General features: G+C 41.1%; 1 protein-coding gene across 4 annotated transcripts; it reads left to right on the forward strand.

Moving 5' to 3' along the window:
* Positions 1–8,210: 8,210 nt before the first annotated feature.
* Positions 8,211–162,284, forward strand: SIPA1L2 (signal induced proliferation associated 1 like 2). 4 transcript variants are annotated; one of them, XM_075089487.1, is made up of 23 exons: positions 8,211–8,424; positions 45,132–45,199; positions 78,356–80,062; positions 85,524–85,657; positions 86,953–87,141; positions 92,859–93,033; positions 98,246–98,349; positions 104,828–104,985; positions 106,521–107,097; positions 112,537–112,811; positions 125,984–126,241; positions 129,847–129,930; positions 131,458–131,561; positions 131,964–132,067; positions 134,941–135,329; positions 137,776–138,000; positions 140,605–140,758; positions 143,599–143,818; positions 150,654–150,785; positions 157,375–157,428; positions 158,375–158,498; positions 160,125–160,206; positions 161,047–162,284. In XM_075089487.1, the coding sequence occupies exons 3-23, from the start codon at positions 78,598–78,600 to the stop codon at positions 161,191–161,193; spliced, it is 5,154 nt and encodes a 1,717-aa protein (XP_074945588.1). In that variant the 5' UTR covers positions 8,211–8,424; positions 45,132–45,199; positions 78,356–78,597; the 3' UTR covers positions 161,194–162,284. The 4 variants fall into 4 exon arrangements, with proteins under 4 accessions (XP_074945588.1, XP_074945589.1, XP_074945590.1 ...); XM_075089488.1 differs by having other exon boundaries at positions 129,850–129,930; XM_075089489.1 differs by lacking the exon at positions 157,375–157,428.
* The last annotated feature ends 91,874 nt before the right edge of the window (positions 162,285–254,158 follow it).

Genomic DNA, 254,158 nt, shown 5'->3' on the forward strand with positions numbered 1-254,158 from the left:
ATTACTCACCTTTGCTTCTCTCATGTGAGCCAGACTTACCAGTGAAATTCATTTAATGTGTACCTGATCCAAGCAAGGCTTCATCATCTACCACAAAACCCCAAAGATAAAGAGTTAAATACAGCTTTGGGCCATGAGTGAACCATCAAAATAAGTGAATTTGCATTTTGATTACACTAAATATAGCTTGGTGTACTAAAACGAATGACTTCTGTAAGGTTTGTGAATCCTCCTGTGAATTAAAATGTTCTGTATTTCGACTCCAAATGTTGGTCGGCAGAGCAATGCTATATAATAGGCCTACAGAATAAGCCATGATTGTTTCCTGTCATTCTGCTGTTTCAAACTGAATGCCTTAAAAACGAGAAGTGGGAGATGCGAGGTAGAATGGGAGCTTGGATTCTATTGGCACAATTTGAAAAGTAACTAAACAGTTCAGTAGCAACCTAACAAAGATCCATGCTTGAGGAGGACGTCTCCCCGGGGTTCTTGACAGTATGGCATCTACATTCTCCCGTAATTCAGGAAGGAATTTAGAATGAGCTCAGAGGGAAAACAATTCAGAGAAAAGCCAGGAGAGTTATTATGGGAAATGAGAAACGGATCATAGTGAAAAACTCTTGAACGTGCTACCTATTTCCTTTATAATCAGACTGACTGAGGAGTAACACAGCTACAGCCTGTACGTACCAGCGCTGAGCACACAGCGTGAATGAACTTTTCAGTGTAGTGGACAAAAGTATAACAAGATGCATTAACTGAAGGGCAGAGAGTTCCAACTAGGAATAAGGCACACACATTTTCAACAGCGAAAGTAATTGAAACAATTTACCAAGGACTTCAGTGCATTTTCCATCAATGAGAGTACATAGAGAATGACTGGAAATTTTTCTAGAAGACACCTAGTTGAAACAAAAATTAATTCATGGAAGTTTGCTGGCATGTCATATACAGGAGTTCAGCCATTTATCACAAATGAGCCTTTAGAGCTTTGAAGTGTAAGAATTTATGGGAGATTGAAAAGATATTAACAAATTTTCTTCCAGTAGAATGTCCTCAACAAAGATCAATCTCTCTATCTATTGATGGATTTTCCATACTTTCCATCACTGTCTTGAGTCTTTCCCAAATAAATTAGATTAGTGTAGTAAGATCAATAGTGATTTCATACTGTCTTCTCTTTTTCAGCCTGCCTTGGTTATTGAAAGAACTATCTAGTCTAAATATATGCAATTTTTATTCCATTTGAGAAACAACCCGTCCAATCATATCTCATTAAAGCATCTTGAAATGAAAGTCTTAATAAACATGGTAAAATTACCAATGAAGAAATGCCAAAACTTTAAAACTTCTTAAAAAAATAGCTCTGACCATTTTTCTACCAAGAGCTAAGTATTTTTACAAAATAACTATGTTTACAGTTTCTAGTTTCAATTTCTGAGTTAGTCAAGTGCAAAAGTTCTGGTTGGACCATGCGGAAAATAATCTTTACATGCTTTAATAGCTCCTCTGATTTTCTTTCATCTTTCAAAGACCCCAGGCTTGTCATGTGCTAAACCCAAGTCTGGAAAATGTCAGTCCCAGAAAACATGTTTGTCAAATTAATAGCAACCAAAAAAAAAAAAAAAGAAAAAAAAAAGAGAGAGGCGTGGTTATATTAAAAACTGAACTCAGTCATAATTATAATGGAATGTTGGTGCATATTATCAGTTGGGCTAACCTGAGATGTGGACATTAAGAGACCTGCCAGCAGAAGTTGCCCAGGAGATGGGCTGAAGCAGCCTGTCTCTTGATGCCTGGGCTGTCTCTTCTCCCTGGCTGACTTCATTCACATGCCTCATCATGCCAATTTACTCCAGCCCTTTTCCCTCCCTCCCTAGCAGAGTCGGATGTTGCAACCTATTTACAGTGAGGAGATTCCCTTGCTGGGTGAACTTTCTGTTACCTGGCAGGAGAAATTCCTCGGGAATGAACGCAGTCTCAGTATCTGTGAAACAGCTAAGGGATTAGGGATGTCTTTTCAAGTCACTGAAGGTTTCTGATAAAGACCACAGCAGCACTCCGCCAGAAGTGCGGGGGAGTTCTGAACCCATAAAAGACTATGGGAGATTTTTTTTGCAAGTAGAAACTGAACAACCATGTTAGATACTGGCTATTATTGCCCCAGACCCAGTAAAAAGTGAGGTATGTGATGGGTGCAAATTTCACAGGCTTCATGTGAGACAACCCACACTGCTGCAGGGTGGGTATGCGTTATCCAGCATAACAACACAAAGAGAATTCAGGCGGGGAAAATCCATGGTGCAGTTTGATCAGCACAGTGCAAGAGAAATTCACCTTTTTCCTGCTTCTGTCTGCCTCTCTCCTTTCACGGCTGTACTCTCAAGGCTTTGTGTCCATTGAAAGACCCTCAGGAGGAACCTGAGGTAGAAATGTATCAAGCCAGGCACACTCTTGTCTCACCACCACTAGAAGGAAGCCACTTGGTGGCTTTCCAAGAGCTCCTCAGCTGAGGAGTGGCTACAGCTGCCTTGCTTAACCATAATCTGACCCTTGGAGGTATGTCCCCTGCCAGGATGCCCAAGTTCTGCTTCCTGTTACATTCAGCTAGGGTGAACCTAGCTTCTTGCCTGAAGTGCATTTCAGTGAGAAAAAAAGAATGAAATAAAATGGCCTGTCACAAGTGAAAGAGCGGGGGAATTAGTGAAATAGCGTGGAATTAAAAGAATGGCTTCTTTCCACAGTGAATGGAAGCCAAAACGGCTGTGAATCTCATTTTGGCTTCTAGCAGAAAAACTGTCAGCCTGGTTATAGTAACGATGATAATATTATGTTGTTTAATCTTATCTGGATACGTCCCCTCCAGTGGTTTCCTGCTGGTAAACCACAGAGAAGAGAGGCAGTAGTAAGTAAACTAGAGGAAGTGAGATGAAATATAGTATGCTCCTTTGGTTAATAGGGGATTCATGTGAAGGATATTGCTAATTAAAACCAATAGTATTTTCCTCCATCTGGGCTTTCAAAACCAGTTTCAGAGGATACAGAGGCTGTTTTGTTTCACTGAATTGCTCATAGGTTAGGGAAGCCACTGGGATGAAATATTAGTATTGCGGTAAACTGTGCTTGTGCTTTAAGAGCAACACGTGAAACAGGCGCTTTACAGAGGGTGAATACATGGTTTCGCCCACATAATGTCCAAATCAAAGGGCAGCTTGGGGTTAGAAGAGCAAAATCCACCCTCAGCCTACTCTGAGGTACAAGAAACTGCCAAACAGTCGTGGTTACTGGAGTAAGAGCTCTTGTGTCCCCAGGGTATGCGTGTGTGGCTCCAGGGCTGCTGGATCTACAGAAGCATGAAGGCTGGGGATCCGCCTGCAGTGCTGACCTTCGCAGCAGCCCGCGCTCGGCACGGCACGGCACGGTGATTCACAGGGAGTGCGTGGAGCCAGCGGCTGCCTCCCTGCTGCTGCTCCCAGCTTTCCTCTGGTGTGACCAGAGGGAGTTGAGGTTGCTCCAAAGACCTAGCCAGAATTCCCTTATAGAGCACCTCACCTCATTAACTGCATCAGGAAATACCGAGCGATGTCAGCAAAAAGATTTGTGAGTGAGATGACGTCTTTATGCATTGGCGAGATCGTGTGCTCAGCGCTTACTTACTTCACTTGGATTCTAGGCTTGTGCCCAAGGCTGAGGAAACAAACCTAAACTTTCTTCAGCTTGCCTATTCATGAGTGCCTTGTGTCAGCAAAACGTGCCTCATCATGTGGCTACCGGATGTTTTCTCCACCTCCTGCACCACTTCCAAGGATCCCACTTTAACCCACTTCCCCGACAACGAATGGAAAAGGCCACTTTTGTTGTTAGAGTTGTCTTCACGTCACTGCAAACAAACAGTCTGTAGGAGATCTTGGAACAACTCCCCGTGTATTAATAGTGTCTGAAGGCTGGCTTCACATGTGGCTGAGCTGGGTACTTTGAAATTAAAGGGGAGAAGTGAAGAAACGCTACTGCAGGAAGAAGTAGGCACCCCTCTTCATCAGAGCAGTCCAAGCTGTGGCCTGTGGGATGTCTTCTGTCTGGCTTCTGCTCACATGTTACCTGGCCCACAGCTGAACTGGTGTAATGCCTTCTGGGCCCCTGTTGTCAAAGGCTGGACTGTCCTGCTGTAAGTGACTTATCCCCAATCTGCAGCAAGTGAGTGTCCTTCACTAGACAAATCAAGTAAAATACATCCATCCTGGAAGCTGAAGAAAAATCAGTTTCCTCCTTTCTCCCCACCCTTTTCAAATACATTTTTATGTTTATCAGTTTTTAGTTTGGGCAGGGATTCCTCTTACCCTTTTGTTCTTGTGCTCTTGAGGATTGAACAGCCCTTTATTACTGCAGGAAGCTCCCATTTACCTCTTTTCACCTGTGCTCTGGTTTCTGGCCCTCGTTCTTCTCTTGTTGACTCCCTGAGGGTACACAGATGGTAGCCTGGAAGCCAAAAGGAATGATACCAGAGGAGTGAGAGGGGAAAAAAAAAGTAAGAGAGGGGAAAAAAGTAAGAAAGAAAAAAAGCAGTGATTGCAGCAAGCCTCGAGACTCTCCTTACAGCAAAACCCTAATACATATCAGTGCGCTGGATCTTGTCAAGATGCAGGTAATGTATAATTTTGGGAACGCAACCTAAACAACATTTAGCTTGTTGGCTGTAAATGTTTAGACCTGTTAGGCAAGGCATCACCGTTCGTCATGAAGTGCATTCTGTCAGCTGAGAAGGATGTTTTTATTCACAGGCAGTGCTGTAGTTAGTCTGTTCTTTAATGGTGGCTGTCAGCCTCAGAGGCACCACACAGCAGAATGCCTAAGCATTTCTCACGTCCAAATGAAGCCCTCCACACAGGCTGTGGGCACAGGATGCAGAGGGGTGAATTCACCCTGTGTGCAGGAAGGAGTTCTTCTCACCACGGCAGGTTGATGGGGATTGACTAGTGTTTTTTTTCAGAGGATAAGGAAATGCCATGACTTTGGGATAGCTTCAGTCAGGTTTTTTTTAAGCATAGTGGTCTTTAGCGTAGTAGGTAAAACACAGAAATATTATTGGAGAAAAATGATTTGCATCCAAAATGAGCCTCTAAAAGAAAACCCAGTAAGTGAATGCAAATATTGTTCTCAGCATAGAAAATATCACAGCTCCGTTACCTACTGGTACAGTACGCCGCCAGCTTCCTGAGTTTGCCCATGAAATGTAGCCAAGCTTATAAAAGAACAACGTAGCTTCACTGACGATGCAGGCGGCAGAAAAGCGCCAGGAGCAGAGGCAGGCGTAGCCAAGCGGTGTGCGGGGCGCAGCCTCCGGGCAGGGCTCGGCACCGCAGCGGGCAGGGGCAGGGGCACCGCCATCGGGGCTGGCGGGGGCACCGGCACCGGGGCCGGGGGACACCTAGCGGCGGGCGGCGGCGGGAGCGCTTCTCGGGGGGCTCGCCCCGCCCCGCCGGCCGGCTCACGCCGCCGCCCGCCGTCCCTCCTCGGCCGCGGAGCTGAGCCCGGCCCCGCCGCGGGGCTCCCGCCGGAGCCGCCCCGCGCCGTGCCCTGGGGGGAGGGGGGGCCCGGCCGCGGGGTCTGGCAGGGCTTGCAGAAATCAGACAGCCGGTCAAGCCCTGCTCGGGAGCCCGGCCTCGAACGGGCGCTGCCCGGAACAGGGTTCGACCGAGAGCGGTTTTGCGCAGCTGGGTGGTAAGGCGCGCTGGTCAGGTGCGGGGTATTAACGACAGGGTGCAGAGAGGCGCTTTCAAGCCCGAGCATAAGGACAAGCAGCGTGATGTAGAGGGCGGGAGCGTTAGCCGAGAAGATCGAAAAAGAGAAGAGAAATCAGGAAGGACTGGGGAGGACTCTTGCTAAAGAAGATCCTGAAAGATCTGCAGGACAACTGTTCTCCAGTTTTCCCCCAGAGCAAGAGATGCGGCGTACAGCGCGATTGACAGCAAGGAGAGAAAATTCATCAATTGCTGCAAAAAGCCTGAACTCCAGAAGGGCAGCTGGTCCCTGGGGTGAAAGGGACCCATTGAGCTCAGCGGCCAGAGCGCTCCAGTCGTGAGAACTTGGCCGGCACAGAAATCAGGGGCAAGTACTGCCTACTGTACCCTGTGCACACTTACCCCTCTCCTGATTCCCTGCCTTTCCGTTGACATTTTCTGGGCTAGTTTTTAAAGGAATGAACCTTCCAGGAACGACACTGTCTATGACACGATTAAAGTGGAAAAATACACTGTTCCTTTCACTTGCAGTGGTTTTTCCTGAGGCTCCTTGTCAAGACAATAATAATAATATTATTCCTGTGGTCTCGCTTGAGTACAGAGGCAGGCTGCTGCCTAACCGGGCTAGTGATTTTGGGTGGAAATGATAACTGTTCCAAAATGTCATTTTAACCAAAATAATAACACTCAAGAAGGCACCCAAACACCAGCTACCGAATGTAGTGTTTGCCAGTGCTTGTAGAGGAAACGTTGACACCGTAGCGTTTCTTCCCATAAGCCTGCATGAACCTATGCTTAAGTTTATGGTTGTGGACTATATTTCTTGATTTAAACTTTATGTTAAAGGAGCGGTTGAGCTCAGCAACCTAAAATTTGGCCTGCCCCGGGTGTTTTGGATCTTTCGCATCCACGTGGCAGCTCCTTTCCACTAAAGGCTCTGTTTCCAGCCAAGGGTAGGCAGCGAGGGGAAGGTTTACAAGGCAGCGGAATACTTGCAGATGTCAACACGCAGCCTGCTCGCCTGAGCTGAGCGAACTGGTACAACCAGAAAGTTACATACCCACGAGAGGTGGGCGCGGGCGCAGGGGGAAGCAAGAGGGAGAGAGAGGACTGGAAAAAAGTAAAAGAATAATGGGTTGTTTCTGTGGGGTTCTGTAGGAGTAATTTATTGGAACTTTATTCCAATGGTGTTGCAGGCCTCGTAATTTGGGGTAGCAGATGGGAGCGGCCGCATCGGTGCTGATAAAGTCTTCTGTTTTGCAACCCTTGCGCAGAAGTGGGCCCTGCGATTGCAGCCGCGGCCCCTTGCAGAACTGGCCCGCAGAGTAGAAACAGGGAAATTCAAATTTCAAAACCAGCCTTTGGTTTGCTTACGAGGAGGAGGTGGAGGAAACGCGGATCCCTAGCCATGGCTTATTTGGCAGGCAAACTAACCGTGTTCAGGGCTGTGCGGCACCGAGGGAAAGCCCCACAGCTCCTGACCACCTACAGTTCCCGGGCAGAGCACACGGGGCGACTGCGGGGACTCGCTGCCACGTGCTCCCTCGCTATAGGTGTCTCCGGTTTGAAGCTATAGGTGCGAACGAGCGGCGCTGCGGGGTGGGGGCGCGCCCAGAGGGCCGCTCCCCGCGGCAAGGCCGGGGGGGTGTCGGGCGGCCCGTGGCCGAGGCAGCGCCGGGGCCCCGTCGGGGGGTGGCACAGGGGCCCCATCACCCCCGGAGGAAGGAGCCAGCGGGGCGCGGGAGCCCGGGGCCGGGCGGTGCGGGGCCGGTTCGCGGTAACGGCAGCGGGGCAGGGGCGGGCGGCCCGGCGGGTGCCGGGGCTGAGAGGCCGGGCCGGGCGTCGTTGTCCAGGGTCTTGAACGTGCGGGGTGGGCCGGGGGCCGTGCGGGGCAGGGGCCGTGCCGCCGCGCCGCACGGGCACCGCTCTGCCTCGGCGCTCCGCTGGGGTCTGGCCGGGCGCGGCAGCGGCGGGGGGGGGGGGGGCCGATCCGGCGGAGGGACCGAGGCGGCAGCCCGCGCTCACCGGCTCGGTGCCGGGTAAGGACCCTCTGCCCTCCCCTCCCGTCCCTCCGTCCCCCCGCCCCGCCTGTTGCTCGCTGGCGTCCGCAAACTCGCAGCCTGGCCCCAGGGCGCCCCGCAACGCCCAGGGAGATCCCCGCCCGCGGTCCCCGCTGCGGTGGGAGCAGGGACGGGTTGGGGGGAGAAAGAGGCGGTGGGCACGCCGTGGGGCGGGGCCTGGTGTTTTGGTTGCGCGACAGCGCGAGTGGCCAATGCGGAGTTCGCGTTCCCTCGGGGCCGAGCAGGCGGAGCCAATGGGAGGCGGAGCCGGCGGGAGAGGTGGGGCTTGCGGGTTGCGGGGGAAGGCGAGAGCGTGTGTGTGGGGGTGCCGCCCCGCCCTCCGCCTCGCCTCGCCCCGCCCCGCCCTCCGCTTCGCCCCGCCCCGCCCCGTCCGGCGGCCGAGGCGCACTCCGGACCCAGCGCCGGGCAGAGCGGGAGGGTGAGCGCGGGGTGCTGAGGGAACGGGAGAAGGCGCAGCCCGCGAGACTCCAGCGGACGCCCCCCGGTTCCGTTAACGGCTCCGGCGCCCCGCGAGCGGCGTGTCCTGTGTGCACGGGGAGGGGGGGGCGATGGGGGTCCGGCGGCGGGAGCAACCGGGGCGCGGGCAGCAGCGGCGGCAGCAGCAGGTAAGGAGCGGCGCCGGCCACCGCGTCCGTGCCCCGCGGCGGGGAGGGGGGTGCCCGGGGGAAAACGGGCGCACGGGTGCTTCCCCTCCCGGGAGGGGCTCGGGGACCGTTTGGGGAGGGACCCTTCTCCTCCCCCCTCCTCAGGTGCCGCTGGGGGGAGGCCGGTCTCCGCGGGGGGCCGGGGCGCTGCGGGTCCTCGCCAGCACCCCCTCCCCGGCCACGCCGGCCCCGCGTGTCTCGCTCCCGCACGTCGCCTTTATAAATAGCGTCGCGATCGGCTGCATAAGCACTGCCCGCCGTGGCCGCGGGGGCGGCGCGGGTGTACGCGGGGGTCGCCGGTCACCCGCGGGGCCGTTGCGCTGCCGGAGCCCCGCGCCCGGCGGCCTCTGGAGCCCGGCGGAGGAAGTTTGCCGCGGCCGGACGAGTGCGGGGCGCAGCTGGCTCCCGGTGCGGCGGGGACCGCCGGGCGCTTGGCGCGGCGCGGGGGAAGGTCCTTTAGCCCGGGCGGTTTCCTTAAGGGATTTTTTAAGGCTGCTTATCGAGTTGTCGCGGGCGAGAGGCAGCCTTTTGCCCTCTTCGTTACCTTGCGATGCTCCGTTCGGGGGTCCCTTCTGCCAACTCGGTGTTGGAGGCGTTAAATGCCGGTCGGCTGAGAGCGGCTGTGCGTGAGGCTTTCTCCCGCCGGCCCCCGCCGCGGCGGTGTGCCCCCGGCCGGGGCAGCGGGGAAGCGGCGTTGCCCGGTCTTGACAAAGGCGGCTCCGAAGTTGACCAGTTTCAGATGAGGACCACCGACGTTCACGAAGTGGGTCAGTACTTAGTGCTTGGTGCCGCGTTATTGTAACACCTTAGTAGTTCGGATATTTGCTTTCGGCCTGGCTTTTCTAGGGGAAATGAGTTTTATTTTTTTATGATGCAGAAGACAGGCGAAGTTGAAGAGAATTGCACATTAATTCCTCCCGAGCTCTTTTGTGCGCAATTTTCACTTCTACAAGTTAACGCTAGATGGCTTGCTTATATCAGGTATCCAGCAGAGAAGGCAGGCATCTAATCTGCCTCTGCAGCCTACCTACTACTTCTATATTTGTCTTTTTCTCTTGCGTGAATAGTAAACTACCTTCTTGAGCAGTTCTGCTCTGATTAGACCGGAGCAGAATTTGAAATTTGCTTACTTTCTGACATAATTAATTGTTTTTATCAGCTCATCTTGCTGCTTAGAGACATCATTTTCGATATGTGCTGCCAGTACCTAAAGGAAGTTTGTTTAGTGGAAGAGAGCTCTGCAAAATATTTAGGTTGCTTTAAAGGAAGGCAGCTGGATAAGGAGGGATGTTTGAAAAGGGGGCGGGGGGGAAGGCCCAATAATTCAGTCCCAGTTGTTACTTAGTTGGATGGACTTACTTTAAAAAGGACCGTAGTGCGTTAATATTGTTCGCTCAGCTATTTTTTTTTCCCAGATTCTGTACCTAACTAACTTAGACTGAGACATTTTGGAGTTGGATTCAGAAGCGTAGTGCATCGCAGCCTGCTGGCCGTAGGAATGCCTAGGCCTGATACCTTATTAATCCATTTCTTGTGTTTTTCCAAAACCGTGCCTGTTGCCAGTGGAATGCATTATTTGGCCTCCCCATTTGCTTCTTTGGTAGTCGCTCTGAAATACTTCAATCTTAAATTTGATCTTTGAAATATCTTTTATTATTAATGCAAACATGTTTAAATCATCAAGAGCTATAATGCATTATGGATATTTAAACATCACTTAGGCTCCACAACAGTTGATTTATAATTTATGTAGCGTTCATATTCAGAGACCTCTCTGAAATCTAGCTTTATGTATTGTCATGGTTCTGCATGCCCAGTGGGTTGGTTACCTTACCAGGTCACGCAGCGCGTAGATGTAACAAGAAAGCACACTTACTTGTCGGGATGCCAGACTGTTTCACCAATCGTATTGGATCCATTAAAGATCTTGTCATTCCTATGTGCCAAGGGTATAACTTGAAACCTACAACTAAACAAAACCTCAGTTCTTTGTAGCTGGTATTTGCTTACTGCGCAAATTGGAGTATTTTTAAAGGTTTCAGTTCTGTTTTCCTGAAAGAAAGATAATATGGTCTTTTTTTTTTTTTTTTAGACCTTCACTGACATACCATTACTCAAGCACATTGTGAAATACTCTTGCGAATAAAGAGAGTCAAATGAGGAACTAAGCAAAGCAGTGGTCAAACAGGCAAAACCACCCCTTTCTTTTGCTGTTTGACCTTTACAAGTGAACCGAGGCAGTTCTTTTTTCCACTTTCAGCTTCGTATTGGACGTCGTAGTTGGGCTTTGCACCTAAGCTTTTTGTGTGCAAGTCAGCACTTCAAACTGGAGGAGAAAGTAAATATTTTCTCTCTGCCATGGCTGGAATTATTACATTTAGATGGTTGGATGTTAAAATACTTCCAGTAGTTTTGCACCTTTTACCGATGAGTGATCTAGTTTGGTAATATTAAGTGAGAAATGCTATGTTATTACGAAAATACAAGATAAGTTACAGATTGTGGAAAGAGGGTGGGGTGCTGGGTTATCTAGTTTCTCATGTTAGTCATCCAAGATTACCAACAGTAGCTGTATTGACAGCTTGAAATGAATCATGGCTTGATGAATGAAGCTCTTTTCTCTTTCCATGCAATTTTTGCTTTGCAGTTTAAAATGCGTTGTTGTTTTAAAACATTTAGGCAAGCTGGGTTGTGAATCAGTGAAGCAAAGAGGAGATGGCTGTTTATTTTATGTATTGCAATATTGTCCTCATAGTAGAAATTTTTCATGTGTTAGCGTAATTTGTATCCGATTAGTTAAGACAAACTTCAGTTTATCTCTTTACTTAAAAGGGAATTTTAATCCTCTTATAAATCTGACCAGCTGAGGAACTTTAGGGTAGGGGTGTTCCTCACAGCCTCTTTCTACCCTGTTTTTTCTACCTGAATTATTTTGGGGACCTACTGTGAGGACTGTCTACCCAATCCAGGAATCCAATAAGAAGAAATCATCGGGACTGTTTTGATGTATAGCTCTGACTGTAGAATTTGTATTTAGTAAACTGAAAAGTATGTTTCACGTTTTCTTTTTTTTTTATTTTAAAACTCCTAATTTTTCACATAGATTGCAGTAAGAATAACATTAATTCCTCATGACATTCAGTGCTGATGCCATATGACTGGTTAGATTTTTAAGAATTGCTAGGACTTATGTGAATAGCTGTCTTATTTTTTTTTAGTCTATTGTGAAAAGTGAACTCAATGTTAAACATCTGATTTATCCTGACAGAAGTAAATGAGAGAGACCCTGCCTTCCTTTGTAGTAAAGCATTGACCCCAGATTTAAAGCCATTTTCAGGCATAATTGAATGAACTGAAGATTGAGGAGGATTATTACAATTGGTGATACTCGTCTCATTTTTAGCTAGAGACAGGACAGCAGTAGGCAGAAATGTCATTGTGATTATTTTGCATGATAGTTCTTACTAGTAGATATGGAGACTCTTGGATCATGAAAGTGTAATTACATCAGCAGTTAGCTGCTCATGGTTTCTAAGTGGATTCTTCTGGTTTTCTGGAATTTCTTAAATAATGATCGGTTCATGCATAATTAAAGGTTTTGTTTAAAAAAATGTCTTGAATCCTTATGGAGATAATCTTCTGAACACGTAATAAATGTAAGCAGCTGCTGTCCCATCTTTTTGAATCTGCAGGCGAACAGCTTTATTGGATCTGATGCTTCTGAAACATCTTAAGAATAGTAGATGTTTGAAATGAAGTAGGCATTTGTTTCAGTTGCTGTTAACTGGGGATGCTGCGTTCCTTGGGAAAATGGCTTTGATTGTTAGGGGCTTTTTTTGTGTGTTTGGAAAAGCTGAGAGATGTGATGTAGAAAGACACTATAGCTGTTTTGGAAGTACGGGAATCTAGAAGGAGGCTGCAGGAAAGGCAGTAAATTGTGCAGTAGTAGCTAGGAGGCTGGAAGGTGGCAGCAGCTGGAGTTGTCACAACTTCCCCTCCCCCTCAGCAGCTCAAATGAAATTCTGAGCACAGGACTTGGAGTTTTGCCATTGACTTTGAATCTTTTCTTATATAATGTCTTCATTTGTTGCCCTGGATCCTGCAAAGTGACATATCCAGCTCTGCAGATATTTGTATAATCCTCCTGTATTATTTGCCGTTCCTTCCTTCCTCCCCCTCTCCCTTCACCCCCCGAAATCTCACTGGCACAGTGGCTGTGGATTCTGATAGTGCCTGCCTGCTGCCTCGTCTTTGGGGTAGGCTTTTGTATCGTAGGTGTTTCACAGTGTGACTTTTCAGACTTAAGTTATATGAAGATGATTTAATGGGATTTGTGTTAGAAGACACATAAGAGAGATACAAAGCTCTTGTGCAAGTTGACAATTTGCCCTTCCATTTCCCCTTTGGTTCACCAACCTTTATTCTAAACCTGATACAATCTGTGATGAAATTATGAAACTATTTTACAGATTACATAAACAACAGATTACAGTGCTTAATAAAGTGTATTTATAGGGAAGGGTACTCTGAGAACACAAGAGGTTCTGTGGTGGCTTAATTCAAATGGAATAAAATGGTTTTTTAAAACCTAGTATACACTCCTGAACACCGTCGTAAAATTTTTCTGGTGCCTCTTTGTTGTTTTTTTTGGTTTCGTTTTTTGTTTGGAGTTTTTTTGTTTTGAACACCTGTTTGTTCCATGTATTTGTGAGAGGGAAAGGAGTTTCTAGGCCATCTTCTATTTCATGCTGGATTTCTACATTCACTTCAGTCAAATCAGATAAATTGTGAACTGATGTGAGAACAAAAAGGCAATTAAGGCGAGTAAGGACAGAATAAAGCTTTCTATAGGTGTTGTAAGTGCTCATGCTGTTAAAATGCTTTTGCTGTTTTTCTTTCCTTTCACGTAGGGGCTGAAAAAGGAATCCTGCAATTAATGCATAGTTAGCAAAACTGTCACCACAAAGCAGTTCTGTCTTCTATATTTTATGGAGAAGGGATTTGTGAAAGATATGAAACTTCTGTCTGTGGTTTTCAGGTTGTTTTTTTTTTCCATTTGTTCTTTTTTTCCACCTGAGAGTTGAAAGTTATTTAATCGCACTCTTCTTGGTTGTTTTCATTTGTGGCTTTCTGTTCAAAACTCATTATTTCCTACTTTTAGAAACCTAAAGTACATTCAAGGAAAAGAGCACTCCTAAGTATTTTTCTAGCCTCTCAGCACTGAAAACAAATACCTGACATGTTTTAGCATGAAATTTCACTGCAATATTTGTATGACACAAAATGGAAAAAGAGTGAAGGGGAAAAAAAAAGTGTGAATGTACATATGCATACATTCTCATGCATAATGCACGTATCATCTATAGTGTCCAGGCAAGCATATGTATTTTGCTGTGTGTGCTGGTTTTGGCTGAGAAGGGGTTAATTCTCCTCACTGTGGGGGTCAGCTACCTTTCCAGCTTCCCGCGCTCTGCCGCGTGGCGTGGCAGGGGGGGCTGGGAGGGGCAGGGCCATGGTGGGGGCGGCTGACCCCGACTGGCCAATGGCAGGTTCATTCCATACCATGTGACACCATGACCAGTATATTGAGGGGGGGCAGTGGCAGCGCGCAGGCGGCGCGGCGTCGGGTCGGCGGGCGGCGAGCGGCTGCGGCGCGTGCGGTTTGTTCCGGCGGTTCGTTCCCCCTCTCCCCTCCCTTCCCCCCTCCCCCGGGGCTTTGCGCCTCTCGTTGTTCTCCTTTACATTGCATTTCTACTGTTGTTTCTTTTAATTTTCATTATTAAACTGTTCTTATCCCAACCCACGAGCGTTACCCTTCTGATTCTCTCCCCCATCTACCGGTGGGGGAGTGAGCGAGCGACTGTGTGGGGCTGAGCTGCTGCTAAACCACGACAGTCTTTTTGGCTCCCAACGTGGGGCTCGAGGGTTGGAGATAACAACAGCTGCTGGTCCCAGCACCATGTTGTCCTTTTTGCAGTTGGTGTTAAAAATCGGTGTTGGTTGTTTGAGTCTGCTGTGTTCTGCTGTGATTAGTAATGTTTTGCCTACGAGATTTGTTATACAAACACTCGTTTTCAGCTTTATCTGGTATTTGGGGTTTTTGCTGAAACCGTTACTGTACTTCGGATACCACCTTGTTGAGGCAATTAGCAATTATACCTCCTCCTCTGAGAGATTTTACATGGAGGAAATACAGAATTGTACCTTTGCAACTTTGTTCTATGATGTCTGTGCCTTTGTTACAACAACCTTTATGTATCTTGAACATCCTTGGGTGGTTAAGGTGCAGTCATTGTTAGTTTTTGGGCATGTTGTTTTGGTTTTGACTAAGCAACTTAAGAATATCACCCAGAAATCTGCCCCGAGGCTTGATAGTTACGAGTGGCAGGGCATGTGGGATAGCATGGGCAAGTACCTAGGGCAGTGGGCACCCCCAGTGTTTTGGAGTTTCACCCCCGAGCAAGTGCAGAATCCTAAAAAACTAGTAGAATATTTGGAGAAAGTATGTTGTTACGCTGGGAACTCCAGAGAGACACAGATAACTGCAACGTGCTGGGGTCTGGCCCATGCATACCGAGCCCTGCTCAACAGTATTCAGTGCCCCCAGGGGGAAGAGAATGTCTCTGGATTGAAATGCAAAGTGACTGGCACTGTAGACAATCCAGCCCTGACAACAGGCACTGCAGCCACTCAAACCCCCACAACAAGTACCGGAGCTAGCTCAGAAAATAAACCCGTACCAGTATCAGTTGCCCCCATACATAAGACGAAATATTGGAAGCGGACATCAACTCGTTTAGAACGGGATGATGAAGAACCAGGGCCATCGCGGGGAGAGGAGGGAGAAGTAATAAATGAAATAGAGACCACCCGATCCCTGTCCTTAAGCGAGTTGCGAGATATGCGAAAAGATTATAGCCGTCGTTCAGGTGAGCACATTGCCACCTGGCTGCTCCGATGCTGGGATAATGGGGCCAGTAGCCTGGAACTAGAGGGAAAAGAAGCCAAACAATTGGGATCCCTTTCTGGGGAAGGGGGCGTTGACAAAGCAATTGGAAAAAAACCACAAGCCCTCAGCCTCTGGAGGCGACTCCTGTCTGGAGTGAAGGAAAGGTATCCCTTTAAAGAAGATGTTACATATCGCCCAGGAAAATGGACAACTATGGAGAAAGGCATCCAGTATCTCAGGGAATTAGCTGTGTTTGAGGTGATTTATGGTGACCTGGATGATCAACGGTCATCCAAAGATCCAGATGAAGCCGAGTGCACACGACCCATGTGGCGGAAGTTTGTACGGAGCGCACCATCTTCGCATGCAAACTCATTGGCAGTGATGTCCTGGAAAGATGACGAGACACCAACGGTGGCAGAGGTGATAGATAGACTCCGGGATTATGACACAAATATCTCTTCCTCGCTTGTCTCTGCTGTGGAGAAACTATCCCAAGAGGTCCAGCAACTCAAAGAAGATCTGTCCTACTCCCCACCTCGACAGAGCAGTGTCTCAGCTGTTAGGAATAAGCGTCCTTTGGCTCAAAGAAGGGGATACACACCACGGGCCACCCTATGGTTCTACCTGCGTGACCACGGAGAGGACATGATGAGGTGGGATGGCAAGCCTACTTCGACCCTACAGGCACGAGTACATGAACTGCAAGGAAGAACAGTCACTCAGGGAGGTTCTTCCAGGAAAGCTGCTGCTCCAGTTTCCAGCGAGCAAGTCCCCAGACAGAGGAGTAGAAGCGCAGATTTTATTTCTAAGTGTAATAGAGGGACTCCTGATTCACATTTACAGGAAGTGAGTTGTGACTGCCATGATCAGGACTAGAGGGGCCCTGCCTCCAGCCGGGTGGAGGAAAGGGATAACCGGGCTTACTGGACTGTGTGGATCCGATGGCCTGGCACGTCCGACCCACAGGAGTATAAAGCTTTAGTGGACACCGGCGCACAGTGCACCTTAATGCCATCAAACTATATAGGGGCAGAACCCATCAGCATTGCTGGAGTGACAGGGGGATCCCAAGAGCTAACTGTATTGGAGGCCGAAGTGAGCCTAACTGGCAATGAGTGGCAGAAGCACCCCATTGTGACTGGCCCAGAGGCTCCGTGCATCCTTGGTATAGACTACCTCAGGAGAGGGTATTTCAAGGACCCAAAAGGTTACAAGTGGGCTTTTGGTGTAGCTGCCTTGGAGACGGAGGAAACTGAACAGCTGTCTACCTTGCCCGGTCTCTCAAAGGACCCTTCTGTGGTGGGGTTGCTGAAGGTCAAAGAACAACAGGTGCCAATCGCCACCACAACAGTGCACCGGCGGCAATATCGCACCAACAGAGACTCTCTGATCCCCATCCATAAACTCATTCACCAACTGAGGAGCCAAGGAGTCATCAGTAAGACCCACTCACCCTTTAACAGTCCCATATGGCCAGTCCGGAAGTCTAATGGAGAGTGGAGACTAACAGTAGACTATCGTGGCCTGAATGAAGTCACTCCACCGTTGAGTGCTGCTGTGCCAGACATGCTAGAACTTCAATACGAACTGGAGTCAAAGGCGGCCAAGTGGTATGCCACAATTGATATTGCTAATGCATTCTTCTCAATCCCTCTGGCAGCAGAGTGCAGGCCACAGTTTGCTTTCACATGGAGGGGCGTCCAGTACACCTGGAATCGACTGCCCCAGGGGTGGAAACACAGTCCTACCATTTGCCATGGACTGATTCAGACTGTACTGGAACAGGGAGAAGCTCCAGAACACCTTCAATACATTGATGACATCATTGTGTGGGGCAGCACAGCAGAAGAAGTTTTTGAGAAAGGTGAGAAAATAGTCCAAATCCTTCTGAAAGCTGGTTTTGCCATAAAACAAAGTAAGGTGAAGGGACCTGCACGAGAAATCCAGTTCTTAGGAATTAAATGGCAAGACGGTCGTCGTCAGATTCCAATGGATGTGATCAACAAAATAGCAGCCATGTCTCCACCAACTAGCAAAAAGGAAACACAAGCTTTCTTGGGCGTTGTGGGTTTTTGGAGAATGCATATTCCAAATTACAGTCTGATCGTGAGCCCTCTCTATCAAGTGACCCGGAAAAAGAATGATTTCAAATGGGGCCCTGAGCAACGACAAGCCTTTGAACAGATTAAACGAGAAATAGTCCATGCAGTAGCTCTTGGGCCAGTCCGGGCAGGACAAGATGTAAAAAATGTGCTCTACACTGCAGCCGGGGAGAATGGCCCTACCTGGAGTCTCTGGCAGAAAGCACCTGGGGAGACCCGGGGTCGACCCCTAGGGTTTTGGAGTCGGGGATACAGAGGGTCTGAAGCCCGCTATACTCCAACTGAAAAAGAGATATTGGCAGCATATGAAGGGGTTCGAGCTGCTTCAGAAGTGGTTGGTACTGAAGCACAGTTGCTCCTGGCACCCCGACTGCCAGTGCTGGGCTGGATGTTCAAAGGAAACATCCCCTCTACACACCATGCAACTGATGCTACGTGGAGTAAATGGGTTGCACTGATCACCCAGCGGGCTCGAGTAGGAAACCCCAGTCGCCCAGGAATCTTGGAAGTGATTATGGACTGGCCAGAAGGCAAAGATTTTGGATTATCACCAGAGGAGGAGGTGACACGTGCTGAAGAAGCCCCACTGTATAACAAACTGCCAGAAGATGAGAAGCAATATGCCCTGTTCACTGATGGGTCCTGTCGCCTTGTGGGAAAGCACCGGAGATGGAAGGCTGCTGTATGGAGTCCTACACGACAAGTAGCAGAAACTGCTGAAGGAGAAGGTGAATCGAGCCAGTTTGCAGAGGTAAAGGCCATCCAGCTGGCCTTAGACATCGCTGAACGGGAAAAGTGGCCAGTGCTCTATCTCTATACTGACTCCTGGATGGTGGCAAATGCCTTGTGGGGCTGGCTGCAGCAATGGAAGCAAAGCAACTGGCAGCGCAGAGGCAAACCCATCTGGGCTGCCACATTGTGGCAAGATATTGCTGCCCGGGTAGAGAAACTGGTTGTAAAGGTACGGCATGTGGATGCTCACGTCCCCAAGAGTCGGGCCACTGAAGAACATCGAAACAACCAGCAGGTAGATCGGGCTGCCAAGATTGAAGTGGCTGAGGTGGATCTGGACTGGCAGCATAAGGGTGAACTATTTCTAGCTCGGTGGGCCCATGACACTTCAGGCCATCAAGGGAGAGATGCAACATACAGGTGGGCTCGTGATCGAGGGGTGGACTTGACCATGGATATTATTGCACAGGTTATCCACGAATGTGACACATGCGCTGCAATCAAGCAAGCGAAGCGGGTAAAGCCTCTGTGGTATGGGGGACGATGGCTGAAATATAAATATGGGGAGGCCTGGCAAATTGACTATATCACACTCCCACAGACCCGCCAAGGCAAGCGCCATGTGCTTACAATGGTAGAAACAACGACTGGCTGGCTGGAAACATATCCTGTCCCCCACGCCACTGCCCGGAACACTATCCTGGGTCTTGAGAAACAAGTCCTGTGGCGACATGGCACCCCAGAGAGAATTGAGTCAGACAATGGGACTCATTTCCGAAATAGCCTCATAGACACCTGGGCCAAAGAGCACGGCATTGAGTGGGTGTATCACATCCCCTATCACGCACCAGCCTCTGGGAAAATTGAAAGGTACAATGGACTGTTAAAAACCACACTGAGAGCAATGGGGGGTGGGACATTCAAGCACTGGGACACACATTTAGCAAAAGCCACGTGGTTAGTCAACACGAGGGGATCTGCCAACCGAGCTGGCCCTGCCCAGTCAGAAATCCTACATACTGTGGAAGGGGATAGAGTCCCTGTAGTGCACACAAAAAGTATGCTGGGCAAAACAGTCTGGGTTCTTCCTGCCTCTGGCAAAGGCAAACCCATTCGTGGGATTGTTTTTGCTCGAGGACCTGGGTGCACTTGGTGGGTGATGCGGGAGGATGGAGAAATCCGATGTGTGCCTCAAGGGGATTTGATTTTGGGTGAAAACAGTAATGAACTGAATGGCACAATGTGAACTGCTATATAATATTGTGTGTCACCTCTGTGTTGTATCAATGATATCAGAGTACGAGCCTCCCAACCCATGGAAGATCAACTATGAAACAAGCCGTGCAGCAGTGATGGAACGATGACTGACTCGGTATGCAGCAACCCAACGCCACACACCATCTCTCCCACCCGGAAAGACTGATACAACAGATGGAGCCCAGAGTCATGGACTGGGTGAACTCAATGGACATTTTAATGGACATTTTACAGGGAAGGTCCATGAACTAAGGGAATGATGTCTGTGTATTATGTTAAAGGATGGGAAGGGGAGGGGTGGTGGTTGGTACGGTTGTATTGCATCATATGGGACCTGGGCATGGTGTAAGTGGTATGGAATAAGGGGTGGAGAATGTGCTGGTTTTGGCTGAGAAGGGGTTAATTCTCCTCACTGTGGGGGTCAGCTACCTTTCCAGCTTCCCGCGCTCTGCCGCGTGGCGTGGCAGGGGGGGCTGGGAGGGGCAGGGCCATGGTGGGGGCGGCTGACCCCGACTGGCCAATGGCAGGTTCATTCCATACCATGTGACACCATGACCAGTATATTGAGGGGGGGCAGTGGCAGCGCGCAGGCGGCGCGGCGTCGGGTCGGCGGGCGGCGAGCGGCTGCGGCGCGTGCGGTTTGTTCCGGCGGTTCGTTCCCCCTCTCCCCTCCCTTCCCCCCTCCCCCGGGGCTTTGCGCCTCTCGTTGTTCTCCTTTACATTGCATTTCTACTGTTGTTTCTTTTAATTTTCATTATTAAACTGTTCTTATCCCAACCCACGAGCGTTACCCTTCTGATTCTCTCCCCCATCTACCGGTGGGGGAGTGAGCGAGCGACTGTGTGGGGCTGAGCTGCTGCTAAACCACGACACTGTGCTGGACTTGCTTATTCCAGCAGCCAGCTGCTCTTGAAGAATTAGGAGCAGTTTACGGTGATCAGGTTATCCTTGCTGTTCTGCTGTGGCAAAGTAAGCCTTGGTTTTGCTTTGTAAGGTTGTCAGGACGACAGCTTATTATTGTTCCTAGTGGTTTTTCTCTATAGCAATGGAGGGAGCCGTTTCAAAGAGAGTGGCTGCCTTGCCACATTGGCTGCAGGATTGCCAGCTGTGATTTGGGTTCAGCAGGATGCTCTGGGTTTGTCATGTAAAAATTCTAATTGATGATGAATGCAAACCCAGTGTGAGAATAATTTTGTTCATTGGACTAATGCAAAACAACCCATTGTATTTACAAACCCATGGCCTATTTTCTCAGCAGTATTGTCATTACTTCTCTGTTCTCTTCCGTCTGAGGCTCAAAGAAAAATGTTTTATGTTTGACAGTATGGAACGTATGATACGAGTTGAGACGAGGCAGGAATTAAATTAAGGAATTAGTTTGTTATGTCAGTGTGCTCCAGTCTGACACTGGAGCTAACAAGTAAAACCACTGGGGATTTCCATTAGGTTTGTCATGTCTTCGACAGAAACGTGTGAAGTTGGTGTTCAATGATAAGCTGTATAGTAATTGTTTTATCATTGTCATTTGGAAGAGCTACTAGTCTTGTTACATGGTAAATGAGAAGAACGCCTGCTATTGCATATAGCAAGCTAAATGACTAAAAAGGTGCTTCTCTGCGTGTGGTCATTATGTGCAAGAGGTACAATAATTTCAACTGGAATAACTTAGATTGTTGGCGGGTTCAGGGCTGAGAAACTTGTTGGGATGTTCAGCAGGGAGAATTATATGAAGAAAGCTTTCAAGTAACTGAGGAATTTTTTTAATTTCATGAAACACGCTATCAATGGGACCTGTTTTGGCACTTCCATAGCATCCTTTATATTGCTTATGTAAACATATCCCTTAGTTTGATCTTCGAATTCCTTGGTCTGGGTTGAGCTATAGTAGTCAGTTAAGTGGTGTCCAGATAGTTAAAATCCTTTATCAAAACAGTAACCTTCTATTTCAAATTCCCTTTCCAGACAACTGAAACAACAGTCCATTCGTAATTTGGCAGAGATACATAAGCATCTGCATTCAGCTGGGGAAGCTGGCTGACAGAATTAGAAGCTATTGGGATAAACCTGTCAATGCTCAAAACGTTTTCTTCTTTATCTGGTGCTCCAGAGGTGGTTGTCTTCCCCCTCTCAGGTTCTCTGCTACTTGCCGGCCCCTCCCCCAACAACTTTCTTAGCATATTTGTACACCTCTCTGAATCACACATCCTTGTTTGCATAGGAAACCATTTCAAATGATTATTTTTAAAGGTGGTGAGACAAGGTGGGGTAAACACAGTGATGGGTGTAACCCGTAACAATGTGAGAACAGGTTTGCTTATTTCCACTTCTCTTCAGTTGCAGAGTTTGGCCAGTTTGTTACAAGAAGGAAACAGGATAGGTGAGATTATCTGAGTTGGTCAAGAGCTGCATAGGTGGTTGCTCAGAGTGCTACACTGAAAAACCCCAGGCTATCAAATATAAATTGACTTCCAACAATGTTTTCTGTATGAGGTGAGGTTTCTACTGTCAGAGCAGAGGGGTTTTCTGGGATTCTGAGCTTTTGTTGGCCTCTAACTCTGGACCCCTGAATATCACTGTTTTTGGTGGAGGTTTCTGAGTAGAGGGCAAGCAGCACTTCATTCGTCTGTGGGGTTCACAGTGAGGACAGTCACCATTGGAATAATCTCCCCAGGGAAGGGGTTGACTCGGCCACGTTGGACACCTTCAGGAGTCATCTGGACAGGGCGCTGGGCCGTCTTGTTTAGGCTCTGCTCTTCCCAGAAAGGTTAGACTAGATGGTCCCTGAGGTCCCTTCCCACCTGGGATTCTGGGATTCGGTGTGATTCTGTGATTCGATAATTTTGCTAATGTCAGTGTTTCTTGCACACCTGGGATGCTTTGTTCTTTTTCTCTGTGGTTGTGTAACTTTTTAAATGCAGTTTCTGTGAGCATAATTAAAGCTTCTATGAGCATGATTACCCTTGAAACTTTCTTTTCTATCGAACTTTGCTGAGTCAAACAACAGGCCCAAAAAATTGTGAGGCGGAGGGAGGTGTTGCGCTGTGCGATTGCATAAGGCCTGTTTCCTTAGAAAATAACTCTTAAAAATAGCTGACCGTTCATTCCGTCATGGATACTGCATTTTGTAAAGTGTTTTGGTTTCACTTTGAATTTTACTGCTGCTACTAGCTTCTACTACTGAACTTTAAAAAGTCTTGTTAAATATAGATAGTATGAATTTTTATTTATCTATAATGTATAGAGTGTACCTTTGTGCCTGGTAATGTGCATACAAACAGTGTCTGTGTATTCACCAATAGTTAATTAATTGACTATCAGCCTTGCTTTGTACCTATGAAAATATTGTGGCCGAGTGTTAAAATAGAATATTTACATATATGCTTAGTAGTAATAATTTCTCCTGGGAAAATAAATGCTCAATGGTAATGTTTTTCTCTGTCTTATGTAGGCTGTATCCAACAGTGTCGATGTTCCTGCTCACTCATTTTACAGCATCCAGTATGCCTGTAGGTCAGAGGTCTTTAAATTTGCAAGTTAGAGGTTCTCATGAACCACTTTTCTGTACCAGCTGCCTCAGCCACGTCTCTCAGTACAATTGTATGAATTCTTTGTGGCAGTTGTAGGAACCACTGTGAGGAAAAGTAATAATAAGAGACATGTAAAATAGTCTCTTCTCTGTGACTTAACAGCAGGTTACAAGGTTGAAAAAAACCAGCTCCACCAGACAAACCATTCTTCATGGACTCTCAGCAAGTGCTGTCCAGATCTGGAGGCACCTATGGGTCACTGTGTGAAAATTTGCTAAACTAGAAATCCCCTAAGTAGAGGTCAACCTCTCTGTTGCAGCTGAATATGAAATACTGGTCAATTAAATTGATAAATAAGTTTACCTTTGATTTATGTAATTCTTTGTATTGCTTTGTTGTAGCATGAAGTCTTTCCCATTTCATCGTTCCCGAATAAGGGGGATAATGGCTTTGGGCTTCCCCAGCTGGGTGGTGAAATTAGGTTTTATTTTTGTGAACTATATTGACAGACTCTGAAACTTTCTGCTTTAGACATTAACATATTTTTCTTTAGGCTTATGTTTTCTTCTCCATTAGGAAGAAATCTCACGTGGATTGGTTCTGTTGTTTGTGGGGTTTTTTGTTTGTTTTGTCGGTTCTGGGGTTTCTTTTTGCATATTATTGCTTATGCAAATATGTCCTTATGTATTATGTCCTTGTGTGTAGTTCCTGAGTATCTTTTTTTATGCTTATCGATAGTTCTGCGACCTTTCTGTATACTGCTGAAATGCTAAATGCCATCAGATAAGGTTTAATATTGCTTATGGTAGTTTGCCCATCATCTACCTTGAGTTTATCCAGGCTTTTAGCATGGCTTTCACAGCATCTGATCAAGTTGCAATGTTATGGTTCGGATGGCAGGACTGGCTGGATTGTCAGGCTCAAAATGTAGCAGTTAATGGTTCGTATTCCACCTGGAGACCAGTTACAAGTGGAGCACTGTACTGGGACCTATCCTCTTTAGTACCTTGATCAATGACGTGGAGGAGAGGTAATGAGGTGTATCCTCATCAAATCTGCATGTGACATCACATTGGGAGGGTAGCCGACATGCTCGAGGCCAGTGCTCTGCGATGTAGAGAGGCTGGCGGAAGGGACCGTAATGAACCTCGTGACATTTCGCAAGGATAAATGCAGGCTCTTACCCTGTAGAGGGTGGGGATGACTGCCTGGGAGGCAGCTCTGCGGAAAGGGGCCCGCACGTTCTGGCAGGCGTGGGTCAGCGTGTCAGCCTTCACTCGGACAGGGGAAAATGCGCGCGGCATGCTAGGCGTTACGAACAGGAGCATAGCCAGCGGGCTGCCAGCATTCAGCATTCCACTGTGCTGGATATACCCCGTCTAGTTTTGGTTCCCTAAATACATGAGAAACATGGATTAAACCGAAGCTAGTTCAGTGGAGCGCCTGGAAAATGAGGGGCTTAGAGCACATAAGCAGAGGCTGAGAAAACTGTCTTTGCATAGCCTGGACAACAGAAAGCTCAGGGATGCTTAATAGCTGCCTCATAAGATGATACCTAAGAGATAGCTGTTAAGAAGACAGAACCAGGCCCTTTACAGAGGTACATGGCAGGAGGAAAAGAGACTGGGTGAGGTTCTCATGTGGCACTAGGAAACAAAAATCACCCTGAGGATGCTGAGGAATTGGGACAGGTAGCACAGGCAGGTTGTGAAATCTACATTGTTTCTGGTTTTTTAAGACCAGACTGGCCAAAGCCCTGCGTAAGTTGGTCTGAATTCAGTGCTTCAAGCAGGAGGTTGTGTTAGGTGATGTTCTGTGGTGCCTCCGTTTGAATTATTCTATGAAATATCACAACTTTTTCATGACAGTTGGTTGCATAATTGAGAATTTTAGGTGTTGTTCCAGTGTACTGTGTTTCTACATTATTATAGTACAGGATATTTGTACAGGATATTTCTCTGTTACGATGTTGGGAAGATTTTTTTTTTTACAAGACAGAGTATTACGGACTCATATATTCTTTGTTTAAACCAGTTGACAAGACTTCCCAAATAAATTATTGGCAGTTAAATATTTTATAACTACAGTACTTAACAAAAGAACAAGCACTGAAAGAAAATAGCATCCTTTCAGGTTTCGCGTCAGCTACACTTTGCTCACCTTGCCACTGAATTCTAAAACGTGAGTAGCAATACTGGAATTTGATGTGTGAACTTCTATTGAGTGATTCAGTTGGATCTCTTCCAAAAGATTGTTTTACTGTTAAAGAGCAGGACATGTGAGCTTTAATTGGCTCTCAGCCAGCCAACCCTACATTTGTATTTAGTTCTTTTGCTCTGACTACTAATTTTAGTACTGCAAAACTTTTGATAATCTATGCTAGAGTTATCCATGTGGCTGGAAAAAAAAACCTGTGATTTGTCAAATTATTTAAAAATCTAAATTTAAGTGATTCAGCTCTGAAAACAGCTGTTGTTTGCACCTTTTTATGTTCAGTCTTAACCTCTTAGCTTCATTAATTATAAACAAGAGCCAGCAGAACCTCAGAAGACTGAGATGATTCCTGTTCTTGCTGATCCAACTTCACAGTAATTATACTGTTAAGTATTTCTGTGTTTACCAAAGCATGAACCAGACCTTCAGATCCCTGTTTTGGTTTTTATAATCCTTTTTATTAAGTGTTTAAAAATTCAGGGGTTTGTATAACATTCCGCTTCAGTATGAAAGAGGTTGTAAATGCATGCCGAGTTAAGTATAACAAACAGGAAAGGGAATGGAAAGAATTTTCTTTAGGGTAAAATTCCTTAAAGTTGAAATAACCCTGATAGATAGCACTTGTCAGTTGGCAGAGAACTTCTGAAGACTTTTTGCTAAAGGTGAGAGGATGTGGGGAAGCTCAGTCTGACGTCCTTTTGAGTCATATTTTTAACAAAAGGAGTTACCACTTTGATTTTGTTAAACTGATGGATCTCCAAAATTGTTGAATTAAGGGTGACGATAGCTACAGCTTGAAACCTCCTTTGACCTGACCTGAACTCCTCATTTCCTTTCCAATCCAGTTGCTGTAGGAAGCAACTACATCACTGATCTCTTTCATGAATCAGTTGCACTCAGGTCTGGTTTACTGACTGGTTGCTGGTTTTCTTGTTTTCTCCCATCTCATACCTGTAGTGGGAGGCTGTTCCAGGGACTCACTTTTCTGAGGACTAGAATTTTCTGCTAACCTGTATGTGGAACCCATGCTGAAATTGCAGCCCATTTGTTCAATTTTACGAATATTCTTGTTTAACCTAAATACTTTCTTTCTTCCTGATACTTACAGACAACTTGGTCTGTCAGACCTCATTTTTCTGAGGGTAATCTACCCAACTTTTAGCCAGTCTTTAAACAAGACAAACACTTAGCTTCCTCTCATACAGTACAGTGACTGGGGAACAGAAGGCCCTTCTTTACACCTGTTTGTGTGGTTTTTATGGCTAATAAGAATTTAAGCAGCATTCTATGCAGTCTTGTCTGTGGCAAATTAAATGGCATTAAAGCTTTGTCTCTATTGGAAATGTTGTGCAATTGTGTCTTCACATTGAGTACAATGTCATGGTTATTTTTTCTGGTGTTTTCTGCTGATGAGCTACCAGACGTATCAAAATCTTATCCTGTAGTTCTTGAGGGAGTGATTCCAAACATACAAGTAGAATGAAACAGTTCCTCAAAACTTACTTGGGTTGTTTTTTTTTCTTGGTTATATTTTTACCTTCCTTTGCAGTGCCAGTGCTTCTCAACTTTGTGTTGTATTCAGATTTCATTAGTAACTTCCAATTTGTGTCAAGGTCATTGCTGAAAATATGAGGTAAGACTGATTCCAAGACTAATCTTAAGCTTCATCTAATAAACTGTCTTAGTTTGTTTTCAGAAGAGTCTGTTGTCTCTTTACTTTTTCTGCTCTCAATATGGTACTGTATCAGAAACTTTCTTAATTCCAAGTTGTCCCAACAGCAATTTTTTGGATAGCATTGAGGAGCTGATCTAGGGAATCTTTCTAATGTGTAGAGCTGCGGTTCCTGAGCCAGCCTCCTCTTGGTGCTTCTGGGGACCCAGCTGAAGCAGTAGTTCTTGCTGAATTCCTAAAGAGATGGAGTATGGCTTATGTACCAAACAGCGACAGTACAGTGATGTAAAACACAACGGTAGCAGTACAGAAGGCTGCCTCACCTCAGCAATAGTTGTAGAAAGTAATGCATGAAAAGCAGGCTTCCAAAATCAACATGGAATTGTTACGTCTTTGAAAAGATTTGATTTGACCAGTTATTGTTTATTTAAAACATTCCTCCAACATTGACACAAATATAGATGTGTTCCAAATTAATGCCCTGCTATTACGATTTTGATGTGGAATATACCTTAAGGGCAAAATGGTGTCCTAATGTGTGGCCTCGGATAGTGCAAGAATGATGTTTTCGCATACGGAGTAGCATCCAGTACTGCATAGGTCTCGGCGTATTTACATCATCTGACATTGAACCATCAGAAAATGGCAGTATTGAATCTTGATTTCTTATGATGTGTTTTGCAAACCAATAATTTTTCTTCATCTTTACTGAACCTAATCTGAGCTGCTGATATCAGAATCAGTAACTGTCTCCATCTGATGTGCACTCTCAAACCTTAACCTAAAAACTGGGGGAGGAGCTCTAGAAGGACTTGGTCACTTCGCAATGATCTGCTTTCCCACATGTGAATATACATTAGAATATGGAACACAGTAACTGGTACTTGGTAAAGTTCAGCTTATCTTAAGTAAATAAGTAAATCACAGATGCAAAGTGATGTTATCAAAGTAGAAAGCCAGGAGGGAAACTGTGGGTTTCCACTTAATCTGCTGAGTTTTTGAGGGTTGCTAGGTTTACTCCTGAAGTGTGCTTCACCTGAAAATTTAAACAGTCTGCTGAGAATTTTCATAGCTGTGAAATGTGAGCTTCCTTCCTCTGAACTGTGTTCTTTCATGCAGTCCAACTGATGTTTTGATTTTTATCAAGGCTGGCACAATTGCTAATGGAATATGTAGGACAAAGCAGACCTTCTTGGGACTTAATGTCAAACCGAGTTCTGCAGCCGGCCAGCTCACAAATGACAGAGTTGCTGCTTTTTGTAAGTACGCATGTCTTATAAAACTTTCAGAACTAAGTAATTCCGAACACGTCAATAAAGCTCTTTGGGCATCTGGAAAATAGTAAATTATGCTGAAAATTACATTACAGGGAGCAATGACGCTTATTTTTCTTAAGTCTTTTGACTCTGATTCTTAAGTCAGTTACTCATGATTTCCATTCATTAGTGCATTTAAAAAGTCTGCTCACTGGCATTTTATTTTCAGAGCAGGACTAAGCTTTTGAAATTAATCTCCCAATCTTCCCACTTAGCAATATTTGCATGATAGAGTAGTTTCAGAGAATGTCAATTATACTCCTTTGTAATGAAACTAACCTAAATAAAATGTTTACCTTAGCATATACTGCATTTCTAATTCTGAATGCTATGCAGTGTGGCTGAGTAACTGAGGAATGGAAGTTAGAACCCGCATGGCCAAAGGTGACACGCTTTTCAAAAATTTGATGAATATGTGAGAAGAAAGCAAATAGCAAAAGAAAACAAAGTTTATGGGGTAAACATTTATTTCTAAGTATTCAGGAAGTCAACTTTTTCTTGAACGTATTATGATTTGAACAGAAATATTAAAAGTATTGTCTTCATTTTGACCAGCTCACTAAAATTGAGGTGGGTAATCTGAGATATGGTTACTCAGTGGGAAGGGTACTTCATCAAAACAAACAAACCCTGTAAAAAAACCCCACACCACTAAGGAAATGTGATTGCGAACTGTTGTACTGGAGGTTTAAAAGCATTACGTCATCAGCACCTACTTTGCTCTTTAGTTTTTTGGGTCTTATTTTAAGGTTCAGCTTGAGGCGGAAAAAAATATGTATCCCTTGGGCTGCCTCTCCTCCCTTTTCTCCTCATGATGAAGGCAGTATGTCTGTCATTTAAATTCTTAATGGAAACACCACAGATCGCTATCTTGTAATGGTTACTTTTCCCAGTGTTCCATTTTTATAGCGTTTGCTTGCTGTAACAGTTTGATTCACAGATCTGGTCACATACCAGTGTTTCAGTTAGATACACCAAAATAAACACACATATTTGCTTTGTATTTTTCTCTTTACTGTTGGGATTTTTTTGTTCCTTTAAACTAGATTTCATGTTCAGGTCCACTGAAATTAACATATGAAATTGGCTTAAATTGTGTGGAGCAAAATTTTAATTAAATATTATTTACATATAAAATGAGGCCATGGTTTGAAATTGCAACAATAACTAAGTGTAGTTAGAAACATTAAAAGGCTCAAATAAGAATTTTATGTTTGGTGGCGGTTTTGTTCCTTTTTTTTTTTTTATAAATTGTATAGTTTTAAGCTGTTGCACTCTCAGCTAACACTGCTGTTACTGTGAGCATCTCTGTAAACCGATGTGAGGGATAGTGAAAGATGCCCTGTAACATGTCCGTAAACTGATAGTCTTGAGGTGTCAGTGTTTGCTACTATGGAAAAGAAGAGAGCCTTAAGGGAAAAAATTCAGTTAAGTATTTTAAGAATGCTTTTTGTAGGGGTTTCACCACTAGTATAAAGCCAAGCTGCCATAGAGGCTGTCAGGAGGTATAGTTTGGGGCTCTAGGGTTTCCCAGCTACTATACAGACTGCAATATGACAAAATGAGACAAAGATATTAATCCATTAATGTTTCCTGTTAACATCTGAATAGCTTTATAGTGACCAGCTATTCTGTTTGTTCTATTGGCCATCCTAGTCTTCACCTGTAACTTTTTTCTCCTCCCTATTTATGATTAAAAAACTCCTCTTGTCTGGTACAACTCTAACATTGTAACTTTCTTCACCCTACTTGAATAAAAGAGCACGAATGCCAGGGTGACTAAAGGGAAGGCTGTTCAGACAATTTCTTTTGGTATTTTAAAATTCACAGAGCAGAGGGGCGTAAGAACAGACGACTATCCTCACTAACTGCTGCTAATATTAATTGTTACGGTAAGAATAAAAAAAATTCTTCAAATAGAAGTGATTTATTTTTTCCTTAGCTCATAGGCTGCTGGAAGACAGTAGGCAAAGAATGAGGAAAGATGGAGAACACTTGCGTACAAGGTGTGAGGTTGAAGTGTGTCCTTCTGTTCAGCCACTGATGGCTTTTAAGGAAATAGCTCTCAGTCAGAGCTACGCTTTCCATTCATTCCCTAGGATGCTCTGTTCTTCACCTTTTCTTTGAAGTGGGAGTTCTGGTACCCATATGCTTTATCTTGCTTTCAAATTCTTTTATTTAACCACAATGCTCTGGCTTTTGATTTCCTTTTCCTCTCACCCCAAAAAACCCTGATAATTTAAAGTCAAGCCAAATCCTAATTGGGTTACACACTTGGGAATAAACTGATAGAAACTACTGTTCTGAGCCTTCTGGGGAGAGGGTCTTAGGGATTCACAGATACACTACAGCAAAATTGCAACTAGTTGCCAGTAGCCCAGCTGATTTATAGCAATAATATAAAAATTCTCATAGTGGAGCTGACCACAGTAAAACCTTGCAGTTATGAGATGTTATGAAACGTAAAACCTGAGCTTCTAATAAAACGTTTATGGCCTTCAACCTTTTTGGCAATAAATTAAAAAAACAGTCTGTTTAGAATGCATTTTTTTCTTAAACTGTAATAACATAATTTCTACTCTAATACTTTCCTCCTCCCACATACAGTCTTTCATTCTACAGTAAAACTTTTCATGCCCTTCACTCGTGCTCTATGCTGTCTCCCACACCCCTCTCCTGACTTGCCATTACCCACTTGTGGAACAAAAAAATCACTTCTCTTCTATGTTTAAAAAGCGTAGGCCTGTGGTACAACAGCATAACTGGCTTAAGCCCTGGGTGTTTTACTGCACCCAGAGGGGCACAGTGTGTTTGTCCCTCCGGAGGCTGGAGGCAGTGCGTACCTCCTGGTGAAATGAGCTGACTGTCAGCTTGCGTACCTTCTGGCTGGGGAGGGCGCACGCGATTTGCTTCCTGCCTGCAAGGTTTCGCGCTTACTGATGCCAAGAGGACCTGCCCTCAGCCCCTGAGTAGGCCAACAGCACAGGTTGCCCCTTGACTGCTGGCAAATCAGGGAATAGCTGGAAAAGGTTCCTGCTATGTGTTTTATGGGGCTTGCATGCTATGTAATGTGAGGGGTCTCAGAGCAAGGGCTTCTTGCTGGTTTGTTTTAAAATTCTTTTTCCTGTGATAGCATGTCCTTTCAATAAAGGAATAGATGGTAGTATGCTTTTTCTAAATTTACGGAGAACGTTCTGCCCTTTCAAGCTAGTTAGACTTCACATGATTTTCTGTCTCATCAGTTTTGAGGAAATAAAAACATTGCAAGAGGTTCCAAAGATCAGGAAGCCCATATACAGTTCACAAAGATGATGGGGTGTTACTGTTTATTCAGTGGATTTTAAATGCCTAAACACTTCCCAGTATACAAGTCTTGTGGGGTTTGGTGTTTGGTGTTTTTGTTGTTGTTGTTTGTTGTTGTTACCCAGGAGATTAGCACCCTTTATCACATGGACAAATATTTAAATAAATAAATCTGACATTCAGGTATGATGATGATGAAAGCCTCTTGAGCTCCGTGTGTCTTCCATATTTTGAATAACTTCACCAAAGGGTTTTGTCACCTGTAGAGTCAGGGTTTTTTCCCTTTTTTCTTTGTTTTTATATCTTGCCTGGTACATACAGTTAGTATGTAGACTCTGGAGGTTATTCATAAGTTTCATGATAGCCCTGGTATCCTTTACAGAGATTCCTTGTTCCTTCACTTTTCCTTTTTCTTCTCTCCTGTGTGGCAACCATAGCCACTGGTATGTTTTAATAATATTTTTATAATCGAAGATGGGCAATTTGTAAAGCTTACAAACTACTAGCACATGGAGAAGGTAAGTCAATAAAAATGCCATTATCTTACTAGAAGAGTTGATAATATTCGTGTTGAAGACATATCAAGCTGTAAGGTTATGTTTTCTTGGAAGTTAACACATAAACAGCAGGTTCTTTCCACAAACTGATGGGCTGTAGACGAGGTCCTCATTTGTTTAGCTCTCCATATTTATATAGATTGTATTAAAAAGTGGATATTTGATGCCTTTCAGATGCTCTTAAATGGATGCGCAGTGAGTGAGAAGACCAAGGGAATGGAAACATGTGGAATATGTGCGGAATATGTGGAATATGAAAATGTTTATTAAGAATAACCTCTGTATATACAAAATTATCTCAATTTTTGTTACATTCAAAGAATTGTTCATCTAAAAAAAATCATTTCACTTTTAGGTATTAAATGCTAAACCAGATGGATTTAGGTAGTGTTTTTTTCTTATATCAAAAGAACCCCCTTCAGCTCTTTCCTGGGTGTTCTTTGACTAGTACAGACAGGAGTGCAGATCTGTATGATGTGATCATTGATATTCTGAGTAGAATATTTGAGAATTTAGACTCTAAATTAAGCAACCCTCAAGCCTGCTTTGTATGTCTTTCCATAATTTTTTTTCAGGATCGTTTTACTTTTCTATTATTATACTGGGAGTAGTTTATGACAAAGTGATGACTTATTTGTATGGGAACTCACAAGTGAGTAACTAGTCTGAATGCCCTAACCTTAGGGCCTCAACAGAACAAAATAATGTGTTTGAAACTTAATGCTATCTTTTGTGACTGAGTGAAATATGAGAAAAATGAAAAACTTGCAAAGTGAGCCTCTTTGTACAGAACTGTCACCGCGCTGCTTAGCTGATACAGACTCTTTTCAGCTGTCACTTTCGGTACAAAAGAGACAAAGCCTGTGCTTGGACTTACTCCCACTATCATAGTCTGATTTTTATCCAAAGCCAAGTCTGATGGCTGCAAGATTATTGCCCAATTGTCCCATCAGATACCAAGGGCAAGAATCCTGACTTTTCTGTTTCCCAAGTTCATTGTCAGTTTTCAAAGTGTCTTTGTTTCAATAATCAACACTAGATACTATTTTTCTCCTGTTGAAATTATTGTTGTGATAAAAAAATCATCAGACACAAATATTCTGCTCTCTTCATACTCAAATATATTTGATGGTTTTTAAAAGTATAAGCTGTTTGAAAATCCTATAGCAGATAATCCTGACCCTTTGTGGGAAGGGGAAAGAAGGGCTGGTGATATTTAGGATTTTGGCTGCAAAGTGAGTATATTGCGATTGTACGGTTGTCTCAAGCATTTATTTTAGTACTGCTCAGTCTTAATGTGCTGTTCTCTTGTCAAGCCAGTCTCAGCATTCTAGCTAAGCAGTAGAAATTTCTTGAGTAGCACCTTCTACTAAAAAGAAGTAAAGCAACAGTAATGCTTTGGGGTAGGGGAGCAGGGAAACCTTTGCCAGACGGGAGAGGATGAGTGAATGGGGTGTGTATTTGTGCATACCTGTGCACACATCTGAAATGTAGAAAGAAAAATAAAACATAACTGTGAGTGACTGTTTCATTGTCTGTACTGCATGTGCAAGAGAAGCAAAATGCTTTCAGATCTGACACAGAGCACTGGTTCTGTTTTGTTCTTGTGGTAACCTTTTATAAGTCAGGAGAAAAAGGCAGTTTATCCTTAGTCTGTGATGTTTATGATTTAGATTTTTTTTTTGATTGCTAGATATTTATTCCTAGGGGAAATGTTATACTACGTGACTGCTGGTTTTCATTACTCTCTCATCCTATTGCAGTTTTGAGAATGGAATATACTATAGGTAGCATTCTTAGTGGGAATAAATTGTTATGCAAGTGCATTATTGAGATAAAACTGTATGGTGGCACACACAGTTTCAAAATGCCATGTAAATCAGTTAGTATTTTACTCCAGCCTTCTTCCTAGTAGCAACTGAAGCTTTATAATAGAAGGGTTTGCCATGGGTTAGTTGTGATTCAATGGCTGGGATAAAGGATGCGTTTCTAGAACTTTGGCAACCTTGAAAGTTTGTTTCAGGTCAGGTTAAATTCCTCTTAGTTACTGAATGTTTTTTAACAAGGCTAAAAGGCTGTGTTCACGACAGTGAAGATGAAGGCACTGAATGAGTGAGGGAGACATACTTTTAAGGCAGAAGGTGCGGCACGGTATGGTGCCAAAGCTATTGAGCTCTGCTCAACCTGTGCTAGCTAGCAGAACGCACGAAGATGCAGAGTCTTGCTGTCTCTTTCAAATAAGATTATCTGTAAAATATGTGGGTACAAAAGGTGGCAAGAAACTTGATGTACTTTTAAGTCCCAGTTAAGCTACACGGCACTCATTACGTTAATTTGCGTTCTCTCCTGTGCATGGACTCTCATGTGCTAGGAGCATGAACCTGAAATTAGAGGTGTTATAACGAGTGTTCGGGGAAAAGAAAGTACAACTAATGACTTAAAAAGCACGCATTGAGAGAATGAGTTGTCCTCTTTCTATAAATATAGTCATTTGCATTTTGTTTCACAGAAAAGTTGTTTGAATATGTTGAACTATATTATCCTAATGTAGCCTCCTAATGTTATATTTACATTTATTTTTATGCTCTTAAATAAATATGTCCAAAACTGCTTACTGTTGTTTTGTTGAGAAGTAGGTTAGGTCATATCTGAATTATGTTCAATCTGTTAAATCTTTACAATCTGAATTTAAAACTCCACCAGTTAATGCCTTTTTTAGCACTGTTTTCTGTGATGCGTGCTGATTTCTAAACTGTGTGCAAAAATATGGGGAGTGGATTTGTCTCTTGGCCAGCTTTTTTTCCCTATCTCCTAGGTGGCTGTTACTCCTGTTTCATAAATACTGAATAGCTGTAACTGCTCCACAGTTAAGGACATTTATTTAAGTTCAGCAGCAGATGGCCTCTTTAAATACACAAATCCAGGGAATATCTTACTGAAGATGGGAAGAAGATTACTGTGTATGGCACGTGGTGAAGAGAAACTGTTATCCTGCTGATTATTCAGTTATTTGGATGTGTTTTTTTTTTTCTTTTCCCCAGACAGTAATGTCTATGAAAGTCCATGACAAATACTGCTTTCACATATTTCTGGTACAGCAACCAAACCCTGTTCTTAGTAATGTTTTTTTTACAGGAGGCAGGCTATTGTCTGTGCCTTTCCTCATCTCCTTTCTTCTGCAGTAGTGTCTTTGGGATGCTTCTAGTTTGACTGTCAGGCTGGCATATTTAGGTGTGTCTGAAATACAGACTGTGATTTTTCATTCAGAACCACATGAACTATACCATGTTTGAAATAAGTTATTGAAGCATTGTCTGCAAGAATAATGGGTTTAAGAATTTTTAGACTGGAAATTCTGTACAATTAAAATTCTGGTATTTTTTTTTAATAGAAAAGTGTGTCTGTCAACACAAATGGAAAAGGAATCAAAATGAGGCAATCCTGACCAGAAACCAAGTTCTAGTTTTAAGTTTTTTCACTGAATATTCTTCTGTTTTGCTATTCAGTAAAGAACAAAGTGCTGGGAAACAGCAGTAGAGGTGGTAATTGTAACTGCCCATCTTAAAAATGCTTGTGAATGAGCTTTCCCTGTAGCTATACTGTGGAGATGGGAGGGTGGGGTGGAGAGGAACAAAATACAAGGGAAAAACCAACCAAACCCAACAACTTCTGATGCCACCAACAGGTAATATGAATTATTTATTTAGTAACAGTTCGCAGAAACCCTGGATGAGTGAAAGAGTGGTGAGCAAATTTCTTTTTTTTTTTTTTTTTTGTCAGGCAAATAGAATATACCCTAGACTGTAGTGTAAGTATATACATATCAGGGTCTAGTTGCAAGGGGAATCAAAATGTAGTAAAAATGTTTTTTAATCAAAGTCATTGAAGAAGAATTAGTTTATAATTTTGTAAAGTATGTGAAGATCTATTATCTCATTCCAATCTCCAAAAGATGTTTATTCAAATCAAAATTGTTATATACAACTTACACGGTCATGGGCTTCAAATTTTTTTAATATAAGACAGCTACCATATTGTAAAACATCCAGTGTCACAAGCTTCATAAAAGGTATTATTTCCCCCAGTTCACTTAATGGGTGAAATCACAGTGATTTTTGTCTATTAGAAACTTTCTTTGACTTCAGTGATACTAGAATCAACATGTACCCAAAATCTGTCACCAGCTCCTGTTGATCTCTGGATATGGATTAGTGGTATTTGGGAGGCTGACAGTTTTGGGGTGGTTCCAAGTTAGCCCCTCTGGATGTGAAAGAGGGGTAGTGTTCGTGTTACAGTGTACTTCTCAGCTCAGATGATAGTTCAGATCTCAGTACTCCTGAAAAGGATCACCATTAATTCTTTATTTTCTGTTGTGTATTTACCTCATATACTCCTCTTTCTTTTGCATTGCGTATGCGTTTAATCTGGTTTATTCCACGCCACTACCACACCGTGTATTTGAGTGTTGGCTATAAAAAGCAATGGTAGTAAATTATGAGGATCATATTCTTGGAATGAATTTGATGACCAATTATGCTATTTTTGTCTCTGATATTTGAAGGGAAATGGGCACCATCCAAATGTGATTCTAGGCATTGTCAGTCTTTTCAGTGTTGTATGGGAGTTAAGGTTGAAAGAGGGCTACACAGAATTTTGAATAGGATTTTCAATCAAACGCATAAGTTCAGCGTGTATGAAAAGCACACTGAGGTTATAATTGTGTTGAATGAAGAAATGATCAAATTAATTCCTAAATTCGGCAAACTGGTTTTTTCAAATGATTGGTTATTTCAGTAGCGAAGCTGGATGGTACGTTAAAGACCTTGATTTATGTTAAATACCCAGTTTTGCTCCCCACAGTTCAGGAGGGATGTTGAGGACCTGGGGAACACCAGTGAGATGGGTAGAGGACCTGCTGTTTAGAGCAAATGATCTGCTGGGAGAGGCTTGTTCACGCTGACAAAGAAGCTACTGTTGGGTGACCGGAGAGTGTTCCGTAGCTGCTGGAAAGGTAGTTAAAAACTCGGCTCTATCACGTTTGTATCAGTGGCACCAGATTGGCCACAGTGTGTGATATGGCACGTTCAGGTTAGACGTGAGGAAGAACACCACTGGGAGGCCAAGACGGCCCTGGAACAGGCTGCCGGGAGAAACTGCTGAATTTTCTATCTTTGGAGGTCCTGAAGGCTCAGCAGGACAAAGCCGTGCCTGGCCTTTTCTAGTGTTGACGACAGTCCTGCTCTGAGCAGGAGGTTGGACTGCGTGACTTCCAGAAGTCCCTCTCAGCCACTCCAAAACTTAAACTGATTAGGTTTTTTGTTCATCCTCTGTCCCCTTGCTTTTACTACCCCATTCTAAAGTGACTGTGGCCCATACATTTATTTGAAAAAGCAAACACTGTCAAAAGGTATATCCTACACACAGTAAGGCATTCACAAATTATATTCACAAAACACTACTCCTGTTTTGAGATAATAATAACAAAAATCCCCTCTGCTGATAGCATTTGAAAACCATCCTACTTCTCACTCTTGAAGAAAACAGACCTGACAGAGAAATGTTTTGGGTTTTTCCATAGTACTTTAAATATTGCTTTCCACTCAAAAAAAAAAACCAAAGTATTTTTTCAACCCAGACAACAGTTAATGACAAATAAAATACTAAGCAGACCTTTGGGAACAATATAAAAAAAGAATTAATCTTCTAATTTCTGTGAATAGTGTTCACAACACTGATTTAGTTAAGGTTTTCACACCTGTTTTTTGACCTGTGAATAATTTTTGTATCTTTGTTGCTTTTAAGAGTTGCCCTAAGTCAGTTGCTGCATTCCTTTTAGCTTTAGTTGGAAATTGTCAGGTACTACCTCATCCTCTAGCTGATTATTTTTTTAAAATCTGCTTTTCTGTGGATGCTAGCAATGGTTTCTGTCTGGTTTAGTAACTTCAGTTCCAGGCTGGTAACTCATCCTTATCCTTAATATTTTCAGTATTTACACTTTTGTGAAGTATCCTTTTTTATATTTAGGGGGTATCAAAAGCACAGCAAATGTCTTATTGCTGTACTCTGAAAATACAGGGAAGAGCCCCTCATCCTTCATTGTGGAGTGTGGTGCTCGCCTTTGCTGTGGTTATACCAAGCCACTTGCATTTAAGCTGTTTATCTCTTCATTTCTGTGATGAAGCCTGGCATAGTACAGAGTAAAAAAAATATGAATGTGAGGACTGCATGCTGAGCTATTCCTGGCAGAGGACAGAAAAGCAGCAAAGACAGAATAGATTTGAAAGTGGCTATACTATCTACTCTGTATTATTTGCTGTATTTTCTGTAATTTGTGGTCCAAGCATGATATTTTATAGTGCCAGAATTGATACTGTTTCATGTTCTCTTTGTGGTCTTGATTACTACATGCTTCTGCTGTGTGGTCAAATTGAAGTGTTGCAAAGGGAGAAAAAAGAAAAAAAATGCCTGGAGCTGAGCATTGTTTCATAGAAGAAAAATAAAAAAAGGTGGGAATGGAGCTGATGTTCATGTTATGTACATGAATGGCAGTCTGTGAAGTGGCATGTTGATAATATAAATGATACAGGTTTAGCTCTTTGTTTATTAAAAATGATGACATTCCATATTAATTGCCAATTTATTGTAGGTAAAAAGGCATCTAGTGAAACGATGGGCAACATGGGGTGTTCTGCTTATTTACACCCAAATGATTTTGTTGGAATGCACAAACCCTTTCCCAATTGAAAAGGAAGTTCAAAAGGTAGAGCTGTCTCTAGCTTTGGTTTCGTAATGAAGAATATTCTTTACCTGAGGTGATATTCAAAATGTGATAGACCTCTTCCAGGTCAGAGCAGGGCTAGTTGATTTTTTTTTTTTCATATTCAGGATAAAGGTATAGTTACATTCGAGTGTATATAAGAAAATTACGATGGCCTAAGGATAGACCTCTTTACACCGCTACTTATATTAGAGAGTGAATCAGTATTGTGTATTGCACTGTCCACTTATACGTTTCTTACCAAGTGCTCTTTTTTTTATCAGAGAAAGGATCATCCAAAGTTACAGGCTGCTCAGCAGGTTCCATAAACAGTTGTTCTCAACAGTCAGTCTGAGACTTAAGCAGACAAAAGCTGAATGGATATTGCTTTTCAAGTTAGTACTGCTATGTAATTAATTGCCCTTAATTAGCAAATCTTTCTTGAAGTATTCAGACTGCAGTGATATAATTTGTTTTCCCAGGTAGCTGATCACATAACGTGACAGTTCAGCTTGGTATGGAGAGCTGCTTTCAACAAACTCCAAGTAATTGCATGTTGCATTGAAAGTGTTTTGATTGAAACAGTGGTGATCTGTCTGACCATCAAATTGTCTTGGGCCCACCCAGGCCCTCCAGCTGGCTTGCTGTTGCTTCAAGATAGGAGACGGGTGCTTGGGCAGTGTGTCTCTGATAACTGAATGCTCTTCCCTGTGCTCCACTCAGCTGGATGCTCAGAGCTTGGAAGTGCATCTGCTGGGGCGGCATCCCTCCTTCGCTGCATGCACAGGGACTGGTGTGTAGGACTGGGAGCAAAGCTTACTGTGATGGTGAAATAGCTCCAAACTGACCTGTGGCTGGTGAGGCTAGGCCAGCCTGGATCAAATAAGGCATCCTTTCCGTAGAGAGGCAAATTTAACTTTGTGATAATCTTTTTATGTTTTATATAATTTTATATTGTGACAATACTTGTGATGGATGTGCTGTGATGGTATGCGATAGTGATAAAATTAGCAATTTCCTTTTAAACTGAGTGGTACGTGTAGGCTCCTACATGATTAGTGCCCTCATCTACTTGACTTCTCTTAGAATTTGAATTGTCCACACACTACTAGGCAACAGAGAATTACAGATCTTAGAGCGATAAATGTAATTCTTGCTATGATGGGTGTTGGTATGTTCGAAACTCTCAAACAAGCGTACAAACTCGGGTACCAGGCATCCTGGCCAGACATAAGTGGTCTTCATTGTGCTCATGGCTTTGGGACAGCAGTTCAGAATATGGAGTCCAAGAAAAATGGGGAATTCCAGTTTGGGTTTTAAATAGACATAATAAAAATGGTGGTTGCAATGTTATTTAAAAAAAGCTTGCCAAATAAGGGAGGATATATTTTTTGTAGTCAGAGGTGGCTGGAACGTTGATGTGCACACATCTATCTGGTCAGCATAAAATTAAGAATTTATGGGTATAGAAGGAAAGCCCAGTTCATAAGGCAATGTATGAAAGCCAGAGGTTTTACAAATTTTAAAGCAAAGATACTGCCTTGTACAGCTTACATTTAGGGCCTTGAAAAAAACACTTTGAGTGTGTTTAGTAGGAACAACAAAAAAAAAAAAAGGAAAAAAGGAAAGACAGAGGGTGGAGTTTGGGGAGAACTGGAATGTGACGCAAGCCAAGTGAATGCCTGATCAGGGATATCTGTTGTTTTCTTGAGTCCATGCTTTTATTACATTTCACTTTCTAAATCCTGGTGCCTTTTGTTTTTCTGTGTCTCATTATACAGAGCTAAGGGGGGAAAAAATACATTGTTGATCTGGTTCATGGCTTGTTTATTGTATATCTTTGTTTTGTTTCACAGTAAAGCATGTTGCTACTTCCTTAACCTTATTGTTTCCTATTTCTCAGTCTGTATTTCAAAAAGAAGCAGCATATTTTCTCTCTGAAGTAAAGAATTACAATAGATTTCATGTATGAAACACCTGCACAGTCGGAAGTGCAACAGAACTTTTTAGCTCTCACTGTTTTATGGCAAGATTTCTGTTGCCTTTCCTTCCTGTAAACAAAAGGAGTCACTTGGAGAGTGGGAAATAGGCTGTTTACAGGATATTTTCTGTATGAAAGGAAGGAAAAGTGCCTTTGCAGAGATCAGCCTATTGTGTTGGGTATATTGGAAGTTAGATGGAGTTATATTGAGTTTAGTGTTCGGAGGGGAAATAAACAGCAAAATACATGTAAGTGCTTAGTCTTGACCCCGAGAAGTGCTAGATGCCCCCATTGGCTGCCGAAATCAAAGCAGGAGTTAAGACATGGAGTGTTTTGGTTTGCTCCCAAATCCTATGTGTAACTTGTGATCAGTGTAGGAACTTGATCAGATACAGGCTATACTTCAAAATAAAAGCTAAGCGGTTATGGAATGCAGCTTTTATTTAAAAACAAGCACCTTTGATACTTTAGCTACTGGTTCAAGTTACCTTGGCACATCTGTCTTCCAGCTGGCTGTCTCTAAAATGCAGTTGTCTTTGCTAGACAAGTGTCATAACTGGATTTTCCTTGAAAGTAATGGTTTCATATGTACATGTAGAGTGTATATATTGTCAAAGTTCTGCTTCACCTGTGAAATATATTAACTATAATTCTGGTGTGAATCAGGATATCTTATTCTTGCCTGGGTTATAAAATTAATTTCTGCGAATAGCTATTTGATTTTCATTTATCTTCTGTAACACCAGCCAGAACCTTTACCAACAGTAAGAACTGTGGATTAGGTATTTAACTCTAAATTCTGCTTAAGCATTATAGAATAATCTGGATTTCTTTAAACCTCAGGCTTATATATAAACCGATAAGAGACGATAGCTTTGCCAATAAAACTGAGCAACCTAGGGGAAAATATGCATACAATGTTATTGTCATTAACGGTATCTATTTTATCTGCAGTTCTTTTACTGTAGTTACACTTGAAAATGGAAATTTATTATAGCAGGTTTTGTCATTTCTTTTGCTCCATATATTGTAAGTAGTTAATACTTGAATACCAAGAAAAGGCAATTGTAAGCATGGAAATGAAGAAAGTAAAACATCTTGCTCATTTAATAGATGACGAACCGCTTTTAGTTTCAAAAGGGGTACTTAAATACAAAAAGCCTGAACAGCAGTGTTCCCTGTCACAGAAATAATTTTTTTTTTCCTCTGCATGATGGATCCAGTTCCTCACACAGAAATCCTAATGTCTGCATATTTCAGTCAAATTTGGCAGAGACGACTGGAGTGTGTGCACGTGTGGGTGTAAATGGCAGCTGAGAGCGGTCTGTCTTCTGGCATGTCTTGGTGGACGGAGCGCGTGCCCTGTCTTTGTCCTTACAGAAGAAATAGAACCGCGGCTTTGCTGCATGTGTCTGTGTTTGCGCGCTTCTAGGCCAGAAGTGTCTGTCTGCCTGTTTGCTTTCCCTCTGTATTTTTTAATTCCTCCTTCATTCTAGGTAGCTTGTTACCAAAAGAGCTACTGCAGTCATGAGTGAGACTTTGTCTAGGGGTAGAGGAAAGCATGAGGTTTCTTCTTAAAAGTTTGCCGTCTTGAAGGAACAAATGCCAATAGTATCCTACGAGCTAGACCAAATGACTCCACAAGGCACTACTAGTCCTTGGTGCTACATGGAGTTTATTTTGCTGGACTATGTACAATTTTGAACATAATAATTTTTCAGAGTGATTGGGATCTCAGATGTAATAAGCATATTTCTCCTGATTTCTGATTAAGAATTCGTAACTTTATGTGAGTTTAAAGGAATGTGCATTGAGTTTTGAGTATTTTCTTCATTTGTAGACCCTCATGAATGTAGGGGCAAGATGTTATGAAGGAAACTCTTAGAATGATGGTGAAATCATGAGTTTTTTTTTAAACATATTAAATTATTTTTCTTTTCAGTTCTTAAATATTTGTTCCCTGATGCAGTGTTTCTGTATAAGAACTTTGTATTAAAAAAAAAATTATGTGGACAAACCCTAGTGTTTTCTCATTTGTGAGGCAGCGAAAAGAACTACATAACCCTCTAAATCCTACTTTACTCTGTGGGTCAATTGATTCCACTTTCTACTCCCATAAATAGACGATCTGGAAATTGTCTTTGAGACCGATATTTTGAAGCTTGCATTCCTAGTGATTTGCAATGTATGAAGATATCTGCCTTTTCTGTCAGAAAGACACTAATAATGATAATATTTTCAAAAATTTATTTATAGAAAATTGAAACCAGTTTCTTTTTGTAAATTGACCAGATTCCACAGCCATTCTAAAAAAAATTATTTTCCATTTTTGCAATTGTTTTCTTCCCATGTATTTACTTTTCTGGTTCTTCCTCTGTGTTGATTAATGTCTGATGTTTCCTCTTATCCAGATAATAGAATTTATGAGTCCAGAGGCTCCTATTGGAAAATAAGAATGGATTTTGATTATGCTTATCTGTCTGGAGAGGCTTTTTGACGATTTTGTGGTCTCTTTTACATATATATATTTATATACACACTTGATTCAATTTCAGTTTTACATCGGAACAACAGTCTGTCTCACAGTGATGCTATGAGATTACAGTATGAACTTGTATATAAAAAAACATATAAAGTATGGACTTGTATATAAAAGTACACGTATAATTTCTAAACTGTGATAATCCTTGTTTTAAATTGTTGTCTCCAGTTTGTCAGATTAGACTAAAAGACATGCCAGCCTAAAACTTGTACAAGGATATAGAGTTTTGCTCCCAGCAATAACCTGGGTGAGAAAACAAAATCTGTCCTGCTGGACTTCCTTGCATTTGTCACCATATGCAAGGATTTTTTACAATTTGGATACTCATTTCTTACAGGTTTTAGATGTTGTTACTGTGTTCTCAAGTTTGTTCTTCCAGGATTCATGAATAAAAAAGTTAAAATGTTTGTCGCTGGCTTTAGTTTCAGCTTTTACTTGAGTGAGGCTTATGTTTGAAATTAGTCTTCATCAGCTGTAATAAATTAGGAATGAGATTTTTTCTTTTTAATAACCTGTTTTTTTAATTTTGTCTTCCATGGCAAACAGGTTAGTTATCTAATGATGTTGGTCAACACTACTACTGGTATAGTTTAGTTTTGTTTTAGCTTTCTTATAAAAGCTGCACTGGCGAGAGTGTTTGCTAAGCTCTAGGTTATAACTACAGCAGGACATACTTGCTACCGTGAGCATACTGGTTAAAGTAGACTTAAGTGGCTGCCTGGTTTTGGCTAGGCCTAAAATAAGGATAGTAGTAAACTGTCCTGCATTCCATCTGTACAGGTCTCTTTGTTTATGTTACTGATGTCTGTAATACCTAGATTTGCAGCTGACTCAGGATTTTGAGGCTTTGTTCTTTTCCATTGTATGCACTATCCTGTAAAATACTTACTAGAATTATTTTTACCCCTATGGTGGTGATTTAGTACAGGAAATAACATCTTTTCCTGCTCTGTGTGTGTTCTTTCTCCTTTCTTTCAATATGAATGTAACATTGTCTAATTTCAACATAGATTTTACTACCTGAGGTTGTGCTAAAATGAACTCCCATTGAAACTGTGTTAGCACAGATATAATATAGAAAACCAAATCACCTCATTGGCACGTGATAGTTTTATGTTCTACATCTCCGTATGTTGATCAGACAGACATATCTAAAATATTTTTACTTTGCACTTACTTTTTTTTTTCTGTCTGTCAAATTGCAGCTTGCAGTGTTAGATACTTGATGGGCTGTAGGCCGTCCCGCAGATTCTCATAGAATGTTTCTAAACTTTTTAGATGAACTGACTACTATCTTCCCTCAAAACATTTTATGGAACTTCATGAGTTTTTCTCAGGCTCATAACTGAAAATATTAATACGCAAGTGGCTAAATATAATAAAGGTCTAGGAATAGTTGTGGACCCTTCATCGTGACCTTTGAAGAGTCATAATGAAACAGTCTGATGGTTCAGCAGCTACTGGTTCATGACCTCTTCCCCTAGCAAAGCTTTTTTTTGCAGTTTGCAGGAACTTAGACAGATAATGGCTTTAAATCCTCTGTTGCAACGCGTACGTGTGGTATGTGTTACACAAGGCTGAATTTTAAAGCCATCGAGTTGTTCTTGATATTGTATTTTCATGTATGAATTAGTAGATTCTCATTTTACACAAGTGTTCATTTAAGAGTATTGTTTTTACTTGTGCCTTTGTGTCATAAGGTGGACATGTTCACCTAAAAATAAAAAAACCCAAACCTTTCTCATTTGACTTGCAGGTGTCTCCCTTTTACTGATATCAGAAAAAAAAGTGACTTGCATCTTTTGGGAATCCCTCTAGCCAAAGGTAAGAATAATTCCTAACCAGTGACAAATGTATTGTTAGTATATGTAGTACTACCTTACCTTTTAAATAAAATGGCAATTGTGCTACTGTCTTTCTTGATGTTTGACATCTTGCATACTAGATTTCTTTGGGATATCTAAAGCATCTTAACAAACCCATAAGAGAATCATTTATATGGCTCAGCGTACAAGTGAAGTTCAGTCTTTTTTGAGGTCTGTAACTTGGCAGGTTGCCTGTCATTAATATTGAAGTGTATGATACAATCACTTTGAGTGACATTTATTACACAGCTGTTATTATACAGAAAGATGATGGCGTTCCTTAATGCATTGGGTAAGCCAAAAATAAAATAATAATTTTGGTGATGTGGAAATTCTTAGCTTGGTCTTCCTCTGGGAAAGAGCTAATATGACCAGAAATAGATACTAGCATAATATGCCAAAAGAGTATCCTTTGTAAGGGCTGGTTAGGCTGCTTGTAGAAAATCCTGAGCCTACAGTTGCCAAAAATCATGTTATCTTGATATTTTCTGAAACAACACGAGTTGAGGTGCAGTCATCCTCCTATAGTTCCTAATTCTGCAAACTCCTCGATCTAGTCCAGCTAGGTTGCTTTATAGTTCAAGTGTATGGCCCAGGTTTAGAAATACTTCACGTTGGCTGAACACAATCTGTCATCTAATGAAGACACGCTCCCTGCAGCACAGTGAAGAAATGAATAATTTACTGGGGGATAAACACCTTCCTGCCCACGTGTGCGTGCATGTTGACTTCTGAATAAAATCTGCTTTTGGGGTTTTATAGATAAATTGTTTACTTTCAACATCATGCAAACATTTGGGGAGTATTTCAATACAAACTTGAAAAACTTGATCAAATTCATTCATTCTACTTTCACTCCATGGGTTCACCAAGAATACTACAGTCTAGAGGGAAATCTGCCACATGAATAATTCTTCACTTAGTATATCTAGTAATCTGGTCACTGTCAGACACTGTAATCATGTACTGTAACTACTCTTGTTTGAAGAATGCAGTATCATATCGATAATGATAAGCAGTGGAAAATAAATTGTGTGTAATTGTGTGAGACTTGTAAGAATTTCAGAATTATGCTTAGTTGCTTGTGGTCCAGATGAAAAACTTTGTCTTTAACAAACTGTTAGAAAAAAGATAGATGGAAAGAAAAGCAATGATATATATGCAAAATTAGCATTATGGATTTGTCATATCACAAGGTGAGAGAGACAATAGCGAGAGGGAGAAATAGTTGTGGGAGGTTTCTTTTGTAGAGAAGAAATAGAATGGTACAGGGCACAATGTCTTGTGGCTCATTCAACGTTCCTGGGGCGGTCTAATGTCAAACACTTATCGGAGGTGTGTGTACCAAAAATTAAAGGTAAGAGGTAATAAATATTTGTAGATTTAAGGCTACACTTTAGTATAAGTTAGGATTTCACAATTTTACAGATGCTGTAGGAGAAAGTAGGAAAGTAAAATGCTGAAAACTTTTAAGAGAAGCTTTTAAAATTTTCCCACTTCTGTGTTAGCACTGAAGTTACCCTTCAGTGGGTGTCATAGGAAGAAGTGCTGTACTCGTGTTCCTTCTTTCCATGTAATGGGCACATTTGGTGGAGGGAAGAACCCTTCTACCTCCCTCCTTTCTAGATTAATAATATTATGAGGATATGATCAATGTGAAATCAAATCAGGTTAAAAGTGGACACAGAAGTTTTAGGTAGTCTTCTAAGCTAGGCTGCTAATTTTGTAGTAGTCACTCTTCTGGTTTCTGCACAAAGCACAAAAAAAGGAATGATATATATTTATACCTAGGAAAATAAGTACATGATCTGAGAAACTAGTCTAATTCAGCTTTATTCCTGATCATTTTTATAACTGAAATGTTTTGTAAAAGTAGAATAATTTATAGTTTGTTTATATAAAAATTTATATTATAAATATATGTTATGCTTCATATTCTTATTGTATTCATCCTAGTCTCTTAATTTCTGGTCCTTTCAAGCACTGTACTTCTGCAGTGCTCCACTAGTCGATGGTCTTTTACACAGGAAGGATGTAAAAGATCATTACTGAAGCTGGTTAGAAACTTCTGTTTTCTGACAAAATCTTATTTTGCATGATCTGTTTTTTTCTAAAATATTCCTATTTTGGGGCAGATAAATAAGATTAGAATCTTTTTTCAATGGAACTGTCCCTAAATCTCATATTGTTTGTAAGTTCAACGCTAAGCTGTGTTTGCCTAGGAGGCAAACTAAGCTGGTAAAAGCTGGTGCTCAAGCACCAAATGCCCGTGCATGGTGGCCAGCTTCTCTGACGAGGCGGCATCTGGTGTGAGGCAATAGTTTTCTTTCTGACTGAGGCAGGTGTAGTCATGTAGTTCCCATGACGGACATCTGCAGCGTAGAGGAGGTACCTGACTAGGGAGGCCAGCAGCCGAACGTGGGAGGCAGAGCAGAGAGGGCAGAATTTCTAACAGCTGCTTGTGAAGTACCTGTGCCTGTTGAAGATACAGGACAGGCTGTCCTTCCAGAATATTCCAGATGTTCCGAATGCGGGCTTGGAGATAGTTTGTGCTTTATACTTTATAACGCTCTACCTGCAACTGCAGTTTGTACGTTTCTTTCCGTTATAGCGGTTTTCTGTCTGTATCGTATGGATGATACCAGTAAAATTTTTAACTTTAATTTCCAGCTACATATTGTTTCCAGGAGAAAAAATAAATGCTGGAAGAACTGCTTTTTTCTTTAATTTTATTTTAAATTTATTATGCATTCAGAGATTTGTATGAAGTACAATACCAGATTTTTGGATTCTGTACAGGTTTGTCAATCTATTCAAAGAATCATAGATTAAGGAGAGTCTGAATAATGGACCTTCCTTGCCAGTGGTTTGGCATAGTTGGCTTATGCTTTGGTGCAAGAAACAAAATTGAACTTTCGGTCCAGCCACCTGAGCCCCCCTGCCCTTCGTGCGCTGCAGCAGCTAAATGCGGTGGATGCTCAATAGCTGCCTGTTATCGCTTATCAGGTTTTAAGTGGCTTCCTTTGCTCACATCAACTTAATAGATTCTTTCCCCTTCTTATCTAAGACTCCATTTTTCAATAAATGGTCTGTTCGGTAATATGAAAGATCACAAGACCGCAGTGTTACTGAACCTGATGAAGCTCTGCTATATTAATGGCAGTGTAGAATATACCTCTGCAAATCTTACCTACTACTTTTCATATAAACTGTGTTTTGCTCCAGAAACAGTCTGTCTGAGAGGACGATATTGTAACATATTTTGTATTATGTGTTGTCAAGAATATCTAGATTTAAATAGTGCTGATTATGTAGTAAACAAGAACTTAACGCTGGTAAAGGTAGTCTAGTATTGTGTGATAACCACTCATAGTATTTAATCTGCTTCATCTTTTGGCTGTATACTTAGCCAAGGCACAGTAGCTTTTTAAAAAAAATCCAGAAGAAGCTGAAAAATATAATTTGTAATTATCTTTTGCTCTCTTTCTATGGTTCAAAGTAATAGTAGTTGTGATATAATAATGCTGGGAAAAAAAAGAGAATTACAGATGTCTAATCTTGCATGTGCTGATACATTAATGAGGTGCTTTGCTTTAATCATTTGCAAGGTATGTAACACAAGGAATATTGGTGTTTTCAGCTGTGAGAACAAACTTCTGGTTTGCTCATCCATAAACACATGGATTTTTATTTTTTGCTTGTTTTTGTTCCATATGTGCTGCTAAAATGCTTATGTTGAAATAATTCTCTGGGTATAGCTTACAATTATGGCAGCACTGGTACTGACTAGCAGTCTTGGTAATCCTGATTTTGAAATATGTAAGCCCTGGAGTATTTTGCAGACCATAAGAACTCTTTTTCTGTCATAAGTACAGGCATAAGAAAGAAAAGAAATTATTTTCATTCTAGAAAATTGATAGTGGTTTTGTATCTGAATAAAGTTAAGTAGTTAACCATATATTAAAGAATGGTAGCACTGGAAAGTAAAAAAGGTTTGTTTAAGAGGTATTTTTAAAATGGTGACACCAAACTAAATGTTTGAAAAATGTTTACGATTTCAACTATTTAAAAAGGAATCTAAATTACTTAGATTGTTTAGCTCTTGCAACCACAGAGGCCTACGTTATGTCTGTAGACATACTGTTAAGGCAGAAGAACAATTAATAACATTAGAGGCTGTACAACCACACAGAATATATAAGTGTCAGCTTTAAGTGATAAACTTATCCATATTTGCCTAAGCCATTATCTGCTTCCTGGGTGGCCTTTTGATTGGGAGCATGTGTCCAAATAGATGACAAATACAGAAACAGTAAACCTAAACACAGCATTTGATCTTAGTTTTGCATCCAGTGGCGTATATCTTTGTAATAATAATAATAAAAATAAATAAATACAAAATAAGTCCACTCCTCACCTTTAGCTAGTGATAAACTGAACCACTAGCTACTGAACTGCTATTCTTTCCTACTTCTGATAGTTATTGTATAGAGACACACATACGTGGGACAACTTACCCGTTCTTGAAGTTTGGTATTGTGGTAGTATGTTTGTGGCCTGGGAAAGAATCTGCTTCTAAAGGCTTATGTATTCATTTGAATTAATTAAAACATAAATTACTGGCAGTTGTATAGGGTGTTGATTGTTATGATATCGAGGTAGATAGAACAATGTAGTTTGTGCATAAATATACCCTATTTTCAGAAACTAATGCAAAGAAAGAACGTATAGCAGTACATTTGATCCGATAATATATGTATAGTGTGATATAACTTGTTCATGGAAAACACAGCACGCATTTGGTGCATAGAAAATTGTTTTCAGAAGCTGGACTATATTAGACAAATCACAGAACTGCAAAGGTGGGTGGGCACCTATTGAGGCCATGTAGTTCAACCTCCTGCTTTAGGATGGTCAGCTAGAAGAGGTTGCTCAGGGCCAAGTCCAGTCATGTTTTAAATGTCTTCAAGGGTACAGGCTCCACAGCCTCTCTGGGCAACCTGTTCTGTTGTCTGACTCTCACAGTAAAAAAATTTCTTTGTTTTTATGAGCATGTTTTCTTATGTCGAGATGGAGTTTCATGTGTTTCAGTTTCTGCCTGTTGCCTCCTATCCTGTCAGTGAACACTAATGAGAAGTCTGGTTTCCTTTTCATCGCCCCCAACCAGGCACTGGTAAGATCCCCTGTGAGCCCTCTCTTCTCCAGGCCAAGTAGTCCCAGCTCTCTCAGCCTTTCCTTGTGTGAAAGATGCTCCAATCCCTTAATCATTTTAGTGGCCCTTTGCTGGATTTGCTCCAGTAATTCCTTGTCTGTCTTGTACTGGGAACTCAGAAGACAGTACTCCAGGTGTGATGAGGGGATGATGACATTATTTTAGCTCTAACCAGTAAGCGAAAAACAACTAGCTAGAAATGTAGATAGGTACATACCATTTTTGTCAATAGCAATGTAATATATTCAGTAATTCTATATGATGTCTGATATCCCAAATATCCCTTTTGAATCTCCAGATTGTTATCCTTTTTATCCTCTGTGAGAAGAATTAAAATATACTTAAGTATAAATAAAATATGAAGCTGCTTTATTTTTCAAGGCATAGCGTGCTATATGCTTCAGTTTTGGAGCAGTACATAGTCATAATAGTTCTTTCAGCTGTCACCTGGGTGGACAGGTCATGGGTGAGTGATCCAGTATTTTGTTAAGAAGTTATTAGATCAGATGCTACAAGTACTATTAATGCTACGGGTTGGTTGGTTGTTTTAGTAAAATCATATCGAACTGCAGAGTTGGTCTTGCCAGTCTGGTTCCCTTTTGAGTGTCGTAAAACTGCCAGGACTTACCAGTTCAGGCAGAGGGCTATTTTCGTTCCTAAAGACAGTGAGCCAAAAAAAAATATACCTGTGCAATGTTAGATTTCTCTGCACTGTGCTTCACAAAGTCTGTGGTTCTGGGAACCACATTCCATTTATTAGGTTGGCTGGATCTGTCCTTTCAGGTTACTGAACTTTCGAAGGTAGCAGGACTTCTTCAGCTATTCAAATGCTGTATCACTCTAAATAATAGAGGTCACAAGCAGTCAACTAGTGCTTCTTACTGTCAAGGCATGCATTATTAGTGAGGTTCACCAAAAATAGGATTCAAGGTGGATTAATGTGCAAGTTAATAAAACAGAAGAGCTTACTAACTTGTGGTTTGTGCCAGCTCTTTTGGAGAGGGCAGGGGGAAAAAAGGAGTGTTGGCAGGTTGGGTATAAGGGAAGGAGAGCTAGGACCAGGAGTTGGAAAGTGATGAGTCTTAGGGGGGAAAGAGATGGCTAATTTTAAAAAAAAAAAAAAAAAAAAAAAAAAAGGCAGAACATAGTGTAAAACCTTTTTTTTTCCTTAGCCATCAACCAATGCAGTATCTATTTTTGCTTTGAAGAAGAGACTGATGCACCACTGGTATATGCTTAAAAGATGTAAGGAGAAACAACAAATGCCCTAATAACCAGATAAAAAGAACTGAATGAAAGTTGTCAGGAGGGAGGGGGGAAAGGATGCACACAATCTTGGTCTCTTAATTCATATAATCTAATTTATTTCAGTAAAATGAATTGTGTATTGTTCTTTTATACAAAATGAAGGATTACAATAAATTATGGTAAATTAAGTCCTTTGTTTCTGGCTTATGCAGAAAAATATCTCTAATTAAATATTTGAAATAATTAAGAATTAATGCAAATACTTCTGAAGACAAACTGAATGATGAGCCAAAAACATATGCTATGAGCTTGGTTTTGGTTGGTACCAGAACTATGCAGGATGAGTGGGAAGGTTGTAAAAAAAGAGCTATACATTTGTGAAGGAGAGAATTCTCAGAAAAAAAAAAAATGGAGAAATACAACATGTAACAACAGAATGGGAGAGATGAGAAGTGAAACCAATACAAGAATTTGAAAATTATTCAGGGAGAGCCAAAGCCATTCTGGAACTAAAGCTGGTGAAATATGTGAAGGGCAACAAAAAACCTGCTACAAGTACATAAGCAGGAGAAGGAATGCTAGGGGAAAAGAGCCCACAGATGAATGGGGTAGGGGATCTGGTGACAAAGGACTCAAAAAATGCTGAAGTACTCAATACATTTTTCACCTTAGTCTTCACTGGTAAGACCAGCCAGCCTTCAGGAACCCCAGAAAGTGTGGAGCAAGGAATATTTACCTTCAACGGAGAAGGATTAAATTAAGGAATATTTAAACAAACTGAGCATAAAGAAGTCCATGGGAGTTGGTATGATGCACCCGTGAATGCTGAGGGAGCTGACTGATGTCCCTGTGAGGGTACTCTTGATTTTCTTCAGAAGGTCATGGCAATTTGCAGGTGTTCCTGGAGAGTGGAGAAAAACAAGTGTCCAGGAAGGATCCGGAGAAGTACAGGCAGATCAGCCTTGCCTATCCCTGTGAAGGTGACAGAGCCAGTAATCCTGGAAGGTATTTCCAGATACATGGTGGATAAGAATGTGACTGTATCGAGCATGGATTTAGAAAGGGAAAATCCTGCTTAATCCACCTGATAGCCTTTTGTGATGAGTTGGTGAGCTTGGTGGATGAGGGGAGATGGTCTTGATAAATGGACAGTGAGATAGACTGAAAACAGGCTGAACTGCCAGGCTCAGAGGGTTGTGATCAGCAGCACGGAGTCCAGCCAGAGGCCAGTTACTAGCGGTGTACCCTAGGGGCTGCTGCTGGGTTCAGAACTGTGTTAACGTCCTCATTAGTGATCCAGACGGTGGGACTGCGTGCACCCGCAGCAAGTTTGCTGATGATACAAAACCGGGAGGACTGTGTGGTATCCAGACGGTTGGGCTACCATCCAGAGGGACCCTGACAGGCTGGAAAAATGGGCAGAGGAGAAGCCTAGTTAAACAAAGGAGGGTGCCAAATTCTGCAGCTGGGGAGAAGTAACCCCATGAACCAGTACATACTTGGAGGTCAACCATCTGGAAAGCAGCGCTGCAGGAAAGGACCTGGAGATTTGGGTGGACAGCAAGTTGAACATGAGCCAGCAATACATCTTTGTGGCAAAGGTGGCTAACGGTGTTCTAGGCTGTATGAGGAAAAGTGTTGCCAGCAAGCTGAGGGATGCGGTCCTACCCCTCAGCGCTGGTGAGGCCACACTTGGAATGCTGTGTCCCGTTCTGGGTTTCCCAGTACAAGAGAGATATGGACATACTGGAGAGCATCCAGTGTGGGCCACAAAGAAGGTTAAGGGGCTGAAGCATCTCTCATATAGGGAAAGGCTGAGTGAGTTGGACTGTTTGGCCTAGAGGAGGCTCAGGGGGATGTCTTCAATGTATAACTACTTGAAGGGAGGGTGTAAAATGGATAGAACAGAGCTCTTTTCAGTGGTGTTCAGTGACAGGACAAGAGGCAAAGGGCATATATTGAAATATGTGAAATTTCGTCTGAACATAAGAAAAGACTTCTATTGCGAGAGTGGTCAGGCACTGGAACAGGTTTCCAGGAGAGGTTGTGGATTCTTCATCCCTCAAGATATTTAAAACCTGACCAGACGTGGCCTTGAGCAGCCAATCTATCTGACCCAGCTTGGGCAGAGCATTTGGGCTAGATAACCTCCAGTGGTCCTTTCCAACCTCAACTATTCAGTGATCCTATGTGATTCTGAAAAAAGCTTATAGGAGAAGGGGAGAAATTGATGTGTATTTTCCAAACAGAAAAAAGATAGAACATATTGATAAATTCCATGAATTAAAAAGATTAAATCAAGGTCACTTGCAGCTCATTCTTAATCAAGTTGTAGGGAAAATGCTCAGGTCATTTATTCCTTGGTTAGTGAGCTTAGGTAGCAGGGTAATAGACATCAGAATGTTTTTCAGGCTCAGTTCATTAGGGAGACAGATTTAATGATGTTTTGGAAGCATTTTTCAGGGTCAAAATGGATTGTCTAAAAACTAGCTGTGCTTTGAATTTTGTGAAACTGGCTAGGCTGTAATATTTTCACCCTGTCTGTGGAATGTCTAAGTTCTTGTTCTCAGTAAATTTTAGTCTTAAAATATTGATAATATGATACAGAAGACCTCTTGTTATATTTGGTCTTCTCTTGGGTAGCCTGTCACATCCACTGCTATCTGAAAAATGCAGACAGCATAAAATAACCTCTTGCAGGCTGACTTGGTCTGGTTATTAACCCAGCACACTCTGAGCCCTGCCTATTTGTAAAGATGGGGGGGGGGGGGGGGGGGGGGAGCAGGGAGCAGGAGGCGAGGAAGCATCTAGTTTCAAAAATAGAAATCTCAGAAGTATGTGGTTTATCTTTGTTAGTTCTCTAAAAAATTATTCATTTGCTCTGAACAATATTTCATGCTAGACTTTTTGCAGTTTTTACTTTGTCTGCCATCTCACTCTTGTCGTTTAGCCTAGTAACCTGATTGCTGCCTCGTCACATTTCCTCCTGATGAACGGAGCGTGCACTCTGTCATGCATGGCAGCCCGGGGGGAAAGAATACAACATTTTCCCAGATCCTCCACTTCATCTAGTGTCCGCTTGTATACAGTTTTTCTGTTTTGTCTTATTGCAAATGTGAGAAAATGATGTGGATGGAAAGGAGTCATACTATGTAAAAAAAAAAAAATACCCAGGAAGATCATCTTGTTGAGATTTCTCTGTCATCTTTAAGACCAGTGAAATTAACTGCTCTGGACAGCTTCAGGCAGGGCAGGGCTACATGCCAGCAAATGCTGAGGATCAAAGTCACTGCAACAATGAAGTTTGCTCAAAAATATAAACTGAATTTGTAAACATTTTTTGAAGTGGTTATTTCTAAAAGGGGCAGGAAAACATGCTTCCGTTTCATCTACTTTTCGTGAAGAATACATACTGACTCGTCCTTAGAAGAAAGGAGGAGTTGGGCCATTTCTGTATGTGACATCCTTCCTTTTGTCATCTGTCTCTTGGAGAGTACAGAAAAGTGATCTTCATTATTGTTAATGATGATAACAGCTAATTATGTTTGGGTGACTGACAGACTAGATAGACTGTCTATTTCTTCTTTGCCTTTCTGTATTTTTCAGTTGGCTCCAAAGCAACATTAACAGCCATTTACTTAATTTCTCTTACTTAGACATGAATGTTCCTCTCATGTTTAGAAGCTAGATACAAATAATGTAACTTTGATTTTTGACTCTGATTGTTTTCATCTTTCCCTAAAGTAGGATTTTTTTTTTTTTAAGAGGAGAATGTTTAGAAGTATCTTCCTGCTCATTTTAAAACTTAGAGTTCACCTGTACATAGATTTCTTTTTTTTTCCTGCTTTGTTCTCTTTGGCAAGCTCTTCTTAGGATTTTGAAGGTCAGAGTGGGCTGCAGGTTTAATTCAAAACTGTTTTCTAAGGAGCAGATAAACTGATGTCATACTCTAGCCGTTTTGCTTTACATATGCTAATTATTAGATTACATTTGGCAGTTGGTAGCTTTGAGGAGGAGCAAGAGTGTGGATTATGACAGCTGTATGCATTTCAGCTGACTTGGTCTCCAGGGCAGCCAGCATTTGTGGTACTTTTAGATTTAGCAAGGTAATTTTGGGTCTCTCTCTCTCACTTTGCATTTGATATCGTTTGACTTTGAAGCAGTGTTCTTAAACTACACAATTAGAAATAAGTGTTTGAAGTACTGTGTTATCTCAAACAGGTTAATGCATGCAACCATGATAGATTTTAAGTTACCAGTGTGGTGTTGCTGGATGAGATAGAAAGGAAACTTGTTCTGTCATGGGATGATTACCACTACAATGAGTTGTTGGGATTGACATTTTGGTATCAAGGTGATGAAGTGATGTGGCTAAAAAGTTAAAATGAAGGCTATTATGTTAAGTTAAACTTCATTTTTTCTTTTTTGGAGGTTGGCAGAGAGTCTTTTTGAAGAAGTAACCGTGAAAATATAAAAACTGACAGACTGCATACTGAAATTATGTTGTAGCTGACAAGTGTGTTTCATGAAATAAGATGTTTTTGTCTTGAAACTCCATGTTTGTATTCCCGTTGCCCTTGTACTTTTTTTGGTTGTTAAGCTCACAGAGGAAACTAAAAGAGAATTCTCCATTGTGTTAGGTGTGTGTGGCTTCTGGAACTCTATACTGAAGTAATTATTTCATTGTCGGAAGCTTCAGGTTTCCTGCTTTGACGAAAATGTATTAAAGTATAATTTGAAACCAGATAGATTCATGACAGAAGAACAATATAACAGTTGCCAGCAGAACAGCTGCAAGTCTGCAGAAAGTATAGGGCCTAGAGAAGTTATACCTGTGACTGCGTTTCTGAAGCAAAAATTGAAAACTTGGAGAGTATTTTGGTGCTGCTGGGATGTGGGGTATAATTAATAACTTTTTGCAGAGATGTAGTTTGTTAGTTTCTAAACTTTTAAAGTCATCATGCAGAAAACTTACTTTTTTTTTAGTTCAAGGAGATTTTAACTTAAAAGTTAGTTACCTTTATTCATTCTCATTAAAACTATTTTAGAAGGATCTTGTAGAAACATAAACAAGTATTCTGTATGGACATAAGGTGTCTTGTTCAGGGTCGCGTGAGGTGTAGACCTTTTCTGTAAAGCACTCTCAGGAATAATGGTACCTTGGAGTATTGGGATACAATGAGCATTCCATCCCAGTAAAACCTCCATAATATTTTATATCTCTTCTTTGTGAATATCCAGCTGAAGGGGATGATGTAGTAGTAATGCTTCACTCACCTGGTTGATTTAAAATTAGTTTGGTTTTTTATCTATTACTTTGGTACTGAGTGAAATATGAATAAATCTTAACTAAACTGAATTTCTTTTTATTTCTTTTGCCAGAAAAATCAATCCCTCATATTAACCATCCATGCCCTGCCACCCCCAGTATTGGCCATAGCATCAATAGATGGTTGATGTAGGGCTGGTTATAGAGTGCATTTAATTGGGAATATTATAACATACTGTGTGCCCCTCATTGGCAGCATCTTCTCTTTCCTGCAGCTTTCTCATACTCTTTCCTTCTCTTTGTTTCACTCACTAATGCAATACTCTCTCCTGTCTTTTATCCCTTCCCTAAAACAATAAAATAATTGTCCAACAGCTTGTTTTCCTTTTGCTTCTGTTAAGCCACAAGGTTATGTGCACACGACCCATGTAGTTGGTGAAGAGAAAGAGAACTGAGCTCAGTTGGCACATGCAAACCTCCTGGCCCTGCTGGTGCATACATTTATATCTGGTAGGTATTTTAGGCATATGTGTTCATATGTTTCCTAACCTGAGGGATCGAGCAATGCAATCCTGCTCAGGCCATGGGTAGAAGAAAGACAGCAAAACTGATTTGTTTTGGATGTTGTATAGACTTAGAGGTAGAGAGAAACAGTGGTAAGGAAATTGTAATTTTAGTTAGAATTCATTGGTAGTGCTTAAATTAATTGTCTAGTTCTATTAAAAACTATTTTCTCTAGCAGTTCTCTTTATATTCTTCCTCTTTTTTCCCCTCCTTCTCCCAGGTCCATGCCTGGACTGTTAGCATATAACTTAAGGGTTTTTTTTATTGCTCATACTGACCTCTAAGTGTCAGCTTTGACTAGAATATACTTACCATCTCCTTTCAACCCCTAATAACCATGCTGATCTGCATGCAGACAACAGCCCCCATTATCTTGATTCAGTTGTTACCACCTTGATGCTCTGTCCTTAAATACATTTGCCTTAAGCATTCAGCCTGGCAACTGCCCAGCTATGTTGGGCATACTGCTCAGTGAAGATTTGACCAAAACAGTTTTACTTGCTTTTTCTTCTCTGGTTATCAGAAGTAGAGCTAAGCACAGTGTAAACAGATGTTTCTCTATTTGTTTAAATTATAGAACGTTTCAAAGTGACCTTGTTTCATAGCATGGAAGGAGGCCTAACCGGTATCCCATACCTCCTATGAAGGCTGGCTGTATGATGGATTGGGGGTGGGTGGTTCTTTTTGTTTGAGCACTTTCAGTTCTTGTGCTCCGTTACAAAAAACACCCTTACAAAGGCAGGATGGAAGTGTCTGGATGTATTCTATGGACGAATTGCTGCAGCGTATCATTCACACTTAATATATTCCGTAACATACATGCTACCTTCTTTATTCAATTATTATGAAATCTACTTATTAATTGAATCAGAAGACATCTGGTTTTGATACTGATTCATGTTTAAAAAATTTTTCAGTTGACCATATGTGGTCTGTCAAGTAGTAGTCATTCCTTCTCTGGAAGCAAATGTTTCTGGAAAGTACTGCCTACATGTCCAGTGCCCAGACTCGGGATCTGCTCCTGTTGTCTTGTCTACAATTATTAGATGTTGATGATAGCTAGAGCTGGGAAGAATTTTTTTTTCCTGTTACACGAATATTTTGGTTTCTAAGTGTTTCTGTGTTTGGTGAGGATGAAGTGGAGATCTGTAAACTTTCCTCTAGATGCTTCGCCAGTTGCTCGGTAGTTTTGGTATTGCACTGGGGTGTTGATGGCTGAGGTTCTGTTTCGCAGACTTGTTGCAATAAGATGTAATTTACTTCCCTGTATTAAACAGAGAAGTGATAACTTATTTCTTACTGGAATCTGAATTACATTGCAACACAGCAGGAATACATGGTTATAAATGTTGCTTAGAAAACAAGCTGTATATTGGACACACTGTACTTGTTTTTAGAAAAAAAGTTATTTTAATAAAAACAAACACCCTGCCCTCCCCCCATACTCCCCCCCCCCCAAAAAAAAAAAAATTCCACAAAAAAACCCCAACCAAACAACACAAAAACCAACACAAATACCACCAACAAAGACCAAAGTCAAATTCGGTTCCTTCTCAAAGTATTTCAGGGTAGGAAGATATTTATTATATTGTACTGTGTAGCTGCTCTTGATAACTTTTTCTGTATTTGTACTTCAGTTCTACAGCTTTCCACAAAGCTGCTTTTCTCCAGTAGACTGAGAATTTTTATGTTAATGTGTACTCTTTCCCCAGTCACTTCAGACTGTCACTGGGGTTCTATAGAGTTCAATGGAAATAATGCCCGTCTTGTTTAGCTTAAGCACAATATGCTACTATAGTAGTTTTACCCAACTTTTTTTATGTGCAAAACAGTTTATGTGGTGTATTGAATTCAATTTCATTCTAATGTAGAGTCATTGTGTGCGTAGGAACAATTAATTGTATATCAATAAATTGCATTCAGTTTTTGAGTTTGTTTAATAACGTATGTTTTTCCGACTTAGTTACAAAAGTTGCTGCTGATGCCTGCTTTAAAATTTAGGTTTATTAAAGTTTGTTAGAAATCAAGTGATTAAAAAAATATTCATTCAAGTTATACCTTGTGTGAGCACCAAATATGAAAAGAATTGTTGAATTAAGACGGCCTGTTTATTTTTTTGCAGTTTTTAATTGCTTTTGTCTAACTAGAAAGTCAGTTCTAATAATGCCCTAAAGACAATATTAAACTACTGATGTATTTTTAAGGAGTTAACTAACTTATTCCAGACCTTTAGTTGGGAGTCAATTACATAGACTCACTGCTTTACCTACAGGTGAGTTGACAGGCATGTCTGCCAAGGTGCTTGGCCTTACGGCAGCCGTAACGTTAGCAGCTTGTACAGACTTGTGAGGAAATTAAGTTCCTGGAGAAAACACAGCAGTAAAGAACCGTTCCCTTCCAAAATTTCCCCTTGGTGGTTCCTGCATACAACAAGGTCACCTCTTCTGTGCAGAAGAGACTGAGTCTCTTCAAATAAGAGAGGCACTTTCATCTGAAATTGGGGGAGGGAGTCAAACCAGGCAAATGGGGAAAGGTCAGTGTTTTACCTGAGAAATGTGACTGTAGATTCGCTTTTCTTTACCTGCAAAGACTAACAAATTGGCCTGCTACCTCTTGCTATGACCAATTCTGTTAGTTCTATCTAACTGGCATTTGTTGGCACGGAATAATACTTGGCTTAGTTTCAAGTATTTTAGGGCTTCCACATTGATTATTAGAAAGGAAGAACTGAATGACTCATGAGTTAATAGGCCTTTATTTCTTTCATGAAGAGTTTTACTAGTAAGCATAGAGGAAGCCCCATTTTCATTTAAGCAATGGAAGAGTTGTTTTGATTGGAACACTAAGTCTAATCTTTATTATTAAAAGGTATTTTTGAAGTGCCTTAGCAAGAAAAAAATAATTCCAGTTAACACATTACTCCTTTTATGGAATGCAGGTTTCCAGAAAGATGTGGCAAAATGATACGGCATTCCCAGTTCATCTTCAAGATGAGTTCTTGCAAACATAAAGTACTTTGATCAAGAACAGTTATTGCAGTTGTTCTCTTGATACAGGTGTTACAATTTTTTCTTCATACATGTTCCATTTGTTCAAATTATTTTGGGGCTTCAATATGCATCTTTGAGGTTTTTACATGGTAATCTCAGTGTTTAAACACAAAGATTAATTGAACACTTTCAAGTAGCTTTAATCAGCCTCTGAAGTATTTGATTATTTTTTAAAAAGTGAAGGCTAAGTATTTCTGTCATATTTCCTTTAAAAATAATAGCTGAAAAGTGAAACAGATCTTTCAAAAAATAATTATAGTTCAAAAAGTTTTATGATATAGCACCACAGGGCTACTATACATTCTGTTTTCCACATTAAAGTCTCATTTTAGTTTATACTGAAAATTATAATTTGTGGTCTTTAAGATCTTATTTGTGTCTACTGATTTTTCTTGCTAGGCTTGTCAGTTTTTGTAATTGAAGGGTGGTTGCTGACAGAGTGTTCTCTGAGGGGCTTTGTTCCCTTGAATTTTCTCTAGGCTATTGTTTGAAGTAGATCATTTGCTGACTTTAAGGACATGATGAAGTACATATTTGTTTTGCCTTGGTTTTGACAAGAAATGGATGGATGGATTAGCAGTTGAGTGTAATGCATGGCATTAATTGCTGAGCATAGGTACAGATCCTTCTTGTTCAAAGGAAAAGAAAAAACATTTCAATAATCATACAGCATAGTAGACATTTTAGAAAGTCCCATAGCTTCCTTGATGTCCTGGAAAGAAGGATAAAGGAAAGTAAGGTAACTGATGCTAGTAATGTTGTACAGTGTCTCATCTGACTGACTGGAGTACCATGAAGATGTATCTTGGTAGAACAGAAAGGGCTGATGATACTTAAGGAACATATTAATGAGAAGGAAAAAATATTGAGATAAAGGAAGCGCCAGTAGAAGAACAGTAGTGACATCAAAGAGGACAAAGTATTCAGTGAGGAAATTAATAGTTAAACTGCAGAATGGAATAAACATTATGTGAATATTTCTAGATAAGAAGGCTAAAACAGTCATGCTTTTCAAGTCATCCAAACTTAAAAGCTATGTTGGAAAGCTGGACTTCTGTCAGGGTAGTAGACCTTGGAAAAGACATAGAAAAGGATATTTATAAAAGCAGAAGAAATGGGCTTGGGGGAAGACAATGATGTAGGGTGTTTCTTTTTGATTTCAGGATGTTATAGGAGGCTGAATTTGCCAGGACCAGATAGATCACTTCTTGATAACAGATGATATTAGACAAGGGGTTGGTTCATTCTGAGTTTTCCAGGGTGGCTTTAGGCATCAGTAAATAGAAACCAATTGATTTGGGTGAAAACCAGAAAGAATACAGTGGGGAAGTGTGGGAGGTTTTGGCTGGTGATTAGCAAAGCTGCTAGCTTTTGCCATCTCTGTAATTGCCTGAAAATTAGATAAATGGTTGATGACAACCGTTACCATCCAAACTTTGCCTGGCATCTTAATTTACCTTATTGGCCTGTATACATTTTGAATAGCTATGCCTCAAAAACTTATCTGTGAACATTGTCATTCCAAACCAAAGGGTGCCACGCTCCTAACACACGTAAACTATCTGGCCTGTGCTCCCTGAAAGGAGGATGATATAGATTGAGAAGAAAAATGTGGCATGAATGGTTTGGTGAATACATGGTTCCTAATATATGAAAATAGAGTAAAAAGAAAGTGAAGAAGCACACAGTATCCTCAATGTGCGAGATAAAAATGGGAACCTGAAAGACTCCTGCATTATAGAAGGAAAACACTGGAATAAATATGGATGGGAGCTACATTGTGAGAGGCAAAGAATTCCTGGTGTAAACAGCAATCATGGCATGCAGATGGACACCATCGCTTTTATGGAAAGTTAACAAACCCTTAGAATAGAAGGAAGACTGTATATATGCTATTTTGTAAATATAAATTTGCATAACAATCTTCCCTGTGAAATGTGGACAACGTAGTTAATGAGGTGATGAAAGGCTTCTATATGCTGAAACAGCAATTCATGAGACTTTGGCACTGTTGTTTTTCCCTCAAGACTTGGCATTTTGGAGAGAAAATATGAGCAGAATCCTGAATAATACTAATAACAAAAATAAGACTGAAACTGGGCAACCTTCTTTCTTTTAAGCAGTATGATATGCTTCCTTCAGTCGTAGTTTTAGCGTCCGTTCTCAGAGCAGCCTGCTACAACTTATTTAAATCTGTGTCACTGCCGATGCAGGCCTCATGTAATCAAACCTTCTGAAGTGCAAGTAGCCTTTTAGTTTTTGTAAATATGGCTTAAGGTGATTACTTAGCAAGTTTTCACCCCTCTGTTTTGACTTAGATTGCTGCCTAAGCTTTTTATTTTTAACATAGTTCTCTAGTTACGGGGTGGGGTGGGGGAAGCCTTGCTTCATGTAAAATCAAAACTGTTGACCAGAAATTTAGTCTGTGTCTTCAGAAAGCTATTTGTCCTCTCAAAAGAAGAGGTGTTTTTCCTCCTAGATACCATAGTCTTAAAAATATTCTAGAATCTATAAAATCTCTGCTTAGTTCAATTTAAGCCTATAAAACAGTGTTTAGAGTAGTTAAAGAACAAGACGAGAGGGAATTTGTGATTATATTTAACTTTACAGATGGTGCTAAAATTTACATATACTTTTTTTTTGCAAAATCATTCTTAACATGGACTTACAGACTAATGAGAATATGGATATATTTTTAGGAAAAAATATTTTTGCTTCCTTTATGGACACACTGTAGTGTCAGTGCATGTATTGAGGAATGCAGCCTTGCACATGCACAAAAACTTGCTTCTGTACAGTTTGGCTGAAAGAAATTAAAATGACTGAACTATACATTTGCATAGAAACACAAGTATTTATTAAAATGCTGGATATCACAGAATCACACAGAAACCCAGGATGTATTTGGGTTTGGGGTTGTTTTGTTGTTTTTTTTTTTAAAGTCATGTTGTGGTTTAACCCCAGGCAGCAGCTAAGCCCCACACAGCCAATTGCTCACTCCCCCGGTAGGATGGGAGAGAGAATCAGAAGGGTAAAAGTGAGAAAACTCATGGGCTGAGATAAAAATAATTTAGTAGGTAAAGCAAAGGCCATGTGCGCAAGCAAAGCAAACCAAGGAATTCATCCACGCCTTCCCATGGGCAGGCAGGTGCTCAGCCAGCTCAGCCCCAGGAGAGCAGGGCTCCATCACGGGTGACGGTTACTTGGGAAGACAAACGCCATCACTCCAAACGTCCTCCCTTTCCTTCTTCTTTCCCAGCTTTCCATGCTGAGTATGACACCGTATGGTGTGGGACATCCCTGGGGTCAGCAGGGGTCAGCTGTCCCAGCCGTGGGACAGCTGGTGGGGTGGGGGGAGAGGCAGGAAAGGCCTTGGCTCTGTGTAAGCCCTGCTCAGCAGTAACTAAAGCATCCCTGGGTTATCAACACTGTTTTCAGCACAAATCCAAAATGTGGCCCTGTACCAGCTACTATAAAAAAATTAACTCTATCCCAGCCAAAACCAGCACAAATGAAAAATAATTTAGCACAACTGATGGTTAGTAACTCCCTGACTATTTTGATATTATAGCCTTTTGCAGTACAAAAGACTACTGATCATGCTTTATTCAAGCTAGCAGAAATTCACATTAACTTATTGTATGGATATTTTAGTGCATCTTTGATTGCCTTGGTTGTTTGGGGTTTTTTATTCTCATGTACGTTTGTTTAAAAAAGCAGAAAAGCTGGCTGAGCAGATTCTGTCAAAAATCCTTTAAAACCACTCACATTAAGAATTGCCCTAAGTGAGGATACTTTTCTTAAAGGGTCATACATAATGTTGACGTGAATAGCTGAGACCTTTTGTAAGCAATTTGTAATTTGTTGGCAAATATGCAGGGCTCAGTTTAGGGGAAAACATTTTTCTATGTTATGAAGAAAATAGGGTTTATTTGATATTTTTCCCCAAAATTCAGGAAATTAATCTGGATTTACCTGATAAAGTAGGTGAGTATGCATTGGGAAGGAGAAGGAATGCCTTTTTCTTAGGTTATGTCAAATGACTAGTTGCTCCTGTAATCTAATGTGAGCTTTCTGAGAGTCCGAAACTTAGCAAATGCAATTCTTCCTTTCTAAATTCTAATTTTGAAATAAATCTATAGTTTCTATTATGTACATATAGAATCATAGAATCTTTTAGGTTGGAAATGACCTTCAAGTTCATCAAGTCCAACCGTTAACTTAACACTGCCAAGCCCACCACTAAACTGTGTCCCTAAGTGCCATGTCTTTTAAACACCCCCAGGGATGGTGGCTCCACCCCTTCCCTGGGCAGCCTGTGCCAATGCTTGGCAACCCTTTCACTGAAGACATTTTTCGCAATATCCAGTCTAAACCTCCCCTGATGCAGCTTGAAGCCATTTCTTCTCATTCTATTGCTAGTAACTTGGGAGAAGAGACCAACCCCCCCCTCACTACACCCTCCTTTCAGGCAGCTGCAGAGAGCAATAAGGTCTCCCCTCAGCCCCCTCTTCTCCAGGCTAAACCCCCCCAGCTCCCTCAGCCGCCCCCCAGCACACTTGTGCTCCAGACCCTGCCCCAGCCCCGCTGCCCTTCTCTGGACACGCTCCAGCCCCCCAAGGGCCTTCTTGGAGTGAGGGGCCCAAACCTGAACCCAGGATATGAGGTGCAGCCTGAGCAGGCTGCAAAAAAGAAGGTGATACGCAGTGACACTAAGTCAAAACATAGTTCCATATATGTGCACTCTGTGAATGATACAGTTTGTTGGCTGACCAGTAACTTTGTGCTAAAGCAAGGCCAATAATGAAATTCAGATTCAGATTTTTGACAATGCCTACACTGCATTACTATGCCTGTGTGTGAACACTTTCAATCGGTTAATTATACCATCCTACTTGAAAGTTTTCATTTACATAAGGAGCAGAACTTGATAAATCAAATATAAAATACAGTGTCTGAATTACTGGGTGAGGTGTTACGTAATCAGAATTTTAAAAGCAAAAGTTAAACCAAAATTGGTCCTATAAAAGCAAATCATTCCAGATAAATGTGAATTTATAATGAACACTCCCCATGCTTACCAATGATGGACCACAGCTATATTTGTTCATACTTCCGAACAGTGTTATTTCTTATTGGTGTGGTCAGAGAGCTATTTAAAGGTAAATTCCTGATTATTAAATTCCTGAGTATTTCAATAAGTAATCTTAAAGCAAGACTTATTTGTCCAAAATTTTGGCCTTTTGGCCCTTTATTGTAAAGCAGTAAATTTAGGAAGATGATAGCATGCTTGTGATAGCTCGCAGCTATGGTCTCGTGTGTCACCCTACATGAGCTTTTTGTCAGAATCCGAAGAAAGATAAGACTGAGAATAGCAAGGGGAGGGGGGCAAAGAAGTAAGATTCCTGAATTCCTGAAGGAATAGAACATTGAATCTGCATTGCTTAGTCCCAGTCAAGAAAATAGTTTTCCTGATCTGGCTCGGAATTTTTGAACGACGTGTTCAAATAATGTTGAAGACTGTTACTTTCTTCCTGTTTAAAATGAACATATATAGCATTTTTTTCACTGAAGGACAATTTCAGAAAGTTCTCTGACATGTCCGTTATCTTATCAAACTAAATGCAAAACTGTAGAGCAGCGATCAGCCTATCTCATTGGGTTTTTGTGTTTTTTTTATTGAGGGGGAGCAGAAGGAAGTGTTCTATAAAGTTTACATCAAGCTTTAACCAAAATTATTCCCTATTATGACCCTTTAAGTCTCATTGATAAAAGTTGTTTAGCTTGACAGCAATTTGATTCTAGATAAGATATCAAATGATCACTGAACAGATGGCAATGAGTTTTTATTGCCATCAAGTTGTGCTGAATTTGAGTGGACTGCTCAAAAATGAAGAACAATATTCTGCTAGCAACTCTCTCACTCAGCCTACTGTTCTTCTGTTTATATCTAGAATTATGTGAAAAGGTTTTATTCATCAAAAAAAGAACTGTGACTCTACAAAGCTCTAGAACAACCGGCCTGTCGGCTGCCTGTCTCAGAGAGGCACTTGTTTGCCCAAGCTGTATTGTCTGGTGCCAGGTGGTCCAGGCTCAGCTGCATGTGCTTGGAAATGTCGTGTGGACACAAGTTACCAAGTTATTTGGTAACTACGAAGATATTTATGGTATTTTGGTAATATTATGAAATCTGCTTTCCAAATTTACATTGTAGCATTAAAAAACCAAAATTGTTTTAATTCATACAGTCTTACTACACAAAGTGTATTATAGTGACCATAGACTTCAATGTATCTCCTTTCTATATGCAATTTCTGTTCTTTTAATTCAGAGGGAGAGCATGGAAAAAAGTGAAATCTCTGTTCTCAGAAAATAACTTACTTAAAAGATCTTGATATGCAGTGATGTGAAGTAATACTTGAGAGCTCTAAAGCAATGAAAAAGTCCGTGAGAAGTTACTTGCTGACATCTGCAGAACCCCGGTCAGTTTGAAGGATTCAGAGAACTGGCCAGGAGTATTTCGGTTTATGCTACCTCACAGTTAGTACCACTTAATAAAGAACCAAGGTCAAGCTAAAACAGTTTCCATAAAAAACAATGAAGTTAGTTTAATGTTTCCGTTTTCTTTAAAACTTATTTTACTTTAATCAACCACTTCCTTTGTTACTACTAAAAATAGTTCAGAACTATGACATCAGAGCCGTTCTACTGCCAAATGACATGGCATAAAACTTATTTTTCTGTTTTACTTTCCTGAAAACACAAGAAATAAAAGCAAACCTAGTATTTCTAGTTTTTCCGTACAATGTGCCTTTTTACATGTGGTCTGTACTGTCTTCTTAGTAAATATTTTAGACTTCTTCAACACCAGAATGTTTTGAGCTTTCAATATTGCATCTGTTGTCATAGGCAGTGTTCGGTGCTTCTTTCTTCATTAATGGGAGAGCAGATTCTTTTACGTTATTTTTTTTTCATTGCTGTGGACTTTTATGATGGGTGAGATTATCCTAATTCTCCTTTGCTTTAACAATGAAGTGGGCTTAAGCTCTTCCCACCCCCCCAAATCCACTAACTTGAGTTTTTAAAACTGCATTTGTCCACTTTGTGATTCCCTCTTTGCCCAGATGTTGCAAAGTGTTAGAAAAAGTGGTGTTAGGTGCAGCAGCTCAGCTTCTAAAGAGTGTGTAAGTGAATGTCTACAGTTGCATTTAGTAATTACAGACTATTTTCATCCATCATGGAGGAATGTGGCTGGTCAGGATGGCACAAAGAGAGGACTTTTAACAGGAGCCACACTGAAAATTTTTGAGAAACCCTGTGTTCATTATTGTAAATACTAACTTGTTAAGAACCAGGTAATTGCAGTTGGAAGCTGTAGGACAACTGGCCTGTAGGCTGGGTATCGCAGAGGTGCTTTCTCACCCAAGCTGTATCGTTCAACGCCAGATGGTCCAGGCTCAGCTGCGTGTGTTTGGAAATGTCAGGTGAGTGCAATAGGTGTAGCAGAAGAATAGAAGAGAATCAACACGTTGCTTTTGTGCATTTTATTTGGAAACTGTAGAACATTATAGGAAACACTGGAGGATGCTGCATATATATGCAGAGAGGCTGTATAGTGCATTTGCTATTTGCCTAGTCACGCGACAAGGTAGGAGCTGTAGGATGATCCTCTGCTGTCACACACCTAGAGTTGTAAGGCGTGTCTACAGGACTTCTCTAAAGCATTACCAAAATAGTGGGTTTCTAGAATAATATTTTTCCCCAAAAGAAGCGGGAATAATTAGCATCTATATTAGAATAAAAGAAGCTACGTCCAGCTCTGGGGTCCTCAGCACAGGAGGGACATGGACCTGTTGGAGCGGGTCCAGAGGTGGCCACAAAAATGATCCGAGGGCTGGAGCCCCTCTGCTGTGGGGACAGGCTGAGAGAGTTGGGGTTGTTCAGTCTGGAGAAGAGAAGGCTGCGGGGAGACCTTATTGTGGCCTTTCAGTACTTAAAGGGGGACTGTAGGAAGGGTGGGGGCAGCCTTTTTGGCAAGGCCTGCTGTGACAGGACAAGGATTAATGGTTTTAAAGTAAAGGAGGGTAGATTTAGACTGGATATAAGGAAAAGATTTTTTGCTATGTGGGTGGTGAAACACTGTCCCAGGTTGCCCAGAGAGGTGGTCGATGCCCCAGCCCTGGAAATGTTCAAGGCCAGGCTGGACGGGGCTCTGAGCAACCTGATCGAGTTGAAGATGTCCCTGCTCACTGCAGGGGGGTTGGACTAGATGGCCTCTAAAGGTCCCTTCCAAACCAAACCATTCTATACTTCTATGAATAACTTTGTGTGAGCCTTTCTAATAGAGAAACTGAAGTCCTGAGGTAGACCAACTTGAATATTATCAGATAGTTTTATTACTATCTGTAATGTAAGGAAAACTTACAAAGGACATGAACATATCTTTGATACTTCTTATATTGGGGCAAAATATGAGGTCAAATCTAAACAAATTCTATATTTAACAGGGTTTCTCAAATCTAGTTTTAATCACTGCAGTTTCCTCTCAATACCTACATAAAACAGGGAATAGGATAAAATAGTATTTGTAATAAAATAGCATAACTTTTTAGGCACAGAGCAGTAATATCATACACAGGTCTCTGTGCTATGCAAAGTTTTATACAGTTGATGGACCTTTTTATTTTATAGATAACCTTTCATTCTTGTACATATGCCATAAAAGCAAAAATCTGATAATTTTGAGACAGCGAGGTCTGTTGGAAGTAAGTATTTGGAAGCCTGTAGTATGCCATATCCATTTCTCATGAACGTAAACAGAAAGAGTTCAGCATTTTCTCGGTTATCACTTAGAGCCCTTACCATTTACACTATTGAAGCTACTCTGGAATGTGTGTTTCTTTCAGGCACTAACAGTCTTATTGATGGTAATTTGTCAAAACAGAAGATTTTTGGAATGGAACAGGGAGTTTATTTCTCAGGCTTAAGCTGTTGTGTCCCCATGATTAAAGTCCACACACCCTCTCTTGTTATCTCTTTCACTGATGGATGTACTGGGTGTGTCTCATCCCCATGTACCAGTACTTAAGGGGCAGTTACAAAGAAGATGGAGACTCCCTTTTTTCATGGAGTCCCATGGAGAGGACAAGGGGGAATGGACACAAGTTGCTCTTGGGGACATTCCGATTGGACATGAGAGGGACATTTTTCACAGTGAGGACGGTCACTGTTGGAGTGATCTCCCCAGGGAAGGGGTTGACTCGGCCACATTGGACACCTTCAAGAGTTGTCTGGACAGGGTGCTGGGCCATCTTGTCTAGACTGTGCTCTTCCTAGAAGGGTTGGACTAGATGATCCCTGAGGTCCCTTCCCACCTGGGATTCTGTGATTCTTTAAGTAGGCTCTTTCTACTTCAAAAAATTAGATGCCCTTAAAAGTTTTATGCCCTATGTCTTCAGAGAGTATTTCTGGTGGAAGCAGCATTAATATTGTTCTAGTGAGGAGCATTTTGCTGTTTGGAGGAATTTGGTGATCTCTGAAGATGAGGTCCCATTTGTGAGCTCATACCACGGAATCCAAGTACATGCTTAGGACAATGCAAATAGTCTGACCTCTCCAAAGTAAGCATGGCAGGCTTCATATCTGCCTCGGCCTGGAGCAGTATGAAATGCAGTTATAATAGAAACATGCAAAAGAACTTTCTTCTTCTGGCTAAAAATGGCTTTGTACATTTCAAAAGCTCTCTTTGAGGTCTGTGTCAGAATCTGAAACCTGCTTTGAGGAATAGGCAGCCTCAGCTGTTTAATAGATTTATTGTTTTATCTTTTTACAGAGTGGAAGAAAAAACTTTATTTTGGGCCTTACGGTAGTAGACCTATAAAAAGTAGAATTGTGAATTTTTGTGGCGTACTGACTCTGAAAAGTCAAAGCTTACAGTCATCTTCTCTCCTTACTGAATGGTTTATCCTCTTCCATTACTTGATTCCTTATTTAACTTCAGTGCAGCCTCTGAACCTGCTACCAAATTTCTACTTGTGAATGTGAAATAACAGTCAAAATGTTAGCACATCTCCCCTTTCTTATCAACGTTTCATTAAAAACCATTTCTTCAGATACCCCAGGAGGTTCCAACTCCAATATTCTTAACTTTTTTCAGAATAATCAAAAGCAATTTTATGCAGTATGTGACAACAGCCTTATACACATATCCCCAAAAAGGTTTGAGATATTTTCTCTGGAAAATACAGTGCTAACACAGTCAGAAATTTATCTAAATATTTTTTTTCTGGTAGAAATCACCTTTTGTTCCTGAAGTTTTACATTTCTGTAGGTTGACTTTGATATTCTATAGTTAACAATATTTAACTACTTCTAATTTTTCTATATCATTCCATCTGTAGCAATTTGTTATATCTTGTGAGGGCAAAAATTCTTACGCCATTACTTTTCACTTTTATGAAACCAGACAGGACATTTCTCAATATTATGTGGGGTTTGGTGTTTTTTTTTTTTCTGGTTTTCCCTATGCCTGCTGTTGGGCAGAGTGCTTTTCTGTTGGAATTTCAATAACCATTTTGTGCACTGAGCTAGAAATATAACAAAAAAGATAATTTCTGATGTGACAAGTTCTGGGAGAAAGGTAGAATATGTTCATTTCAATGTTTTAAAATAATGGAATATACTTCCATTATTTCTCTTAAATTGCTGAGTTGCTCTTTGTTCCTGCCAGTATTTTACAAGAACTACATTAAAAACTTCTCGCATTCTTAGTGTTTGTTAACGTGTTTTAACAACTTGAAGGTAAAAGGTTTTGAAATGAAACACGTGTAGCATGTTCCTTTGTCAATATGAATATCCTCCTTCCTGTATGATCTTCTGCTATTCAGTTCACAGATGCTGAATTTCTCTTTTGAGCGTTATCCCAATGCATACAATTGGCTGTCAAAAGCTCATTTTCATGTGACAGGTTATTCAGCAACTACTGACTTTGCTTTTGGACTATGCAAATGGTTGCTTAGAGTCAGTACACAGTAGTCCTTTTCCTTGGACCACACAAGTCCTGTCTTTATCTTTCTGGACTTTCCCTCTGAAAGTGACTTGGTACACTTGTTCACCTACTGGATTATCATAGTATTTAGCATCTGTACGTTGGGGTCGTCATACGAGGATCCTGTTGGGACAGGTCAAAGAAATAGCACCTGCCTTGGGGATTAATAAAATTTAAATCAGAATACATGCATTCAGGCAGGAAGTGGCAATTCAAGAATCAGGGGACGTACGAAGATTTCTGAGCCCGTAGACAGTACTGGTCTTACTGAGGATTCAGAGGTTGTCTGACTTGCATGGGAACACCACGGAAAATTAGTTTTTTGTTGTTTTTGAGCGGGACTTGCTTTAGTGCAATTTTTTCAGTGTTGTAATTGAAAGTTATTCTGGAAGAGGGAAGATGATTCATTCATGCTCTCTCTAATCTGAACTCACTTACTGAGTAGGTTCTACTAGCTGAGGAGAAGTACGTATCATGCAAACAGCTTTTTACTCCCTACTTTGTAAGCTTTTGAACTGCTCTGAATATGTAAAGCATTATATAAAATTTACTTGTGTTTATCTAATGAGTGGTATTTCTTTGTACAAATCTTGTATATGACATACCTATATCATTATGTGTTAAAGACTCTTCATTCTCAAAGATGAAACTGGAATGAAAATTCTGTTATTGGTATTTTAAGGATAAATATATTTAGAAGGAAATTGTAATTACTATGAAATGTTGAGGGCACAGATATAAGTACATCTAAATACTTTAAGGTAGGAAAGTATCTTAGTCATTCAATCTGCCGTGCTTCTTTCTGTCCTGAAGAGATAATGTGCACACACCTATATTATGTTCTGGATGTCATTTTAGTCTCCCTGTACAAACCAGATTGTTCAATGCTCAATAAGTAGGGTTCTCTCTGTTATCCTGCCCCTTGACACCTAGATTCATGAATGGAAAGAATTAAGGGAAACAAAGACACATTGGATTCTGTTTATTTAAAATTTTCACTGATACAAGACCTTGGCTGACATGTATAGAGCTTTTATTTGCAATTAGTGAAGAATCAGACTGCTAGAAATGGTAGTGATTAACAATAATCTGTGTGGAGTTTGGTGCTTTTTTGTTTTTAAATCCTCTCTCATGGAATAAGTGGTCAGTGCTTCCAAATTTTTTTAACCCTTCCCTTGAAAAATTCCTTGGTCTAAGAATGTCATGTTAAGATCTTTTTTTACCCCATTAATTGCATTCTGTTGTAGACTTTAATATATTTTTGTTAGTTTCCAGAATTTTAGTTTCATAACTCAACTGAAATGGAAGAGTGCAAATGAAACATCCTCATTGTGTGTCAGTGCTGGTTTTGCTAAGGATTTTAACATAATTGTAATTTCACTCTGCTACTTATCTTGTTCAGGTTGAACCATGTAATAACTTCAATTCCAGTTTTGTATTTAAACTCTGCATAGGCTGCATAATTGAACGGTTCATAATAGAGCTGTAAGAATAGGAGGATATCCAGTTCTTTCTGGAAATCGAATTAGCCTTAATGCATATCAGTGTCAAAGCTTTTGCTAATGGAACAATAGAATATTGGTATTAATATTCTAAGAAAATACAGTGCTAAAACAGTCACAAATTTATCTAAACGTATTTTTCAGTAACAGAAGGTGATTTCTAACAAAAATTTTAAAATCAGTGACAGTAATACTGTAGTCAGTAATAGCTTTATATGAAACACTGATATTCACTGAGAGATAACCTAGGTTGCTTGATGAAAAACTTGAACAGTGTTTTTTAATGAAACAGCATGAATTGAGATACCATGTGTCAGACCAAACATTCAGGGAAAGAAGTACAAGATATGCTAAAGAGATGCTGCTACAACTTTGCGATAGGTACTCTTTTCTATAATGAATTACACCAAAGAAAGTATGTATTTTGTAACTGCTTTTTTAATACTTTTTGATAAATGGCTGTAGTATATTTAAAAAAACCCAAACCGATGGTGGTGAGTTTAGTAGTTGGAACGTGTGCTTTATTAAATTATGTTCTCAGGAAAAGCCCAGGTGTCAGGTGGGGGATCCTGATCATAAGACAAACTCAAGCCTAACATTTTTGATGCGTCTGTGTTTTACTGTTAAATCTTATGATTATTCTTGTAGATGATGATGAGATTTTTCTCAACCTGTGACTGAAGGAGAGCAGTTATGATTGGAGGTCTCTTTCTTAAAAAGAAAAAAAAAACAAACCACAAAAACTTTCATTGAACACTACTGAACAGCTATGGAAATCAAAGTTCTGTTCTAAAGGTCCATTGCTCCAAAATTACATACTGCATCTCTGTTTCAGTATTTATGCATATCTGCCATTTTCTCTGTTGGAGCAAGGAACCGTATGTAAAGAACAAACAGAATATGACCTTTTTTTTACCCCAAATCTTGCACTAGCCCCAAACCAGTGCAATTCCACTGTTTTTGGTTAGAAATATGCTGATCTTACAGCAGCATTGAGTGTCATGTAGGCTGTTGTCACTCTTAGTTATAGCTCCTTCCCCCCAACCCCCAAATCAGCTAAGCTGATTGTTGGTGGATTATTCTGTAGATACATTTCTGTAGCTGTGTCATTCCAGCAAAGGGTTCTTTTCAGTTTCTACTCTCGCATTTCTCCCACAGGCAAAGACACTATAAATGTGAAGAAATAAAGCACAACTAAGGAAGTGTGCAACAAATATTCATTGCGCAGCAGCTCTTATGTATTTCCATTAGTCAAATGAGGGGCTTCCCATCCTTCTTCTGCGTCTTGTCTATGCATATTAATCACGGATCTGATAAATGCATAGGAGAAGTAACCATTTATACAGTAGTAGTTATAGCTTTAATTGTAAATTTGATGTATAATAATTTGAAGTTTTTTTTCATGAGCTGTGCTCATAATTTGTTCATTGTATTATTTCCAATCCATTTTCCACAGCTGCAATCTGAATAAGTGGCTCAATTATAGTTAGTGTTATCCTTTAATATTCACTGTGCCTCATGGAAAACTTTGAAAGAAATATTCTGTTTAAAGACAATTATGCTTAAATATCGTGGTTTTCTAAAGACATTTGCATGAAAACAAATGCATGAAGAACTCATTTGCCTCTTTGCCTCTTCCATACTCCTTTCTGTAATAATTCTCCTGTGTGACGACATAATCAACTGCCTTATGGTATGATATCACAGTCAGTGTGACCAGAATCTTCTGGCTTGGCCACGCAAATAAGTGGCATGGCTTGAGAACCAGGCATAGCCATCACTTTGCTTCTGAAAGTTGGATAGTTCTGATTTAGGAATCACTAAGAAATAAATGCTGTTAATAGATATACAGGAAATATACGAATCTAAAAACATTTGCTAATATATTCTGTTTTTAAAAATAAGCAAACTGAAACAAGTTTGAACTTGCATTACATTATTGCATACTTCTTTGCATGATTTTCTTCTTAGAAAATTACTTACATTTTATAGTGGCCACCGTAGTTTTAGGAAGTGATACCTCATAACAGATTTGTTAGTGGTTATCTGGACCAGAACTTGCGAAAATACAGACGGTTCATGAGCCATGTTAATTTTTCCTTTGCACTGTTCTTTTTCGTTGCACTTAAAAGTATGGGCCTGAGGGGCAGAATTTTCTTGCAGGCTTTGGATTCCCATAAAGTAGCCGTTGTGTAACTGCTACTCTGCTAAACTGGCAAAATACGTAAGACTTCTACCCTGCTCTGTGTTCCTTTGAAGAGTGGAAACCAACCAGGCTCTGAGCGCACAGAAAAATGCTGTGTAGAATCAATTGAATGCAAATTAAATGTCTGATCTTCAGCTTTTGGCATATTATTCCTGCCTACACTCCTATTTTGTCAAATTGCACTTCCCATTTTTTAAGACTAGTAGAGCTTGAGAGTCATGGTTCATAGAATTGTCATCTTGATAAATAGTAGAGATTAATGCTTTCATTCAAATTATGCATTCTTTTTAGGATGATAACATTACATAATAATAGGGGCAGATTTCCAAAGTCTTGATCAACAAAATGATCACAGAAAGACTTCTTAAATAATTCATTTCCATCTATCAAGGGTGACATGAGGCAACGTTACCAAACAGCTTCCTTTTGACAGGGTAGTCCAATAGTACAGCTCTTATTCATTGCTCTGCTGCTGGCACAGGAACATTTGTGGGCATGTATCCAGGTCCCCAGGAAGCTTGGAATCATTCCATGTTAAAGAACTGTAACTGTGGCTAACAAACCAGCTGCTGTATTGAGCTCAGAAGGAAGCCTTTGTAGCTGTGTGGAAGGAACTTCAGTTATTTGCATAACATCCAGCAGCCTTAGTGGGAAGGGTTGGCTCCAGCTTTTCTTTTCTGACCATATCTGTCAGCGATTCCATTCTTAAATGCTAGGGTGAGACGAAAGGGGAGAGAAGTAAAGAACTTGACCAAAAGGACTGCACAGGTCTGAAGAGAAGGGTGCTCGTGATCATATTGACAGTATTCTTTGTGGAAGTAATAGTTTATTAAATTTGGCAAACAAAATCAGTTTATAATAAATAGTATCAACGTCTGCGGGGAATGTTTGTGAGTTGCTAAATTGGTACTATGGAGAGAGAGAAAAACCTTCTAGAACAAGAAATAAAGGAGAATATAGTGCTATCCGTCAGCATAGGTCAGTTGTCAACCAAAACGTGCTCCTGTACTGAGTTACAGGAGTTACAGGAATTTACAGGAGTGGTCAGTACAAAACTGCACACAGGTTAAACAGGCAGATTTTGTCAATTAGGCCAACTTCAGATTTAAAAAAAAAAAAAAAGTATTTACTAGTATACCTTAAATACACTGCATCACATTTTCAAATATTATACTTCCAGTAAAATGTCAATCTGCATTCTAAAATAGGCATTTCTTTGGTCTTCTGTCACAACAGCTTTACACTATAGAGAAAAATAATTATCTCTTTAAATACTACCTTTTGCAATGTGCCTTTTTTAAAAAACATTTAGGCCTGTGTCCTCATTCAGGCTCTCTCCTGCCTTCCACAGGCACGGCTCGTTATGAGGCCGAATGGTAAATCACATTGGACGTTCGGACTGAAAATAGGTGGGGTGGTAGCGTGCATTTGTTTGTTCAAAAATCCTGCAAGCTACTTTTGAAATAGCTTTTCTGAGCATGTCGGTTGTTTAAACAATCTTTTGGACTCCTGTAAGGAACCAAAAACTTTAACTGACATCATTTGCCCCGAAACAGTTGTTCTGAGGGATTCCTACACAGTGACAGTAAGCTGCAATGTTATTGGTACTGTTACCCTTTCCAAGAAACAAGCCCAAAGAAGCCGTGTGGGTCATGCTGCTACTGTAACCCTACCTTGTGTTTAGGACTCTTCTACCAAAATGGGCTAATAAGATTTGCTGTATCAACCACAACTTCGTATTGATTTCTGACAAGCAGAAAAAATAATGTTGGGTTTTAACGTAGATTATTCCTTTGACCCCCTGCCTCACGCTTTTTCTTCCTTGTTTTTCTTTGGTGAATTTTTATAGCATTAAATGTAGAGGAAAAACTTATCTTCCGAGATCCTCTCACCACCTCGTATCTTCACTGAAATAAGGGGAGAATTCATATGCCAGGCTAATTTGACCTGACCTTTTTTCTTTTTAAACTCTGGCAAATGCATATTATGTTCATTTGCAGCATCTTAAAAGATCGTTATGTTGGTGGTTTTGTTCAAGGAACAAAAGCTGAAAAGGAAGTACATAACATGCTGTCTTGTCTCTTATTTTAGTCTAGTTTTATGCGGTGGGTTAAAGGATGGGCTCTGCCTGCAAATGAATCTTCACAGCATGAGTCATGGTCATTCTTTAGACCATTGAAGAATATTTTTATATCCTAACAATTCCAATTTTGTAAGCAAATTAACACTTATCAATAGGGCTACTATTTCTTCTTATTTGTGGAAGGTGGCAGACGTGTTTTTTAGCACAGTAACTGAGTTAACAGTCTAGGTTTCCAACCAGAGGAACATAATGTAACTATAACTGTTTTACACAGCTAAATAACAAGTTTGCACTCCATATAAAGGAATGTAAGTAAATCCCCTTTCGGGGGAGAGGGAAGTGAAATACACTTATTCACTGAATTAATCATAGTGGAGAGATTACTTACCTTTAAAATGTTCTTTTAAATGGGACAGAACACTTTCCTTTGTCTAAGGTCCAATCTGTTTCACATATTTTGCTTACATTTCCTGCCAATCTTGCCCCAGTAACTCTTGTGTGTATTAACCAGTTTCAAGCAAACCTGAAAAATCTATCTTAGAGATGGCTATGTTCTCTCATGTTTTGTAAAAACCCCTAGTGATTAGACAGGGAGTAGGCATCTAAGTTGCTGTCTGCATTGAAGGAAATGCAGAGAGAATTGTATGTGGCTGTTCTGCTTGGCCGGACCCGGTCTGCTTTTCACTGTGCATGTACTGGTTAGCCCACGAGAGAGATGCAGGTTCCAACTGTCTGCGTCCTGCGGCCATATGGGAAACTGGGATTATTGCATTTGTTGGGTTTTAAGGAGACAGAGGATAGAAAACCAGTCAAAGCAAGTCTCCTTAGTTCTGGTTTCATGGGCTGTTGTATATATACAAGCAACGTTGGAAGCTTACTGTTATTGACTATAAAGATTTTAACACACTTTCTCTTTTTTTTTTTTTATTAACAGATAAATGAAATTTGTCTGGATTAATACTGAACTGAATGTGTCTGAACTGAAGGAAATGTTTTAAGATTGCTCTCCTGACAGAAGTTGTACAAAAATGGTACATTGAGGTTTCTGCTTGCACTTCTGGGAAAACTGTAACTGTATTTTTTTATTGCAATTTATTGGCCCATAAAAGACAATGTAATAACAAAAGTAACAGTAAATTTATGCAATAGTAGCAGTTTACCTCCCACTGACTGGACATGAGTGATCAAAGGTCTTTGCAAGAAGATAAGCACAAAATTAGCAGAACTTCCTCAAAGTTCAGGGAGTCTTCAAGAAGCATGCAATCTGATGATTATTTTGCCAGAAAACTTAAAGCTTTGAATGGCAGTATGGGTCCTCCTGTTTCTTCAAATGCACCTAGCAAAACTGAAAATAATCAAACAAATGGTACACCAGCTGTGCCTAAAATGGGTGTTCGAGCAAGGGTATCCGAATGGCCTCCAAAAAAGGATTGCTCTAAAGAGCTGAGTAAAGCGGCTTGGGAAAACAGACCTCCAACCAGTTACGAAGGTGTTGGCTCAGTACTTCCAAATGGACAAAATGACCAAAGTGATGGACAGCAAGAAGAGCTAGAATTGGAATTTACAGAGGGAAAATATTCGATTGGAGATCTTTTTGTTCATTCCCCTCAAAGGGGCCTTCATCCCATAAGGCAAAGAAGCAACAGTGATGTGACAATAAGTGATATTGATGCTGAAGATGTGTTAGACCAGAATGCTGTCAACCCAAACACTGGAGCAGCTCTGCATAGAGAATATGGCAGTACCTCTTCAATTGACAGACAAGGCTTGTCTGGAGAAAATTTCTTTGCAATGCTAAGAGGATACAGAGTGGAAAATTTTGAACATAAAACCCTTGCTCCGTTTGGATTTTCTGAGTTTTTCCACTGTGATCCTACAGTTTCTCCAAGTCTACACGCCGCTGCGCAGATTTCCAGGGGAGAATTTGTCAGGATTTCTGGCTTGGATTATATGGATAGTGCCCTACTTATTGGTCGAGACAGGGAAAAATCTTTCAAGAGGAGACTAAAATCAGAAGCAGTAGAAACATCTTTATTTAGAAAATTGCGAACAGTTAAAAGTGAGCATGAAACTTTTAAGTTTTCGTCTGATCTGGATGATAGACTTGACAGAAACGTTCGTTCTTGGAACTGTCAGAAATGTTTTGCACATTATGATGTTCAGAGCGTTTTGTTTAACATAAATGAAGCGATGGCTACCAGAGTAAATGTAGGAAAAAGAAAAAATATAACCACTGGCGCTTCAGCTGCGTCACAAACTCAGATGCCAGCAGGCCAAACGGGAAACTGTGAATCTCCTTTGGGAAGCAAAGAGGACCTCAATTCAAAAGAGAATTTAGACGCTGATGAGGGTGATGGGAAAAGCAATGATTTAGTATTGAGCTGCCCTTACTTCAGGAACGAAACTGGTGGGGAAGGAGACAGGCGGATTGCACTTTCTAGGGCAAATTCAGCATCTTTTTCTTCAGGTGAAAGTTGTTCCTTTGAGTCCTCTCTGAGTTCCCATTGCACAAATGCTGGTGTTTCAGTACTGGAAGTACCAAGAGAAAACCAGTCCATTCACAGAGAGAAAGTGAAGCGTTACATCATAGAACACATTGATCTTGGAGCATATTATTACCGCAAGTTCTTCTATGGAAAAGGTAAATTTTTCTAACGGAATTCTTCTGAGATATTCATGCATTAGATTTAAGTTGCTTAGTAAAGATCCCCCCCCCCCCCCCCCCTTCTCTATAGAGAGACCCAAGTATTACAGGGGATCCTGGATCTCTTTACTAAAATTAAGCCTGTTATTCTTGCTCTCCTAGAGGGATATTCAACAACCAGTGGGTTATATATAAAGTTATGCAATACTTGTGTAAGTTCACTAAGTGTTGGGTCATTTAAATTAGCACATAAACTAACTTCTCTGAACCGAACTTTCTCGGTGGGCAGGAGAAAAAGAAGACATTTTTATCCAGTAAATGCATTGGAAATACTGATACCGGGAGTGGAAATCATTATTTCCTAAAAGGTGCCTCCAGAAGAGAAGGTTTTATTATTGAGGCTTCTGATTCCCTTCTTCTAGATTCTGCTGTCTTCAGGTGTCTCTTGGGGCCTTGCCTTACATACTGTATGCTTTTATACATGTACTCCTTAAACAGAGAGCTTCTGACAATATTTAGTTTTTCACCTTAAAGAAGGTTGTTTTATGCCTTTCTTCTAGCTTTTTGCCCTATTTTTTTAAGATATGTTCACAATGCAAAGTGCCAGAGTACTCTTCTCAGCAGAGATAATTACCTTGGCTTCAATAAATTCAGATGAACTGTTTTCATTTTGATCTGCTCTGGTTGTCTGTGTTCAGTACTGCATTGTGCAATACATTGTGTGTGAAATTTCTGCTGTTGTGCAGGGAACCTCAAAATACCTGTCTCTGTCCATTCTGTATTATGAATTACAGCTCAGTCTTTTTGCCATTATTAAAAGAAAACATCTGCTTCTGTCCTTAAAAGACCATTTGTTACTGCCTGAGTCTTCCTGAAATCATACTTTCTCTGCCTTTTAACGGCATTTGAACAGCAGGAAATAAGCACTGTACTGTGTCCTTCCTCCTGTGACCTTTTACAAGGGACTCAGAAGAGGATCCAGTACAGTGCTTGTTTTCACAATACAGTAGACACCTAGAACATATTGGCTGTAAAAACAGTCCTTAAAAGGAGAGGAAGAAAATAATCTGGATCCATCATGGAAAAGGAAGAAGATGACCCAGAGCTAAGCAAGGAATGGGCAGGAAATTTAGAGGTTCAAAATGGCTTTTAAGCTAGACAGGTTGTAAAGGATCAAAAGGTGTTGAGGGAGCCAGAGTGGAAGAAAATTAAGGAAACTTGTAAGAAAAGGGTGGCATATTTTTTGAGGGGCAGAGGAAAGAAATGGTTGGCATAGACAGAAATGAAAAGAAGCTTGTCGGTGGCAGAATGGGGAAAAAGACAAGGATTAGGTCAAATGAGAGGGGACTTGTTTGTGAAATCCTTTTATCATGGATGAGTTACAGGTTCTGAAGGGCTGAACCTTTTTTTTGTGAAGAAAACTCTTGTCAGAGATGGAAAAAAAAGAAAATACACGGCATACTCAAAAACACTTTAAATAACATATTATAAACCAACCTAATGACCTTTCTGGAAAGTTGATGCAAAAGTAATTAGTGTTAATTAACTTCTGTATTGTGTATATATGCTCTCTTGACTAAAAGTAAAGTGTGTTTATATTAATACAGTATTAAAAAGTTAAGAAATAGTATCTGAGAGTTTTATCCCACATAGTATAATACTTGGAAATGTAAATTGTTATTGTCCTTGCTGCTAATCGTTCTGTAGGTAGAGTTCTTCGAAAGTAAATACGATGCGATTCGTTTAATATCCAGTAATAAATTGTTACCTGCTCACCTTTGCAATGATTTATAAGCCATGCCCCATTCCACGTTATTGTTCTGTAGATCTGTAACAGAAGCTACAGGAGAGAAGCCTGTATTGGATGGCTCTTAAGAGGCAGACAGCAAGTCAAGGCAAATGTGTTCATGGAACTAATAATTTTCAATATCTAATATCTCAAGTGATCAAGTGCGTAAGGAATGTCCAGATTACTTCCAGCTGAACACAGTTCTTACCTAAGGAAAGCTTATTATGGATAGAGGAAATAAAACGGGCATTTTGCCTTGGGCACTAAAATGTCTTGCTGCTGTGCTGAGCTCTGTATAAGAAAAGGTGACATTTATATACATACTGAGTCTTACTTGATGCTCTTCCATGAGTGACTTCTCCTAGGCGATTGTTCATTGAATTGTAGATTTAATAGCACAGTTGAATTTAGCAAAACAGTTGTGCAATAATGAAATAAAAAATTAGCAAACAATAGCCACTTGCATATGGAGACATACGCAATGCCACCAAATTTTTGTGTTTAACAAGATATCTATGCAAAAGAAATAACTTTCTGAATATTTGATTTAGTTCACGGTTTTATAATTGGCACTTGTCAGCATACAAGTTTTATTTCTGTTTTAAGATGCATGGAAGAAAGACCCTGGCATGTGTAGCACTAATTATTCCATTCCCTTTCAAGAAATGTGAGATTTGGAATTCAGCGTCTTCTGAAATGAGCTGTAGTTTTATACTGCATATTTATAAGCTTTGTATCTATTGTTAAAATCGAATCCAACATGACTGATGTAAAATATGTTAATGTTTATGGAAAATATCTTCTCAGCTTTCAGTTAAGGTTTGTAAAAGCTAGAATTTATTTTATCTTATGGGTTTGTTTCATTAATGGTGTCCTTAGTGAACTTATATCTTTGTGGGATAAAAGGGGGTGAGAAGGGAAAAAAACCTATGTTGAGTTTTAAAAAGGATAATTGAAGTATGCTTTTTATTATCATTGATTTGTCCTTTTTACTTTGTGCAGTTATCCTCATAATACCTCGATTTGACTATTACTGCCATGCCTTTTCTTTGAGGGGTGCTTGCAACCATTTCTTAATACATTATTTTATCTGTTTGGTGATATGAAACTGAAAAAATGTCCTAGAAGAAATGTAGAGGCTTAGCAAGCTTTTGGTATTAACTCGGTTTTGTATCAGTAAGATTTTTGTATTGAAAGAAAAATTGACAATTATTCCTCAGAATGAAAAAGTGAAAAATGAGGAATATTTTACCATCTCTCCTAAATCAGCTAGAAAATAGCAGTTATTTCCTTCTCTCCAGTTAATACTTTTAAATCAACATAAATACATTGAAATGAACTTAATGAGTTCATACTTTGAGATTTTTAAAAAAAGTGCTTTGAATTAAAACTGTTTTCTCCAAATCCCAGAATATCAGTAGCCATGCTATTCTTTCATTTACTTCAGCTTCTTTAATTCCCATTCTTGAAACTGTTTTATCTGTTTTATTTCAATATACATAAATAACATGTTTGGTTTTGTCTTTCATATCGTACAAGAAATCAGCGGTTATCTGCCAAGCTTGCATTTTTCTGCTCAGTAATATTGCAGCCAAGAAATCTAGTAACTGCTTAATACCTGTTTCTAGATTTACATCAAAATGAAAGGCTATAGAAACACTGAGAAGTTTTACCTTTTGTCAAAGCCTGAATATGCAGCTCTAGGGAGTTTTTCTGTTGTTGAAAGTGTTTGGCCTCTGAATCTCTCTCTGTCGAATCTGTACAATCCTGTTCTATTTGATAAATTTGCCCGTTAAGGCTCAAAGTTTTAATTTAATACTGAGAAATCCATGAAGTATAATATATCCATGCAGGTAGAATGCTCATGCTGGGGAAGGAATGTCGTTGGTGAGCATGAGCAAATAATTTAATGTCTGTGTCCCTTTGGTCCCAGGTGTTCCTTCCAAAAAAAAGGATGCTAGTTGTAATGTGCTGCTACTGGTTTTCTCTCTGCTGGGAGATAGACTGTAATCACCAACATACCTTATAGGTAGATTTTTGAAAGGCTTAGTCTTATTTGCCAAAACAAGTTTGAATTATCACTTACATAGAGATAACTTTATCTTTTTGTATTCATTCTGAGAGTATGGATGACTTCACATTTTGTGAAAACATCCTTACACATTTCTATGAATACATTGTAAAAAAAAAAAAGTGTCAAACTAGCTCAGAAATGCTTGCAAAGTGTTTTTTTAATCCAGGCAATCTTAAAAGGAGAAACTGGTCAATTACTTCATTGCTCTTTAAAGTATGGAATTAAAGCATAAATTGGATTGGAAGACATTTCTGGCAGTCATCCAATCTAATTCTCTGTTTAAAGCTGACACTGAATGTAGATTCTGAACAGGTTGCTCTACCCAGCTACAGCTCTAACCTCCAATACATAACTGTTCTCCTTCAGCTTGGTCGTATACATGAACTTGTTGAGGATGCATTCCATTCCATCCGTTCGATGATTTGAAAAAAAAAAATTAAACAGGAACAGCTCTGCTATCAAATTTTGATAAACCTTTTAGTAACTGACCACTAACTGGAATTCATGTTACTTATCACAGTCCTTTGAGGCCAGCTCTTCAGCCAGTTTATGTCCACCTTCTAATGTGTATGTCCAAACCATGTCTTTTCGGTTTAGCTACACAGATACTGAGGGAGACTGTGTAGAAATCATTGCGAAAGTACAAGTATGTGACATTCGTTGCTCCTTCCTCATCCATAAAGCCAGTCATCTCATTGTAGAAAGCAACTGGGTTGGTCATGCGGGATTTGAATTTGGTAAATCCATGCAGGCTGTTTCCAAGCATCTTTTTGTCCTTCATGTGCCTGGAAATGTCTTTCATGAGAAGTTGTTTCTTAATCTCCCTAGGAACTAAGACTTATGGTGACTAGTCTATAGCTTCCCAGGCCTTCTTTCTTGCCCCTTTAAAAGGTGGGTGTAACCACTCACTGTGACTAAAAGGTGGTAAAGAATGGCCTTACAGCAACACTGGCTAATTCCCTCAATATGCATCCTGTTTGGTCGCATGGACTTGAGTGTGTCTAGTCAGCTTAAATGGTCTCTAACTTGATCTTCCTCTTCTGTCGGTAATGCTTTACCCTCCCAGACTGGCCAGTTGGCTCAAGCATGAGTTGAACTAGTCTTTAATGACTGAAGTGTTACTAGCCTCAGTTTCACTTGTTAAAACTGAGTTGCTGCTTTGAATGTAAAGCTTTAAAAAGAAAAAAATGAATGCAATGAAGGAAACACCATTGCACCTTATTTGAAGACTGTTAGTTTTGGTCGAAGACTATGTCGGTACGGTTTCTCCAAAGTAGTTTCTTACAGCATCAAACAAAATTATTAATTTCATACTAACAAAAAATGCAAAAAAATATTTCATCGTAGCAGCAGTTGCAGTAATTTGAGTTATGTGATATAAGTGACCATTCAGCTCATCAAAATTAGCATTTTGTGACTTATGTACTTATTGTGCGGTTCAGAAGATCCCAAGCCAGTGTATTTACAGATCTCGTAGCTCAATTAAAAATATTTTTTTTCTTGTGGCAGAAATTTTTAATGAGATTTGATGAACATTTTCTAGGAGGTTCATACTTCATTATTCTCTTCTCTCTTCATTCACTCTTGTGCAAAAGAGCATCAGAACTACTTTGGAATAGATGAAAATCTTGGACCTGTAGCAGTCAGCATCCGGAGGGAGAAGGTTGAAGATGCCAAGGAGAAAGAAGGATCTCAGTTCAACTATCGTATAGTTTTCAGGACAAGTGAGGTAATGTTCATTCAGTAATTCTGCAAAGGAATGGAAAGTTACTTTGAAAGTAAATGGGAAAGAGGTGTTTCTTGTACCGTTAGTAAACGTAGTTGCTCCTGGAACAAAGTGTTCCTCTTCTGTACTGCATAAAATTCTTCCCCTTTTGAGCGGGGACCTGAAAGGAGGTAAGCTGGCTGAAGGGAACTGCAAGGGGCAAGAAAGGGAGCAGATGATAAGAACAAAGCTGAAGATAAGTTTGGATCAAGCTGTTGGATGTTACGTTTCTAATGAAGAAATAAAAAAATCAAGAAATGTAGGTAAAAAGGGAAGGGACAAGTGTGAAAACTAGGCTATGACTGACTTGTATTTTTGTGTTTGTTTCTAAATGCTTTCTTAAAAGCTTTTTTCTGTGAGATGTTTATATACTTCTATACATGATTTGTGGAAGGAATATTAATACATTGATAAAAATTGTCTTTGGAAGAATAGCTCACTTGTGATGAGAAAAGACAGATCTCAGCTTCTATTTCAACTGAATTTGTCTCTCTTGCAAACTAATCTCTTCTTTATCACAGCAACTAGCTTTGATTTGTATGAAAATGCACAGAGTTGTTATTGTAGCAAGCAACTACAAATTTTCCTAATCCTTGGGAATATTGCTTCTTATCGTTATTAGGACAGAGAAGTGTTAGCCGCACCTCCTGATATCTTCTAGGCTCATGTGCTTTTACAAACAGATATATATAAGCTGTATTTTTTTATTCTAAGTTTTTCTTTTATTGCCAAAAATGGGATGTGTCTGTATGGATGTGTGGAGAGGTGATTCAGCTGACTCATGCCTAAGAAATTACTCTCTCTTTGACAAATCCAATGAAAATAAAGCAGCATGGTTTAAAAAATGGGTGGATGGGTTAAATGAAGGTGCCATTAGCTGTGGCTTACCTCACCTGCCCAACCTCACATTCAAGTACTGTGTCTGCTAGGGTAGTATGCCAATAAAATTAAGAATTTTTAGTTTTCCTGGTATTTTGATTTTTTTTTTCCAAAAATGTAATAGTCTTAGAAATTAGAATAAGTTAATAAAATAATCAGTGAATTTCTTTAAACAGAAATTATGTTTGTCACTGAGACAGTAAGAACCTCTCTTCTCTTTAAAAGATATTTAGTAATCTTTTTTTTCTGGTTAAAAGAATTAAAAATAGGGTCCTTTTTCTTCCCAGTCTTTTTTCCATGCTTTTGCTGAAGCGTGAAGTTTATATCTTTAAAAGTCATTGTAGTATTAGAACTAAAAATGTTTTGTGTGTTTACTGCAGCTTACTACACTTAGAGGAGCAATTTTAGAAGATGCTATACCATCTACTGCTCGGCATGGCACAGCAAGAGGTCTGCCTCTTAAAGAGGTACTAGAGTATGTAATACCAGAGCTGAGCATCCAGTGCCTGAGGCAGGCTTCCAACTCACCCAAAGTACCTGAACAGCTGCTTAAACTCGATGAACAAGGGGTATGTAACACATGACTTTTCTTTAAATGCTATTTATTTAAAAAAAAAAATCTTAAAGATTTTGTAGGCAATGTTGATAAACATGGATCTGTAATGCAAACCATTCACTTTCTTGGTTTTGGAGATCCTTAAGTATTTTCATTTACGAAATGAAGTTTGCTTTTCTAAACAAACTATTTTTAAAATACATTGCAGCTTAGGAAAAAAAGTATTGGTCTGTGGAGATTCTCTTTAGATGAGTGAGCGAGCGAAACACTATAGCTAAACTTTTAACATCGGTAAGAAGTGATTTTTACAATCTGTGTTTGCACTTTAATGTATACAAATGCTGGATGCAAATGAAAATACATCCAACATTTTATTAATATTGTGCTATAGGTAAGGAGGCAAAAGAATATAATGTATTAAGTCTACATTTAAAATTTTGGGTTGGTTTGCACAATAACATTTTCTGATTAACTTGCAGTAGTCTTACTAGAATAGAATGCTTCTGGGTTCTAAGGACTGAAATTGCAGTTGAGACTAATGAATTAACTGCATGGCAATGACATATTCATATGGCTTAAATTTGGAGAGAAAATGGTGAGGCTTATTGGGTTCAATAAAGTGAATCTGCTTCATTCAAGATCAGTGATTAAATTTATAGCTCCTCACTATTTTGTGAAGGACAGGCTTGTGATAGCTTCAAAATAATTTTTTAAAAACATCTTTAAAAAAATATTCATTTAAAGTGAAGATTGCACTTTCTATGCAGAAGTCAGTATCTGTCTGTTGAGGTTGAATCACCGGATGGATCCAGTTGATTATGATGGTGGTATAATTAATTTTTTTAATGCAAATTCAGTTTTCAATGTAGTGACTGCATCTAACATCGGTGGTGTCCACCAGAATTCTTCTGCCTTCTCTTTTGGCTGTAACAATTGTTCAAAACCGAGTAAATGTAGACAGAAGGGGATAATTGCTTTTTTGGATGGACTGTTGTTAAGTTAGTTTTGTATGTGTATTTTACTACTTTTGTTCACTGTAGTCATTGAGAAGGACCTTTAATTGAAAATTCATTTTGCCAAATATCCTTCATTTTTCCTGTCTTTGTCAGTTCTTCTGGTAAAACAATAAAGGGAAATCAGGAGCACTCAGTTCTGAATCTAAGAGTTCCTGGTGTTCTGCTGCTCTCTGTCTTTCCTATTTGAGCTCCAGAGTGAGTTTAGGTTAATCTAATAAATAATGTTCACTGCTCAGAGGGTCACTGTGTTCTAGGCAGTATAAAGTACTACTTTATTTGACCTGACCTGAATATTTCCCAAACTCACCGTAAGTATTTCCTAAATATTGGAAGTGGATGTTGTCTGTTGAACTGACCAAAGTAATTCTTTAATCCTCAATTCCTAATTTTGAGAAACAGCAATACTGAGCACTTCTTTTTATTTTGGGTGATCAATTCTGAAAATTCAATCCTGTAGTGAAACGGACTGTCACCAGGCAAAATGTAATATTAATGTGTCTTATGTGCTGCTTATTATGAGATAATTACTTGAACATAGACAGAAAGCTGTGCCTAGAACTGGCATGAGATCCATTTATGCTTTTAATCCTCTTAAGTACTTGATGTTTTCAGTTTATTAATCAAGCAAATATAAAAAGAGTTATGCTTGGCAACTGAAGGTGATGACTGGATGAAGTGTCATTAATTTAAAAATATGAATCATGATCTAGGGGATTGATACTGTCACCAGGATAATATTCATTTTGTGTAACAGTGTATTAAATGTTTGCATAGTTGCTCAGCAGACTGAAGACTGTTTTGGTGTTTTGATTTAATTTTCCACCTGTTTCATAGTTTTCAGTGAAATCTAGTCTGGATTATAGAGGAAATGTGTGGCTAAAACTTTGTCTCTAAAATGACAGTAGAAAATAGATGCAAATTGTATGGTTGACCTAATTTGAATGTATAAATAAAGGATTTGCATTTTCCCAGTTTATTCTGGCATGTGATGATCAGCATTAGATCTGGCTGTAAATTTACCAGAAAAGTCAACTATTCATCTATAACCTAGACAGTTTTGTTTTTTTTTTTATCTAATTCCACCCTAGCTCCCCCTCCCCATTTCTGCTAACGGTTGTTTATTGTATACTTGCTTTTTTGTTCCCTTTACATCCCTCTGGGAATGTCCACTTCTCTCTAGAGAAGAAGCCCAAAGAAATTAGGAGCGTTGATTGCAGTGATATTTAGTGGCTATTGAATGTCTAATCTCTTGAGGTTCCATGCCCGAAATACTCTAAAATCTTCACGATGAAAGTCAACAAGCTGTTGTTACATGATAAAGAATCTACACTGTACAAGAGGATAAGATGCCCAGATTCCATAGTGAGTGGTTCTGACTAGAACATATTAATTTTGAGTCGGGGGGACTGCTGCGCACCTTTAATACATATCATAAACCCAAGTAACTAAATGGGTTTAGAAATTATTTTCTGATGTCACATTATTGTCCTTAGTGTTACACTAAATGCAAAATTTCTAATTTAGAAATCACGAAATCAGAACCATGTCTGCAATTATTTACTTAAAACAACTTGAATAAGCATACTGTACCATGTCAAAACTGGCAAACTTTATCAGTTTTAAACATTCTGATAGTTTTTCATGCCAGTTAAATGCACCACAGAAGATGATCATACCAAAGCTCGTGTAGTTACTTCTTTCTTAGGCATTGATGTTCTAAAGGTACCTCGATTTCTGGTTCTGCACAGTCCCCATAATCTTGGCATGAGAGTTATTTTCCTTAAGTCTTCTAATTTCATAGTCAGAAGCGCACATGGGTAGGAAGTTCAGATTACTGCAAATGAGCTTGCAGCTGCTGCCTTGTTTAGAAATAGTGGTATTGGTAGAATCAAATTTGTACATAATTGCCTAGTGCTTACGGTGCTTATCCATGAAGTGAAAACCCAGGATCAATTCCTTCCTTGGACTGGGGAGTTTCAGATCCTCACCCACAGTGTCTCCTAGGACAATGTTTAAACCATGAGGTGGTAGGTTGTTTTCGAAGATAGACGCATACTTCGCTCCTGTTTGGAATTATACTGATATTCACAAACAAATTCAGGAGTGACTGGTGTCCTCAGAAAGACTGAAGGAGTGTGACTGCATTTTTCTAGACTGAATATTTTGCCCAGGTGCTTCTTTACTGTTAATTGTTGCCTCTCTTTTTGATGGCTTGGTTAGCATTTAACTTCTCCGCTCCTCAATTCTAGTGTGAAGTCAAGGAAATTAACTTAAATTCCCTGTGGTTTAAGTGAAACTATTTGACACGGAGCTGGGATAGAGGTGGCACTGTGCTCACAATCATTTTAAGTCTCTGCTGGGAAGTGTCAAGTAACAGCATTGCTTCCTCTATCTGATGTTTATATGACCGGTTCTCTTCCAGTTCCCCCCATGAAATGTTTATGCTAACTTTCCACTGAATAAAATAGTCACCAGTGTGCTATCTGGAATCTTGTTAAATACCTGACTCCCTCCAGGCGGTTCTTCAAAATGGGTGTCAAACAAGGAAGCGCTCTGGATGGGTAGCATCGAATGCCAGTCAAAAGGAAACGGGCAAGAGCAAGCTGGTATCTTAACCCTGCCCTGCTCCAGAGCTCAGTGGTCTGACTCAGGCAGCTCCTATAGTGCATCTGTAACCCTGAATCTCCTTTTATTTAAGATTATCACCCCTCCCATTCCACATGGAGCTGTGCCAAAGTTTGTAGTTCTTCTGGGTTCTGCGCTGCCCAGGTGAAACCTTACTGCAGCACCATTCCTCATTCCTCCCCTTACTAAGCTCGTTCTTTGTTCCTAACTGCTCCCTGGTCAATGGCCTCCTGCCAGAGTATGCTCCACAAGGGCTCACCCCTACATGAAGCAGTTATCAAAGGCAGAAGATGGACTGGGGCTCACCGAAGAAGCGGGAGGGCTGCCATCGCACATTACTCTCAATCCTGCTGTGCTGCAGGTTTTCTACACCAGTAGACCAAATTCTGTAGTGTGTGTTGCCTTGAATATAGATCTGCTAAAATCATGGAGTTAGACCTGTTAAAATGAGAAGAAATGTTCACTGATAGGCTTAACTTCATAGTAAGAAAAGAACTCCAGGCCCAATTGATGTTATGAAGTGTTTTGCTATTGACTTTAATAGCCTAGCATTTCCCTGTAACTTTATTTTAATACAATTACCTTTTGGGCATGAGATTCTTAGCGTCAATGACTCTGTCTGTGGCCTTCAAAAATCTTCATTAACTTGGACGTATTGGGGATTTCTTGTGCCTTGGTCGTGCATGAAGGTAAACAGTTAAACCAAGAATGCTGTCAAGTTAAATCTTGAATTTCATGATGCTACAGCTTTTTTAAGCTAGTATTCTTTGGCTCCCATGCAAACACAGAAGACTAGGTTAGTAAAAGCATGGTGAAAGCTTTTATTTCTCCAGGGGTGATGAGCATTTGGGTAGTGGCTTTCTTTCTTTTGGTTTGGGGTTTTTTGTTTTTCAGTTGACTCTTGGCAACTGCCTTATATAGAGCTCTCCACTTAAAATGGTGAAAAGAGGGAAGGTTAAGGATTCATTGAAGTTTGGAGTGATAATTTCTGACACTTTCTTCTTTCATTTATGTTTGTTTTCTCTGAGTCAGACTTTTAGTATCCTCATCTTGTAGTTTTTCCTCAAAATTTCCACGGTAAAACAACAGTGCAGTAGCATGTCTTTGGATTTAAGTTTTACAATAGACTTAACGTGGCAGACCACGTGTTACCTATGACTAAGGTGAAGCAGAGTGTTCTTGTTACCTTTGCTCTAATAAGAATATATACATTTAAACACTAATCCTTAAGTTTGGTTAAGACAAGTCTACAGCTGGAAAGCTGATTTGTGTCGTGAATATACGTAATTGTCTTAAGGGAATCTGGTGTGACTGATGGTCTCTTGTCAGTTTGTGAGGCTCTAAAAGTTGTCAGTAAGAATCATGGGACTAATGCGTCCACATGGAGGTGTCCTGTTTGTCATCTTAAGTGTGTGTAAAAGCTAAGAAAACAAGACAATACTCTGCTCAAGAAGGAAACATCTCTTATTTTACTTTACTTTTTACAATTTTATACTTATTGTTTATAGAAGAAATTTATCTCTTTTTAATGTTCTAGAATTGAGACTCTTGTTTACTAAAACTATTTAAATGCAATCTAGTTTCTAGCTTGAAGTATACTTTTGAAAATGGGGAATAACTTTTAACAATGGACGGTTTTATTGGGAGGGCAAAAGATTGCATATAACAAATTACTGTTCTGAGGGCCTGTTTTAACTGACCTTTAAAGGGTAGAAATAAGGCAAAATAAGCTCACCTTGCTTTGAATCTGAGAAACAAGAGTTATACAAAAATTACCAATTAAAGTTCTCATACTATAACATGCAGTAGACTGTGCTTTCATAGATAACTGAGTCAAAAGTCTTCATGCACTGCTTTTATCTGTGTTTGCGCAGTGACAATCCAGTTTTCTTTCAGGATAGTTGTTGGTTTTTTGGTGTATTTTCTTTCTGTGGTGACTTAATTTCCCAAATCAGAACACTTAATTCTTCGCTTCCAGATAACTTCTGCCAGGGGTTATAACAGTGGTAATGTTTTAGTTGTTAATATTTGTTCTAGTATTGACTTTCCTTTGCTTCTGTAATTTTTCCTTGTCTTTTTTTTTTTTCAGCTGAGTTTTCAACATAAGATTGGTATCCTTTACTGCAAAGCAGGCCAAAGCACAGAGGAAGAAATGTATAACAATGAGATGGCAGGACCAGCTTTTGAAGAGTTCCTTGATCTGCTGGGCCAGAGAGTACGGCTAAAAGGATTTAGTAAATACAGGGCTCAGCTAGATAATAAAAGTAAGTTATGCTTCTGACCTATGGTAGAAACTATAATTATCCAGTTGATCTGCAAATCCTGTTTCGTCTTTTCATGTTTTTGACTTTGGGTTTTGATTAGTAAGTAGATTATACGGTAAATGAGGAAGATGAAGTATATGGCAAGAGCATCTATCACCTTGTCTGAGAGGTTATTTACTTTTTATGTGGCATTAGTAGAACTGCAAATCAAAGCAACTTACTGCGTTTGTTCGCACTTAGTTAAAATAATACTATGTGAGTGATATTTTTTATTTATTTCAGAATTTCGCAGCTACACTTTAACAACATGTCCTTAAAAAGGCAAAAGATTGTAAGATAGTTAGCTTTGTTGTAACATGCTATTTTTGTAGATATAAAGACTAGATATAAGGAAGAAATTTTTTACTATGAGGGTGGCGAAACACTCAGAGTGGTGGTAGATGCCCCATCCCTGGAAACATTGAAGGCCAGGCTGGATGGGGCTCTGAGCAACCTGATCTAGTTGAAGATGTCCCTGGTCACTGCAGGGGGGTTGGACTAGATGGCCTCTAAAGGTCCCTTCCAACCCAAATCATTCTCTGATAGTATGATTTGATTTGTATCGTTATTTTTGCCATAGCTTGCATATTACATCCTGAAAATAGAATTTTTTTTAAAAAATAGTGTATATGGACCGTGTATAACAGAAAAGGAATATTTTTTGTTAGCGAAGTACATCTTTTTAAACTGTTAAATCCTGCTACTTCTGTGTGTATTCTACTTGCTTATCTAATCAAATGGGAAAGTTCCTTGAAGTGTCAGATAAGCTACCAAGAAGGAAGCTTAGAAAGATGTACTTGAAGGACATTAAGGGAAGGCCTTTTCTTGCAAGGGATATTTTGCCTTTCAGATACTCACAGGGATCTAGGAATCGATAAGTCCTCTTACCTGCTTCTCTGTTCCTCCTGCTACTTACCCACCTGATCTAGCCTTGTTCTTAGGAATCTCTTGTATGTTGTTGATACTTCAACATCAGTCTTCATTTAAGTGCGATACATCTGGATTTTTTTTTTTAATGGTACATTTGAACACTGATCAGTGTCATAGTCATAAAAGGGTTTATTGTGTGGTTGGACTCGATGATCTTAAGGGTCTTTTCCAACCTTAACGATTCTATGATTCCATTATCAAACTGGTAGTGGCTTGATGGGACTGTCACCTCCCGCACAGCATTAGGAAAGACACTTAATGATTTGTATTAGAAATTTTTTGAAATGTCTAGTGTGCGTACATTGGGGTTGGTACCTAGTGCAGATAAACTGTCCACAGGCCACCTTCAGCAGGAAATGAGGCATGTGAGTTGGTGATAAAACCTCCTGCTTTTTCAATGAAGGGAGACCAGCTTTCCAGCTCAAGAAATCTTTCACATTCTCCATCTCTAGTAGTGGTGGGAAATGGTGAAAAAAGTGAGCTGAATCCTATGTCAGATTTTAATTTATGGCTTACAAGGTGGCAGAGCTGCAATTCTGTAGCCCTGTCAATTTGTGTAAGCACCACATTTATTTTTATTAACATTTTTGCCTCTTTGCTTAAATCCATGCTTGCTTCACTTTAATAATTCAGGCTCAATAGAGAATAGTGCATCCTATTTCAGTACAGAATAATTACTCATTTTTCAAATTAATGTGTAGAAATATTTATTAACGTCCTGTGGATGTCAGACTTCTGGGATGAATTGATAAATAGGGATGAAAAATTCAAAGGACTAAGGGGTGTTTTGGTTTTGCTTTTTTTCCCTCCCTAATCAGAGCATGACCAAATATCACCTAGTGATTTTTACATATGAAAATACATGCTGGTCTGTCAAGCAGACTCAGTTTCTATATTTGCTGTGCTTCAGTGTGAATGTACATTGCTGATTGGCATTACGTATGTATCATTCAGTAATATAGTTTTAATCTTTTACTAAGACTGTGTGCCATTAACAACATTGGCCTGTCATAATACATTCTCATAGTCTGCAACAAACAGACTGGTATTAATAGAGTTAGCAAAGATAGTCTTCAGTTTTATATTAAAAGTAAAATACTGACTTAATTATAATCTTTTTTGCGTTATACTTGTTTTTTTTTATAAAATGGCACAAGTATTATTGCATGCCATATTTATAATTGGATAATACATTGATCTGACTGCCTGCAGCTTCAGAATAGTATAATAATTTCATCTCTAGTAGCTACATTTTTGGTAGGCATAATGTTTGAGTAATACTTCTTGCTCAGTTTTTGTAGGGTTCACATTTATTAAGTTTTTCTATTCTCAAATGTTTGAGTAGATGTGGGTTTTTGTCTTTAAAATGTTCATTTTAAAAAAATCTGTGTAATATTTTGCAAGTAATTGGTCCATTTTTTATGGAATACAGAGTGTAGAATGTTGTGGTGGGTTGACCTGTCTGACAGGTAAGGCCCCACCCACTTCCTTGCTCACTCACCCCCCCAACAGGATGGGGGAGAAAATCAGAAGGGCAAAAGCAAGAAAAACTTGAGAATAAGACAGTTCAGTAAATGAAGGAAAGGAAAAAAACACCACCCCCACCCCCAAAATACCCACCAAAAAGCCAACCTGACACCACAACAACCAACCGACAAAAAGCCCCCACAAAAACAAGTGATGCGAAGGCAATCACTTGCCACGTCCCATCAGTAGGCTGATGCTCAGCCAGTCTCTGAGCAACAGCTACTGTGGAAAAACTACCCCCGTGCCAGTTTTACTGCAGATGATGACATTATCTGGTATGGAATATGTCTTTGGTCAATTTGGTCGGCTGTCCTGGCTGTGGCCCGTCCCAAACTCTTGCCTGCCCCTAGCATGCCCCCTGGGGTGGGGTGGGGTGGGGGACTGCGTGAGGAACAGAGAAAGCCCTAACGCTGTGCAAGAGCTCCTCAGCAATCGCTAAAACATCTGTGTGTTATCAACACTGTTTTGATCACGTATAGAAAACACAGCACCATGTGGGCTGCTATGAAGAAAATTAACTCCATCCAAGCCAGAGCCAGTGCAAATGTGAAGAACGCGTGGAAAATACTAACTACAAACTCCTTTCTGCCCTCCTTCAGTGCATTTTTGATGACATGCAATTCTAAATCCCAAGATCAAGAAATAAGAAAATTGTAGGAAACTTTGCCAATTCAACACTATATAATTTGTTTAGTATATGTTTTAAAACTTATCAATCTACTAGAAATGAGGAATTAAAATATTATTAGTGGAACACTAATATTCTCATTTGTAATGTTCTGACTTTAATTATGGATTATACTATGGATAAATTGGTTTATGTTTGCATTTAGTTTCCTTATACCTGTAAAGAGAGAAATGATGATTAAAGAAATTGAGGAAACGTTGCAGTCTCATATCTACAGAGGGTTAGTGCTCTTTCACTTTCATTTGGTAAAAGGTGCTTTTCTGCAAAAAAGCAGAACCGTTTCATTACTGAAAAAGTTTGGCCAATTTTTCTCAAACTGTGTGAAATTAAACTAATTTTCAGAATAAGGTGCAAAAATGTCAGCCCAGATATAACTTTTTTTTTTTCACTGAAATTGTCAGCACAGTAATGTCTTAGTAGCAACGGTTATGTATATTTAATCACAGTGGGCCTTAGTTAGGTGTTCAGTAAAGCATCTGTTGGTTTAGAAGATTTCAGGGTAAGGGGCTAAATTTCAGAAGAAAAACTTGCTACCTCATTTCCAAAGTCAAGGTGCTAAATCAAAAGTATTCAGCTAAGTAGGATGTTACATTAGGAAAGCACTGATTGAAGGATCAGGAATCTGCCTTTCTGTAATAAGTATTTAAAGGGACTGTTTTGTGCAATATCTGTTCAAGATAATTTTACTTTATTTAATATCTAACTGCAAAAGGAGTTGGGGAGTAGGGTTGCTGAGATCAGCATAGTTTAGGCAGATACTTGTATTTCACTATAATTAATTTCTTCCTTCTCTCTTTCAAAATTCTCTTTCTACAATGCAATGGAAAGGTTATAATGGAATTAAATTTTCAACAAAGACTTTAAAATAGAGGACTGCAATGATGTTTACTTTTTTAGCAACATTTAAGTAAGAAACATTAGTGGAAATTATGCTCCCTATTTCTTATGTAAATTTAATTTATATTATATCAATGTTAATAAATGAAGCTAATTTTATTATTGTACAGACGTAACTGATAAGCCAGTACTATCAATGTGTTCAAAATTATACACATGCATAAATATTTTCAGATGTAGGGCTACAGATACAGTTACTGTTGAATTTTACGTGTAAGTGTATGTTTAGGTACTTCTAACCGGACAGCTAACATGGCCAATCAATTTCTTTTTGGAATACAGTTACTCTTTAAAACAAAACAAAACCCCAAACCTTAAACAGTATGTGGAAGAGAGTGCTGGAGAATGTTTATTGGTGTAGGTAATATATAAGTATATTAAAAAGTGAGTGAGCTTGGAAAAAGAGAACAAAAATTGATAGTTGTCTTCACTCAATGGGGTGTTCCCAACTGCCTGCTTTAAAGTTAATTGTAGTTACTTAAATAATCCAGACATATTAAAGGATTAAATTTTGACTACAGAGTCAAACTCATCTACCTTGTCATAAACATTCTGAAATGCTAGCTCTATTAATAAACTTCCTAAATAAAAGCAATAAAAATATTAAGTCATATCATATATGAAATTATTTTAATCATTTTAAGATCTGAAAAATCCCAATAAAATTATTTGACATTGTGTTACAATGTATTATGAACATATTTTATGCTTTATAAATGTTTGTTCTGCAGTATGTGCTTTAATGTCAGATTTGAAGTAGAATTATCAGTTTATTTTTGGTAAAGTACGGGATTAGTCAATTGTCCGTATAAACATTTTAGATAATGAAAATTTATATAAGACTATACACAAGTAGTTAAGGGTTTGTTCTTCTTTCATGAAATGCCAATATATTCAAAATTCAATCATTTAGGCCTCATAGACAGCAAACACTTTGGGCAACTTCTTGCGGGGCCCTTCTATGTGATGATAAGAAACTAATGCGTAGAGCTTTAGCTGATGCAAATTGGTTTTGTTCTACTTTTAATTGCATTAATAGATTTATATCATAGCATGCAAAGAGTGGTGTCCTATACGGTAGTATGAGCATTCTATTTTAATGACCTTCTTGCGATTTAAATTAATTTTCAGCTGATTCAACAGGAACTCATTCCCTCTATACTACCTATAAAGATTACGAGTTAATGTTTCATGTATCAACAATGCTTCCATACATGCCCAGTAACAGGCAACAGGTACGTTTTTTAGCTTTTCATTGTAATTTTACATTAAAAATGTTTGACATTGAGGGTTTTTTAAAGTAATACTAATTTAAAACTGAATTGTTTTATATGAAGTATGACTCAATTGTATTTTTTTCTTGAAATATTATAAGGCATTAGAAATCTCAGAGGATTTTTATACTATGTAATTCAGAAACTTATCCTATCTCCCCCATCTCATGATATTATTAAAAGGTAATGTTGCCTGTGGTGAAGGAGTTATTTTCAGTTTGGACTGGATTTACATCTTATGTATGTTTTAAACATTGAATGGAATGGAGCCTGAAAATAGTCTTATGGTTAAAATATGCGTGTAATGAGATTTTTAAAATTATTCCACTTAATACTTACATTACAGATCTTGGAATGTTTATTAATGTGTCAGCTTAGTAATAAATGCTTAACCGTATCGTTCAAGACGTCTGCTTGTGAAGACAGAAAACTGCAGAATACTCATTTTATTTCTGGAGAATTCCCTTTGCTTATGTAATAATTCAGAATATCTTTAAAGCATTAAGGATGGCTAAAAAAGAGCACAGCATCCAAAGTGTGCGGTGCACCAGTAAGGCTACTCTGTCTTGCCTGTCTCAGATATTTCTTGCAACTGATTTAAAAAGTACAAGCACATTTGGTATAATATATCAACATTAACCCATAACAAAAAAAAGGGCAATAGAATTGCTCATAGGTCAGACTGATGATAGTTTGTAGCTTCCTGCACTACTCTGCATTTTTCAAGGTCCGCAGAAATGTGTGTTGGATGTATTTAGGTAGTTTTAGAATACTCTCTCATTGCTATGCAAGAGATAAAGATTTCAGTCATTTTGGAGGGTTGTCATGAAGTCAAGATGCTATCTCACTTTCTTTCTGAACAGCGTACGAAAGATGGTTACTGATTGTTAATCCATATGTGAGTTGTATCTTTCATGTCTACCCTATCAATGGGTCTTGTGGGAAGAAAAGGAGATTTGTCAAGGCAGCAAGGAAAAGATAAAAGAATTAAAATTCTTGAGAAAAGCATAAATGAAAATCAAAATGGAAGAAAGGATATAATGTATTTATGTATTTTAAATAGTCAGTGCATAATGTTCTGAACTGTTTGAAGAAATATTTCAAGTGAAGGGTTAAGACGACTGCAAATTTTACTCCGTTCCACTTAGTTTAAAGAAAGTAAATTAGGAATCAAAAGACAAACTCTTCACCATATGAATAAAATGAATGTTTGATGACTCACATCTTAAAATGTGTGACTTTCAGAAGACAGAATGTTCAGTTATATCACATGCTCAGCTGTGCCAACAGCTAGTAATCAAGGTATCAGATCACCAGTCACTGATTTGAGATTGTTCGACTTCTTTAAACTTTCACTTACACTTACACCTTATTACAATACAGGATTAATTTAGTAAACACATTAGAGTTGTTCTGTCTGTAATCGGTCATAATAATCCTTGACTGGAAAGCATGTGTAAATAGGGAAAACTGTACACTATTAAGAAGATATAATACACTGAATGAGCTTGCCTTAAAAGGAAAAAATTAATGTTTTCATAGCTAATCGCAGGCACTGACAGTAAATATGGCCTTACTTGGAGTTTATTACTTTTGTTGTTGTCTTTCATGACTTTCCCTTGTTTGTGAGAACAGGATATCCTCTTGCCACGACCCACTAATTTTCATAATTGTTTGATATTTGTCAGCTTCACTGCTGTGCTGCTCAACCACCCCCTATTACTGTCCTTTCACTTCTTCCTGTGCCTTCCTTTCATTCTCATCATTTCCTTATATGTCTGTCTTTATAGTCAGGTGCCGATTCTTGTGTACAGCAAAACCTTCCAACTTTAACTCCACGGTTTTCCCCAGCAACAAACACTCCTTTCCACAGCGTTTTAGTAAGCTCTCATCATTGTCACTTTAACAGGTTGAATATTTAGTAGAAGCACCATGCTGTTATTCACGGCTTTCTTGGGACCACAATAATGTGGCAGTTTTCCAACTTCAAGTAGTATGCCTGTATCAAGACCCACCACATTATTTTTTTTAGGTGCTGGGATCTAGCAGTATTTGCACGGCATGGACACTGTCTTAATGAAACGTGACAAGCGCACCCAAATGACCAGAATTTAGCCAGCCTTAATGTGCAAAAGGGATCTATAACCATTGTTTAGTTTTCTATTAATGTTTAGTTCTAAAACACATACTGAAGTGTGAAATGTATCAAGAGTGTTATTTCTCACAAGCTCGGATAAAATTTGATTAGATCTTTCTCCTTGAGACAGTTTAGATGCTGAAGACCACAGATGCAGTTGCATCCATTGTACTCAAGTCAGAGATAGACTTCCAGGTGCTGTGGAGTATGAATGTTGTTTGTCTCTTCAGAGTTTGGCTCACTAACTCTACCTCCCCAAGTAAGGGAAGTTAGGGACCATAGTGATTTTCCTCTTAGGTTATGTTAGCAATGAAGACCCCCCATTCGACAGTTATTTTTTGGTAGCATATTATGTATGTACTGGCGATGAGGTTATTGCATCCTATCCCTATGTCCCTTGTTTGATAATGACTGGTGAATGTACTAGGTCACTCTTCATCAACTAGGACTACGACCTTCCATGAGCAGGCACTGGGCATTGCTTATATTCCAAATACCTGTGAGCCAAAACCAGGCCACACCAGAATTGTTTGTTGCTTCTTCCAGGACATAACTACGCCCTGCTTGGTCCCTGATCAGGACATCCCTCTAGTTTTAGAGCCAGCAGGAGAACCAAAGAGCAAGGTAATTTTCATTTTGGCTGCAACATAGGCTGGGAACTTTCAAGTCAGCTGCTCCTTCCCTAGGACAGAAAAGACTACCAGCCCTGGTGTGGCCAGTTCCTTTTCCTTTACTGGCCTTTTCTTCAAATCATAGTTCAAGGCTTTCCCCTTTAAACTTTACCTTTGTGATGTCCCTTTCCAAATCATTCCCTTGCAAGTTTCCCATTCACGCATTTGCAGTCTGCTTGTGTACACATGGTCAGACCTTATAAATCCAAATCAATTCAAATAATCAGTTTTCATCTGGTTTAATGAAAACCTAAAAATGAAACAGATATGCAATACTGAAATAAACTTGTTGAATTTAAGCTACTGTTAAAATGGTTGGGGTAACAAGCCATGTGGTTATACCAAACTCAGTTTAACCAGACCTGATGAAATATCTTTTGTCACTTGTTTCTGGTTTGGTACTGATGAAGAACACAAATTAAAAATAAAAATTTTGAAACCACTTATTTTAGAAATGTACTAAAATAAGTTTGAAGATTTTATTTGACTCTTAATATTTCATCATTTAATTGAATGAAGAATATATTTCACTGCTATTTCAACAAGAATGCCTTGTTTCACAATTTTAATTGCCTAGTCAAATTCCATAAAAGTGGATACATTTTTATGGCTGGGCGTAACCTGTAAATATGTGAAGTATTAAGACAGTACTTTTCTTCAGACATGCATATCTGAAAATTAAGAATTGAGTAGTTAATCTCAACATTAATATAGTAAATATTATTTGGTATAAACAATTTTAATCTAATGGATTCTGCTTTTCTAACATATTTTCCTTACTGGACTCCCCTTTGCATGTCTTGTATTCTTACATGAAACTTCACTGATTTCCTTTTGGCTGCCTGTCATGCTTGATGGGGCTCATTTTCAAATTCTACCATGCCAATTTAGACTGACACGAGAATGATGTCAAAGTGTGTTTGATGTCTCCTTACTGTCAGTAATCCTCTGTAACCTCTGCACCCTGTTGAGAGTTCCGACTGTGCTCTGCATTGGCATGAGACTCTTTAGAGTATGTTAGAAAGGCAGATTTAAAAAAAAAAATCAATAATACGACCCCCAAATGGAGCAGACCTCAAAATGGGAGAGGAAGGGGAAACTGAGAACCTGGGGGAAAAAAAAAAAAAACCTAGGAGGTAAAAGTTGGGAGGAAAATCTAGGTTCTAGAATGGAAACTAGAAAAGGGTTTCTTATAAGTCTTTTTGCTTAGGTCCGGTTTCCTTCAATTCCTTTTTCATTTTCAGTATGCTATCCTTATCTCATGTTTCCCAGGGAAGTATGTCTTCCCTCCTTCTCCATTCAATACTTTATTCTCTTCCCATTCCTTTATCTTATCCAAAGCACTTCTTTCCACCTTCCAGATCACCCCAGTTTACTCCTCTCCCCTTTCAAAGTTCCTTGCATTATAATACTCTGTGCACAGCCGCAGCTGTGCTTTGACTTTGCATTGTGTTGAAGTTCACCGACCACTTATGCATGACAGTTATTTATAACTGTGTTACACTGATTTTATTTTAAAACGTTGAAGAAGTCACTAAGATCTCTGCAAGCTTGGTAAGGTTCTTAAAAATGATGACCTATTTTTGTGCGTCTTAGAGGTTTAAGCTATAATTTTGAAAAGACTGTTTTTCCTGGTAAAATTTCAAACATTTCTAAAGCTTATCTTATAATAAGTGACTGCTATTCTTGCTTAAGCAACCTACGATGGCAAGCAGAACCTCCTAAAGAGGTCTACAAAAGCAGAAAATATTCCTGAAAACAGTGATTGTCTTGAAAAATAAATATAACTTTAAACAGGGTGTTGCTTTCTAATTTTTTGTAATTTTGCTCTGTGGAAATGTATAGGCATAGGCATCAACCACTAGAGCAAGCAAGAGTAATTGGGCAGTTAGTTATATAACAAAGGCAGAAATGAATCACCATGTACCTCATAATTGGAAGGTTTCTTTCAATTTAACTGCATTGTAAATTGTAACCTGGCATAATAATAACCTGTAAACATGAACTTGTGCTTCACTACTATGATCTAATTGTATGGTTCAGTAGGTCAGCAAATTAAAGTGTACCTGACACGCTTAGTTCTGTGATCAGTTCTACATAGTGTACTTCTACTGTAATTTGTACGCAACAGGATGTATATCTTAAATTGCTCAAATAGCCAGTTATTTTGATTTTTAGTCTTAAAGACCTGGAAATTTGACTGAGCCACATGACTTATACCAAATAAAATTTTCTGTTCCTACATCTGGTTTAAAGTTTAATCAGAAGTCTTATTTCTTTAATCTGCATTTGGGTTTTTGATTATATTTTAAATAATATAGATATACTGAGGGCTTTGTAATTGTGGCTTTGGCCCTTCTTACTACTGTTAGAATATCATCCTTGGTGTTATTTGAGGAGATACAATGAAACATACTTATGGGTCTTAGGCTTTAGCATGTACAACTTAGGGTTTTTTTTTTCTGTTGGTAGCTGAAATAATAACTTTTAACTGAGAAAATACAAGCAAATACTTTGTTATTAGAAAGATTGTTCTGTAAAATCACCTTGATAGAGAAATGTTTTCTTCTTCTGCCATAAAGTTTTAAAATAAATTTATCCTTGTATCCTCTTTAGTCACACGTGAGCTAAGGTAAAGCTTTAAGTGTCTGTATGCTATTAGTTGACAATGCAAGGTCTTTGGCAGACTTTAGGTGGATGTTTAAAATGTAGCACATGCTAGACTACTTTTTTCCATGTGGTAATATACGTGGATGTTGCACAACCAAAGGTATTTAAGAAAAAAGTGTAAAAAGATTGGAGAGATATAAGATACTTCCATGAGGAAAGTGAACATCATTTTACTGTGTTGTTTTATTGGGTTTGGGTTTTTTGGAGGGGGATGTGGGGCGGTCCCTTATTGCTGGACATGTTTTGTATTTTTTATTAAGTTTTAGCCTGTAACAATGAATTTAATACTTTAAATTATTCCTGAAATATATTTTGATGATAAAAGCTACCAGTTACAAGAATAAGTTTTTAATTAATGAGTTTCTAATAGTTGTTATTTCTCCATAAGTATTCTGTGTCTCAGCCCTGTTCCTCAAGTATGCAGTTGTTAAAGTTTGTGATGGGTATTTATGATAACCTATTTTTTAAAAAAATCATAATATTAAGGACAATGTTTAATGCAACATTGAAAAGTAAGGTTTACTGAGAAAAAAAACAATATTTTTCATATAGAAGCAAATCTTACACTGTAAAAAGGGAACTGATGTACAGTTCTCTGGATAGTGAGAAATGTCAAGTGATGTAACATTTTTTTATTACTAAAGTGATGCACTGAAGTAGAGAGAAATATATTTTTCTCATAGAATAAAAGAGAAATGAGCAAAAACTATGCAGAACTAGTGTGGGGTTGCAAGAGACCTCACTAGTATTTATGTGACCTTAGCCCAATTTCCTTTCCGTATCTTTTTGCAGTTCAGTCCGATATTCTTTATCTCTAGCTATCCAGGATATGATTAGTTAGAAGTTATTTCTGAAAAATTAAGCTTCATTTGTTTTGGCTTGGGGTGGGTTTTTTGCTAAAATGAAGAAATTGTGATTATTTTTTTTATAACTAATTTTTCAATGCATGTTTCTTGTCTAGCTGCTAAGAAAAAGGCATATAGGAAATGACATAGTTACCATTGTCTTCCAAGAGCCAGGAGCACTTCCTTTTACTCCAAAAAATATTCGTTCCCACTTTCAACATGTATTTGTCATAGTCAAAGTGCATAATCCTTGCACTGAAAATGTGTGCTATAGGTGAGTAGAGACTTATAACTATTTAAGTTTGTTATTAAGACTACAATGGAACTGCCTCTTCTAACAGTTTTGTACTTCCTAGAAATATTATGTATACGGTTTTAAAATTCCTGCTACATTTTCTCTGAGTTTGAAACCCCAGTGTCTCCCTTGCACACATCTAGAGTTACAGGGCACAGTTGGTAGACTTAAATGGGTTATATGCAGAACTCTGCTGATTTATGGGCACAAAATGGGGATATAACAAGTTAGTGAAAATAAGATTTGCAGACATAGCAATAGAAATTAATTTAGAATTTGTATTGCACATTTCCTTTTTCAAAGTGATTTAAAATAAAGTATTTTAGAAGGCTATTAACCTGTGTAAATCCCTGAGTGTGACAGTATGACACTGGGATGAGTCATGGCCTTAAAGCACATGAATGAGGGCTTCTGGGGAGTATAAAAACATCTCAACTTTCAAATGGCCTTAACTCTCACATTTAAGTTACTGTATCATGAATTCTAGCAGGGTAACCGGGGTGGAGGCATAGTTCTGAACTGATTGTGAATTGTGCAAACAATAAGGACTTGAAGCATAGTGGTGCAGGGTTAGCATGTATAAATATTCTTTATTCATTGTGTAGAACGAAATTTTAAAGTACATCAAGAGGTCAGGTGATATTGCTGTCTTTTAGCTTCTTTTAGAATTTAAGCTATCTTTTAGAAATTGATTTTTGTTTCAGTAGGTCTTTTGTGTTTAATAATACATGGCATTTCATCCGTTACATTTTTCTTACTACTAAATGATGTCTGTCTGTCATCCCAAATGTGACTGCATTTCAGTCAAACCAGCAGTAGTTCTATGTAGTCTGCACAGTATTTTGAACTCCGTTTTCAGTTGAAATACGTTATGTAGATATAGGTTGTAGGTATAATTGTTTCAATGAGAAAATATTTCTATTTCTTTCACATCTTGCTGTGAACGGTCCATATAAAGAATTGCAGGTATTTTGAAATTTTATGAATATAGAGTAAGCAACCTGAACAGGTGTAGAATGCTCCCACTATAGACACATTTGACACTGATTCTCTCTTCACACTTCATTATAACAAAATGTCTGAGGATTATAATAAATTCTGTTTCTCTTTATATATTTCTTAGTTTTGACATCATGCAACTGAGTGACAGCTGAAAACAAGTCAGATTTGCATTAAAAAATAATTTTTAAAAATACTTCTCTCATTTATGTCTCACAAAGCATTTCTTATTTATTCCATTAAAGAAAGGAGACAGTGACACTCTGAGAAGTTGTCCGTGATATTTTTTGTGTTAGTAAGATATATGCATAATGTCTTTTATATATTTAAAAGAAAAAAGCCATTTTAAAACAGACAGCCCAATCAGGTTTTTTAATGTCTAAAATGTCTGAAAACTGACATGTCAAAACTAAACCCAACTGTGTAAATGGACTGCACAGATCACAGTTCTGCTTATCATCTGATTATTTTTTTTTTAAGGAATTAACCATTGTGTTTTTTCTTTCCCTTTCCAGTGTTGGTGTTTCACGATCAAAAGATGTACCTCCATTCGGTCCACCCATTCCCAAAGGAGTAACTTTCCCCAAATCAGCAGTCTTTAGGGACTTCCTTTTAGCCAAAGTTATTAATGCTGAAAACGCGGCACATAAGTCAGAAAAATTTCGAGCCATGGCCACAAGGACACGTCAAGAATACTTGAAAGATCTGGCAGAAAATTTTGTTACCACAGCTACAGTGGATACTTCAGCAAAGTTTAGCTTTATTACTTTAGGGGCAAAAAAAAAAGAAAAAGTGAAACCAAGGAAAGATGCACATCTATTCAGTGTTGGAGCAATTATGTGGAATGTGATTGCACGAGATTTTGGCCAGTCTGCTGACATTGAATGTCTCCTTGGAATCTCCAATGAGTTTATCATGTTGATTGAGAAGGAATCAAAAAATGTTGTGTTTAACTGCTCCTGCAGAGATGTTATTGGATGGACGTCTGGATTAATGAGCATCAAAATATTTTATGAAAGAGGAGAATGTATTCTTCTGTCTGCAGCAGATAATTGTACTGAAGACATCAGAGAAATTGTTCAAAGACTTGAAGTAAGTACAGTTTCTAAACTGGAATTCCAAATTTTTTATAAGGAGTTACTTGTCTACATCTCCTGTGAAGTATAATTTAAAATGTCCTATGTTTAGACTTCAGGAGTTTCAGACCTCAGAGACCATTACAAACAATAATCCTCACAACAGCATATGAGATAAGGGTTATCAACCCATTTTCAGGGATGAGGTGTCTGATACCAATTATCTGATAGATTTGCCCAAGGCCGTGGATGGTTTCAGTGTTGAAATCAGGATTGAAAGGCTAAGCTTTTGTCTTCTCTTGCTGTAGCCTGTTCTCAAATCACACCTTTGTAGGCAGAAATATACCTTATTTTAAAAATATAGAAAATCTTTATGTGTAAAATATACTCACTTGGAATTTTTATAAAAACCCATGTGAATATTAGCAGAAAAATTTGTATAAGTGATTCTGCTGATTTGTTCGTCTCTACTGAGCAGCTGCAGGAAGTAAAGAAAACTAGACCAATTAGTGCCAGTTTTTACAACTGACTGGGTAAAGATTTTCAGACACTTGATGACCCTGGTAGCACAACTGTCCTGTAACTATTTCAGTCAGTACCAATGAACTGACAGGAACTCCAAGGTAAAAGTGCTGATGCATCTACTTCATGTGGTTACACTTCGCCCTTTGATCGTAGTTTAAGTGATCTAGATGGTCTGTTTTGTTTATATTGGAAAGCCCAGTATCGAAAAGAAATCATTATGCTTACCGTTTTCATGGTGGAACAGCTGGATCGCAGCTGATGTTTTAGGACCTCTGCAGTTCTGCAGTCACATTTAGCATTGCTCAATGTCATGCTCAAAATAATAACCTTTTCTTTCCAAAGTACAATTAATCTTTCAGTAGATGAATGTCTTTAAACTCTTCTTGCCACTGTTACATTATCCTTTTCACTGAGGTCTTCAGTTTCACTTTCCTTAGATACTTTCCTTCTGAAAAACAGCATACGTGTAGTTCACTCCTATTAAGTACTGCTAAATGACCAGTATAAGTTGCTTAACACAGACAGAAAACAAGATTCAAAAATCTAGTGAAAACTTCTGCTGTCATCAGTGATGGCAATTTCTTTTGCTGTTTTCACATCAGTTTTATAAAGCGTGGAAATATCCCAGTTGCTGAGGATAGATCTTTAAATTCAGTAACTAAAACCAGAAAATGAAATGGTTATCTGTATTTACTTGAATACTTCTTCCTTTTTTTTTTATGGTCAGATTTTGAGTGAAATAATTTTGAGTTGGCTTTAAGCCTCAAAAATGTTAACCTGAGTATCAGCTTCAAGTAGCTGTTCCAATGAACTCTGGCTGCCTTCTCGCTTTCACTGCCACCTATCCAACTTTCACATTGCTTAAAAGAATTAGCTGTTGTTACTTGTTTTAAAACTTTTTTCATTCTCATTTCTTACCTCATATTTTTCTCCTTTTCCCTGCTGCTTCCTCTCTTTTGAAAGCTGTATATTAAAGTTGTTCCCTAGTTGTTTTATGCTTTCTAAACGGTCCTTATATACATTTTGGTGTAGAAGCTCAGAGGTGGCTATTGCAACCACTAAAAAGTATTTAAAACTCTGATTCAACACTTCATGTGCATCTTTTAAAAACCTTTTAAGTGACTCAGAACACAGCTAAGGTCAACAGCCACATGTGCCAGCAGATGCTAAAGATGGAGGCTCAGTGACATAATATCAAACTTCAGAGACCAGATTAACCCTTTCCATTCACTACTAAAACCATTTCTTAAAACCAGTGAGTATAACGTGGCAGTTACTAAATTACATTGTTGAAGGAATAACTACATTTTATTGCCTGGGTTTAAATCACGCAGATGAACAGAAAATCTATCTGAATACCCAGATAAAGCAAAGATGTGAAAAGCTGAAACTGTGATTTTGTTTGAACCAAAAGAATCAGTTTAGGACTAAAAAAAGAGCTGGGATTTGCCAATCTAGAGTCAGGTCTGTATTTGTGGGGGAGAATATCTAGTGATATAAAGTAGAAAGAGCAGAAAAGGCAAACTATAGATTAACTTGGCGGACTGTGTTTGAAGGCAGAAAAAGCAGGGGTTCTGAGCTTTAGGAAAACAGAGAATGGCAGTGTGATACAAGATCAAATGAAACCCCTGATTGGATCTTAAGACAAGAATCTGAGTAGACAAAATTTCCTTAGAAGGCTCTATAGTAAAAATATTCCTCACCTTCTTCGGGGGACTTAGAGGATCTGTGTCTTTAAATTTCATCTGTATTAAGTGCATTCAGAGAAGCGGGCTCTTAGTTCATGCACAGCCTCATGTTCAGTGAAACAGCAACCAAGTAAGTGGAATGACCTGTTTTGAAGTGGAGCAGCACTATGTTTTATGTGACATTACCATGTAACATGCAGTGTCACCTTTTAGGGAGTATACTTGTGGAGGATTTGATCTCCTGGAATCCTTTCCATTGGGAATAGATGGATCTTTGTCAGGAATGTTTATCTTCTTTCTCTTTTGAATATTTAACTAACTTGGAGAGATTTTGAGTGCTCCGAGTTAAGCAAATCCATATATTTTGGCTGGTGCATTCACTCTGCAGTATTCTATAAATGTCACATAATGATAAAGAGGTGTCTGCCCCACCCCCAAACAATATTATGTAGTTTCATAAGGGTAAAATTCTATCCCTCAGCTGGGCTCCTGACTCTAATAACATGCTTTTCTTTTCACTGCATGACTAAATATTTTAGAAATTTGTGACAGAAGTGTAGGGAAACTAATGAAGAGATGAAAATTTCATTTACACTTATCTAGTTCATAAATTGTGAAAGTCGTCTTGAAAAATAGTTGTGACTGAAGATGAACCTCAGAGCAGGAAAAAAAAAAGAGCTTAAAGCTTAGTGCTTTCAGCATGCCGTATAGCTCTGATACCATATGCAGAGTTATAAACACAACAGAGAGTTTCATTTAAAATGGAAAGCTCCTAAAAGATACCAAAAACTCAGAGCTGAATAACGGCAAAGGAAATAGCTACTTCTTTTTTTTGGTAGGAAGACCCTGAACATGATATTTTAACAAAACCTCCAGAGTACGTTTTGAACATCTCAAGAATGACTTTCACATTTTAACTTTGAAGCCTACATCTTCAGAAATAACTGGAAGGTTTATGAAGTCAAACTGCTATAGCTGAAGCAGCCTAAATTTGCCAGGCAATGATTCTCAGAATATCAGATCGTTGCAAGATCTTTCTCCAATATTTCACAGCTCAGTGAAGATAAGCCCTTAATGAATGAGGGCTAACTGTATTTCATTACCTTGAGTTTATTGCCAGTTAAAAACATGAGCATGGACCAGCTTCCTCAGATCAGCAAACTTAACTCACGGTTTTGCGGCACTTTGTTCTCATGTGTGCAAGTTATAATTTTTTCTGCTGAGTGACAGATATTGATATAGAAATATTCTATAAAGGCATCAGCACTTCAAAACTTACTAGGGTACCAAAAACTGTCACTTTCAGTCACTGACCAAGTTGCAGGCATAAATTAAACAAATACTCCAAAGTTTTTCCAGTCAGCCATTGGATTGGGAAGGGAGTAGAAGTTAGGCCTCTCATCCCTGGCTCTAACAGACTTAGGCAAAAGGTTTGTCTAAACAGGAAGTGTAAAAAGGAAACTAAAAAGTAACTTAGAGCCTTATATTTGTTAGGTGTTAATATAAATGTGTGTTCCTTTGTTGATGCTGGAGACGTGCTTTCATGATAGTTGCCAGTGAAGGAGACGGCCCCATCCGTTCCCTGCCTGCCACCACTTTGGAACACTATTTTAAAAAGCACCCTGTTTTTCAGCTGTATCGTACCTCTGATCCGTCTGCACGGCTGCACAAGTGTTAGTGCGATACGAGGGACAGCGTAGTGGTAACAGGGTCTTAGATCAGTTTAAACCTCCTGTGAAACTGTAACTTGTCAACTGCGTCTGACTGAGGCAGTGAAGGGAGTGGGTTTGTGACAGCTTTACCCAGTCACAGTGCCAATATCTCACTGGCTGCACAGTCCCACTCCCTCAGCATGCTGCCCTGAACTAGGTTGGGTCGTTCTTCTGTGGGAAGCACACCATAAACTAGAGAGCGAGGCTGCCCAGATTCTGGCTCAAGTAGACGATGGAGGGTGAGAACGACTCTTCTGAAATAGCCTCCTGAATCATGCTATAAACTAATCTTGCAAAGATGTATACTACACAACTGACTCCACAGGACACTAGCCGCCTAACTTAAGCACCTTACATTAGATGCCTAAAGCTGAGTAATGTGTGTATCTTTGTCATATATGCTAAAAGCAACCATGAACAGTGTGAACACCTTTGTGGAACAAGGTGTGCTGTGGAAGTGCTCCTAATGCAGTGTGACCTTAGGAAGATCCCTTGATCTGTATCGTAGCATTTGCATCTTTACAGGGCAGATAATTGCCTTGCTGGAGTGTTACAAAGAACTGAGATCCTTGAATGATATGCATTATGAACAAAGATTTTTTGATAATATTGTTTTTCAGTGATTAAGTTTTTGTTCTAATTGTACTAATGGAGCTGAAATACATACTGGTTTTGTGACACTGACAGAAGGGGATGTGAGAGAAACTCACAAACTTGCCTTAAAATGTGGACTAGAATTTGGTGTTCTGAGTCTGTTGCAGTATCCCAGCATACACACTATAGTATGATTATTTTTTGCTGGGCAAAACTCTTGAGGACTTTTTATATAGAAATAAACCTGTTTAGCAAAGCCTGAATTTGAAAGATTTTTGCTACTACATATAATGACAGAATTACGTTTCATTGAATATGAAGAAGGTAATTTTTTTGTTTCTGAATTTCCCAGTGACGGGAAAACTGTTATCCCATTGTAGTGATGTCCACATCTGGAGGTAGTGGTCGTTAGGAATCTGACTACAAGGCAAAATAAATCAAAATTATATTCATTGCTATGTTCTTGAGGAAGAAAAGCTGCTAGAATTAAAGCATTTCACTCAATTTAGCTAATGTTGTATCTCAAGTGTATAACTGTCTAATACTGAAGAAAAAATGCCTGCACACCTGCAGTCAGCCAGCCAACAAGTAACTGACAGGACAGCATTTTGCTTGCTTTGGGTTTTGAAAATAAAGCAGCTGTTACGTTTTCAATATGATAGAAATGCTGTTGTGTTAATGTTGGGCAAGGGGGGAGGAACTTGACCTGGGTCAGCTGCTTGCTCTGGCGATGTAAGAATTCTAGCATTGTGAAATGTTTGTTCATTTTGTTTTATGCAGAAACCTTCACTCAACCACAAATGTTAAAATAATAGTTAGTATATTAAAGATATTTAATGTCAAGCCATACATGGCTTTATAATATCTGAAAACAGATCTGTTTGTGTGTCCAAAAGAGTGTCCTGATGATAGTGTAACAATCTGATACTTCTTTAGATAGTGACCAGAGGATGTGAAACCACGGAAATGACCCTTCGGAGGAATGGGTTGGGCCAACTTGGTTTCCACGTGAACTTTGAAGGGATAGTGGCAGATGTGGAGCCCTTTGGTTTTGCATGGAAGGCAGGCCTACGGCAAGGGAGCCGCCTGGTTGAGATCTGCAAAGTGGCTGTGGCAACTTTGACTCATGAACAAATGATTGACCTTTTACGTACATCAGTGACAGTAAAAGTGGTGATTATTCAACCACACGAGGATGGAGCACCTAGAAGGTAATAAGCAACCCTTCTCAATGTGACATTTGTATGTCTTTGGGGTTTTTCTCTCTGCTACTGCTTAAACAATGGCTCCAGAAATTGATATTGTCTCACATGTTTGGTGATAATATTATTGAGGCTCTTAAAACAATCTTTTCCCCAAAACCCCTATTGGCTTATAATAGAAGATGAAATGGGATCCTCTAGGAAATTTAATGGGAAATTTACTGTTATATGGCTTTGAAAGAGTAAGAAGTAAAATTTAGGGCATCATGACTGAGCTGTTATGAAAGTTGATATGACTTCTTTTCTTCCACAGGATGATTTTATATTTTAATACTAAATTTGAAAATTAGAGATCCTTCTCTGAACACTGTACCTTTGTCTGTCTTTGACATTTCTCTGACTCCTGACTATTGAAAAAGATTTGTTTTATTTTTTCTTATGTTGAAATTTTAACAGAAGTAGTGAAATATTGAGTTCTGGACATTTATGATACCAAGTCTGACGGTTCTCCTCACTTTCTACAGATATCTAATTTAGTCATATTAAATAGTGAATTACATCAATGAACTTATCAGTTAAAGCAAAGAAATCTTTCCACAACATGAAATAAATGCTCACACACTCAGGAAAAGACTGTAATAAAGATCATTATAGTAACTGTACCATTGTTTTCAAGGATGAAATGCAATTTTCTTTCATCAGTGTTCATTTGTTGGTGACAAAGATTTTTGTTCTTCTCTCCATTTTTAATATTACGAGGTAGAGAAGAAGTAGGGAAAAATAAAAACTTTATAACAATGTGACTATTTCTCACATACCTTGTCTGGGCACTGTTAATTTGGCTCATTCTAAATGAGAACTGAACCAGAGTAAATTGAATTACTTGTCTTCTTGTAGAAGGCCAACTTTAAATCTCTTGTTGATTTTTAATTTAACAGAAAAAAACATTAGATGTGTTGCTTTTGGCAAGACAACAAGCCATAAAATTTTACGTAGCGTTGCAGCACTATGAAGTTGGTGCCAACTGTACAGGAATCCTGTTTAATTGGTGGCAATTCTCCAAGTAGTTGTTGGCCTGATGAATGACACAGAAGTGCCCTCCCCTGCCTCAACCTGCATGTCGATGTGTTGGGTTTGTTTCTGAAGAAAATGCCTGCGAATGTAGAATACCATCGTTTTGCTTACTTGGATAGAATTTGCAATTAAGCCTCTCTCTGCTTAGCTTTGCTATTCTCACCATCTGCTTCTGGATATGAATTTTCACTGACTTGTTTGGTATACATTACCAAGCTGTTTACAGAATATGAGCCTAATGAGCTGATCCTATTATATGGAAGGTAAAAACGTGTATTTTATAGGCCCTGATGAAAAATACATACTGTATGAATCGCTTATTTCTTTGATATGTATTTAGAAAAAAAATGATAAAAATCCCAAATCAGTGTGATACATGGCACTCAATCTATGTGTAGGAGGAGTCTTAACTGAGTGCCACCAAACTGGGAAAAATCTGCAAAAGCTGTTCTTGTTTATATATTTTTTTGTATTTTTAAGACTGTGTGACTAATTACTAAGGAATTTTTTTAAACTGTTTCTATTCTAAAATATGAAAAACACCAAAGCATTTATGTTTAAGTTCTCTTCAGCCTCATCTCTAGTATAAAAAAGAAATCTTCATTAATGCCTCTTTCTTTCAAATATCAACTTCTCACTGAAACAGAAAGCTCCTAATTTTCCCCTTTATATCCCCAAAATATCATTAGCAATTTTGATTGTCCAACTTGAAAGGGATCCAATATCCAGAGAGTTTTGACCTTGCCTTTTCTCAGTGTTTATAATCTAAGCAGAGCGGACAGAAAGCAATATAGATATCGGGTGGCAAAGCAGAGAGTTTCAGGTGACAAACATGACCTATGACATTTTTTGTAAAATATATTAATGAACAGGGGAACAAGGAGAAGGCAGAAAGGCATAAATTACTAGAGGCTTGGAGAAGGAAGATAGTCTATCACAGCTACTTACTAGTTAAAACTAGCGCAAATCCGTCTCCCTGTCTCCTACTCCATTGCTTGTCTTAGCCATCTGCGGTGTCTTATCTTGCAGAATCATAGAAACAGAGAACAATTGAGGTCGGAAGGGACCTCTGAAGATTGTTCAGTCCAACACCTTTGCTCAAAGCAAGGTCAACCAGAGCAGATAGCTCAGGGACATGTTCACTGGGTTTTAAATATCTCCAAGGATGGAGACTCATCAACTTCTGTTCCAGTGTTCTATCATCCTTACAATAACAAACCTTTTTACTTACACTTAAATGGAATTTCCTGTATTTCAATTTGTGCACCTTGCCTCCTGTGCTTTCGCTGGATACAACTCTGAAGAGTCTTACTCTGTCATCCTCTTTCTTCCCATCACCCCATCAAGTATTTATACACCTTGATAAGATCCCTCCTGAGCCTCCTCTTTCCCAGGCTGAACAATCCCAGTGCTCTCAGCCTCTGCTTGTGTTTCAGATGCCCTGATCCTTTAATCATCATTGTGGCCCTTTGCTGGACTTGCTCAAGTATGTTCATGTGTCTCTTGTACTCTGGTATCAGGTTTACCCAGAAATTTACAGGCAGTAGTTTTGGATGTAAAACCAGGAGTATCTGGAGAACTAGAATCCATTTCACCTTCATTTGACAAGAAATGTCACTGGCTTTGGAAAATCTATGCATGGCTATGTAGGATAGGATCAGATCTCTAAGTGATTTCCAACATGTATCTGTGAGCAACAGTTCAGGCAGGTGTGCCAGCTCATCAGGAGAGAACTTCTTTACTGTCAAGTAACTCTAATAATTATCAAATAACACTCAAAACAGACATACAGATATTTCCTTCGAAGTTGGGGATCCATCAATCCTTGATCCACACATTGCACATGTAGAAGGATGGCTCAAAAACAGAAGAAAGCTTCACATGTATGCTCCAATAATTATTGCTGTCATTCACAGCTGGTTTTAGAGATTTTATTCTAAGAAATGATACTTCAGTTTATCTGACATATGTAGAACAGTAGATCTGGAGGCTGAAACAAGTACTTTGAAAGTTTGACTCATCCTACAGAGCATATGATCTTTTGGCAGTTGTTTTGTTTTCTTCTGTATTTCAGCCTTATTTCTCAGGACAGATACTGGTAGTTTATACAAAAGGTTTACTTGAAATACATAATCTGGGGTTTCAAGTTCAGCCACTAAGTTTTTGTCCACAGTGCATAGATATAAAAATACATTAATTTTTGTTTCTACAAGATTCAGTTGTATTAAAAACTGACATTTTCAAGAATATAAATATGATTTTAGCAAAAAAATTTCATAATTTCTTAAAAAACACCCATGTATCATTTTATTTATGTCTATCTTTCATTTACTGAGATACTCAGCTGATCTCCACTGCTTGAAAGAGTAGTTTTTGCTTAGATCTGTCGGCTGGGTTTTAGGAATACGAAGCAATGAGGATTTTCTCTTTATGTTCCTTATTAGCACTGGTTCCTTGCTGAGGTCAAATTCTGAACTGAGTTTACACAGACTGGACATGAGTGCCATGGAGTGTCTTGGGAATTATACCCTTCAAATGAAAATGAGTTTCAAGTGTGCAAGGGTGTTGCCAAAGCAGTCCAAGTCCCTTGGAAAAATACCAGCTTAAGTGGAGATCTTTAAACAAGTCCTTAACTTGATTTTTTTCCCCCTCTGTTAGCTTACCCACACATCATCCTCAGTCCATCAACCTTCTATATTAAAAAAAAAAAAGCCAACAAAGTGTAAGTGTGCATTCACTGAGAATATTAGCAATGAACTATTAACGGTGAATTTATTTTTTGCTGCAAACTGTCTTGTATTGATTTATTTGGAATGTTGAAGGTGCTTACGGAGGAATGTCACAGAGTGATTAGGAAATCAGAGGAAAATTCTGTTCAATAAATGTGTTCCATTACTTAATGTAGATCCTTCTACCTGTAGTCTTGATATCAGTATCTGCAAAAGCAATCATTGAATAAGGCCTTTCATTTACTATCCTGTAAAATTAATGAACTTGAGACAAAGCTCCTGCTGTTTTCAGTTTGCTCCAGCAATTAAATAATCATGCACAAATTGAGAAATCATAATTATTTGCATGGCACTAGGCTGATATTTAGATAGAAAGAAGAAATTGCTATTTAAAACATATATATTTTTTTTAAATTACAAAGCAGTATTAAAACAAACATGTCAGTATATTCAGATCTGAATAAGTATCCTTGTGTTGTATTTGTTTCTATGCTATGTCTTTCCCTTCAGAATTGTTGATTTGTTCTTCTCATGCTGTCAGTGTTACCTAGTACCGTGCTGCAGTGCTAGAATTATACACATTTTAATGGGAGAATAATGATGTTCATTCTGACTTGCTTTCACTGGTGGTGTCACAGTAGTGCTCAAGGACATTATATGCTTAATCAGTCAAATCCAGTCAAGGAATTCAAGTACTTTTAAATCCTTTTTAAACTTTAGGTCGACTAGAATCTTTCTTACTTCACGGAAACTTACGTGTCTGTCATAGTTCAGCTACCATTACATATAAAAAGAAACTGCTTTAACTGCTTAAGAAACAATTTCTAGAAAGTTTAGAAAGCAAAACTTTAAGCAAAATTTCCAGGGATGGGCAGGAAACAGAAGATCAAGTACAACCACCGTAAGAGACATAGCAGAGGTAGTTTCCACCTGTTGGTCTGAACAAGTAACAGACTCTGGTGTTGCAGGTAATTTTGAAAATGGAAATATTTTAGTAGCTATGACTGAAACTGCCTGTGGGCCGTTAAGTACTACTGCATTTCTTCTGAGGTGGTTTTATTCTTTTGAACTTTGCAAACTCTTTCTTACAAATGAAATCGGTATAATGACTTTCTGTATTTTCCAGTCCTCAGGCTTGTTCTTCAATGATTGTGATCTTATTAGACAACTGTGTTTCTAGGGCTTTTTTTTAACTAACAGATAACCAGCAGAGTATAGAGTGTTCGGAAAATATTTTTAGGAAGTAGAAGGGTTTACTGTGTGGAGGAGTTAAAATCTTTTTTCAAGGGTGTTTGCCATAAGCTGGTGGAGTGGTTCATAGGGCCTTCAGATTATTTAATTTTTTTTTTTTAAATTAAGCTTTCTGAGCTAGAAAGAAGTCAGGTCTAGAATTGCTGGCAGGATACTGCCAGACTAACAACACTTGAGGCAGGTTAAAGCAGAAAAACCTGAAACTGAACTTTTTGTTGTAAATGTAGAACTTGGATGCACCAAAGCTTTTAATTACTACCCCTGCTACTAACCTAAGAAGGCTGCAAATACTGTAAATTATCATGTTTTTAGAGGTAACTGAAAGAATTAGTACTAAGAAAATATAATTATATTAATTGGAAGTCATATGACTTGCAAAAGTTAATCTTCTGTATCCAACAAAAAATAAAGTGGTAGAAAATGCTTAATTTTCTTTCCTGTCAGAATTACTGTACTACTTATAACATTATTGGATTCAGGGAATGAGCCATATGCACTGTGACTTAGCCCGATGGAGACTCTTGGAAAAAACAAAATCTGTCAGAACTCTGATGAGCACCAGAGATTTTAGCCTCGGCTGTTGCATTTTAAGTGCAAGACCTAATAGAAGGTCAATGTCACAGTAAGACCTTCTGGCTTTTCCCCTCACTGTGAACTGTCTGCCACAACTCCTGCCTTTGGAAGGGTGGCAGCACCAGCAAACAGAGCTTAGGCATAAGGTGTGGGCTGCCCTCCTCCCTGACTTGAATATGTCATGCATCACACGCTTTGTCTCTTCTCTAAATAACCAAAGCATCATGGTTTCCTTCTGCCTAGAAGGAAAAGACTTTTTTATTGTTTAATAAAACAAAAAATTGTTTTCTGTCACTTTTTAAAATACTTTTGAGCTTTATTCTTCCCAATGTAGTTTTCAAAGAAAAGGATGTGTTAACTTGGCCTTTGCCAGTATATACAATTTGCATTTTAACATCTTTCCTTAAATTCATTGTACTTAAGAGAGTAAGGCTAAGTATGCAGCATTACTATAATCCTTGGGAAGCTGAAACTTTTTGTATGAGCATCTTCTTCTATTTCAATTTGCATCAAAATGAAGGAAAACCTAGACAATGTGTGTAACATATGGTCTTGACCCAGATATAGTCTAACAAAAGAACTATAAACTAAAAAGGTATAAAGTTGAAAACAATTCTCTGATGCTTATCGTATTTCTCATCCAAGTAAAAAGTCTTTGAGTTTCTCTTACATTTAGTTATGAATTAAGTCATAGCAGGAGTTAGTTATGATTGCAAAGTTTGTGTACAGTTGTTAGCCAAGCAGAAAAAAATCAAAAATGCCAGGCAAAGCTCTGATTTTCTCTAAGGACAGATGTAAACAGGAGTTCCAGACCCCTTTTTTTTATTTCTCTCTCCATTATTTCAACATGTTTGAAAAAACTCAAGAGAACCACGTGGCTTTTGGCAGTTCTGAAGCTTAATATACTGCCTGCTCAATTATGGGTCAGCAAAGAAGTTTTGCATGGTAAATAACTTGGGGTATATATACCTTTTATTATATAAAACATTTTTTAGCATCCATTTTCATTATGTCTGGGTTGGGTTGCGCAACCCTTTGCAGAAATTGCAAGTGATTAGATCTTTACCTTGTTGAAAACCTTTTGGGTTCGTGGACTCGTAGGATAATTCAGGTTAGAAAGGACTGCAGGGGATTATCTGGTTCAACCTCCTGCTCAAAATGGAGCTGGCTATGAGGTCAAGCCAGGTTATTCAGAGCTTTATTCAGTCAGGGATTCAAAAACTCCAGGGATGGAGACTGTATGACCTCTCACTGAGAAACATATTCTACTTGGTTTGCTTTGAGGATCATTTGTGTTTTCCTGTATGTCCTCATGTGTGGTCTTATTCCTAATCTTGTCTCTACAGTATCTTAAAGACTATTTCAAAACTAGGATTCATTGTGAACTCAGTCCTTTCAGAGCTCAAAGACTTAGATCTCCATTTGGTACTGTTCCCTCTACTTCCTTCCTTTCCTTCTGTTACTCGTGATTTCAGTTTCTTAAGTTGGAGCATATTATAACTTTTACATCCCAGCCATTAGTTTTCCAGCTCTTCTTCATCTTACAATGTTATGATGATCTTTGAAGGTTTTTCTCTTTAATGTCACAATCTTTCCTATTTATATATTTTTTTCTGGTGATTCTTCCTTCTTGCTAGTAGCTTCTCAAGCCTTTATTCCCCATAATTTTTGTCTTTTCATGAGCTGTTTTCCTATTCTCTGGGACTTGGAAATGTGTCTTGCTCTGCTTTTGTCCAAGTTTCCATCAGCAGAGACTGCAGGGGTTGTTACTGCCTTACTGATCATACAAGCAAGCCAAACACCTTGGTGATTTTTTTTTTCTCCTCTTTTATTTCCTCGCTATCTCCTTTCATCCAATATCCTTGTCTGTATTTCTCTTGTCTTTTTTCATACAACAATGCAGGCATAGAGGCTCTTAGGAGGCCTCTAAATTGTTTGTCAGCTCACCAACACAAAGATTCTGTTTAAAACTGAATAGTAACAAGGATCAGAAGGACAATGAATGTGTCTTCATAAAGGAGGGATTGTCAGCTTCAACTCTTTAGCTCTGTAAAGGGACTGCTGGAGAGTTATCACCTTAAAACAGGAATGTTAAGTGGGCATCAGCCTTATCTGAGCTTGCCATAAGCAATGACATGCATCTCTTGTGCTATGAAGTTATTTTAAAGTAAAACTGATTTACTATTTTTCAAGTGACGTCTTTTTGGATGCAGTGTGACTACTGTTAATAGGTTTCGGAGGTGTCAGAACTTGGAATTGTTGTCTTGACTCTTTGACCAAAGGTCTCGTAGACCATTTGAATCTTATCAAATGTCTTGGACTTGTGCTGTAGTTGATACAGGGAGTCAATGGAGTCGAGGGGTTACCTTCAGGAGGCACTTCAGCGGGTCAGAGAAGGGGAAATGCGCCTTGGTTAACTACACGGTATCTCTAAGCAAAACTAAGCTACTAAATTCTGCTCTTCAGTTAAGTCCCTACAATTATGTGAAATTAATCTATGTTTCATAATGTGGATTTAATAGATTGCACGATGGGTCCTCAGTCTCGCTGTGACACCTCGTGGGAACTGCTGTAGTGTAGGAACAAACATGCACAGTGATAGAATTGATCCCTTTCAATCGCAAAGTTTGAGTTAGAAGAATGCAATTACTTATTGTACTGCTAGATATAGATAAAGACTCCTTATTGAGCAAGATTAAATGTTTTTGAATTGAAATGGTGATAGTAAAGGATAATTCATCGCTGTAATACATCTGTGAACACCAATTATTTCTTCTCTATCCCTACATCACCCTTAGCGGTTCGAATCTATGGTACATTGAACTACAGTTAAAGTGTAACCAGTTATTCTAGCTTTGTTATTACCCTGACAAATCATTCATAATGCATGAAATCTGTAGATAGTTGGGGTCCAAGTACCAAAGTCATAGCAAGTAGTTGATAGTGATAGGATATAAGTGAAAAAAAGGCTATTGTGTTGTTATCAAGGTGGCAAACTGCTGATCATAGTATATGAAAGCTTCTAAGTTTTCTGTGGAGATTAGCATTTACCTTTAACTAGCATCCCTGTCGAATGTAAGCCCTGCACAGAGCCTTTTACAGAACCCTAACAGAGAATTTTAAATTAATATTGAAGGGTTTGGTTAACATTGAAAAATTTAATGGACTGCTTGATAATTGTTTCAGAACATAATGCTCCTTGCAGTCGCATTTGAATATTGCATATTTTTATGGTGGGCTCTTAAATTTTAATATGCAGTCGTGACCTGCTAGCTGCATCATAGACTCATGCTCTGTGTAATTGCAGAGTAGGTTTATTTAACCAAAATTTTTATAAGATAATATGGCTCTTGAACCAAAGATATTAGTAGGAGTCTGTGATTTGTGTTGAAGGATTGATTTAATGAATACCAAGCTATAGTGAGGGACAGGAAGTGCTGTCTTTTCTGATGTGTGGTTAAGACTTACTTGGTCACACTTGCTTGATAGTGTAAGCCTGTTCTTCAAGATGTCATATTGAATATGATTGGGAAAGATGTTTGATATCCTATACTTTCTTAACATACATTTAAATATCTTTTTAAGATAAAATATAGATTTGTCTTTACATAGTCTTTTAAGTCAATTTTAAAAAAATTAAAACATTAAAATTAAAAAGTGGATTAAAACCTATCTTGTGCCAATGTATATTCTTTATGCAGTGGAATAAGTAACTATATTATAGATAGAAGTTAGATAATGGTCCAGTTAAATATTTAATATGAAATTGCATTTAATTTGGGGTTTTTTTCCATTCAAGATAATTTGCAGTTTGATCCATGGTGGGGGGTGGGGACCCTTATTGGATTGCACATGATTAATTGACTGTCTTTGTTTCTGATATTGGAGGTAGCTACAGTTATGACACTACATATCTCAGGATTCTGCAGTATCTATCCTCTAGGCAGCGCTTGTGAAGCAATGAAACAGTTTTTCATGTAGATTTTGAACTGATTGGTTTGGCACTTCTAAGGTAAAATTAAAAAGTCTATGTGACAAAGGAAGCCATATAAAGGTGTCCCATTTTAACCATGGACATTTCTTGGGGGGCAGTTACAACAGTCATGTTGGGCCTCTGTTTTGAATTTAAAAGTAATGTTGTTAGATTTATATAGTGATTTGAAATAGGGTTGTTTTCTAAGCCTTTTTTTTTTTGCTGGAGCAATGCCCTGAATCATTTTTTCATCTATTAGATGAATACATTTTAGTGATGTAAAGCAACACAAAATTTTACAAAATTTTAGATTCTTATTCTTTGCAGGAAACTTTGTTGTTGGCTATTCTTATATCATGCCTTAGCTACTCAGTTAGCAAGCTGAGTCAAACTAAATAGTAGTAGCAACACCTTTTGCCTTCAAAACCCATGGCTATTATCACAGCACTTAAAGTACTTTATGGGGGGCTATCTAATAAGGGATACGGTGACAATTACATGCTATAACTTTCTCAATTACCAAGACAAACTGTGAAATCAATATCCTAATATTTAAAGTTGGGGAGGGGATGGTTTGCTTCTAACAGTTAAAGTCTATAGGAATGAAGAAGGGAATGGAACAAGACGTAAGAAATCAGCGGAAGGATGGTGGACATTGTAGCCTACGTAATTGTTTGACTTCCTAGTCAAATAATAACAAACTGCATGTATGGCCGCATGAAAAACTAGGCAGTGCACTAAACTAATTTTAACCTTGCAATGTCATCTGGCCTTTCTTTGTTCTGTTTATTTTGTATATAAAGCTTTATGAAAGTCTTTAATTGAATAATCTGTCTCAGGCTATTTTTTCCTTTAAGAACTTTCTATGTTCATATAACATGAACCTGCTTTGGAAATGAACCAAGGTTACGTTGCTAGATGCTATTGTCCCTTACACCTTGGTGTCATTCCTTGCAGGCAATGAATGAGGCAGGGAACTTCACAAAAAGAAGAATGGTCTTGGATATAAGCAATTGAATATTGCTCTGGAGAAATGTACTCTATGTATGCTTCTGCTGTAGAAATATTTGTGCAATTCTATGCAATTTGCTTAACTCGGCCTTTCCACAGTGTTTGTCATTCGAAGAGCCCAACACGTGTTTTGTGGTTTTCAAGAGAGTGGGACAATTTTAAAAAATAGATAAATGAACTGAAGTAGTTTGAAGTGGTGGTCTGAATAAATGTGGTATTTTTGAGGCAGGGGGAAAGCTATAGATCCATCAAATTGACCTTCTGAAATAAATTGATAATTTTATAACATTGGTTCCTCTGTAGTTCCATTCCTTGTCTGTGGGAGGAGATTCCTAGGGTGGTCTTACCTCCGTAGGGAAGCTACAACCAGAAGATCATTCATGTGAAATTCTCTGATGCTGTGAGATAAGAGGAGCTGGGAAGAAACTAGTTTTATACCCAGTGGAAGCATGCAGCCATCAAATAATTTCTTATCACAAATCAGTGCAGAAAAATGCAACTGAATATCTGACACACATTAAAACATAATGGTAGTTACATATTGAATAGTGTCTCTTCAATGAAAGCTCTCTTTTATATGCATGGAATGAGGTAAAGAGTTCTTTGCTAAAAGCCAAAGAGAAAGTATGTGATTTTACTCCACTGACAGAAAGAGGACAGGTTAAGGTTATGTGTGCAACAAAACTGATTTTGAAATTTCTTACCTTCTGAGTTCTTAAGCTTGCAACATTAGTCGTCTTTTGATGTGCAGTTTTAGCATGATCCTTTAGATTTAAAAAGCATAAATAAGTATAAGAAGTTCCAGCATGTCCAGCTGTGTGTTTTTGGCAGAGTTTACTCACGTCAAATATTACTTGAGAGCTTAATGGGTATTTCTGATCACAGAATAACCTCAAAAGAAGAATTCTGAGTTCTGTTTTGGAGTATTCTAGTGACCCCCCTTCAGCTCATCTTCATCACGATGTCTTCTGCCCTACCTTGGCTACTAATCTCCACTCTCAAAGCTTTATCTGTATTTTATAGTTCTTTATTTACCCTTTTCACAGGTTTGAGTGCCAGCAGGGTCTGAGATTTAATGCTACAGGATAAACAGTTTGCTTGTTTAGTACCACAAAATTCAGCAGCCTGGAATGTTTGGCTGGATCAGACCAGGCACATACAGAGTATCTGCTACGTAACTGCTACAGCTGTACACACATCTTCTCTTCCACAACATTGAATAACATAGTTAAAAATTTTATAATATCTCGTTTATATATAATCTTCATACCAGAACACTGACAATGAAAATGTTCTTTTGGTGTTTGGTTCAGTGATTTAATATATAAGAATATATACAATTCATGTGAACTACACATTTATGCTAAGTCATTTGTGCCAAAACTTTTTCTGGATTAAGACTGTAAACACTTTACATACACTCTTAAACTTTCTCTAGGTGATTTTAATTTAGTAGGAAATGGTGAATGTTGAGTTTTCACAAAAGCAAAGCTTGATCAAGACTCGGCTCAGAGGATAGAGCAGAATTGTAGGTGAGAGAGAGAAACAAATTTTCACTGTTTCCTCCTTAAAGTTTATTTGTTGCATTAGAATTATTTAGGGTATTTTCCTCATAGATGTTAATTTAGTACCCACTGCCTCTCAGACAAATAATGGAGGTGGTATGTCAGGATATAACATATCTGCAATGATAATCAGTGCTGAGTTAAAGTCAGTGTGAAGCTTCTATTAACAGATTTCTGAAACAGTGACCCTTAATTCAAGTCCAGCCTGAGCCTACAGCAAATATCCCACTGGCAGACTGATCTCTTGGGGAACACTGTCACTACTTTTACCTGATTTTACACTTTCTGGGAATGCTGCTAGTATTTAATCACAATGTAAGCTTAAGCAGAGGTTGTAAGCTGGACTGTTTCTGATTTGCCTCTTCCTTCCACCTCCCGTGTCTCACCCAGGCATAGAAATCTCCAGGAAAGGAGGCAGTAGAAAGTCCACTTTGAAAACAAATAGAAAAATATTTAGATGCCACTTAATCATTTGCATCTCAGTGTGTATGTTCTGTCATTCAGTGGTGACAAGGCAGGATTCTAAAGGAACGTTCTCAACACCACTAGAAACATTTAGTTTGTTGCAAAGCAGCAAACATGTTTTGTAATTTTGTGTATGTAAATTTTTACATTAAGAAATTATTTGTGGTTATGAAATTTAAAGAAACTAAAGCTGTTATAGAAGCACTTGATGTTTACTGACTTCTGAATGCTTTGCTTTTACTAGTGTTTAATGTCTAAAATTCAAGCTGCAGATTAATTTATAAAAGCTTAATATTTTCTCCTTTTTGAAGGGCAAGGAGAGAGTTCAAAAACCTTTGAGCACATGCGAGCAAACCCTTTGTTTTGAAATGTTTCCTACCTCGTTGGCATGATGGGTTTGAAGCATTCCAAGGGCTGTACAGTGGTATATGAGCAACTTTTAGGTATCTGGAAGAAAAATATGCATATACTTCTGCCTGTAGAATGGAAGATTTCTGTTCCCTCCAGTGAGACTGATCAGCATATTTATTTGTCCCACAGGGGTTGTTCAGAACTTTGTCGTATACCCATGGTGGAATACAAACTTGACAGCGAAGGCACCCCATGTGAGTATAAAACCCCTTTCAGAAGGAATACCACTTGGCATCGGGTGCCGACTCCCGCTGGGCAGCCTCTCTCTCGTGCCTCTCCAATCCTAGGAACATCTGACAGACTGCAGTGCCAGCAGCTTCTCCAGCAGGCTCAGACAGCCATTCCTCGCAGCACTTCCTTTGATAGAAAACTGCCGGATGGTGCAAGGTACGCTACTCTCCGTTTAATGCCGGTTGCTTTCCTAATGTGCCTTTCTTTAGATATCTCTGCTTTCTACAACTTTAGTATGCTTATTTTTTAAACCTTATTTTGTTGAGTTTTGACAGTAATTTTAATTCTGGGGTTGTATGGAAGAGCATTCACTGAGCCCAGTTCCCTCTACTTGAAACAAGTGACTCCTGTTATTTGTGGTGAAAGTGGACTGTACCGAGTATCCTATCGCTAACCTTTCCCTTTCAGCCCAAATCAATAAAGTGGGAAACTGCCTCGTCACTTTTTTGATCTAAACAATGTCCTGTCCCCCACCTTTTGAGATCCTATTTAAACAAATAATAAGCGTAAATAAAATCAATTCATCCCTTTAAAGATGAATTATTTAATCTCATTACCAAGCTATTGGCATAGTTTCAAAGGGTTCTGTAACTCATACCAGTCCTTATGCTTTGCTTGGCTTTTAATTAAACAAATCAGAGGCTTGTGATTTGAATATGTAACACCTCGTAAATGATGGGATGGTATCCTTAAATGTTAAATGTTCTAATTTAATCATAATTCTTCATAAGCTGAAAATTTATTCTTTAAAGTTAAAAATTTGTAAATACATTTGACCTGTGAATTATTTAGGAATTATTCAGGAGCAGAACTCTGTCCTTTACTGTTTGCAATTGTTTGTGCTTATGCCCTTTTTCCATGGGATGATGTAGTTCTAATTTCCAAGGAAAAAAATACTGCATGTTGAAAATATCTAATTGATATGAAAATCTACAATACTAGTCTTAAGTAGCTTTAAAAAATTCTGGATGAAATCATGAAATAGCACTATTGCTACACTGTCTACCTTACTAGAAAAGAATTAGTGACTTTTTACATTGTTTGAAATATATATAGGTTATAGTAGTACATATGTGAAATATGTCTATATCATGATCTGTGGAAGGCAGGCTCCCAGTTATGACCATCTGATCATTTGTATTCTTCCCCATGCCCTGCTCCTTGCTCCCTGAAAAAAGGAAAGGTCCGTTTCCATAAGCATGTATATACCATTATAGGACTTAAGCTTTTCCTAATGTCTTGTTACCAAAATTCTCGGTAACATCCAGCATAAGGAATCAATGATAGATGTCTAGAAGTACTTCACAATTTATGGAGCTTTATTAAGCATACTGTACGCCTATACAGAGAAAAAAAATGAAAGCTTTGACATACTACTCATTTCCAAACTTTACAAACATACATTGCACTTCTAACGCTCAGTGAAGCATGTAAAAAAATGCTAAGATAGAGGCTACCCCTTTCATGAAGAAATTCCTGTATCACTTAAGTGCAGTGCAGAAGCGCTATTCTGGGGACGACATGGTACAGAGTATAAATAATGAAAAGAGAGGAAAATGAACTGTGACATGTGGGTCTTGAAACATGAAAAGAAAGTTACCTAATTGGCAAGGTCTTTCCAGATGGGAAGAGGCATAGCTGATGGGTTGGCAGAAAGATGGCCTTAAAAGAGTTTGAAGTAAGGTTTATTAGTACTTATAAGTAGTCTTGCAAGGCTGAAAATGTATACTCTGGCTAGGAAAATGATAAAGATATTTTGGAGGGTCAGAGACCCAATATCAGTTTAGACAAATTGAAGAGTGCAGGCAGGGAGAAGCAGGTTGATAAAAAAAGGAAGTCATAGCAACTGATCTGAAAATGAGCTAACATTGAAGTCAGTGATAAAATAGTTCTTTTTAGAGAGAAAAAGAGGAAGAAGCAACAGAAACATGGGTTAGATATAGTAAAAGACGTAAGCAGCAACAGTTCAACTACTGTGACACGTAACAGATGCCTAGTCCCTGGTGTGAGATTAGAAGCTGGGAGCTGAACACCTACGCTCCTAGTACAGTTCCTGAGGAGCATTAAGTTCTTTGAGAAAGCAATCCAAATGTTTGTGTTGACCAAGGAGTTTTCTCTAATTAGTCACTAAGAAATACAAGGGTATCCGTGAGCTCTACTCCTGTTTCTACAAAATGCCTAATTCTGTGACAGCTGCTTATAGCCAGTGCCCAAGAGTGAAGCTTTAGTCAGGCTCAATCTTCAGTCTCTTAACACCAAGAAGTCTGTGTACTTGAGTCCTGAGTACACACTTGTAGGCGAGTGTGCCTGAACTTTCACCTGGAGTCTGGAACCCATTCCTGAGAGCAGGCAGCTGAAACTCTTCTGTGAAGGAACTGTACGAGGCGTTCACTGGCTGGATTTCTGTGGTTCTCCTTTTGTGGCCACCTTTTGTTTAGCAGGGCAATGGCTAGATACTTGTCCTGCAAATGGGAGGCTTGGGGTCTAGACATTCTTCAGCCTGGCATAGTACAAACCGGTGTCCTGGTTTTCAGGACAGTGTCCTAAACATCAGTCTGGAGGCTGGAACCGCAAGGGATCGTAACTTACCCATTCCTTAATGCTGGTGCCTTTAAGCTGTGCAAGAAATGCAAAGTTCTTGGTGGTAAGAAGCAAGAGCACGCAACTGAATTCAACAGTAGCCTATAGACTATTTCACTTGGTTGAGAGAGGCTCAGTCCTGCCAAGACTTACCAGAGACACGCATGATGAAAAATCAGGCACTGCACTATTTACTGATTGTATTTGTGTTTGGCTGTTAGATAAAACATAATAGTGAATGTCTTTATGGTTCAGCTTGAAAATTTTAAAGTTGCTTATTGAATGTCATGTCCTTGGGAAAGCGTTGTGCATAAATCCAGAACTACCTCTTTTCATCTCTTCCCTGTGGACATACATTCATTTCAACATATAGGCTTTTAAAAAAACCAAACCAAACAAAAACAACAACAAAAACCCACAAACAAAGAAAATCACACACACAAAAAAAACCCCAGAGAATTCAAGGTGGTGTCACTGAGGGAAATTGTATTTTGGATATGGACTAATATGCACAGAAATGAAGGATAATAGAGTGATCAAAACCAAATTTGAATATTGCATTTCAGCTGGCTGGAAATCCAAGAAGAGTCATTAGAGACATTAAGACATGAGGCTCAAAAGTTTAAATAATAAGTATAAAATAATACTCAGGAAATAATATTCAGGAAAATGTTTTCTTATTGCTTTTCTATGTCAAAGAATTAATGAAATTAAAAAAACTTATTAGTATTACCTCTACTAAATTACTATGTAGAAAATTGGAATACATGCAAAGTGACTAGCAATCATTTTTGATCCATTATAAGAGTTTCCCACATGTAAACTTAGAGACCTAGTCCAGCTGCTCTAACTCCTGAGTAATCCCACGTGTTCAGAAGTAAAAATAGATGTAAGGAAAATAGGATTTGGCACATAGTCTTTCTCTTTTTGTGTCTTTTTTTATATATTCAGTTGGAATTACTTTATTAGTGATGAAATAAATATTTTACTTTAAAAATGCTTGATTCAGTTCTATGAAACTAAGATAAAACCGTAAATTCCCAAAATGAATATAATTAAGTGTTCAAACTGCATCTGCTTGTAAAAATTGATGTGTGTTATAAAAGAAGCACAGCCCAGTTCAAATCTGAAACCCCACAAATACCTCAGTGCACTGTTAATGACTCTAGTCAACATTACAGAAGTTCTCCGAGCAACCAGTCCTCCTCCAGTGACCCAGGCCCCAGCGGGAGCAGCCAGTGGAGACAGCAAGTGGGATATGATGGGTATTGATGTTTTTCCTTTTTTCTTTTTTTTTTTTTTAAATCTTGCTGTAGCTCCCATACATCTTCTTTCTGAAGCAAAATTTATGTGGCTGTTCTATATCATAGATTTACTTGCAAAATCTGTTAGTATATTCTAAGATATACAGGTTTACTGATATAAGTTAACATGTATGCCAATACAGCTTTAAAGCTGTACTGCTTTAACTCTTTATGACCAAATTGCTATTTTACAATTCAGGTAAATAACAAACAGTTCCTAGGTTTGCTTTCCCAGAAACAGGCCAGAAAACAACTAGTAACTCAGAACTGGAATAAAATAATAATTTCTCCTCCTTTTGCTTCAGTGGAAGGGTATTTGATTTAAAAAATTACCATTATTGACTTCAAAGGTTTTTTTTCCTACTGCACTTGTTCCAGAGGCATCCATTCCCTAGCATCTCTCCTCAAAAAAGTAGCACTCTTTCAGAAGTCGCTTTTCCCTAAAAGGCTCTTTCGGTATACAGATGGCTCTTTCACATCCCTGTTAATCCCTTGGTGCTGAAGTTTCAGAAGTTAGCTGTCTGTGTATAAAAGACCACCCCAATATACTGTCCGTGTTATAAGAATACTATATGAGACATCTGTTCTAAATTACTTTATCACTTTGTGGTGTAAATACAGCTGCCAAAAGCACTCCTGTTGGAGAATGTTGAGCTATGGCAGTATCTACATAGCATAATATAAGAGCATTCCAGACTTGCCACTTGGCTTTCAGAAGCTACTTTTCAGAAAAAAAATGTGGATATTGTAAACATCAGCTCGACTCCTTGTCCCTAAGCTTAATATTGTTTTGGCATGACTGCAGATAAGATAGTCCATGTAGCAGATACATATTCAATATCTTGGAGAGTCCTCAAGAAATTTCAGAACACACACTGAAATCTCTGGCAGCTAAATAGATGCTAATAATTCAAACAAAACTATAGGTTGGGGTTTCTTTTTTGACAGTAAACACATGAAAATGCATCTTGTCATTTTTCCAGCGCAGTTATTTCTAACAACAGCCTTGCCTTTAGCGCGTTGCTTTGTGAAATAATTTAACTTTTGCAATACAATACAAAGCAATGGACCTGGTACTTGCTTACGCATTCTGAGTGTGAAAACCAGCAAACGAGAGAGTTGCTTTCTGTGAGGCTTAGTTCATAAAAAGATTAAGCATACATTACTGTAGTTCTCCATTGCAAAAACCTTTGTGTGTATATAGCCCCAAGAATGCATTTCTTAAATTTCAGTGTTGTCTCGGCCTGCTCACACTTAAGATATAACAGTGCACTGTTTGAAAAAATTCCATGTAAATATTTCCATGCAGAGTTTGGAAATCCTACTATGCTTGCTGGGGTGGGGAGGGGGGGGGGAAGTGGGATGATAATTGTTTAAACAGATTGCTTATAAAATATTTGCTTTGAAGAGCAAAAAGTTTTGTTGTTCATCATGTAACTAGTTTTCTAGGAAAAAAAGCCCAAACAGGTTTTCTGCTTACGTTGAAAGGTGCCAGTCCCCTCTGCTCCATGAACACCACCAAGGTTCTGGCTCACTGGAGTGTGAAGGAGGCAGAGAACGAGAGGAAACTTTGGAAGGAACTAGACATTCCGGTAATAAAAACCACTGTATCTTAAAAATAAATGTTCTTTGCAATGCAGTGCCTGTTGAAGTGCAGCCACCTTCTGATGCGGAGGTTGCACAAAGAGGGTGTAATATGGCTTTGAAAGCGCGGACTGTTTACAGACGGTCTAACAGAGTATGGTGTGCGTTATTTAGATAATACTTGGAACAAACTACTCCTGAACTTCAGAAAGCCTCATGAATGATGAAAAGCAGGTTGGACTTTAATTATCATTGAAAAACTAGATCTTAGGAAATTCTGCAGAGGCACACGTCTCTGATTCCAAAGAGTACAGGTTTGAAACCTGATGCGAAGCCATGTGCCTTTTTTCTTTGTACAGTATACTCATCTTTTTATCATTCAGAAATTAAAACACAATTATTTATGGCAGAAACCAAGTGGCATGCACCATCGACCAAAGTCCTGAGCTCCTACAAAGACCGGGCTTTACAGAAAGAAGGCAGTGGCAAGGAGTCGCCAAACAAACTGTCACATGTAAGTCTTTTACTTGGATGCCATTCACAAATCAAAAAAAAACCCAAAAACAAAACCAAACCCCCCACCCTGGACTTAAAGAAATACATCTTAAAAATACATTTTAATAATTTATGAAGACCACTGTGTGTTTTGGGAGGCAAATTGAATGCTCGCCTAGATGTGGGGTAAATTGAGTATGCTTAACCTGTGTTTATAAACTAAGAACTACAAATGGGGTTGGGTCTGGGGCACTGAGGAGATAAAACCAGTAAAGTCTACACTCAGCTGTGTATTTACAGCTTCATTTATGCTGGCTTGCTTAACCTGTGAAGTATTCATGTCCTTTAAAAAAAAACAAACAAAAACCCCAACACAACCTGTATTCACCATACCCCTTGTCGTGTTGTGTGAAGTACCCACATAGTATATTTATCAATAAGCACTATAAAAATGTAGTTTTGTATGTTGGGAATGCTGAACATTTCTAGTCTACCTAGTTTAGTGGCTTGTCTTCAGTAAAGGCAAAATCCTCAATGACTTAGTGATGGAAAGTACTTTAATGATATACACGGTCTTTTTGTGTGTGTTTGTTACATGGAAAAACCTGCTAAATGTAGTAGGAATCTGTACACTATTTGTAGACTTATATTGGTAAAATGTGAGGCCAGTTTCTCATCTTATGTACATTGATACGTTATGAGAATCCAGCTTGACACTTCTCAAAAAAAGTACTATCGTGAAGAGAATCACGCTGTAGAATGATGCACATGAAGACAAAAACGCTTGCTTTTACCTTAAGCTGAAATTGGCAGGAAGCTAGAATCAGTATATGTAACAATCAGTATCAAACAGAGCAACCATACCAAAGTGGAATGATGAGTGTCCTTAACTTCAGTCAGTGTTATGCTAATGGTAGCTCTGGTGCTTTGAGGATGGTGGGGATCTGAACAGAAGATTTCATAATGGGCTCATGCTTGTGTTTGCTTGCGTATGCATATGCGCAGCGCAGCTGCAAAAGAACTGTATTGTACCAAGTGAGAACCAGCTTTATTATAAAGATAATACTGATAAAATGAGGCTATTTTCTTAGATGGTGTAAAATGGGAAAAAAAAAAAAAAAGGCTCATCACCTTGTAAAGGACCTTTTAATGTTCTCCTGAGCATCCCCTTTTTGTCCAGCTCAATTTGCCACAGGAGACTCTGCCAGCCAGTGAAATTCTCACTGAGGGCTACAGCAAATGTACAAGAACTCTGTAAAATATTTAACCATTAGAAAAAAACATCTGTGCTGTCCTTTTAACAGTTTTTATCTTGGGGGAAGGAGGGTGGGGGGAATTTCACTGGCTTTCTTCAAGTTTTCTTTGTTCTCCTGGAATAATTATCATATCCTGCTGTTTCATCTTTTTTTGGGTGGTGGGTTTTTTTTGTTTTAGTTTGGATTGTTTTGGTTTTGGTTTGGGATTTTGTTTGGGTTTGGTTTTTGTTTTTTTCCTTTAAATCTTGCTCCATGTCACAATCTTTAACAACTTGTAACAATTAGGGCCGTGCTGAGCTTTCATACAATAATTTCTCTTGGTACAAGGAAATGCATAAAATGATCCTAAGCTGTGGCTGTAGGGAACTTTGAGGAGTTCAAGATGTCTTTATCAATAGCCGTTGTTCAGATTGTCTGCTGCTTGCAGGGTCAGGAAGGTGCCTAAGCATGTGTGTTCAGCAACGTGCAGGAAGGTTCACACGTGCAATACATCTTCGGAGGTTAACTTTATGACTTTGAGCCTCCCCCCTGCCTTGTTTCTTTTCCCTTTGGTTCCATTTTGCCTTTTCAGTAAGAAGTGACATGCCTGTTCTCCAGACACCTTTCTCCAAGTCCCCCTCCTTGGAGAAACTGCTCATTGTATTTTTATCAATTGTTCCATTGTTTTTAAGGTGACAGCCACCTTGTAAATGTTAGAATGAATGCAAATTTAACCCCTCCCTTTTTTTTCTAAAATAATTTTCTCAAATTTTGAGGCCCGTTAATTTCCATATGGGATAGAAGTATCCTTTTGGGCAAGGCTGCCTTGTCTAACTTCTTTAATGTGTGAGCAACAGCTATGTTTAGATGCATCTGCTAGGAGAGGGATCCTGTAAAAAAGTTAGTCACCCCTCCTGCTTACATTCTACCTAACCGAAGTCCATCTGCCCTTCTTCTGGCTACTCTGCCACACAGACAAGTTAATCCAACTCTCTTTAAAATCTCTTTATAAAACAAAACCAAACCAAACCAAACCCACAACAACAACCACCCCCCCCAACTTTATTGATACAAATGCCTGACAGAATTATTCCACTTCAATAGCCATGCTTAGCTTAGGGCCCTGTGACTAAAGTTACTTTCATCTGGTACACATACATGGCAATTGGCTTCAATTTAACTAGCCACACATCCAATTGGATTTGATCCAATAAGCTGCATATTTCACCCACACTAAGAAAAAACCAAGGGTAATTCAGTCTTCGGTGGTTTTCAGATTTGCAGTAGACCTTGTTTAATAATAACCAATGCTTCTAGCTTTAACAAATGCGTATTTTAACTGATCAGAAATGCAATTTTGTGGATGTTAAGCACTTCCTATAATCAGAAAATTCAATTATGATCTTAAGATTTGCCATAGAAGATGGAACTAGGACCTTTTTATGTGCAGTGATACCAACCTTTAATGTGTCTAGCCAGTTGTGCAATTCATTTCATAGAAACTGGTGGTACAATTAGCTCTTTTCATACTTTCCAGTTATATTATAGCATACTGTTAAAAAAAAATGGTCTTTGAATGGTACAAATTGAGAACGAAAATAAGTGTTTTTACCATTTGACTTGAGGGGTGTCTTTTTTGTTTTTTCTTGTTGTTAAGATTGGAGACAAAAGCTGTTCGAGCCACTCAAGCAGCAACACCCTCTCCAGTAACACATCCAGCAACAGTGATGAGAAACACTTTGGTTCTGGAGATTTGATGGATCCTGAGCTGCTTGGATTAACATATATAAAGGGAGCTTCTACTGACAGTGGGATTGATACAGCTCCCTGCATGCCGGCTCCTCTTCTGGCCCCTTTGCACCTCGCTGGCAGCAGGTCCGGAGTACATTGTCGTACTGAGCAGTGGACCGAGTCTTCTGAAACTCCTGGGCCAGATGATGATCCAGCTAAAATCTATGCTGTTCATAGCTATGCCTCTGCTATTTCTACCAGTCATACAGCTGAAGGCAGTATGGGAGACCTAAGCGAAATCTCTTCTCATTCCAGGTATGTGTTTCTTACAAATTAGGGATTATAGATTAATATACAGAGAACTCTTCTTCTCTGTTGTTAATCTGTTTACCTTTCTTTGAAAGTACATTTAACTGATTTGGGGGTTTTGTTGTATTTAAATGCCTACATGAGCAATTTTTCAGGTAATTTTTGCTGAGTCTGCCTAAAAAGCATAGCTAGCCCTGCTCCCGGATCTGATGGAGAATATATATGTGACCTTGTCTGGTGTATATTGCTTAGGTTTTTAAAGTTGGGAAACATCCCTGAGTAAAAGTGAAGTTTGCACCTAGAGCTTATTTCACATACTTTATTTTTAGTACAGTACAACAAATTACCTGGGAGTTAATGCTGAGGGAAATCGGAGAAATTGCAATGGAAAATTTTTACATATAGTAAAACTGCATTACATACCATCCCCCCAAATTTACATTACTGTGATGTATGCTTTAGTTTTGTTTGTTGAACTGAATTTCTGATTGATTTTCAGCTCTTCTTTTTGTTACCAATGGAATGTGTGCGTAGTACATCTGTTGTAAAGTGAACTTTGAAAGTACATTTTTACAGCTGGTTGCCTTTATTCCCCAATTTCCATTTTATGGTGACTTTGAAGTTGAAGCTTTGGTCTATGTGTTAAGGTTTTTACTCTGTAAAGGATGGGAGGAAATGGTTTGTTCTTCTTGCCCTCTGATTTTTTCTGTTTTCGATGTCAATCAGTGCAAGAAAATAACCAAATAATATCCTGTATCGTCATTTGTGTGTGAGTCACATAAGTGAATTAGTCTTGTATAATTTCTCTGACTTCTCGATTTTTTTCTTCCACAAGTCATAGAAGGTAGTGTACACTATTGTATAGACTATTGTGAAAACTAGGTAAATGCTTTCACATTAAGCTTTCATTACCCCGTGAAAATGTAGAAGCTCCAGATTTACTCTGCTTTGTGTGTGTTGAGATTTAATTTTATATATTGAGACTTCTAAAGTGATAGAAATAAGCTCTATGCTTCTAGGACTTCATCATTATGAGCTGAAATAGATTTCTAATAGCTAGAATACATACTTTCAGCACTTGTGTGGCAGCTGTCATATTTAAAGTGCCAGGCAGCCATTAAGTAATATGCTGCTCACTTCTATGGAATAAACATTTTATGGATTAATTAGAAAAAGAAAAGCATATAGATTTTAAGTGATTTACCCAGGCATTTCCAAAGTAGTAATTATTGTTGAGACGATGACTCACATTAGGATTGCCCAGTTCCACTTTGGCAATAGCATGTTTTCAAATGATCACCTTCTAATGTGTGTGCCAAATCATTTTGCTATAGAAAAATGCCAGACTCATGTTATGTGACCCAAGTGTTGGATTTAAATTTGCTTAAATGTCCTTCAAATGATGTTGGAGTGACAAATAATTTTGCAGTTGGGTTTAAAAGCTGGCATCATCTATACACCACCCACAGGCATACATTATTAAAAAATATCGCATTTTATAGCTGTGATGCTGCAACAGATCAAATAGGCTTAAGAAAGTTGAGTTAACGTATAAGCGTGTGATATCTACTGCTGAATTCTATATATATTTTCCAACTGGTCAGACACTGAGTTTGTATTCCTTCATAATCTGTAGCAATGACATTTTAAGACTATTGAGGTATTTGTTCACAATTATTTTATGAATGTTAAATAGTAAACGTGTCTGCGGTAGCTAAACAGTGTAAAGCTCTAAGAAACAAGCCCACAGACTGGTGGAAAGTCATTGATCTATAAATGCAACATTTCTTTATTAAAATCATATTCTTTTTACTGAATAGATGAAGTGCAATGCACCGGAAAGATGCTGATAGGTTGAAAGATACCAGCCTGATTCTCGTAACACCATCAGATGATTAACCCCCTGAAAAAACTGAATACTATAGTGTCCGAGTAAGATTTATGGAATTAAACCTGCTCTGTGAAACAGTATCTCAAACTGCAATATTGACTTGAGCCATGCACAATATTACGTCTCACAGCTCTTGTTGTTAAAGGTTTTACCTCTCCCGTTGTATAGAAATTATGCAGGTGAATTATCAAATAACTTCATGTTATGTCGCTGAAACAGCTTAGCTTCATTACCTTTAGTATTGCATTGCCTCTTACATAGACCATCTTCTGGATCCTAAAAATATACACTGCTTGTTCCACCCATTGCAATGAACTCATTATCTAAAACCAGGCTTCTATAGGTGTTTTATTTCTTTATTCAAAAAATATTATCTTATTTAAAACCTGCAGAATGAGGTTGGATGCCCAGTTTTTCTTAAATTGTTGAATATAGCTACCTTGGTTTTAACCTTGAGAAAAACTTAACGTTAAGAATTATAGCTGCACACCAGGCAAAGTGTTTCTGATCTGCTGTTGTATAGCAGATTTCATTTTTGCTTTTGTGTGTTTTCTTTTTCAGTGGATCACATCATTCAGGAAGCCCATCAACACATTGCTCTAAAAAGAGTGGCTCCCTAGATACCTCCAAAGTCTACATAGTGTCCCAGAATAGTGGTCAACAGATTTCTGGGTCAGTTTCAAAACCGTACCACAGACAAGGAGCAGTGAGTAAATATGTCATTGGATGGAAAAAATCAGAAGGAAGTCCTACACCGGAAGAATCTGAAGTTTCTGAATGCCATGAGTAAGAACTCTGTTTAACTTTCTTGGGGGAAGAAGAGTAATGAAAATAAATTTTAAAATGGGATAGAAAGGTGAAAACATAAAAATTGCATTTGCTTTTAAATATTTGGAGGTTTTTCTGTACCTTTATGTATCAGATGTACACCCAAAAAAAGAAGAAAAGACTAACTGCAGGAGACTTTTCTCCTCTGCTCTATCCAGCTGCATCTTTTCCCCACGTGTTAAAAAAAGCAAGCTGACAGAAATTTCTGAAAGCGTGTGTAGGCAAAAATGTATGGCTACTTCAGACATTCGGAATTTCCCTTTTGAATCTCTAGGAAACACTTGGGAAGGAATAATTATTAAGGTCTTAAAGACCTTTTCTAGAAATCTCCAGGAACTTTAGTTAGTTGGAAAAATCTTACTTCCTGACGTTTCTCTGTGAAACCTTCCTACCCTGTTGCCTGTTACATTGGCTGATACATTACCGGTGAGAGAGGTGACCATAAACTTATCAGTGATCTATGGTAGAGAAGTTAAACTAGTGCTGGTTGGGGGTATTTTAGGGGTTCTTTGGTATCTTTTTCTGACTTTGTTTTTAATGAACAGGTACAAGCTGGTGGTTAGGACCCCACAAGAAAAAGACTAAGTGTGGATATATCCGACCCTCTCTTCACGAGACTCTACAAAATGTGCAGGCTTCAATAAGACTACATGTTTTTCCAGCAAGTGGCACTTAGACAAAAATATTCAGAGCAGTTCTAACGAACAGCTCTATGTACAGCTTAACACAGGAATAGCTCATGAGAAATGTGTTTTCTTAGGTGGAAGAGAAAGGCTTGCACTCAAAGGAAAAGATGCAGTATCTCAAATATAGAGATGATACTTCCCTGGTGCTGCAAGCAGTAATAAGTAATGTTTGAATTTGCTGTTTAAAACTAACCTTTAAATTCCTGTTACCTTCAAAACTGTCTTCTCAGACAACCTCTTGCTTTCTTTTTGTGCATAAGCTATTCAGTTCTATCTCTCAATAAATCATAGTCAGCCCTATATATCTTGATCAATTGAGAAGGTGACATGCAGTACCAGATTTTTCAAATGTTTAATATGGGATTACTCTTTGTTTAATGGGAATGGGTTATTTGCAGCTAATATCTCATATTGCATATATGTGCATATTTAAGGCAAGATTCATATTTAAAAATATAAGCTAGAATATAAGTGCCGTGAAACCAAGCATAAAGTTCAGCTCTTAAATTCCTAATTTTCAAAACTAGATGATGTTACTACGTTCCTGTTCTGGTTAGTTGTGTTTCTTTTTGGTGTTGTACTGGTGATATCACTTTTTCCCCCTCAATGTTTTAGTTGCTTACATTGTTCAGTCATAGTAGTATTTGCATTTAAAAAGTGGTAACTTCACTGGTTCTCAGAAGTTTTTGCACTTTGAAGTTGATGAACTCCTGAAACACTTTCTCTTTATTTTAAATGGAACCCTTAAAACAAATTGCATGATGAATTATGGTATTTAGACTGAAACCACAGCAGTTTAGAAAAATATCTTCAAGAGCTAGTTCTATTTAAGAAATATTAATTGAATATGGCTGCATTTCATATATCAGAATTTTTTTTTCAGATTTTTCCATGGTGTGGAGCATTGCTTCACCTCTTTCTTTCTAGGCAAGCTTTCTATATATCGCAGAGAGGAAATATCTCTCTGAGGATAATTATATTGCAATAAAATAACATCTCTGATTAGCAATGATGATGAAAATCAGGTCAATTGCTGAATGTTGTGCCACTAAAGGATATACTTCGCTGAGAATAACACTTTACCGTAGCGAAGCTTGTTTCCTCTCTGCTGAAGATCAGTCACTGATTATGCTGCACTTGGTAGCAATGGCTTCAAATGCACGTTCTGTGTGACCTGGAATCTCTCGTTCCTCCAACTGCATTTCCAGAGCAAACCTGTTAAAATTCTCTCCTTTCTCACTGGAAGGAAGCTGAAAGATAATCATTCAGCTTGACAGTCTTTTGTTGACTGTAAATAATTTTTTATGTGCCAGTAATTAAGACAGTTGCTTTATTTATCTGAAGGTCTTTATTAAATTGCTGATAATAAAACACACTTGGCACGTGGGACAATTGATTACCGATACACTGAAAACATTGCCGTTGATGACCGTAGTAATTTTGCCAGATTGTGAAGCTGGATACAATATCACACTATAAAATATTGATTTTCTTATTTGCTGAGGAAGGAAAAGTTAAAATATTTTGGAATGAACTATAGGAAGGGTTGATATAAATACAGCTTTAACAATAGAGAAGTGTGGTGTGTAAAAGAGAAAGGCAAGCTAGGAGAAACAAGCATTATGCTTTTTAAAATCGTTCTTTAGTATTCCTAAAATGGATTTACTTTTTTCAGTGGTTTAAGAATTTCATTTTGGATGGACCCACAAACAGTTTAATAAATATAAAATGATTTTTAAAAATTTCTAAATAAGAGTATGCTATGTCATGAGATAATTCTAACAATTTTTACTTTGTGTAACAGAAAATGAACGCAGTCTTTCAAATCCAAGAGCACTATTGCTTCTCTTGCTAAAAACGCCAATTGTCTTAACAGAGTGTATGATGATATTGATGCTGTGTCTGCCTCGAGTCCGCTCCAAACTTCTGTGAGGAATGCCATTGTTGAAAGCCAGCAAGTCTTGTCCAAAGAAGATTTCCTGAAGTTGATGCTGCCAGACAGCCTCTCTATGGAGGAGGGGAGAAGAAAGGTTAGCTACTTTCTTCGGCTCTCTGTATCTCTCCCAGTTCCCTTAGAAATTAATTTCTGGTATTCCCAAAATTGCTATAGAGAAGGCAATATCATTTTGTACAAGTAAGTATATTCCATAAGGATGCTGTAAATTCTGACCTAAGACCCAAAATATCATTTCCCACAATACAAAAATGATATCTAGTTTGATTATGTATGAAACACAGTATTTAAGTGTGTCTTTGCTTAGCTTGAGCAGAAACAGATGCAGGTTGAACAACTGAATTATAATTTCAAAGATTAAAAGTAACATTTTCAAGGTTGGGTGGCTAAATTTATACACCTCATATGATACGAAGGCACATGAATAAAAGTAGCCCGCCTTCCCCTGCCCTGTGATACTCAGTACCAACAATTCTGTTTGAAACCTGAATCACAATTTCGTGTCGGTATCAGTGGCAACTGCTCAAAAGGCATAAATGTCAGTGCTAGTGCAGAGCGTACATCTGATCTTCGTAGTATGAAGACAACTAGTAATAGTTAAAATTTCCAAAAAGTGGATAGAGAACTTTGGGGAGTAGTAAATTTTATGATTCTGAATACTGTGCTTTATGTGGAATAAAGCACAAAGCAATTAAATTACTTGAGGTAATTCTCACACGTTGATATTAACTCTCTTAACCCACTGTGTTTATACAGTGTGCTAAATAGCGTAATCATCATGTCTGAACAACAGTAACACATGGGAATCCTTTTAAGTGCAGAGCTGAATTTAAAATTCAGATCATATATATTTTTTAACGTGCAGTACATTAAACGTGCATTGTATGTGTTTGAGTTCTCATGAATAATGTCCTAGAGGGTTTTATGATTTATGCTTGATGCAATAATTGGTTTTCTGTGATGATTTCAAGAGCTGCCAATGTTTTTGGCTACCTAAATAAGAAACAACAAGGAGTGAGGAGGTGTGGCCATCCTGAGATAAATTACTGCTGTCCCCTTCCCCTCCCAAGACACCCAAACAAAAGCTCACGAAGTGAGGGAGACCTCAGGCCCTCGCCCGCAGGGGATCCCCAGCCACAGGGATCAGCAGTATCCAGTCTTCGATTATGCCTTCATAGAAGGTATTAAACTTGGTATAGGCAAGTCAGTTGTCTTTGACAGTGAAGCCAGAAAGGAATATTATGAATATGTAAGGTTCTACAGACTCAAACCACATTTTTGGTTTGGGTTTACTTCCTTCATATATCAGAGAATAATGAGCCCTCTAGGTAATGTTTCCTTTTTGTCACACCCTGAAGGGAAAGTCCAGCAAGCTCCAACAATTAACACTCAACATGTTTGGATAGCTAGTGAACAGCCTTCACGGATATATTAAAAATATATATTTTTTTTATATATTTTATATATATATATATATAAAGTTGGGGAGACTTGAGTAAAGCCAAGAATTGCAGCAGGGCACTTGCTGGGAATCTTGAGCACAGGAAAGAAGGTTGGAGGCCCTTCGCTTCGGAGGATGAAGGCTTTTAACCCTTTGCCCCGTGTGGTCCCAAATTGGGCTCAGGGTCTTTTGATAGTCTTTAACCACTGCTTGTAGAAAGATACCATGTATCCATTCATTTAAAGATACTGTGTATGTCCTCTACCCATTCATTTAGGGATGCTTCTTACGTCTATTGTTGTGATCATTTTACATATGTGTTAAAGTTTTGCATTATGTTTATTCCCGTGGCCCGTATCTGTTTCACGCAAATCTCTAGAACCAGTGTAGTATTTTGATGCTTTCCTAGATTAGAATCTTAATATCTCCCTCAATTTTCTCTGGGACGCAGTTCAGCATCCTAACGAGGGAGCATGTTCTGTATTGTCATCAGCACAGGCGCTTTCCTGAACTAGCGCTATGAAGTGTATTAAGGTACTTTGTAAAGACTGTGCCTTGTGGCATGATTGAGTGTTTCTGTGTATTCAGCAGTGAGCAAGTTTTGTCAGAAATACAACAATGTAGATATCTTTAATTCTATGCTGTATTCACTGTTTTAAAAAGCTACTGCTCTTAAGTACACATTCTGCATAGGGAGTGTGCAACCCATAATTAATTACAAAGAAAACAGGCCAGGACATTAAATTGTTATATGCAGGACAAACCAGTTAAAATAATTAAAGGCAATGACTGACATTAAAAGCAAAGTGAAGAATAACTGGATTTGCAGTGCTGAAGAATGACTTAAGAAGCGGAATGACCCAGTTTTACAATACATTGACTTCTTGTTTTACTGTAGATATTTGGGTTGTGGTTTAAGTAACTTTTTGAAATGCATAAACAGTTTTCACTGAACTCTATTATTCTCTAAGCCTATTTCCTGATATCTGGAGAGGCGCAGTGTCTCAAGTCACTTTTATCATCCAATGAAATATATTGCTCCATAGATCAGTTCAGAATGTTTAACATTAAAGCATAGTCATTTCAAATTAAAATCAAACAGTTCTATGTATAGCCTTGAATAAATGTTGTCAGTGTTGGTAACCTTATATATATTTCTGGGAAACATTGCTATCACAAGGCTATGGAGGTTTCATTTAACAATTCAGAATTAATAGAACTCTGCAGTATCTGAAAAATTGATGGTGATACGTTCCAAAACATCAAGAGGAAGTACAAAAATCCAGTTCAGTAACTCTTTTGAGGCCCCAGTATATCCGATATGGTGGAACAAATCTCTGATCTCATGTATTAGCCCAAGAATTCCAGAGTGCCTGCCGAGAAAAATACTCCCAAGAACTGATGATGGGATATGATTGTGTGAGTTATTTTAACCAGTAATATGTGTTCTTATATCTTCCTATTTTGATGTTTAGTTTTCATTTTATGGAAACCTTTCTCCACGGAGGACACTTTACCGTACCCTATCTGATGAGAGTATATGTAGCAATCGAAGAGGATCTTCATATGCTAGCTCTCGAAGTTCAGTGCTAGACCAGGCCTTGCCAAATGATATCTTATTCAGCACTACTCCACCGTATCACAGCACACTGCCCCCCAGAATGAGCCTGACTCCTGGAATGGGAAATCTGAGAAGTAAGTCATTGTTGCTGTCATTGCTGAGTTTGGAATATTTGTAATAAACTCAAAAAAATCACCAAATATTAGGTTAGATTTTACTTTTAAGGTGAAATTATAAAATGTTAAATCAGTGTTCGAGATATCCTAGTAAAAGCGTATGCTTATGCTTGCCTCAGTGATCAGTTCAGGTTTATCATGTTTGGAGATAGCATTTCCTTTAGTTCCCAAAAAAATTTTTGAGACCAGTGATAAGCAATAAACATCTGCCTGAAGATATTTCTTGTTATCATTTATTTTCCAGGGGTGACCTGGAAAGTAGGCCAAGCTGGCCTGTTTTATTTTAATATTTTTATTTGTTTATTTTTTTGTATGCATTCAATTGCTGAAACATTCACAAATATGTTCAAAATAATAACTAAACAGGACAGCTTCTATTTAGATGAGCCTTTTGATAACATCTTAAAAGGAAACATGCAACAGTTGTTGTCATCATCTCCAATTTCAAAATCAAATTTGCTGATACTTTTTTTTCTAACATGTTAGTAAAACACTTCATTTTTAATGACAGAAAGAATAGTCTGGGGTGCTAAATTAAAACTATTTTATGAAGGTGTCTCTTTACTTGTGAGATATTAATAAGTAAGATCTTTATTATATGCTTATCTTGCAATAACTCCAATATGGAGTGATGAACTATAAAGTTGGTAGTAATTTTGTGGAAAAAATTGAATTAAAATTATGCAGATTACAAAAATCTACACAGCCAGATACATATATTTAGGCTGCATATCTATATTTATATATTTAATAAGAGTTAATTGGGTTTTTAAAAATGCCAAATCTCTTCACTTCTTAATTATTTTAGGCTGACCCATAGGAGACACCCAATCTAGGAAAAAAAAACCAAAACAAAGGCACTTTTAGCTAAGTACCATAATATTGTATTACAGCTGATGTCAATTTTAAAAAATAGTAGGGCCGTTGTGGACACTGAAGTGCACAGTTAGGAAGCTGTGGGTGGATTTCTTGCAAGCATTAAGGACTTCCATGGGCACACGTCCAGTGAGAATGCAGACAGGTGACTTGAAAGCAACAGTAATAAAAAGGGCTCTGTCATTCATCATGTCCTTGAGCAACTAGCAGTCACTTGCTGACTTTCAGAGAAGTAAGCCTTATATACAAAACACTTTTCTAATTATAGTAGTCTCAGCTATGAGAATGAGTTTTAGTCACTAGCCACTGGTTAATTTTAAACTGGTATCTCAAACAAGAGCTGAATTCCTGCTTCAGATGGGAATGCATGCTTGGTGGACCTTTGCCATTCCAAAAGTAGTATTCTTTTTACAATATATTTAAATTTAATACTAAAAGTTCCCTTGCTTTTACTGATAGTGAAGAGTAATTCAGTAGATTTTGTAGTCTATGAAGGAGCTATGCACATAATCAGGCATCCTGACTCTACCTTTATCTTCTATTATGTTAGGCCTGTGTTTTTAGAGCCATTTCTTGTAAAGGTAAACGTGCAACGGGATCAAACCTTCAGCGTGATTTTATTCTGGAGATTGACACAAGGCAATTAGTGGTGTACACTCAAGCTGTAAACTGCTCCTTCAGCAGTGAAATTTTAGTGTTTTGTGTATTAGTTCTGCTTAAACACCTTCTTTTCCATTCTTGCTGCTTCTCACATACAGAAAGTTATTTATACACATAGCTGGGAAAACACATGAAGCTAGTATCCTATCAGTCAAATTGAAACTGATTGTCGATATCCAAGGTAGTTCATGCTCTTTTCGTATACAACCTCTATTTCTGCTTCTGGTGCTGTATTATAAAAGTGCCTTTCAATGCCAGCAATATAGGATCTTTTATGATGACTGTTTCAAGGAAGATTTAACTGGTTCTTGGTTGTATTAACACCCTGAAAACAAACACACCATGACTTGCCCTGCTTCATTTTCAAAATAAGGTTAGTCAGTATCTCCATATAAGAAACTAACTTTGGCTCTTGTTAGGAAGGTTTTTGTACTTAGTGCGTAGCAGCTATTTACATTCTATAGCAGTGGTAATGTGAGAGGTTTCTTTCTCATTTATAATTTTAGCTTGACGTTGTAGTTTCAGATATCAGGATTCTTAGCTGTCACAATAATAGTCTTTTGTAAAATCCATATGTTTGTGATATTAAAACATTTTCATTTTACTGATATTTAATGTTTACAGAGATCAGTAGAAATAAGGTGGGTTTGGCTGGGTAACATGGGTTCTTGCCTGTTACCACCCAGCACATGGTACGTGAAATATTGTGGCGGCACCAAGTCTCATGAGATCCCTCTAGCAAGGAAGAGAGTGTGATTAATAGGTAAGCAAGGCAGCACCTAAACCAAGGCAAGAGGCAACCTGAAGGGTTTCAGTTTACTGAGAAGTTGGAATTATCACACAAACGACCATGCAGACACAGGAACAGAAACTTCCAACTGCGTGCGCTGCTGACTGTGGGAGGAGATGAGAAAATGAAGCTATTAGGATTCTTTTTTTATTATTTTGTCACTGGAGGAAGTGAAGTGAAAGAAGAGTTGCTCTCAGTAACGCCTGAAATGTAAGCTCTGACAGCCGAGTGCTGTTGATTGCACATAGTACACAAATGTAGAAAGATTTATTTCATTTTATCTTATTTTTAATTTAAACCAGAAAGCAGAATTCATGTAGCTGAGAACTCTGGAATTTTACAGTAGGGACATTAAAGATCCCCTAACTGAGACAGAGCTGTTCATGCTGAGTGGTTCTAGCATGCCACATGTGGTTGCAGGTACAACTCTATCCCCACCTTGCAAATTCATGGCAGCTGAACTGGCAGGGAAGGAATGGAAACAATGAGAACCGCTGATACAGAACTAGGGTACTAACACAAGCCAGAAACCCAGAAAGACTCGTGGAGGCAGCCTGAGTGGCATTGCAGGCACTGTGGTCCACTCCTAGTACGAAACACAGAAAGAAAGGGGAGAGAAAAATGCCTTAAGTGATACACTGGCGTGACGTTCCTGTGCCGGGAGGAAAGGAGCAAGGTGCAGGATTCTTGCAGTGAAGAGATCATACGAAGGGAATGTTTTGCAGCAATACACCAACAAATTCTTGAAAGTTCTCAAACTATACATGCCATAGGGAGAAGGCTGCCACAAGTGCAGCTGATATATCTGCAACAATGTTGTTAGATGAAAGTCTGTCTTAAAACTGGCTTACTACCGGTGTTAGCTTCAATCCAAAACTAACCTCGTTGATCAAAAGCAGTATTAAAATGGAAGAGCATCACTGTATTGGTGATGTACAATGGGAACAATTTGGAAATCAGTTTTTCAGTAAGCAAATAAAGGCTGTTGATTAAATAATTCACACAGCCAAAGGAGCATGTATGTTTTCTGTTACAGACTCTCACACAGTGAATAATCCGCCATACCACAATGTGAGATTACTTTTCCCTTCCCTTTTGTTACTGAAAATAGTTACTGGGAGCACATGTCCACTATTCGAACAGTAGTGTGAGCATATGTCCATGAGAAAGTCTAGTAGCAGGATGGCATCTTTGAAGGGAGACTTTGGGCAATTCTAGGTAATACTGAAGAAGGGAAGGATTTGCCAGGCAGAAGCTGTTGTTTAAGAGGACCATAGACATACAACTGGTAATTGCTGGGAAGAAAAGGAAGCAGACAGTGGGATTTATGACTTCATATGACTTGATATGTTCCTTCAGCTGCAGCGTCTTTTGAGATAATCTACTTGTTAAACGATGTCTAGTGTGAACACAGTAAGTGATGAGTACTTAGCAGATATTTTTTCATGATCTACAGTCTCTGTGCAAAAGTAGCAGTTCCAACTGAAGCAGGATACTTGTCTTGGAAGTAGAAAAGGTTAAGTCAGGTGAATCTTTCTTCTTTCTGTATAACTAGTTACTTTTTGAATACAGAGGTATGTGGGACTGATGACAATTTGAGGAGCTCTGCTGGAAACTGAACTGACAATATGATTTTGGTAAAAATAAGGACTTCAAAATGCTTTATACTTTCATGTATCAATAATAAAAAAAAAAAAAAATTCGTAAGTGTAGGGAAGAGAGTGACATAACTGAAAGGACCAGAAACCACAAGATCAGTGTTTTTGTGGCAAAAGCAGTAGGGCAAATAATATAATCTTTAAAACTGAAATATAACACTCAGATTGTTTCCTCAAAGGAAATAAGGGGCAAGTCTGTGTTGCTTCAAAACCAGTCTTGTGGGCAACAAAGATAGCAGCCTACGAGATTAGGCATATCCTCCCGGGCACGCAGAGGTGGGCATGCTCAAGTATAACTTGCCACCTTCGCATAAATCAAAAAGGGAGACAACAGGCAGCCTGCAGCTGCTAATGCAGCAGTCGTACAGAGAAAAAGCGGAGGTAACAGCGAGTTAAGAGGAGCAGGGAGGAAATGCAAATATAGGAGGCTAGAAATAATTCATTTCACCCAGAGCATTCCTGAAATACAAACAATATTCTCTGAAATTCAGAAGCGCAAAGAGGCCTATATTATTAGAGCTCCCTTTCCTTTTTCCTTTCCCCTCCTCCCACCCCCATTGCACAAGAACACATAATTTATATCTTGAAAATGAATTATTCTGTGGTGGCATACTCATGCCTGTTCAGTTATTCCACTTAAAATTTCAGCCATCAGCAGAGCTATCAATATTCAAATCTCTACTCTCGCAGGCTTTCCGCAGTTGAGTTGCTCTGTCAGGTCTTATGCGGGACCAAATAGGATCCAATCTAAGGTGAACTGAGGTTCTCGCAAGGACAACGCATAATGAAGGATGACTACCAGTGAATATATCACTCCTACACTTTAATTTGGAAAGCCAGCAGAATCGCACTGGGAACAGGCATCTTCCTGACAGGTTTCACAATGAGCCCCTCTAGGCTGATCGCACAAAAGCCAGGCCTGTCCCTTAGGACCTGCCTGCTGGTCTAGAACCAAAAGCTGGCTTGCCAGCCTTACAAATAAGGCATCCTATTTTCCACAACAGAGGTGTACATAGAACGTTTGTGCTTGCATAAATAAGGTTCTTATAATTCCCAGATCATACACAAAAGTTCAGAGACTACCTTGATGTTGAGCTCCCAATGTGTTTGCACCCCAAGGTAACCTTAGAGAAGATTTTTTATGTACGTTTATAAGGAACCGAAACTAAAATCTTAGCAGAGATGTATCGGTAGAATATATTTGTATATTACATTTTCCATTTCATATAACATCCACTTTTGCATACTAAAAGTGGGTAGCGAGAAATACATTTCTACAGAGTTTTGTCAAGTCACTTCCAATTGTAATATAACAATACTGTGTATCTTTCATGTAAGTTGTAGAACAAGGTAAATGCCACAATAAGCAGGATTTCTACCTCTTCTGCATTGTTTTTGTTTTGTGGGACTCCTAATTTATGACAGAGGATTGCAAACCTCCTTTACTTTACTGTTCCTGATCTTTTTTTTTTTTTAAACAAGCTTTCTGCAAAGCATATGACATGCTCTAATCAATGCTTCATGCAGTAGAATGCTCTGTAACGGGCTACTGCTTTTGGATTTTTAGGTCGGAAATCTTTCATTCAAATGGGCTTTGGTATTGTTTTTCATTAGTATCAGGACAATGACAACGTGCCGTTTTCTTAAACTATAATGTATCTTCCCCTTGTATGTGTGCGTTTTTTTCCTTCATTGTTTTTTGCGTTTGGTGTTTTCCTGGGAAAAATATTCCTCATAAAATAGTCTGAATCACTGGAATAACTAGATGGAAATTTCCTTCTGAAATATTTAAGGAAAAGCTACTATTTTGACCTTTTTATTTAATAGAAGTAGATACATCTGAAGCAAAGTTTCTCTTTTTTGCCTGACTGTACTATATAATAAAAGTACAATATTGTATTACTAGCTTTATGGTTAAGATGAATTCTGATTATAAAGAATGTATTTGGTTTATGTTCAGTTGTAAGAACCTCTCTGTGCCTGTTCAGCAATATTCATTTTAATGTGTTCACATTGATCAGAGGGCAGAATGCTATGGATAGGTAAGGAAAATGTAAAACTATTTAAGATAACTTTAAAAATTAGCATCTCCTCTACTAAGACGTATGTTTGTGGTACCTTTCTAAAAGACTGTGTAACTGAAAGCTGTGTTTGAGCTAACTTTAGAGTGTATACATTTTAATTAACACACAACCTATCTACAGTATGCAGTGTGTTACAGCTCACTCTGGAGCTTAGAGATTGGCGCACAAGTCTTAAGTCCTCAGATATACAGCTACAAATATTAAACTAAAGAGGTGGTGTTTTTAATGTGATAGTGAGTTTTGGATATAGGCTAGAATTTACAAATGCATTAAAAGAAAAGCAGGTGATACTTTTTAAATTGCTTCTGGAACTGAAATATTTAAGTTTCAGAATAAAACTGCATGCAAATATCTCATACATTGTTTCACAGCCATCTTAAAATTTTAAGTTTGTGTATCTAGCAACTTTTCTGCTCAGTGCTCAGGTTTAATATGATATGGTTTAAGAATGGATGCTGCCTACTCACACAGCATTCACGTGAAAATGCAAAGGATGCATCACGTGCAAAGTGACACAGAAACCCCTATGGAAACCCTTCCCATCTTATTCTGCTGAAGTTTCCAAATTGTTCCACCTATACTGAGTATTGAACACGAAAAGACAGAAACGAGAAATGAAGATAAGCACTCTTTGCTTATACATTTTTTTACAGTTCATTATATAGCTTCAAAATTAATTGTACATCATTGTTATAGGAAGACTAATTATTGTGTTTATTGTTTAGATGAATTCTGGTTCTCAGATGGGTCCTTATCTGATAAAGCCAAATTCAATGATCCTGGCCTGATGCCCCTGCCAGACACTGCCACAGGGCTAGACTGGTCCCACCTGGTAGATGCTGCACGAGCGTTTGAAGGTAACAGGAAAATTTGAATAAAGATCAATGTTCAGTACACAAACCTTTTTAAAAAATATATATTGTATAGCCACACTTTGAATTACAAAAATCCAGTGTTTGCCTCTGTAGCCCTTTAGTACTTTTGGCAGTATCACTTCTCAATGCAGAAGACTGTAACTGAAAATTTGGGGTATTCAAGATATATTCAGTATCTAAGATATAATTCATCCACTTAGGGGCCTACGTTTCTTCTGTAATCAACTGGAAGAATCAGGTGCTTTGAAGGAGAGATTCAAAGCATTTAAGTTAATGTTAAAAATGAAACTGGGAGTAACACTTTACTGACTTTATTGTTGTGTTTATAAACTTGTACATTTAGTCCAAATGATGTTGCAGTCCCTCTCAGTTTTCATAATAAACCCTTGAAAACAGCAAAAGCGTATGCTATATTTTCCAGGAGCAGAACTTGAGGTGCAGGATAGTGACTGGTTTTGCATTATTAAATTACAAGACCAGGTTAACTAAAAGAAAAACCTCATTCGCCTCTCTGAGAGCTCAACATACACATAATGTATGAACACGGATGTTGGTTTGAGTTTATATATGAATATATACAGTTGAATATTTGTGTTTTGTTGTTTCTGAGGAGTGTTTTTGTTAGGTCACTGTGCTGTCCTAAAATTTCCAACATTTCTTGACTGATCTTACTCTCATTAGTAAATGTATGGGAAGTCAGAGGTATCTGTGGGTAAGGGTGGCATTTCCATAATCATCATTGTATAAGATACAGGTCTTAACTTGATGAGGAAAACTGGTTGTGAAATTACTGATGAGATGATGTTCTGTGTTTTTTAACTAAAAACAACCATGGGAATCAGTTTTCCGGTACCTGATTCCTTCCCTAAGTATGAAGTGATTAAATTTCAATTTGACCAAAAGCTCTTCAGAACTACTTACTACACTAATTTAAATGGCATTGTTAAAAACCCAAACCAGCAGTGATGATTAGCAATCCAAAGTACTGTTTTGTTTCTTAACTTGATTAACTGTATGTGCGTTCATTACTATTCAGTACTACTCAAACACTCCGGTGGTAGCTGGCAGGGAGTACTGTGATGCTGAGAATCTGAAGACTGTCCCATACGTTTCTATGTCTGATTTCTCAGGGAATGTCCTGCCTTTTGTTATTGACATCTTAAACAACTGAAAATAGGTTTGGATCGGTAAACGACTCACCTTGTAACTTTGTGCTTGAAGAATATTTTTAAAGGCTATTAAAAATTTTGTGTTCAGCTGACTAAAAGGTCATTCTGTACCAGTTACGCTCCTGTATTTTTAGATTTCTTTGAAAACTTTAACAGATTTTCATTATTTTTACTACTTAATATTGTGATGAAAATAATTTCACTTTGGTAAGTGTTATGTGAGTGTAATTACCATTTGAATTTGGGAAAGAGAGGTAGGACAACATCCACAGTGCCCTATCCTAGGGAGGAGGAGTATTCACTTACTGGGTTTTAATTGCAAAAATCTTAGATATATCTGTAGATAATGCTGGAGAGCTGATGGTCTGAGTTGCAAGATAGAAACTTTTTATTGTTTGGGTTTTTGTTTGGCTTTTTTTTAAATTATTTTAAGAATATGAGTAGTAAATAATATAGTTTTGTGTGAAGGAATGTAATTCTTTTCTGTTTAGGACTCTGCAATGGAGACATCTGTGTATATATTAGATGACATAAAATGTTTTGACTAAATTCATAGTACTGCAATTTGAAATTTTTACAAGGAATGGAATTTTTAAGCCCTTGTTCAACTTCCTCTATCCTACATCTTGCAATTTGAAAGCCATTTAAAGAAGAATAACAGATAGGCATGTCATAAAAAAATCACTGGGGAATGTGTTGGATATGAATTAGCAGATGCAGTTTTCTTATGTGTATTAATGATGTTGACTTAGGAGTTGCTTCAACTTACTATTTAAAAATACCTTGGAGCTACTGTTCTGCATTCTATCAATGTGAAAAAGAGAGTGGATGCTTCTAAAGGTTGTCAATTTCTGAATATAAAATTGCTTTGATCTTTTTATTAAACTGGGTGGAACTGTGACCACATTTTATACAGGGCCATCTCAAATTAAAAAAATATTAAAAAATTTAAAAACCAAAGCAAACAACACCCCCCTACACCCCTAACCTTCACTGAAAAATATCACAAAATGGATAGGACTTGTTTAACGCCAATTTAAGAAATTAATGATAGAGTTTTTCTCTAGTTTGGCTTTGCCAGCCTCGTATTTCAAAGTTGTGTTCTGACCTAGAACCTAGATACAACACTTAATTTTATTTTTTCTTTGTACAAGGCCTTTTCTTAATATCGGTTTATCAAAATTACCAATCTGATTCCAAGAACAGTGTTTTTTCCCCCGTGATCTCTATAGATTGTATGTTGACAACTTAGATATTTTGATCAGTTCAACATCCATAATGTGGGCCTTGTAATCCTTCATCTGTCTTGTCTTAAAATGCAGTTGTATCTGGAGTAATGTTGAATATAGCCTTTTTAGGTGCTTATAATGTTGGCATTAATTGGATTAAGAATTAAATATAGTAGTAAGGTTTTTGATACCATCATCTGTACTTGGAGTTCACTCATGGGGTGTAGCAAGAACCAAGATCTCATTTTTAGCCTCCCCCCTCCAATGAACAGTTCAATAGGTGGTTTATTAAGTAGTATTAGCTTTTATCCAACTGCGGCCTTGGTTCTGTGTAGAACAGCCGTTGTCAAACTGTGGCCCACGAGGGTGGAGTAAGTCAGTACTTTCTTTAAATTGGAAGTATGATGATAATGCTTTTCGCTTTGCGAGGATTTCACTTTCACTGCTTTTGCTTGGCAAGAACTTTTGTGGGAAGCTGAATATTTACTTCAAACTTTTCCTGAAAATCCTCTGTTATTCCTAAGACAGGTCTTCACAGGGCAATGAAGAGCTGTGCAGGCGTTAACCCCACAGGCTCCAGAAGCTGCATCAGTAAGGGGTTTTGCTTGAGCTGTGTCTGTTGAGGGTCAATGTCCATAAGCTGGAGCACAATGCAACATTATTTCAAGTCTTTGCAATGCCTTCATTTGCAGGGCGTAGTTTTGACTCTGATATTTATCCAGAGATCCTCTTTAGCATGCAAGCAGTCAGTAGCAAGGAGTATCCTTCCATTTCTTTCATACATGGATAGGCTGCTTCCAGTTCCCTCCTCTTATTTTGGTGGGAGCTGCAAAGAGACAGTAACCGGGGAGCAGCTGACATGCTAGAAGTACACTGTTGTGGTATTTTTGTATCCATCCCTGAAGCAAATGATAAAAAATAGATAGAGCTGGATGTGACTGTACAGCAAAAGGGGTAGGGTTTTAAGGAGGGCAGTTGGGGTGGAAAAGGAGAAGTTAAAGAAGCAAGAAGAAAGACAGCATGTTGAACTGAGTAAAGATAAAGATATGGGGATTTATATAATAAACTGGAAAGCCAAATTAGAAAAAGGAGAGCAAAGAAATCTCAGAAAAGAGTAAGGGAAAAAGAGAGAATGTATTTTTTTAATTCTCTTTTTGTATTATCCTTCCAATAGATCTCCAAGTCAGGGAAGAAGGACTGGCTTTCACAGGCGTATTATGTTGCTGATGGCCAATTTTGAATCTTTTCGATGTTTTGGGGAACAAAAGGAGAAGTCTTTCTAGATGTCTGTGCTGTTACTGTCACTACAGAAGAGAATTGACACAAACATAAATATTGATGATTATTATTATTAATAGAACTTTGTACTATTTATGCTCTTCTAAACTAGGTTTTTTGTGCTTAAAAAAAGCTGTTTCGTGTTTGGTAAATTATATTGTGGGAATTAACAGCCTAAGAAAGTCCCTTTGATGCCTTTGATTTAGTTCATGAAAACAGGTAGTTTCAACTTCTGATTTTTTTTATTCCAGGTTATTTTTATGAACGTCTACTAGTGCCAATCAGAATGCAGTGTTTCTTAATGCCAATTTATCTTTGCAGAAACATCTGTGCTAGTATAATTAATATTATTTTAATACTTCCATTTAAAATCTTTATAGCTTAATGCAAGTAATGCTACACATAACATAATGAGAAAGAAGTGAAGCATTCAGCATGAAGGATAATTATTTTAACCAAATTAGTATGTTAAACTGCTAGAAAAAGAAAAAATGAAAATATTTTGTTAACATTTGGTCATTTCTAGTGCATGCATGTGTAAGTCTCTGCTTCACTGCATATGTCAGTGTATGCTTGTGGGTAGACTTTACTTCAATGGTGAGAGAGCAGCTTCATGCACTATACTCATTTCAGCCTTTTCTGCTCTCCAGTACATCAAAATTGTCTGGCGTTTTCTCTGGCCTCAGTTGTCTGGAACAATGAAAATCCAGGTGCAAATTCTTAGTGGTTACAACTGTACAATTCTATTACTTTAAAGTGAGACATAAATTGTGGCTCACCTTTGGTCTTGCTAAGTCAACTGTTGCTTAAAATTTAAAGACCAATATATTTTTGCAAATAGTTTTCTATGCATGGGTCCTGTGTGGGGTTTGGCAAAGACATCCCAGGTGAAAATAAGAGCTCTGAGATTTACATGTATTTTCTTCTGTTTACTATGCACATTTCACTTGAATTGGTGTCCCTGTAGTTTGGAGGAAGCAGAACTTGTGTCTACAGCATCGTAGTCAGAAATGCACTTGATTTTTTCTTTTGAAATTAACTGTTGGTGAAGGCAGCTTTGATTTCATTTTCATGAATATAGAGTCAAGCCAATTCTGTTAAGGACAAACAAAGCAAAAATCAGAAGGAAGATTTTACTCTCTGAAGCCCAAGTTCAGCCTTCACTACAATTCAGGTTTAAAAACAGTTCTAATTTAAATGGTAAATAGATGAAACTATTGCTAAGCATCAGTGAAATCTGATATAGTTACTGAAAACAAAAAAGTGTCTTTAAAAGTACTTGAAAGGTATTCAAAGGCAAAATATTTGCTAGTCCAGGATCTTGTTGATGTACTAGTTACTAAAGTGATTTATTGTCTTACTAGCTTGTTGAGAGAATGGTTTTGACACTAACTTGGCTTTTGGAAATTAAGGAACTGCTCCTCGAAGGGTAACACAGGAATTTCCATAGTATATTATGTGATCAGAGACTTCTGGTTATTAGTGGCCATGTAGTGGCTTAATTCCTCCCCTGATGAATGTGAGAATATGATTTCATATTTTATATATATGAATATTGGAAAAAATATATTTAAGTTACACTAGGAAAATAGAAAATATTTAACAATTATTTTCCTAGTATAAGTGTTAATATTTTTTTAAAATTATGTGGCATTGAAATTCATTAGGGATTGCACAAGGAGGAAAAAGTTAATCCACACATTATACTTCATTGCAAGCACCCATGTTTTTATATTTTTGTTGTGTGTTAAAATAATATGAAAATATCTTAAAATATTGTGTTTAAAAATAGTATCACGTGATTTCATTAGCAGCTGCATGTACCTGTTTTGGCACCTGCTTTTATCCATTAAGAAAAAGATGCTTTCAGACACTCCTGGGGGGGATCAAACTGACAAAACATTTTCTCAACTGACAAAATAAACCAGACAAGTGGCCATTCTCTTTAATTAAGCTTACCAGACAGAGGGAGGAGAATGGGGATTTTTTTATATTGCAGTAGAATTGCCTCCGAGACACAATGTCGCCTGCCACGTATTCTTGGCCATATCAAAAATAGCAACTGCACAACATCTGTTGCTGGCTTTGTTTTCATCTATCGACTGGTAATGAAAATGTGAGAGTATAAAGGTGAAATCAACAATTAGATATGTACTTCAAACCGATTGTACACACAGTCTTGTTTCTGGCCTACATCCCGCATTTGATCTGGGAAACTAGCTTTAGCTTATCTGTACTAATTAGATCTATTCAACTTAATATGTTTCAAATCTGTACATGATGTCATTGATTATGTGTTTAAAATTATATTCTTACCTTACTGTCAGCACATAATAACAAGGTCATGTTCATATTGGCTGAGATCCACCACTAGTCAGAAATAAGGATAAAAGCAGGGGAAATCAACTGTGGTCTTCAAAATTGGATTAAAAAAATGACGTGCAACTCCTCTTTATGATATTATAGAATGCATTGTCAATCTTTGCTATTCCTTAAAATCATTCATTTAAAAAATCCTTTTAAAGAGCTTTTTAGTGATTTCCTCTTTTTGTTTGGTAGAACTTTTAAGCCAAAACATCCTTCCTAGTTAAAATGATCTGGCCTGTATTCACTGTTTGGGTACCTAGAGTTTGGAGGGGTGTCTTTGTACGTATCATGCAAAGTTGTCATGCTGTGTCGCAGTACTGCTATTGCTATTAGAGACACGGGGCATGACGCCTCATGCTTTCCTGTAATGTCAGTGTTGGGTAAAAAAGGGCCTTGCAAGGCTGAGAAAGAGAGCCAGCATGAGTTGCACGGGGAGTATTCCACTGTGTGCGCTGTACGTGAGGGCCACAGCTGCTCCAGTGGAGATGGACTGTCTTGTTTATAGGAACATTCTAAATCTTATTCCAGGTTTTGACTCAGATGAAGAATTTGGGCCGTTCTGTCATCACACGCCGTTTCTAGGTGATGGTCTGGGATTGATGGCTTTTTGCCTTTTGTAAACTTTCTTTAATATTTCCTATGTTTGCACGTTTGCATGATAATGCAAGCTTCGGGCCTGCGGGGTGGCAGAGCAAGGGGAGAAAGGGCAAGGCAGGCATGTTGTCGCCAGAATTTCTACAAGCCTACAGACGTGGATGATGTTTGACAGAAATAAGTTAAATCGATCTCCACAGAATATGATTTTTTTTTTTTTTAAAGAAGACAAATTAAATCCTAATGAATGCATCATTTACTCCCGTCCTGTGCAATGATGATCTGCATGGCATACTTCTATTATGTGGTGACTGATGTATTTTGGCAACCACACTGTATATCCATAGGTAATTACATCTGTGCTTGTTAGATTCTGTTCTAGTGGAATCTGATGTAGATAATAGTGTGCCTAAGTAATATAAATTACAAAAACTCAATCGATAAAAATAGTGTGGATTTATTGTTTATCAAGTATGCAGATTACCATTAGGTTCTGCAAGTGCTTGAGACAGTAAAACAGTACAAAATGAACAGTGCAGATTTCTGAGGAATCTGATGGCTTTAAGTCCATGGAAAATGCAAACCTTTTCATTGAATTATTATTGTCATTGGTTGTGGCCCTGAATTCTTAAATGGTTTTCTGCAGATTTCGTCAAGACCGATTTACTGTTCATATCAGCATTAACTGGTCCAAACAAATCCGTCTTGCTCTGCTGATAGACACACAAAAATTGCTCTGGGTTTGCCTTTGGATGCAGATGTGGGAAAGCCAACTAGCTGGAATATACTTTACATCTGCTGATTATCTTCAAAGCTGTGATGTAGAAACCTACATCCGTTTCTCTAACTGAACCAGGATAATGGCTGTAATACAGCCTTTTGTTTTCTATGTATGTCCAGCTTTAAATGTGCCATTACATTACTTTTTTTACAGATCAGAGAGTAGCATCTTTTTGCACCTTGAATGATATGCAGCAAGCTCAGGGCTTGGAAGGACCACAGGAGTTACCTTTGGATGAGAGTCCCACAGATGGAAAAGATTTCCTTGAGGCTGCTGGGTATGTGAGAATTAAAGCCTATTTCTTAGAAAGTTATTTTAAGAAAATATTTTCTTTTAATGTTGCATGTCAGATCACCTGTATGCATGTTTCATTGCTCTTTTGATGGCAGGCCTGTTACCTCGGCTGATCCTGTCTTTCATTTTGAAAAATGTTGGTTCTTGGAATCAACCTCTGAGCAATTCTATCGAGACAACTTGTAGTACAGTCAGATAAAACTCTCTCACCAGAATAGGCCTCTACTGCAGAGGATGGTTAGATGCAGAGTTTCAGCTAATCAAAGTTTTCACTGTATTCCCCCTGCACAATAATAATTTGTTATGCTTATTTCTATTTTCAGTTGAATAGAACCGATGACAGGAGCTCAGCTCTGTAGTATGCAATAACTGTGTCTGCAGCAAATGTCTCAGACTTCGGAACAGGTGTTCCTACCTATCTTTTGCAAGCATTTGCTACTCACAAATCCATAATTTTTCATTTATACAGAAGTAAATTAATCAAGAGAACCTGTAACTGAGGACTGCAGGAAGCTTTTATGCCAAAATGCCCAATTCTTCAAATTCTTCCCAGTGCTCTGGAAGGGATTATTCTATTCCGCACCCATCTTCCCTGCTGTGAGGAGAATACTTGTTAAAAGCACAGATTCAGCAGTAAAATCTGTCCACTAGCTTGCTTTAAAAGAAAAACAGGTCTTTGATTAGTTTTGCTCTTCAGCTGCAGGACTGGAAGAACAGAAAATGGAGGGAAAAGTCTTCTTGCTTGTTAGACTGTCACATTTTAATTTGAACCAATTTTACACAATTTAACTTAGAGGTAAAGTGGATTTATTGTAACGTCTCCTGAGTCCACATCTTTCCCCAGCCTAGCGATCAGTAAGGACTGCAAAAGCCAGTTAGAGATGTTCATCTTTTAGCATCGGCAAGTCTGTCAGATCTGTGCACTTGCATGAAGCAGCTGATTCAGCTTTGTATATAAAGCTTCTGTCTTCAGCTTCTCTCTTCTAGACAAAATGATTCACATTATGGCTAATTTCATCTATAACGTATACGAAACTGTCTCCCACAGTGCCTTTTGTCATACAGGAAACAGAAGCTATTCGCAGTATTTTCCTTCGGCCATGCATTTGATTAACCTGTGGCAATATTTCATGTTCTGACCTTTAAACAAAATATTTGTCTCCATAAAGCCGTAGGTTTATCCTTTACTGGAAATGACACAACTGTAGACAATTAACTCTTAACAGCTCTTTTGGTTTACTCTAATTGCTGCTGCAGCTTGCTTCAGATTAGTACGGTCCTTATCAGAAAGCAGCTTGTTAACAAATGTGCTCCGCACACCATTTAGCAGCAAGTTTGAGTGCCCTGTGAGGGCACGTGCAAATAATTCCTAAAATCAATGGGATTTCTGCCTGGTTTGCAGGAGAGGCAGTGTCATACTTTAGGTATTGAAGCAATGGGTTTATGTTCCAGTAATAGTTGTTTTGCTGATGCTGGTTTTGTCTGTGTTTTCCTAATTAAACCTAAACGGTTTTGTTTCCTTTGCTGTCACTGAAGTGTTACCCTGCAAAAGCTGGGGGAGAAAATGTTTTTAACTAAACCAGAGTGAAAGTAGTGGTTTACTTTACAGGGAACATGCTCCGAGTACTCTGACTGGAAAAGTAAACCAGCTAGAAGTCATCCTCCGGCAACTACAAACCGACCTGAGAAAGGTAAGAGATTGTTAGCGATATTACTACTCTCCAGTTTTAATAGTTCAATTTTTCTGCAGAGCTCATCAAGGGCTTGAAAATAGTACATCAGTTAAACTGGATAGTGTAATTAATGAATGTTAGAGTCCAGTGGTTGGTCAGAACACTGAGGGAATGGTTATGTGAACAAGCAGCCCCAAGGCTAACTACCTTTACTCCAGAATAACTGTCCTACACGTAGTCATACCCCAGAAAGAATGAGGCACTTCATTTCCATTTATGGTACCTTGGATTTAACAAAGGTTAGGGATGTGGACACGGGCGCTATTGCTAAGTAGTTAACAGTCCAGATTTGTCATCCTTGTTGCCTTGTGGTATCTTGATCGTGTAACAATGACTTGCTTTGTGTCTCATTTGCTGTCTAATTTCTGAGCTGGAGACAATGCCAGGACTGGTAGAAATGAGACTGCTTTTCGTAAGGAAATAATCACATAAGGGAAAACTTTTAAATTAGATATTATCCTTCTTTAATGTGTCCTTGAAATCAGTTCCTGACGATGTGGGCTTTCACATATGATTCCTAATAGCTAAAAGTTTCTTCTCCTTTTAGCGCTTGAATTTTTTTGTCAAACGGAGTACACTCCTATAATTTTTGTGTAAAAGTAGCATCTAGTTTTCTTTTTAGCTTGCAAAATTTTCTCAGAAGGAACGAGGTAGTTGGAGCATATTTGGGGAATTAACTTACAGATTAGGGAGCTCAACAAAATATGTCTGTATGACTTGCACAGAAATATTAACGACAAAAATAAATGCTGGCATCACAACTACTCACTTTACTTAACTTGTATCTTTGTTAACCAGGAAAAACAGGACAAGGCAGTTCTCCAAGCAGAGGTGCAGCATCTGAGACAAGATAACATGAGGCTTCAGGAGGAGTCTCAAACAGCAGCTGCTCAACTGAGGAAATTTACAGAATGGTTTTTCAATACGATAGACAAAAAATCCTAATGACTGGGCCCCTGGAAAATACTTAATTGAACAGTGTAACAGCTGTATTTTTTGAATTAGCGGGCTAATAATTTCACTGTGTTCACAATCCATTTTAGGTGTTTCTGCTACTTCTCTATCCAGCTTCATTCATTTGAAAAGGAGAGGGGACTGTGGTAATCTGTCTTTAAATTCATATGAAGAGAGCAGAGAATAGCAGATATTTGTTTGTGTGCAGATGAATGTAAAAAATCCTTAGTGTCATTTTAGACATTTTTAGAAGATGCTCTGGCTGGGGCTTGCCTGAAGAGGAATAATTGGGGTTTTAGTTCCTGCGTTTCAGGTGCGCTGGTGAAGATGTTAAAGCAATTTACATTAGCTTGGGCTTCAGTATTGTAAGATACAAAGAATAACCAGACATATACTTTAATGTTTAAAAGGTGCTCTATTTTTTTGTATGTACAGTAGTTTTATTTCCACAGTCCACATTGTCATAGCAATAACAATGGAGGTATAGTGAATAGTCACAAAGCTGTGTTTATAAAATGTTAGCACTGATGTGTTTAACACTAGTTTGGATGCAGATACATTAGAGATTATTTATTTGCAGGAACAAATGGTGCCTGAATATAAACAGTGTTCTGATTTTCTAAAAATACACATGCCTTGTAAATGGCTCACTGGGGTTAGCCCACTCCCAACTTCAGTTACCTTTGTATAGTTGATGTTCAGCTAAACAGTTACACTGCTTAACTATCGAAATCATGTATGGTGTGAGCCAGCCAATCAATTGTACAATGCCAAATTTGTTTATCTTTGTACAGAAGCTTTGATCAAGTGTCTTGTATTTAACACCTTTATTTAAGCTTATTTAACCTAAATTGTTGTTTTTATAAAGTTTGTTTTATCTGCACTATGGTGAGGTCAGTTGGTTGCAAGTTGTAATATTTTTAGCTTGCCAAGACCGTACTGAGGAGTTCTAGAAAATTCTAACAATTGGATGCTGCTAGTACACAATTGATTTCTTTGTATGCTTTAACATTTTTAACTGTTTAATTTGAAATGAACATACATCCCGCTTTTTTAATAAATGTTAAAAATCTAAACCTAAATTATTTTATCTTGTATTATCTATAACCACTGTCACCATTAATAGCTCAGGGTTCTGTTCAGCCCACTCTAGGTTCTCAACCTGGAAGCACTCCAGCCTCCCAGAGCTCTCATGGTTTCTTGTTACCATCGAGGGACTGTCAACATTATCAATGTTGATCTCTTTGGTGTGTCCTATCCGGTAACTGAGGAGGTCAAGGAGCAAAAGCTGTTTGACTGTTCACAGGCATTGATTAGTGACTTGGGAGAAAAACTTTACCCAAAACTTTACCCAAAAATATGTCCTAAAGAAAGTTTTCAAAAGGGGTCTAGTTTTCTTATATTATTTCACATTAATAGTAGCAGCAAATATCTTGCCATCTTCTTGGGCCAGCACTCAAGGATTTGATTGTGCTGTTAGCATATGTGAGAGGTTTTGTGTATAGTACTGAGCCTAAAGTCTACTCCAAAAAAGTACAGTTTTGCAAAGTGAAATGAAGCTAGTGAGCACGTTTGATGTTACCCTCTGGAGAGAGGGAAAAAAAGTTCAAGGTCATGGTTGTATCGCAGTTCCCTTTCAGCAGCTCAGTGCATACAGGCAAGGCTACGAAAGATTGTTGAATAGTTAAAAAATATATTCGGCTGATGCAGGTAAAATTCTCTTTCCATTATGAGTGCGTATCAGCTAAGAAATGTGTTGTAAGTTTGCCATAATAGTTGTTCTGAATGACTGCTCTTAGGAAAAGGTGCACATGGGCAGAGACTCAAGGCTTTGGCAGCCTTGCATTCAAACGAAAAAGACCATTTTGTCTTTGTGTTTTTCATCAAACCTCTGGCTTCTACGGACCAAACAGTATCCATTCGACTGTATTAACATAGAGTAATTAAACATGGCAGTCATGTGTTACACTAGATTCTGATTGAAACACCTTACAGGAGTCATTAGCAGACCCATCTGGCTGGAGACCTTGCCAAATTAACGGTGCTGAACAACTTGGGCAATTTGTCTGTGAACATGTTTCTGTGAGGATTGGTTTGTCTGCTTTGAAAAGCCGTGTGAACGGAAATGAACTGGAGCATAAGCTTGTTCCGAAGCGTCGCTATTAGGTGTGTATGAGGGCTGATAGTCCAATATGCATTTTGGCTCTTTATCTCTGTCACTGCAAACAAATACCTACCTGCACAGAACTTTTCAGTAGTTATCATCTTCTCCCATCCAATTGAAAACGTTTCCAAAACTAACAGAAAACTTTGTCTGCAAATCTTTTATTCTCTTTGCTGACAAAAGCGGTTGTGTCAGAGGCACGTGGTGCTTCCTTAAGTAACTTTAGCCATGGGAAAAAGTTTCTAGTCTGGCTGTTATTATTTTAATGACATGTGAATACAATATTTATCAGAGACCATAATACAGTTTTGGCATAGGTAAAGGTCATGTAGTGGGACATTTTAATTAACTGGTTTTTAAAGAATAAGCCTCTCAGACACATTTTGCTGACAAAAATGCCAGTTTTAGACGTGTGGAGGCAAAGGCTAATAAGTCTGGGTAACAAACTTGCGTGGAGCACTAGGAAAATTTAGTGTTGCTAACCCAGGTTTTGGGAGGCGGAGGAGATTATTCAGGCTCTTTCTTGTCCAGTCCCATGGCTGGACATGTCTTAGTATCTGAAATCATATGTTAGGTGGGCTCTGGCTTAGCTTCCTCTGGAAGTTCTGTGCTTTAAAACCAATCCATATGAACCAAAGCAGAGTGAGTGGGGGTGACTGAGAAATTCACGTCAAAGATGTGGTTTTGATCTGAATTAAACCAGTAACATGGAAGTGTTTTAAATGTCAACAGAGTCTTCCCAGCACAGCAGCCATGCTGGGAAGTACTGAGATGCAGAAACCAAACATGTGAGCCAACGCAGGTGTTTACTTGTGTAAAAGGGACAAATCATGGCAAAACTACAAAATGCTCTGCTTCAGCCTTAAAAGCAGCACCCTGATTGTATGTAGATCTTTATTGAAGGGATCCTAAGACATTTCTCACAACGTGGACTGTATTTTATTATGTATAGTTTCTTTCTGAGACTGCTATTATGAACATAAGGGATAATTTTTGGTATTTTTCTTCTGTTCCTGAGAGCGCAGTCATACTGTGGTTTAGGCATGTGATAGCTTTATACAGAAGCTTTCTACATCCTCTGCATATTATTTAATATAAACTCTAAAATCAGTTCATTTTTTTTTGTGCTCAAAATCCAGTTATGTGGGGAAAAATATGTAAAAGATTTGTAATATAAACTACCTTATTGTAGGGCAGTTGCTTAGAAAACCAATTTTCGGTCTGGAAAAGAAGAGTTGCCATGTGCATTATGTTGTTCTTGCAACATTTCTTGGGCTTTCTGTGCTGATGGGTTCTAATATATAAGAAATTCAGTGAAACTTAGGAATGGGTCTTTTTGAATTGAAATCATTAGAACCATTAATTATTGTCAAAACAAGTTATTCTTCACCCCAGCTTCTCTCTTCCACAGCAAAGACCAGAAGAAAAAATGTCTTTCAGCGCAAAAGCAAACAAAATCTTGCTTCTGCATGTTTTGGAGCAGATTAAGCAAACTGAGAGGGAAAGGTCTACTTTAGCAATCCTCGAAGTAAATTTGCCAAGAATATAAATCTTAATCTCCCTTCTTTTCTCTGTGCACACAGGTTGTGTTTTTCATTCGATTCCTGGCACTTCCTTTATTTCATTCCCTCACCACGTTCCCTTGCCTTTCTCTCACGAAGAATCCAATGGCGCGTGAGCCAGAAGGAAAACTTCTGCAAGAGATCCCTGGTCTGGCCAGCCAGGGACAATTCCGTGGGGGTTTAGACAAAGCCATAGAGAGGCAAGGCCTAAACATCTTGCAGTCTTTGCTCCTACATTGTTCTCCGTGGTGGCTGCAGAACAGAAAGTGAGGCAGGTACAATTCCATCCAGCCTTGCAAATGTGAATCTTTGCTATTTTGCAGGCTCTGAAGTCACTCACTGTGTTACCGAAGCGCTAGCTTTCTGAATCAGTTTGAGTCATGTGTAAAACAACCAGGCAAGAACGTGTGTTTCTAAAATAACTGTATCTAGCAGATCTCCAAAACCTTCACCAGGGAAGCAGTTAAAAAGAAAAAGGTGGGTGTGGGGGGCGCAAGGGGATAGAGAGGGTATTTTCTTAGGTTTTATTTTGATTCCTGTTTCAGGCAGACAACCGCGTTGCTGGCTGTTTCACCAAGTCACGGGGACATAGCAGGACCGCAGAACGGAATGAATAGGCCAAATTGCGCATAGCCTTCCAGGTTAGAAATCACTGGAAGGCTTCAAACAGATCAGTGTTGGAATCCTATTTATTGTATTGACTTGTCTAGGGAAATAGTTTTATGTCCTTTATTCCATTTTTTTTTTTAACATATGAGCCTTTTTCCTCCACTAAACATGAATATTTAAAGGCTTCTTTGCTATGTAGCATCACAGAATTAATCTAGTAATAGTCATATTGACCTTGCCCTCATTGGAACAAGCTGGGGCTGGTATAATACAAGCGTGTTGGTTTTGCAGAAAGGCTATAATTTTTTTTTTAATATTCCTGCTATACAATAGCAAATCATTAAATCTCAAAAGCTGAAAAACAGCAGATGGGCGTTTTCTGACCAATATCATTTAAAAAAAAAAATTTCTTGAATATGCTGTTGATATCAGTTCAGGTGTCCTTGTGTCCAGACATCCGCTGGAGGTGTTTAAAATAGATCTGAGGAGAGATGATGGAGAGTAAGGAGAAAAAAAACATGCCGTGTCCGAAAGTGGGACATGCAAAGTACACCAGTAGTAATCATGGGCAATATATGAGTTGTGCTTTTACTGATGACAGGTGACTCTATGTCCAGACACTAGAACTTTACTAAAATAGGAAATTTTCTTGTAAGTTATTTATCTTTTGTAAATCCACTGTTTGGAACCCAGAAAGCAATTGTGACAATACCTTGGGGGGAAAAAACTTTCGTTATGAGTTAACCCTGACCAGAAATCTGGGAGAAGGTCTGCAGTGCTTGGAGTATCTAAGTGGTGGGGCTTAGTTATACTGAACCCAAATGTAAATTGCTAGAAGCTCACTCCTTTTCATCTTTGCTTCCTATTTTGAAACTGATGAAAATATGTGACTATTTGAGTGACCAGAGCTATTACTAATAGAATAAATAAGTGACCCTAAGTTTGTCCAGTAGTAAATACTAGTCTAGCCATCTGAGGTTCTCTTTACCAGCAGCGCTGTAGTCACGCTTTCAGCTCAGGCATAACTTTGACAGATAATATTTGCTGAAGAATTTTTTGTGGAAACCTGAAATAGCTGTATTCTCAGATCATTTTACTCAAGATGATGGATGTTCCTTTCACAAACCCAAGACAGTGTTTCTTTTCACAAGAAATGTGTCTTGTGTGTGTAAGAAGAGTGCTCCGGGAAGTGTATGCTAGCAGCAGTGCAAATTTAAGCTGTTTGTACTCAAGGGTGACTATGTTTTTCCACACAGCTCCCAGATTCTTGGTCTTCCCTTCCTTTGCAAAGAGCTGAGTTTCTCAGTAGGTATTTCAGTAAAAATATGCACAAAATAAACAGCTCCTTTAGGCTTGCAACATCTTGATTTTGTAGGAAATACAGTTTAAAGGTACAAATATCCTATCTTGTTCTTTTCTGCACCTTCTACTGTCAAGAAGCTTAAAAAGGGACTTCAGGGTGGCCCACTGCTTGAACAATTCAAAGCCTGTTTGCTGAAATGCTTGTGTATGAGTAGGGAATCTTAAACATAAGCACTAATTAGCACCAAAAATTTGTTCAACATGCTTTCAGTCTGCATAGAAATCGGAAACAACCTTGTTTCCAATGAGGGAAATGCCGTTCCATCAATTCCAGTCCACGTTGGCATGGGCAATGAGGAATGAGTAATCTGCCATTCAGGAGAGATGGCAAGCAATGGGTTCGTTCCTGTGTATTTTAGCGTCACATAGCCAACAGAAGCTGCATATCATTTAGCCAGAAAAGCTCCAAATGGCAACATTAAATTGGACTGTGCTTTGTGGGCTGGGTGGCTGATTTCTTTGAAAACATCAGCAAATGTATTGAATTCCTCTGGTGTAAATCAGGTTTAATATCATTGAAATTGAGTAAAACGGGGGAAAAGAATCAGTCTCTGTGTGTAGAATGGTGAATTACATCCAGACCATGTTTAAAAATGAGATGAAGTCATTAGGCCAAAAACAGGATATGAAAATAAAATTGAAGTCTGTCTTTATTAACCATGACCTCAGTAGTCCACAGTGTTTTGGCTCATTGATTTCTAATGTTAATGTGGTTTAAACCTCTTACTAAGCTCGGAAGAATGTTCTTTCAACAGAACCATATCTATTAAATGAGTCATTTGCTCTTTAAAACTAGATAGCTTCACAGCACAGCATGCAGTAAGCCTCCTAACGTCTCGCCAATTGTCCAGCAAGATTGTTGATATTTATACAGAGAAACTTTAAAGGGATGCTGACAGGAGAGTTTCATCATCTGTAAATAGCCTTATTAAGGTTCATGCATAAAATCCACTTGGAGTCTTGAAGCGTGAATTCTTGCTAAGACTGTGTGTAGACACCTTCCTGTCCAGTCTGTCCTAGTTTGTTATTGCAGAGCAACCCAGAGTTGTTCAGCTGCTGATTTTTTTTTCACGAACTAAAGAGACTCTGAAAAACACCTAAGGACAGAAAGTAAAATCAATCTTAAGACTAGCACAGATGAGCATCCTTTTTAAATGGTTTTACTACATCATAAAGATGCTTTAATAATCCTCTTAGAGAGAAAAGAGAGAAATAACTAGGATTGCATATTTAACAAGCCAGTGTGTATTTCCTGAATGCACCACAGATTCTCTGTCAAGCCATGCCGACAGCAAACCGCGCTGCAGTGAATGGCTAACAATATGGTAATAATGACTCGTCCACATGTTTTACAAGAAATATTACAAATTCCCTCTGTAAAAATCACTGGTTTTCATCTCTAGGAAAGTTCTCAGAAATTCCCAAGCTGCATTTTAAAGTGATGTGGAAGTGCTCGCTTATTAGTAATGGCATGAACCCCTTACTGTTGTGAACAAGAGTGAGATTGCTAAGCTGGAAACTGAGATGCTCAGAGGCACCTGAGGCACAGATACACCTGCACCTTTTCCTTGAAGGGACTATGCCTGAAATAGCAAAAGGGCTTCCAGTCTCTAATGCTTGATTTGATGAGAATACAGATGAGAGCAAGGTAACTGCTGACAGAGATACTCTGATCTTCTGATGGAGACAGACTTTTGCTGGTGTTCACAACCAAATCTTTGCCCCCTGCCCAGGAGGGCTGCTTTTTCCTCTTGCTCGTACTGTGGAGCAGCTTCCCGGATTACATGGCCCCATTTGACACCTGAGGAAAGTGTAATTTCCCTTGGCAGCCTGCAGGTTATTTGTGAGTCTTTTTGCTACAGGCACATCTGTTCCTTTTTGGAGTCTCCAGCCAGCCTCTAGGCTCCCATGCTCTCTATTTCCCCCCTTCCACAACAGTTGAAGTTGTACAGAGATGAGCTAGGGGCCCTTATTACTTATAAGAGCCAAGAGGGGAACACCAGTGAAACACCTCAAAGGAATTAAGGGGTGTTGTTCCAAGAAGGTGACACGGATGACAGCCCAGCTACACAGGTGCCCACACCATGGGCAATAAACAGGAGGAGCTGGAAGCCATTGTATAGCAGGAAGGCTATGATATAGTTGCCTCCACGGAAACATGGTGGGATGGCTCGTACAACTGGAGTGCTGTAATGGATGGCTGTAAACTCCTCAGAAGGGATGGGCAAGGCAGGAGAGGTGAATGGGGTAGCCCTGTATGTTAGCCAGTGTTTGGATTGCCTAGAGCTTAATAGTGAAGATGTCAGGGTTGACTGTTTATGGGTAAGAATCGGGGCGAAGGCAGATATCATGGTGGGAGTCTGTTACAGACCACCCAACCAGGATGAAGAGGCAGATGAATTATTCTATAAGCAGCTGGGAGAAGCCTCACAATCACTAGCCCTTGTTCTCATGGGGGACTTCAATCTACCACGTCTGCTGAAAAGCGGAGAGGAAACAGTCTAGGAGGTCCTGGCTAACTGGGGAGGTCCCAGTTGACTGGAGGCTGACAACTGTGATGCCCATCTGCAAGAAGGGCCAGAAGGAGGATCTTGGGAACTACAGGCCTGTCAGCCTGACCTTGGTGCCAGGGAAGGTTATGGAGCAGATCATCTAGAGTGCCATCACACGGCACGTACAGGATAACCAAGTGATCAGGCCCAGTCAGCATGAAAGGCAGGTCCTGCTTGACTAACCTGATCTCCTTCTATGACAAGGTGATGCGCCTCATGGATGAGGGAAAGGCTGTGGATGTTGTCTACCTGGACTTTAGTAAAGCCTTTGACACAGTTTCCCACAGCATCCTCCTGGAGAAACTGGCTGCTGATGGCTTGGACAGGTGTGCTCTTCTTTGGGTAAAAACCTGGCTGGACGGCCGAGTCCAGAGAGTTGTGGTGAACAGTTAAATCCAGTTGGTGGCTGGTCACGAGTGGGGTTCCCAGGGTTCAGTGTTGGAAGGCTCTGCAGAGGGCCCTGGACAGGCTGGATCGATGGGCCGAGGCCAATTGTATGAGGTTTAACAAGGCCAAGTGCCTGGTCCTGCCCTTGGGTCACACCAACCCCAGGCAACGCTCCAGGCCTGGGGCAGAGGGGCTGGGAAGTGCCCGGTGGAGAAGGCCCTGGGGGTGCTAGTACAGCCGGCTGGGCATGAGCCAGCAGTGCCCAGGTGGCCAAGGAGGCCACCAGCCCCCGGGCTTGTGTCAGCCCTGGTGTGGCCAGCAGGAGCCGGGCAGGGATGGGGCCCCTGTGCTTGGCACCGGTGAGGCCCCACCTCGAATGCCGGACTCAGGTTTGGGCCCCTCGGGACAAGGACCTTGAGGTGCTGGAGTGTGTCCAGAGACGGGCAGCGGGGCTGGGGCAGGGTCTGGAGCACAGGTGTGCTGGGGGGTGGCTGAGGGGGCTGGGGGGGTTTAGCCTGGGGAAGAGGAGGCTGAGGGGAGACCTTATCGCTCTCTGCAGCTGCCTGAAAGGGGCTGTAGTGAGGTGGGGGCTGGAGTCTTCTCCCTAGTAACAAGCGATAGGATGAGAGGGAATGGCCTCAAGTTGAACCAGAAGAGGTTTAGATTGGATATTAAGAAATATTACTTCACTGAAAGGGTTTTCAAGCATTGGAACAGGCTGCCCAGGGAAGTGGTTGAGTCACCATCCCTGGAGGTATTTAAAAGACATGTTGATGTAGTGCTTAGGGACATGGTTTAGTGGTGAACTGCAGTGTTAGGTTTGTGGTTTGACTCTATGATTTTAAAGGTCTTTTCTAACCTGTGTGATTCTGTATATTCTGTGTATTCCTCCAGTGGCTGTCACCCGCCCCATGTGCCACAGCAAGCTACTTGCTTGCATGCTGAATAAAGCAGCCTGCCTTTCTGCTGTCCTCCTGTAGCCTTTTAAACTGCCCGTAACACACCAAATGCAGGCAGTAAACAGTGAAAAAATAAATACAAGTGATACTATCTATCCTTCCCACTTACCTAATTATTTTTGAAACATTTCCTTGTGGTCATATAATGATAACTTTGGAAAATCTGAGCGCAAACTGTGGATTGCAGCTGGAAATGCAGGAAATAAAGTGGGTTTGAAAAAATGTAAACAGCTTAGTCTCATTAAAGCCATCTACAGGGAGAAGCAGCACAAGAAACTTGAGATATTTTGATGAAAAACTATATTCCTTGGCCAGCTGGTCTTCACTGGGTAAAAAGGATTTTTATTTCATTTATGTGGTTTTATTTTTTAACACACTATCGCAGAAGCCCTGACACAATTCAAAACTTGATTGTAGACTTTACCTAGGGGCAAACGAACAGGTTCAGGGTTCCTAGGATATTTTGGAAGTAACCATAGGAGTTCTATTAAATGTGCGTGAAGTATCTTTTGTGGTGGCCAAAGCAGTCGACTGTACAGCTGACGAGCTATCCCTTTGAAAGTACATATGAGGTGTTTGTATGTATGTATATGCATAAGGTAACGTATTGTCTAAAAAAGCCCTCCTCTATGAATCTTTTATGTCTGGAGCTTTATATTCCAGCTCTGAGCAGGAAATATCGAGAACTCTGATTTTTAGTGAGGCTGCTTTTTGTTCTCTTCAAATTATCTGATGACCTTAAACTTGCTAAGGCAACATTGCCAGAGAAGTAAACACTCTCTTTCATCTCTAAGTGCATTTTCTTCATGTGGCCTGTATGGATTTGCAGGGTCCAGAGTCCATTTTTCATACATGCATAGATGTTTTTCCAGCCACTGTGAGCAACCACATTTCCTTTTGAAGGTGTTTCAGTTACTGTCAATTAACAGGACTTGTAGTTTGTGACAGAAATGTTGGCTAGAGGGAATGTCTGGAGGTCATCCCGTCCAACCTCCTGAACTTGCACCACCACTATACTAGGTTAGGTCTGGCTTTGTCTAGCCAAGTCTTCTAAACCTCCAAGATTGGCGATTTCACAACCTCCCTGGGTACCCCATAGTATCCCCCAGTAAAAGGGTTTTTCTCCTAATGCCCACCCAAGCCACAAACTGTGGTTGTTGCCCCTTGTTATCATCTGGCAGTACCAAGATTGAGTTGGGTTGTGTGTGTAAATACCCTACAAACAGTTGTAGACTGATATTAAACAATCCCTTAGTCGCTTCTTTGTCAGATTAAACAAAATTAGACAAGCCAATTCTCTCAGCTGCCCCTTTTTGGCCAGATGTTTAAGGCGCCTGACCATCTTACCACCGCTTCGCTGCTCTCTTTCAGTTCATTACCACCCATCTCATATTGGGAGTCCAAAACTGAACACAGTATTCCAGCTGAAGCCTTACCACTACAGTTAATTACCCCATAGATCCAGGGGCATGCAGCATAACTGTAGTTTCTGCCACTTCCTTTTCCCACCAACCCCAGTGCTCTTTGGAGATGCAGCGATGTTTTTTTTCTTTGTGTTACATCTGGGATTTTGTCTGGCTATGGTTTGAGGACAGGAGATGCTTTGCTATTTATGTCATCCGTGGAGGTGGTGACAAGAGTAAAGACATCTGCAGATGCACACATGGTCCTGACAGACACAGTCAAAAGTGTTGGTGTTGGACAGAAACTGAAGTAAAAAGCACATACGTACACCTTCTGTGAGATCCACATTAGCTGAAGCTCCCCAGAGGAGTGTGGTTACCGAAAGGAAAATAACCTTATTTAGTTTAAGACTGTTTTCAAACATGCTGTTGCTATTTGCTGCAAATCCAAGAAGGAGGCTGTGTAGCAATCCCGTCACTTGTCTTTTTACTGCAGATTCCCAAGGAGGATCTGTCCGGATGAAGCCTCCTACATCTGAATCCATCATGTACATTTTCTTAATAGCTGAAGAAGGAAAGGAAGGGTTTGCAGAGGGTAGTTCAGCTGAACAATATCATGGAGCTTCTCTGAAGAGAGTCACCCGCAGACAGGCCCTCTTTATCTCTCTCTTCAACGTGTGAGGAGAACCAAAACAGGAGCTCAGGTGTAGAGTTCTGCAGCATAGTCTGGTTTCCAGAGTTTTCACTGTTCATTGCTTTTGTTGCCTTTAATGTTTAACTGAATGTTTATGAATGTCTTGAACAAAATTAGAACACCCTGATCTGCTTTAGCTAGCAAGCAAGGTCGGTGTTCAGATTATTTGAAGTCAGTCCTGGTTTGTGTTCTACACAAGGTGTTATCCCTCAAAGGTTATTTTTCATTTTGAATAAATGAGAACAGGTGATGTGGGATGTAATCGCCTAACTTATCTTGGCTGAGACAAGTTTGCAGGGTTGCTGGTTGCCTCAGGAAATGTTATATGATGATCTGGAAACAGATTTTTATAACCCAGAATTTCTATCCTTTTTGGACAGGTTATTATGAGGGGCAGAGTTCAGCTGGCTTTCAAGCTGGTGTTAAAGTAGAATCTAGTAGAGGCTCTAATAGAGTATCTAATAAACCATGGTACTCTGAGTGTGATCTACCAGTGTGTTACTCTACCTCTAGAGTTACTAATGCACTTAATGCTATTATACCTTATATTAGCTTCAAACTAGAGCTGCTCATTGTTGAATCAAGTCCTATATTTTGATCAAGATACAGAGAACTGTGTTTTTAAAAGTGCTGAAGTCTTTGTTTGTTTGTTTTGGAAGATGTTAAAACATGTTAAATAAAATTAGTTCTAGACTGAATATTTGTATGACAAGTTCTGCCTACAGCAAATCTCTATGACTGAGCTGCAGATCTCTAAAAATAAGATTTAAAATTGGAATGTTTATGCAAGTCTTAACACTTGTGGTACCAGTGCATGTTGCCATAATAATAAGTGGAATCACAGAGTGTTGTCACATTGCATTGAATTTCTGACCTCTGTTTCATCTTGTGAGACAAATTGATCCTGGAACACTAAGGCTATAAAGGATTATCTGAATAGAAATGTTTTCTGGGTACTTGTAATGAAACTCAATATGCTACGTGATTCAAGTAACCAATAAATGAATTCATTATTATTATCAGTTTGTAACTGACATTAGCAGGAAAGCAGAAGCATCGCCAAATAAAAAAGTAGGCAATAACAGGGCTTTTTTCCCTACGCCTTTGTCTTACACTCCACAGGTTAAAGTTTCTAAAAAGCAAAAATAGACCAAACCCAATAACTGTGTGTGGAAATTAACTCCTGCAGTTCTAGAGGATGTTATTTCTAATGCATAGCAATGTGAAACAGCAAAATGTTTCTGGGTTTGCTCTCTCCAAAGAGGAAGGGCCAAATAAAGCACTTGTAGAAAATATGTTAAGGGGAGTTGTGCTTTCTCTATTACTGCAAGGGGACCTGGTGCTCAGAGCCCCTCCAGCAGCACCGCTGGCTGTGTGGGAGGCAGGGGAGAACCAGGACGACTGAGATACATCAGTACATTCATGCCTCTGTGGCACCAACATAATGAGTCACCTCTGGATCTTTTTCATATTCTTTTGATCATGCTACTGGAGTTGTTTGGATTGTTCTTCAAGGTAATGGAAATTACGCTGGGGAACAGGGCCAGGATCTCAAGAGACAGAGTAGCTGAAAGAGCAACACCTCTGCTTGCCTCTTCCTCTTCATGCTCTGGCCTCTCTTGCTGCAGCCTGGGTTATGTGCCATAGATTTGAATCCCAGGAGGCTGGAGTGCCCCAGCCACTGATCGGTAGAGAGGTTGAAGGCTCCTCCCCCTCACCTGTTTATACCTATGGAAGAGCTTTGCTTGGGGCAGGTCACACTGCTGCACTGGCTGAGTTTAGTCTCCTTTCTTCAGAGCCTGGAGACAACTACGTGCCTTTATTCCGTAAACAGAAACACTGCCTTCAATCTGGCAAGAGAGATCATCATGCCTTTAATGTAAACTGGTGCTGTAGCAGGAAAACTAGCCCAGCTCTGTGGAGCCTGGAGTTCGGTCACTCCCTCCAGAAACCAGAGGGCAGGGTACTGCCCTCTGGGGTGAAAGTACTGGTGCCAGGCACTGGCTTCAGGGGTACAAATGATCCATAATCCAACCATGATTTTGGGAACAGTGTGTGTCATGTTCCCTATGAAAAGACCATATTTTTTTCTGCAAAATGAGTTGCTTTTTGCGAGACTTCCCTTAGCCTATAAGTATTCCTTCTTTTATGTGTATTTCTCCAGTAGCTTACCCAGGGCCGGGTTTAGGAACAGTGATGTTATGAGACAGTGCAAGAGTTTATATGTCTAACCTTGCAGGAGAATGTCCTTTTGGGGCTATCCTGTATTTCAGATCATTCAGCCTTCCTTCCACGTGCTCCCCAGACTCAGACATGGAGGCCCTTTTGCACTTAAAGGTTTCAATACCTAGATCTGATAACCAATGTAGAGAAGGTAATATTGTATTAGGTGAATGTCTTAGGAAAATCTTACATGATTTTAAGCAACCACAACTCAACGAGCTTCTAAAAGAACTGAGGTTTCTCTTCCTCTCTGTTTTGTTCAGTAAAGTCCAAGGCAGAGTTTGGAGTTTCAAAACTAGAGGAGTCTTTCTTTGCTTGTTCTGCTCATTGCTCCACAGAAAAAGCCTTCACCTTTTGTCCTTACCCTTCAAATGAAATCCCAGCGCTCTCGGTCAGGTGATCTACTTTGATTTGCTTGCAAAGTGAAATCAATAATCTCATTTAAAAAACTTGCTGAAGGCGGGGAATCTCCCTCATATTGGACATGCTATCGGAGAATAATCTGCCATTCTGGGTGCAACCTGACCTCCAGCCTGCAAGGATAAGTAGCCTGAGAAAGCATGAGTGGAGAAATTGTGATAAGAACTATGTAAGGTTACCAAGAGGTTATTAGGATTATACCACGTTTCAGTTTTTCGGTCACACACTTTTTCCACAGATTTTCTGAATAATTGTGTTTGAGCCAATACATACAGGATGATGTAAGATGTATAGGTGAATACATTGACACCCTGAAGGCATAAGTGGCAGAAGACATGCTGTTTCTATCGCTTGCCTCATAAACAGATGACAGTCAAAGTCACAGTGTCTCTGTGAAATCATGAGTTTGTTTGATTATCACTGAGAGAACATTCATTTCTCTTTTTCAGAAGGCCGTTTCAGGCACTGCTGTGGAAGAAAACCAAACCAGCTTAAGCCTGAATGCTATATTTTGGGTTCCCAACACAGAAAAAAACCCAGATTTTCTTGTTAGGTATGAATACACGCTGCTAGCCTCATGACAGAGGAGACTTGTTTTCAGAATGTGAAACAATGCTGTCCCTGACGTCTGGTCTATATCTGGTTCTTATCTTTTAGGGAAGGAATACAAGAGTTTTCCAAGACCAGGTTTGGAACCAGACATGTACGTTCTGTAATGATCCCTAACCATCTATTAAATGCCCTTTTAGATTTAAAGAGTACAGGATTTCAAAGGGTGACTTCATCTCCTGAGGCCTTAAAAAATGCTCATCGATAGTCTTGGAGTAAGTGGCCCCACTGCTGAGGGAAAAGGGACACTCAAAGATAAAGAGTGCGAATCGGGCAAACCCCTGCTCTGTGAATCTGTAAAAGATCAGACAGATTTACTGGGAGCAACCTCCACCTCTCCCATTAATATCTTGTGGGAGGGTGCAGGGTCCTGTGCACTTCCCATGCTGCATTTGCAGCCACGCAACCTGAGTGGCCCCAGGTGAGTAACTTCACCACGTCAGCTACCAGATCTGAGGAGCCCTGTGCTGATCCTGAGGAGTCCTATGAAGCCACGTAGCGCATCTTAGAGCAGGAGCATTTGGAGTCTGTGGTCCTCCTTGCCTAACACCCAATGAGTATAGTGGAGTTGGGTACCTCTCTGCTTACTGAGACTTTGAGGTCCTTCATACACCACATCTGTGCTTGAGATATGGGCTCAAGCTGGCAACTGATGTAAGCCAGTACAGCCAGTGATGGGCAATGATAGCAGATTCCTCAGCACAGACTCATGGTTACAAGTCCTTTGGATGTTCTGCGGCGCAAACACTGTCTCCGCTTTGTCTGTCTGTGGGGTGCTCATCTGGTTTTTTTGCTGAGCTGATGATGTGCTTGCTAATTACTTGAATGAACTCTGTTCTTAGGTCAGGGATTGAAGACACTAATGGGCATGTTGTGAAGATCACAGTGGTTGGAAGGCAATGTGGGTTACCCCACCGATGGCTGCAAACAACACGAGAACCTCTAATGTTGCCGTCATCCCGTCCAGGAGAAGTTAGAAACTTACAGTCCAGAGCAAATAGGGAGGACAAAGCATCATATTCATTACCCTGAGCGTGCTTTTGCTAAACGTTGTTAATGGATAAGCAAAGTTTGGATATCTGGGACATAAGGAGAAGGGAGGAAAAATATGAAGAATCCCTAGAAACATGGTGAGACTGTGATCTCCCCATGGAGAATGAGGAAGAATATATTCCTGGCAGGAATGGCATTTTCCTACCACTTAAGTAGAACTGCTGCAGTGACACAACTCATTAATGTCAGATATCTGACTTGTTTCCAGAGGTATACCTCTTTCCTGAGCAGCTGATTTCTGCTGCTTCAAGCTGCAGGCAGCTGGGGTAACGATGGTCTTAAAATGAGCGTTGTCTTAGTGTTTTCTCTGCCAGACAGACCTGGGAGAGGGAATTGGGTTAAATTGAGCAGAAGATGGGGAGACTGTCCTGGAAGCCAGAGTCACTGCCAACTGCACCATATATTCTGCTGACAGCCTGCCCCGAGCCCGATCTTTTCGGCTCTCTCTTGACCCTGGAGGAGCCTTGAGTCATATTTGGGTGGTTCCATTGGTCTAAGTATGTCATTAAGTCTCAATCTGTTAGCAGGTTTAATGGCACTTTGATATGAACTGGAGCCAGGGAAATGTTAAATTGAAATCTGTTTATTTCTCTTCCGCACTGATAAAAGATGCACAATGCATGAAGCTTTGGTCCCTTTCTAGTGCAGGAAGTGAACAACAAACTCAGTTTCACCCGAGAGCAGCCAAGGAAAGGAGTTTAATTTGTCTTTGAAGATTAAGCATTGATCATAAAATATATGATACTATTACAGTGCACGCTTCCTCCAGGTGCATAGAGGGAGCCTCTGTAGCCACAATGTAAGGGACATCCTATTGTTTCTTGGTTATTTCATGTTGTACAAGGCAACTATTCCTATTTATAACGCGTGAAATGTTCACCTACTGGAGTTTTCTGCCTGGCTGATTCTGCCTTAATTTACAATGAACATTAGTCTTGTGATTTACAGTCTGTCAGATTCCCTGAGTAGGATAACTCTCTTGAAGAAAGTTTCTCACCCACAGAATGGCTCAGATGGAGTTTCGCTTGCCTCTGCCAGCTCCAGCCTGGGATCTTGCAAGAAGGAAAGGGCAGGCCAGCAGGATGTGGCAGGTGATGCAGCAGACTTAGCGCAGCAGACTTAGCGCAGCAGAGGGCCTTTGCTTTGGGTGAAAGGTCTGACACAGGTTCACTCCTCCTCTCTCCTGTTATTTACTTCCAGGTGCCTCTCCCTTGAACACGTGGGTACTGGCCAGCCCCAAAATGAAATTGCAGGTCTGTATTTATGTCTTCTAAAACTTTTGTATGGAAGAATTCATCAAATGGTTTGCACTTTTATTCCTCAAGGGCTTGTGCCTGCTCCTCTTGGGAGCCGAGGTGGAATGTCTCATTTGGGAGCCTGGATCTAAGGTCACTCGCAGTCAGGCATTACTGTTGATTTACGCAGGGGTATAAAAGCACAGTCAGGTGCCAAATCCCACAGCCTGCAAATCCTTGGGAACTAGTTCTCCTGTTTGGTCAGGTGTTCACTGGTGCGGTGTTGGCATTGTGCTTTGTGGAGGCAATGGCTCCAGAGGAGCACCACTCAAAGGAGCTCCATCTTCAGTGAGCAATTTGGCAGGCACAACACCTTTGATGACTTAACATTGCGCTCAGAAAAAAAAGTAACTACTTCTGGCTTAAGAAGAAAGAAAAGGACAGGGAAAGAGGAGGATTCAGGGGTTTGGTTGTACCTTACGTGCTTACAGCAGCTGTCCTCCTTCCTCCTCCCTGCCCCACTCCCTGCACTCCTCCCTGAGCTGCAGGGAGCAAAGAAAGCAACAGGTTTTTGGGTAGCCTAGGTATGGTGAGGCAGTACGTTGTCATGCTCCAATTAGGTACATAGAAATGTCTCTAAAAGGTATTAATATCACAACTGATGCTAGCGGGCACTTTCGTTTTCAGTCTTGAAAGAGAGGTATAAGGCTGCGTTACAGACAGGAAATTCAACCCAAATGTGCTTCATCCAGCGTGACGTGAAATGTGATCGTTGCACCGAGTGAGGGAACTCATACTCTGGTTGCTCAAGCTCCACGTGTCCTGTGTGACTGTGCACAGCACTGCTGTGTCAGGGCTGGCGGTGGGGATGATTTTACAAGCTCAAAATCCATGTCAGTAAAACAAAACAAAAGTGAAGGCTGCTGGTGTGTTTACCAGACTAAAATCCCATAGCGCTGGGAACCAGTGGCTCTGATCAGATGTTTATGATTGTTCATTGTAAGTGCATGTAAAGTGGTGAACATCACATGTGTCAGGAGAGATTATCTGGGGTAGCTTCTCTTACTAATCCAGCTGGATGCAATTAGCCCATGAGAATTTCTTCCAAAGCAAATTGCCAGGGCTATGGCAGATGCCCAGGGTTCACAGGACTACTTTGTGGATGAAAAGGCATTGCCCTTTGAACACTTGAGGAAACTATTTCAATTCCTCCTGGAAATCTTCAAAGACTGAAGGGCACTTTTATTATTTTGGCCACTTTATGTATCCTCCATTTCCATGTCTTAGAGCATCTCACGAGACTCAGCTGTTCAGTCTTCAAAGTATCCTGTTGCGAAAAAATTGTTCATGATGGTCTTTTGCCAGATTTCTAAGAGCTTGGGCTCCAAGAAAACACGATTATAGTCCTGGATGCTCATCAGGTGAGGGGCTAAAATGCAAGGACACCAAAATGGGAGGCAGAAAAAATGAGAATATTCTCACTGCTGTGTTATTCAAATCAGGCCAAAAATGCTGTGACTCGTGAAGGAAAACTATTTACAGCAGTTTTCCTAAACCAACGTGGTGTGCACACCTTGAACGGAATTAGTGACCCACATTTAGATATTTCACCCATCTCTTTAGCTTGTGCTTTAACTCTGTTTTCATTGTCTGGGCAAGTTTTCACATCACAGAAGCTAGAATTGTTAGAGTAACCAGCTCACCCATGTGATCCTGTAGCTTTACTGAATCATCTCTTGTCGCTGGATTAGGCTTTGATAAACATAACAAATACACTAGTTTACAGGAGCCCAAAGACACCGCTCACATTGCCTATAGCTAGGAGACTTTTCCTCCAAGTGTCAATTATGAAATTATGTTCGTTAGTGTAAGAGTGTCTTGATAAAAAAACCAGTTTTCCAACAGGGCTCTTGTCCTGGCTGAGGTAGCATCAAATGAGCACATCTGTGCTGAGCACCCTCGTTCGAGCCTGTATGTATAAAGTATCCAGAGGTTTGAAACAAAACAATCAGCTGCACACACAAGCCCGGTTTGGTGAGCTTCAGCCAGGCCCTTTACATAACAAAGAAAATATGTGCATAGTCAGATTCTATTCATGATCCATATTTCGTAACTTCTAAAGAAGGAATTGCTTGAATAATGGCAGTAATAATACTTAGTAAAGTTACTTGCTGTAATCTTCAATGCGATCTGACAACTACAGAAAAACACAGCATGCTGTTGAGTATCTTAAAGTATGTGCTGGGGGGTGGATATGCAGAAAGGTGTATCTGCCACAACCGCCATAGGAATCCTTGCTAAAAATGCTGTTAAGTGCTTAGTGATGTACAGTTCACAAGAATATGTTTCTTTTTTATTTTTTCTTCTTCTTCTTTTTTCTTTTTTTTGGTCTTCTTCACTGTTGGCCTGAAGAGCACCTCTCCAGTTTTCTAGGTCGGTACTCTAGACTCTGTCCTCAGCCATTTCTGCAACAATGAAATCCCTGCAGACCGCAGGAGGGTTTTGCCACCACTCACGTGGAAGTACTGCCTATTCGGGGCTTGCACGACATAGCTGCCCGGCACTTAGTGCATAGCTATGGTGGTAACTCAGAAGGCGGCTATTGAAAAGAGCCGGTGGGCTGCAATTGAAAGATTCAAATGACAATGCCCTGCAATTATGTCTGTATTCCAGCGAAGACAACACATTCACTAGGTTGACTTGGATTTCTTTAAAAATATATATACAAGTAACTTTTCACTGACAAGTTTTCATATCATTCTTCTGCCCAGTACTGGAAACACAGAAACTCAAATAAAGCAAGAGCTTTGTAAGGTGCTTTCCCCTTCAGTTTCCTAATCTTTGTTTTAAATAGTACAGCCTGGGGGTTCCTGATATCTACCTGTACAATTGGGCTGCTGCATGCTTTCCTGTACAAGAGATTTTTTTTTAAGGATTTTTTTTCTCATTGCCAATAGCAGATGGTTAGGAGTTGGCAACTGGAGAGACGTTGATCTACAGATATACCTTGTCTTCACCCACAGAAATCTGTTTTAGAATTAGCTCACTTATAAACTGCTACAGATGTTATTTTACTTCATTAACTTTCTCCAAAGTTGGCAGCATCCCCAAATAATAAGCAAACGTGGCCATTGCGAAGTGCAGGTTTCAGCACCTGCAGGTACAAGGGGTAGCGAAGGATAGGGAGAGAGCTAAGCCTGCCCACACCTCTCAAACCTTCCAGGCAGCTGGGTTGTGGATTGAGCATCTGCATTGCCTTTCAGAGGTAGCAGCCTTTGCTGTGGTGGGACATTGCTGCCAGTGTGCTGGTCCGGAGAGCACCACTCTGCCTCCCAACACAGGAGCCCAGCCCCACTGAGGCAGAGGAGGGGCGTGGGAGGGGAGGCTCTTCTGTCTGACTTCCCAAAAATGTAGAAGACTGCATGTTCAACCTAATGGGACTCCCAGAAGAAAGGACCGCTCAGTTTTGGTGACTTCTGCCCTGTTGGAGAGGTGGGTGCATCATGGCCTCGTCACACACCATTTTGTCCCAGGACCTTTGCCTCCCACAGTGCAGTGGCTGGCCAGGTAGAAGTGCGGAAATAGCATAGCTAAGAACAGGCTCCCTTTTTTTTTAACTTTTAATGACTTTGTGGTACAATGCTAACCATTGTTTTCAACATGGCTTAACAGTATACGGTACGGTAAAGTGGATGAAACAAACAGAACAACCTCAAAAAGAATCATCTCGCTTCCCGACCAAGTAGCTTCCTACACAAGACCTGAAGAGATACCAGTGAGATAATAGGTATAATCATAGTGAATCCCTTACAGGTACAATTTAACATTCACCTTAATAAATTTAAAGGCCTTTTTTTTGTTCTTTCATTGATTCAGAACATTGTTTTCTTCATTTACGAGGCGTAATTCACCCTTGTCCGCTGTGCTGCTTCTCAGGCTGGCCAGGTCCCAGGGACTAGGTTTCTCGCCATGCCAGGAGAGCTCCCCCAAGAAACTTAATCTGTTTTAGCTTGTACAGGATCTTCTTGATTGTCCCTTTGTGAGAGAGGGAAGGGGAGAGAGCAGAATTTGGGATGATGTTTGAAACAGGGGTCAGGGTGGGGTTCGTAGGTATGCAGACTTAGAGGACTTAAAACCACCAGCTTAGAACCTGAAACACCCCAAAACAAAAAGCCAGAGACTGTTTGCAGGGCACTGCTGGCCATGCTCCTTTGGCACCTGGTGTAACGGACACACAAAAAAGGGCATGTAGGGAAAAGTATGCCTGGCTAAAGGATCCTGGTTTTATTTTCAGAATGGAAGTGGTGAACCCAACGTAAACTTCTGAGGTCGGCAGTCAACAGGGTGGGATCAGGTCTTTCTGGTGGTATCTTTCTAGTGGTGTTGGGCAAATATGGCTCTGTATGATGACTAGTGACCAACAAACAATAACCAAGTGTATATTTTTATTGACTAATAAATTAATTACATGCCTCTCTCAGAAGAGCTCTCAGGCTGAGCATGTGAGCAGGCTGATGTGTGCATTTGAGCTGGCTGAGGTTTGAACTGTGGCAGCTGCAGCAGCGTGCAGATACCTGCATTACTTTCCTCATATCCTCTTGTGTATCTTCTCCTGATACTTGGACATTTGGGTGTGCTGCCCCAAAGCCAACCAAAGCTGACACAGCTGAGGAGATGATTGTATTTAATGTCACTGGTTGCAGAGCACACACCAGCCCAGGCGTGGGGAGGCTTTCATCCCTGTACTCCTGCATTCCTCCTTGCTTGCCCAGGGTGAGAGCCTGGGATAAGAAGCCTTTGCACATTCAAAACTGATTCAGAGCACAGTGTGGACTGAAAATTAGTTCTTCCAAGTCTCTGAATTCAGTCTGGTATAAAACAGGTGTATATTTGCTCAGAAGACTGTGGAAATAACAAAATGCTTGTTCTTAATACCTGTATGCTTTGCATTTCATAAGTGCAGGCATGGTAACAGTATATGGTAAAGAGCTGCCATCCACAAATATACCAGACCACAGTGGTGGTTTTTCTTTCTGTTAACCCTCTGGATTTACCATGATGCTGTCCTTGTCACTTTTTGCTGACAGAAGGGGTCAGAGGTACCGTATCAGAGCCATCAGCTCAGACTGCAGCTGTACACCTGACAGCAGGCAGCTCGGGTCGCCATCGGCTCCATCAGTGTGCCTGCAAGACACGTGTTGTATGAATGGATAGCATTAGTCAACGTTTTAAACAGACAAGCAGGAATGAAGCCCCAGTCCTGTAACAGTGGGCAGGAACTTGTATCCCACCTAGCACTAATTGGCACCTTTGCTCTTGCTCTTTCTCTCCTCGGCTCTACCCATCACCGTGATAGCAAAGCACTGATTTATAACCCCAGTGGAAGCGTAGGACCCTGCATGGCATGGGGCTGAATGGTTTAGGCAGTCTCTGGGTGTCAGAGCTGAGGCATGCTGGAGGGGGTTTTCTGCTCCTCTTGGGCCATTGATAAACAACAATGTCGTTCTTTGAGTCTCTGTGTGTTTTTATGCAAATAAGTTGGTAAGAACTAATAATCAGCCCCTTTTTGGCTTTAGCAATAGAGGAAAGTATGTGCGTTGCATGTAAGGCTGGTACCTGCTGAAACAACTGTCCTTTTGTTGTATTTCTTAGGAATTTTTGATGCCTCTTGCCAATGGTATTAATAAACCAGAAGGGAATTGCACAGGCAGCGCTGCCAGATATACAAATGGAGATGTCACTTTAAAGGAAAAAACGCATGATGTTGGGATACATTTGCACATTCTGTCAGTCATTTTCCCCACCTTCACATGCAGTACTAACCAGGTAAAAGACTACACGTGGAGGAAAATAGAAACTGGGAGGAGAGGAGTGCAGCAAGGCAGTTTCTTCTGGTTGGACCATCAGGGTAAAAGGGTAGTGGTCAACAGTTCAAAGTCTAGCTGGCAACTTGTTATGAGCAGTTGTCTTCAAGGGTTGATACTGGGGCTGATACTGTTTAGCATCATCATCAACAGCCAGGAGGATGGGATGGAGTGCACCCTCAACAAATCTGGGATGACACTAGATTGTGGTGGTGTGGAGTGGTCACCATATCGGACATTAGGGCTGCCATTCAGTGGGACTTCAACAGTCTGAGAAAATGGACTGACAAAAACCTTATGAAGACCAATACAGAGCTGTATCTGGAGCAGAGCAAGCTCATAGAACAGCAAAGGCTGGGAACCAACTGCCTCAGGAGCCGCTCTATAGAGAAGTACAGGGGAGCCTGGTGAACAACAGGCTGCACAGTGGCCAGCAGAACCCCCTGGCAAAGGTGAAGGCTAACCACATTCTGGACTGCACTAGCAGGAGCATACCAGCAGGTCGGGAGAAGATATTATGCCTCTCTGTTTGGCACTTTTGAGGCCACATAAGGAGTAGTGTCCAGTTTTGGATAGAGTGGGACAAGGCCAGCAGGCAACTACCAAGACGATTAGGGGGCTGGGGCCTAAAACAGATGAGGAGATGCTGAAGGAGGTGGGCTTGTGCAGCCTGGAGAAGAGGAGGTTAAGGGGGGAAATAATTGCAGGATCCCACTAGCTGATGGGGGTTGTAAAGAAGGGAAAGCCAAACTCTTCTCCAAGGTTAAGAAAGGACAAGATGTAACCATCACAAGATGCAAGAAGGGACATTTGGTTTAGGTATCAGGAGAAAAAAAAATGCTGTGAGAATGGGTCATCACTGGGACATGTTGCTCCTGGAGGTGGCTGCACACCCACCTCTGGAGGAGTTGTTCAGAGATCAGCTTGTCAAGGCCCTAAGCAACCTGCTCTCACTTTGAAGTTGGGCCTGCTTTGAGAGGTGGGTTGGACTAGGTGAACTCCAGAGGCTCCTTCCAGATGAAATTACTCCATGGCTGTGTTTTTTGGACTGTCATTTGCCATTCCACTTGCAGCCTGCATATCTCAGTCTTTTCTCCTTCCTCTAGCTCACCTTTCATGTGTCAGGAGTACCTTGGCTTGTATGCCTTGGCCTTGAGATGAAAAGATTCAGTTTGGTCGTCAGTCAGGTCTGCCTCTTCACACTGCTCCACATCAGGTCAGATATTTGTGTGGAGGGGTCGTATGGTTTTGTTCATTTGCCACCATTACTGCAAGGATAACTTGAGCTGAGGAGCTGCTTCTGACAGCTGGATGGCAGTCATTGAGGGAAAACTGGTAGCAGTGGGGCAGCTGGGTCTTCAAGTTGCTTACAGAAACTGCTGTGAGTTATAAAATGTGATTGATTTCAATCACTCTGTCCCTCAGAAAGCATCAACTGCTTCTCTCAAAGCCCAGATTCTCATTTCAGGTAGATTAATACGCTTTTCTGTCATCTTCAAGATAACATCAATAAACCAGGACCTGGCCATTCTGGCAGAAAAGATAACAAATGTTCCTGCTGTCTTTCCAAACAGGATGTCAGCTACTGTTAAAATTGCTATTGTTTTTCTTCAAAATTGCCATTGCCTGTCCTTCTTCAGTCTAATTGTGCTTCCTCCTCTCTCAGCACCTGTACAGACCATCACCCTCTTTCAGTTGCCAAAGGCACCTCAATGTGACCCACTATGGGACGAAGATGCATATAAATATACACATAAAAGCATGCACACAGAGGAATATCACCAGCCAGCCCTCCGTAGCTGGCTATCCCAGGTGCTGTGGAGCTCGGAGCCTCAGCAGAGTTGCAAAACCACTGGGCTGTGGGGAAGAAAATGGTGGCACTTATGGCAGTGTTAAGTTTATCCCAGGCGTCTCCTGAGCGAGCCTCAAGTCTCTTCCAAAAAGGAGAGGTACCGACGTTGTGGGGCCAGGGGATGCAGGCCTGAAATCTGCCACACTGCTCCAGCACAGTGTTACCACACAGGCACTGTCATCTCCTTGGGCTCAGCCCACCCCAGGAAGCCAACATGGCTTTGCTCACCACCTTCCTCAGGAGCTGCATGCAGCCCACTTACAATGGTGTTTGTTCAGCTGGAGACAGAGGCTGCAATAATGAATAGTGTGATGCTCATTAACAGCTTGCAGAGAGCTGAACATTTCAAATGTGGTGCTACAGAGGCACCAAGTACCATGTAACACAGTGTGAAAAACTTTCTGCTCTTCCCAAGCCATCCTCCACCTCCTTCCTACTGACATTGCCTCTGCAGAGGTGCTGGACACCTTCGAGGTCACTGCTGCTGCTCTCCTCTGGTGTTTTCTGAGCTACTTTTTTGAAGCGAGGCCCAGAGGGACCTCTCCTTCTTGGGTCTGATGGCTGGGCTGTCACTCATACCTTTGCTTTCTTGCCTGCCTCTCCCCTGTGAAATGACTCTTGTCCCCCAAGAGCTGCCAGGCATGGCTTCTGTCTCTCTCCTGGAAAGCACAGCAGTCGTTTGTGCTCATAAGGAAACGACACTTCTAATGGCAGCAAAGAAAGTCCTTAGGAAATGGAAAATAGAAAGCACTAATTCAGCAGGGTTCAGGGACATGGGCAGGCTCTCTGCATTTAATCGCTGCACCAGTGCTGAGGAGCAGGTGAGCATCGGTGGGGGCTCTGCAGGGGATCCCTTCATCATTTGAAGGAGCTGTCATTATCCGGAGCAGGAGGTACAGGCCAGCTCCTGGGGCAGAGTTAACACCATCATGGCAAGTCAGGCTCCACCTCTGCAATCCTTGATATCCTGGGAACAGCAGAAAAAAAAAAGTAAAGCTTTCCCCAGTTACTTTCTTTGAAATCACCAGTAACTGACTGCTCCACCCAAGAAGCTTTTTGTGCAGTTTGCCCCGGGACAGGCGAGGCCCGCTGGGAGTCAGAGACTGCTCACAGCTGCATCCCGCCTGCATCTGCCTGCTGTGGGGCTAGTGGGGAAACACTGCACCTGTCCGTCCAAATGCTGCCTTTGCCCCACTGTCCTCCCCTCTGGGGACATTCCCACAGCCAGCACTTACCCTGTGCTCTGTTGTGGTGAGCTCGCCTTTCATTTATAGTGTTAAAAGCTTTCTAAATCTGTCTTTTTTTTCTTCCCCTAGCAGTTTCCCCTAAGGTAAACACCTCAATTTCATTGTGAGTCATATCTCCTTACGCCACTTGTGCTGACATGCTGGGGTAAGTGGTGTGAAGTACCTGTGCCTGGCTAGATGCTGCAGCGCAGCATCCCACAAGCATGAGAACCCTCAAAGTGATATAACAGCCCAGGAGCTGAAGCTATCCAGTATTTTTAAGTCTGAGATGCAGACAGCAGTTCATCATTAGCACTGCAGTCATGGTGAAATGCCCATAATGCCACAGAGCAGGCACTGGTCTCCCACCCTACTCTTTCTGCCTGACAGTGGACGTCACTCACATGGTTTCCTTTTCTTTTGCAGTAGTAGCTGCTGTAGCTGCCTCACGAGTCTATTGGCAGCCCACAATAAATTATAGCAGCCTTCATGTAGCTGTGACTTGTGCCAGGGGACGGTCTTTGTCTGGGCAGCATGGGATCAAGGGTGCACAAGTCAGGTGGCCTCTGACTGCAGCGTGAACTTTTCCTGCTCTTCTCTACTTTGCTGTTTTTTTCCACCCATCAGCTCTTCCTTCCTTGGTTTTCCTTGTTCAACTTGCCTTTCTTAGTCAAAAACTTATGTGTTCCCTGCAAAGTCACCCTATAACTGTTGCACTTGGGCCCCTTATGGAGGGGTTTGAAGGAGAAGTGTCCAGGACACAGGAGGCACCCTAAGTGCGGCCCCATGGAGGGTGGTGAGATGCAGCACCTGCTGCTCCTCCCATTGGAGTGAAAGCCCAAGTATTCTGCACCACCGACCCTTAGGAGATTGCAGAAGAGGGAAGCTCCCAGTGAAAGAAGCATAGGGAAGACCATGTCACCACCAAGAAAGGCAGGTGGCCTGTTCTGCTTAGGTGTCTACACTCAGCAGCAGCCCAGTGAGAGCAAAACTTGCTGTAGCTGAACTGCGCTATAAAGTGAGCATTAGGAGGCCGAAGTCAGGGAGGAACATTAAGGAGCAGCTTTTGCTCTCTTGCCACCTTCCAGGTAAAAAGAAATTACTCCATCTGTGTACTCAAAGCCTTACTTTTCTCATCTCCAGTTCCTGGGCCAACTCTTCCCAGGAGCACCTCAGGGGTGTGCAGACCAGGAGCTGGTTCATGCTCTACCTTGTGACAGCTGTGGACTCACGGCAGCTCTTTTCCAGTCCCATGCACAGCCAGTCATCTCTGGCTATAGCTCAGAAGTAGCAGAATTATTACATTAGACCAATATTATACAGATTAACTCTGTTCCCAAGGTCTTATTTAGAGAAGGATTGAGAAGATTTTCATACTGGCTTGTGTTTCTCGCAGCTGATCCTCACAGTCTGGTGTTTCTCTTGATTTCTTCACTTTCCTTGTGCAGCTGCCAGGTTTTCTGAGCTACCTCAGAAGCTAATTGGTCTGGATTTTGCCTTTCTCCCCTTAAGTAGACTTACTGATGACTTTCTTCTCCTGTGCATGCCAGTGTGACTGCAGTGGCAATGCTAAGCCCACACATGTTGCTCTCTTAAGTTTGTCTGTTGTGTGATGCCATTTTCCCAAGGCAAATAGAAAGCATTTTGGACTGTCACACCCAGCAGGTGTCCTGAGGGTTTCTAGCAAGCAGAACAAATGGAAACCTCTTCTCTTTTCTTGCTATTTATTTGATTTTGCAGTCATTTAACTGCTCTTCCTTGTTTTAGAGGAGGTAAAGAAGACAGCCCAAAATACAGAGTTTATTTTCTCACTGTATACACATTCCCATGACCCTGCTGGTGGTCAGCGAAAAACTGAGTGGCAATCTCAGAGGCACAGCTCATGTTTGATCTTCTTTTACCTCCAGAGTTCCTCTTAGCTTCTTGGACTTATTTTCTGAAGCTTGTTCTCTCACCAGCCCACCCAGGGCCATCTGCATAAGATAGGTTGTCAAAATGCGTGGTATATATTGACTTTGAGAAATCAATGTTTATCATTCTTCGATGACTGTTCAGTGTACCGGTGCAGAACTAAGACTAAACCTTAAACCCCTAAAAGGAGAGAGGTGAATTCCAGCCTCGAGTGCTCAAACCTGAGTGTTAGTCCTGGTCCAGGGAGAGGTGGCTGTGCTGCATCCAAGGCACAGGGGGAAATACAGAAACAGGCAAAGCTGGGTGGGGACTGGTGCTTTCCCCATCTCACATCCTTTTGTCTCCATTTGGTGACCCTACTACTCCCCCCTTAGCTGTACTACTGAATAGGTAGCCTCAGGGGAGCTGTAGTGTAGCCTAGAAGCCTGATGCTTGGAAACCTTTCCGCCCAAGGGGCCTGCTTTCCTGGCAGGAGTCACGTGGCAGAAATCCTTGCTAAACACTTATACCTCTAAGTTCGAGGAGTTATGGGCTGCAGTACCGTTCCCTTCCAGCCTTCAGCAATCTCGGATCTTTTTGTAGCTGTGCGCTGGGAAAGCTGGACAGTAATTTGATTCTGTGAGGTTTCAGTGGTGTTTTGATGAGACCACAAGGAGAAGCCGTCATTATCCGAACAGCAGATCTACCTCCCATTTATTGAGTTATGCACATCAGATACTTGCTGAGCCACTCTCCTGCCTGTTAGACACTTGGTCCTGGGCTTGTCCTGGGTCCTACTTGACTCAGTTCTGATGACCCCAGTGGGGGACTTGGTGGCCCCATGGGGTGCCCAGTGGCTAGCAGTACTTCCCAGGAGCCCTGTGCATGCATGGGGCCACAGAGGTGGGTAGCTCCCAGAGAGGGCAACGCTCTAGGTCTGTGGGTGCTGAAAGCTAGATCCCTGCAGCAGGAAGGGCAATGGGACTGCTGGGGCCAAATAAAATATAAATGAAATCTGAATAGTGAAAAATAAATAAGTAAAAATTGCAATTGAAAGCTTGTCCTAAGGAGGTCCCATGACACACTATGGCTTTTATTCACACTTCTTTCTCTTACACCCTTCTAAGAATTAAATTCCTTTGTCCTTATCCTGCCAGGACTGAAAGAGGTGCATTTTCCATGCAGCAGCTCCCACGAGGTTTGGAAACATACCCCATTTCCCTGCTCCCTCCCTGCCTCTCAGCACATGCCATGAGCCTGATCCTGTGCCACGCTGTGCATCTGGGTGCTCTGGGGCAAAAGACAGGGTCCTCGCCTGAGTAGCAGCAAGACAATGCAGGAACATTGATGTGTAGCTTTAACAGACAGTGAGACAGAAGTAGCATTTGCTAGGAATAGCCTTGTGACGCAGATTTCTAGTGTATATTTGGTTCATATCTGCTACAATAGTTTAACGGATATTTGCCCTGAATACACTTCTGTTAAAAAGAAGAAAAAAAAAAAGAATAAAAGGAGATTATTCTTGGAAGCAAATCTTACAGTTTTCTACACTTCTCCGCCAGCCGCTTTATTTTGGTCCCACTGAGGCAGTGATCTCACTGAAGGCATGGTGTTGGCCAAGGGCCAGCTTGTGAGGCCAGCTACAGCTGCAGCCTCCTAGAAATGAACACCTTAAGGGAGGTGGGGGGGATGAGCCTGCCCACCCCTCCATGCTGCTATCAGGCTGTGGGTGGGGTAAGAGCCAGGCAACGCAGCGCCACCGAGCCCATCGCACAGGGCAACGGTGGGACCCGGGGGCAGAGGGGCTGCAGCAGGACTCTCAAGGACACTGTGGCCTGGCTATTTTTTCCAGCAAAACCACTGTCTTTATCAGCACTCCCACAATGCGCTGAGCCAATAGCTCCATCCAAGAAGCAGAGATGTGGTGATGCAGTGAACTCACAGCATAGTCTGGCTCCTTGCAATGGCCTGGCCATCTGTGAAATCTTGGTGGCAGTGTGTAGGCATCAGCCTCACACAGGACAACTGTTGGATCAGTAGTTTCATTGGACACTCTGGTTGCACAAGGGGCTATGTAATGGATATTCCTGTAAACATAGTGTGGTCTGTAACCTGCCATTGCCCTAGCAAAACTGTAAAGAAAAAGAAGAGAGGTGCAAAACCTCCTTGCATTGCATTGTGCAAGGCCAGCCTTTCTGCAAAGAAAGAGAAAAGCAAAACTCCCTCTTCTCCCTTCGCTCTGGTGTTAAAGGATCCTGCTCCCCCTGCCTGACTTCCATTACTGCATGTCTCTCCATTGGCTTAAAACTATAGGGTTTTCCTGGTTAGAAGTACTGCTGTAATAGTACCTCTGGGAAGAATGGTAAGCACAGCTGGATCCTGCCAGTGTTTTATGCACAAGCATGCATACACATGCACACATGGATTTGCCTGGCTGTGTTTGGGGACATGGTGTCCTGTTGGAGACTCTTTTTGCCTTGTTACTCTTCTCCTCCCCACCCTCTTACATGAAATGTGTGACACATGGCCGGACTGCCACTTCATTACATGATGATAACCCCTTCACATCAGCTCCCCTTCTCCCATTTCAGTTGAAAGGCTCTTAAAATACTTAGCTGTGGAAAAAAAAAACCCGCTCCTTTTTGCATGAGATGATACACAAATTTCAGCCTGTAACTAAAAGAGTAATTGCACATGTGCCATTTGCACATGACCTAACCCCCTCTCTGTGTTGCCAAAACAGTCTTTGCTGTGACTGATGTTCTCAGCTGCTGTTTTGGTTCCTTAAAAAATCTGAGCTCGGGCAATACATTTCAGTCCATTTGGGAGCTGCCAAGGGTCACTTTGAGAAACGCCTGGAAGCTAGTTGTGGGGGGGGGGCTGTTTGCTGCTGTTGTTCAAACATCTCTGGGCCAAGCTTTTCAAATTCATTTAGAAACCTAAGGGTTTAGAGCAGGTGCCTAGGAGACTTTAAAGAGAATCTGCGCTTCTTATCTGTAAATCGCAACATTTAAGTATTTCTGAAAATCTGACCCTAGTTGTGGGCTGAATGAAAGCACAGCTGTCATGACAGGCATCGGCAGAGCTCTCCGTGATGCCTGGGTGTAGCACCATGAAGCATGCCAGCAAAATTTTTCCCCTGTGGAGTAGCACAGCTGACTTTGCTTTGGCTTGCCAGGACAAAGCACCACACCAAGGCAGAGAGAGAGCAAGGAACAGCAAGGGGAGGGGTTTTTGTTGATAATCTGGAAGGGGGAAACTGTTTTGAGTCAGATCAGAGCTGTTGCATTCCTTGACATAAGGCTGGACAGGAAGGGCAACTGCATATTTTTAAAGGTAAACAACCAGTTCACCAATCAAGCTGGTGCCTTAGCAGAGCAAGCACAGCTGTCTGTAGGTGGTTTCTTGAGAGCACCATTGAGATCCCTGCAAGGGGAGGGGAGACCCTTCCTCCCGCTGCTGTTTTCCTGGTCCTGCCACGGAGGGAAGGCAGCTCTCCCTGCCTGGCACTCTCACCCCTCCCAAATCCTGTACGCCACCCAAAAAATAGGGGAGCCTCTTGGGTTGCTGGATCCATGCATTGCTAGTGAAGCTGTGATGCTTGGCAGTCTCTCTCCCCTCCTGCTTAGTACCTGTGCCCATACTGCAATAGTCCCAAATCCCATCTCTCCTGCTCTGTCCCATTGAGGTGTAGCTCCAGGTGATGTCTTCCCTTCCTTTCTTTCTTTTTGGGAAAGGCCAGCAGCCTCTTGTGTGCCTCAGCTTATTCTCCTCTTTAGTGCAAACGCTCTCACGCCCTGACCCCCTGGGAACTGCAGATGAAGTGTAGTTTCCACTTCAGAGCACGCACAGGCTCTTGAAAAGCCTCCCTGGCTGTTTGTCTGGGGTTTTGTTCGGAGGGGGCTCTTGGGATGTCGGGGGGCATGGGAGGAAATAATGGCCCCAGGTGTTATTTGAGGAGCCCCGAGCCAGGCTGTGCACTCAGGAGGCACTCCACAAAATGGAAAATAATTTGGAAATTAGTATCATTCCCAGTGGCCGAAATCCTGGACTCGGCACTGGTGAGCAGCCACCAAGCTGTGCACTGAGGGGAAGGAGTCTTGCTACTGAGGGGAAGAGAAATTGCTTCACCACCATTAGGTCAGCCTGGGACAAGGGAGAAAAACAGGTGCCCTATTTAAGCACTGCCAGCAAGATTTTTACATCCTGGAAGGGGAAGCACTGATTCAGATCAGAACACTGTTATCCGAGCCTGGGCCTCTGAGACCACGTCCAGGACAGCAGGTCTCCAGCCACTTTCTGCAAAGGGATGAGTTGCCTCTGACACCCCTCAGCCATGGGCTTTTCCCTGGTTTGAAGCACAAAGCTGCTGTGAGAGACATCCGGCTCTTATTGCTAAGAAAACGCAAAGTTTCCCTGTGGGCTACTTGAGAATCTGTGATTCTGTGAGAGCAGAGAGGTTTATTCTGAACATACTGCCCCGTGCTGGGTGTGTGGGCAGGGGAAGACATGGCTCTTCCCCCCCATAAACTGTTCAGTGCAAAGCGAACAGAGTGTGACACCCCACTCTGCTCGAGCAAGCATCCTGGGGAGCCTGTGTCAGGGGATGACTCTGATACACGACATCTTTTTCAGCAAAGAAAAATAATCCTTGTGCCACCTGCAGCTCTCCCAGAAGAGTGCTGGTGAAAGGCAGACTGGGGGAGCACTGGCTGGCATTCAGCAGGAGTGGGCAGGAGGGCACCCTGCCTGCGGGGGGACGGGAAGCCCTGAAGCCTGGGAAGGGAAATGAGCTTGTAGAAACACACTCACACAGGTGGCAGGGAGATACAGTGGGGAAAAAAAGGTTGATGAAAGAGGCAGGAGTCAACTCAGCAAACGGTAGGCAACATAGGACGGAAAAAATACAAAGCCTCTCCTCCCCTCTCCTCCCCTCTCCTCCCCTCTCCTCCCCTCTCCTCCCCTCTCCTCCCCTCTCCTCCCCTCTCCTCTCCTCTCCTCTCCTCTCCTCTCCTCTCCTCTCCTCTCCTCTCCTCTCCTCTCCTCTCCTCTCCTCTCCTCTCCTCTCCTCTCCTCTCCTCTCCTCTCCTCTCCTCTCCTCTCCTCTCCTCTCCTCTCCTCTCCTCTCCTCCCCTCCCCTCTCCTCTCCTCTCCTCTCCTCTCCTCTCCCCTCCCTCTCCGTTGTTGCCCTGGCTTGGATATTTCTGCCATTAACCATTGCCAGTGCCCTGTTAGCTGACGGAGGGGAGGGAGGTGGGAACACAGCCCCCATGGACAGCACAGGCCCTTTCGTGTACCTCGCTGCTGCACATGACTCCCCATTTTGTGCATGAAAGCAGACAGGCTGCAGGAAACTGGGAGAAACAATGAGGTTCTGCTTCGCTGGTGCAACAGCTTGTCGAGTGTTGGAGAGGAAACTCTTCGACGACAAGGGCAGGGTGAGCCAGAGGCCAGAGGGCACATTTTTCATGCTGCGAGGGCTTTTTGGTGTCAGCACTGCACTTGCACAATAAAGCTCAGCTCAGGGCAGTGCTTGGCTGGTGGGGTCAGCGCCTCTCGGCGGGGGGGGGGAAGGGAGTTCCCAGTTTGAGAACTGGGGAAGCTAGAGGAAAAAAGCCTTAGGAGTTGTCCCGGAGAAGGGACAAACAGCCTGTGAGAGGTGGCAATGCTGCCTCCTTGTGCAAGTCTGAGCTGGAGACAGCAGAGCCCTAGAAGTCCTCTTCCAGCAGAGGAAAGGAGGGACTGCGGAAGCCCCATTGCAGGTCTGGAGCTGCATTCTGTGCCCATCTGAAAATCTGACTCATGCTGATGCATTTTAGGGGGAACTGAGCACTTTAGAAACTAGCCTGAATTACAAGTGCCCGTCTCCTTCAGCTCTGACCCTTTAACTTGCCCACCAAGCTCAGGGTGGTAGTATGAGGGTGAAATCGTTGACATTTGTGAATTGCTTTGAAGATAAAAAGAGATGTTAAGTTTTACTGGGCCAAGATCTGAAGCCCACATTTAATCTTCCTCCAGCTGTCAGACACAAATCTCACACCAGGAGTTTACTGCATGCTGCCTGTGAGCAGCGCAAGGAGCTGCCCCCCGTTCCCATGCCCACCCCACTGCTGCAGCCCCGTGCCCTGTCGGCTCTCCCATCACAACTCTTTCCCAGGCTGGCTGTAAGCCAGAGCGCTGAGATGATCCGAGTTACAGCATTGCAGAACTGCAGCCTCATTAAAACAAAGAGGGAAAACAGGAGGCGAAGAGGAAGCAGGGGAAGCTACACAAGAGAGGGGAAGGACTGGCGCAAGGTTTGTGTGCGTGTTTGTATTATCCCAGTCATTTAGGGTCCACGTTGAAGTAGCCTCTGAAACTTGTTTTTGGCTGGGGCTCCTGTTGTGCTCAGAGCTGAATCAACACAAGGCATCCCCTGCCCTGCCCCTGCCCCAAAGCTGCAGAGGAGGCAAATGATGGATCCGAATACACAAGGGAGCAGAGGAAAAAAGCACCCGTCAACAAGGCAAGCCAGGAACCTAGAGCACCAGACACCTTATCACTGTTAAATTTCCTACAGGCATTGCAAGGAAGAGGAGTTTTAAATTGCTTTTACCCACTCCTGCCTGCTTGAGTGCACAGAAAAGACAGAAGTGGCTTTAGAAGCAGCTGGCTGGTATTTTGTTCGCTATGTGGCCCCATGACTTATTTGCAGTTTGCCATGTAAGCGCTGTTGTCAAGTGGGAGCTATTCATCTCCTCCAGGCTTTTCTATGGGACTCATCACTATGACATAGGAGGATTTCAGATATCAATTAAATTCTTTCCAGAACAACCCCGTGAGATTGAGGAAGGGGAAACAAGAGGAAAAGCTTTGTGGCGCTGAGGGCTCATCTCTGCTGCAAACCAAGCCCGAATTTCACATTAGGTACATAGAATGTAAACTGTCATGACCTTCGGGTTAAGTGACTCACCCAGCTTTGTGCAGCAATCTTGTGGCAAAGGCTAGACTAAAGTCTAGTACTCCTGGACAGTATTCAAATCAGTTAACCCCCATGAAATTGCTCCTTCTCTTTCTGAAGTCCCTTCCCTCACTTATTCACTACACAGCTCCTTCCTCAAAAGACACTCCCTCTCTACCCAGCCATATACCGTGTGCTACAGGGACTAAATAAATGGCTCTAAAGACTGTATGCAGTTAATACACGAAGGAAAAGGAAAGACTGGGTTCACACAGGCATCTCCTAGACTTTGAGTACCTGGAATTTATGCTCCGAATCCCTTTTTCTGCAGAGGGATGTATGTGGGGAATGTGTGTGGCAGAGCGTGCAATATTTTTAGCTTTCGTGCCTGCCCTGCTCCTTCTCCCAGGCATCTCTTCTTCCCATTTTGCTTGGAGTTATGCAGCGCCCTTCCAGCCTCGCATTGCCTGCACCCAGCAGCGACACCCCACCAACATTTTAGCTATGCAGCCCAGGGATGCCTCCCGGCTCCTGAAGCTAAGTGATACAGCACAGCTTGCGTTGCTCACCAAGGCTTTCTCCTGCCCCTGGGCAGGTTTGCCTGTGGGGGGCCATCCCTGGCAAGTGCCACTGAACCCTGCCCAGGCACTGTTGGCCACGGACCAACATCACGCCAAGGAGCGCCCAAATTATTTGTGTGCAGATGATCAAAGGCTGCTGTTTGAGCCCACAGCCTGGCCTGGTTTCATACACTAGCATAAAGGTACCTGGAGAGGCACGGAGAGGCAAGCTTCTCAGTTCTAGTGACCATGACCCAAAGAAGGGTGCTACTGGAGAGGTAAGCAGGGGAATTGGGCTTCTGGAGGGTGAGGGTCATCTGCCACAGCTCAGCACCCTGTTTCCCCCCGCAGCACCGAGGACGTGTTGCTGTCTGTGAGGCACCACAGGGTCTCACAAGCTCTTCCAGAGCTTCAGGGGTGCAGAGGCTTCACACCAAAACCTGCCGTGCAGGATCTGTGCCCCATCTGCCCTGCTGCGGCCACATGGAGCTGGTGTGAGGCAGCCAGATGTTGTGGGGGAGGACAGAGCTTGCCATTGCCTGCCAAAGCTGCTGGGAGAGCAGACCCACCACCGTGGGAGCGTCATGCTCTCCCTGGGCCGGACTCTGCCCACAGCTAGGCAAGCAGCTAGCAGTCTTTAATGAGCTTCATCAAGCTGACATTATGGTTAAATTGAGGCAGCTTTTTATGGGGATGATAACATGAAAATTGTCCCTGACAAAAGGCAACTCCTGCTGTAGGTTTCAGGCTCTGACTTTGAACTATGCTGCTGTGGGTTCTTTAAACCAAACCACAAATAGGTAATTTTTAGCAGACAATTTCTGCTTGGCTATGCCCTTTTGGGTTTTGAATTTCTTTTCCAAAAAGAGATAAGATTTTTTGGCTGAAGCTCTCCCTCACTATGGGGAGGACACAGGGGCATGGAAAATTTCAGGACCTAAAGTCTTAAAGCATTTGTCAAAATTATAATCAGCAGACAAAATGGGCTTATTCCAGGAAGCACGAGGCAGTCTCAACAATAAATGACACTACTAGTTCAGCTTAAAATACATCTAAAATATATTTTATAAGGCCTCATATACTCTGTTAGATTGTGTTTCTACAGTACTAATGTACTTCACCCCTAAAAGAAGTGTGTGGGCTTCTGGCAGGAGGGGAAGGAAGAGCTAGGAGGAAAGGATGTGAAAGAGCTAGATGACTTCTTGCTTTTCAGTCAGCCAGCTACCCCTGGTCCCTGCAGCTGCCAAGAACTTTTGTATGAAAATAGAAATAACACAAAAACCTGTTAAATATATATTCAACTGAATTTAAATTAAGGAGAAGCATCTATAGTAATCAAGGTTTGGTAGATGTGTCTTGAATATGGCATTGTTCTTAATTATTGAGCTCTGCAAACCTGCAGGAAATATATTAAAAGAAAGAAGTTTTCCAGCACACTGCTGCATGCTAAGTGAAGCAAAAGCATGACACCTCTGGGCTTGCCTTTACAAACTCAAGACAGTGAAACTTTACCAGTTCTGTCTCCAGCTTTTTACTTCCCAAGATCCCAGTTATGGCATAGGTCTCCAGCACATTCCAGATGCTTTTGTACTCTATCTTTAAAAAAACCTTTATGAGAAGGGGCACAACCGCTTATCAAGATGCTCATGAGCTGTGACCATATAGGCTGAAAACTAGAGCTGAATAGATCTGAGAAGAGCCAGGCTCTGTGTGATTTGGCAAATAGCAGCCACAGACAATACTCAAGGCTGAGCTGGTGGTGTATCTGAAACCCTTTCCTGGGCTTCACAAAGACCACCACGATGTACTGAGGAGCTCTGGCAGCACTGTTGGGTCTCACGGATGTGCTGGAGGACAGAGGGATGGAAATCCTCCTCAAGATGGTGTCCTCTTCCACTCGCCTGAAAGTCACAGCATGAACTCTTTCCTCCCCCCAGGGATGGGGGGAAGGTGACTGTTTTTCCCTTGCTGCGATGGCCACATGTCCTGGAATAGCCCTGCTCTCACCTTTGATCTCAGAGTTTCGGATATCTGGGGTGGGGGTGTTCCCCATGCCACCAAGCTGTGCAATCCTGCAATACCCAGCTGAGGCAGGCAGCACCTTTGGCTGTATCTACACTGACATGGCCACAGTTTAGTGTGCACATTACTGGGCCAGGACTAATTTAACTGGCTTTAGCAGTGGCAATAGTGTAGCTGCAGCAGCACAGAGCTTGTTCCTGGCCAAACCAGCCCATAGGGAAGTCTGCTGCATGACAGCAATGCAGACACATTCTTACTTTTGGAGTAACCCATAAACACTTTTGTAGGAAAAAAACTCCAGAAGTACAGTATGCTAAAAAGCAAAGACTTGCAGTAAGATGTTCTCTCCAGGAGGCCCCTGTAACAGCTCAAGATAGCATGGCAGGCACACAAACTCATCACTTCTTCCATTGCCAGGGTTACTGTGCAGAAAATACATGGAGTAAAGTTGGCAAAGAAATGCTCTAAGTAAAAAAAATGATATGAGAATACCCAGGCCTGAAACCATATTTGAAAGCGTAGCTTGCTTCACTGGATGGTGCTGGGCATGGAAAGGCTTGGCTTTGTTTCCTCCCTGTTTTTTTTAGTCTTTGTGGCTGACAGTAACAGCATTGCCTTCATAGAAGCATACACATACCTCAGGACACAGACACTTCCCTTAGAAAAAAAGAGTTCCCTCACCCTAGTCTGTGACGGGGGTGGGTCTGGGCTTGGGCACCGTGCATTCGGCCAGGCCCCACGGTTACTTTTGCAGCTCTCTCATGCAGTGGGACTCGGGCATAAGCCTTTACTCTGCTGCGTGGGAGGAGAAAGCAAGCCCTGGAGGGTGACTTTGCTGGATGTGCCTGCCTTTCTGATTCCTGCCTCCTGAGCCTACCACATGGGTGGCGTGGGGAGAGGGTGGGGAAGTCCTGACTGATGTGTTGGCACTGCCCACAGCAGTCGGCAATGCCGAGATTGGTAGCAGGGATCAGCAGAGGAAAGCCTGTGCCATCTGGCCAAGGACAGCTGCAGAGTGGGTCCTCCAGGGATCAGAGGCAACTAGGGAGCAGATGAGCCCTGAGCCACTTTCTCATGCTGAATAGCACCTTATTTGCCCCACAGTCTGGGGGGAATCAGGAGCATTGCTCATGCCTTGTGACAGGAAGGCAGAATGAACAAGAGCAATGCCTTCAGTGACTGCTTTCAGCCCTATTTCTATTATATCCCTACAGCAGCCTTTTCACCTGTGATTGCCTCTTTTACTTCCATCTGTATGGCAGATCATCTTTTATTTTATATCCATATGGTGCTAACCATGTGGGATTCATGAAGAGAGCTGATGAGCAATGCAGAGATAACTGCATTCCAGTATATCATAGTGGCAGCGTGAGGAACTGCAGAGGTCTCTGCGCTGCCAAGTGGGGACCAGTACAGCAGGACAATTTGCTATTTCCAGGTTATTTACAGGTGGTTCTGAAAAGCTTGTGCTGGGCCGTGTTGTTAATCTGTTTGGATGCACTTATGGAGCAGAAATATGAAGTCAGAGGCTGGCACAACTGTCATTTGCCTGATTTCTGTGTGCAGTTCCTGAAAACAGGGGAACTGAAATTTGTGTTCGCAAGTACCCGGTTTATGGTACCTATGCACCTCCAGTTCTGCAAAGCTTCACATATCTGCTTCGATCATGGGCACTGAAGGGCAATGAAGTGTGCGATGTATATACTTTTCCACCAGCTAAAAAGAAAGGTGGTGATCCCACTGCTCTTCTTTATGATGATCCTGCTCCCTGAGCCCCTTAGGAAAGAACTAGAAGGAACAACAGTCACCGATGACAAAATGCCATTGCAGCCATCAGTGGTGGAGCTGAACTCAGCTTTTGTTTCTTGTCCTGAAGTCAGGAATAAAACCATCTGAAGGAGGCTCCCAGGGTGGCTTCTCAACAGAGAGATCCCCTGAAGAGCGAAGTGATGAATGACAATATCAGACTTGCCCATGGTCTACTTAGAAGGAGGCTAAATGCTGAAAAAGGGGTGGCATGTTCAGATCCTTTCCGAACACTGATCCCTCGATGCCTTCCTTGTCCTCCTCCCTTTCATTCTCTCCTCTCTGTCCACCCACATTTCCTGCAGGGCAACACGAGGGGTGCAGAGCTGTGTCACTCCTCTTGAAACCTGGCTACCAAAGGCCATGATTAACCCACAGCCCTGTCCTAGTGGAGCATTTGACCTTATGTTGCTTGTGTTATGCAAGGGATAAAATCCTGCCTCCCAGGACCAAGATCCTGTGCCTATAAAAAAGCACAGCCAGTGAGGGTGTCTCCCTCCATATGAGCATGACTTGGCTGACCTATGGATATTTCTGATGTGCAGCTGGATGTTGAGCCAGCCAAACAGCAAGAGTCACCTTCCTTTTGTTTTGCTTCATTTCAGAAAAGAAAGAATTGCAAAGGTATACAAAGAGCTTGGCGCTGTTGTTGCACTGACATTTTATTTCATGAAACGACACAAAATGAAGGGCTCCTCCCTAGTGTCAGGCCTTTAAAAGCCTTGGGACTGGAAATTTATGTGGCCTTTAACCCCTCATGTTGTTACAGACTGTGACCCCAGATAGTTCAATAAGGCAGCTCCCCTCTCCGCACCATCAGAAGGCTGCTCAGGGGAGATAAGGAGGCAGGATTCAGTCCCAAAACTCACGTGTGCTGTCAACGGCAGTGGCAGGCAGCTGGGTCACTGCCCTTGGAGCTGCCTGGCTGCTGGGGAGGTAGTACTTGGCTCTGCCAGGGCAGTGCTTGCCTCGCTCCCAGCTCAGCTCCAACCAGTACAACCACCAGCACCCTCAAAACTCTGCTTGGCAGTGGCTGAGTCTCTGAGGCACTCATTTCCACCCTCCCCACAGCTCCAAAACCAGTGGGAGCTCCCTGCTCCCAGCTTGAGGGATGCAGTCGGACTGTGTCAGACATTCACAAGGGCTGCATCCAATGCAGGATCCCACCAGCAGCCCTGGCAAGCAGGGGAGGCAGCACTGTCCTGCTCAGCACGCAGGAATCAGAGGCCTTGCTCCCACTGAGGAGGGGCAGCTCCCTCCTGCTCAGGCCGTACCCCAGCTGCCAGGTATCTGCTGCCCGGGAAGTCTCCCTCTATCTGCCTTGGGAATAGGTGTGCCAGAGCGACCAGACCAGCCAAGTCTCCTTCCCCCTTTCCGCTGCATTTTGTTCTGCCTTGGTTTGGCAGCTGCCTTCTCCCCTTGAGAGCTCTGAAGGATCCCCCACCCCACCTACCTCAGACACTGCATTGGAGCCTCTAATTCAGCCATGCTGAGGCTGCTGGTTGTAGAAAATTTCCTTACCATACTCAGCAGGGATGATGACCGAAGCACTGCTGGTGTGCTGTGAAGGAGGGAGGGGAGGAAAGGGGGCAATTCCCTTAATTTTTCTCCTTCTAGCAGCTTTCTTCTAGACTTCATCAAAGCAGCAGCCACTAGGTATCAGCAGATTTGCCTGTGGTCAGAGGCAGCCACCAGGTCTGGGGAACAGATCTGCACGATTGCCTTGGTGGTCCCTTGCTAAGCAGCACCAACCAATCCCATATGCCAGGGCCACTTGTGCCACCATGAACTGCTGCATCATCAACTGTCCCATGCTGCAAGGTGGCACAAGATGGCACACATCAGGCTTGGCAGCACAAACATGGTGTGAGTTTGTGTGCTTCCCAGCATGCATAGGCAGGTTATTGAAGCCCAGTTCTTGTTGCGCAACTGGTGATGGTTGTGCCTTTGTGTTAAATAAATCTGGTGCCTGGTTTGAGTTTTGAGGTCACAGGAAATTGCAGAGCCCTGGGAAGAAAAATGTTGGTTCAGCTCAGGAGCAGTAAATGGCTGACTTGGCTGGTCGAGGTCGACCAGACCCCAGAGCCCCAGCCCCAGGCACTGAGCTCAGCCATGGTCTGTGGGGCTCTGCATTTCATGGCCAAGCCCCAGACCCACACTGCAGGGGACCTGGTATGGTGGGGTAAATTTGGAGCTATTGCCTTGGGAAACCTCAGGCTTGCAGGGAGCCACTAGGTGAGCTGTCAGTCCAGAGCTAACCCAGCTCTTCCACAGGTTACATGGGTTTGGCATCCTCTGGCAAACCTTGTTTTACAAGACAATCTTGGGCCAAGTCTAGTTTAACACCTTTTTTGCGGTGCTAAATACTGGTTTGAGTCTACCAAGCTTTTCAAAGTTATCTTTGCAGGGAAGAGGACTAGAATTGTACTGTTATTTGTCTCATGTATTCTTTTCAGTGGAAGTCAGATGCTTTTTTCCTGAAATTTGATACTAAACACATTTAACAAGGTATTCCCTTTCTCCGTCCTACACAGTACTCTCTGCAGCACAGCCCCTTCACCTTCCTGCCAGCTCACAGCCTGACAGCAGTGAAGACAGCATCACACAAATGGCACAGGAGGAGAAACTGGGCTGTTATTAACCATGCTTGTGTTTGTCACTTTAAAGCCTGGGGCTTTGGTGTTACTGTTCCTTTCCTCCACTCCCAGTTTGAACATTTTCCTCCCTCTCCAGCTTCAGCAGAAACCAGCACTGCTTCCCATGGAGCAAACCAGCCTTACTTAAATCACAGTCACAAAGAGCTGTGCTCAACAATCCCAAGGCACAATGCTCAATTGTGGGGAGTCTGGGCTGAGCTTTGCAGGCAGTAAAGGTCTGAGTGTGTTGCTGTGGCAGAAGAATACCAAATGCAATGATTTAAGGAGAAAAGATAGGTTCTGACAGGTGATCTGAGCTCAGGCAGTGAGTCAGACTCCCCTCTCACTGGGGAGACAGAGCACCATATGACCAAAATCGATGTTCTGGATTTTGTGATGTAGGTATTGGGATTATTAAGATGACTGGATTTGCCCATTGGAGTGTACAGGACGAAACATATGGTACTAAACAAGCCAGCAAAGCAGTCAAGGGGCTGCTACGTGAAGGGATTTGTATGTTAACATAGTGGGGCAAGGCAAAAGCCACGCTCCTGTAAGTTAATTTAGCTGTGTTTGTTGTAATGACAATGTAATTATAGGAGTGCAATTCAGTAGATTTATCTTTTTAATTAGTACACTCCTGTGTCCTTCAAAAATCTCCTTTCACAGCTATGGAGCCACCTGCGTCAAAGTGCAGCGGGGAGCCCTCGCTTACTCACAGCTCCTGTGCTCTGACTCGCCCCATGCTGCAGAACTGCCACAGCTTGGAGCAGATGGTCCCACATCAAACAATTCCTTCCCGTGTCACTTGCTATTAATTAATTGGAACATTGTTAGCGTGCATCATAATTTCCTTGGACATTTTCCTCATGTCATTATATTTCGTTTCAGTGGTACCTTAAATACATATACATATAAACCTATATTGCCTGGTAGCAGAAGTTTCTGAATGGTAATTTCAGCTGAAAATATTTTTTTTCCTGAGAAAACTCTGTGTTAGCAGTGCTCCCTGAGCTTGCTATGCAGGAGCAAGCCAAACTCTCAGAGCTCTGCCAAAAGCCAGAGCCCACCCCTATAAAAGAAGGGTTGTGCCCAAGCCGTACATGCGCCCTCTCACAGGGAAGCAGACGCTGTCAGAGGGGCACCATCACTCACATATGTGGGAAGCCGAGCGACACACGGTCTATCTGAACCTTATCCTGGCCATTTTTTGTCACCATGTACATGCTTCCTCGCCTCACTGCAGTTTAACTATATTGTGAGGGACCTGCTGGAAGAAAAGCCTGATGAAATGCTCAGAAGTAGCATAATGTTATCATTGCATTTTCAAAGAGCAGCTATAAACTTTTCTTATCCCAGAGTTATGAGAGAGTAAAGAGTTGTGATGCTATCCTTGCTGTGTTTCTGGTAGGTCCCATACCCAGGGCACAGAGGGGCCCTGGTGAAGCCAGCAGGGACTCTGTGTGTGTGTGGTGAAGGATCCAGCTTGGTGCCTCTATCATAAGAAGCTAAAACCAGGGATGACAATAAAACTTGTCACTGATGCAGAATTGCCTTGATTAAAAACATGATACAATTATTCTCCTTCTTTTTAAGTGCCAGGAGGGGAGCTCTACCATGCACAAAGGTCCAACGAGACCCTGCAAAGGGTCTGTGCTGGGACAAAGCAGCGCTTGCCTGCCCTCAGGGATCAGGGGCCCTGACACCTCGCATAAGGCACGTTATCCCTATGCCTCAGCCCCCGCAGGAGACCTGGGGGCTGAGCAGATGCATGGGTTCGGGTTCAGCGCATCCCTGTTGGCAGCTGCAGGGTGGCTGGGAAGGTGGCAGCCACTGACACCCCGCAGCTCCCTGCATGGCAGCTCAAGCCCCATTTCCCAAATTGCCAGGAAAAACACCTAGACTGGAAGTAAGGGAAAAGTGCACGATCTGGAGCGACTGAAGTGGGTGCTTTACCAGTTGCCAGTGTGCCTGTGCCCTTACCACCAACTGCAGCCAAAAAAGAAACATTTGCAAATGCTTCCTGACATTAACACTTCCTCCGGGGCATTGCTGGAGGTGTCCTACTGGTGCCAACCGGCTGACGGTACCGGGGTCTCCGGAGGCTGTCAGAGTGACAGCACCGCTTAGGTGTTGCTGGCTCTCAGGCAGTCCCTGGACTGGCAGTGGGAGAGCACAACAAGCTGTAAAGATGAAGACATAGCAGAAAAAAATACTCCCCAGAGCAAATCAGCTTTCAGGGAAATCCTCTAAACCTCGACACACACAGACTGCAACACCAAAAATGCAAATGACGATCAGTCCAGCAAGGTCTTGTTTTCCTTCTTGCAATGTTTTTACTTACAGCTGAGATCTCAAGGCAAGCAGAACTAACAACATGACCGCTTATGAGGAATGAACACGTCAGAGTATGTTGAAAGAGAAATATTATTTTTTAGGTGATGCAAGATTTTTCATTCCTGTTAAGTTTAGCACTGTTTTGAGCACAAGATTTCCTCTAAAAGGTGACCATACAGAGCTGCATCATAACAAAGGGTGGGTGAGCTAATTTGACCTTACGCACACCCACTAATTTCCTCCCCTTCAGAAATCTCAAAGCCATTTACAAGAGGAGTGAGCAGATGAACGGATGAATTAAATCTTGTATAACCTTTGGGAGGTGGAGACAGGCAACACTGTTTTCCCATTTTGAAGGTGGCAATTAAAGCAGTAGCCTGTCACCAGTGGTTTGTTTCACAGTGTCAATGAGCAGGAGTGGGGGAAACCTAGCTAACCTAACATGGCTCTTTCTCTCCACAGGGCATAAAGCGAGCCAAGGGCAACTAGCTCAAATAAATCCAACTCCAGCAATTTTTGGCTGCTTTTGGATCATGGCCCAAAACAGCAGCAAGATGAGAAAAAGCTGTGCTCATAAATGTCCCTTTCGGCTTTGATTAGAAAAGATGCTCTTTCAGGCCTGGCTGGGAAATGAAAGATATGTATGAAGTGACCAAGGCTGCTTGGTGTCTGTCGTTAAATAGATTTGCTCCTTGGGTGAAACCAGCTTACCAGCCAGGTGGGAGCTGCTGGCCCGGATGTGTCTGTGGTCCATCCACCCCCATTACGTGTAGCTCTCCCGGCTGTGTGTTGTACCGCTCACTCATGTATCGTCAACCCCAGCACAAGATCGCTTCCTGAATCACACAGGAGCACAAGGTAAAAGTAGAAGTAGAGGAGCCACCCAGTACCTTCATCAGCTTTTGAGATGTGATATCAAAGGAGCTGGTATCACAGGTTTCCTCCTGGTCTGAAGTCCACAGATTTATGTTGGAGGAGGTAAACAGGGAGGGAAAGCAGAGGCAGAGCCAAGGGCTGCACTTCTTACCTGACAACATTTTTGGTTTGCTTGTGCTATAAGAGTTGGGGTTTTGTTCCTCACTGTCCTGATTTCAGCTGGGATAGAGTTAATTTTATTCCTAGTAGCTGGTATAGTGCTGTGTTGTGGATTTAGTAGGAGAATAATCTTGATAACACACTGACGTTTTAGTGGTTGTAAGTAGTGTTTACACTAAGTCAAGGACTTTTCAGCTTCCCATGCTCTGCCAGGTGCACAAGAAGCTGGGAGGGAGCATAGTCAAACTGGCCAAAAGGGATATTCCATCCCATATGATGTCATGCTCAGTGTATGAGCTGGGGGGAGTTGGCTGGTGGTCAGTGACCACTGCTTGGGAACCAGCTGGGCATTGGTCAGCAGGTGGTGAGCAATTGCATAGTGCATCACTTGCTTTGTACAGTATTATTACTTTATTATTATTATTACTACTACTACGACTATTACTCCTACTACTACTACTGTTTTATCTTATGTCAATTATTAAACTGTTCTTAACTCAACCCACAAGGTTTCTTACTTTTACTCTTCTAGTTCTCCCCCCAACCCACCGGGGGGCAGTGAGCAAGTGGCTGTGTGGTGCTTAGTTGCTATCTGGGGTCAAACCATGACAGTCCTTTTTGGCACCTGATGTGGGGCACACAGGATTTGAGATAACGACAGATTAATCAGAGAGTATTAAGGAATTTGTATCTGTTAATGGTTGCTGGTCACAATTTTGATTACCTGTTCTCAATATTAGTTTGTGTGCTCTGCACCGTGCTTTTTTTAATATATTTTTTGCTGTACATGTTAAAGATTGGTGCTGGTATTTGCAGTTTGCTCTGCTCTACAGGCATTAGAGTGATTACAGTGGCCTTGAGCCTAATCTGGTATTTGGGTTTTGTACTGAAGCTGTTACTGTACTTCAGGTACCACTTCATGGAGACAATTAGCAATTATACTTCTTCATCTGAGAGGTTTTTTTATGGAGGAAATAGAGAATGGCACCTTGGCTACCTTCTTCTATGATGTTTCTTCCTTCATTACAATAACTTTTCAGTATCTTGAACATCCTTCGGCAGTTAAGATATTTCTGTTAGTATTGCTTGGGAATTTCATTTCAGTTTTGTCTAAAGGTAATAAGCAATTTAAAAATACCACCCAGAGTTCTGCCCCAAGGCTGGGTGGTTATGAGCAGCAGGGTATGTGGGATAGTATGGGCAAGTACCTAGGACATTATTTTGGAACTTCACCTCTGAACAAGTGCAGAATCCTGAAAAAGTAGTAAAGTATTTGGAAAAAGTATGTTGTCACCCTGGAAACTCCAGAGAGGCACAAATCACTGCAACATGCTGGGGCCTGGCCCATGCCTACCAAGCCCTATTCAACATTATTCAGAACCCTCAGGGGGAAGAGAAGGTCTCTGGATCTGACAACACAATGACAGGCACAGTGGCTACTCCAAACCCCACAAAGGCACTGCAGCTGCACCAGAGAACCAAACCATGCCAGTATCAGTAGCCCCTATACACGAGAAAAAATACACAGGAAAATCAGCTCATTTAGTAGCGGATGAAGATGAATCAGGGCAAGTCACAGAAACTGCTGAAGGAGGTGGTGAATTGAGTCAGTTGCAGAGGTGAAAGCCAGCCAGCTGGCTTTAGATATTGCTGAACAAGGAAAATGGCCAGTGCTCTATCTCTATATTGACTCATGGATGGTGGCAAATGCCCTGCGGGGGTGGTTGCAGCAATGAAAGCAGAACAACTGGTAGCGCAGAGGCAAACCCGTCTGGGCTGCCTCATTGTGGCAAGATATTGCTGCATGGGTGGAGAACCTGGCTGTAAAAATGTGTCACATAGGTGCTCGCGTACCCAAGGGTACTGAAGAACTGAAGTTCACTGAAGAACATCGAAACAACCAGCAGGTGGATCAGGCTGCTAAGACTGAAGTGGCTCAAGTGGATCTGGACTGGCAGCATAAGGGCGAATTATTTCTAGCTTGGTGGGCCCATGACACCTCAGGCCATCAAGGGAGAGATACAACATACAGGTGAGCTTGTGATCGAGGGGTGGACTTCACCATGGACGTTATTGCACAGGTTATCCATGAATGTGAAACATGCGCTGCAATCAAGCAAGCCAAGTGGGGAAAGCCTGTGTGGTATGGGGGACGATGGCTGAAATATATGTATAAATATGGGGAGGCCTGGAAAATTGACTATATCACACTCCCACGGACCCGCCAAGGCAAGCACCATGTGCTTACAATGGTGGAAGCAACCACTGGCTGGCTGGAAACATCTCCTGTCCCCCACGCCACTGCCCGGAACACTCTCCTGGGTCTCGAAAAACAAGTCCTGTGGCAACGTGGCACCCCAGAGAGAACTGAGTGAGACAACAGGAGTAATTTCTGAAACCTCCTAGACAGCTGGGCCAAAATACACAGCACTGAGTGGGTGTATCACATCCCCTGTCGCGCACCAGCCTCTGGGAAAATCAAATGACACAATGGACTGCTAAAGACTACACTGAGGGCAATGCGGGGCAGGACAGTCAAACACTGGGATACATATTTAGCAAAGGCCACCTGGTTAGTCAACACTAGGGCATCTGCCAATCGAGCTGGCCCCGCCCAGCCCAAACTTGTATGTACTGTAGAGGGGGATAAAGTCCCTGTAGTGCATGTAAAAAATATGCTGGGGAAGACAGCCTGGGTTACTCTCACCTCAGGCAAAGGAAAACCCATTTGTGGGATTGCGTTTGCTCAAGGACCAGGGTGCAAAAGGATGGGGAAGCCCAATGTGTACCTCAAGGGGATTCGATTTTGGGTGAAAATAGCCAATGAACTGAACTGTATTATGTTAATTGCTATATAATATTGTATGTCATCACTTCTATGGTTGCTATGTGCCATCCTGAGAGTACTACAGTAAGAATGTCCCAGATTAATGAAGAAGGAACATTGATGAAACCGAGCAAAGTGTGGTGGTGATGGAACCAGAACTGGTTTCAGCGTGCAACAGTCCAACACCACACACCATCTTTCCTGCCCTGAAAGACTGTTATGACAGATGAAGCCCAAAGTCATGGACAAAATCAACTCAAAGGCTGTTTGAGGGGGATGGCCCACAGATTAAGGGAATAATCTCTGTGTGTATATATCAAAAGACAGGAAAAGTGGTGGTGATTAATGGGAATGTACTGGAAAATGTAGGACCTGGGCATGACACAGATGGTGTAGAATAAGGGGTGGATACCCTAGCCAGCAACTAAGCACCACACAGCTGCTTGCTCGCTCTTCCCCTGGTGGGAAGGGGGAGAGAACTGGAAGAGTAAAAGTGAGAGAACTTGTGGGTTGAGTTAAGAACAGTTTAATAATTGACATAAGATAAAGTAAAATAGTAATAATAGTAATAATACTATACAAAGCAAGTGATGCACGATGCAATTGCTCACCACCTGCTGACCAATGCCCAGCTGGTTCCCAAGCAGTGGTCACTGACCACCAGCCAACTCCCCCCAGCTCATACACTGAGCATGACATCATATGGGATGGAATATCCCTTTTGGCCAGTTTGACTATGCTCCCTCCCAGCTTCTTGTGCACCTGGCAGAGCATGGGAAGCTGAAAAGTCCTTGACTTAGTGTAAACACTACTTACAACCACTAAAACATCAGTGTGTTATCAAGATTATTCTCCTACTAAATCCACAACACAGCACTATACCAGCTACTAGGAATAAAATTAACTCTATCCCAGCCAAAATCACGACACTCACCCCCCAAATTCTTACTAGGAGATGTATATATCTTTCATCAGAAACATGGCCAAACTCAAGGTTATGCCTGAGTTAGACATAAACATCGCCTGTCTGACTGCTAGGTATTTTAAATTATATTTGAGCTATAGCCTATGACTACCATGTGTTTTTGAAATGGCCTTCAAAGGAATGCTGTTTAAATTCGGTATGCTTTTGATTTGGATGGGAATCCAAACTTTGCCTTTTTGGGTTTTTTTAATCTATTCAAATGGGACTTGCATTATCAAAGTGCTGTTTTGGGGCAGTACCCTGCCTTATGGTTAACTCTAATCAAGCCTCAGTGAGCAAATATTTATTTTAAATGTGAAATTCCTGAGGTCTGTGCACCTCTGGTAGCTAGAAGGATCCTGGATCCTTCTGGAGCCAGAAGTATACTGGATCACTGCATGGCACTGCAAAAGGCATTGTTCATTGCTTCCAAAAAGGCTATTAAAAATATCCCATAAGAAGATAAGTTGCTTCGAAAGTGTCTGTGTAGCAGAAGATTAAACATACCTCATCCAGACAATGTTTCATGGTTAGACCAGCCAGGCACTGCCTCTTCTCTTCATAAACCCCAATCCACTATATCATTTCTTCTGTAATGTGCTCTACCTGGCTTCCTGCTGAGGATGATCTATGTGCTCTGTGGAAGCAGAAACTAATATTATTCTGGGGAAGGGAAGAGGAAATAGAACTTAAGCTGATTGTTTAATTTTTATCCAGAAAATTTTGAAGACTGAGCAGCTTTTTTGCAGAAGATATTGTGGCTTGTCCTCTTTACTTTTACTGAGAATGTGATAAATATACCTTTTCTAAGCTATATTTTGCATAAGAGGGTATATCAAAGGATAAAAGTAAATGGACCAAATTTGCTTCTGGGAAGGTCACATGTAACTCCAGGAGAGTATGTGGGGATAAAGCACACCTGTGGTTAAATTATCTAGGGAGAGGATTGAAGTGCTTACTGAAATCAATGAAGCAGCCTTTTGCAGCAGGAGAGGCTGTGGTCTGCAGGCTGCTAAGTGAATCATACAGCTATGTGAGTGGTGAGGAGTTCCACTGCCAGGGTATTGTGGTTGCTCTTACCTTGGCACTGTACTAGGTGGGAAGCAGAGAAACATGGCAGTCGGTCTGTGATCAGATAGGGTTCAACAAAACAGCAGTAAGGAGAGGCCCTGGGGGAGTTCTAGTGACTTGGCCAAGGTGACACAGGGGAGCAGTGGCAGAGCTCAGGTTGCCCAACACCAACATCTGCCCCTTAGCCACAAACCCAGCCACCATTGCCAGTACTCTGCACCTCATGGCAGGCAGATTATAGAACTGAGGTTCAAGCCTGCAGGCCTCCAGGAGTTAAAAGTGGCTCTAATGGCATGAAGTCAATAGTGCCAAACTCTTCCCTCAGTCTGTTTTATCCATGTTATTTAAAATGATCAGATAAACCCATTTGTCTGAAAAAGAAATTCAGGCCTGTGGAAGAGAAGGAAAAGAGAGCAACAGTAAATACTCACAGTACTTTAATTTCTGAGCCAAGGCTAGAGACTTGTTATTAGGCTCTGTCTGCAGTGAATGGCAAGAGGATTGAGATTCAAAGACCTCCCACTAGTTGCCTGCAGCTAGAAGGTGTGACCTGCTGCAGGTCAGCTCCCAGCACCATGCCATGTCCATGGGCCACATTCATGGTATGTCCTGCACCTTCCTGAAAAGATTTCCCTTCCCTCCCCTCCCTTCCCCTCTCCCTGCTCGCAGAGTGGTCTTTGGGAGTTTAGCAATCTGGATTTAAGTAGGACACATCAGATCTCTCTGGTCTATTAATCATTGTTATTCCTGTGTTTCCTATCACCAAAGCAAAGAGTCTTCCCAGGCCACCTGCATCTTTATCAGGCTGCAAAGAAAACCATTATTGTTTTGGCCACTGTGACTAAAGCACCTACGTGAGCAAAGGCACACGCTTTCACCAGCCTTGCCAGTCCTGCACAGGGTAGTCCTGGTGTGCATCTTTTGGACTTCTGTGAACTCTCCATCTTAGGTGCTGTCTGTAACTTACCTCTCCCTTCATTGACATGGGGCAAGCAGGTCCCTTTTGTAACAAGTACTTCCACCCACGGTCAGAAGTTTATCATACTAAGATTATTTTTCAACTGAAAGTTGATTTCTTCTTTTTGGGGAGAAAGGGGGTGAGGAGTGAGGAAAAAGAGAAGATGCCAAAGAGGCAGAGAATGATGGGCAGCTGGTAGATAAGGGAAGCAGTGAAGTGGAAATGAAAGCTTCCATATCATTGCAAATAGATAAATTCATGCACTGCACTAGGATGTCACAGGCTGTAATCATAAAAAGAATCAAAGATACATAATAGCACCATTACTGGAAAATACGAGAAAGGCTTGAAAGATAAGGTATCATCAAAACTCTCTTACACTGAATATTTTGCCTGTTTTGTGCAAAAATAGGCAAGGAAATTGTTCTTTCTGCCCCCTATTATAGGAAAGTTATTGCCCTTTCTCCACATATCCTCTGGTTTAAAGCACAAATAAAGACAGTACATAAGATAAAACTATATGACAAATGAAGTCATAAAACACCATACCTAAAGCCCACTATTAGAAGACCATTTAGGTTTTCAAGGCTGCTAAGCCAGCTGCAGGGAAATGACTGTGATAAAGTTGCCCTTGGAGTTTTCACACCAGCAACCCCGCATGTGTATGTGAGTACCCATTACAATACAGACTTTCACTGCTCCCTCTCATAATTATTTTGCCAGGACCTTTACCTCTTCCTTTGGAAGGCCGGACACTGTGCAGCTGTGCAGTGAACAGTGTACCTGTTCTGGTTTTCTTTCTAGCCTTATCGGAAAACACATAGCCTTGTGGCTCCCACAGAGCCTGATGAAACGTCCATAACAGTCATTGGGAACTTCCTATGCAACCTTGAACAAGCCCCAAGTTGCGTCCTCTATTTTTATCTTGGGGGTTTCCGTCCTCCTCCCAGGACCTGAGGAACCTTGAAAAGCTGCATATGTGGGTCTGTTTTCCCCATTTTCCAGCCTCAGAACGCTAGCAGAGAGATGACGCAACTTGCTCAGATCTGCCACAATTCAGCCAGAAAGTTTAATGACTGAGAAAGTGTTCAGCAATTAATATGAATTTTTTTTCAAATGGAAATGTCTGGGCAACACTTTTGGCAATGTAGAAAACTGTACATGTAGGTACGTATATGTGTGTAGTTCTGCGTGTATAGGTGTCTCTGTAATTATACATACACTACAAATTCCAACACAAAGCTGACAAGTGGCAAGAGATGAACTTTTGGAATAGAGGATAGTTAATAAACAATATAACCCAGCAGCAAAAGTAAGAGATTATCTGTGTCCATAATCCTCCCATATTTAGAAAAATATGTGCTTGCACTGACTGCATCTACTTTTCCACAGCAATAAAGCTTTTCTGTATTGACAGATTAGTGAAATAAGCTTTAGCTGGGAATTATTAAAACATCTCTGACAGATTTACTAAGTCCTGGGCTTCTTGTGGACAGACATAAATGCTGAACAGAAATCTGCATTTTGAATCTTTTGCTTTTGCTTCATGCCTTTCCAAAATCCAGATCTTGAAAGTAACCTAGGTCTCTGGATAAGAGTCATCTCTTCAACGGACTGATTTTTAACCCTCAGCGAAGATTTGCCATTTCTTGGGGTCACAAGAAATGCTTGTCCAGTAGATCCTTCCTTTCCACACCAGTGATCCTGGGACATTTATTGACTTTAAAGACTCCTCTGTGAAACAGCACTAGCAACCTGATGGAGAAGCCAGATGGCTGAGTAGGTCCTTCCAGCACTTCCCAGTTAAGGTAAGGACAAACCTTGTCCTTGAATCTTCTTGCGGCTTGAGGTCTGCCATTCCTCCCTGAAGGGATGGAAGAGGGGAAAGAGGCAGGACGGCTCCCAAGGACCATCTGCAGTCCAGTCCTCAGGGCATCAGCTCCAGCAGAGCTGCCTGCCCATCCTCCCCCAGCGCCGGAGGTGCGTGGCGTGGAGTTGGAGGTCAACAGCTTACGCAGCAGACAAGGCAGGGCACTTCCATTCGGGCTTTCACTACTTCATGGCTTTCCAGAGATATGAAACCAACTGACACTGCAGACATTGCCTTTGTCCCAGACATACCCCCAAGGCTCCGCTTTGGTTTCTGTGAAACGCTAGTGCAAAAGATGAAAGTTTCCCCACAGGAAAAAGATATAATGGATAAACAGGAAAGAGTTAACAGTGAAGAAAACAAAAGCTAGTGTTTTTGAAACTGGAGGCTAAATGGCAGGTAAGGAGGATATTTAATTTCTACTTTCTAGATTACAAACAGCCGACTAAGAGGCCCACAGCCTACATCATGAAAAATAGTGTGGATTTGGCAGTGGATAGTTATAATTAAAGGAAGCTCAACTCTCTATTCAGACCCACAGATTTCCTACAAGAATAAGGCCTGGAACGATGCCTCTGACTGATGTATGGCAAGTCATTAAGAGGAAAGTCCCTTGTGTGGCATTGAAGGGAATATATTTAATACCATGTGCCACACACTGGGTGTATCTTCTTCATTATGCTTTTCATGAGGGTGCTTCACAAACAAGTAGGTACCGGTGGAAAATGATCATGATGATTCATGCCAAAGTACTAAACCACTAAGTCCGGTGGGCAATAGCGATCCCTCTGTGGCTGGTGTTGCTCTTTGTCAGCGGAACTACAGAGCAGTGGTGTGGGAACAGTCATGGGTGATACTCTGCCACACATTACAGGAGCGTAATCCTTTGCCATGGAGACCTAATTGGACTCTCCAAAGATCTCACTTCAAAATATGTAAGATTGCTTGTGTCCCTGTCACCCATCTCACTTTCCTTTCCCTCTTCATGCCTTGAGGGCTGTAGAAAGGATGTTAGCCAAATGCAGCTTGGAGGACTGCTGTGGGTTATTAGTGAGGTGACAATAAACCCCTTAGAGTGCCCCCAATAAAAGAGCCTGAGTTGTGCCAACTGTTGCCATTTCAGTGTCTTTGAAGGCACCAAAAGGTTCCTTGTTTGTGCTAACCAGAACCGCCCTGCCCTAATACTGAGGCCGCAGTATGAAACTCTGTAAATCCATGCCCTCATTCACTCTTCTGTTTCTCCCTGGGTTTGACCTTTGGGATTAAATACTTAGCATTAATTTTTCCAATGACCAAAGAAAAAGTAGCCAGGACTTCCTCCAGCATCTGCTATAACAACCTGTCATACAACACGGTGCATAGGACTGTACAGCCCAAACGAACAAGAGACCAGCTGGCTGCATTACCGTAGTGCACTGAGTCTTCTGTAGTGATGTAGCGTATAGGAAAATCTATACCGTGCTGGAAACAGTGGAGCTGCTTCATCTATCCCTCCTCTTTCCTCCTCGATGCAGGAATCTGCAGCTTTTATGGCCTCCCCCATTATATTCAGTAATTTGGACTTTGCTGTATAACCATATATAACTATACCCTGTTCAGAGCTTTTCGGAGCTTCTCACTTCAGAAGAAATTTTCCTCAGAAAAAAAGAGCTAAAGAGGGCTTGGTCAGAGAGATCATGGATTACAAATACACACACTCCTAACCGCAACCTGCCCGTGATAAAATGGAAAGTGATGCCTTTGAAAACACACTGCCTTCAATTTTTTTTTAGCACTTCTCAGACTAAAGGACTTGCACACGTTGTAAGAACTGCCAGCATCACTGCACCGAAGGTTGTGTCAGCAGCACTTGCCTTATAAAGCCTCCTTTTCCCCAGGAGCCTACAGCTCAGCTGTGAAATTTCCTCCAGGCTCAAGCTTCCTTTCAAAGTGCTAGCTAGGAAGTTATTTTATTTTCATTAGTTTTGACTATTTTTACAATATAAACAGGAAGGTGAGTATATGTAAATTATACCGGAAGGCAAAAAAGAACAGCACAGGTTTTTATTTTAATCCACCTTTTTTTCTCACTGTCTCACACTTAGAAAGACATTTAAAATAGTATGCCACAGCAGCTGATCACATGTAATGAGGTCTTGCCTTTAATCACTGGCTGAAAAAAAGATAAAAATCTGAAAGGCTAGGCCCAATTCTGATCTCATGGATCTGGCTTCAACTATTTGACTTAGTGGGGGCTGCCTTGGTAAATGAAATCAGAACCAGACCTATTATCTTGTAGAAAACAGTGGCTGTCCTTCATGTAGCGTATTTAACCTGCAGCCCCTAATTGGTGTGATGATTAAGTAGCACATTATGTTTCAGACACCCAAGCTCTTACAGATAAATCTCAAAGAGACATTATTTGATTTAAAATCAGTATTAGTGATTTGATGCCTAATGACTTGCTATTAAGTTCCACTGGCACGGAGACAATACAACCTACCCTGGTAACAAAGCATTGTATATGAGTGTCTCATAGATTTTAATTATGATTATCAATCTTCTTTTCTGTCTCATTCTCTCTCTCTCGGGTCCATGTGTTAACCTGTATGTTGCTCTCTAAATAATTGGGCTAAGTCAGGTCCTGTCCTGAGGAGGTTGCTGCTGTGATTTTCCATGAGGCTACGGATCCGTAGGGCCCAGCTCACTTTTGAACAGGGGATGGGTGCTCCTTTGAATGTTTTGCCTAGGCTGCACAGCATCTCGGCCATGCCATAGGAAGCAGGGCATAAAGATGGAAGTGAAGGCAGGCCCCATTTCCCTCTAACCCTTCATTGCTGCGCTCCGACTCTGAGTCCCTGCAGCTGGTGTCCGTCTGTGTGAGCAGACAGCCCTGCAGCCCCGCGCCGTGTCCTGTGGGGGTGTGTGGCTGTGTCACAACTCCAGCTGACGAACAAGCCTTGCAAATGCCCCCATCCTTTGCAGATATTGCCCTGCACCACCCCACTGAACCCCACGAGGGATCTTCACTCAGTGATACTCTGTTTTACTAGTACAGTGTTGATGAAGCTTAGTCAGTCTTTCGGGTGCTCCTGAAGTATATCAGCAATCCTGCAGAGCAAAATATCTTCTGGTGAGTCCTGGTGGTTAGAAGACAAGACAGGTGAAGCAGGACTTTTCCTGTGTGGTTTGTGGGGTTCTTTTGTGTCTCTCTATCTTTCATTCTTTTCTGCTGGCTGATCACTTTCTGTCCCAGTTGCACTAACAGGTACCTTTTGCAGAGAGAGAAGAAGAACAGATGTTTAAAGATTCATTTGTAAAATATATGTGCATTAGAATAGCATTAATTTGCAGTGAATCACTAGATGCTGCAAATTAGGAAGTGACTAAATGCAATATAAGAGCAAGAATCATGCATTATAAAACATACTCTTCATTTATTTGGATAGTTGTAGTTCAGTTTTTAATTATTGATGGTAATACTCCTTAATGTGCTAGTAAATGTGCTGTTTTATATTTAGTAAAAAATGAAGTCTTAGTAAAACATGAAGTCATTACAGCACTCAGCTGTTAATTATTGCTTAGAGATAGAGGGAAGACTACAAATTTTGTGCAGGTTAATGAAGCATGAATCAGCTGGCTCCTACTGCAAAGAACAGCTGAATATCTTATGTGTCACTGCAGATACACAGATTCCGCAGTCTTTGTTTTTGCACTGGCTTGGACATCAACACCCAAAAACAGGCCTGAAGAGATGTGTTTCAGAAGTGTGAAAGGCTGCCAAAAACAGGATAAAATCTGATTTGATCCAGCTCCCACTGAATTTGATGGGACTTTGATGGAGAGTTTGTGATGTCTGTGTCAGGACACTAAAAGAGTCAGTAATATTTCACGGGTGCTGTTTAGAGAAGTGTGGATCATCCACGCTGAATTCAGTTTTGCCAGGTGGACTAATGATGCAGTAAGCAACTGCCTCCTCCACATTTGTGTGCGTGCATGGGGGGGTGTGTGCCAATCAAGAGCACTAGAAAGTGAAGTGACAAAGTTTGGGTCCCCTCTGCTTACCTGTTAATTAGAACCACAGAATCATAGAATGTCCTGAGCTGGAAGGGACCCACAAGGATCATCAAGTCCAACTCCTGTCCCCGCACAGGACAACCCCAAATTCACACCATGTCTCTGAGGATCTTGTCCAAGTGCTTCTTGAATAGCGTCAGGCTTGGTGCCGTGATGCCTCCCTGGGGAGCCTGTTCCAGGGCTCCACCACGTTCTGGGGAAAGAACCTTTTCCTAATATCCAACCTAACCCTCCCCTGGCACATCTTCCTGCCGTTCCCTCGGATCCTGTCATCAGTGACCAGAGAGAAGAGATCAGGGCCTGCCCTTCCTCCTCCCCTTGTCAGGAAGCTGCAGACCACAATGAGGTCTGCCCTCAGTCTCCTCTTCTCTAGGCTGAACAAACCAAGTGACTTTAGCTGCTCCTCATACAGTTTCTCCTCTAATTCCTCAGGTAGTGGACAGAAAGGCTGGAGGGACACTCATTCTGCCATCCTATGTAAAGCTACCACATAATTTTGAGTAGGCTGCTAACTTGGCCATCTGCTTGGACAAGCTTTTCATACAGCCTCTGTGATAGCATTTCCCCTACCTTACAACTTGCCACCTTTATTTAGTTGGCAAGAGACACCCTTTGGTTAATACAACAAATATTAATATTCACGAATACCTGTAAAAATAAAAGCTGCTGACTCACACTGCTGGTGCCTCTGGTTTCTTTTATTGCCTTTTACAGGCATGAATGGTTTCTGACTGGCAGAATTACTTGTAGAAACCAAAGCATCATAAATCCAGCAGTCAAAAAATCTATGCCCACGTAGCACTCCTCTGTCTACTTTTTAAAAAGTTCCAAAAATCTTGTTATTCTTACTCAGCATTTGCAAGTGGGAGAGAATGCAAGTCCTGATCGCAACTCTTTGATTGTCCCAAATAAAGAAGAAATTGGATGGCAGCTTTGGTCACAGGTTGTATAGTAAGTGACTGCTGATGCGTAGCGCTATTAGCTCTAAAACAAGCCACGAACTAATGCAAACTCTTGTAAAGAAAGAGCATGCTTGTAAAAGGCATTTCCTCTTGCAAAAGCTTCATGAATGGGAACAAAAAGTTGCATTCATTATATAAATTAGTAACAGTAAATAATTCAAGGCGCTCTAGTCCTGAGCGTTCATGTTAGAGGGAGTGAATTCTGACCCTGCAGGAAGCTACTGAGGGACCTTAACCCACAGCCCAGGGTCTGGAGGCAGGCAGGCGGTGTGCTCTCTCTCCTCCTGCTGGCACAAAGAGATAAGTATGGGCTAGGGTGGGTAGAAGGACCATGCATCTGAAGGTTTTGTGGGAATGGCTGTCTGCTTATGTACAATAGGATTCTCTGCTATTAACAGGTGCCTTTCAGCACTTTCTTACCATATCAAACCAGGCATTTCACTGGAGGTAAAAGCTTTCTTTGTGTATTTACCTAGCAGGCACACAAGTTACCTGCCACAGGAAGGTTCTGCCACAGGAGGGTTTGCCCCTCATTGGGTGTCTGCCATGAAAGGAGCTGGTCCCTTCAGCCAGGCTGCTGGTAGTGAGGTTTATGCAGAAACACAAACTGCTTTTCATTATTGGCAATGTTAGCTGATAATATCACCATGTAGTCCCTGGTCTGAATAGAAACCAAATAATATTTTTTTTGCAAATTTTCTGCAGTTTTGTTTTTCCATGTAGATTTTAAGCAATTTAGGAGGGGCAGTACCTCCGAAGAGAGGGTGTCATGTGTGAAATCAAGCAGCAATTGTTAAATATGTTAATTATTCATATCAGCTGGTGTTTTCCTAATATTTTCCAGAGCAGTGAATGTGTTGTGAATGACATTTTGTATACACAGAGAAATGCTATGAAGAAACCTGAACTGAGACAGCTGAAGCCCCTCAGACCAGCCTGAATACGTAGCTAGGTGATGCCCCTCTCGCATGGTGGGACCCCCATGAGCTAGCAGTGCCCTTGCCACACCATCTGAACATCACTTGACCTCCAAAGAGTGTTTCAGCCCCTGAGGGCTGTGTCTACCCCAGCAACAGTTCTCACTGTGATTCCTGTAAAGGGTTTTGTCAGCATTTGTGCACTGCAAAGGCTCAGCTCCCATCAAGATGGGAAGAGCCAAGCTTCTCTCTTCTCCCTCTTTTCTGCTTTTGGGTATGCAGACAACCAGCCCTCATGATCCTGGGAGACAGCTTAGAAAGTGCCAATGGTGCAAGTCAAAATGAGATGTTTCTGAGGTTCCGTATTTAATCTGGCATCTCCAGGGACACTGCCTCACACATACCATGTGTCTACCTTCTCCTGAGGATCAAGGGACATTAGACAAAACATGTTAAAATGGTACCTGTTTCTGCCCTCCCCAGAGCCACCATCTGGCAGCCATTAGTCATGGAGATGTGACACATTTGGGACACGCTCTTGAGTAATCATTTGGGGTCATATTGCTAAGCTTTCCTCAGGTTTGACAAAATCTGTCACCAGATAAAAGTCTGGCATTTCTTTCCAAGTGCAAGGCAAAGTAAAACCTGAGTAAGAGCACCCATGTTGGACATGACCATGACTATTAACCAAACTACAACTTTTTGAATTGTTTGTGCTACACTAAAGAGGTGCTTAACTCATAAGCAAGACAGACTATGAGAAAAAAGACATGACTCTGGTCTTATGCTATTTATGTACACAAAGAAAGACACTTTAGCAGAGCCCAGTTAGGCCTTGTAGGATCCTAAAGGCACGATTCATAGAAAAAGCACTGCACGGAAGCTGGCACCGCTAGTGGTCAATCTGCTGTGGGAGTCGTCGCAGGGGCTGCCTTCACAAATGAGAAGAGGTAGGGAAACATTTGGTTGGAATGTGTTCAGGAAGAGACACAATGACAATACAAGGTTTCTTCCCCCATCATTACCTCTGCATCAGCCGAGTAGACAGGGTGCTGTCTGTGCCGCCTGCTGTTGGCGTGCAGAATCTAATTCATCAGCCTCACTGCAGATGGTGTCATCCCCCGGGACCTCAGTGGGCTCGTGATCGGTGCCAGCATCCTCATGGGGAGAGGAGAGGGGAGCAGGGAGGCTGGGGGAAAGCATGCAAATGCTTCTGACTTGGGATGCCACATCCTGCTGCCATCCCTCTTTGCCTCTTCTCCACACAGCTGAAAAGTGCAAAGCCAATGTTGCCATTCCCAAAGACTGTGGGGCAGCTGGACTTTAAAATTAAAGTGAACTTTTAGACAGCTGCTGCTGTGCCTTCGTCAGAGCAAGGAGGTGCTCTGGGGACTGAGCACTGAGCCTGGGTGTTGCATCAGCTTCTTGTTTTCTAAGGCCTCTGTACTCTCTGGCAGCCCAGGCCGTGGCTGTAGTGGTGTCTGGCTATAGGAGAGCAAAGAGCCCTGCGCCAGCGAGCACTGGGCTGGAGGACCTGGGGCAGTGGTGGCGGTGCTGCCTGCTGATGGTCTGGGCACTGCCTGGGGAGGCAGAGTTTCCTCTTCACACTCACTCTGTATGGGGGAAAGGCTTGTCTTTTATGTGCCCTTACAAGCAGGACTGGGAGTCAATGGGCGTATTATAAATACAGAAACGAACAGCAAAAGCAGAGAGTGGAGACTGTCAGGCAGATTTCCACGGGTCTAATGTAAGCAGCAGATTTCTGGGTGTTGCAGAAAGCTGGGGACGCTGCAGGGGATCAGTTCCTAACAGGGCTCTGCCGCCCCATCAAGGGATCGTTCTTCCTCAGATACTCACCATGCATACTGTTTGTAATATTGTTATATGCACAAGCAAAGAAGTAGACCCAAGGTTGCCTTCCTTATAAGCTCCCATGGGGAAAAAGCACTGAGAAAGAAATGGAAGAAAGTTTCAACTAAGTTATTATATTTATGAAAAAAAAGGCGCCTCATGCTCATAAAGAAATATTTCCTCCGCCTCTTCCTTGCCTTCAAAAGGAATTAAATAGCTATTAAAAAGTACCTTCTTTTTAAAAAGGACAATGAACGTTTTGATTAAAAGGAGCTTTTAAGTATTTATATGATTACCTCTTTTGTCCCCCTGGCAGCATCTGTCTTGTTGACTGCTCAGCATCTGGCGTGTGCTGCCTCATGTCAAGAAGGCCCTGATTTCTCATTCATACAGGGGGTGGGTGGGGGAACAGACGTATGTATACATGGAGAGGCTTTTGCCAGAAGAATAAGGCCATTTCCCTGGCTGCCACTGCTGCTGCTTGTTTGGCCACAGTACTGCGGGAAAACAACACCCCTTTCTTCCCACTGCAGTATGCTGCGTGTACCAGATGTCTGGCTCGCTGGGGTCAGCTCTCCATCAGCATGCTTCTGTGTGCAACACGGCCAGGCGGGGCATCTTAGGTCAGTATTCCTGAAACTTCCTCTGCTTGGGGATGAGATGCCTTTTTCCTCTTACTTCCAGGCTTTTTTGGTTTTCCATGGATTACAAGGAGACATGGTGGGACATTGAAAGCACTCGGCCTTGGCCTGGCACTCAGATTTTTCCCTCCCAGGGCAGCAGAAGCAGGCTGAAGCAGACTGTTGCAGGGCTCTTGGGAAAATCCCAGCACACCATTTGGTGTGCTCACATTCACGGCACACTCAGCAGGAGATCTTTGGGTTTTGCAGGATCAGCCTTATTTTGTTCATATTCGTTTCTCTAAAACTGTCTTTGGTAACACAGTCGATGACTCACAAAAACATTACTCATAGTTTGCGCTGTGTATGACTCCTTGCCTTGCAGAATTTCAGAGTGTTTCAAAGGTGATTTGAAATAACCACTATCCATGAAAAACAAAGTGGAATAGGTCCATTTCAAGTGTAGTTACCTATTGAAGGCTGAGAGAGCAGTGACTTGCCCAAGAAAGACAGAAGTCAACTTATTAAGGCATGAGTTCTGAATCTCCAACTGCTGGGCGATACACACGCTCCTTCTGCATCAAGTCTCTTCCTAATTTCATTTTAAGATATATTATGTACCAGCAACCTTACTTAGAAGGCAGAAAAGTAGTAAAAGAAACCCTTTTGACTCCTGCTCCATCTTCCCCATGCTTATTAAGTTTTGCTACCAAACTGAGAATTGCACATCTACATGCTTTCCCTCTGCCAAGTCCCTGAGCAGAGAAAGCTGCTTGTTGTGGGGATGGTTGTGCCATCTTGAATCACCCTTAAATATCTCAATTCTCATTATTAAAGCCTTACTTCTGCTGGCTTCCTCAAGATTTGGACAGAACCCTAAGTCACATGCTGAAATACAATAGAAGATTTTCTTGTTTTGGGGGGGGGGAAGTCTTTGACCTGCCGTTGATTATAGGAGGCTTATGGCCTGAAGGAATGGATAACTAATGAGGGAACAGGTCAAAGTAGGATTATTTTGCCTGGCACACTGCTGTGTGACTCTTCCATGTGACTGGGGACCCATGTAACCTCGGTTCCATCTGCTGCAGCGCTGGGAAACACAACAGGCTAAGGAACCTTTTTGAACTCTCTTCTATTTTCACACAACAGCCCAATTAATAAGCAACAGCCAGAAATGGTCTCTGAGGTTTGCACACAGTCCCTGTGTGTGAAAGAAAATAGAAGGAAAATCCTGGAGAGTCTGGCTCACGAAGGAACAGGTGGCAAAGCTAATGTTTTCGGTGTCATTCGTTGACCATGCTGTAATGGACGCTACAGCTCGAGACCACTTTTTTTAACTATAAGTTTGAAAGAAATCTTACGGTTCCTTCTGCTTCTTATGGAGTAAAACTACTGAAAGCAAAAGGAAGAAAATCTTGGGTCAGACTTGAAAACCAGGTTAAAACGAAGAAAGGTTGTTCTTTTTTTAGTATATCCTGTGTAATTTTTATTTGTGTTTGACTTTTTTTTTCTTGTATAGCACACTCAAATCATGCTTTTTCATGCTTGTTTTCCAGATGACTGGAAGCATAAACTTCTGGTTTATATTAAAAAAGGAAGGTGGTATTCTCATTTGTTTTCAATGCCCAAGGCTTCAAGAAACAGAACATATTATGAGAGACCAGCAATAAGATACAAACAATTGGCAATACTGCACCAGTCATTTAGATGTCTCCTCTCATTTTACCTGCTGTATTAGAGAGCAGTGATCCACCCATCAGAACAAATAGCACAGCTGGAAAACTAATAACAGAGTGATTTTATTTTACTGAGGTGAGGAACAGTCTCTCTCTTCAAATAATATGTAATCATTAGCCTTGCCCATTACGATGCAACACAGGGAGGGATTAATTTAACCTAATTTTACTCACTTAGAAATGAAGCATCTGACCTACGCTTGTTGCCTAATTCTTTCTGCAGTCGATGGAGGCAGTGCCAGACAGTGATTCATCCCACCTACCCGTATACCTGACTTAAAAGGGGATGAATCAGGCAGAGCTGCCTCCCTCCATTGCCGCTGGCTACAGGGGCAGTGCAGGCACTAGTTCGGATGAAAGCCCTTACTTCTGGCCAGGTACACTTGGGCAAAGTGAAGCCCTTTGAGTGCTGGCTGAGGGGCCAGACTCTCCCTAGCTCACGGGAATCTCCCTGGGGTCATTGAGCCTGGGTGTCTCCTCTGACTAAAGAAGTAGTAGAGGGAGCTGAGCCAGCCCACTTGGCCACCTAATGCACGGGCTGACGCGTCTCCCTGTGACATATTGGGCCAGTTCCCTACATATCTGGAAGCAGAGGTGGATCCTGAAATGAAAAGCAAAATAGGTTTAAGAGTGTTTCCCAGAGGAAGCATAAGCTACACGGGAGCAGACGCCACATCAGGCTGTGGGCAGCATTGCTGGTTAGTACAGGCAAGCAGTCCTTAAAATGCCAAAGCCTGGAGGTTCTTGATGGTGAAGGATACCATCATACTTACCCTCTTGGTTTCAAGCACAATGGGGTCAGTGATTGTGCTTGTGATTGAACTGTAGCTGCTCATAATAGGATTGTTTCAACCTACCTCTGCTGATCATTGCTTTACCCACAGATGTGTACCCCTGCTTAAAAATATCCAAACTTGTCTAGTGTAACTGTGAGTGGATTTGTTGTCTATATACACATCTAGACTCTTTCTCTTTACTCTAAAAATCAAGGTCTCAGTGGTATCATTTGACTGGATCTCTATCAGCATATTATGCATACTGCAAAAGTAATGCTTAGTTCAGCAGCTTCAGATATCTTATTCATCCTGTATCCTGGAAAGCTGAAAGAAACACCCAGTTTGCCTTCTGGTTATCCTTAATTATTACCTAGATTGTATTTCTACCAAATCTGTACCCTGAGGATGAGATTTACCACAGTTTACCCCCATTTTACCACTCTTCGAGAAACTGCAATGGGATATTTATGAAAACAGGTACTCTTCCGGAGCAAAGATGTGTAACAGAATTGGTACCAAACTCTCTATGCTCCTCTGTGTAGGAATCTGTACCCCAGTTGTACATTCTGGCTATTGATGAACCTCATTGTGTTCTCTGTTCCTGTTAAAGTAGGGTAACAGAAGATTACAGAGCAGTTCAAGTCAACAGTAGTTTTCTCCATTTTACTAATGCAGATGCTAAATGCACCTCTGGAGACTTCTTAGATGAATACAAGGTAGACTTTTTTTCCATCTCCATAATTCTTTGGTTTGGAAGCAAATTACTGAGGGAAGAGACAGCAGCAGGTAAGAAACAGAAAATAAAACAGAACTTCAAAAGACGTAGAGGAAATAATGGAGAAGTGAGACAAGGTGGTTGCAGAGGTCAAGAGATGTGAATCCAAGGACTGGAAGGGAGACACTGCAGAAGACACAAATGAGTGGATGCGTGAAAACCCAGCAAACTAAGGAACGTCCAGGGAAAAGCTGAATTGACATATGGACTTTATATGCAGATATATAAGAAGCCAAGTTTATGAAGAAAAAAGGTGTAAGAAGATATGGAGGGTAATGCCGCCATGCTCCCTGGTCTGTGAGAATGCTCTAGGATGAGGAAAACAGGAGGAACCTCCTCTGCTGGTGTCAAACCTCACCCTAGGCAGTGCTATTTGTAATTAGGTCTTAGAAGGTAATTTATTACCAGCAATTAATAAGAAACGTAAAGATATCCAGAGCAGGCCAAACCAAAGTGTGTTTTGGAAGGGGGTTATTAGTTTACAACGAAACAGTTATGGTGCCTTCCCAGTTTGAACCTTGCACAGCTAAGTAACTGGTTTGCTTTTGGGACAGCATCTCCTCCAGAAAGGCATTAGCTAACTGGATCCTTCGGGGCGTAGCATCGGATTCCCTGTGGTGACCGTTACCCTGTTGCTGACATTTGGCTAATGAAGAACTTTTTATTATGTTTTCGTGAGCTATTTTAATTCATGCTCATAATAATTTCCAGTGTGATTCATGTACTGGCGCAGGCAGCTGGAATCCCAGAGCAGCAAGTTTTGCCTGGCTCGAGTCAGGGATGACCCTAGTGAAGAAACCGGAGCCCGGACAGCGGGGAACAGGGGGCCTTTCACTCACGTAAGGCCAGCACGGGGATGGGGCAGAGGAGTGGGTGACTATTTGGAATTAATTTCTATTTAAAAGGATAAATAGGCAGTATGGAAGATGACTTTTTGAAGACTAATAGACATAAAGCGTAGTTCGGCTCAGAGGTTTTCCATGCACCAAAGGGAAAAGAGCAAAGCTCCCCTCCCAGGCACCCACCCACAGCTGCTGGCTGTAACCCTGCTGTAGTGACCACATCCTTGGAACGAGCACAAGATGGTTTAAGTGATAATAAAGGGAAACATAAGCAGCACTCTCTAACAAGGTAATTCACTTTGTGGCTTGATTATCCACAAATACAAGTGCAACTTAGAAATTGTGAATTGAATATAGTCCCATTTCAAGATGATCTGAGCGGTATGAGTAGTGTATGTTCCCTTTAGGAACTTGCCAAAATTTTAACTTAACCTGTAACAATTTCAAACCTTCTAAAATGAGGTTTTTTCCTTTTTTTTTTTTAAATTTTGTTTTGCTGTAATCTTCTGGGCTCTAATCCTGTGATAATTGAAATGTAAATACTTGCAAAGGCTACAGGTTTCAAAGCTCCTAATTCTGCTCTCACTAGAGGCTGGTACACATGACAACAGTTTTGCCAACTCATTAGCTCCATCAGCCAGGGGTGTTACTCTCCCATCTCTCCTGACTATCCTGCCAAAGGCTAATGCAGACACAACTCCTCCTGCAAAAACATTTTTGACAACATGTTAAGATTAAATTCTGGGAACTATTTAAGCTCTACCTGAAAAGGACTGTTTGTACCTCTGTGTGTGTATGTCCGTGTGTGTACATGCGGGGGGGGGGGCCTGAGTTAGGTTTTCTGCTGACTTTGTCAGTTCATCAAGATGTGCTGTTCCATAACAGATAGGCCTGTGCCCAGATGCTCTTCATCTTCGTGGAGTTTAGAGACTAAATACCAACCTATCTTTTGGGACCGTCTGTAATACGTATTCGCACCTGCTGTTGCTATTCCTCCGTGGGAAGCAGAACTGTGTCCGAGGAGGCAAGTGGAGCTAGCACGGATATTTTATGGCAGCGTGAGTAAACGGGGCAGAAATTGCTTGCAATGACAGCTCAGCCACCTGCCTCCTTTATCCATTAAAATATAACATTGAACACTGATGTCCTAATGTTGAGTCTGGAGTAAAAATTATGGTTATGCACAGGCACACAGTTATGAGCTATAGACTAAGAATAATATCTTCCACACTTTTTAAATCATGGTTTTTCTCTTCAGGAAACACTGAATATGGCAGTGGGAAAGTGGCATTAAAAAAGTAAAATGGGAAACATTCTGTATTGTCCTATTAACCACACAAGCTTTGAAAAAAGCATCATGAGAATAAGTGACATTCTGTCACTCCTTAGCCAGAGTTAAATTTGGAAAATAACAGGGCAACCCACAAGGACGGGGTACAAGGCAGAGAAGGCTTTCTGCATTCTGCCCTGCTTTTGTCGTTTCTTCACCCTTTGTCCTTTGTGTTTACGTGAAGAGGATATTGATTCCAGAAGTGACAAGGACAAGATGAGTCAAAGCTCCTCTTTGTTTTTCTGTAAGAAGGAGGCTAGCCTTGTTTCAAATCTAATGCTCCTGGTGCGCTCTCCTCCTCGAGCTCCCTGGGAAGTCACAGAGTTAGCTGCGGGTTGCATTTACACTAATGACTGTTTTTCTGCCCTGCCCCCCACTCCAAGCTTACTAAGCTTTTTCTTTCAGCATGACCAATAAAGCATGAATGCAAATAGACCTGAAGTTTTTTTCCACTTCCATTTTTATTTTGTCACTTTTTGAAGTCACTGAAGAAAACAGTGTCATTCTGTTCCAGAAAAGCTTTTATACCAAGCCGACACTGTACATTTAAATATGTATTGCTTCCTCTATCATTTGCATTTTAATGTTCCAAACCAATAATCACGAAGCCTTGTGTGAAAATGTAAAATAATAAGGATGGGGAGAAACTTGGATTTGATTCTAAACCTCAATGAATTACACCTAGACATGGCAACTCAGTGAGAGACCCCTCTCAGAAATTTATTTAGATAAATGTAGATCTTCCGAGAGAGGCTGTGCTGAATCGCCCTGGGTGTTCATACTCTTCCCTTTAGACACTGAGTCGGCACAGCCTAGCAGGCTTTTTCTCATGCAGCTGGTGCCCTGGCAATGTGTCTTAACTCTGCCTGGGAAGAGTCGCCCTCCAGGTGTGCTGAGAGTACAGACTCTGCAATCATTCACTATTTGGCCACTTGGTACCAATAGGATTAGTCTGGTGGCATTTCATATGTATGTAGCCACCTACCCAAAGTTGGTCTGAAAACAGCGCATGTGGCTAACATTGCAAAAACAAGTGCTGTCCAAAGTTATAATATTCTAATGTTCTGCTCCATTATTGTTATCATTTAGCTCCACGCTGCAGAAAAAAAGGAGCAGAATATCCAAATCAGAATTTACGCTGTGAACTTAAGCATTTTGTCTAGTGTGCAAAAACTTGCAAGAAATTAGTCTATTGGAGGTATTACGCAATGTAAGAAAAGGTTCTTTCTGTTTTTCCATTGAATAGTCTCTGTAGATGGAGGCTTAGCTTGGAAGAAATAACTACTGCTCGTCCAGTTCTAGCAAAACATTTTTGTCTACATTTTATTCTACTTTTTTTTTTTTTTTTTCTTCAGGAGAAAGAGGAATCCAGCCATAAAAGTAAATACATTTCTTTTATCACAGCTCTAATGAATTTAAATTCCCTCTTGGATCCTTACCATATAGTGTACCTTCACTGTAACTTTTTGCTCCTTTTATAAGTATTAAGTGCTGAAGAACAAGACATTGAATATTTGAGGTGTAAATCTGATAGGAGAGTTTTGTTCTCAGTCTTAGGATAGAACCAGAAACAAACACAGAAGCGTGACCCCTCAGATAGCATGACATCCGATATGGATGTTTAGAGCTGGAATGAAGCTCAAGATATTTCTGAGCTTAGAAAATGGCCACATATATACATGGGTCTTTACATATAACTGCTTGCTTGTGGCTCCAGGTATGAAAATGATCTGGAAATACTCTAAGAAGATGAAAGTAAGAAGAGAGCAAGTAAAGGGAAGCACAGAGTTAGAATAAGAAAAGAGTGGATACCTGAAATTTCCCCTGCTTTATACCTACAGAATTACTTTTCCTATCCTTCGTATTGTATTTAATTACCAGTAAGGTTTCTCAGACATTTTGAAAAGCTGCAATATTATAATTAATTAAATTAAGTCTCTGTATTTGCTGCTAACAAGATGTTATCTTCATCATTCTTGGAAGGTTGTCTTTGGATGTGGGTTGATGTGGCTTTGCCACCGGCACAGAAACATTTCCTGCATGAACACAAATTGCTAAATCTCTCCGTTTCCTGGCTCAGTGTGACAGACTGCTCAGCTCCTTTCGTTTAGGTAATAGGATTAAATGCACGACTCCATCAGATGGGCTGAGTGTTGGCTGATAGTGATCTCAGCAGAAAGGAAGGTTTAGCTTGAGCGGGCGGTTGGTGCTGTAACCTCAGATGCCTTGCTGGAATTCACCCCGGGATGCACAGACCTGGCAAGGGTTGGGCGCCGAGCATGAGCCCCACGCAGCAGCCTCCCGCCTCATCCGCCCTCGCAGCTCCGTCCGGGGTTACATCTCGCCCCATCTGCAGCGCAGTGCTGTGGCCTGTCTCCTGCCCTGTGCCCACGGCACAGCCTCTCGCACTGGAAAAGCAGCTCAGTGAGAGGCCTGAGCTCGTGGAGCAAAGGGGGCACTTGCAAATGGGATTTGTAAAAACTGGCACCCCGATCAGGCACTGCCTAAAATAGATGGTAGGAAATGAGGAAAGGAGGTGGATCTGGCATGAAACTTATTCGTGAGCTCATCCCTTGAGCTGGATCAGCCCTTCCTTGCAGAAAGCAGCGGTGTTTGTCTCCCTGTGAAATACTCTCTCCAGGAACAAATATGCGCTTCCAAACCTTCCAGCACTGTGGGCCTCACTTTTCCCAGATAATCCTCACCTGGCCTCACTGCTCAGAAGGGTGGGATTTTTTCAGGATCTCCTCTTGAAGCTGTACTAGTCTGCACTGGGTTTCATACATCCATGGGACCTGGCACTGACCCTCACACGTCACTGATGGATCCCCTCATCAGGTGCCTAGGGGGAAAAGTGGCAGTGCTACCATGGGGACTTCAGTGCCATGTAACCTGGGGAGCCGTTCAGAGCTGTGGCCAGGCACTGCTCTGGAAGTGAGGATGCACTTGTCCAAAGCCCTGATCCCATGTGAGCAAAGAGGGTGACCATGTAAAAGGAAATTCTCATCTCTCAGTGAGGGCTTTGGCCTCCCAAGGGTGTGTTTATTAGCCTTGTCTGTGCTGAAACAACTGGGAGAGGATATTAGCTTGCAAAACTGGGCCAGGACTGAGACATTGGCCAGGTTTTGAGACTCTGGCTTTGGGATGCAGGTGCTGGAAACATCAGTGAGACACCTGAGTCCCACCTGGGAGCCTAGACTCAAACGTTGCAAGAGAACACCTGAATGTTGCACTGTCACATAATCCTTTTGATGGAGACAGAGAGTCCGTGCCTTGCTTTCTGCTTCCTTTCATGGGCTGGAAGGAGATTCCCTGGCTTTCCACAGTTTCTGTGAAATGCTTTGAGATGCTTGGTACTTATGGAGTCTTTCTGTCCCACATGCTGATCTACAATTGACTTAAAACTCTCCATAGAAAATGGAAACTACAGCATATTCTTAAGCTGAAAAGCTAAGTGCTTCTGAAAGGCTTATTAAAAGAGCTTTTTCAGTTCTGTGCCTGACTCAAAGCTATCAACAATCAGTGGAGAGTTTGTGGCTGCTCTTCCTGGGTTTTCGATCTGGCCTTTCAAGAGAGCTGGTAGGAAATTGCACACCTAGAGATGTGCCTGCAGGAGCAAACCCAGCAGTTAGACACACACATGCACGCATCGTTATCTGTCATGAGCAGGCAGTTATTCTGTGTCCCCAGGAATAGGAACTCCTTTATTCACATGCTGGTGAATGCTTCTCTCTGCATGGTATTAGACCATAGTCAGTGTAAGACTGAAACGATCCAATGTGTTTGGGGAATAAAAGGATCTGCTAAAAGGAGGGCCTAGGACAAGCCACAGATGTCTGGGGCTCAGCTGTGAACCAAGAACTGTCTGAGCAGTCACAGAAATAGGAAGTCTTGCCCCATTTGCAATATAGACAAGAGGAAAGGAGATGAACAAAAAGGGTAGTGAATAAGGGAAGTATTTTTAGGCTTTAAGGATGTTGCCTTACTGCAGAGGGTCAAAGTATACGGACATTGCCTCTGCACAGGGCAGAAGTCTTCTTTGCAGTTTCTAACTGCCTGTGCTGTTAGCTGCTATAAGAAAAATGTGCAATACTATTCTGCACGCTCCTTATGACTGATGCGCTTGTTCCTGGTTTTCTTGTATAGGCAAGGGACAGGAAACAAAAAAACCCCGGTGCTATTTGTATGCTCCTCATGCTGTTGGCTATAAACTAGTTTGGTTGTTTCCTTCCATGCCATTTCCACTGAATCTGAAGATGGTTTGAGCAGCATTACTCTGTTTTGCCACTGTGGCTGCTCCCAAGCAGGACCCCTGGGATGGTTTCTGGTCCCCCAGGTCACGGTCATCACACTGACTGTCTTGGAGAGGGAGAAAATACGTGAACAAATGTATTGCATGCTGTTGCTGTCTGAAGGATAGAGTTTCAGGGATAAAATATGAGGGAATTACTAAGTTAGTAAGTTATGAATTTGATTCTGACACCCTTCCCTGCATAAAGCAGCACAAGAAGTCTCAGGGAGGATTTCTGTGCAATAAGGTACTTCTCAGTATAAGACAAGACTGCAAACCTTCCTATGCAAATTACATTTACCTTCTTTGAGGGCACACCTACAGGATCAAAATCTGGTCCTCGGGGAAATCTATCTGGTAACAGAACACATGTCACTCTGTAGTAAAGCAATTGTAAAGTTATAATGGAGGCCTAAACAGTCCCAAATAGAGTAATTTATAAAACTTCTATTTCAATTTTAGCCATTTTTTCTTCAGCTTTCCTTTAAATTCTGTTTACATTTTTGCCAGGTAGGAGTCAGTTTGCATTGGAAACAAAGCAGAATCTTTTATTTAAAAATTAAACAGTGCCATATCTCATATTCTAGTATTTTGATGTCTCCCCACCCCCCAATTATTTAATCATCTGTCAGTAGATATAGCATAACAGACCCCCAGTAACAAGTTGGGGATTCAACGAATCAGCCTTTTCAGTGAATAGTGTTTCATGCTTAACTAAATTTATTTTAAACCATTATTAAAAAATACAGTGATTAATAAGCCAGAAGATTTCAAGCAGGTACTTTTCCATTGCAATTCCTATGTGCTGTGTCTAAACATTTATAGGATACAGGATTTGGGTAATCTCTTTCTGTGGTTAATGCAGAAGTCTAGCTATTCTGTAATTATTATAATATACAATAATGAAACAATAATTTCATTCCTGCTACGTAATGCACTCTACCAGCTTTAATTAAACCTAACAACCTCATTAGTGAATATCATTATATTGGCTTTAGGGAGGCAATACTATCTAGTGAATAAAGGATTATTACATGACTTTGGAGATCTGGCGTACCAGATGTGCCACTGAGCGGCTGTTTGACCTTGGGCGATCCATTTAAAGTCTCTGGGCCTCTTTTTGCCCACTGGCCAAGTGAGAACGATGGTGTTTAGTGTTCTTTGTAAAATGTTCCGCATTACATGGGTTACAAATGTCCTGTATGAACCCCGTGTGTTTTCAAATGAACTAATAGAGACACTGAGAAATGCTGCCTGAAATTGCAAAATAAGACATTGTCAGTTCCTGGAACCGGGGTCCCCAGGTGCTCAGGGACTGCAATAAAAATTATTTTTCCATAGATTAAACCAACATTTATCCTGCACTATCATTCTTACTTTGTGCGGGTTGGGAGCAGGCTGCACACCCTGCGCAGGCACGCAGAGCACTCCTGGTGCTTGGGTGCCCATGTGGAGGCATGGCCTGGGTTCACATGCCTGCTCACCAGCAGAAGAGAGTGCCTCTGCCCCACTGCTTCATGTGTGTTTGTAAAAGGGATTAGGTTGAGCTTTGTCTCCTCTTGCAATTTAATTGACTCTGTGAGCCTTGCCGGGACTGCAGCAGAGGGCTCTGCCTGGGTGGCTGGATGCTTGTCAGGCAACAAAGAGAGACCCTGAAAACCAGAGAGGTTCGACCTAAAGGTGTTGGCAGGACTTCAGAGCTGCAATTGGAGCTGCCTGCCTGACGTGAGCAGCTCCTAAGTTGTTGCTTCCCGACAGAAAAGGGGGATGTTTTTTAAAAAGAAAGGTGAACAGGGCAGTAGAGGGTCACAGTCTGTCTGCAGGTGCTGGGGACTGCACGGGAAAGCATCAAGCCACCAGCAGGTGAAAAGGCCTGAAGGAGAGCAGCAGCAGGTGGGTACAACAGCAGGGGTTGATAACGCTCAAATTACTGGAACTCACTTTTCTCTCAAATGTCACATATTTGGTATTGTTACCAGCAACAGGGAGCCTGTTTTAACAGAACAGATTTTTCTAGTTGCCTTGTTATTTCACCTTCCTTCCTGCTGACTGCAGAGGTTATAGCTGGAAAGCCCCAGTTTTGATGCACTCTTTCTGACATGGAAGATGCTTCAAATCCAAGTTCATGGAGCAGAAAATATTTAGCTCCTCTGGGCATGACTCCTGGCAAAGCAGGCTGTGGAGGCAGGCAGGACAACGCTTGTGCAGTTCAGCCCACTGACTGGGGTATGTTCAAAGACACGTACACATACTGCCACTTCTGGCAGCTTTAAAGTGAGAAGGAGAACCAGGTGAGGTATAAGGATCATTGACATCCTTGGTGCATGCAAGGAGGAAGCTACCTGGTTAGTGGTTGCAGCAAATTTGTCACTCATTGCTACTAACTGGTTCCAATGGCAGGAGAACAACGTGGTAATGTAGATTGGCCAGAAATGCACAGCCATAGACTTCATGTTATGAAAAAATGCCTGTCACATGAAATGGTTCATGGAAAAATTAACATAAAGTATTTGTGCGTTAGTATGTTTAAGAAGATGTGTGTCTGACTTCCTCCTCTTATTTACAGTAGCTTAGATCTCAAATATCCATTAAGGTTAAACTCATACCACCAGTGTGAACTTGCAGTGAATTTAAGGTTTGTGCCTCCAGTCTCAGGGGGGTTAGCATTGGAGAAGTGTGGATGATTGCAAGTTGCAACATGAAGTTGCAGCCTTTTCAGATTTACCCTCTAGTGATTTGAAGTGATTCATTCATCATGTTGGCTCAGTCCCTGGTTTCTTCTGAAGGAAGAACATGCCAAAAGAGAGGGTCATGTGAACATTTGTCTAATTTCAAACACTGACTACCATGTTTTTCCAGTAAGTTGAAACCCAAGCAAGCTTTATTCAGTTCTGACTTTGATACCTGAACTGCCTATCCATGCCTCCAACTGAACCTATGAAATGCAGCTAGTAGCGTCATAGTTGTTATTATTAAATGTTATTAATATTTATATTTTGCATAAAGTAACTGTAATCAGTCAGAGCTCCCCAAACATACTGAGCTGAGACAAATTTTCACTAGGGAATCCCAGTCTCTATCCCTCCAGTTTTTCCCCTTGCTGGACTTCATAAAAATATCACAGGGTGTACAACCAGCAGACGAAATGGCAGGATACACTTTCCATGGAGCAACAAGCCTAAGCCTCAGCCTTGCTTTTGGGGGTTGATTTCCATGACTGATGGTGTAGCTCTTGCTTTGGTGTCCATGTAAGTCTGTGCCCTCACGTGGGCCACGGGCCTGCTTCCAGACGTGTACCTCGTGTGGTACTGGCTGCAGGTGCTCCCAGTGCAGGAAGCAGCATTTCCACACTGTAGACCAATGGGAGAATTATCTAAGCCTCCTTCTGCCCCCTTTACATCCACAGGCTGAGCTGGCAATGCAGGCACATATCTGTGACAATTATCTGTAGCAACTGCTGATATGCTAATGGGGAATCTGAGGGAGCTAACTCAGGGCAAACCGCAAGAATTCGTGGCTCACCTAATATGCCCCTGCCTCTGCCGTGCAGATACGGCAGCATATCTCCATACAACACTGCCCTCTGCCTCCTGTGACAAGTCACGAGTTCATTGCCCCCACATCCATCACAGGTCTCTGCCAGCCTGTGCAGAGTTCAGCTTCACAGTGAAGGTTTTTGAAGCTCCCACTCAGAAGTATTCATTTGCTGACATGTGCATATTTGAGTAGTGTTTATGAATGGATTTGTCTCAACATTAGCTTGGTTTCCTAAGAAAACAGATAAATGAGTTTGCAGCATTCATCCACCTATCCGTGTCACCACCTGCCTGTCCATCTGTACAACTGCATATTATTTACCATCCCCAAAAAATTTTAATCCCGTTAGATTTTTTTTGGCTACTTTTGATGAAGCATTAAAGATAGCTCTGAGACATTAAATTCCCCACTGTATAGTGCAAATCAGAGGGACAGTGCCAAAGCAAGGCGAGTAAAGGCCCACCAGCATCACACAGCTGCAGCTGGGGCTCCCGTCCCTCCAGAGGAGCAGCCATCACAGCACCATTGCCATCACTGTGTGCTGGCCTTCACCCAGCCAAGAGCCCTAGCTGGGAGGAAGGGAACACTGGGAAAAGTGGAGGAACTGGGGAATATAGGAAAGGTGTCGGATTTAAGGAAAAGTAGGACAAAAGTCTCTAGGAACTAGGGAAAAACCTTCTCTTGTTCCTCCGTACAGAAAGCTATCTGACAGTTGCTAATTTTACCACATATTTCACTTCAAAGTAATAGAATGAATTGAATTAGTCCATTAAATAGCGAGCTGTGTTTGTCTAATGGTTTTTATATAGCACTGAAATCCAGATGGCTTTTCCTTGCAATGCTTCCATTGCCAGTACAAAGATTGCAGTTGCATGTGTATGTACAAGATGCCCAGGTACATTATATACAATTAAGCGTGAACTCAACTATTTATCTTCCTAAAATGTAAGCCTTGCTTCTCCCTGAGATATGTGGTTGATCCACAGATGCCTGTTATATCCGTACGGTTCCAGCAAATGCAAATACATTCACAGACAGTCCAGTCTGGGAAATGTCATGCGCAGGTCATCAGCAAATTATGCAACAGGCATTTTCATTTAATGGATCCTGGTTGTGGAGACAGTGTCTAGGTGCTGAGAGAGCCCTCCAGTCTCTGGCATGTCCCAAAACATTGGAAACATTAATGAAATCATGCTCACAGCACTTCTGCATTATTCTCTTTTTTTTTTTCAGGAAAAAACTGAGGCACAAGGGAAAGGATTCATAAGCAAAACAACACTGAGCAAAATTGGGCATCAAAATTCACTTGTGAAGATTCTACTGTTTACCTTTAACTCTGAGATCATCCTTCCATGGTTCAGGAATGGTTTCATCACAGATATGCAGGGAGTGAGAGAGAAACAGCCCAATTCTACGATTTCAGCTGTGACTGTAGCCTGAATTGGCCACAGTTTCTCCTGCTAGAGGTCAGGAGTTTGACAGGTTCCCGCTGTACAAATCCCACAGCAGTACAGAAGCAAAACCCAGATGATTTCCATCAACTTCTTATAATTGTAAACAAAAGACAATGAGAAACATCAGGGAGTCACATTTCACTGGAGCATAGAGACAGTGGGGGGCATAATTAGCATTGGAATCACATCTGCATCAAATTGAAAATTAGTAAAAATAAAGAAAACTTCACTTTGCCACTTCTCCGATGAAAAGCAGCAATTCTTCTATGCATAGCATTTTTTATTAAAATTGCTTTCTTACTACTTGCAAGATTTAAAGAAAAGATCCATAAAAATAGACAATCCATTTTTCCAGCCATCTGAGGGTATGTTCTCCACATGTGCTATTCATGCTTTTAACAAAGAAGGGTGGGTAGATACCTAATTGTTTCTGGATTATCATCTTTCAGCAGCAGACAGATCAGCTTTTTTTCTCCTTCCTATTACATTATGATCCCTTTAAGAAAGCTGACACAGGCATAAGTCACACCTCAGAGAGACATGATGGAAAGCAGGAATTTGCAGATCCTTTGTTTGTTTTCTGCCCTTTGCAATCCAGACAGATTGAGCAGGGCTTGGATGTCTGCACCAAACTGGTTTTGGGGGGAGATGTGTTCTCCTGCCCAGAGCACTGCCCTGGGATTTGGGTGGCCAGGAGCTCTTCTGCTTCTGCCACTGGCTCATGGGTGACCTTGGGGAAAAACTCACTTCAATTCTCAAACCTTGGTTACTCTCAAGTGGAAAATGAGGCCAATGATGCCAAATTCCCATATGAGAATTACGGATGAAAGGGTGTCATAAGAGCTACCTATTCATTACGGTGCCCTGGGATGATGGGTGACAGGAGGGAGTGAAGCCCATATGGATGCTCCAGCCTCCTTCATCAAAGGTGTCTTGAGACCTGGGTGAGGAGCAGAGTGCCTGCTTAGGAGCATCTATCTTAGACACGGGGATACCTAAAATGTAAACCCCTCTCCCTGTCAGGGGGTCCCAGGGCAGGTGGCTGGGAGAATGAGCTGTCCCAGTAGGACAACACAAAAGCTCTATGCCCTGGCAGGGCTCTGCCTAGAGCCACCCAGCAGGGACACAAGGCTCAGGGACATCCCTGGGCACCTCTGCCATATCCACCCTGGACACCTGACTCAGGTCAGTGTGTTTGTGTCCTCAATCCATTGATGATGGGGAGCAGAAAGCACTTCTCTAAGCCCAGGGACTGAGCTAAGTGGGACTCAGATGTGAATTGTAATTTAAAGCTTTTACCTAAGCACTCTTTGCTAGCATAGATCAAACAGTGGAAGCTGAACTGACAGGTTAATCCCATTGTCAGGAGATTTCAGTACTCTCAAAGCAGGTTTTGTCTGGATTTGGTGTGAAAGCCTCATGGGCTGCAGTTCATCCTGAGAGGGAGCAGAGTCCCATGGGCAGAGGAGCCGGTAGAAAATGGGGCAGGTTTCAGCCAGGCCTGAGCTCTGCCATAGCTGTTTCTAAAAGCAGCCGTTTATGGAGCATTTTGACCTTGTCAGCTGGCATTTCCAGCAATAAAAATGCTTACTCAATTTTTTTTCTCTTTCCTGAGCAGCTCTATTCTGACAATATGCAGTGTGCATTTGTCCAAAAAGATATCTACAAACCACTAAGCTTGCAAGTTTGCCTCTAAAGACTCAAAAGCTTCATGACCTCTTTGACTATATGGACCCTTTTATTCTGCTGCTCTTCTCACAACGTAGAGAAAGGTCCAGGTGGGAATAGCTGTTCTAAAAGAGTTCTCCACACAGATGAGATGATCTTAATGCTGCAATTGAGCACCTGTCCTGCATACCTCCCTCTGATTCCAGGTCTGATCTGTACCCACACAAGCATGAGGCCAACCTCTGGCTAAGGTTTGAATGTCACTGAAAACCCACAAGAAATAATTGTTCTTCCTGAAAACAACTCGTCCCAACAAGTGGAAATCATTTCATAATAGCTCATAAGATTATAATTCTTCACTGTCTGAGCCCCGGTGATACACTAAGATAATAAATATCACTGAAGAGTTATGTGTGTTGTAATTGATGGGAATATGTAGACAGAGAGCGTAAATCTCAAGGTGCACCTGGAGCCTCTGAATAGGTGATATGTGCACAGCGAAGATGACAGAACTGGGCATATTGCACTTGGCATCATTAATATTTGTTTGTCAAACTTAATTATAAACACAAACTCCAATCTCAGTTTTCCATCCTTCATTTGAATGTAGTCTGATAATTTCAGCAATTTGAATGTAGTCTGATAATTTCAGCAGAGCTGATGACGATTTATGTGGCTGAAAAATAACATGAGGTCACAATCCTGCTTTCTCACTTTGGTGCAGACATGAACAGCCTATCTAGATCATCACTGTATCACTCCAGAAATCACTGTATATGTGACACAGCAGAAAGTCTCTGTTGTCTCCCTGCCAGATATACAGGCATGCTCTGACTTGCAGATCATTGCACCAATTTCCACATGGTCAGCTGAAAAAAGATTGCAGATAGGGGTTTTTTTAGAAAAGGTTTTAAAGTAGGTTGAACAAAGTAACAAAACTCTGCTTATAATCAATGGTGAATAGTTGTTAACAAATGCAGAAGCCCTTGAAGGGTTTAGCAGTCAAATAATACATTAAAAAAAATAGTTAGGCTCTCTACTGAAAAAAAATGTTCTGAATCTCCTGCATATTGAAAAATAATGTGCATTTTAACAGATTTTCTTGTTTCACAGCATATTATTAATTATTTCTTACCAAAATATTATGTAAAAAAACCATAATTTGTATCTGTAAATGAATGGCAGATCACAACTTAAATGAGACGGAAAAACAATCTGCTGTCTTTGTGGGACTTTCTCTAAATACTACTTTTTAATTTTATAAGAGGAAATTTTTTGCATCCAATAGAAGCATGGTTTGCATCTATTTAGATTCATTTGCATATTTTAGCATGACAGAAAGGAAGCAATCTCATTTCCCTTGGTGGAAGGAACAACTGGAGGTTGAATTCCTTAGCAATGCCAATCCATCCCTGCTTTTGCCTTCTGTCTTCAGGTCCTTTCTCCTTTTTTTCAATGTTTTCCACCCAGCCAGGCAAAAACTGTCTCTTGTGTTACTTAGAATCTTCTGCTTGTCCTTCAGTCTCATCCTCCCCTGAGCTGAAGGTTGAATTTAATACAGATGGAAAGAAGGACTGTGATTTGCGATAATGTCTAAGAGACTGAGGCGCATGAGCCCACAGAAATGTCACTGATTTGTGCTTTTTTCCTTCCCTAGGCAATTCAGAAAACTCTTAATCAGTCATGCGTAGTCCTACCAGCACTGGACAACTCATGTGGTAGAGCTTTAAAACACTGTACTTTGCCTCTCTGTCTTCTTAGTAGGAAGAGTTGAAAATGTATCCACTGAGGTCTCATGATTTAAAAAACTAAGCATTAAGATCTCTGAGTCTTTGGCTTAATTCTCTCCTGTGTGGTCACTTCTATGGCAGATTCTGGGGGAATTCATGATTTTTCTTACTGCTTTTCCTTACTTGAAGCTGTGTACTAGACAAGCACGTCGTCAGCCACAGTGTTGACAGCTCCAGGCTTTAACAGCCAGGCCTGAAAATAACAAATCGTGTTAAGATAAAATAATTACTTAATTTATTTAAAATTTTTTTAAAAAAAGGTTTACATACAACATGCTGTGTTTGCAAGAGGAAAAGCCTTAAAATCAATCAATCACTAGAATATAAACTGTTTTAGAGACACTGTTTAGGTGCTCTTTGAAGGTGAACATGTTATTATGCTTTCAAGACCCTAAAAGAGTATATAGTCTATCACAAATGTGCAAATCAGGTCTCTATGCATGTATCCTTAGGTTTCACAGTTCACTTTTCTTCACTTTAAACATATCCACATTCAAAGAGTCCATATTGCGACATCAAGCTGTGGGAAATGAGTTGACCAATTGAGGTTGGTTTTTAAGGAGTGCTTGCATGATTAGTGTTGATCTTTTTCATAGATTTTTTAGATGTATGAAGAGGCCGTGCAGTTGGGATAAAATAACACATAATCAGATATTCTGAGGGTGTTTCCGTTCCTGGAGAAGAAGAATCCTGGCAGAACACTCGATCTTGCTTTGAAGGCCACAGAGGACTTTGTGCAGGGGAGGAAGGGAAGTTACTGTACATAAACAAGCATGAGCACTCAGTGCCTGGGCTCCAACAGCACCGTAATGCTCAGCCTTGCTGCCTGTAGCACTGATGACTGACTTCTGTGGGAAACCGTGATTTACGGAGGGAAAGTTCCTATAAACAAGCAAGCAGACTCATTTGCTGATTTATGACTTAACTTGGAAGAAAGAAAAGAAGTAGAAAGAACAAAAGTTAGGTCTTGATGAGAGAGCACAGCACATCTCCACTGTACGAAGGCTTCAGCAGCTCCAAGGACAAAACGAGTGATCTGGGTGTGGCACGGTGGCAATCTTAGCAACACTGTGCAAGTACACAGGAAACAAAAGGCATCACAGTTTGAAGCTACGGCTCATCTCCAAATCACAGGAAAGGCTTCTCACCTGGTGTATGTCTGATTGCAGGCATAACACTGCATCTGATTAGATGTGACAAAAAAGTAAAGCTTGCAAAAATCATTTCACAGCTGTTCTATTCTTCGAGGGAAAGAAATTCTTCCTTCAAATGTATTACACTCTTTCTAAGGATATGCATGCAAACACACACAAAAGGCCCTGTCTGGGGATTTTGAAGTGTCAGTGTTGTGATTTCTCCTTTACATTATTCTTCTGTGGGTGCAGCTGAAGGGAGGGCAGTAAAGGCAAACTCTAACGCTGGAAAGTCAAGAAAAACGGAACTGTTGACCCTCTAGGCAGTAAATAGAAACCCCCCTGGGCAGAGCAGTGCATCCTCCACCCAGACTTTGGTTCTTCAAGGACATTGATGTGGGCTGATTTTCATGCAGTACCGGTTTGCTCTTGCCAGTGCATGTCTTACAGCTCACCCTGTGGCTCTGCTCTATTAACAGCGATGAGTTCCAGTCAAGGGAAACAAGTTAAGCTGCAGTATCTCCTGAACTTTAAAACAAGACAGAGCATTAATGAGGAACACCACTGGCTTATCTCCATAGAGTGGTGCCTGATACTTCCTTTGTTTTCATGCCCCCTCCCAGCAGTGATTTGCAAGAGTTTCTCCAGAAATCTAACCCTCATTTTTCCCAGTGTTGCCCCCTGGTCACAATAGACCCTGCATATTTCTGGGAATGACTTTTTGTTGGCTGCACCTGTACTGGTAGCGATCAAGGGAAGGACAGTGTGGAGCATGGAGAGGGAAGCCTACCAGGACTGGCCATTAATTCAATAGCACGTGCTGGTTTAACTGCTCAAGGCTGCACTCTCCATGCTGCCTCAGTAGTGGGCTGTAGTGACCCGCTTGCTTTCTGCTTTGAGTGCTTTAACTCCTGTTTCTGTTCCCAACCCTTCCGAGAGATGTTTGAATACGTTTTCTGGTTAGAGGATGAGCTGCGCACGTGTGTGTAGAGCTGGCAAGGAGCAAAGACATGCTGAAAACTCATTAGACTAAAAAACGCTAACATATTCAACATAAAAGCTAGCAGGAAAGGTTTAAACCCACCACAAAGGCTGAGAAACTGCGTGTTAAGGCATAGCACCTTATGCTTAACCCACATCATCCTGCCTTGGGGCTGTGCTCTGCGGTGCACAGGAGAGCCGCAGCATGCCTGTGGGAATGAACCAGCACTGGTAACATGATCCTCAGGTCCCGTTTCGTGGGTGGTTGGAGGGTTCAGGTTTTCTCCCATGCTTCCCTGGAGAAGCTCCCTGTAAACACCTGCAAAGTTACTTCATTTCTCCTCTTTCCAATCTGCCCTCACGCCCCTCCTCAGGCACAAGAGCAGTGGGGCCAGAGGCGAGCATGGCATCCCACCCAGCAGGCTCATGTGCAGCGACTCAGCCTTTCCTCGTAGGACTGACGTAGATGTTGCTTCTTGCCTGGCAGTTTGTTTGCCTGTTGGGGCTGTCTTTTGTTCTGTTTGTGCAGAAGCTGGCACAATGGGGTCCAGGCACAGCATTTTCAGCATTTTTAAATACTGTCATCATGCAAATGGGAAGCTATATCCCCATTTGCCTTCCAACAGAGCAGCTGGTTTGAAGCCGCCTCCGCAGTAAAAAGGAATAAATCTTCACGTTTTTCGTATCGAGGCATGTGTTATTTGCTAAGCAACTGGGCACTCCTGTGCAACTGTCACAGCTTCAGGAAGGCTGCACCACCTTTGCCCAGGGCAGAAAAACTCACACCGAGTTGGCGGGTTGTGCTATTCCTCTGCTCCTCTTACTTATGCCCAGGGAAGTGGGCATGCAACACCAGACTTACCCGAGATGGAGGAACGAGTGCAATGAGCAACAGCAAGGCCATTGCTCAGAGCTTAACTGTTGCTGTCTGGAACATTACAAGCATTTGGCTACCCTTCCTCTTCAACTTTTTACTGATTTTGCAGTCCTTTGGGAGCTAGAATTTTTAAAGCCACAGTAAATGTGATTTCCAGGTGAGCCAGGAAAGGTGTTTCCTCGCCTTGTCTAGTAGAAGGGCTCCTAACTGTGCTGTGGACCTATGGTGCTTGATAAGAGTAAGAATAAATGAACTCCTTATTCCAAATGGCTCTGCCTTTTGCTGCAATACCAATGTTTTATGCTTTTCATTGCTGCTGCCCCTAAGGCCTGAAGAAATCTATGGGTAGGATGATGAATATCACTCAGAGTCACTTGTGCCCTTTGCTGAAGCTTCTTCTAATATTGGCTGTCTCCCCCCATGTTGGGCTTAATTCAGAAACCACGGGAATCAGCCCATTTTCAATGAGCTTTGCATTCCTTTCTGGGGAGCTGAAACATGAGAGGGGAAGAGAATTAATTTCATCTGATGTTAGTTATTTAGAAGTTAAGACAAGGCACCTCCTCTGAATCAGTCATTCAGGCCCTGCGGTCATCAGTGGAAAGCCACCTCTGGAGGGTGGTTTAGATGACTACCACAGCAGACATCCAAGGTTCCTGGACATGCCCTCTGGATGTGCTTGTCTCCCTCCATGCACTGTGGAGGGAGTCTGGCTGGTCTGGCTGCATTAAGCACCTTGCTTTCAGATCACTGAAGTCTCCCTTTGGGTTCCTAAATCCCATTCCCAGTGCCTATGGTGGAGGCAGAGAGGGCTATTGGATCAGTTGAAGTTGGTTGCCTCTTCCAAGGATGTCTGCAAAAGCTGTGTATCAGGGTTTCTAGCGATGCTTACTCAATGCACACTGTGCCAGTTAGATTACACAGAGTCTACGTGCAGGGCCTGGGCTGAGCCAGTCCCTCCAGACTTATAGGGTCAGGACTCTACTGTATTCCCACAAACTGAAGCTCTCTGTTTAACTCCTGTTGCCTGTTTTTCAGCAAAAAAAAAAAAAAAAGATCTGAACTGGGGAAATGCTTCCTACTAGTATCTGATCAGCCCCTGTGGAGATGCTTGGCTTTCACTGAAGTGTACACACGGAGTGTAGGATATGATCACTGTGTCCATGAGGCAGCAGTAGGATGGGGCACTTTTGTGGTGAGTCTGATGCAAAGGTAGGTTTAGTGGGAGAACTGCGCTTGCAGCGACTCAGCAGCACTGCTGATGGAGTGTCCTGGAGGAAAAGCAAACTTCTGCTGGGCAGCCCCTTTGCCCCCAGGACAGCTACAAACTACTCAAAAAATCCCACATTTTAACCAGAACTCAGGTCTTAGTGCCATGGATGGAAAATAGCCTTGTGCCTTGCTCGTATTGTTACCACCACTGACAGTGCAAGGGCATCAGGCTCACTAAACACTCGTGCTGACTGATCCTTCTCCCAGCTGCCTTGCTCCACACACAGCAGAAATCAGCAGTGCAAAAAATTGGATGTCCTTCTCCTCATGACACAGGGGTAGGATCGTTCCTCCCTGTAATATATGCATTTGGCCCCTCAAAGGCCAAAGATTCAAGTAATGTTGCTTTTGTAGCTCCCTGAGCAAGCATTCAACGATTTAATAGATCTCACCATTACTATATTTGCACTGATGTCTTCCCTGCATTCTTTTCATGCCAATGGCTTACTTGTTTTTCTATGCCTAGGTTTTAGTATAATTGTTTGACAATAACTGTTTATAATGGGCATCACGAGAGATGTGGAGCTCTGAAAACCTTTGCAGTGGAAGGAATGCAATAGGAGATTCCTCTACCTAGGCCAAAGCCTCAATTGGCATAAATCAGCCTGGTTTCATTGCCAAGCATGAAGTTTGCACTTAGGTACATCAGCAAAGGATACCTCCCTGAGAACTTCAGTCCACTGTATAACAAGGTTGAAACCACACTGAATTTTAAGCTTTCTGAAATCCAGCCCAGTAATTCTCATTTCTTTGAGTCAGAATTATTGACAATCAAATTAATCTCTAATGAACAAGAAGGGAGCTTGAAGAGAGGTTTTCTATTCTGGATAATTTTTTGGTGTCCTTTTCAGTGTCCTTCTTCAGTCCTAACTCTCTTCCCCCCTCCCCCCCCCCCTCCTTCCCTTCCCTGAAATCCTTTATGCTGAAGCTTCTGAAAAAACTGGAAAACAGAGTATGTTCTTTTGTTTCTGCATTTTTTCCCCAGCCTTATTAGCTAGTGCTGTATACATCATCATAATTGTGGTAAGATGCTGTCAGCATCATTGGCTGGTTTCACAGATTTCTCTGACTGCTTTCCAAGCATCACTAAGAATAGCTCGAGACAGTGATGTATGATGCTGAGTAGAAACCTGCCACTACAACAGTTCCTCTCTTCCCATAGACCTCTATCAGGAATCACATAAATGTTAGACTGGAGAACCTCTTTAGAAAGTTCGGGGTGGAAGAGGTGGGCAAGCAGAAGCTGGGGTGTGTATTCTGTGACTCCAAGCAACACTGACTACAGATATCATCTAAAGCTGGTTATCAGTGCACTGTTTGTTTATTCTGAGCAGGCGGTTTATTTGTAATTGTTAATCTGTATTGTTGTACTACCTGAAAACCAAAGCAGAGGGCATTTGCTGGAGTAATGACCTTGTGAAGAGAAGCAGCACATTAAAGCTGCTGTTTATTGTGAAGGGTTCAAAAAAGGATATTCCATAAAATATTTTTGTCTTGCACTTCTTACAGAGACAGATGCAGCAGTAAGTGCTGCACGGCTAGAAACCACACATACATATGTGCCCACTTTTAAAGGTCTGCTGCCAACTAATTCAAGTTTTAGAGCCACAGGCAGCTTTTGAAAAATGTGCAAAGGCTTGGTTTTTGTTCCTTTTCTTTGACTTTTATGCCTATTAGTAAAGACACAGCTAATTAACTGCAGACTACCTGTCCCACTGATGAAACCTGCCACATAGCTATAGTGAAAGATAGTGCCTTTGGGGACAAGAAGAATATTGATTTTTTCCCACAAACTTCTTTTGTAAGAGTAAGTGGACAAACACCATCCTTCTACCGAGATTTATAAGCCTTTACTGATCTGTCTAAAATTTGTCTTAACGACAACAGGCTGAAGCATTCATGACAGCGTTGAGATGGCTATTTTTTTCTTGGTCTTTCTCTTCCCTTTTTTTTCCCAGTCTTTCTCTTCCTTTTTTTTTCCCTTTCAGAAAGGTACCCAGTAACTGCCCTGCTCCTTCTTGGCCCTCACTGGGTGGAGGAGAATGGCAGGTTCAGGCTGGGACTGACACACCAGAGGGTGTCCCTTCCTGATGGAGTCTGTCCCTGGTACAAGCTAGAGTCCATGGAGGTCCATGCTTTGGTCAGCTACTGGGGAAGGCAACTGAGTGACATCTGGTCCTAGGTGAAGACAGTCTGGGCTCTGTTCCCAGTTCCACCATGCTGTCTTTCTGGCACACATTCTTCTATGCATGGTTCTCCTCAGAAACGATGAATGAGGAAAGGTACAGCTAAAGAGGTGGGCTGACCAAAAGGGTGGTGCCTCCAGTGCTGAGCCCCACCGGGTGGTGTGGGGCAGCAGGGACAGACCCCAGAGCAGCGGAGCTGGTGTCCAGAAGCCAATGTCCACTCTGCAGCAGTGGTTGACCCTGGAGCAGACTGAGCTCCAGCAACTGGGACGTGTCTTCTGGTTTTGTTTCATCCAAAGAACCCCAGCCTGTGTACTTGGAGGCTCCCCTGCCATGTGAACCCAAGCACAGAGAGGGCAAGTGCCTGGGGGATCTGGTCTAAGTCAGGAGCGTGGAGGCACTGCCCTGGCCTGTCCAAAGCAGCTCTAGCTATCATTTTTCTTCTTGTCATCTGATGCTGGGTGAGCTTTTCCTTAGCCAGACACTATGCTTAGATTCCCACGAGACTCTCCTCCTTGCAGAGAACGCAGATGCAGTTGACTGCTATACCCTTGATGTTGCCGGCGTCAGGCTGGGGGTCCCATCAAACGGCTGTACAGGGAGGATGGGGGTGTTTACCTGTTGCTAACTAGATTCATGGCTATAACGCTGCTTGTGACCCCTGTGTCACACTGCGCCCTGCCACTCGGATGCCTGTAGAAGGGGCTCAGGAAGACAGGGACACCTCCAGAGGTTCCTGCATGCTGCCTCCAGTCAGGAGCTGAGGTACAGCCTGTCGTGAGTTTTGGGAGGGGAGAAGGCTCCTAGCCCACACATCCTGCAATAAGGAGGGCTCATCTCTAGCAGGTCCCTGGAGGCAGCCGCAGTCTGCCACTTCTCCGGTACAAAACTTGCCATTTTCCCAGTAAGTGCTCCCAGTTGCAGCAGCAGTTCTTAAGTCACGTCACGTTTTCCTAACTTTGCATGCCTTTTATATTGAGTTGTCATCAAAGGCATGCATATGTCTTGATTCAAAGTTATTCAAGATGTGGAGCCTCCAGATTTTATCAATGGAAGGGGATATGTTCACCTACCAAACTTTTTTTAAAAAAGCAACTCTTAAAATTTATTTACAAAAGCACAGAGGTGCTCAGATGTGCTTCTGTCTAATGCTTGGTTTAAATGACTGCAGCTTTAAAACTGTTGAACTCCACTCCTTTCAAAACTAGCTTTTGCTCTCTATGAAATCTACAAGTAAAAACAAATCCAATCAAGCTTGAAATGTCTGGCCCCAGCCCTTGCCAATTCACGTGACCACAATTTTCAGTTTGAACCTCTATGAAGGTAGAACGCTTCCTCCTCCACCCCAGACTGGCAGGGCTCGAGGGCAGCCTGGGCTGGTTTGGCTTAGAGTCTCTAAACTGAATTGCATTTACAAAGGCAAGGTCCCTCCTAAAATAGTTTCTTTGATAAAACCATGTTTGCCTGAAAAGTGGACAGAGCCAGAGTGAGCCCATGGGCCTTCACTAAAGCTATTGGGGTCCAAAAACACCTCCTTCAGATGCAGGTCTCTTTAGGCAGCATCGGACTGTGGTTTCAAGAAGCCCTTGCTGGAGGGAGCACAAGGAAATGTAGCTGACCCAGCCTTACGTCTTTCTGGGGTGCCCAGGGTGGCAGCTGCCAGGGTCAGGGCTGCCGCATCTGGAAGGATGCCCTCCACGAGGGGCCAAGAATGGTGGGTGGCACAGCTGTGGCTGTGGCTTCAAGGATGCTGCAGCAATGCAGCTCAGTCCAGCGCAGACATTGATGCGGATCTCGGCATCACATCTGAGGAGACCGCTGCACAGCAATTATTTCACCTCAAGCATTTTGCTCTTTAAACAGCCAAAATTTCAGCTGGCGTTGAACTAAAAATACCCAGTTTCCATGAAACTGTAGCCCCTCCCTGAGATCCATTTACCCCACAGCAGCAATGGTAAAGAACCCAGAGGAGAGTATTACTTGGAGTCTAGGAGCATGCAACAGATGAACTTTGCAGCCTGAGAACATCCTTCATTTCTCTAAGTTATCTAAGATCCACCCGGTAAATCTGATGGAAGAATAGAGCCCTAAGAAACAAAGCCAAGTGAATATATGTGAAATGAAGGATTAGCTTCATTTAATACTGTATAACAGCAGACTCGTGTGCAAAAATGTACTTTTGAGATAATCCTTTTTAACTCCCTATCCTATTTCTACTTTGGAAAATTTCATATGTCCTGTCCAAGCTTCCGGTATTTTAAAGAGATGAGCATGTCACCATCCAGTATGTAGTAAAGGGTACAGAAGGGAGAGCAGTCAATATGTTTAATACAGTCTCACTAAACTGGATCCATTTTATACCTGATGATAACAATGTGTTTAATATCCTTATACAGTGAGGCATTTTGTATACAACCATCAGAAGCATAGTTAGTGTGAAACAGAAGCTTGTACCCAGGGCTGAAACTGTGTAAAACAATTTTTCTCCCACCCAGTCCCTCAATCACACACTGAAAACTTGCCCCAAACCTCCCCCTGCAGCTTACCCCAGACTTCCACCACTTTTATTATTCCATGGTCAAACATGACTCTGGGCATCAGGTGTCAGTGGCATAGGGGTGCCAAGGAGCCTGTGCAACCTCCCCACATGCTAGAAGAAAAGCAAGGACCGTGGTCCTGCAGACCCTCCCACTGCCATCTGGGCAGGCAGAGAGTCTTCAGAGAGAAGGTAGGTGGGCTCATTCCCCACTCCTAGGTTTTGACTTTTACAAAGATACATGGTTCTATGGGAGCTAATTGCAAATACCAACCCTTAGATCAGAGGTAGGCAGGGTACCAGTGCAGAGCTACATGCTCCTCTGTGCACGCAGCTAGATGCAAATGCACGCTCCCAGCCTGATTTGGTTGTTCACAGTGCCCTTGAGAACAAAAGGCATCGTCTGAAGTGTTGGACTTGCACAGACACACATTGCAAGAAGCTGAGAAGGTGACTTTGGATGGAGCATAATAAAATGGCAGAAATAATAGAGGAAAGAGCAAAAGCTGAGATGTCTTAAATTATTCCACTCTAATAAGCGTGCAATTGGTGTACTGCATAGAAAAACATACCGTACTTGCTTTTGCCAAGCAGCTGTTCTCCAAAGGTTCCAAACCAGTGGGCTTGCACTCTTTAATCCCATACATGGTCCTGAAAATATCTAGGTGTAAATATCACTCGTTCAAAGAAACAATGGCAAATGCACAGAAGAGCATCTCTAGCTATTGTGGAGTGAGGCCTGCTCCATATGCCTACACCCCATCTAATATGGACCCAAGTTCTCAGCTGCCCTTTGTTTTTCAGATTTCAGGGAAAAGATGTGAGTTTCAGAAAGACTGCCTAAAGCTCTGGGACATAGGCGGTCACTTACGCTCCACTCCTCCAGCCCAGTGGAACTTGCCGCAGCCAAGGTAAAACCCTGTCTTGTGGGAGAAGCAGCTTTCTCAAGGGTTAGCCCAAAACGGTGGTCAATAGGACAAGAGGAAATGGCTTCAAGTTGCATCAGGGGAGGTTTAGATTGGATGTTAGAAATAATTTCTTTACTGAGAGAGTAGTCAGGCATTGGCACAGGCTGCCCAGAGAGGTGGGGGAGTCACCATCCCTGGAGGTGCTCAAAAAACTTGTAGGTGTGGCACTTCGGGACATGGTTTAGGAGGCCTGGGGGTGTTGGGTAGGTAGTTGGACTTGATAGTCCTAGAGGTCTTTTCCAACCTTAATGATTCTACGATTCTATGATAAGAAGCTTCCCTGGAAAATAAAGGCATTCCCAGCCCTCATTCCCTGCTCTGCTTACAGGCAAGGCACATTTCTGTGCTGTTTCCTTTTTCACACCAACGCAAGGCAAATTGTTTGTGTGTTTATATAAGTATATACACATACATACATATTTATATATGAAGGACGCACATGCACATGTATATATCTACATATATGTACAAATATATACATACATGGAGTTAAAAAATCTCAAAAGCAAACAGTGCCCTGTGCACGTCTTCCTATGGGGAGAGGATGACAAAAGCAAGCACACGACAGATGTTGGTTCTATTGCTTAATGAACCACCATGAAGCATTACACTGCTTAGTGTGGTATTACCAGAACAATATAAACTAGAATTGCGTAGGCAGGACTGGGTGCTGAGGAGGGAGAGGAGAGGGCCTGGGGAGAACGGCAGCGGCAGGAGACCGGGTGTTGGCTGGGGAGGAAAACAGCTGTGGAAAATGGTGTGTCACAGCAGCTGGAGCGGGGTTTGGGAGTGCTTAGACAGGGTGGTAGGTTGGGTAGGAACAGAGGGTAGTAGAGAAGTGGGATGCGGTATTCAAAAGAGATAATGTGAAGGTGGAATATTTTAGGGAGGTGATTGGAAATGGGTAATTCAATCAAAAAGACTTTGGTGTAAAGGAGATAAGGTGGAGGAAAGAAAGCTTTGTGTGTATTGTGGAATTAATGTCAGAACATTTGCCTCTGTAGTCCGTAATCTCCCAGCAGAGTTGCCCAACTGCCCTGGAGACCCTGAGATGGGATGTCCATTAGAGGTAAGCAGCAGCCTGTGCGGCTGCACTGAGAAGAGATTACCAGGATCACAAAAAAGTGTTTTCTTCTCCACCTTTACTCTTGCTCCAGGCTCAGTCATGAAACTGGAGAAATATTTCCTGCAAACTATCAGGGATGGAAGCAAAGGAATTGCTGGTTATAAATGGAACAACATGTCTTTTTTTCATTTGCATATTCACAACACAACAAGCAACAAACAAGCAAGAGCTGAAGATATAGTTATTGAAGCAGAGGAACAGACATCATCATCCTTTGAGTTCTGTGCATGAATATGGAGGAGGAATTAAATCATGGGCAATGTGCAATATTTTAACCCAAAACTACAGTTTGCCCAGAAACTTTCTTACAAGTTTGAGCTCAAGGAGGTTCCTAAATCGCCATCCATCAGAATATTTGGATTTCTGCTTCAAGAAACCAGAATGACAACATGAACTTGACAAATCATATCAGAATGACCTTCTTAATGTTTGTTCTCAGTCACACTGTTGCCTGCTGTGTAATGTGAATTTCATTTTAGTGGCATGTTTTGCTATCCATCACTGGGCATGATAAAGTTACCTCCTGAAAGGAATCCTGGTCATTTTATAAGCATCACACACAGTAATCAACTGTCTCCTGTGAGAAGTATCTGTTACTGGTAGCAGCCTACTTTTATTTCTAATCAACAAGATTTACAGGTCTGAACAGCAGCATGAGGATGGAGCACTGAGAGGTTTTGTTTCCAGCTTTGTACATGGCTAGGCACAATATACAAAGACAATATACAAAGTGGCTACAGACTAATCAGGCCAGGTCTTCAGATGGCACTATTGGGGTGATAAAATACACTCAGTATGACTTGTTGTATGTGACATTGACTATACCAAAAGCCTGGCTGTAGAAAAATGACACTATGGTCCTCTATAATGCTGCACTCGCTCTCCCCGACTTTTTTATTTTATCCATCACTGGTAGTCCTTCAAACTAAAATAGGGCTCTACAACCCACCGATTCCTGCAAAGTTTTGCCACTGGCTTCCGCAGAACGAGAATTTCCCCAAAGCTTTCTGGAAATGTATACATTTGGCGAAAAAGTGAGTCAATATCAGAGAGACTCATCCTCAGCCATCTCTGACCATACACCCCGCTGATCAGGGCTGGCAGACGATTACACCCACCAGCAAGTTTGGACCCAGTTGACGTTACTGTTTGTTATCACCGTAGGATCTAGGGAACCCAGTTAAAACCAAAGCCCCGTGTTTTAGGAACTGAACACTTAAGCATGCTTGTAATTCAACATAGGCAAGCTAACACCAGCACTGCGGTAGCAGGGAAGGGAGATGAAGTGGCCACAGGTCAGCCTGTAGCAGGGCTGGAGCTCACCCGCCGCGCTGAACGCCGGCGTCAGGCTGCCTGTCTCCCCAGAGAGCAGCCGCGGTCCACGGAGAGGCGAGAGCGCTCACTGGCGCAGTGCGTCCCCAGGCATTTTCTGAGTATAACTGTAATTCAAACTGATGGGATTTTTGAAAGATGTTTTACCACCCCATCTATCTAGGTCTGATTTGATTTACAAAATAGCTGAGTTTTCTTTTTTCGCCCCCCCCCCCACCCCCCACCGCAAATGCAAGCTCTGTAAGTTGCAGGTGTGAGGAAATCTGAACATAATGTAGCAATGGGATGGGAAGGAAAATACATAGTTCCTCAGTTCCTACACATTTATTAATAATAAAAAGATAGCACAAGGCAGGGCATATAATACTGATTTACTGCAACCCCATCTGCATGTGAACATGGATATAAATATTTATACTTTTATTTGGACTTTATGATTTATTCATTATATACATAAAGAGATAATGAACAACGCATCTGCATGCTATGAATCCAGGTTTCATTGAGGGATTTTTATTGACAAAGTAGAGACAAAACCCCCGAGGACAAACCTTCTGCTCTCTCCCTAGTATTTGGGATGTCAGGAGTTGTTCTAAGTTAGTTTTTTATTTAAAATAAATATACATATATCATGAGAGCAAGCATACTATCACACAGAGAGACAGACAGACAGTACCTTCAATTTAAGAGAGCACATTTTTTGACATGAATTATACACCTGCTTTGGTTTTTCCTGTTACTGAGAAAATCAGACAAAACAGGAATTCACTCATTAAAAGTGGCTGAAGCCATAGTTTTGCAAACACCTCTGCACAACAATGGCTTAGTGCAGGGGAGTAAAATTCAGCAG

Source organism: Phalacrocorax aristotelis, chromosome 3 (genome assembly GCF_949628215.1).
Source record: "Phalacrocorax aristotelis chromosome 3, bGulAri2.1, whole genome shotgun sequence".
Taxonomy (NCBI): Eukaryota; Metazoa; Chordata; class Aves; order Suliformes; family Phalacrocoracidae; genus Phalacrocorax; species Phalacrocorax aristotelis.

What these genes read in the sequence shown, in the direction of transcription:
- SIPA1L2 (XM_075089487.1), top strand. Translation starts at nt 78,598, where the DNA reads ATGAGTGATCAAAGGTCTTTGCAAGAAGATAAGCACAAAATTAGCAGA. An exon ending in GAAGTTTCTGAATGCCATGA is followed by an intron (nt 138,001 to 140,604) that starts GTAAGAACTCTG and finishes TTGTCTTAACAG; the next exon opens with AGTGTATGATGATATTGATG. An exon ending in TACAAACCGACCTGAGAAAG is followed by an intron (nt 160,207 to 161,046) that starts GTAAGAGATTGT and finishes TTTGTTAACCAG; the next exon opens with GAAAAACAGGACAAGGCAGT.